This window comes from Thermobia domestica, chromosome 2 (assembly GCF_964235325.1).
Source record: "Thermobia domestica chromosome 2, izTheDome1.hap1.1, whole genome shotgun sequence".
Taxonomy (NCBI): domain Eukaryota; kingdom Metazoa; phylum Arthropoda; class Insecta; order Zygentoma; family Lepismatidae; genus Thermobia; species Thermobia domestica.
The window spans coordinates 356,075,978-356,334,727 of record NC_137455.1 but is presented as its reverse complement, the minus strand read 5'-3'; the positions used below and the strand labels follow the sequence as shown (position 1 = coordinate 356,334,727).

General features: G+C 37.2%; 2 protein-coding genes and 1 non-coding gene across 5 annotated transcripts; 1 reads left to right on the top strand and 2 right to left on the bottom strand.

The window, feature by feature from the left end:
• Window positions 1–31,088: 31,088 nt before the first annotated feature.
• Window positions 31,089–258,218, bottom strand: LOC145678799 (carbonic anhydrase 2-like). Of its 3 annotated transcripts, none has more exons than XM_081749314.1 (8): window positions 257,914–258,218; window positions 148,634–148,741; window positions 135,541–135,666; window positions 126,873–127,040; window positions 99,549–99,693; window positions 90,005–90,110; window positions 87,381–87,605; window positions 31,089–33,014 (listed from the first exon to the last, which is right to left on the bottom strand). In XM_081749314.1, the coding sequence occupies exons 2-8, from the start codon at window positions 148,692–148,694 to the stop codon at window positions 32,910–32,912; spliced, it is 936 nt and encodes a 311-aa protein (XP_081605440.1). In that variant the 5' UTR covers window positions 148,695–148,741; window positions 257,914–258,218; the 3' UTR covers window positions 31,089–32,909. The 3 variants fall into 3 exon arrangements, with proteins under 3 accessions (XP_081605440.1, XP_081605441.1, XP_081605442.1); XM_081749315.1 differs by lacking the exon at window positions 257,914–258,218 and adding an exon at window positions 246,860–247,084; XM_081749316.1 differs by lacking the exon at window positions 126,873–127,040.
• On the bottom strand, window positions 142,900–142,971 carry TRNAQ-CUG (transfer RNA glutamine (anticodon CUG)). The gene has a single exon. It is a non-coding gene; the product is annotated as a tRNA-Gln (tRNA).
• LOC145678798 (carbonic anhydrase 1-like) lies at window positions 184,811–253,273 on the top strand. Its single transcript, XM_081749313.1, has 8 exons — window positions 184,811–184,966; window positions 210,059–210,171; window positions 213,997–214,290; window positions 218,084–218,224; window positions 230,684–230,831; window positions 240,102–240,213; window positions 248,342–248,566; window positions 253,022–253,273. The coding sequence occupies exons 1-8, from the start codon at window positions 184,932–184,934 to the stop codon at window positions 253,136–253,138; spliced, it is 1,185 nt and encodes a 394-aa protein (XP_081605439.1). The 5' UTR covers window positions 184,811–184,931; the 3' UTR covers window positions 253,139–253,273.
• Window positions 258,219–258,750: the final 532 nt, after the last annotated feature.

The following is a 258,750-nucleotide window of genomic DNA, read 5'->3' as shown; positions in this document are numbered from 1 at the left end:
CCTCTGACCAACCAAACCAACACGCTCCCTCAAATGTTTGCTCAATTTTGCGACCTCCGAATCCGGCGCCCGGGGCACAAGCCCCGTTTGCTCTCCTAGTTACGTCACTGAATGTCTAAGCGGGAAAAAATATGTAGCATATGGATAAGTATGCTTGTTACTGATTTCCGTAGTAAATATAAGGATTCCCTATATTTATAGAATATACCGCTGTCCGGTTAACGGATTTTTCTCAGTGTACTGATTGGAGCAGGTACGTTATATGCAGGAATTTATTTCGGCAGGGGTCTAAAACTTTTGGAGGGGGTCCAAATTCAAAATGAGGATATATTGTATTAAAATTTGTAGAATTACTCCTAAAATTAGAGTAAATTTACAGAAAAGCCGGGATTTCGATGGCAGAAGGGCAAAGGCCTCTCAAGACCCATCTGCTGCATACGTCCCTGGCTAGAAGAAATCAAATATTAGAAAATATCTATTACTTAACACGTATATTTTTCACATAGAGTATATATTTTTTAGCTTGAGGTCCCATGCATATCCGAGGCTAAGGAGATGGTGCTAATATTGTAATTAATGAAATTGTGGTATGAAGAAAGTGGGAGGAAACGGTAAAAAACTGCCACACACAAGTTGTTTAACCACTACAAAAAATATTTGCGGTGAGCTAAGGTCGAAACCGGGACCTCACTCACGAGAGGGGAGCACTGGACCACTGATCCAAGACGGTTTTCTATTCTGTATAGTACATAAATAAATAATCTAATATATCAGTTCCATTTTCTGCATAGCACATAAATAAATAAAGAATCTAATGTTACAGCTTCATGCTCTCTATAGCACATAAATAAACAAATAATCGAATGTAACTTCTGCATATTATATATAGCACGTAAATAAATAAATATTCGAATGTAACGGTTCAATATTCTGTATAGCACATAAATAAAAAAGTAATCGAATGTAACAGTTTCATATTATATATAGCACATAAATAAATAAATAATCGAATGTAACGGTTCCATATTCTGTATAGCACATGAATAAATAAATAAATATATAAATAACTGAATATAACAATTCCATATTCTATATAGCACATAAACAAATAAATAAATAAATAAATAAATAAAGAATCTATGTAACAGTTTCATGTTATATATAGCACACAAATAAATAAATAATCTAATGTAACACACATTAACCCCTTTCTGTATGATTTTTTTTTTTAGCAAAAAAAAACAAATCAGTGTTGGAAATCCTGATATGGAAACTTGAAAAATGAATTAAAACTTAAATTTTAGATTTTTCACTTAATTCCGACAAGAAATAAGTAAGTGCCATGTACGACACACTTACAACTCATAAAGAATATGCCAAATGACACCAAAATCTCTTATTCATACACGTCAATATCTCACACAGCAGACAAAACAGTCATATGATGCCTTTGATAAATCACAAAAAAGCTAAAGTGAAAAAAGAGTATGTGCCATATATGCCATATATATATAACTATCAACATCATGCAATTAGTAACAAAGAACATAACTTTTAATTTCATAAAAATTAAGTATTTCGAAAACTAAGCACGAGAATTTAACCTAAAGCATATCTTTTTGTTCCGCTCAATGAACTTTATCGATTCATAAAACCTCATCTTAACCGCCCCCGTTAAACACTCATAATATCGTAGAATTTTACAAAACATTTGATAAACGATTAAATTCTGTCTTCAGGATATACACTATCACTGTATACATAATGCTGTATCACTATATACTTAAGTTTTTCACCGTATACATAATGCTGTATCACTGTACACATAAGTTTTTCACTGTACACGTAATGCTGTACTACCATATGCATAAGTTATTCTCTGTATACAAGATGTTGTATCACTGTCTATATAAGTTTTTCATTGTATACATAATGCTGTATCACTGTATACTTAAGTTTTTCACTGTATACATAATCCTCTATCTCTGTATACATAAGTTTTCACTGTATACGTAATGCTGTATCGCTGTATGCTTAAGTTTTTCACTGTATACATAATGCTGTATCACTGTATGCTTAAGTTTTTCACTGTATACGTAATCCTCTAGCTATGTATATATGTTCTTCACTGTATACATAATGTTGTATCACTATATACATAAGTTTTTCTCTGTATACATAATGCTGTATCACTGTATAGTTAAGTTTTTCACTGTATGTATAATGTTGTATCACCATATACATAAGTTTTTCTCTGTATACATAATGCTGTATCACTGTCTACATAAGTTTATCACTGTATGCATAACGCTGTATCATTGTATGTTTAAGTTTTTCACTGTATACTTAATTCTCTAATTCTCTAATTCTGTATATATGTTTTTCACTGTATACATAATATTGTATCACTGTATGCTTAAGTTTTTCCCTGTATACGTAATCCTCTAACTCTGTATATATGCTTTTCACTGTTTACATAATTTTTGTATCACTATATACATACGTTTTTCACTGTATACATAATGCTATATCACTGCCTACATAAATTTTTCACTGTATACTTAATGCTGTACCAATGTATACATAAGTTTTTTTTATTGTATACATAATGCTGCTTTCACTGTATACATAATGGTCTATCACTCTATCCATAATAGATTAGATTAGGCTAAGTTACATTAATAAAATTTACTTCATAACTAGAACTAAAAGTAGAAGAAATGGGGAACCTAAAATCTAAAACTGGACTATATGGCTATTCAAATTACCATCCTAAACAGTTCGGGAAGAGTGGTTTGATGCAGGTATGTCGATGTTTCTATTCCGCATTTTTTTCAGCCTGCAGAAGCAGTCAGTCGTCGGCAGGCCACCGATGAATGAAGGCGTAAGTGAGCGGTGTCGAAATTTCATTTTTGGCAAAATGACTGAAACATGTGAACATTTCTGCACTAAATTTTCTGTCAAGTTAGTAGAATCCCAAGTGGAAATGATCCGCAAGATTCCACAAGCCTCCGTGGAGGGGTAGAAGTTGCGGTGGCTCAATGGTAAAGCGTTCACCTCTGGTGCATGGGGTCCCAGTTCGCGCCAAGTGAACTTTGTGGTGGACAAACACCGTGTGCATAGGTTTTCTCGGGATTCTTCCGTTTTCTCCCACTTTCTTCATTCCGACAATTCATTCATATCTCTTCATCATGTCTTCTTACCTTAGTCGCATAACCGTAAAACAAAGATTTCGTGGGACGTAAAACAAAGATTTCATTTTTCATTTCATTTCATATAAAAATAACTAAAAATGAAAGTGACTATGTTTGTAACTTGATAAATATTGAACAATCCGACCAATCTTGATCAAATTTTCAACATAGATAAAGTTCGGGACTGAGATGGTTAGTATCATTTCACTTTGACGGAGCAACTTAGGTGAGAGGGAGGGGGAAATATTTAAAAATGATTGAAAATGGCTGATATTAATGAAGACGTCATAGTTTACGGGGTCATTGAGAGAAACTGTGACACTTCTGATGTCGTTTAAATCAGTGGGCGCTGGTGGATTGTGATTTTGGGTGTTGCAGTACAAACGATCAGAGACAGAAGATATAAACTGGACTCATTGACTAATCAGCATAACTTTAGGTGCAAATGCTATGTGACATATGAAATAAGATAAAATTATATTTTTAAAAAAATAAAAAAATAATGCAGAACAATTTACCCGATTAGTCACCTTATTTAATTAGTAAGTCCATTCTCCCCTCTCTGATTGGAGCAAATCTGCCTAATATATGCTGGTGGAACTCGGGTATTCTTATTGTCGGGTCTTTTCCGATGGAAAGCATAACCAATGGCGATAACTTTTCTTGGGACATTTAATTTCTTGAAAGTGTAATTTTTTTCGATGTTGGAAAACGTCTTTCTCCTTTTACTGATGTCATAGGCACAGTTAATATTAATTTCAGAAGCTTTGTAGATTCACTATATATTTTTTTTCTAAATCATTGCGAACAATTCATTCTAACAAACCCCAATCCCTGACAGTGATTCAAATCAGGCCCGTAGCCAGCCCCAAAATTTAGGGGGGGGCCGGTAGAAGTTAGGGGGGGGCGACCCAATCATATTATACTTATCACCATATTATAGTTCATTTGCAATCCTACCGTTAAATTTTTGGGGGCCAGCCAAAATTTAGGGGGGGCCCGGCCCCCTCTTGCCCCCCGTGGATACGGGCCTGATTCAAATTCGTCTGCAGCGTAGACAGTTCGTGGCAGAGATTAGTGTTATAAAAGAAATATGTAAACTGAACACACTTTATTCACAGTTTCTCTAAGAAAATTTAAAATCAATTGTGGAAATAAATCTAGTGCAAACAACATAGCTGCCATAAGATGTTTTCTGAAATTAATCCAGATTTTTTTCGAACGCTCCTGAATTGCTTTTGTTTATTTTTTCTAAGCCTCAATTGCTAATTTTCCTCAGTGGAGCGCTGGGAAAATTGCTTTTCTTTCTTTTTGCATTTTTTGGTAAGTTATTTACAGAAGTCATGGTAAGAATTCATTCAGAATTTGTAAGTTGTTTACAGAATTAAAGCACACACACACACACCATGCAGGTAAATCTAATAACTAAAACGCAAAACAGTTGATACAAAAGAGGGGTCTAGGAAAATTCGGTGTAAGAAAACTCGGTGTAGGAAAATTCGGTGTATGGAAAACTCGGTGTGGGGAAATTTAGGTGCAAGGTAGATTCGGTGTAATACATATTGAATATTACCACTTACGATAATTTACAACACTTCATATTGTGAAAACGAAAACCGTAAAATGTAACGAATAAATTTTTTTTTTTTTTGGCCTTTAGTTCACTATCTCTTGCATGTCTTTCGCGGGGTATTACTATAAACTACTTTTCATCACACAATGAAGCTGACACTTTTTGTCAGAAATAAAACAATTATAAGTTCAGATAAGAGTTATAGGAACAACTAAAAACACCTTCCCTATAGTACATCATAGAACATATACAAGGTGATTCTTTTAAAACTCACGGATTTCATTTGGGTCTAGAATTTCTAACTGAAGTCCGATTTTCATGCGGTTTGTGGCAAATGATCAAGGAACGTTGGAAGATTTATGGAACTATGTTTACTGGTTTAAATCCATTTGGGGTAATATCGGCCACGCCTCTAGTAAAACAACAAATATTCGCCACTGTACCGAATTGGAATTAGGTGAGGTGCGGTGTGGAGATTTGAGTTTCTTCGTTAGATGGCAACAACGCGACGGTCAATAAGAAACAGGAAACTGGGCCGTTGTATTGAGAATTATGCTATGCTACTGTATCAATATGATCAGGACACAGCTACAATGATGTACTTTTTGGAGCAACGTGATTTTATCGTTAAAAAGTTTTTGGAGAACGGGACCTGTTGTTGCTACGCAAAGGGCATTTACACGCAACTTTGCCTCACGTCCTGCCCCAGACAGGAACATAATATGGTCGTTAGTGAATAAATTGCAGGAAACAGGATCGCTTCTGAGTAAGACAGGGAAGCATCGGACCCCGCTGGCAGATGTTGTGGACGATGTCAGTTACCGACTCTAACGTAAGTCACCCAAGAAATCTTCATTCAGCATGTGATTTATGTGTGTTGCTACTAACACTTAATTTTATTCTCACTAACACTTAATTTGTATATTTCAATTTCGCTTCAAATACCAATATCTCATTCGAACTGTAACGTACAATGGTGAATATTTGCTGTTTTTCTTGCGGCCTGCTCTATATTACCCCGGATGAATTTAAACCAGTAAACATAATCCCATAAATCTCCCATCCCTCCTTGATGATTTGCAGCAAACCGCATGAAAATCTGACTTCAGTTAGAAATTCTGGAGCCAAATGAAATCCGTGAGTTTTCAAAGAATCTCTCTGTACATACACATGTAAGATGCAAAAATATATTGATCAAAAAAGTCTTAGTGGAAAGGGCAATATAAAGCAGGATGGTTTTATCAGATAATAGTTGTACAAATAGTTGACTTCTCCTCCAATCAGACACTTTACTTTGTTTGCCTTAAGGTAAACAAACTAAAGTGTCTGATTGGAGCACAAATTTTTCGTCATGTAAGGACCATAAAATGTTAAAATCCCTCGAAATCTAGAATTCCAATAATTTTAGGAATACAATTCAATATAAAGCAATATAAAGTAGACAGTGAACAGTAAAAATGATAGTAGACAGTAAAAGTACGTTCTACACAAAATTTGAACTTCAAACATACACTCATTTATCCTCAAAGTTGAGTTTTTAATAAATCCTACGGCCTACTTCAGTTTGAACTTAAAACTAATACGCTCATTTATCCTCAAAGTTGAGTTTTTAATAAATCCTACGGCCTACTACAACGAATCTTTCTTTACACCTAACATTCCCCACACCGAGTTTTCCGTACACCGAATTTTCTGTACACCGACCGAATTTTCTTACACCGAATTTTCCTGCTCCCACAAAAGAGACATTTGAATTGCGAATGTCACATATACACCAACAGACACACACGTGCGTAAAAGAAAAACTACATTCCAAATCATCCGTCTTGGTTGTAAGCTATGCACAATGAACAGAATATACTTCCATGTGAGGCGAAACATTACTTATCAATGTCATACGTTCCTGAAGGAAACTTTGAAACCCGCCAGATGTAGGATCAGCATGTATAGCTAAGAGAACTCGAAGAACGTCAAAACAAACCTCATTGCCAGTTGCTGGGAGGCAGTGCTTAAAGTGAGCCGGTATGAGCCGGTTATGCATCCGAAAGTTCGAAAATCGGCCGGTATGGCATACCGGTAAAAATAATTGATTTAAATTGTAATTTGCGTGCAGAAAACAAAAGATGTTACACATACAAATAAGTATGACGTTAGCATTGAGTCAACAAACACGTTTGTACTATCGAAGATTTCGTTGCTGCTCCTTTGGAAGTAAATATAAGTTGTCTATCGCTCTATTCAATAGCAGAATTTGTGCTCTTGATTTTGCAACATTTCGGCGAACAATTCCCCCCCACACCCACCAAAAAATCTAACTACCGTACCACCCGCCTAAAATGTTTAACTTGAATCCGCCCTGTCATTGACAGGACTCGTTTTTAAATTCAAAATGATTATTTTCACATTGTCTGGACTTCTGTGTTTACAATTACCAGGCTGTCCCAGAAGCTCTGCACCATACATGAAGGAAAATGAAACACGAACATCAGAACCAAAGACAAATCTTTATTCAGAAAAGTACAGGCAATCATGCTTGATGACCTTCACCCATCTTTGAGACAACAGTTCAATCTCATGGTGATACCAGGTGGCAGGCTTAGAATTGAAAACTTCGCGACAGGCAGCATGCATCTCATCATATGAATATAGTTGCCGACCACACAAGAAATGTGAGAGAGAGCGAAACAAACCATAATCGTAGAGTGCAACAACTGAAACATAGACAGGATGGAGTAACAACTCAAATACGTCAAGTTCAGCAAGGATGTTGGTCACATTTCGAGATCGATAACTCGAAGCATTGTCAATTTGCAACAATAAGCTCTTCTTCCTCGTTAATGCCAGATATTTCTCGTTCAGAATGGCATACATTCGGCGTAATTCTTCAGAATACAGTTCACCTGTTACAGCACGACTCTCTGGAACAAACCCAAAATGAATTATCCCGTCAATACACCATCAAACACACAACATGAGCTTTTTTCCAAATCTGTCCTATTTCACATTGTCCAGGGCTTCCTGTCCTTTTTTCATCCACTGTTGACGTGTGTCAGGGTTTCTCAAAAACACCGATTCTCATCTCCTGTCACAATTCTCCCCCAGAAACGAAGATCACGCGGGTCTTCTTAAACAAATTCTAGCAAGTTGCCACTCTTGTCTGGACCTGCTCCTCTGTCAGCTCATGAGGATTTTGTCGGGCAGTTTATTGACGTAATACATGGCACGCAATCGACGGTTTTCTGCCGATTTTGATGCCCCAATCACTCTTGTTAACACACGTGTACTCGATTGTGGTTCAGCACTCACAGCATTTTGCAGGGGGCCGTTAAATTTCATCGAAGGTCTACCCCTACGGACTTGTTCGCGAGGCTTAAATCACTCGCAGTAAATTTTCTGAACCAACGAGTAGCTCTCGATCGATCCAGTATTGCTTTGTTCTCTACACGACAAAGAAAACCATACAAAAAGCACTGCATTTTCTAGTCTGTCCGATTTTGGTGATTTTTGGATATGTTGTAGCTGAGAACCCCCCGGTCAAATGGGGCCAACTCCTTATGACCAAGCCTGTGACCTCCAGAGGTCACCAAAAGTAACACCGTACAAAAAGCATTGCATTTCCTCGTCTGCCCGATTTTGATGATTTTTGGATATGTTGTAGCTGAGAACCCCCCAGTTAATTCCTTATATGAGGTCAACTTTCTATGATCAACCTTGTGACCTCCAGAGGTAACCAAAAGTCACACCGTTACGTGGACTATCCTCATTTACCCAAGCTCAGTATAACACATAACTATTTTTTGTATGCCAAGTTTGAACCAGTTCTACCAACACCCGTTGTGTGTCCTTTGGTGACCTCTGGAGGACACAGTCTTGATCATACGGAGTTGACCCTATATAAACAATTTCCCGGGAGGTCCACAGCTACAGCATATCCAAAAAGAACACCCAAATCGGACATTTTTTTCTTTCGGGTACGGGAATAGAGTAACATTGAAATCGTTATTCATCAAATTTTATTTTATCCTTATAAAATAAGTTCCTACTCCCAGCCATTAGAGGGTTACGCCCTCTCTTTGGCATAGGTTACAATACGTATTGGTGTTGCTAATACAAGTACAATAAATGGTGTAAGTGCAATTTGGTTACACGGGGAGTTAATCATCATTTTATTCAGGTTCTATTTTATTTGATCATGGTAAAAAAAGAAAATTAGAAGAAGTAAATGAAAAGAGGAACATGAAGTGCACTGTCACAACACAACAAAGACGTGATAGTGTAACAGATGAATGGTATGTTCTGTTCAACTTTGGACGTGATGAAGACAAACAGTGCCCTGGTAAGACATGAGGTTGTTATTGTGCAGAGGATGAAGGTGATATGTAATGAGGAACGACGGATGATGAAAAAGCTGCAACTGCGTCTAAATCCGGATGATCAGGAGGTAGGGTATAGCGGTAAAGTGCAAAGAGTAGCGACAAAGGTGTATCCAGTAATTTGCGAGGTGGATTGAACGGGATGTCTGCTTGCATTGTGGTGAGGAGTAAGGGATGCCGGGACTCGAATCGGTTAGTAATATATTTCGTCCGTAAAGCTTCAAGATGGAACAGAAGATGTGGAAAAGGCATAATTTCGTAAAGATCTTGAGTAGGACTAGGAAGTTTTATTCTGTAGGCTATTCGCATGGCATGTCGTTCTAGTATTTTCAGTTTTTCATAATGACGCTGGAGTGCGGCTATCCATGCAGTGAATCCGTAGGTCAGGACTGGTCGTAAGAATACTTTGTAGGTGTTAAGAACGGGATTAGCTCGTGGTCCCCAAGTAGTACCCGTGAGGCGTTTGAGGAGATTAATCCTGTTATATGCTTTCTGTATTACATTCTGAAGATGAGGGCACCAAGTGAGGTGATGGTCAAAAATAATTCCCAGATACGTTACATGTTTAGCTGGATGAACCCGCATGTTATCTACTTGGATATTCAGAAGTGAAGGATTTCGATGTACCCATGATCTGCGTTTTGGCGGGAGAAAGACTATTGCTTGTGTTTTATCTGGGTTGAGTTTCAGACGCCACTTCGTACACCAGGTGAGAAAAGTTTGAATTGCTGCATTAATTTCAGTACTTATACGATGAATAGTCCGGCCTAATATAAGAAATGCAGTGTCTTCTGCATACTGAAAAATATGTGTGTTTGCCCGCAATGGTGGCATATTTGCTACATATAGAAGATACAGCAAAGGTGATAAGGCAGACCCTTGTGGTACTCCAGAGAGAATAAATATCGGGTGCTAGAGAGTGTCATTAAGAGTAACATAAGCAATACGGTTGTGAAGAAAAATTATAGATAAACCTGATATATGATATGGGAAGTGTCAGACGGATAAGTTTATATATGAGAGCTGCATGCCATACCTTATCGAATGCCTTTTCCAGGTCGAAGAGCACTAGACAAGATGTAAATTGTGAATTAAACTGATTGGTAATAATATTAGACGGACGAAGAAACTGATCATTGATACTAAAACCGGGGCGGAAACCAGCCTGATGCAGAGGGATTATATTACGTTCTCTTAGATAAGAATGAAAGCGTCGAACAAGGATTCTTTCAAGAATTTTGCAATACACAGAAGTAAGTTGAATAGGCCGGTAAGAAGAAACAGTATTTGGTGCTTTGTGTGGTTTCAGAAACATCAGTGTTTTGGAAGTCTTCCATTCACAAGGAACAAAGCCTGTCCGTAGGATGAATGTATAAATGAGAGAAAGAAAGTAAAGCAACTGATAAGGCGCTTCTTTAATATGTCGATAAGTAATCCCATCGAAACCAGGTGCAGTATTTTTCTTGTTCTGGACAGTTCGAGTTATATCCGTTACTGTAATTGGTTGTGTAAGAGCAGTCTTGTGCGAGAGAGTGTGATAGATGTTAGGATGAAGACGAAAGGTGTCGAAATTAAGTTTCTCAACCGGCCAAATCGGACAGACAAGGAAATGCAATGCTTTTTGTACGGTGTCCTTTCCTTCGCTGCAGCTTTTGCAGTTAGTCCTTTTTTCCATAAAAGTCGTAGCACAGCTCGAATTGAAAGGTCCTCATGTTGCCTTTTTTGACTCTATAGGAACACTCGCTACACACACCTTCATTTGATCCTACGAACCAGTCCTCTATGCCTGCCAACAGTTTTCATTGGTGGTGCCATCTATCCTTCCAAAGTTTTACCTCATGCAGGTTAGTGTGGTGGTGGTGCAGGACGTTCGGGAAAGTCTGGTATAAGAAAAATACTGTTGACCAGGAGACGAGAAGAGACCAGAAGCTTTTGAAAATGGAAATGTGATTGGAAAGAATCATTAAATACTAGCGGATTACAATACAATAGAATACAATACAACGGAAAACAACATTCATTGAATACTAGGCTGATGATAATGGCGAGTAAAACATTTACACATTAATCCTCACTCTCTCCCTCTTTTTTTATAGATTTTCACGTCAAAAATGGTGCAAAAATGTCAGGAGTAGAGATGCTCTTTAAGGTTCTGTCAGAATTGCTGCTCTAAGTAGACATATTTTTTCCATACCGTCACCTCATCTGATGTCACTTTAAGCACTGCTGGGAGGGGTCCCAAGCGTTTGAAGGATCCAATACATCTATGTAATATCAAACCTGTCTTATTCTGAACCTGAAAAGACGATAAGTAATTCTTAATTACTGTCACCTATATTCTTAGAAACAATGATAGAACGATTATTTTTATAAGATAAGATAAAGTAATGTCCCCTTCAGAGGAGAATACAAGTGCGGGGTGAGGAAGCGGGGAGCAGAGGGTATAGTTGTTGCCCTCTGAAAAGTTGTACGATAGTTTATTATTCTCTAAAAGCAAACTTTTTTTCAGAGTTGCCAGGTATATGGTGAATGCCATGTTTGTGTAGAAATCCAAAGAAACGTTCCCTTCTGATCATTTGGAGGGAGGAGATGCTGTAAATCAAGCTTCAGTGACACCTGACACATGGCTAGCCAGCAGTTAAAGAGCAGAGAAATTCCGTCTTCCTGTTAGTCTTTAAAATGAAGGAGAAAAAAAAGCGTTTGAAAAACATCAATGAATATATTGTATTTGAGAGTAAATATGCTACTCATTTCGCTAGTTTAAACACCGTGTGCGTGGGTTTTCTCGGGGTTCTTCCGTTTCCTCCCACTTTCTTCATTCCACCATTTCATTCATTACTCATTATCAACGTCTCCTTTAGCCTAACCGGCATAACCGTGGGACGTAAAACTCAAAATTTCATTTCATTTCATTTCATTTCGCTAGTTTAATTTATTAGACTACAGGGAGAGTCTGGAGAGATTGTTTTAAAAAATAAATACAAATTATTTGACACTTTTTTCAGTCTCGATACTTCCATAGTCAGAAAATAAAATTATAAATCAATTTACCACGCATCACCATTGAATTTATACTTCTTGCAGCTAGCATTCATTATCGACTCGAACAACTTTATTATTATTATTATTATTATTATTATTATTATTATTATTATTATTATTATTATTATTATCTCATATTTTGGTTTAAAGTAGTTTTAAACTTAAAAATTTGACAGAATCTGTGATTACTGTCCTTCTTGGTGATTACCCGTTTGTTAATTTCGTAGCTTTCTTCCTGAAGAAGAATATCATCATGGTTTATTACCTAAAGGAATTAGCTGCTATTCTTACAGTTCCCAAAACTTTTTTACAGCACTTACGAACATTAATGATTGAAATGTAAATCGGGATAATTTATACAAAGCTGAAGGGTAGTTACTGGGATACATTGAAACATGAATGCAAATGTTTGCTTTTGATTGGTCAAAACAGGAAATTGTCAACAAATGTTTAACTTGTCGGTGTAACAGCTGCCTACAGTTTTTAAAGGAAGTTTTTCCAAACATTTTTTTTTAAAAATAGTTTTAGTTTTGTTAACAAAATTTCAATAACTAATTGTCAATGGTTACTCAAAATATAACTTCCTTTCCTTTTTAGTATCGTATCGAGATACTTGTAATTAGGGTTATGAAACAACTATCCAACAACTTACCAACATGAGCGATTTGATCCAAAATTATCCATTTCAGTTACAGTTATGCTTGGCTAATAAGGGCAAATTTAGGGGCACTTGATCAGATTTGACTCGGAATCTGAACAAATTTCACACCGATTAAAATTATATACATATTAGTAGAAATACTTATCAGGCATACAAACAAGCAGTAGAATTTAGTAATAAACGGAATGAGACATTCTGAAAGATTAGTGAACAACAGAAATTAAAAAAACTCGAGCAGAAACAGAAAGGTAACAATCAAATGATAGTTCTGTTCATACTCTAAATATATGCCCTTTAACGTACAAACTATATATTTACTAACATTCGGATATAAGAAATAAATGACAAATTAAGAGTACTTTTTAAAAATGCTCACTTTTTAAAGGATGAACAAAGAAGGATTAAGAATGGAATACAATGCAAGCAATTACATACATTATAACCACCCCACCCGCAGCAATAAAAAAATCTTTCTTTAATTTCAGCCATCATATCTTAAATATATGCCTCTTTATCTTAAACATAATATACACTACTTTTTTTCGATTGTGGAGTGGTGCTGTTGACGATTAACGAAAAGTAATTAGAAAACTTTTTCGAGTTCATTTTTTTAGGTTATGTTGTTTCAGTTTGCGGCTCACATAAAACCAAAGAGTTCTTCAACTCTACACTAAATCATAACTAAAGGGAAAGGCCAGGCCGGTAGCCAGACCAAAAATGTAGGGGGGGGGGCGGTAGAAATTACGGAGGCCGGATCCAACCATATTATAGTTCATTTGCAAACCTACCGTGAACATTTTAGGGGGCCGGCCCTCCTAGACCCCCTTGGATAAGTGTAAAATAACTAAGAGGAACTTACGATAGAGCAAAACCTGTGCAACGATCTGAGGACAGCTATGTCTAATAAGTGCAATAAAAAGAGTTCTCTAAAGAACTTTCTTACCACACGACCGGGATCAAGACATATTTTTTTTTGGGGGGGGGGGGCGAGTGTCTTAGAAAATGTTTTGCATTTATCTATTTCAATTGCGTCATAATGCTTTTATGGATAATAGATTTAGCTGAGGACATTATTATTAATTAATATTCTTATGTATAAGTTCATATGTAAAAAGGTGAGAGAACTTGCGATTGTTGGACATCAAAATGCCACTAGACTAGACTTTACATTGTTTCCTTTGTTGGCATCTTGCACGTATACTTTTATCTCAAGTCTAAATAACTGCTTACATTTTATGACATAAAATGAGGAAGAAAGTGGTTCAAGCTTTTCTAAGTGTCGGTCCCAGTATTTGTCTGATATGAAAAAGGAAAACAGGAAGAGTTTGGGCATTTGGTATCCAACAAAGAGGCGGGATCTCGGTCAAATGAAACGAAAAAGTTGCAGTTAGTATTCTTAGTTTTTTCTATATTGTAGGATACTTTCTATGGATGAATTGTCAATAAGTGAGAAGATAATCCTTTATCTTGAAGCACGAGTGGATACACACTTAAAAAAGTTCACTGGGAGGACTTAAAACGAGTTCTAAATTATCGTGAAATGAGAGTATTCTATACAAATGTGAACCAGTAGCGATGTGATAAATGTGAAACAGATTGTGTCAAGTGCCATGTTGAGAATGGACAATGCACACACGTAACACTATCTGCCCTTCGTTTGCTTCGTTTTCTCCAAGACCCTTCCATTTCAAGAAATAGAGTTAGTCGTGTGTTTGTATATATAAGACTGGCCACCCTGAAAAAAATCTTCACAGCCGGGAGTGGGTGGAGAAACTCAGCTGGAAGGGTCGCGAAGATCGAATTCCGTAGACTTGCAACCTCCTGAGATGCGGATTATACATGATGAGGACAAATATTTAGCCTGCATCAATCATTTCTCTGTTAAACGGGTATAGTTCATTAAGAAAGTCTATAAATGTTAGTCTAGTTTCGAAATTTTTGGGAGGTCCGGACCCGGTGGACACCCCTCGTGACTACGCCTCTGAGCATTGCTAACTAGTCCCAAATTCAATGTGGCGTTTTCTATCATACAGTTTTATGTGGAAAGTTATCAACAGTATAAAATACACTTACTTTATGCAAGAAATATATATGTACTAAAATACTAATCACAGAGGGGGGTTATATATATATTGACTTATTAATATTGTATAAGAAACCTTCATTATCTACAAGCTAAAAAATAGCTTGTAAATTCGTGTTTACCTTCATTTGTTTTCTGCTCTACTTTAGATTTTCTTTCTTTCTTTGTAATTCTGCGATCACTTTTTTTTAATTGTCATTATGTTTGTTTGCTTCAGCATAGACCCATAATTTAAAAATACGAATGCATAAAAATAAATTCCATTTGTTAATTGGTAGTGAAATAAAATTCAGAAATCTTATTTAGTGCGAAAAACCTCCTCGTTCACTGAAAACCGTGCCGCGTTGCAGAAACACTGCAACGACCAGAGCCTTTAACTTGTGAGATAGGGGAAAGGAGACAGCATTCGCTCCAATTGCCGCACCGTAGAAATCTGGTCGTTGTATAGAAACGCGTTGTGAACGCATTGACAAGCCATGCACTAAAAGCATTAGTGCATGGCTTGTCAATGCGTTTGCAACGCGTTTCTATGGCTCATGCCTACGCTTTGAATACGCTGACCATGTATTTAAATGTGGATCGCTAATCACAATATTCTGCAAACGCGGAAGCAGAATGCGTCATTAGAACTTTCCTAAATTAACAAACAGATCTTTAGTTCTCAATCTAAGGAAGAGTACCAAATGTATTTAGTCGTATTGCTATTTCTTTATGTTACCCCGCCATATTTTTTCCTTGTTAATGATTTATTTTTCAAACTATTGTTAACAAGAAAATAACATTGTATTGCTTACAAAATTTGTTTCTCCGTTTAAGTGCACTTGCATTTTACAGAAAGATTGTTCTTTATATATATATTTTTAAATACAGTTTCATTTCCATCAATAGAAGAGCGGGTCGCAGAAGGTAACGCCTTCTCATGGGTCATTGACCTCAATTTAAGTGTAATAAAAAGGTATTAGGCGTGGGCATGAGGAATTATTTATTTGTTGATTTATTGCCATTAATACATAAGAACGTGATGAGAGAAGGGGGTGATGGTAGCAATGAAGTGCTGTTTACACAACATAAGGACATATGATGTTACCTGAGACGAGTATCTTAAATGTTTTTTTTTTTTTTTTTTACGATTATTATTTTATTGCTTATCTGTATTTTAACCGTTTGTAAAAGAGTACAAAATATAGCAAAAATGAAAAAAAAAAAATCACTTTTACGTTCCACGGTTATGACACACAGACTAAAGGAGACGGTAATATTGAGAATAAAGGGATCAGTGGAATGAAGGTAGTTGGAGGAAACGGGAGAACACCAAGAAAATCCACGCACATGGTACTTGTTCAACACTCATGCTCCTACTACAATGGGTTTTCCCTCATGGTCGTCAGTCTAACGCGCCTCAGAACGTTGGGCTACATTACGACCTTGGAAATATTAGAAGGCCGTGGCTACACCCATCGACTTTTAAATGTCGCTCTACCATTGAGCTATCAAGGTCGTGAAGTACAGAGCCACCACAGCCCCCAGGAAATATAGTAGGATAATATGACGTCTAAAAAAAATATGTGCGAAGCCTGGATACCCTATTTCCTATGTATTTCCTTTTGTTTATCATTCTTTTGTAGTTAGTTTATATTTTTTAAAAATAATTGCTCCCAATCTTGTTTATTTGGTGTCCCTCTTGGTAAGCCCTGTATACTTCACGTCCCCTTCTTTTCATGACAAAGACAGAACGTCAAGCATGTAGTGCCTGTGAAGTTGTTGAAGCTAAATTGTAAATGGTCAGTATAAATCCTTCGTTCATAATTGCCCAGTTTCCTTCTCTCAGTAGCTTGTGCCCTTTTACTCGTTCTCCACGCTTCCCACAGGCTAGGAAATACTGGTTTAAATTACGTTTGTCCTATACCAGGAGCGTCATTTCAGATTTTGCTTGGGAGGAGGGGCAAGACCCCTTCATATAAACACAATTTCGCGTTTTTCACTGACTTTCTACTATTCTATTGATAAAATCTATATAGATCTCAAACTCAGGGGGACAATTGCCCCTCCTTGCCCTTCTAAATGACGCCTCTGTCCTATACAGTCTCTGTGCTAAAAAATAACAATTAAATTCCAAATCAACCAATAAGAAATAGACTTGGTGGCGTGTAAAAGTTAAAAATGGACAAGCCTATAGGAAAGAGACCTTTGGGATACCAAAGAGAAAGTGGAAGAATAATTTAAAGCAACATTTTCGGCAGGTAGGTAACAACAATCCTAATTTGTTTGACATGGAATAGGATAGAATAAAATACTTAGTTTTTCTTTCTGCGGTGATGATCCTCCGTGTCCTTTAAGTAATTAAGTTGGATATAATTCAGCGACTTAGGCGAACATAATGGTAAGAGCCATTTCTGGAGAAATTAAGTTATTAGATCACATGGGTTGTGATCAAACTATAGAATAGTAGATATGCAGGTAGTTTAACCTACTGGGCAGAGATTTGAACACTCACATTGGGGGCCCTGGTGACCTAATTAATTATCACAGTATAATGATTGAGACCTCGTTGGAAAGCTTATAGAACACTGATTCCAATGAGGTAGCACTTGTGCAATTAGTAGGGATGCGCACGAGACGAGTCGAGACAGGATTTTCCTAACGAAATTCGAGTCGAGACACGGCTCTTCCCATAGAGAAATATACATTTTTCGAGTCGAGACATCACTTTTACAGCACATTTTCGAGACGAGACAGCCACAAATCTTGTCTCGTGCGCATCCCTAGCAATTAGCATTCTATTCGTAGAACAAGAGGAAGAAACAAAAAAATCCTTAAAAAATAAGAAAAGATAGAATTTGTAGGACCCTGGCAACCCTTAGAGTCACTCTACTCTGATAAAATAAAGCTAATATATGTAGGCAATACACTTGTAACAAACTGTTAAAAAATTATACCCATTGCTGCAATATAAGACGACATAAAAATTCAGAACGAAACTCATAGCAAACAAAAAATACACTTACCACTACTGCTGACTATGGACCCCCCCCTTACTATAGTACCACGTTATATGCACACTATTTTTTATTGTTGCGTAAAAACTACAGAAATAAGAATTATGTTTCTAGATCAATTTAGTGAAAAGATATTTTGTCTTATATGAAACCGTCCAAAAAAATAAATGTAATTTACATAAAAAGAAACTGAGATTCAAAAAATTGGCCATCTTTGTCCCTCCTCTATAAAGAACAAGTATTTTGCAAGGTATTAACGTGCAGTGGACTACTTCATTATTTCAGATACCAATTTTTTTGACTGTACCCCCAAGGGGGGAGGGAATGGTCACCCAAAAATTTGATGAAAAAACAAAGAAAAATACGAAATTTACCCTCCCCTCTCCGCCGTAATACCTCCCCGACATACATAAAACGCATTTCGGCGGCAAGCTTCATTGTTCAGAAACACATTGATACCAAAATGATCTTCCTAGCTTAATTAGACTGAGCTATTAAGGTTGAAAGCTTGACGCAGCAGTTGTGTCCTTAATTTAAGGTTAATATAAAGGTTAATTTTGGAAATACACCTACAAGCGGCAAGGGAAGTTCATTTGATATGTGTCATTGCATTGAATTGCATGGGAATGTTAAACGTTCTTTCCCAGTTGACTCGAAAGTTAAAAAATACGACACACCATTATAGGATTTTAAAAAGGATTTTTAGGGTTTAGATTTGTGAACTTTCGGCATCTAAGGTCATTTAGCCCGTCACGATTTGAGGGATAACGTCCCTCGGCGAGCACACAATCCGGGGAAAGGGAAGGAAGAAAGGATTGGGGAAGGAAGGATGCGGCCTGGGACCTATAAGTTAGGTACCACCCCGGCATTTGCCTGGTGTGAATGAGGAAAACCCAGGAAAACCTCATTCAGGGTGGCTGGTATGAAAAGGCGTGTTACACTTTTTCGACCGAGTGACCCCACTGGGAATCGAACCCGGAACCGCCCTACATACCATTATATTTCTCCTGAATCGTTCAATTATACAGTTACAATTATATACTACAATTACAAGACTCTGCTTGAGATTTACAAAAAAAGAGAGAAAGAAGTGAAGTCCATTTAACTATTACTATTACATTCATACAACTTCTTATGTAGAGCAAAAGATAGAGAAAGAATCATCGGTTTCCTTTTTTTTCTCTTTCATATCTTTCAAACGATAAATTGAATTGCAAGGCAAGGATGAGCGAGCATTGTGATTTCGGTCAGCAGATTGTTAAAAGAATCTCCTCGAGGGCGACACACTTATTAAATTGACCACTCCACAGATTAGTCATAGCGCTTCTTAAAGCCGATAGGTTGATTCTCGCGCGCTGCAAATATTTGATCCATTCAGAAATACTCGTTAAAGTGTTTTTCGTTCCTTGCAGAAATGTGAATCAGAAAAAGCTTGAATCGAACGGTTACAAACATGAATTTTGCAAGAGCTTAGCTCTTCGATTATTTTAAGGTAGTTTGTTTCATTCACTGCCGACAGAACAAAATATAGGCCTTACTGGTACTGTATCTCGGGAGCTCCGTTATGGGTATATGGTTAGCTTACGTGCCTTCTATGTGGGATAGCCGAGTTCGACATCTGTAGGAATTCATGTGATTCACAATTCAGGTTAAGCTGTAGCTCTAGACAGAGAAGAAAAACGTATGTGAAGTACGCAAAAACGTAGGTTACATGTGTAAATCCTGTAGTTTTTCGACTTAACGTGCGACTATATGTAATATTCTCCAGCAAACGTATAACCGAAAACTTGTTTTATAGTACTTTCCGTATAAATGTTGCATCTAAACGCACTTTCCGTATGAGTTTTCCATCTAAACGCACTTTCCGTATGAGTTTTCCATCTAAACGCACTTTCCGTATGAGTCTTCCATCTAAACGCACTTTCCGTATGAGTCTTTCATCTAGACGCACTTTCCGTATGAATCTTCCATCTAGACGCACTTTCCATGTGAGTCTTCCATCTAGACGCACTTTCCGTATGAGTCTTTCATCTAGACACACTTTCCGTATGAGTCTTCCATCTTAAACGCACTTTCCGTATGAGTCTTTCATCTAAACGCACTTTCCGTATGAGTCTTCCATCTAAACGCACTTTCCGTATGAAAGAAAAAACTGTATATAGGCGGTGAGTATCTCATATAAAGATGAGCTTTAATATCATATAGCTGACGTACGTAACATACGTTTACGTATGTAATATACGGAAGACTGTTAGACGTCAGTCATCCTGCAGCGGAATGAAGTAACATCTAAGTGGGAAAAAGACAGTACGTATGTAGCATATGGATAACGTATGTCCTATATCAATTTCCGTAGTAAACATATGGATTTCGTATCTTTATACAATATACCGCTGTCCGGATAACTAATTTTTCTCAGTGTAGTTCTTTCTGTGGTAGTGGCTAGCGTTTTCACCTTTTGTTTGCATGATCGATTCCCGCTGGAGGAGTATTCAGTGTATTAGGTGGTTCGAATTTCACCTTAAACTATAGGCCCATGTCTCATATAGCCTTGGTGCTACAATAGGGAAGCTAAACTTCAACCAACCCAAGAATTAACAAGCTATGCTCTAAGTAGGGTGTCCAGATGTCCTGCTTTTGGCAGGAAAGTCCGGCTTTTAGAAGGTCGTGTCCCGTTTCCGGCAGTCGAGCCGGACGCCTATTTGTCCTGCTTTTCAGTTGTCTCAATATAAATGTTTAACTTTCCATTATTCTGATGGCCCTCAAATTATTTTCTCCTGTCATCGAAACTCTCGAAAGTAATACTTGTATTGTTACAGCACTTTATTCAATGTTGAAATATGTAGATAAAAAGCTTACAGATAGAATAACAGACAAACTGTTTGGATATGTTGTTAACTCTAAGATAAAACTATGAATTGCTTGTGATAAAACAAAATGCGAATCTGATTTTTTGAACTTTTATAAATGGGCTCGTCAATACATTCTCGAGCGGTTTGATTTTAGTGAAACAAGTTTACATAAGAGACTCTCGTTGCTTTCGCTTGAAAATCTCGATTATTCTTTTGAAGATTTTGTTAGTTCTGTTAGGGCGTGTAATATTAAATCCGTTGACTTGGATGGACTTTACCAAGAATTCAAGCTGTTACAAGAAGTAGCAGAATCAGAAATGTTCAAGAACTGTACAGCTATTAGAGAAGGAGGATTTAGGATTTAGATTTCTGGGCTTTCGGCATCTAAGGTCATTTACCCCGTCACGTTTGAGGGATGACGTCCCTCGGCGAGCACACTATTCGGGGAAAGGGAAGGAAGAAAGGATTGAGGAAGGAAGGAAGCGGCCTGGGACCTATAAGTTAGATACCATCCCGACATTTGCCTGGTATGCATGAGGAAAACCTCATTCAAGGGGGGCTGGCCGGAAAAAGCGTTTTACACTTTTTCGACCGAGTGACCCAATCGGGAATCGAAACCGTGTTGGAGAATGACATTTGAAACTTTTGGAACGTGCGAAGCCACCAACCGAAAAAGGTTTTTGAGAATCTGAAGAAAGTCGGTTTATATATTCTTTCCATACAAAGTAGTAGTGCTTACTGCGAACGAGTATTTTCATTAATGCATGCTACTTACAGTTAAACAAAAGAACGCAACCGACTTAATATGTCCACATTTAAATCCGAACTTCAACTTTGTTTCAGCTTTGAAGGAAAAAGTGAGAATAGAACGTGCATTGATATATTTAAAGAAATCTTGCAGAAGAAGCGTTTATTGAAAGCCGCTCGAAGAGCAGAGAAATATCAATGAGGCAAGGATTTTAACATGTAAGTGTAGTTTTCCCAGTTTGCTTGAGCCAAAGATGTCTAAACTCAATTAATGAATTGAATTGTGATATGTGGGGAAAAGGTTTACAAATCCATCAAGTCCGGCTTTCTAAGTCAATGTGTCCGGCTCTTTAATCATTCCCTTCTGGCCACTTTAGCTCTAAACCCAGGTCGAATCGAAATAAAACGTATTATGCAACAGAGTGTAATAACATACAGTCAGAAAGATTAGATCGGCAAATAAACAGGCTTTCCCAACTGTCTCGTAATCTTTTACATGCAATGTACACTGGACCTCGTAAGCCAAATCAACATAAAAAAGCAAAGTCGCACAATATTTCTTACCATCTCACACATAGACATACGTACGAGTACATTAGGTATTAAATACATACAATTGTTAGTTTGAATATTGTTAATTTGAAAAACTTATTTGTGATTCGTGAATTTCATACTAGTTTCTTTTCTACTTGTATCATTGACCTACACTGAAAAACATCCCGGAAATGGCCTATGCACCTTCTGTATAGTGGTGAAAACCATAATAACCGTGATCCTCACTGCTTCCCCTACAGTTTTGGCATAATCCACAAGCGCGAAAGGACACGAAGGTTGGTTAATGTAAGTCAATTCATTATTCTAGTGCTTTTATCGTCCTGTACGTTTGATTTACCCGTGTCTCCATACTACGTATTGTTACCGATTGAATATATCTAGGCGAGTAGAGGTGGACAAACTCGTGTTGGTGGGTTTTCTGGCTTTTTTGCATTTCCTACGACATCCTCGTCCCACCAATTATTATACGGACTTTCAAACTATGCTATACATAAGCGTATCGGAAGTCTTATATACAGATCGGTGGACTGATGGGTGGAACAGTCCATGTTGTGTTCCTCTGTAGGACACCTGGTCTGTTTTTTTTTTTTTTTTTTCCGGGAGATACTCCCATTTTCTCGAACATCGTCATTGCGGTAATTCTTTCAAAATAATTAAATATTATAAATATCTGTCTGTTACAGCTCACAGGGTGTGTTCGTGAGACATTAATCTGAAGATTTTATTTAATTTCATTTTATCAACTACAATAAGTCCCTTCTGTGGTTATGCAACCACGCAAAACTTACCAAAAACCCTTCATCATCTTGCTTCTGATCAAGACATCGATGTTCTGTCAACGAATTTTTGTTATGTGCTGGGATATCGTTTCACACGCCATGAATAGGATACACGTATCCTAATGGAATATCCATAATCTCCCATTTCCTGTGGGAGATAATGATGCACCGCCACTAACAGATTCCAAATCATGCCTTTTTTTGGATAGAGCAGATTACAAGTTTAAGAGGAGAACATGCCTCCTTAGCTTAATGGCTACTCGTTTGGGAGATATTCACCTCTATAGTATTTTCCTACGTTTTCGGCAGCCTGCAACACTCAAACTAAGCGATTCAGAGGAAATGGTTACTGGAATTCTTTTCTTGTTTCTATGAATGGATTCCCCTCCAAGCATTGTTAACTGCATATAAAATCTATAGAAGTATATATGTGAACAAACAATTGTACTCTCTCTTGATTAGTGTATAAGTTCGATTCCCGTTGGGCGCTCATGTGGTTGGTATCTCACGTTAAACTGGAGGTCCATGTATCAAATAGCCGTTGTGCAAAACAGAACACCAAACCCCAAATCAACTAACTAACTGAACGAACATTCGAATGTAGAAGTATTGGCAAGCAACTAACAATCTAAAAAATATAATTGGCCGTTCAGATCACATCATTTAACTTATGACTTCAAAGTTCCATACAAGAAAACTAGATAATGATAGAATAGAACATATGATCATCTCTAACAAACCTTAAGGATCTGACTTCTTGTGTATCAGATATTCGATTGATGTTGTTTCTAGAAGTTTAGCATCCTTTTTCTCAGCACCGAGCTATATGAAACATCGACCTATAGTACAAAAAGTGGAATCTGAATAACCGTAATGCATTCAATGTTTTCACAATGAGAATCGAACCCAGAAGCACGAGTATCATGCACACGCACTAACTACTAGACCAACAGGGAATGCTAAAAAAAAAAACTTTATATACGTATTAAACAATATAAATTTAATTAATTTTATTGAATTTATTTAATAAAAAAGTCATCTTTAGTTTTAAAAAAATATAAATTCATCTTAATTATCCTGTATTAACAAAGAATTAAAGCACGGTTGATGAACTGAAACAAGACGATAACTACCTGCATCTGTCCCCAACCCTGTTAACGAGAAACCAGTGTGACAAGTCTTAACGACCTAACTTCCAAACTTCCACACCTCAAAGAGAAAATCACCAACAGGTCGTTACAAGTTGTAGAAAGTTAGCTTTTTAGATTGATTTTGTGGCTTGTTTGGCGTCAAAGACACGTGACAAATAATTCTGGCCACATCAAAAAGGGAAAGAGGAACGCTTAGGAAATTACAAGTACCTCCCTCTCCCATTTTTCCTGATTCTTCTCATACGATATAGACCACACAAGCAAATAAGGGAACTGTATCTAACAGTTTGCTCTGCATACGATAGACTGTTAATGTGTCTCTGTGTAGAAATCTTACTTGCAGCATCCGCTTAGAAGCATGGATTGGAATAAAGGATCTTAAAGGGGACTGGGGTGGAGAGATGATTTACAAGCGTAATATATGCTTCTACGCGTGGCGAAACAAGATTGTGTGATAATACCAACTTAACAGGCTGATAGAATGATAAGTGTACTGTTATGATTTATCAAGCCTTCAATCTTGAATGGCACACATCACATGGAAAGATGCTTCTGCATCCAGTCAACTTGGTGTTCTGGTTTAGGCTCCGTCATTATTATTATTATTATTATTATTATTATTATTATTATTATTATTATTATTATTATTATTATTATTATTATTATTTAGGCCCATTATTTATATGGTATTCTGTCGTTAGTAAATAAATTAAGTTAGAATAAAATATTGAATAATAATAATAATAATAATAATAATAATAATAATAATAATAATAATAATAGTAATAATAATATGCTGTTAGTATGAAGAGTATTCAGCTGAAACCTGTTTTTTAGGATCATGTTAGTGGGCCTTACAAAATTGTAATATTAATACGTCCGTCCGTTACTCGCCACCATAACTCTTGAACGAAAGCATATTGTAATGTATGGTTGATTGAAAGAAAATCTCTTGCCCGAAGCAGCGCAGAGTTAAATTAGTATCTCCTGCCCAGTGCAGCGCGGAGATTGGTAAGGTTAGAGACTCTTTTAAGTCCAGAACAACTTGGAGAGAAAGGTATAAATCGATAAGCTGGAAGTGATATATGATTCTAATTTAATAGCCAGTTTTGAAGGCGGAACCTGTGGAGGGGTTGTAGGGGTCTTCTTCGTGACTCTTCGTGTCGTTCTCGTATTTATTCGGAGACGGCATTCGTTGACTGCTTGGTGATCCTTGTGGAGAAGCACGTGATGTTGCTTGTAAATATGAGGGAACATTGCAATATTCTTTAAAATTATATTTCTTACAACAGACAGCTTGAGTGATTATTTTGGCTGAGTTCGTTAACGAAGTTAACACTGTTTACATATTCAGAAGTAACGGTGACTTCTATTCTGGTTATCCACACCCCATACATCGAAATATGTGTTGAGATTAACAGATGTTTTGAGGATAATATGTTTGTTTTCAGGATAACATTTTTTTTTGGATCAAATCTCAAACGAATCGGTGAGGTTAAAACCTCACATACTTGGGGTATAAGAAGGTATATATAAATCCTAGAGTAATGTTGTTTGGCTCAGTTTCACCTCAAATATGTAGATTTTTTTGTTTAAACCTCAAAAAATGTTGGTGAGGTTAAAACTTCACAAACTAGGGATAAGAGAAGGTATATGAAACCTAGAGCATTGTTGTTGTTTGGCATCAGTTAACCTCAAATATAAGAATTTTGGTTAAATCTTAAAAATATTGGTCAGGTTAAAACTTCACATATTTTGGGTATGAGAGAATATATAAAACCTAGAGTATTATTGTTGTTTGGCATCAGTTTTACCTCAAATATAAGATTTTTGGTTAAATCATAAAAAAACATTCTTAAGATTAAAACTTCACATACTTGGGGTATCAGAGCGTATATAAAGCCTAGAGTATTGTTGTTCTTAGGCTCAGTTTAACCTTAAAAAAGAAAAGCTTCATTCATAAATATAAGTATTGCATGATCTTCTTCAGTGACTTTACCAGAGAGATTTTATTGTTCATAAGTAGCGAGACTATACAGTGATAAATGTACAACTGTTTTATATAATAAATGAAATATTAATATCGTTTTACATAACCTCACTATACTAGCCACCAACAGTAGTGACTAGTAGTATACTAAAGCAGCGGTTTCCATACTCATAGCTAACTCAAATGACTCAAATAACTGAAAATTACTCATAGGTAACCCCAAACGAGGTCACTGCCAGACAACACAAACTCTATCTGGTAAGGAAGTTCGAAACTAGAAAGATTTCAACTCCAGTATTTCCTGGCGAAAAAAAAAGGCACAATTTGCACCAATCTAACAAAATATAGTTCACTTTAACATAGCTAAAATACCATTTGAAAATGTAGGTGAGGTTAATGAAATTTACCATAAATGAATTTTGAGATAGGAAGTTTGGGGAAAACATTCCTCTCATGTTGGGGTCTCTAGCTTTCGTCTTTGTTAATGGTTTTTTACTGTATATTGTTCATAACACTTTGGGTATAGAATTCCAAATATTTGTAAAAGAATAAACCAGTATAATTAACTAAAATAATTTATTGATAGCTATAATACAATAATTGATATAATACAATTTGTACTGTTTCGTGGTAGATAATTACCTTCGTCAAGTAGCGCACATGAGTCTATCTAATAGATTTCATCACTAGATATTTACAGTTTATTATTATCATTTCTATTATTATTAGATCGAGTCATTCTTTAACAGCATGGTTATAAAGTTTGGATAATGGACAAAGTATTACTCTAATGAACTCCACATCAGAGCTCTTCCATGGCTATGTAATCAGCAGCATACACACATCCGTCACGGAACACTCAATTTTTGGAGAAAGTTCATGTAGCTCGAATACCAAGTTGGATAGAGATCCACGTTTTATATAACCTCGATGTTGAAAAGAGGCGTTAAACTCCAAAACAATTAATCAAACATACTCAATACACATCCTAAAACATTCCACCATTGTCCCTTAAATTATCTTCAACAAATAAGGATGTTTATTTCCTCTAGGAAATTATTCAGATCTCAGTGTTTTACAGTAAAATTTTAAAATGAAAACTTCCTCATATGCCAAAGAGCGTGAGGTTGAGTTCAGGTGACTGTGTTGCCCAATTCCATAAGCACCGTACTCTCGACCCAGTGCATAGAAAAACACACTATTAGACTACTAGAAAACGCACTGATGTAAGAAGACAATACTCCCATTGTTGTTATAATTGATTTTGGTGTTTAGCATCCTTTTTTTTAGCATCGAGGATTTCTCTTTTATTTTTTCAGAATAGCTAGGAAAGCTCAAGCTATTGGTTCTGTACCTCTCCGATTTCTCAGTTGAACTAAACATAGCCACAAATGAAGTAAGATCAAATTTTCATGCTACAGCGATCATTTCCCTGTTAAGCAAGTATGATTTTATTTCGAAAGTGTACAAATATCTGTCGAGTTAGGATTTTTTTTGGGGGGGGGGGGATGGACTCTCTCCCGTGGGCGTGGTCCTGATACGGAGATAGTTGTCTGCGTCCAAATACCATTTGTCTCAATCGCAACGTGGGAAAGGCTTTGGTGTGACACGAACGCACGTGAATTATGCTTTCGGATCAATTCATCTGAAGTAGACCGAAAATGCTGAAAATGATTGCTCGAGCATCTCCGAAAATTGTAAAAATTTGAGTGTAATGAACCATCTGTATGAGAAGGTCAATAACACTATTCACGTTCTCGTATACACTTGTTCCTGAATGGCGGTCATCTTTGTTGTCGGTGAAGTACCAAATTTTGCATCTGCAATGTTTTTACGAAAACTACAATTTCTCAGGATGTACGAATCAGTTGAACATCAAACAAAGCGAACGTTTAGAGCAGAGACTGAGGTGCACTGAGAGGTTTACTCTTGCTTCTAAATAAGTATGTAGGGTTGCAAACCAATACATGAAATCACCAGAAAAGGTACAAAAAATTACACTCTTAAAGGGGCTGTATGTTGAAATGGCATGAAGTGTGAGGTTCATAACTTTTGTGCTGAATACTATTACATGTAAAGAGTCTACAGAAATATCCAGAGCTATTATACGACTGGCACCGTAGATTTAAGGGGGTCCGAAGGTTAAAGTTTGTGATTTTGATGCCATTTTTCGGATGTAATATCTCAGGAGGGCAAAGTGCTGCTTAGGCCACAAAGTGATTTTGTATGTGAATAAACTATCGCAAAAAATCAGGACTGATAATGCATGGAGAAAAGGACGAGGACATGGTAGAAAGGCGAAGAAAGCGCGTGCGTGACGATAATAGTAGCCCAGAAAAAGTTAAATGTTTGAATAGTTTTCATGTTAAATATCAAAACCTACGCATGGATCAGCTATTAAGCCCGCTTTCGTTAGCGTTCATATGTTCAAAAGCTTGCGAGTGGCGTTTGTTCCGTCTTTCTAGCTCCATGATCATTGCCACGTCTATATGGGAGAGAGGGGTAGCTTCCTCTTTCACCCACGGCAACCATCGTCTAACATACCGTGGTATTAAGGCACTCGATGTATCAAGTGTTATTGCAATCTGATCCCAATGACGGAAGTAAATGAGTTCACAAGACTTCCATATTTGCTCGGCCTACGGCCTCGCATGTCATATGTTCGTGCATTTATTCTTAATATTTCCTTAAATCGGCCCAACATCCCCAGATCTCATATTTATCATCCTTTGCTCCTTAATACTCTGCTTAATAACTCACAGTTTATTTTTTTTTTTAGCAACCTTTGTTTTGTCAACCACAATTTATCGACTTATTATATAATGAATGATGATGTTGGATTCTCATTTTCAGAGGTTTTTTTTCTTATTTATAATTTTCAAAAAAGAAATCTGGGATTTTTGTTCGACCATAACTCTTGCATATTTGTAAGACAAAGGTCGATTCTTTTTCTTGTAACTTCGTAGTATTTCCACACCACCCCTGTGGTATCCTGCTACACGCATACTCCTTTGAATGAAGACTTTTGCTTTGTCATGTCTTTCGTATACTAAAAAAACTGGAACGTAAGTGGTATTTGTGTCTGGGAAGGTTCGTATTATAGTGTGAAAATGAAGTTCAATATGATTTGTATTTGGACAGGCACCAAGCATTCTCCATAAAGAAGCTTAAAGGGATTTCTTTTTGCGTAGACTCTTATGTTACTATCAAGTATAAGTGAAAAGGAATTTTTGCAGCAGACATGTATCATACTCCGAAATGAAAGTCCAATGATGATGTTCCCTGGGTAATTCCATAGCTATCACTCACTAAAAGGAACTATCGTAGAAGTTGTGGGTATACAACATTCTTTACAAAAGCGGTTCTTTCAATTATTCTTTCAGACTGAACCAGTAACACAACTGAATCCCTTGATCGGACACGTCCAAGTGCGACGTACAGTTGACCGTGAGCGAATACGTCACTGCGCAAGTCAACTCCAATAAAATCAATTGTTTGACCCTGACTCTTGTTGATCGTAATAGCGTAAGCAAGTCTAACAGTAAGAGGAAACTGCCTACGATACATAGTCAAAGGACTGTTGGGCTCAATAAGCGCTTGAAAAGTAATCCGTGGTATTGAATACAGCACAGAACTATGAGGTTTTCTCACTGTTATGAGCCGCGGTGATATATCAACAATTATGACTTTAGTGCTGTTTAGAAGCCCATCATCGAAGTGCAAATTCCTCATTATCATGCAAACTGCGCCTTTTTTAAGTTCCAGGTTGTGATCTGGTACTCCTTTGGCATGGACGTTAGCGAGGGCCTCTGGAGTAAGAAAAAAGTCATCGACGCGTAATAAGCATAACGAATTTGAAGTTTTTATTCCAATTCTAAGTACCTAAAACATGAGATTATAGGTCCAGAAAAAGTCTCATTTAAATAACATGGGGAAATTCTTCATCCCCTCTTTAGACCCCCTAAAAATTAAAAATATTCACTTTTGGCAATTTTCATGTGGGTTTGTCCCGAAAAGCTATAATCATGTCAAATTTAATCATTGTAGCCCTGCAGGAAGTGCTCAATAATTTGAGGGTGTAAAAGGTGCCCCATATAAATAACATGGGAAAGATTTTTCAGTTCCCTATAAAACCACTCTAAAGTTGGAATTTTTTACTTTTGGTAATTTTTCTGTTGGTTAGTCCTGGAAGGCTACAATCATGCCAAATTTCATCATTCTAATCTTGCCGGAAGTGCCTAAACATTTTGGGGTATAGAAGACATCCCATATAAATAACATTGGAAAGATTTTTCAGTTCCCCATAAAACCACTTTACGGTTAGAAATTTTCATTCCTGATGATTCACTTAGGTAAAGCTAACGAAAACGTACAAGCATACCGAATTTGAAGTTTTTATTCCAATTCTAAGTACCTAAAACATGAGATTATAGGTCCAGAAAAAGTCTCATTTAAATAACATGGGGAAATTCTTCATCCCCTCTTTAGACCCCCTAAAAATTAAAAATATTCACTTTTGGCAATTTTCCTGTGGGGTTGTCCCAAAAGCTATAATCATGTCAAATTTAATCACTGTAGCCCTGCAGGAAGTGCTCAATAATTTGAGGGTGTAAAAGGTGCCCCATATAAACAACATGGGAAAGATTTTTCAGTTCCCTATAAAACCACTCTAAGGTCGGAATTTTTTACTTGTACTGATTTACTTAGCTAGTGCTAACGAAAATGTGTAAGCATAACGAATTTCAAGTTTCTATTCCAATTCTAAGTACCTAAAACATGAGATTATAAGTCCAAAATAAGGTCCATTTAAATAACATGGGGAAATTTTTCATCCCCTCTTTAGACCCCATAAAAATTAAAAATATTCACTTTTGACAATTTTCCTGTGGATTAGTTCCGGAAAGCTACAATCATGCCGAATTGAATCATTGTAGCCATACAGGAAGTGCTCAATAATTTATGTCAGCTCATGTAGTTTTATATATAGTTAGGAAATATATATATATATATATATATATATATATATATATATATATATATATATATATATATATATATATATATATATATATATATATGTGTGTGTGTATATATTTGTCCGTTGATTTATATGTGCTATTTTTCTGTTTTCTTCAAAATAAATTGGAATTTTAATGACTTTATTTTGCTGATTTCATCTTCAAATCTATTAAAGCCTTTCCACTTCAAGTGTGCCCTCGGAAAATATGTGAAACATACTTCGGCTCCATCCCCGCCATCCTCTAACGGAGGAAACCCTCCCTTTGCTTAGGGGAAAGAAGTGAATGACCTCAGCTGTGTTGCCAAGTTGTCATATAGTCGTTTGGTCTTAATGAGTGAAGATTGTAGGCTACTTAGAATTAACAAGACAGTGCACAGCGAGGTCCGTGAAATAATTCATTGTGGTAATGCTTCCGCAACTAACAATTAAAAGATCTCGCTTGCAGCAACTTGTCCCTCCCTTTCGAGGGAAATACAGGAAACCACACATTGACAGCAGTACCAACAGGTGCAAACTTGAAATAAAATGGCTGTAAATATCTCTTCGAGAAAATTAAATTATGTTTAATATAGTACCTTTAGAAATTCGATGACCAAACTGCAGAAGGTGATTCTTTACATCAAAAAAAGAAAAAAAGTTCTAATAAACATGGGTTGATAAACACCTTTTTTGAAAATTAGAAGCCGCCAAAAAATGCGAAATATCACATTTTAAAAACCATGGCTTGCAAAATTATTGGTCCTATCGCAACCTGTTCAAGTATTTACATAGAAATAATATGCGGTCTATCCAAATAACAAGAACAACAATTCTCTGGTACTGTACCGGTGAAACGAATTGTATAAGGGAAGTTGGGAGGCACTTTTGAGGTACTTTTGAGCATTCATTTCGACGGTATTAGCAGAGGACTGCAAAATATGGATATTTAGCATTGATCCTATACTACTCTAGTTCGTGTATAACTCAGTTTTGAATCTCTTGCGAATTTTCAAGTAAGGGCATTATAAAAAATGATATTTCGAGTTTTTCAGCTTATTATAACTTTGAAAGGTGGATTTTCAGCCTATCCTTATTAGAACTTTTCTTTTTCTTATATTTAATATAAGGAGCCAGCTAGTGGTCGATCTAGAAGGTAAATACTGGGGGTGCCAGCCAGAATCCAGATTATGACAGATATGTTATATAAACTTTCAAAGATATATAAATAATAGTTTTAAATATTTTTTCACTCAAAAAGCTGGGAGCCCTAGGTCCCCCCGGTTCTGGGCTAGGTCCGCCACTGAGAATCATCTCCCGGAGTTTAGTCACCAGAAGTTTGGAATTTGGTCACCAAATTTATAAACGTTCTTTCTATAATTTTGAATATTTAATTTAAATAGTTAAATATGAAATTTATAATTCATGCAAATTTATTTTGAAAAACGAAGAGATATTTAACTATACCTAAAGAAGAAATCGTAAAATAAAATTTCATTAAAATTACAGCTCATTAAAAAAAATAGAGAAAATAATTATCCGTATAAATCAATGGGCTAAAGAAATAAAGATGGTGTACCTACGGTATGGCGTTAACCATATATTGCGAGATTCTTCACTCGACATCAGCAAAAATAGAACATACCACAGACGTTTAACATTTGAATATTTCACACACGAATGCGTTATTTGAAAAGCACACTGTTTATTTTAAGTTTTAGTTAATGTGTCACTAGCATCAAAAGTCAAAGGTCCATTCCATATCTAATTTTTATACTGGCCATAAAACTTATATCACTAAGAGGTAGACAGTGTATGCGAGGAGATAAGTTCTCGTTAATTTGTTATACATAGACTATACAAACTTTTAATTGAAGAGGTAGTCAGTTTCTCCAAAATAATAATCACGAGTAATGTTTATAAGAATACATAAACGTTTCGACCATTTAATGGCATGCTTGGTCTGTAAGTTCTGTTCATTGGATTCTTGTTGTGGTCCTTTAATCTTCTGAACTGTTGAAGCTAAAACAGACAAAGGAAATATTTAAAATCATAATAAAATGTATGAAAACAAATACCACTTATAATAAACATACACTGTAAAAAATCGTTGTGTTATTTGAACGACATGCCTATGTGTTAACACGATTGTGTTAAAATATAACACAAACAAGTGGTTAGAACAATTCACTCTCCATTTGGAGTTGTGTGTCAAATGCCGGTAGTTGAAATGACACACAGCCTGTGTATTAAATTAACACAAGTGTAGAATCTTCGGTGTTGTTTTTTGCGTGATTGCCAAATATGTTGGGCATCTAATTATAAAGGCTTATGAATTGAAGCTACAGACAAACACAGTAGAAAGAAATACTTAAACAAATCCAGGTATACGCAAAATTTCAAAATGCAAACCGCGTGATGTGTTTGACATTGTTTTACATAATGTTTCTGAAGAAACCTTAACAGCACAAGATGTGCTAGGCAAGTGCCATTGGTGTTCTAAATTCATCTCCCACATTTGATGCATTTATTGCTTCTTTTTCTAAGCGATTATGTGCTAGAAGCAACAAACGCATCAACTTTATTAGATGGCAACTGTCGCCGATCATTTGAAAGTGAATATGGAAGAACTATAAAATAAAGTAAATTGACAGTCGTCATTTTGTTATAAAATTAGGTCTACATGGCGAGCAGATTTTATCTTATCCCGAACGGTTATCGTCGAATTTACGCGGCTTAAAGGAGAACTCTGATTAGCCAAATTCAAAAGACCTCAACAATTTATCCCTCTACAAGCGACGTTTTCTTTATCGCTTTCGTGGCCAAGTCAGAAGAGTACGCGGCTAGTAATCGAAAGATTGGTGGTTCGTGCTCTCCTCCCCGCCCCTGGAGTTCATTTTTTTTACTTATTTAAAGTGTATTTTAGACTCAGCATAATGTAAAGAAATTACGCATATAGGCGATTTAACATATTTTGGGGAGTAATATTGTGGTTCATTAACGCTTATGGCACGGTTCGACACCGGTTGTGTGTTAAAGACGTAACACACCCCCTGTGTTAAACCCCAACACCGCGGGGTATGTGTTGAACTAACACCGCAGAGTGGTAGTCAGGCTGGAACCACTGCCCTGTGTTAAAATTGAGTTGAATTAACACAGCCATTTTTTAACTGTGTATTGCTTGTAGTATATATAAACCGTATACATAATAAGTGTATACGGTTTGCAGATGATATGTTGCAGAATCTGAAGAGAAAATCAATAATATATTAGAAAATTTGAGGGAAAAGTGTGAAGAATATGGGATAAAATAAATGTTAGAAAGACAAAAGCCATGGTGGATGGAATTAAGGGGTCGGTGTCAAAGATAGAAGTAGGAGAGGAGAAAATAGAACAGGTGACTAGTTTTCGATACTTGGGTAGTATTATTAGCGATGATGTGAAGTGTGAACGTGAAATAAAAGCAAGGATAGGAATGACGAAAGAAGCCTTTAGGAGGAAGAAAATACTATTTTGTGGGACCTCGAATAAAGAGTTAATAAAAAGAGTCATAAAGTGCTTCGTGTGGAGTATTGTATTCTATGGGGCAAAAACATGAATATTACGCAACAATGATGAAAACGACTGAACACTTTCGAAGTGTGAGTGTGGAGAAGAATAGAAAGAATTAGCTGGGTTGAGCGGAAAATGAATGAAAGGCTGTTAGAAATGTTGGGGAGAAAAGAAGAATTGTAGATATTATTAAGAAGTGAAAGAGAAACTGGTTGGAACATTGATTAAGAAGGAACTGTATCATCAGGGACGTGTTAGAGAGTATGGTGACAGGAAACAGGGGAAGGAAGCGAAGGAGGATACGATTGATGGACGATATCAAAACAGAGAAATCGTACGTGAAGACGAAGAGGTTAGCGGAAAACCGTGGAAGCTTCTCGGTTACAGCAAGTGATCTGCCAATAATGGCAGAATACCTATGGTGATGATAATATTTAAGAGAATCGAACAATTGCACTGTCTAGTGGTATAGCGTTTACATCTTGTACAAGCAGTCCCTGGTTTGACCCCAAGTCATGTCAGTTTGTAATGGATAATATCTTATCCTTGCGATTTTGTTTCGAGGTTCTTCCGTTATCATTCCAGCAATTCTTTCATAATCATTTCTTTAATTAACGATCCACTCCTTTATCCTACAAGGCATAAACGTAGGACGTAAAACTAAAAAGAAAATAATTTCATGTCATTTGCCAAGCTCTTATGATGCTTTCTGTTTTATTTACTTTTGCGTTTTACACCGCATGCAACCTGAAAGTCACTAAACAAATGTCCGAATCTTGTACTGAGTAGAGGTCATTGATGAATTCCAAACTACGTTATGTAAAAGTACGAGGGTTGATCCAGAAATACGGTTCCCAAAGAGGTCCAGCCGCACGGGAAGGTCCGAGGCTAAATCCGGCAACACCACTGTACGCGGCTGTTTACCCACTCTCGATTCCATCCGGCTGCGCTTCGCTGTGCCGCTCAGTCTTGTCTCAGCAGCCGTCCGAGATTGAGGTGCAAATTGTTGCTCCCGCTAAGTGCGAGTTTCGTTCCGTAATTCGTTTTTGCACACCAAAGGGACTCTACCTGTGGATATTTATCGTCAGTTGACAGAGGTGTATTTCTACAAGTGTATGTCCGTTTGATACGTCCGAAAGTAGTGCAGGGAGTTTAGTACCAGCCGGAAGGACGTCCACGATGAAGAACAGAGTGGAAGACTGTCAGTTTCGGAGGCGATTGTCGAGATGGTCCAACGCGAAGTGCTTCAAAACAGGAGTATCACCATCCGTGAACTTGTTGCTCGGATTCCTAGGAGTTCTCACGGTACAGTGGAAAGAGCTTTGACGAGATGAAACGCTTCCTTAACGGGTTGACGGTGGAGTTCTACGACATTGGGATACAGAAATTGGAGCACTGTCTACAAAAAATACGTATAAAAAGATGACGATTATGTCGAAAATAGAGCAAAGTGTCTTCTTTTTAACGATGTACATTGCTATGAGAATAAATAATGTTATCTATTTGTAAAATTGATGGTAACCTTATTTCCGGATCAACCCTCGTACGTTAAGTTTTGTCTAATGACTGTCCATCTGTCCGTTTGTCGACAATTACTGCAAAAATCGTAGGAAATTAAAAGAAGTTATTTACTGGTATGAATTTAGAATCCCAAGAATAGGTACCACTCTCGTGCTTAACCCTTTACTGCATCCAGAAGTAATAAAAACATGCCATTGGAGGTTTGAATATTGATATACTACGGAGGCTCCAGAGTCTAGTGGTCCCGGGTTCGTTTCCAGGTGGGAGAGCCTTGGGAATTTTAACTGCCCCCGATGTTTGTGTGTTTGTATCTCTGTCCTTAAAGATTAATGGAAGAAAACGTAAAAAAAAAAAAAAAAAATCGAAGTAAAAGATAGTGATGATTACTGTAATTAACGTTACGAACGTTCGGTAAATCAGTTAACTTTTTTTTAAAAAGTTAGAGGTTTGGACTCGCATTCGTGTGGTCCCAGATTCTATTCCCGGCCGATGCATCCCAATTTTTGGCTTCCACCCAACATCGTGAGGCAAACTGGGGAGTCACGTGAATAAAGATGCGACAGTCACGTGGTTCAGAAAGCTTTCGAGTCAAAGCGAGCTTAGAGACAAGGTGACGCAACTCGCTCACTACGCGTTAGTAGCTAGGCTGGACTGATAACAGACTGTGCTGGAGTGACTCAAAGTTCGCAAAGGGCTGTCACCAGTGGCTACTATTATTATTATTATTATTATTATTATTATTATTATTATTATTATTATTATTATTATTATTATTATTATTATTATTATTATTATTATTATTATAAATAGCAAAAAGGGTAAGAGAAAGTGATTTTATTTTTTATTCTGTTTGCAATGTGGTTTAGTGTCTCAAGAGTGAGTTTCTTGTGCGTCTTTCGCTACATTTAAATGTCTATAGCGGTTTTAGAGTATAAAATGAAATTTAATTATTTTGAGTAAAGATATATTTTACTAATTATGTTTTTGAAATCTTATTCGTCGAAGAAAAGTGATCCAACATCTTCGCCATTTATTTAACATTAAAGGTGACACGAACCCAGATCATGTGACTTTCTGCTGAACAAAATTGTGTACATTGCTTTTCTCGAAGTTCACTCATTTCCTCCCACACTCTCATTCCATCGTTTTTTTCATAGTCATTTACTTTCATAATCATCCGTCTCTTTTAGCGTAAAGGATATAAGCATGGCAGCATGAACCATTGGCTTCATTTCATTTTTTACGCAATGAGCAATAAATTAATTTCCTTACTTTTAGTACTAAGTTACAGCACTTGCCGATAGATGGCAGAAGCTGAGCGGCAGTTTCTCAGAGCGCTGATAAAAAGGCAAGTATAATACCGTAAGGTGGAGTGGTGGTATTCGAACTGGCCACCTGGAATCTCTAACCAGGTAAAAAAATAGGGTATCCGTAGCTGGCGGAGAAAAATAAACAAGTCATTTAGGTTTTCCATCCCCCTTGGTTGAATTTTATTCGCGAACATCTTGCATACGGTTGGATTACTTACCTTATCGAGGTAAAGGAAACAACCGTCGAATTGTTTTGTGCCTCTACGGAGGCGGACACACTACCTTGATCTCAGTGGCGTATTTACGATTTTGTTTCGGGAGGGGCTTTGCTAACTTTTGGGGGGGTGGGGGCTTCGCCTGGAAATGTGAAAATTCTGCAAGATATTTAATTTACTTTACTATACTAAGTAAGATTTCGGGGGGGGCTTAAGCCCGGAAGCCACCCCCCTAAATACGCCACTGCTTGATCTTATCTTTAGACGACCTTGCTATTCTTTAGGCTTTACGAATTATTTTGATACTCTCCTCTTCGGAGGCAGAGGTAGTTGAACAAATCAGTTGACGACTCAGGCATCTCTACCGGCTAACGACTACTTTTTTGTGCTTCCTCTTCGGAGGAAAAGTCATATTATTAAAATACAACCTTAGAGCAGCGCTCTAAGAACATATCTTTTCCTAAGTACTCCACTACCCTCCTTAGTGGTAAGCTGGCGCCATCTCCCACTTTCGCTATCAAGATGGCTTCTCAGAAGACCCCAGTCAAGACAGAGAAGAAGACACAATCATCCAAAAATCCTAGTATCAGGGGCAAAATAATAAGATCTACGTATAAACCGGAAGATTTTCTTCTGCCTTTAGGCAAGAAGAAGCAATCAAACGCTCCAGCGAAGCAAAAAGTGAAAACGACAACTACACTTAAACAGTCAAGTGAATCGCAGCCATCAACGTCCCATAACACTGACGATATGGATTTCACAGTGGTGGGAACACTCAAGCGACGAAGGTCTTCTTTGGAGAACCTCAACAAAGCAGAAAAAATAATTAATAGCACCCAAGAATATCCACCTCTTCCCACCAGTAATAGGTTCGATATTTTGTCACCTGAACAAGCAGATAATACTAGTACCAGCAACAACAATGCACCGACTAACAAGCTCTCCAGTTTCAGGCCGCCTCCTATTTTCATATACGGAATAACAAACACATATACATTTATAAAGACCTTGTCGCGAGCATTGAAGGAGCCTCCCTTAGCTCAGCCCAATAAGGAGCGCATCCGAATTCAAGCGGCTACCAAAGATGACTATAACGCTATCAAAGCTTATTGTGAGCAAACGAAAACTGAATATGCCACAGGAGTAGCAAAAAACGAAAGGCCCATAAAGGTAGTTGTCCGTAAACTACCTATTGACACCGAATTAGATGACCTGAAGGCAGAACTTACACGATTAGGCTTCAAACCAATAAGTGTCCACCAAATGTCTCGCAAAAGCAAGACTGACGAGAAGAAAATACTGATGCCACTGTTCTTGGTAGCTTTGGAGAGAACTGCAGCTGTTAAAGAGATCTATGCAATTAATAACTTGCTGTACTACAAGGTCCAGATCGAACCTTATAAGCCTCCTTCAGTGTTGCAATGTTATAGGTGCCAACGATTGGGGCATTCTCAAGATACCTGCCAAGCTCACCCGAGGTGTCTCAAATGTGGACAACTGCATTTCACACAGTCTTGTAGTAAACCAGACACATCAACACCCGCCACTTGTGCAAATTGTCAGGGGGATCACCCGGCAAATTACCGTGGTTGCCCGGTATATAAGTCTTACTCTGAAGCACTAAAATTACCGGCACAGCAGCCGAAGAAACACCCAGAAGCACCCAAGAAAAATTTACAAGAACCAACGGCAGAGAAAACCTCCATTCCCACTTCTGTTAATAACCAGCCAATGGCTACAGATAATGATCCTGGAGCTCCTATCTCTTCCAACATCGAGTCAACTTCTGCACTCAATCAAGGGAACTCTAAAGAAGATCTGGACTTAAAGTCCGTTCTTTCCTTCCTCAAGGAATTACCTTTCCGTAAAATAATAACTCATATTAAACGTGGGATTACACGATTCCGACAAGCAGTCGATTCAGCTTCTAAGGCTGCAGTTGTAATAGAAACTATAGCGGAAATGGTTGACGATGGCTGCTTCTAAATCCAAGGTTCTCCATCACTCCCTTATTCTTGCTACGTGGAATGCAGATGGTCTCGAAGGGCAGAAACACCTACTTATTAGATTTCTCATCCAACATAAAGTTGATATTATGTTTGTACAAGAAACGCATTTTACTGCACGAATCACTAGCTGGCGCTTACCTAACTACATTGTGTACAGACAGGATAGAGTGGGTAGACAGAAAGGAGGATTGTTACTTATCATCAAAAAGTCATTCCCAGTGAGGTTGATAACAATACCACCCCTACTTACTTTGGAGGCCCTTGGTGTTGAGCTCATAACTCCAGGCGTTCCACTAATATTAGTCACTGGGTACAGGTCCCCAGCCACGCAACTAGAGCCCACAGACTTTGATATCATAGCTAGCTTAGGACCAAAAGTCATCTTGGCTGGAGATCTTAATGCTAAGCATGGCGAATGGCACTCAATTAAACCTAACAACGCAGGGGACGCCTTACACCAATATATCCTAAGGTCTAATTTCATTATCAGTGCTCCACGAGACCCGACTTATCATCCAAAATTCGGTGGTCAACCCGATGTTCTTGATGTTGCTATTTGCAAAGATGTATCCTTTACTGTACATCCCTATGTCATCTCGGATTTAGACTCTGATCATGATCCTGTCATTTTCCACGTTTCACACCGCAGCCTCGCACATACCAGCCCTCTCATCAAAACAACAGAAACTGATTGGGATGTATTTAAACAGGAATTAAACAATATGATCGATCTACGAGATAGACCAGCCACTATAGAGGACATCGAACAAGCAGTTTCTCACGTCACCTTCGCACTTCGTACTGCAGAGGCAGCGAGCACCACCATCAAAATCTCTTCCACCCAAACCGGTCAATGCGACAGTTTTCATCTACAACTGTATATCCATCTAAAACGCTGGGCTAGGCGTCGATGGCAGCACACACTACATCCAGCATATAAGACACTATGGAACAAACTGCGTGCAAAGTTCAAGATACTGACTATGCGACAAAACCAACAATACTGGGAAGACACTTTTCGAAATGTAACAGTAAATGATCGCAAAATCTGGACGTACTCCAAAGCATTCCAACGCACTACAAACGCTTCAAAAGCTAGAGTCATACAAGGACCCCAAGGACTGACTCAAGACCCTCAGTCGCAAGCGGATATTTTCGCCGACTCTTTGGAAAAGCAGTTCCAGCCCAACAGAGCTATTCTCGATCCTTATTTCCAACAGCACATTCGAACCACCTTATATGCCATAAGTAAACAAAACCCCACAGATGATATCACTTTAGTAACACCTCGGGAAATAGAAAGACACATCAAACGTCTGCCGGCAAGGACAGCATCTGGGCCTGATGGGATTCGAACTGAGATACTGAAACACAAAACAAGGAAATTACTGGTCTTCTTAACTTATTTATTTAATGCCATCCTTCAACTATGCCACTTCCCAAAGACCTGGAAGGAAGCTCGAATCATTACCATACCCAAACCTGGAAAAAATCCGCTGCTCCCGGAAAACTATAGGCCGATCAGTCTTTTGTCACACTTAAGTAAATTATTTGAGCGTGTGTTACTCTGGAGGCTAAGACAGCATGTAGTCAATAACGATCTCATACCATCCCATCAGTTTGGGTTTCGTGCACAACATAGTACTACTACGCAACTCGTACGCGTAGTAGATCACTTAACAGTGGCTTTCAACAGAAAACAACACACCCTTGGAGTATATCTGGATGTCTCCAAAGCATTTGATAAAGTCTGGTTAGCAGGGCTATTATATAAACTATACACCCAGGGTCTTCCAGATCGTCTTCTGCATTTACTTCGTTCTTACCTCATTGGCAGAGAATTTCATGTGTCTGTTGACGGTGTCAAATCCTCCTCTAGAACTATCAAAGCAGGTGTTCCACAGGGCGCTGTACTTTCACCTCTTTTATATACTCTGTATACAGCAGATCTTCCGACCCTACCACATTGCTTTCTCGCAACGTATGCCGATGATACTGCCTTTTTTACGACCAGTAGCTCTCTTGCACAATGCTACATCTATATGCAAAGACAACTAACAAGTTTTCAGGAATGGGCAAGACGTTGGAGGATTAAAGTAAATACAGACAAAAGTTGTGCTGTCATCCACAGCCGACGACGCATCCGCGTCCCTCGATACCTTATCTATGAGAACGCACATATTCCTCACGCCACCCACGCCAAATACTTGGGAGTGACCTTAGACCGTGGGCTAACTTTCGCCGCACATATCAGCAACATCAAGCAAAGAGCTTTACGAAAAATCTCATCGTTATATCCCATCTTCCGCTGCAGTTCCATTTCTCATGAGGTCCGCGTTCACATACTTAAGATGATAGTTCTGTCCACCCTCACATATGCATGCCCTGCTTGGCAACACGCTTCAAACAGTCTCCTTCGAACACTTGAAAGTGTGCAAACTAGAGCTGGTCGTATAATCACTGGTCACGACAGATATACCCGAAACAGACAAATTCTGGAAGATTTGGAACTTCCTACTGTTAGAGAACTACTGCGACATCTTCACAGTAAGTTCTGGCGTACTTTACCCCGACACATTAATCCAGCAATAGCTAACATCGGCACCGAATTCGCTCTACGAAATGTCCATCGCACACCACGCATTTAATATCTTTCCAGCGATCGCACTGATATCATCATCTGCTACTCTGCGACAGTTGCCGATGTAGTCTACCACGCCTAACAAAACAATAGTACTACCCAACAAACCACCTGCACATGTTGCATATATCTTTTATACCATCTAACTCATGGAGTCAGGGGCTTCGGCCCGATACTCTACTCAAAACTTGAAAATTACCGTGACCGTGACCGTGGTATTCATATAAAACGGCAGCTTCAAAACAGATAGAAATATTCGAAAAGCAGAAACGTAGTGAACTAGACAATACGATTTTGCATGTGATACCTTTACCACAATTCACCTATCTGCTTTTGCTCTGCTGCTATTTACAGAATCCGAAAAAAATGCTAAATCTATTTACAGTTGCAAATCGAAAGCAGATAGATAAGTTGTGATAATGGTATCACATGCAAAATCGTATAGTCTAGTTCACTACGCTTCTGCTTTTCGAATATTTTTATTTGTTTTGAAGATATTACAGAAAAACACTAGAATTAGCGGTAGTTTAATTTCGCTGTAGTGAAGACCCTTAAGGCACGTCATTTCTTGAGAGCAATTTCTCCCGGAGTTGGCGTATCTAGCCCAGGGTCTGGGGGAGCCTAGGCCAACCAGTTTATTTTTAGTGACAAAAATAATTCAACCTTTTTATTTATATATTTTTGAAAGTTTATAGTTAACTCATGATATATCATAGTCTTGGTCCCCCCCCGCCCCACAGTTTTTACTTTCTAGATCCGTCTCTGCCTGAGGTTGAACACTACATGATTTCTCATTAATTGTATACCAATATACTAATAAAATAAAAACATGATATTCTTATGTCGATGTTAAATCTTGTTCTTTCCCCTCCCCAACGCAAAATCTGAAATGACAGTACCATGGCTGTTCGCAGCGGGAGGCAAGTGAGGCAGTTGCCTCTCCCTGGATTTTCAAAGGGTGTTCAGTTTTCAGGGAACGTTCAAAACATACTAATATTCTCTCACATACTAAACTGCCAAATACTATAGTAGCCTACTGAAGTTTATTTGTTGTTGTAGTTAGTAAGGATATGCATAAATAACTGTTGTTTCATATTATAGTAATATCCGCCCGCGTGCATCAAAAGTTGTATGTATTCGCTATTGTGTTTGTGTGCCAGTCTATAGCCCCTCCCCCTTGGAAAAAATCCTGCTGGCGTCCCAGAACGCTGCTGTATACACCTAATATGTAACAAGGTTAAATACTAAAGAATATTGAAAATAATAATATTAATGAACAAAAACAAATTATGCCGGAAGTACCCAGCCATAGCTTATTGAACTGCTTTGTGTTCGCCATTGTGCTCGGGCGCTACTTTCCCACTTGCGAAATCCAAGGGAAGCAGCGCAGGCCGGTAGCCAGCCCAAAAATGTAGGGGGAGGACCGGTAGAAGTTAGGGGGAGCCCGATTCAGCCATATTATAGTTCATCACCATATTATAGTTCATTTACAAGCTTACCGTGAAACTTTTAGGGGTCCAGCAAAAACTTAGGGGGGCGCGGCCCCCTAGACCCCCGTGGATACGAGCCTGAAGCAGCCCTCCTAAGTTTATCTTGTCCCCTCACGACCAGCATGCTTTAATATATGCTCTGTGCTCTATTAATTAAAAAAAATTAGATATGTATAAGAGACGAGTTTGTTTTGAATCCATTTTGATCCCTTTCAGAAAATACAATGAAGAAATGTAGAAAAATGATAGAATTACAACGAAATTTTTATACAAGTTTTTATTGGTAATTTCTCTACAATACCTCTGGTGCGTGGGGTCCCTTGTTCAGTTCCCGGTCAAGTAAGTTTGTGGTGGACAACATCGTATTCCCGTTTTCTAGGTATTCCCGTTTCCTCCCACACTCTCATTCCACTAATTCTTCCATCATCATTCACTTCCCTTAATCATCCGTCTCTCTTAGCCTAAAGGACATAATTATAGGACAATAAACTGAAATAATTACTTTTTCATTTAATTTTTTCTATGATACGGTGGATGAAATGTAACGAGTGTAATGATGGAATTGTAGGAAGCCGAATACCGCGAAACCCATATAAGTTTAGAAAAGACTGAAAGTCAGGAAGGATATAAAACAAGTTTAAAAACCAGCAATTTCTAACTCACCTTGGGATAATCTGAGCAGTCACCTAGAAGCTAGTATGTATGTGGGAGTGAAATTGACATCTCAATGAGAAGCAACCGGGAAGATACTATATATATACAAAAAAATCTTTCAATTGTTACTGGATAGGAAAACAGATATTACGTATTTGGGCCAAATCGAATGGTGATGTCGCGGTGCCTCCCAGGACCGCTCTTCAAGGGGGCCCGGAGCCCAACTTGAAAATTTTAAATAGAAACATGGGGCGAGTGACACCTCATTCGATAGATCTTTAAAAACTAAAAAGCAATCTGACAAAAGATTTTTCATATCGGTCACCGTATTCAAAATGGCCGCCAAGATATGTTACCTGTATCACGTAAACGTCCAGTAGCACTAATACGAAAATGGTTGAAGATAATAACGGATGAACATAATAAAACTCCTATCCAATAAAACTCCTAACTCTCTGTGAGTTCCTACCATTTTCGTATTAGTGGTACTGGACGCTTTATCTAATACACACGCCGTGTCTTGACGGCCATTTTGAAAACGGTGACCCATATGAACAATCTTTTGCCACAACCACTGTTTAGTGTATGAAGATCTATCGAACGAGGTATCACATGACCCATATTTTCGTTTAAAATTTTTAAGTTGGACCTGAGCCCCCATGGAAGGCGGTGCTGGGGGGGGGGCACCGCGACATTATTCGATTTGCCCCATGGCTTTCCTATTTGAGTTTTTGTTTGGTTCATTTATGTTCAAGTTTTCGTATTAGTGCTACTGGACGTTTATCTGATACAGGTAACATATCTTGGTGGCCATTTTGAATACGGTGAACGATATGAAAAATCTTTTGCCACATCTGTTAAGTTTTTAAAGATCTATCGAATGAGGTGTCACTCGCTCCATGTTTCCGTTTAAATTTTAAACTTGGGCCCCGGCCCCCCTTGAATAGCGGCCCTGTGGAGCATCGCGACATCACCATTCGATTTGCTCTATGGTATTTTCTATTTGAGTTTAAGATCAGTTCATTCATCTTTAAACGGGTTCGAGATTTTTCCGTGGAAAAATTAAAATGGGCCACCCTGGATATCTATCTATCTATCGATATATATATATATATATATATATATATATATATATATATATATATATATATATATATATATATATATATATATATATATAATGTAGTTTCATTCCCATCAATAGATAGGCGGGCCACAGAAGGTAGCGCCTTCTCTTGGACCAGTAACATTCTTCAATATGTAATATTTCATTATAGGAAGGCTTTCAAAGAATCTACAAGTGTTAGCCGGGTACGAGTTAATAACATTTTTGAAGTATCTATTAGGGTCAATCCATCTGAAGTGGTCCAAAGATGGTGAAAATAGTTGCTCGACCATCTCCGTAAATTCTAAAAATTTGAGTGTGATGAACCTTGTGTAAGAGAAGGTCAATAACATCATTTACGTTGTCGTATGTTCAAGTGTTCCTGAGTGGCAGCCATCTTTGTTGTTGGTGGCGTGACAATGTTTGCATTTGCAAGCGTTTATGAAAATTATAGTTGCTCAGGACGTACGAATCAGAACTATTGCCAAAAAAATCATGACTGATATTACATGGAGAAAAAAGTGAGGACGTGGTAAAAACGCGAAGAAAGCATGTGCGTGACGATAGTCGTAGCCCAGAAAAATTTTAATGTTTGGATATTTTTCATGCTAGATCTCCAAAACTACGCATAGTGCAGCAATTAGGCCTATTTTGTTTGTGTCTTGCGAATGACGTTCGTTCCATCTTCCTAGCTCCATGATCATTGCCACTTCTATATGATAAAGGGGTTAGTTTCCCTTTGCACCCTAATCCAGTCATAATATGAAAGTTAGTTGAAAAATCCTTATAGGCATGGGACTTTGTAAATAGATGTATTAAGTTGCATTGAAAAAATATACTAAAAGTCCCCCAAGAATCGCGATTGTGCTATGGCCGCCATATTGGAAAATGGCGGCCGCAAGATAAGAAATAGTTTTAAAGTTGCGATCAGTTTGAAAATATACTTATAAACATGAAACTTACTTTATAGAGCATTTCGTTAGAGTGAAAACCATCCTAGAATTTTGAAAAGAATTACAGGTGTGCAAAGGCTGCCATATTGGTAAATAGCCACTCTATTATCAAAATTATTTTAAAGCTATGATCAGTTTGAAAACTTTGAAACATGAGTCTTTGTGAATAAATGTCTTTAGTTGTAATGAAAAGCACAAACACAAAGGGCATCTCTAGTGACTTCCTACTTTCTTGACCGGTGAGTACCAGGGTCGATATGGGTATGTATAGAACCTGTGGACTCTATATCTCACGAATACGTTGGTCTCTATGTCATAAAGTGAGGTGTGTTTGAACAGGAGTCGAAAAAGCGATCGACAGTACCGACAGTGTTGTGGTCATTTCTCGGGTCACCGTGCGCCACTAGAAATACTTCCGATGGAGACCTTTGGATCTTTCCTTATCTCCTAATTCTGCTGCCTTATTCTATGTCGCACACTACCCACAAAACCACATAGATTCAGCAGGATCTTCACAAGAAGTGACGACAACCGGCCCAGAAGCACGGCTTTTTTTACTCGTGGGGGTGTGTATCTCCGGTGACCGACGAGCCTCTCAATCAATGTGGGTGTGGGGAGAACGTGCAGACACGCTAGTTTCCGAATATGCAAACCAGGATGTAGCATTTGAAGTTGTTTCAATGTCAGGGCCCAAAACAGCTTGTTACTGCTTATCGCTCTCGGCTATTTCGAGACCTGCGTCAGCTGAGCTTTGTGTGTGTGTGTGTGTGTGTGTGTGTGTGTGTGTGTGTGTGTGTGTGTGTGTGTATAGGTCAGGGAATAAATTGAACTGTGCCTCTTCCATAATACACTCCTAACTATTGGCCTGGTCGATATCATAACTAAGCCCAAGAATGGGTTCCCACTGGAACCAAACCAAGCTCAGCTGACGCATGGATCGAAATAGCCGAGAGCGATCAGCAGTGTCTGACTGTTTTGGGCCCTGACACTAGAACAACTTCAAATGCGACATTGTGGATTACATATTCGGAAACCAGCATGTCTGCATGTTCTCCCCCATACGACATTGTCCGAAGTGCCCGTCGGTCACCGGAAATAGGCGCCCCACAAGTAAACAATCCTCACTTCTGGGCCGGTTCTCGTCAATTGTTGTACAGTTCCTGCTGGATTTCCGTAGTTTCGTGGCTAGTGTGCGGCATAGAATTACGCACCAGAGTCAGAAGATGAGGATAGACTCAAAGCTATCCACCGGAAACCTCTCCAGTGGCGCATGGTAACCCCGAGAAGTGACCATATCACTGTCGGTACCGTCGATCGGTTTTTCGACTCCTGTTCGAACACACCTCACTTTGTGACATCTAGACTAATATATTCGTGACCTACAGAGCCCACCGGTTCTACACATACCCATATCGACCCTGGTACTCAACGGTCAAGGAAGTAGGGAGTCAACAATGCATTGGGTGTAGATGCCGAGAACAGATATCCAAAGCAGGAGAAATATTTTAGCTACATTTGTATAGTGATAGACAACAACAAACATTGGACAATCTACCGTGCTACAGGTACAATAACATGATATCCGAACAAGCTTTAAACATGACGTTTGACCTTTCATCACTACCTCGTACAAGTAACGCAGCTGCCCAACATTCGTATCGTGTGTACCTTCAGGTCTAGCTATGGAAAGACAATAAATCGAACCCAGCCGACTGAGGATGGGTACAGTTGGGAAATGCCTTGTCTCCAGTGCAGATATCAAGGAGTCCAGCACCTCCACGAGTTGATGAAGCTTATTTCATGTGAATGTCGATCGACATACTATAACAAGTGTTACTGTAGAAACTCGGGGTTATGTTCTATGTGTAAAAACTGTCAAAGTCTTTCCTGTATGAATAATTCTAATACAAGTGATTTATTTTTTGTTGACGAGGAAGACATACACTGAGAAGAAAAATTGTAGGTGGCGTATTTAAAAGGATAGGTTACATGCGTAATTCCTGTAGTTTTTGGACAACGTACAGCAGGCGTATAACTGAAAACGCATGTTTTATAATACTTTTTGTATAAGTGTTCCATCTATACGTACTTTCTGTATGAAACAATGTAGGCGGTCAGGATCTCACATGCAAATGGCCGTATATAACATATAGCTGACGAAAGTAACATAAGTATAAGCATGTGATATACGGAAAACTGTTAGATGTCAGACATCCTGCAACAGCATGATGTAACATCTAAAGGCAGTGCCTGTGTAGTATACGGATAACGTATGCTTCGTACAGATTTCTATAGTAAGCAAGAGGATACCGTATATTTGTACAATATACCGCTGTCCGGAGAACGGATTTTTCTCTGTGTAGACTATAAAAGTGGTGATTGACATAATTTGATTGCATTTGTTTTATTCGTTAAAACATCGTTTGCTTTTCATTTAGTTTATTTCTAATGAAATATTTTTAAGGTATGTATTTTCAAATGTCAATTGCACAGAAATTCAAAGGTTGCTGAAATTTATATAAAATATATATAATAATATATTTGTGTAAAATTTAATTTTCAGTGATGCTGATGAAAAGGAAAATGTATCAATACCTTGAGGATCTAAACAAATAAAATGGCTGTCATATTGCATTATGCCAGAGGTAGTACAAGAGGGTTTCTGTATTTCATTCATTATAACTAAATGCATGTGTATAAAGAATTCATTACATCTATCCGTCACAGACATGTGGAAGTGCATAATTGAAATAGGAAAAAGAATTTATTGACTAATTGTGCTGAAAGTATGTGAAGTTTTTGTGAACAGTATCACTGTGTTTCATAACACATTTGATACAAATATTGTGAAAGGGAGGGAAATGTATCCCTCCCTTTCATAATAAGTTCTGTAACAGCAATCGTGAAACAAAGGAATGAAAAATTGTATCAATGTAGCCAATATACATTTAGAAACATCCATACTGACTAACAAGAATAATGACCTGTATTGAGGATTGTTCGGAAACGTAATACCTTTCTAAATAACTCGAAAGGTGGATAATTGTGTAAATTCAAATGAATACTTCGAGAAACAAATTAAATTGAATATAAATTCATTTGATGCTGCAGGTAAATAGCTACAGGTAAATGGTTACCGATTTTAACCCAGATATTCTCATGGTCAATATCGTGCAATGTTTTGTTTATGTTGAATTTTGAATCAGATCCCATTGAGTGCCCAAAATGCAACTTGGTGGTGCTGTAGAACACACATGAGACTACAACCTGAACAATTTTGAACAAATTCGTGTGGACATTTCTATGAGAAATTCAAAATTCAAATTTGAATTTAAATTTTTGAACTGTTATTTTTTATTTTACAGGTTTTTTCAGCACAGTGCGACTTGTAGAGCAGTCTTTCAGCTTTTCAATGGTGTTTGTTCCATGTCTCTAGAGCACATATTAACCATTTTATGATAGTTTTTTTTAATAATCACAGTAACTGAAAAAATACCCTTTTTTGACATTCTTGAGCACCCTGTATGGGAATACTTTCAGGAGGAGAGAGGTAATATTTGGAATTTTTTTCATCTTCCACTGAAATAAAACTGTGCACCAATTTTTACAAAAATCTGAGATGGTCAAGTCAAATTTTGTCATTTCATTGGTTAATTTCACATGGAATGTCCCAACTAAAAAGCTGGTAAAACTGTACGTTTTAGAGAGCCGTAGGACGAGCAAACGCGGGAGACTGCGAGCGGAGCCCCCAGCTAGACAAAGGCTAGTCTATCCTATAAAACGCAATCTTGTGAACATATTAACTTCCGTAACTGGGATTGGATTTCAATGATACTTTGCTGATACATTATGTGCCTTCATAAAGCAATCCAGTTCGACAATGGATGTCGTGTGTGCAAGGGGAAGCTAATCCACTTACCATATAGACGTGGTAATGATCATGGAGCTAGAAAGATGGAACGAACGCAACTCGCAAGTTTGTGCACAACTGAACACAAACAAAAGCGAGCCTAATTGCTGCACCATGCGTAGTTTTTGAGATCTAGCATGAAAAAAATCCAGACATTAAAATTTTTCCAGGCTACGACCATCATCACGCACGTGCTTTCTTCGCGTTTCTACTATGACCTTACTTTTTTTCTCCATGTAATATCAGTCATGATTTTTTTTTTTGCAATAGTTTATTCACATACAGAATTATTTTGTGGCCTAAGCACAATTTTTTTTTTTTTTTAGCACTTTGCCCTCCTGAGATATTACGCCCCAAAAATGGCATCAAAATCACAAACTTCAATTTTCGTCCCTCATAAATCTATGGGGCGAGTAGTACCATAGCTGTGGGTATTTGTGCAGTCTCTTTACATGTAATAGTATTCAGCACAAAACTCATGAACACTCTACTTTATGTCATTCCAAACTACAGCCCCTTTAAAAGTGTAATTTTCTGTAGTTTTTCTGGTGATTTCATGTATTAGTTTGCAACCCTGCATATTTATTTAGAAGCAAAAGTTTATAGAATCTCCGTATACCTCAGTCTCTCTTGTAAACACTCGGTTTTGTTTGGTGTTCCTCTAATTTTTACGTCCTGATCAACTATAGTTTTCATAAACGCTTGCAAATGCAAAAATTGTCACTCCACCGACAACAAAGATGGCTGCCATTCAGGAACACTTGAACGTACGACAACGTAAATGATGTTATTGACCTTCTCATATACAAGATTCATCACACTCAAATTTTTAGAATTTTCGGAGACGGTCGAGCAACCTGCTTTGGACCGCTTCATATGGATTAACCATTATTATTATTATTATTATTATTATTATTATTATTATTATTATTATTATTATTATTATTATTATTATTATTATTATTACTATTATTATTATTATAGTAGATAACTTGAGTAAAGGTATATAATTAAAATTATAGTAACCATGCATACAAAATCTCGGTTATCATTGATGCAGAGTGGTTTAAAATTTTTAATTAGTTGTGAATTCTAACATATTAATGTTCTTCCCCTAACTTTTGTGGCCAGTTGCGGGCCTGCTTTTCATTCCAGAATTCATACCAATGCAGTAAATCCTTACATCCAAGGGCGCCCATGTTGTGGTTTCCAAGGGGGGGGGGCAAGTATAAGCTACGTTTCAAATATAGTTTCAAATTTTACTGTAACTAATGTAAAAATTCTATTGGGTTTTCAATATTCCCAAGTACAATTTCCTCTTAGGGGGGGCGAGCGCCCCACCTTGCCCCCCTGATGGGCGCCCTTGCTTACATCTAGATAAAATCGTAATAAATATAAGCGGGGAAACGTTGATCTGAAAAGATAGGGGGACGGACGATGTCACGCCGTCCGCCGTGTCTATCTTTATCTACCTATTGTAATTTTTTTAGGAAGTGGACGGACATCATAATTTTTGTTTGGAAGTGGGGTGACGGCGTTCTCCCGCGTTCCTCTCACTTTTACCGCCTGAATATAAGTATGTACGCCTACTCCTACCTTTAAGCTTAAGGCTTCCTTGTAGGTGATAGTGAAGACTCGACTATTGCCGACAGATAGCAACACATATATTTTACAATATGTTTTGTAGAGGGCAATGTATTTACAATAATTGAATTAACTTCAACAGACGAATATTAGGACTATACCCAAAGACAAATTAAACCGATAATTAGAGAATAATTTATCTACTATTCGGTTATTAGTTCTGTTCGTTATTCAGACAGACTACTTAATTTTATTCTCCAGAAGCAGGGTTCCGGCAATAAAATTGTCTCTTTTCCATCTGAACTATCCTGTGTTATTCGATTCTATAATCAATTTCTGAATCAGAAACTACGCAGTGATTTATAAAAATTGTAATACCATGGAAGTTACGTGTGATGGAGATATTTGTACTACAGATTAATTACAAATCTAGTATAACAGTACAGGAATTATAATTTCGCTAATGTAATAATTTACCTTGATAATTCAGTATGTTTGTGATTAATGCCCCCCAAGAGAAGAAAAGTACTTTTCTAAACTCGAGATGAAAATCGAGGCGAGACGAGGAAATTCTCGAATCAACACTAGTTCAAGATCTCAAACCAGCAGTGTTATTTCAGAGTTTGCTTGGGGGGGAGGAGATAAAATTTCTTAGTCATAATAGTTTTATCTTTTTTTTTAAAAAAAAAAAGTATATTATGTACAATTGATCAAAACACACACACACACACACACACACACACACACACACACACACACACACACACACACACACACACACACACATATATATATATATATATATATATATATATATATATATATATATATATAGTAAAATTTCTTGGCTAGAGCAATAAAATGTACTCGGAATTTGGACTTTTCCCTTCACATTTTTATTATAAAAGTTTATGTACACAAATTATAATAAGTAATTCCACTAATATTTAGGTAAGACTAGATAGGAGCCCAGTGACCAAGCGTCGTGGGCTTTGAGGTGAGGTACTTTCGGTGACCGTGCGTCGTGAGAGGTGTAGATTAGGTATCTCTCTCTTGGTGACCGTGCGTCGTGAGAAAGAGAAAAGGAACCCGATGACCGATCGTCGTGGGTATAAGGATGGGTACCTCTCGGTGACCGTGCGTCGTGAGAGAGGTTTTAGGTATTTCGATCAATCAGGGAAGATTGATGTTGGTCGAGGTGTGTAGGTCCTTTTTATCCTGTCTTGTCGGCTTCCTTTGTTGATTCTCGTCCTTCCGACTGTTGGCGATGGTAAGCGACTCCTCTTCGGGACCGTCGTCTGTTTGTGTTTATCATCAACACGTGTAGTACGCATGGCTATTGCATGGTACGGCGACGTGGGGATCCTTACACCCCCGGAGCGTAGAAAAAAATAAGCCACTGGATTATTTTTTCTTTGTGCCATCATGTGGAATCTGCATATTGGGCACAGTATACATTGTAAATGCACTATAACACTGAAACACAAAAGTAAAGTTAAAAGCACTGGTCACTGATATCACTGTTTGAGATATTATCACACAAAGAAAGTTTAAAATGAAAGTGGAAGTAGGAGCACTGACAGTTTGTCCTCTTAATCTAAGCAGGATCAGTATAGTACGTCATCTTCCTCAAAGGAGAGGCTGTCGAAGCTCTGGTGAGTACAGTTAATAGTTATAACTACGTCACTGATAATAATGTCCGTAGTATATTTTATGAAGTTCGCACGTCATATGGTGCTACTATATAAAAAGTTTCTAATATTGGTCTAGGTCTGGCTAGTACTAGTTAATAGATGATAGAACACACTTAGAGAACGGTTAAAGTCAGTACTTTGATAATTGTAGTCACGCCGGAAAAAAAGGTTGCCAATCAAAAGTCCTGATTTTCCAAACACTCTGTACATGTAGGTCAATATGTTAGTGACAGTTATATGATACGCAACAGAGAAGCGAAGATAAAAATGTTGTAGCTGGCCTTATGAAGTTCGTTCGCTCGAAGCGGAAAGAAAATGCTGGCTTGCAATTTTGATCACAACTGAAGGAAATTGTATGTATGGATGTTTATTTAAATGGCAAAATGCAGGTTGGTTAGGAATTATAAGAGTGAAAAAAAGACAAGAGATCGCTTGCGATTTGAATACTAAGGTAGGTGCTAGATTTGGTCACTTCAAATAGTTAGCTGTATCATAAGGTGTATCTTGGTTTTTTCTATTCCATGTTTTATTTCGTCTCCTTTTTTTCTTCTTTGCCGCAGAAACATGGAGAGTGCGCTTCGTATGTCACTCGTTTATATCTGCTGAGATGATATTTTTTTTTGGTCTTCTTTCTGTTCGAATCGTTATCTTATCCGCTGCGTTCTTCATTTTCCTCGTGTGGTATGTGTTCCTCGCCATCATGGTAAAATTTGATTCTATCGATGGAGATATTCTGTTCTCTATCAATGAAATTATGGAACATGCGAACTCGATAGAGATTATCGTTTACTTTTGAGATTATTGTAGCCGGTCCACAGTATCTATCGGTCCATTGTGATGACTCTCCAATTCTTCGAAAGGGGAAGTAAATGAATACTTTATCTCCTTTGTTTATGTTTTTTTTTTTTTATCAAAATACTTCTTTTGTTGTTCGTGAGCCTTCAGTAAGTTATGCCGTGTCTTTTCTCGACTCGTTCAAGCTGTAGCTGAGGGGTAATCTGTAGTTGCAATCGCTTATTGTCTTGGGTTCGTACACAAACATGAGAAAGAAGCTGGATTTCTTCGTTCCTAATTGAGCGAAACTATTTAAACCAAAAGTGATATGAGGTAATAATTTTGGCCATGTTTTGTGATTTTGTTGGACGAAATATGTTAAGGAATTCTGTAATGTTTTGTTCATGACTTCGAATAATCCCATGTCTTGATGGTTGAAAGCAGGGCAGAACTTAAATTCAAAGTTATATATCTCTGCTAGTTTTTGAAGTTTCTTCGCTCTGTGTACAGGATGTCTGTCCAGATGGAGGAAACGAAAGGCGCCGAATTTCAGAATTATTTCTTCCAATAAGAATTGTTCAATTGTGTCTGCCGTAATTCCATTAACAGCCTTCGTCACTATATAACGTGTACTTGCTTCGATGGCGACTAAAACATATTTTGGTTTCCCTTCGTGCGGATAGGGACCTAAGCCGTCAAATATCCATCGTTCTCCTATATGGCCTATCGGGTGATGCAGAAGTTCACCTTGTTGTTTTCTGGGTAGTTTTTTCAATAGTTGGCACTCCCTACAGTTCTTGATTCTGAATGCCAAGTATGATTTCATGTTTGGCATGTAGTATTTGTTAAGGACAGTTTTATATGTCTTTGAAAACCCAAAATGGAGAGCTGACGGATCTTTATGAATACACTCGAACCAATGTCATGCTAAGATTTTCGGGATGCACAAAAGATGAAGTAGACCAAGTTCTGGATGTTTTTGTGTACGATACAATATGTTGTCTTTTAATCGAAAATATTTGGCTGCCCTCGTGGTGGAACTTTTTGCTGGTTCTCCCCCTTCTAAAACTGTTATAATATCAGCGTATGTGTCATCTTTACGCTGCTCCTCTCGTAAGTTCTTCAAAGATCCTGAGTATTCTGTTTGGAGAATGGGTTCCTCTAGAGAATTGGATCTGTATGCATGTAGATCTTCGATTGCCTGATGTGGGTCCTTGGGTTCTGAAGTATCACTGCTATTCTGCTCTAAGCGGCTGATGATATCAGCCGGGTGTTTCTTTCCTTCGATGTGGCAGGTATCGAAATTATAGTCAGCTAAGAAAAGTCTATAGCGAGTGTATTTTCCTACTCTTTCCGGGTGAGTACGCAAAGAGGTTAGACATTTTGCATCTGTAAACAATTTAAATTTACGGTTAAGTAAGAAATATCTAAATTTGCGTAAAGCATAGGGTCTATATAATAGCGTATACTTCTTTTGCCAGACTGAGCTCTTGGTCTCAGTTTTTGTGAGACGTCTGCTACAATAGGAAACGATTCTTTCTTCGTTAGTTTTGGGGTCAAAACAGGCTAATAGCCCTCCGATCTGGTGGGAGGATGCATCTGTGTACAGCCTTATCTCTAGCTTTTCGTCAAATTGATAGAGAGATGGGACATTCAAATGTCTTCTTTCAGCTTCTCGAATAACTCGTCATGTTTTTCTGTCCATTTAAATTTGGCATTTTTAGTAAGAAGCTGCTGGAAAGGTTCTATCTTGGTCGTGAAGTGGTTGATATGACTTCGTAAATAAGAACAGAGGCCAATAAAGCTCTTAAGTATGCGTTTGGTAGTCGGCATTTTAAAATTCTTGATCTTCTTTACTATTTTTGGTGAGGTGCTTATCTTCTCTCCGGATACAAGGAATCCTAGTACTGGGAGTTCTCTATATAACAGGTGAGTCTTCTTGGGGTTTGCTCGGAAGTCGTGTTTCCTTAATTTTTTAAATATAGGCTCCAAATATGAGAGTTGTTGTTCCCACGTGTAAGAACCGATCACGATGTCATCTGCAAAATTGGTTATGCGTTTTGATAAGCCGTCTAATAGCATTTTTATTACTATTGTTAAAGATTGGGAAGAGGAACAATGTTCAATTACGCATCTAAGGAATTTATAACTTTTGCGTGTATGATTTACCTCGAAAGTCATGTATTTAGTGCTTTTTGGATGCAATTTTATCTGAAAATACGACTGCGAAATGTCCAAGGTTGAAATTAGGTTTTTCCCTTTTAAAACCTGTAAAACGTCCTCTGTATTTTGAAATGGTTTGCTTAAATATTTGGTATAGCTATTACATGCCTGTAGATTCAGCACAAGCCTGAAATTTGAACTGTTTGGTTTTTTGATCGCAATTAAAGGCGAGGAGAAATTACTAGTCTGTGTCTCCGTTATGATTTTGGCATCTAGCAGCTGTTGTATCTGCTTATCAATTTGATCTCTTATCCCTAATGGAATTGGTGGAGAACAGTGATGGAATGACGCACTTTTATCTATACGAATTTTGTATTCATATCCTCTAAAATAGCCTATATCCTCTGAGCTGTATGAAAACACATCCCTGTATTTGTACAGTCAGCGACAGTAGAAAATGGAGGTTGGATACATAAGAAATGATAGCTTTTTCCAGTAGCAGAATAGTTTCACCGTATGTCTGATAGTTGGACAACCAACATGACAGCAAATACATGCCCGAAAACATAACATGCCAGGATATTCCTCCATTTGGAGGAAAAAGTATTACTATCTGAGAGCATCACTTAGAGAAACAACCACGAGATAAATCTACAGAAATTCCATTCACTTTAAGATCAAAGAGATATGAATTAATGCAAAGGAAACGAAAACAATAATACACATCATGCAGAGACCGAAAAAGTATGGAAAGCTAAACAAAATGAGAAAAGAAGGAAAGGAAAGAGCAAAAGACATGGGAATAAATTAAATTTTAACCCTTAAGGATAAACAGTGTCCGTCTTTCCTCCTGCCCCCTGTATCCGTCCTGGTTTTTCTCCCTTCATAGGATAAATCTCATTCAGCATCAAACGCGAACATTAGTGTTTATAGTGTTTAACTCTTTGAAAAAAGTAACTCAGTCCAGGCTGAGACTCGAACCCCGGACCGTTAGCATAACAGTCAGAGGCTGTAACCACTTACCTACACACGCTATAGCAAGTGTGTTTATAAACCAGCCATTACCCGCGCTATCAAACGTCGGGAGTTACCCCAGTTACACTTGAAGTTTGATTTTTATTTACGGCCTTTAGCCATCTGCGGCAACAGGCCCCATGTTTTCATTAAAAGCATTTGTTCTGTAGATTAAAATCAAGAATAACTTAATCTATACTCTTACTTACTGTTGTCAATATATATATATATATATATATATATATATATATATATATATATATATATATATATATATATAGAGAGAGAGAGAGAGAGAGAGAGAGAGAGATAGTAGGTATATAAAAATCAGATTAATGGGGGTTAAAAGAGTGATTTCGTAACTGCGAAATGGGTGATAGCACCACTGCTGACATCTGGTAGCGGTGTTACGTAACACACACATTAGAAATAAAGCTTCGAAACGACAAACTTGCACGTTGTGCCGTGGATAAGTCGGTAAGGTGTATGCTTATTGAGTAGGCAACTGGAGTTCGAGTCTTGAGTACACCAATTACTTTTTCCTTCAAAATACATTTCTATATTTTTATATATGTTATTAATAATTGCTTTCCTGCATTTTTTGTAAATTATCTTAAACTAGTGAAGGTTCAGTAAAATCAAGAAGGTTAAAATACATATATATTATTGTTTTATCCGTATGTACAGTCCAGAGATGGAGCGGGTCGGGGGGCCGCGGGTCAACAGAACGTGACCCACTGCAACCCCCCACTCTGACTTAACAACGTATTACGACCCACAGACTCATTCTGCTCAGTGCATTGTAGACAGCTTCTGAACACTGGTGAATTTGTCTACTTTCAAGGCATCCTTTTTCTTTTCATTTGTTTCTATTGACAAAAGAACTTCAGGCAATTTTAGATATTGATATTTGCAACTGTAATAATAGCAATAGGACTTATTTGAGACGCAGCCTGTGATTTCTTAGAGAAGCTAACTACTGGGAAAAATGTTTCAATCATGTTTTATATGTGAATTATTATATAAAAAATTGAATGTAACTATGTGTGCATGATCATCATATCCAAATTGCAAAGTCAAATGAAATGATTTTTGGTATATACTTAGGCCTCAATCTCAACTAGGAAGTTATCATAAATTCGGTATCGATTTCATTATATTACATATTCTAAGAGGGTCCGAATTTTTGCGAAAAATTTAGTATCTCACAAGCCGTTCAAGTTGGAGAGCTGATATTCAGTATATTAATTCTTTATCTAATATAAATAAAATAAAGAGTTTGTTTGTGTGATTGTCTGTCTGTCTGTCCGTGTGCGGCCTGGGAACCAGACGAGTGGACCGAGAGTTACCAAAATTTGGTCAGGGGTACCTAGCCCAGGCCCCAGATCAAGACGAAGTCGTTTTTTTAAATTTCGAACCAGGGGGTCTGAGGGGGCTTTTACCGGAACCGGCTTGGGAACCAGACAAATAGACCGAGAGTTACCAAATTTTAGTCACAAATACCTTGGTTCACGCTCCAGATCAGAGTTAAACGTTTTTCTCAAAATTCTAACCAGGGGGTCTCAGGGGGGGCGTTTATCGGGACATGTAAAAGTAGTAGAAAATTTCCGATATTAGTGTCGAATTAATAGTTCTCGCGGTCGCTGAAATCAATGGTGAAACTCTGATCACATTAACTTCCAAATTCACCTTATTCGAGCCGGGAGTCAGCGGGGAGGGGGGCGGGATACCGAATAATTTAAAAGTAATCTAAAATGACCGATATTAGTGTCCAATCCATAGTTTTCGCGGTCATTGAGATCAATGGTGACACTTCCATTAGCGAAGATTTGCAAATTCAGCTACAATTGTATGCAAGCCGGGAGTCAGCGGGGAATACTGAGAAATGTAAAAATAATCCAAAATGACCGATTTTAGCGTCAGTTCCATAATTTTCGCAGTCGGTGAGATCAATGCTGACACTTTCATTAGCGATGATTTGCAAATTCAACTACATTGTATGCGGGTCGGGAGTCAGCGGGGAGGGAGGGGACACGAAATGCCGAGACATGTAAAAATAATCCAAAATGACCGATATTAGAGTCAAATCCATAGTATTCGCGGCCGCTGAGATCAATGGTGACACCTTCATGAGCGATGATTTTCAAATGCAGCTACATATGTATGCGGGCCGGGAGTCAGAGGGGGAATACTCAGGCATGTAAAAATAATCCAGAATGACCGATATTAGCGTCAATTCCATAATTTTCGCAGTCGGTGAGATCAATGGTGAGACTTTCATTAGCGATGACTTGCAAATTCAGCTACAATTGTATGCGGCCGGGAGTCAGTGGGGAGGGGGGATACAGAGACATTTTAAAGTAATCCAAAATGATCGATATTAGTGTCACATCCAAAGTTTTCGCGGTCGCCGAAATGAATAATACTTCCACAAGCGTTGACTTCCAAGTACTGGCCCCATGCGAAGAACGGGTATATTCAGCTGGTATATATATATATACTTCTTTAGTTCTTTAATACCAATTATGTATGTACTTTGCCAGTATTATCTGTCAAGAAAGTAAATGTACACCTATTTCTCGAGTCTGGCATTCCTGCGCTCCATCCCTGGAGAGTATGAGAATTAAATCAATCAAATGTTTACTGAGGAGCAAAAATAAAAGTTTAATCTGAATAACACATTGCAGAGGGGCACAAGCTGGGAATACGAATAGTGCATAGTGTAAATAAAGTACGACACCGAAAGAGAAAGCCAGAAACAGCTGTTAAACGCAGAAAAAAAGAGACAGAATTGTCGAAGTGGGAACATAAAAGATAATTACAATAAATACACAGGAAACCAAAGTTTCACCATGCCCTGATCTTGGTGTAGTGGTTAAAGTGCTGACTCACAAATGCAAAGGACGCCAGTTCGAATCTCCGGTAGGTAGTTTTTAAATTTTTTTGTTAATAATACATACAGGTCATGAGAGATGGTAAAAGAGGTCGTATTTAGTCTTTTGTGGCAATTATTATTGGTAATATTTAGTACTGATAATACTTTTTGTCTTTGCGTATTGCTTTTATTCTTTTCTTCATTTCCAAAGAGGAGAATATCCGAACAAATGCCACCAAAATTCCTCTTATTTTGAATGTAAACGCCATTTGCAATTAGTAAAGAATAAAAATTGAACTTTTCGACGTAGCTGCAAAAAGGAAAAATAAAAACATGGAAGTGGAGGGTTTCGAATCCATACTCATGGTTATTAAAATACAATTTCTACATGTCTTACACTTCTCGACCACGTTTCTACGTTAGCAAGTAAGAGGCTTGTGTTTAGGTTAGGCTGGTCAATACATTTTGCAAAGAGGCCCGGTTTAGTTCTGACGCAGCACATGTGCGAGAAGGGGCAAAACACTTTTTCTCTCTCCCTCTATGTGTCTATTTATCTATCTATCTGTATACGTAACGCTATTTGTGAATGCCATAACCACCCTAATTTTCAGCGGATTGAGACGAAACTTGGCACGAACATTAATTGTTGAAATATCTTGATGAGTTCGTTAACCAGAATAATCAGATGAAAATGTTCAAAATGGCGGCCCTTCAAACTCTTAAAAAGTTCCAAGGGAACCAAATTTCGTCCATAAATTCAGATATTCAGAAAGTTTGAGTAACTTTTCCTCTTTTACTGAAATATTTGTGTGCAGGGACTTATCCTCTTTTATTGAAATATTGGACCCGATTAACCGCCTAAAGAAGATTCACGCCTTTCGCTACGGTGAGGCTTTTTTTTTTTTTTTTTTTTTTTTTTTGCAGGAGGAGTATTATTTTCGTATCGGAACAAGATGATTGTTAGTTATGATATGAAATTACTTGAAATGAATTTATATGATATGAAATAGTAATGATTGTAACGCCATATCTCCCTTACAAACAAAATATTAGCAATTTATATCGAGAGAACGGGAAATTGTGTAGTGATGGGAGCAACGTTGGACAGTATGCACTCATAGTACTCAGAAAAAATAATCGATTTCAATGCAAAATGAACGAAGAATCATTGTCATGAGGAGTCATGGGGCCATGGCAGAGGCCTCTTTAGGAAAAATGTCAATAACTTATATCGAGAGAACAGGTGATCGTGGGATGAGACCAAAGGCGCATCGAAAAAATTAGGGGGGGGGGCGCCAGCCATCCTTACCTATTTTTACATAATAATATAAAATTATATTGTCCAAATACACACGCGAGTTAGCTAGTAATATTTCATATTATTATTATTATTATTATTATTATTATTATTATTATTATTATTATTATCAACGGCGTCTTTTCATTACGTGTGCATGTTTGACATGAAACCAAAGAGAAGATCCATCATTCGTAAAAAGATTAAGAATAGCCAGTTACTTTAACTGTGAAGGACGGCGAAAAATACGAAAAAAAAATGACTACCTGTACCGATGAGGAACAATACTTTCTTTCAAATGGATAAAAAATCAAGGCGAGATAGATTCGAACTCGCATGGACGGCGCGAAAAACCAGTGCTTTGTCCACTTTTTTTTAACTGACTCACCGAACGTGTTTCAGTAACTTATTTATTGCTAATTTTACTTGCTTGTGCTTTAACTTGCATTTTCTAATAACATAACGACAGGGACACGAACACAGAAACATCGAGGACAGTTAAAAATCATAAATACTGTCCCACCGAGAATCGAACCCGGGACACCATACACCAGAGGCGCACGTGCTAGCCACTAGACTAGCGGGGAGGGCAACGCTTACCACCTCTGTCCTTAGGGATTACGACCACTGTATTGCCAGCTATCACTTCTGTGGGTTGTATACTATGATCACATGTTCCTTCTTTGCTGGAAGATTTAAACCTACATTCTATGTAATACATGAGGTATTTAGACCTACATGCTCTTCATATAATGTAATAAAAGGGCCATGCTGGGAATAAGAAAAAGAACATTCCTTGGACAAAACGGAAACTATTGGCATCAGAAATATTTATCTACGAGGCATGAGCAGTAGTATATTTCAGAATAGTTACTGTTTTGTTCAGTAAACGAAGAAAGGGGTATAAAAAAGCATACATGTCGCGTCAACGAGATCGACCAGAATTGACACAGGCGGAAGCAGATGTGTAGTAATACAACTTCTTGGTTAAATTGATAATTGGTTCTGTATCCTGTAGTAGATTGTATCACAACTTTACGGGAGAGCAGAGAAAGACTTACTAACTAACGCTATCATACAGTAAGCTTTAGTAACAAGATCATATAGACACAAATGGATGTAACTGTGAGTACTTCAACTTGGATTTAATGAAAGCCGTTTAGATATTCAGTGGTTTGCAGGGTTGTATAAGACACAATACAATTCTTCATACCTTAGCTTCCAGTAGCTAGATACATGCAATTTCTGGTCAGATTTTAATACATGACGTATTGCAGGATACAAAATGCTTTGCATTACTTGTTTGTTTGTAGACAGCTACTAGCTTAGTGTTCTGAAAGGTTGTGTATAAACTAGAAATAGCCAATTCCGGAATTATTACTTTCCGTACTCCCCAAAAGTAAAACCGGACAAATTCCGGAATTCGGAAAATTCCGATTTTGAAAAAAATCCGGAATTCGTCTAATCCGGAATTCGGAATTAGAAATTTTTGTTTTCGTTAACATTCCGGAATTCGGAAGAATTCGACACAGAAAGAGAAATTCAGAAACAGGAGGTAAACTGAGAAAAAAGGGTAGAAATTGTTAAAGTGGAAACAAAATACAAATACGAATAGGGATGAGCACGAGTCGAGCCAAAATACTACTCGACCCGAGTTCAATTTGAGTCGAGTCAGAGGTAATTTTCTTGAGTTGAGTTCCGAGCCAAATCGCTGTTTTCGAGGTCGAGTTTCGAGTTGAGTCAAGTTTGATAATGGCTCGCTCGCTCGTTCAGCTCGTTTTGAAATAATTGCCTGATTAGAGTGGAAAGCGAAAGCCATATGAAATGTAAGCAGTAATGTGGAATACTTTTATTGTTGCTCACGACAGGGGTGAATCTCGTCTCATAATTTTAGTGCATCTCGTGAGGCAATTTTAGTGTATCTCGTCTCGTCCAGATAACGAGAAGACAAGAGTTTGTTTTTATTATTATTATTACGAGACAGCCTCAAATGTCGTAATCACCAATATAAGTATATACTGTAGTTCTTAAAATCAAGGCTGAGACCTGCACGGTCGTATTCTTGAGCCCAAGCAGAAGACCAACTCGGGTAGTGATATCAACCAGCTCGTCTCGTATCAACTGAGCGAACAACTCCAGTCTGATCGGCCCAATTGAGCCGATAACCTGAGCCGGCTCAGTTGCAACGAGCCATCGACTCAGCTTAATTAAACCGATGGCTCGAGCTTTCTCGGTTGGGATGGGTCACTTACTCGGCTCATGAGAACCGGTTCGAGCCAGCTAAGTTGAAACTAGTCCATCGGCTCGGTTCGACTCAGCTCAACTAATCCGATGACTCAAAATTGGCTCGGTTGGGTGAGCTGTTGGCTCGGCTCACTTTTCGGTTCGGTTCGATAGTGAATGAGCGGTAAGCCGAGCCGCTCGAGCCGTTGAGAAGCCTAAACTCGGTCCCAGCTGTTTTGAACAAGTTTGGCTGAAGCCTATAACTTTTAACAATTTTTGGCTCGAGCCCGCATACTTGCCCTTTCGGAACTCAAACCCAGAACGTGACCGATGTCCTTGCCTCCTGAAGACTTCTCGACGACCGAGATCGACAGTCAATTATCTTTTACTATTCAGATATAAACCACATATCTTTTAAAGATTATATACTGTGTTGATATAATAATAATAATAATAATAATAATAATAATAATAATAATAATAATAATAATAATAATAATAATAATAATGGCATTAAAAGTTTTAAACTTGCCCTAAAATTTGGCAAAACTTACTTAAAATTAGAGATTTCGGGGAAAGGGTTCCGTACCTTCAAGACACACCTCTGCAACTACCCGAATTTTAAACTCGAGCGTTCATTTGAAGTTTCATGTAGACAGTATTCTACTGTATGTTTTAAGGAAAATAACTGTAATAAATATAACTGAATATCACGCAACAGTAAGGCATATAATAAACTAATTTTTAGGATATGTAGAGTTAAATATAAAAGCTTTGCTACAAAATACCTACACAGAGCATAATTCAATGATCTCTGAAATACAATGTAACAAGTGTAATACATTTCCCGTCTTGTGTCTGAGATTCAGTCTAGAGAGCAATTGTTACTTAAAGAATGGACATACACTATTTCGAGAATCGAAACAAGACGGGAAATGTTTACGATACTTTCCGTCTCGTCTCGATTCTCATCTCCAAAGCGAGACGAAAATTTTGAGTTAGCCTTGTCACGTCTCGAATGTAAAATGTTAATTCCCATGTTATTTTGTTTGTTTTAGAAACGAGATGAGAAATTCCTCTTCTCGTGGGCAACATTAAACCAAACCGAAATATTGTTTCCAAATGTCACGTTTCTGCTTGTAATGGTATGACCTGAGCGATAATTGGCTCCTAGCTTTTAATCTTCTACGAGATAATAATAATCAGTATTAGTTTATTATTATTAATATTATTATTCCTGAAGATTTAATAGTTCAAGTATTGAAACATACGAATATTCAAATATCTGAATATAATAAAACGTATGTCATCGCCGATCAATCGACATCAAAAATCCTAAAGTAACAAAACAAAAACAAACAAACAAAAAAATGCAACGTGCATTCGCACAAGCACCTTGACCACTGAACCGCGATCGCTACGCGGCGAACGATTCGCCTTTAGTCTGGTTACGTCAGGTTTCTTTGTCTCCGCTTGCAAACTTGTATGTCATATTTCTTCGATTAAAAATGTCTTTCGTATTTCTTTTATGATGTCGGTAAAGTTTACATTAATAACTTGAGTTGTTCTTAAACCGTTGATTCACAAGTTTTTTTTTCTCCACATGAAACTACAGATATGACAGATTGAATTCTCATATTCACCATTTCTTTCAAAGCAGTCGCCATTACCTGGTCAAAGACTTATTTCCGCCACGGAATTCAGTTAAACTCCGGATTTCAGAATTTCGGAAATCGGAAACAATCCGGAATTTAGAAAATTCCGGAATTGAGAAAAGCTCCGGATTTCGAAAAATCCGGATTTTTCCGAAATCCGGAATATTAACGAAATCAGAAATTTCTAAATTCCGGATTTTTCCGAATTCCGAAATTTGTCCGGTTTTACTTTCGGGAGTACGGAAAGTAAAAATTACGGAATTGGCTATCCCTAGTTCATACACAACCTTTCAGAACACTAAGCTAGTAGCTGTCTACAAACAAACAAGTAATGCAAAGCATTTTGTATCCTGCAATACGTCATGTATTAAAATCTGACAGGAGTTCCAGTATCTAACCAGAAATTGTCTGTATCTAGCTACTGGAAGCTAAGGTATGAAGAATTGTATTGTGTCTTATACAACCCTGCAAACCACTGAATATCTAAACGGCTTTCATTAAATCCAAGTTGAAGTACTCACAGTTACATCCATTTGTGTCTATATGATCTTGTTACTAAAGCTTACTGTATGATAGCGTTAGTTAGTAAGTCTTTCTCTGCTCTCCCGTAAAGTTGTGATACAATCTACTACAGGATACAGAACCAATTATCAATTTAACCAAGAAGTTGTATTACTACACATCTGCTTCCGCCTGTGTCAATTCTGGTCGATCTCGTTGACGCGACATGTATGCTTTTTTATACCCCTTTCTTCGTTTACTGAACAAAACAGTAACTATTCTGAAATATACTACTGCTCATGCCTCGTAGATAAATATTTCTGATGCCAATAGTTTCCGTTTTGTCCAAGGAATGTTCTTTTTCTTATTCCCAGCATGGCCCTTTTATTACATTATATGAAGAGCATGTAAGTCTAAATACCTCATGTATTACATAGAATGTAGGTTTAAATCTTCCAGCAAAGAAGGAACATGTGATCATAGTATACAACCCACAGAAGTGATAGCTGGCAATACAGTGGTCGTAATCCCTAAGGACAGAGGTGGTAAGCGTTGCTCTCCCCGCTAGTCTAGTGGCTAGCACGTGCGCCTCTGGTGTATGGTGTCCCGGGTTCGATTCTCGGTGGGACAGTATTTATGATTTTTAACTGTCCTCGATGTTTCTGTGTTCGTGTCCCTGTCGTTATGTTATTAGAAAATGCAAGTTAAAGCACAAGCAAGTAAAATTAGCAATAAATAAGTTACTGAAACACGTTCGGTGAGTCAGTTAAAAAAAAGTGGACAAAGCACTGGTTTTTCGCGCCGTCCATGCAAGTTCGAATCTATCTCGCCTTGATTTTTTATCCATTTGAAAGAAAGTATTGTTCCTCATCGGTACAGGTAGTCATTTTTTTTCGTAATTTTCGCCGTCCTTCACAGTTAAAGTAACTGGCTATTCTTAATCTTTTTACGAATGATGGATCTTCTCTTTGGTTTCATGTCAAACATGCACACGTAATGAAAAGACGCCGTTGATAATAATAATAATAATAATAATAATAATAATAATAATAATAATAATAATAATAATAATAATAATAATAATAATAATAATAATAACAATAATAATATGAAATATTACTAGCTAACTCGCGTGTGTATTTGGACAATATAATTTTATATTATTATGTAAAAATAGGTAAGGATGGCTGGCGCCCCCCCCCCTAATTTTTTCGATGCGCCTTTGGTCTCATCCCACGATCACCTGTTCTCTCGATATAAGTTATTGACATTTTTCCTAAAGAGGCCTCTGCCATGGCCCCATGACTCCTCATGACAATGATTCTTCGTTCATTTTGCATTGAAATCGATTATTTTTTCTGAGTACTATGAGTGCATACTGTCCAACGTTGCTCCCATCACTACACAATTTCCCGTTCTCTCGATATAAATTGCTAATATTTTGTTTGTAAGGGAGATATGGCGTTACAATCATTACTATTTCATATCATATAAATTCATTTCAAGTAATTTCATATCATAACTAACAATCATCTTGTTCCGATACGAAAATAATACTCCTCCTGCAAAAAAAAAAAAAAAAAAAAAAAGCCTCACCGTAGCGAAAGGCGTGAATCTTCTTTAGGCGGTTAATCGGGTCCAATATTTCAATAAAAGAGGATAAGTCCCTGCACACAAATATTTCAGTAAAAGAGGAAAAGTTACTCAAACTTTCTGAATATCTATTTATGGACGAAATTTGGTTCCCTTGGAAATTTTTAAGAGTTTGAAGGGCCGCCATTTTGAACATTTTCATCTGATTATTCTGGTTAACGAACTCATCAAGATATTTCAACAATTAATGTTCGTGCCAAGTTTCGTCTCAATCCGCTGAAAATTAGGGTGGTTATGGCATTCACAAATAGCGTTACGTATACAGATAGATAGATAAATAGACACATAGAGGGAGAGAGAAAAAGTGTTTTGCCCCCTTCTCGCACATGTGCTGCGTCAGAACTAAACCGGACCTCTTTGCAAAATGTATTGACCAGCCTAACCTAAACACAAGCCTCTTACTTGCTAACGTAGAAACGTGGTCGAGAAGTGTAAGACATGTAGAAATTGTATTTTAATAACCATGAGTATGGATTCGAAACCCTCCACTTCCATGTTTTTATTTTTCCTTTTTGCAGCTACGTCGAAAAGTTCAATTTTTATTCTTTACTAATTGCAAATGGCATTTACATTCAAAATAAGAGGAATTTTGGTGGCATTTGTTCGGATATTCTCCTCTTTGGAAATGAAGAAAAGAATAAAAGCAATACGCAAAGACAAAAAGTATAATCAGTACTAAATATTACCAATAATAATTGCCACAAAAGACTAAATACGACCTCTTTTACCATCTCTCATGACCTGTATGTATTATTAACAAAAAAATTTAAAAACTACCTACCGGAGATTCGAACTGGCGTCCTTTGCATTTGTGAGTCAGCACTTTAACCACTACACCAAGATCAGTGCATGGTGAAACTTTGGTTTCCTGTGTATTTATTGTAATTATCTTTTATGTTCCCACTTCGACAATTCTGCCTCTTTTTTCTGCGTTTAACAGCTGTTTCTGGCTTTCTCTTTCGGTGTTGTACTTTATTTACACTATGCACTATTCGTATTCCCAGCTTGTGCCCCTCTGCAATGTCTTATTCAGATTAAACTTTTCTTTTTGCCCCTCAGTAAACATTTGATTGATTTAATTCTCATACTCTCCAGGGATGGAGCGCAGGAATGCCAGACTCGAGAAATAGGTGTACATTTACTTTCTTGACAGATAATACTGGCAAAGTACATACATAATTGGTATTAAAGAACTAAAGAAGTATATATATATATACCAGCTGAATATACCCGTTCTTCGCATGGGGCCAGTACTTGGAAGTCAACGCTTGTGGAAGTATTATTCATTTCGGCGACCGCGAAAACTTTGGATGTGACACTAATATCGATCATTTTGGATTACTTTAAAATGTCTCTGTATCCCCCCTCCCCACTGACTCCCGGCCGCATACAATTGTAGCTGAATTTGCAAGTCATCGCTAATGAAAGTCTCACCATTGATCTCACCGACTGCGAAAATTATGGAATTGACGCTAATATCGGTCATTCTGGATTATTTTTACATGCCTGAGTATTCCCCCTCTGACTCCCGGCCCGCATACATATGTAGCTGCATTTGAAAATCATCGCTCATGAAGGTGTCACCATTGATCTCAGCGGCCGCGAATACTATGGATTTGACTCTAATATCGGTCATTTTGGATTATTTTTACATGTCTCGGCATTTCGTGTCCCCTCCCTCCCCGCTGACTCCCGACCCGCATACAATGTAGTTGAATTTGCAAATCATCGCTAATGAAAGTGTCAGCATTGATCTCACCGACTGCGAAAATTATGGAACTGACGCTAAAATCGGTCATTTTGGATTATTTTTACATTTCTCAGTATTCCCCGCTGACTCCCGGCTTGCATACAATTGTAGCTGAATTTGCAAATCTTCGCTAATGGAAGTGTCACCATTGATCTCAATGACCGCGAAAACTATGGATTGGACACTAATATCGGTCATTTTAGATTACTTTTAAATTATTCGGTATCCCGCCCCCCTCCCCGCTGACTCCCGGCTCGAATAAGGTGAATTTGGAAGTTAATGTGATCAGAGTTTCACCATTGATTTCAGCGACCGCGAGAACTATTAATTCGACACTAATATCGGAAATTTTCTACTACTTTTACATGTCCCGATAAACGCCCCCCCTGAGACCCCCTGGTTAGAATTTTGAGAAAAACGTTTAACTCTGATCTGGAGCGTGAATCAAGGTATTTGTGACTAAAATTTGGTAACTCTCGGTCTATTTGTCTGGTTCCCAAGCCGGTTCCGGTAAAAGCCCCCTCAGACCCCCTGGTTCGAAATTTAAAAAAACGACTTCGTCTTGATCTGGGGCCTGGGCTAGGTACCCCTGACCAAATTTTGGTAACTCTCGGTCCACTCGTCTGGTTCCCAGGCCGCACACGGACAGACAGACAGACAATCACACAAACAAACTCTTTATTTTATTTATATTAGATAAAGAATTAATATACTAAATATCAGCTCTCCAACTTGAACGGCTTGTGAGATACTAAATTTTTCGCAAAAATTCGGACCCTCTTAGAATATGTAATATAATGAAATCGATACCGAATTTATGATAACTTCCTAGTTGAGATTGAGGCCTAAGTATATACCAAAAATCATTTCATTTGACTTTGCAATTTGGATATGATGATCATGCACACATAGTTACATTCAATTTTTTATATAATAATTCACATATAAAACATGATTGAAACATTTTTCCCAGTAGTTAGCTTCTCTAAGAAATCACAGGCTGCGTCTCAAATAAGTCCTATTGCTATTATTACAGTTGCAAATATCAATATCTAAAATTGCCTGAAGTTCTTTTGTCAATAGAAACAAATGAAAAGAAAAAGGATGCCTTGAAAGTAGACAAATTCACCAGTGTTCAGAAGCTGTCTACAATGCACTGAGCAGAATGAGTCTGTGGGTCGTAATACGTTGTTAAGTCAGAGTGGGGGGTTGCAGTGGGTCACGTTCTGTTGACCCGCGGCCCCCCGACCCGCTCCATCTCTGGACTGTACATACGGATAAAACAATAATATATATGTATTTTAACCTTCTTGATTTTACTGAACCTTCACTAGTTTAAGATAATTTACAAAAAATGCAGGAAAGCAATTATTAATAACATATATAAAAATATAGAAATGTATTTTGAAGGAAAAAGTAATTGGTGTACTCAAGACTCGAACTCCAGTTGCCTACTCAATAAGCATACACCTTACCGACTTATCCACGGCACAACGTGCAAGTTTGTCGTTTCGAAGCTTTATTTCTAATGTGTGTGTTACGTAACACCGCTACCAGATGTCAGCAGTGGTGCTATCACCCATTTCGCAGTTACGAAATCACTCTTTTAACCCCCATTAATCTGATTTTTATATACCTACTATCTCTCTCTCTCTCTCTCTCTCTCTATATATATATATATATATATATATATATATATATATATATATATATATATTGACAACAGTAAGTAAGAGTATAGATTAAGTTATTCTTGATTTTAATCTACAGAACAAATGCTTTTAATGAAAACATGGGGCCTGTTGCCGCAGATGGCTAAAGGCCGTAAATAAAAATCAAACTTCAAGTGTAACTGGGGTAACTCCCGACGTTTGATAGCGCGGGTAATGGCTGGTTTATAAACACACTTGCTATAGCGTGTGTAGGTAAGTGGTTACAGCCTCTGACTGTTATGCTAACGGTCCGGGGTTCGAGTCTCAGCCTGGACTGAGTTACTTTTTTCAAAGAGTTAAACACTATAAACACTAATGTTCGCGTTTGATGCTGAATGAGATTTATCCTATGAAGGGAGAAAAACCAGGACGGATACAGGGGGCAGGAGGAAAGACGGACACTGTTTATCCTTAAGGGTTAAAATTTAATTTATTCCCATGTCTTTTGCTCTTTCCTTTCCTTCTTTTCTCATTTTGTTTAGCTTTCCATACTTTTTCGGTCTCTGCATGATGTGTATTATTGTTTTCGTTTCCTTTGCATTAATTCATATCTCTTTGATCTTAAAGTGAATGGAATTTCTGTAGATTTATCTCGTGGTTGTTTCTCTAAGTGATGCTCTCAGATAGTAATACTTTTTCCTCCAAATGGAGGAATATCCTGGCATGTTATGTTTTCGGGCATGTATTTGCTGTCATGTTGGTTGTCCAACTATCAGACATACGGTGAAACTATTCTGCTACTGGAAAAAGCTATCATTTCTTATGTATCCAACCTCCATTTTCTACTGTCGCTGACTGTATGATCTGTCAGGAAAGTAAATGTACACCTATTTTTCGAGTCTGGCATTCCTGTGCTCCATCCGTGGAGAGTATGAGAATTAAATCAATCAAATGTTTACTGAGGGGCAAAAAGAAAAGCTTAATCTGAATAAAACATTGCAGAGGGGCACAAGCTGTGAATACGAATAGTGCATTGTGTAAATAAAGGACGACACCGAAAGAGAAAGCCAGAAACAGCTGTTAAACTTACAAAAAAAGAGTAAAAATTGTCGAAGTGGAAACATAAAACACAAATACAACAAATACGCCGACAACTAAACGGTCACCATGCCATGATCTTGGTGTAGTGGTTAAGGTGCTGGCTTACAAATGCAAAGGACGCAAGTTCGAATCCTCGGCAAGGAGATTTTTAAAAATTTTTGTTAATAATACATACAACTCATGAGAGATGGTAAAAGAGGTCGTATTTAGTTTTTCGTAGCAATTATTATTGGTAATGTTTAGTACTGATAATACTTTTTGTCTTTGCGTATTGCTTTTGTTCTTGTCTTCATTTCGAAAGAGAAGAATATCCGAACAAATGCCACCAAAATTCCTCATATTTTGAATGTAGACGCCATTTGCAATAAGTGAAGAATAAAAATTGAACGTTCCGAAGTAGCTGCAAAAAGTAAAAAGAAAAACATGGAAGTGGACCATACTCATGGTTACTAAAAATACAATTTCTACATGCCTTACACCTCCCGACCACGTTTCTACGTTAGCAAGTAAGAGGTTTGTGTTTAGGTTAGGTTGGTCAATACGTTTTGCAAAGGGGCCCGGTTTAGCTCTGACGCACCACAGGTGCGAGAAGGGAGAAAAACACTTTTTCTCTCTCCCTCTGTGTGTCTACTTATCTATCTATTTGTATATATATAACGCTATTTGTGAATGCCATAACCACCCTAATTTTCAGCGGATTGAGACGAAACTTGGCATAAACATTAATTGTTGAAATATCTTGATGAGTTCGTTAACCAGAATAATCAGATGAAATGTTCAAAATGGTGGCCCTTCAAACTCTTAAAAAGTTCCAAGGGAACCAAATTTCGCCCATAAATAGGTATTCAGAAAGTTTGAATAAATTTTCCTCTTTTACTGAAATATTTGTGTGCAGAAACTTATTGAAATATTGGACCCGATTAATCGCCTAAAAAAGGTTCACGCCCTTTCGCTACGGTCAGTTTTTTTTTTTTTTTTTTACAGGAGGGGGTTATTTTCCTATTGGAACAAGATGATTGTTACTGATGATATGAAATTACACATTGAAAGTGAAGTAACTTGTGTAACGTGTTATTTGAAAGAATAATATAATAAATGTGCATTCCTCTAACACAGAGAACTCATGTATTTCGAGTTCGGGAGCCTGAATGGCGAGGAGTGTTATTTGATTTGCTTTTTAGTAACATATTGCATTGCAAATAAAGGTAGGCAACATTAGTGGTAAGTAAAATAATAATAATAATAATAATAATAATAATAATAATAATAATAATAATAATAATAATAATAATAATAATAATAATAATAATAATAATAATAATAGGTGTTGTTTGTGGCAAGGCAATATCTTCCTCAGTTCTTCTTCAAACGTAATGATTGTAACGCCATATCTCCCTTACAAACAAAATATTAGCAATTTATATCGAGAGAACGGGAAACTGTAGAGCGATGGGAGCAACGTTGGACAGTATGCACTCATAGTACTCAGAAAAGTAAGCGATTTCAATGCAAAATGAACGAAGAGTCATTGTGGGGCCACGGCAGAGCCCTCTTTAGAAAAAATGTCGATAGCTTATATCGAGAAAACAGGAGGTGATACTGGGATGGGACCAACGTTGGACACCGTGGACCCATAAGGCGCATCGAAAAAATTAGGGAGGCGGGCGCCAGCCAGCCTTACTTATTTCCACATAATAATATAAAATTATATTGTCGAAATACACACACGAGTTAGCTACTAATATTTCATATTATTATTATTATTATTATTATTATTATTATTATTATTATTATTATGTTATTATTATTATTATTTTTATCTACATCGTCTTTTCATTACGTGAGCATGTTTGACATGAAACCAAAGAGAAAATCCATCCTGTAGCGAAAGGAAACAATACTTTCTCTCAAATGGATAAAATATCAAGCTGAGATTGATTCGAACGCATGGACGGCGCAAAAAGCCAGTGCTTTGTCCACTATTTTTTTAACTGACTCACCGAACGCGTTTCAGTAACTTACTTATTGCTAATTTTACTTGCTTCACTCGTTTAACTTGCTTTTTCTAATAACTTATAACGACAGGGACACGAACACAGAAACATCGAGAACAGTTAAAAATGATAGATGCTCTCCCGCCGAGAATCGAACCCGAGACTCCATACACCCAAGGCTCACGTGCTAGCCTCTAGACCAGCGGCGATGGCAACACTCACTTCCTGTGTCGTTAGGGATTACGACCACTGTATTGCCAGCTATCACTTCTGTGGGTTGTATACTATGATCACATGTTTCTTCTTTGCTGGAAGAGTAAAACCTACATTATATGTAATACATGAGGTATTTAGACCTACATGCTCTTCATATAATGTAATAAAAGGGTCATGGTGTCGGATTTTAATACATGACGTATTGCAGTATACAACATGCTTTACATTACTTGTTTGTTTGTAGACAGCTACTAGCTTAGTGTTCTGAAAGGTTGTGTATAAATTAGGGATAGCCCGTTCCGGAATTATTAGTTTTCGGACTCCCGAAAGTAAAGCCGGACAAATTCCGGAATTCGGAAAATTCCAATTTTGTAATAATTTTGGAATTCGGAAAAATCCGGAATTTAGAAATTTCTGATTTCGTTAACATTCCGGAATTCGGAAAATCCGGATTTTTTCGAAAGTCGGAGTTTTTCTCAATTCCGGAATTTTCTAAATTCCGGATTCTTTCCGAGTTCCGAAATTCTTCTGAATTCCGGAGTATAACTGAATTCCATAATTTTTAGAAATCCGGAAAGTGAAAGTTCCGCTTCCGAAAAATGAATTTATTTTGGTTAATATGAATCGTGGCGGAAATAAGTCTTTGACCAGGTAATGGCGACTGCTTTGAAAGAAATAGGGAGTATGAGAATTCAATCTGTCATATTTGTAGTTTCGTGTGGAGAAAGAACGAACTTGTGAACCAGTGGTTTAAGAAAAACTCAAGTTATTAATATAAACTTTGCCGACTTCATAAAAGAAATACGAAAGACATTTTGAATCGAAAAATATAACATACAAGTTTGCAAGCGGAGACAAAGAAACCTAACGTAACCAGACTAAAGACGGATCGTTTACCGCGTAGCGATCGCGGTTCAGTGGTCAAGGTGCTTCTGCGAATGCACGTTGCAATTTTTTTTTCTTACTTTAGAATTTTTGATGGCGATTGATCAGCGATAACATACGTTTTATTATATTCAGATATTTGAATACTCGGATGTTTCAATACTTGAACTATAAAATCTTCAGGAATAATAATAGTAATAATAATAATTATTATTATCTCGTAGAAGATTAAAAGCTAGAAGCTAAATTATCGCTCAGGTCATACCATTACAAGGAGAAACGTGAAAGAATATTTCGGTTTGGTTTAATGTTGCTCACGAGAAGAGGAGTTTCTCATCTCGTTTCTAAAACAAATAAAATAACATGAGAATTAACATTTTACATTCGAGACGGGTCAGGGCTAAATCAAAATTTTCGTCTCTCTTTGGAGATGAGAATCGAGACGAGACGAAAAGTATCGTAAACATTTCCCGTCTTGTCTCGATTCTCGAAATAGTGTATGTCCATTCTTTAAGTAACAATTGCTCTGTAGACTGAATCTCATAGGCTATTTCGTTACATTGTATTTCAGAGCTCATTGAATTATGCTCTGTGTAGGTATTTTTGTAGCAAAGCTTTTATATTTACCTCTGCATATTCTAAAAATTAGTTTATTATATGCCTTACTGTCGCGTGATATTCAGTTATATTTATTACAGTTATTTTCCTCAAAACATACTTTCTACATGAAACTTCAATAAAAGGTGCTAGTTTAAAATGTTGGTAGTTGCAGAGGTGTGTCTTGAAGGTACGGAACCCTTTCCCCGAAATCTCTACTTTTAAGTAAGTTTTGCCAAATTTCAGGGCAAGTTTAAAACTATTATTATTATTATTATTATTATTATTATTATTATTATTATTATTATTATTATTATTATTATTATTATTATTATTATTGTTATTATTATATCAACTCCATGTACACAGAGAAAAATCCGTTGTCCGGACAGCGGTATATTGTACAAATATATGGTATCCTCTTGCTTACTATAGAAATCAGTACGGAGCATACGTTATCCGTATGCTACATAGACACTGCCGTTAGCTGTTACACCATGCCGTTGCAGCATGTCTGACATCTAACAACTTTCCGTATATCACATGCATATACATATGTTACTTTCGTCAGCTATATGTTATATACGTCCATTTGTATGTGAGATCCTGACCGCTTACATTGTTTCATACGGAAAGTACGTATAGATGAAACACTTATACAGAACGTATTATAAAACACGCGTTTTCAGTTATACGTCTGCTGTACGTTAAGTCCAAAAACTACAGGAATTACGCATGTAACCTATCTTTTTAAGTACGCCACCTACAATTTTTTTTCTCAGTGTATAATCTTTAAAAGATATACGGTTTGTATCTGAATAGTAAAAGCTAATTGACTGTCGATCTCGGTCGTCTGGAAGTCTTCAGGAGGCAAGGACATCGGTCACGTTCTGGGTTTGAGTTCCAAAGGGGCAAGTATTCGGGCTCGAGCAAAAAATTGTTAAAAGTTATAGGCTTCATCCAAACATATTCAAAACAGCTGGGACCGGGTTTGGGCTTCTCAACGGTTCGAGCAGCTCGGCTTACAGCTCATTCAATATCGAACCGAATCGAGAAGTGAGCCGAGCCAACAGCTCACCACACCGAGCCGATTTGAGCCATCGGCTTAGTTGAGCTGAGTCGAAACGTGCTGATGAACTAGTTTCAACTTAGCTGGCTCGAACCGGTTCACATGAGCCGAGTAGGTGACCCATCCCAACCGAGAAAGCTCGAGCCATCGGCTCAATTGAGCTGAGTCGATAGCTTGTTCCAACTAAGCCGGCTCGGGTCATCGGCTCATCCCAACCGAGTCGACTCGAGCTGTTCGCTCAGTTGATACGAGCCGAGCCGGTTGATATCACTACCCGAGTTGGTCTTCTGCTTGGGCTCAAGAATTCGACCGTGCACATCTCAGCCTTGATTTTAAGAACTACAGTATATACTTATATTGGTGATTACGACATTTGAGGCTGTCTCGTAATAATAATAATAATAATAATAATAATAAACTCTTGTCTTCTCGTTATCTAGACGAGACGAGATACACTAAAATTGCCCCACGAGATGCACTAAAATTACGAGATGAGACGCACCTCTGTCGTGAGCAACACTAAAAGTATTCCACATTACTGCTTGCATTTCTCATGGCTTTTGCTTTCCAGTCTGATCAGGCCAATATTTCAAAACGAGTTAAAACGAGCTGAACGAGCGAGAGAGCCATTATCAAACTCAACTCAACTCGAAACTAGACCTCGAAAACAGCGACTTGGCTCGGAACTCAATTCAAGAAAATTACCTTTGACTCGACTCAAATTGTACTCGAGTTGAATTGAATTTTGGCTCGACTTGTGCTCATCCCTATTCGTGTTTGTATTTTATGTTTCCACTTCAACAATGTCTACTCTTTTTTCTCCTTTTACCTGCTGTTTCTGGATTTCTCTTTCGGTATCGTCCTTTATTTACACCGTGCACTATTCTTATTCCCAGCTTGTGACCCGCTTCAATGTCTTATTCAGTTTAGGCTTTTCTTCTTACATTGACTTCACATGTGATTGATTTAATTCTCACTTTCCGCGCACGACCGATGAAAATGTTTTATTATTATTATTATTATTATTATTATTATTATTATTATTATTATTATTATTATTATTATTATTATTATTATTATTACTATTATTATTATTATTATTATTATTATTATACTATTGAACTTGCACGGCGAAATTACTGTATAATACGATATCATTTCTGTAATTTTACTCCATTGTATGTTATTTAGTTTATTAATGGGCACTAAATTGTCTCCAGATCAACGAATAAATTAACTACGGCATGCACTTTGGTGGAAATATCATTGCAATAAGATAATTGGTTCGTTCCAAACATGTTCATGTAATGATATTTCCACCAAAGTGCATGCCGTAGTTAATTTATTCGTTGATCTGGAGACAATTTAGTGCCCATTAATAAATTAAATAACATACAATGGAATAAAATTACTGAAATGATATCGTATTATACAGTAATTTCGCCGTGCAAGTTCAATAGTATAATAATAATAATAATAATAATAATAATAATAATAATAATAATAATAATAATAATAATAATAATAATAATAATAATAAAACATTTTCATCGATCGTGCACGGAAAGTGAGAATTAAATCAATCACATGTCAAGTCAATGTAAGGAGAAAAGCCTAAACTGAATAAGACATTGAAGCGGGTCACAAGCTGGGAATAAGAATAGTGCATGGTGTTAATAAAGGACGACACCGACAGAGAAATCCAGAAACAATAGGTAAACGAAGAAAAAAAAAAGAGTAGAAATTGTTGAAGTGGAAACAAAATACAAATACGAATAGGGATGAGCAGGAGTCGAGCCAAAATTCGACTCGACTCGAGTTCAATCCGAGTCGAGTCAAAGGTATTTTTCTTGTAGTACTTAAAATTATACTGTAGTTCTTAAAATTAAGGCTGAGACCTGCACGGTCGAATTCTTGAGCCCAAGCAGAAGACCAACTCGGGTAGTGATATCAACCGGCTCGGCTCGTATCAACTGAGCGAAGTTGTTGTATTACTATACATCTGCTTCCGCCCCTGTCAAATCTGGTCGATCTCGTTGACGCGACATATTTGCTTTTTTATACCCCTTTCTTCGTTTACTGAACAAAACAGTAACTATTCTGAAATATACTACTGCGCATGCCTCGTAGATAAATATTTCTGATGCCAATAGTTTCCGTTTTGTCCAAGGAATGTTCTTTTTCTTATTCCCAGCATGACCCTTTTATTACATTATATGAAGAGCATGTAGGTCTAAATACCTCATGTATTACATATAATGTAGGTTTTACTCTTGCAGCAGAGAAGAAACATGTGATCATAGTATACAACCCACAGAAGTGATAGCTGGCAAGACAGTGGTCGTAATCTCTAACGACACAGGGAGTGAGTGGTGCCCTTCCCGCTGGTCTAGTCGCTAGCACGTGCGCCTTTGGTCTATGGAGTTCCGGGTTCGATACTCGGCGGGAGAGCATCTATGATTTTTAACTGTTCTCGATGTTTCTGTGTTCGTGTCTCTGTCGTTATAAGTTATTAGAAAAAGCAAGTTAAACGAGTGAAGCAAGTAAAATTAGCAATAAGTAAGTTACTGAAACACGTTCAGTGAGTCAGTTAAAAAAAAAGTGGACAAAGCACTGGCTTTTCGCGCTGTCCATGCGAGTTCGGATTAATCTCGGCTTGATTTTTTATCCATTTGAGAGAAAATTTTGCTTCTTTACTCTACAGGTAGTCCACTCTTTTCGTATTTTTCGCTGTCGTTCACAGTTAAAGTAACTGACTATTATTCTTTCTACGAATGATGGATCTTCTCTTTGGCTTCATGTCAAACACGCACACGTAATGAAAAGACGCTGTCGATAATAATAATAATAATATGAAATATTAGTAGCTAACTCGTGTGTGTATTTCGACAACATAATTTTATATTATTATGTGGAAATAAGTAAGGCTGGCTGGCGCCCCCCCCCCTATTTTTTCGATGCGCTTTATGGGTCCACGGTGTCCAAAGTTGGTCCCATCCCAGTATCACCTCTCGATATAAGTTATTGACACTTTGCCTAAAGAGGGCTCTGCCGTGGCCCCATGACTACCCATGACAATGACTCTTCGTTCCTTTTGCATTGAAATCGCTTACTTTTCTGAGTACTATGAGTGCATACTGTCCAACGTTGCTCCCATCGCTCTACAGTTTCTCGTTCTCTCGATATAAATTGCTAATATTTTGTTTGTAAGGGAGATATGGCGTTACAATCATTACGTTTGAAGAAGAATTGATTAAGATATTACCTTGCCACAAACAACACCTATTATTATTATTATTATTATTATTATTATTATTATTATTATTATTATTATTATTATTATTATTATTATTATTATTACTATTATTATTATTATTATTGTTGTTTTACTTACCACTAATGTTGCCTACCTTTATTTGCAATGCAATGTGTTACTAAAAAGCAAATCAAATAACACTCCTCGCCATTCAGGCTCCCGAACTCGAAATACATGAGTTCTCTGTGTTAGAGGAATGCACATTTATTATATTATTCTTTCAAATAACACGTTACACAAGTTACTTCACTTTCAATGTGTAATTCCATATCATCAGTAACAATCATCTTGTTCCGATAGGAAAATAACCCCCTCCTGCAAAAAAAAAAAAAAAAAAAAAAAAACTGACCGTAGCGAAAGGGCGTGAACCTTTTTTAGGCGATTAATCGGGTCCAATATTTCAATAAGTTTCTGCACACAAATATTTCAGTAAAAGAGGAAAATTTATTCAAACTTTCTGAATACCTATTTATGGGCGAAATTTGGTTCCCTTGGAACTTTTTAAGAGTTTGAAGGGCCACCATTTTGAACATTTTCATCTGATTATTCTGGTTAACGAACTCATCAAGATATTTCAACAATTAATGTTTGTGCCAAGTTTCGTCTCAATCCGCTGAAAATTAGGGTGGTTATGGCATTCACAAATAGCGTTATATATATACAAATAGATAGATAAGTAGACACACAGAGGGAGAGAGAAAAAGTGTTTTTCTCCCTTCTCGCACCTGTGGTGCGTCAGAGCTAAACCGGGCCCCTTTGCAAAACGTATTGACCAACCTAACCTAAACACAAACCTCTTACTTGCTAACGTAGAAACGTGGTCGGGAGGTGTAAGGCATGTAGAAATTGTATTTTTAGTAACCATGAGTATGGTCCACTTCCATGTTTTTCTTTTTACTTTTTGCAGCTACATCGGAACGTTCAATTTTTATTCTTCACTTATTGCAAATGGCGTCTACATTCAAAATATGAGGAATTTTGGTGGCATTTGTTCGGATATTCTTCTCTTTGGAAATGAAGACAAGAACAAAAGCAATACGCAAAGACAAAAAGTATTATCAGTACTAAACATTACCAATAATAATTGCTACGAAAAACTAAATACGACCTCTTTTACCATCTCTCATGAGTTGTATGTATTATTAACAAAAATTTTTAAAAATCTCCTTGCCGAGGATTCGAACTTGCGTCCTTTGAATTTGTAAGCCAGCACCTTAACCACTACACCAAGATCATGGCATGGTGACCGTTTAGTTGTCGGCGTATTTGTTGTATTTGTGTTTTATGTTTCCACTTCGACAATTTTTACTCTTTTTTTGTAAGTTTAACAGCTGTTTCTGGCTTTCTCTTTCGGTGTCGTCCTTTATTTACACAATGCACTATTCGTATTCACAGCTTGTGCCCCTCTGCAATGTTTTATTCAGATTAAGCTTTTCTTTTTGCCCCTCAGTAAACATTTGATTGATTTAATTCTCATACTCTCCACGGATGGAGCACAGGAATGCCAGACTCGAAAAATAGGTGTACATTTACTTTCCTGACAGATCATACAATAAGTTGGTTACAGCTATTCGCTGGTATTCCGGTAAATCCGGATTTATATAAAAAAGGTTAATGTTAAAAGTTTTAGCGGTTTTTCTTAATCTTTCCTTTATCTCTTCTTGAGTACGAAATTGATGCGCTTTTTTTCGTCTTCTTCTGTTCTAAATGAAAATTCTTCCACGCCCTCATCTGTATACGCCACTAGTGTACCTTTATTTAGCGTTATTATTTGTGCCGTACGATTGGAAATTAGTAACGTAAGGTCGTTACTCGGTACTCTCAAGGTCATTGCCTGAAAGCCGTATCGGTCTAATAATGATTGTAGTGGAGTAATATAAAATACAGCGTCATGAATTGTTTCTCTTTGAATCGATACAGGGAAGTAGAAATGTGATTTCGCCGGAATCGTAACTTTACTTGCTGTAATGACGTTTGCATTCCTTTGCAAGTGCAAAGAGTGAGTAGTGTCTCGTGACATTTCTTCCGATTCCTGTTTTTCCATTGGAAACGCAGGTTTGCTAGGTTTTCTATATAATGATATGGATTTATTCTCCAAGTCTATTTGAGAGAAAAGTCTTGTGAGAATGTCATTTCCAAAAATCGGATTAAAGTCAGCATCTATGATGCGGAAGTAATGTGAGAAGGTGGTAGTGCCAATTTTAAATTTAATTAACGCTATTTCTTTTACAGTTAGAACTTTGTTGGCAATGCCCTTGATACGAGTTTGAAATGGTATTAGCGTACATTTTGGGGGTACGTCCCGTCTTGAACATAGACTAAGACTAGAACCCTTATCTATTATAGCTGCTAGACTGTTTGTATTTACATTAATATTGAGTAATAGTTTATTATTTTCTATTCCCAGCTTAACATGTTCTCGATGTTCATTATAGGTCGTCTGGGTGAAAAAATTGGCGTCCATGTCCTTAAAAGTTTCCACTGTTACCTGCTCTTCTTGAATGCCATTACCTTTTAATTATGATGGTGTCTGTGTGACCCGCGCCGACTTTTCTGAAATGGCAAGCGAGACTTGACTTTGGCCTGCGAGCCCATCTATGCGTTTCCCTGGTTGGGATTTTTTGGATTATTCCAACACGTGGATGCTCCATAGTTCTTGTAACAAATTGAGCAGACTGATATTTTATCGCCTTCTACAAAATTGTTCTTTTCTCTACCACCGTTATTTCTTTTATTGGTATTCTTCGCATCCGCTTTTTGTCCGTTTCCTTTACGATATTTTCCTCCGTTGTTGCGCCTATAATTGGTCTTCATGGCATTCTGTGCCACCATTAATGATAACTCGGCCATTTGATTAGCTAATTTGGTGAGGTCCGTGTGAGGAGGTTGTGGGGGCGGGTTTTCACTTTGGTGGGGGTGCGAATTTAAAACTTCAGGTGGAGAGGAAGTTGACTGTGGAGTATGAATTAGGATTCGTTTGGCTATAATGGTCGTACAAAGGGAGTGATGAGAGTCGGTTAGGTTGGCCGATTAAAGAATGAATTGCCTGTGACAATTCTACATAAGTCGATCCTGCAGCCGCTGGATTGTTGGAAAGGATTCTAACGCTATCTTTTGCAGCAAATTTCTTTATAGTCCTAACGAAAGAAAATGAATTTTCTGTTCCTCTGAAGCTTCTGGCATTAGCTGTCTGATGGCCCTTAATTTCCTTAAGAAATATGAATCGACCGCTTCATTTTCGTTTTGTTGAATTTGGAAAATTTCTAATTCCGCCTTATACGCTGGCAAATTTGGGCGGCACAGAGAAATTAATTTGGTTTTCAGTTGTTTGTAACTTACTGTGTCGAATTGGTTCTGATTTTGCAATTGTAAGATAAAGTCAAGAGCTACGCCCTGTAGATACATAGGAAGAATTTCTTTCTTCTTTTCGGGGGTCCAAGTCTGAAGTAAAGCCAAATGATCAAACAGCATGAAAAATCGATCGGGGTCGTCTGTACTGTGACCAGAATATCTAGTTAAATGAGGAATATTAAGAAATATACGGGAGCCTGACTCTGCCATATTGTTATCGCCTTCTTTACATGTATTTTTCCCAGATCTAGTTGTCGGCATAAATACCTGCCAGCTTAAAGCGAATCAATCTACCGTTAAGAGTAATGAGAGCATTTATGACAATACGGATACTATCTGCTTTTAATAACACTTACAATGTATTGTGAAAAAGTTTGTAAGTCCGTTTTTTTTTTCGTTAACAAAAAGAGCGCCCCGTAGGAAAGTCGTTTTAATGTCTGTAAATAGACGCCGACGCATCTACCATGTAAAGTTTCTTGGGTAGAGCAATAAAATGTGCTCGGGATTTGGACTTTTCCCTTCACCTTTTTATTATAAAAGTTTATGTACACAAATTATAATAAGTAATTCCACTGATATTTAGGTAAGATTAGATAGGAGCCCGGTGACCAAGCGTCGTGGGCTTTGAGGTGAGGTACTCTCGGTGACCATGCGTCGTGAGAGGGGTTTTAGGTGTTTTGATCAATCCGGGAAGATTGATGTTGGTCGAGGTGTGTAGGTCCTTTTTATCCTGTATTCTCGGCTTTCTTTGTTGATTCTCGTCCTTCCGACTGTTGGCGATAGTGAGCGACTCGGGACCGTCGTACGTGTAGTACACATGGCTATTGCATGGTACGGCGACGTGGGGATCCTTACAATATATATATATATATATATATATATAGATAGATAGATAGATAGATATAGATATAGATATATAGATATAGTTATATCAAACTCAGAAGGAGCAATTCCCCTTCCTCCTTTCCCAAAATAACGTCCCTGTCTCAAACTCTGTTAGTGTTACATAATTTATACTATAAAACCTATACATTGATAAAATGATTCCACGAACACAATAAACCGAATTTATCAATGTTTAAGAGCTACACAAGTTATACACAACAACATACTTCAATAGTATAGCTTAAATGTTGTTATATCGCATCGTTCGTGGATCTCTCGGGGTGAGAAAAGATTTTGATAAGTTTTAGATGAAATTAGGGGGGGGGAACAAGGGTGTAAATATTGATCATAAATGACGAGACGTCTAAAGGATTTTCAAGAATTGGGACGAGATTAGTAAGAATTGTATAAAAATCGAGACGAGATGAGACCTACAAATTTACGAGACGAGAGTTTTTTCAAGAATCAAGACGAGATTTTTACAAACTAACGAGACGAGAAAAGTTTTTTTTTTTTTTTCAAAAATCCAGACGAGATGAAAAATAATTGCGTTAGAATCAAGACAAGACGAGACTTCTACAAACTTACGAGATGAGAAAAGTTTTCTCAAGAATCAGAACGAGATGAGAAATAATTGTATGAGAATCAAGACAAGACGAGACTTCTCTAAACTTACGTGACGAGGAAAATTTTCTCAAGAATCGACCAAGACCAAGAATCTTGCACAAATACTAGTACTACTTGAATTTTCTTTATAGAATGTAAAAAGGAAAATGTCATTACATCTTTCACTTGAATTGCTTGGCTTCAGTGAAAATGCCGTTGCAGTGAATGTGTTACCAGCAGTTTATGCAATTCGTCTGAGTCGATCTGCCCCTGTAGCATATAGTTACAGTATGTCGTTTTCTGTTCGCGTTTTTTGTAGTTATTACTCGTTTTCAAGCCACACAGGTGTCATTCTAATCAAATTATTTTGCACACAAAGAAATGTGTCGTTGGTGCTGGATTACGATGCATTTTTGCGTTTTTAAACATTAATTATTACTTATCGGGTAATCAGACACTATTCTACGTGTGTGTGTTATCTGGAATAAACTTAAACCTTTGACCTTTGAGCTGATAAAGTTTGTCGGCTCGTCCTGGGATAAATATAGCAAAAAGAGGGATTTGAACTGCTTTTCCTCAGGCAGTCTGCTGACGAAACGCCACAAACGTCCAGTAAGATGGAAATTGCAAAATAAAAACCGTAAGTGGCGAAATTCCATGTGTACTTCGAAGTTGTTGCGGGAAGTGGGGAGAATCCCTATGGGTTATTCAAACTATGCAAAAACTCGAAGAATAGTGACAATAAAAATGAAAAACAAAAACACTTCAGGAATAGAAAAAAAAACCATCTTTTATCAGTGTATAGGAACGAAGCGCAGGAATAATTTCTATTAAGCAGCAGTAAACTGAAAATATTGAAGATTTCTTTAAACCTAATTTGATTATAATCAATATTGTTTTAATTTTTTCTCTCTTTTTTTGGCTAATATTACTAACCATATCATCATCATCATCATAATTGCTATTATGTCAATACAATTTCTCCTCAGCCAATGTCCAAACCAGTTCCTCTTCCTACTGTTAATTATATCGAAAATTCTTTTTTCTCATCTATTGCAACTATATCTAACACCTTCTCATTTGTTTTCCGTTCAACCAAGCTAATTCTCTACTTTTTTTTCTCAATGTCTACGTTTCAAAAGCCTCCAATTTTTTTCATCGCTTTTGCGTAAGGTCAATGTTTCTGCCCCATAGAGTACATATTAGAATCAGTAAAACAAAATCTCAGTATTTAATTGGAAGTTTGTTCAATACAAAGATTAGCTAATCAAAGTTGAAAAAAAAAATCTGGAATTTCAGTAATCTGTGCCGTCTTGATTTTCTTTCATGAGTCTCAGGGGTAGCCTCTCCAGTTTTTGGTAATTTAAACATTTCAGAACTCATTTAATTAATTAAATTCTTCACTCATCATTTAACTGATTAAACGTTTCACAAATATTTGAATAATTAAAACATTTCGCTCATAACTTAGTTAATTAAATGTTTCGAAAGAAATTGAGCTAAGTAATCGTTTCGCAGACATTTAGCTAATTACATGTTTCAGGAAATATTTGACTAATTACACGCTTTGCAAAACATTTAGAACATTTACTATTAAACGATTAGTAAAATATTTAGCTAATTAAATAACTTTACTATTACGATTTGGCTGTTATTTACACGTTTTCTGAAAGATTTAACTGTTTACAAGTTTCACAACACATTTAGATAATTAAATGTTTTGTTCGTTCTTTTAGTGATTAAAATGTTTCGCAAAACATTTAACTAATTACTCGTTTCCAGAAAACATTTTGTAAATAATATTTTGCAAATGATATGTTTTGTAAAAGAAACAGCTGTTAAACCTTTCGAATAATGCGGAGTGTTAGAGTTGGAATATACAACTTTTGAAGGTGAACTTTTGTTTTACTATTGTATGACATTATCAGTCATAAAGAAGGTTTAGTGGTAAGGCTTGTATCCACGGGGGCCGGGCCCTCTAAACTTTTACTAGGTAGGCCTACTAAAATTTTCACAGTAATCTTGCAAATGAACTATAATATGGTTGGGTCGGGCTTCTCTAACTTCTACCCCCTACCACTTTACATTTTTGGGCTGGCTATGAGCCTGCTAGTGGTTATGCCACACTTGTATAGAAATATTTCTTCTTACCAGTTTACATGGATATTCTTACCTGTCGACTGGATATAGTAGAGACCTTAGCACTTATGATCCACGTGACTACTTCATTGCAGGGTGGAGTTGTCAGTGATCCAAAATAACTGAAGTATTCACTGTCGAATGGCACTTGCAGAAAATATAGAGGAAATTTGTCCAGACTCTTTATTGAGTTGTAGTCTCGAATCTTCTCGACTCCCAATAGTAATGGCTGCATGTAAGGGTTATCTTCATGCGATAGCTGTAAGAAAAATGTTAATTAGGTAGTATAAGATACAATGATTTTCGAACACACACGCTTCGCATAACACACTTTCGAGGTCTGGGAACATTGAGGAGAAGTATGCCATCTTCTGCCTTCTGTTCATTCAGTGTTGTCGAATTTGAAGTTTAAACCATAAATAAACGATAATATCTATTCATAATGTATTAATAACATCAGTGAGAATTCTTCCGTCAGCTTTCTTTAATATATAAGCGCAAGAATGATAGTTTTTCTTACACTGTTAAAAATACTTTCTTAAATCTGAGAAACTGTTTCTTATCTGTGCACCGAGTAGATCTTTTCTTAGAAATAAGAGTTTAAAATTAATGAGAAATGAAGGGAAGTAGAGGAGGTTTTATGAAGCGGGAGGAGATACCACACTCTTGCTTTTTTAATGAATGAGAATTGCTGAATCTTATTTCTAAGAAAATGTTGTCTCGGTGCACAGATAAGAAACCGTTTCTCAAATTTAAGAAATTATTTTTTACAGTGTAAATTCGTTGGTGCCCTTACACATATCCCAAATATTTTTGTTTTCACTATTATCTTCAAGTTCATTAGCTTTAGCTTTCAAAAAAATTGCGCTCCTTTATTCTAAAAGTTTTGGAAGTTTCCCGCCTGGTATCTACGAAATTTTGTGTAGTTATGCAGTTCCGATTTTGTAGCCGAAGCAATTTTGTCTGCTTTCCCTTGTCTGCTAGTTTAATGCATTCCTGCGCGAACCATGGTTTGTTCCTATGTATTTCCGCATGTCCCAATTTTTCTTTTCCTGACATTTTAACGCTATCTTTAATTTTAACTCAAGTATCCGCAACACTAGTGCACTCGGAACCTTCTAAAACCGAGAATCTATTCGGCACTTCAATCTGGTATTTCCCTTCTCAACTGGCTCTCCTCGAATTCCTTTCAATTAAACCTCTCCACATTTTTATATTGAATATTTCCTTTATTCAACGATAATCTTTTTTCCTTATTATCGCTGCTACCAGGTAGTGATCAGAGTCCCAGTTAGTTTTTCTGAATGACCGAACATCATTTATGCAACACTGTCTTCTTTTATCTATTAACACATGATCAATTTGATTATGTGTTTCTCTATCTGGTGAGGTCCAAGTATATTTATGAATGTCGTGATGTGTGAATTCTGTGCTTTTCACGCCAAGGTTTATGGATGTTGCAAAGTTCACAAGTCTAGCACCGTTGTCATTGCTTTCCTTATGCACACTTTCATTCCCTATAATTGGTTTGAAAATACAGTATCCTCTCGTCCTACCTCCATATTGAAATCACTTAATAAAATGTTTATATGGTATTGCGAGAGTTGGTCAAATATCCGTTCCCACATAGCACACTACGTCCCTGGGATGTCCCATTTTGATCCCAATCATCCCATTCGGTTCCCGGGATTATCAGGACAATGAGAAGACATCCCATGGACGTCCTGTATGGGACATCCTGAAGGATTCCCATGTAGGATGTCCACGGGACGTCCCAGATGGGACAGGAGGTCCGAGGGAAAACCAATAGACATCCCTTTGTGGTCCCGTTGAATATCCCGTATCCCGGGATATTAGCGGGCATCTGGATCTCCCGTGGAAATCCTGTGGATGTCCCAGGAGCACATGTGGATGTCCCGGGATGTCCCGTCGTCCGTTGCAGGCTTAGTCTCCGACATCCCGTGGACGTACTTGTGCTATGTGGAGTTGTTTTTCTTCGTAAAAACTGTCTTTTAACTGCTGATATTCGTTTGTGAACGAAAAACTCTGTTCCTAGTTCGTGATTTTTACTTCCTTGTCTATAAAAGAACGTAAAATTTCCTGACTTCTGTGTCCCCCTTCCTTCCCATCTAACTTCCTGAATCCTACAGGTCCATCCTATATTTATTTTTCTATCTCACTCGTTACGGATAAAGTCGTCTTCTTATATTGTATGTTTCAAATCTCACATCTATATTACTTTGCTAAGGTCGTGCCAAATTATCAGGCTTGGTCCGAGGCTTCTGGGAATGTGCCTTTACCACAAGATGAGCTCGTTAGCCTCATGCCTGAACTGAAGAACCACTCCTTGTTCTGTCCGCGACTGCTTATTCAAGTATACCTATTTGCAGCTAATGTCTATATCAAGAGGCCTTCTCCTCAATCGGCAACCTGAGGACACGCCGTGCCGTGGTGACAGTAACACACATTACACGGAAGAATTCTATACAATAAAGAAAAATAATTTTAACAATTTTACACACACATACGAGTGCTGTGCGTAATTTACCATAGTCCAAACCTATTTCTTACAGATAAACAATACGTTGATGATATTAGCAAATTGAAAATATAAGTGTAGAAGCTAAAATGAAGACCAAACAAGAGTGGTAATCTCACCTCAAATAATGTTGTAACAACAGCTAACCCATCCTGATACTGAGAAGCATTCTCGAAACTTCCATAACGATTATTATAATGGACGAGATGAATCTCCATAGGATACCTATTAAAATAAACCAGAGCAATGTAAGATTGTAGTTTGTGATACCTTAAAATTTCATTATTGGTATCACAAAAGGTTGAAAACCAGACTAGAATATCTCCGTACATGACTGAAATTCAGGCAATACTGTCTCACTACTACGGGCGACCATGTATCTATTAAGGTTTTAAGAAATAAAATCAATGTAGAAGTGGTGAATCAGTTTAATTACTTGCCGCATTAATAATAATTTACGTATCAATCAAATCGAATCAAAATATAATATATCCATTACCTATTTCCTACATACTTCTAAGTTACGCAACATCACAGTACGGCCACGCGAGAGCAACAGATTTTACATGTCTATATGGTCTAAAATAAACCCTTTTCCAAGTTAGTGTGAAGGACTAAGCTGCGATTGTAATACAAGAATTATATATATGTAAAAAACTGATTATAGGAAGAGGTACCAGAAAGTTAGTGCAATGACCTAGAAGAAATCTACTTTGGACAACTTGACACCATAATGGTATTAGTCCATCTCTACGTGGTCATCGTGTTTAGTGACACATTTCTTCTACCGCGGTTCTTCACTTCTGGCAAGCCCGTTTTGTAAAAGTCTGCAATTTGTAACCACAGTTCAACCTCAGAAACGTCGTAATCCATATTGCCAAAATGATGTTCAATGAGTAGACGATTCATTTCTGAGAAGAGAAAAAAGTCACTTGGTGCTAAGTCCGGTGAGTATGAGGGGTCAGTACTTCGTATCCTAATTCCACTGCCTTCATCATATATACATGGACAGAATGAGTTGGTGCATTGTCTGCCAACAGCAGCACTCCGTTTGTAAGAAATGCAGGACGTTTCTTCTTCATTTCCTCTCTTAACTCAACGAGGAAATGAGAATAATAGATACTAGCAATAGTTTGCGCCTGTGGTAGATAATCTGTCATGATAATCTCTGTACAGTCCCTGAAAATGGAAAGCATAACCTTAAGAGCAATCTTCTGCACTCGTGTCTTTTTTAGAGGTAGGGCAGGAGGGGTGTTTCCATTGTTTGCTTATTTCCTTTTGTTTCTGGGACATAAAGATAAACCCAACTTTCATCCATTGTCTGTCGAAAAACTCCTCTCCATTCACTTTACAGCGTTGCAATATTTCTCTTCCAGCGTCCTCGTGATTACTATTAGGGATGCGCACGAGACAAGATTTGAGGCTGTATCGTCTCGAAAATGTGCTGTAAAAGTGATGTCTTGACTCGAAAAACGTATATTTTTATATTGGAAGAGCTGTGTCTCGACTCGAATTTTCTGAGGAAAATTCTGTCTCGACTCGACTCGTGCGCATCCTAATTACTATTCTGAAAAGGTATGAGCAGGCGTGACACCCACCGTCCTGATATTTTCTGAAGATGCAATTGGTTTTTGAATAATAACCAGGCAGATCCATAACTCGTACTTATTGCACACATGACGCTTTCAATGGTTATCCTCCTGTCTTTCATTATGATCTTCTCAAGTTTTTCCCTTTAAGGTGGCATCGTCAATGAAAGATGGTCTTTCAGATCTAGAGGCGTTCGCGGTCATTACTATGTGTCCAGTTTGGAATTGCCGTTTCCACTTGGATAAGATCTCATAGACTTCTTTAATTTCTTTGTGAATCTGTTTTGCTGATTTCCTCTGAAGATGGAGGAACTTAATCACACTCCATACCTCAAGCTTGTCAATAATCGAACCTACAGTGATTTACATGCTAAAATAAGAAAGAAAAAAAAAGGAGTTGTTCTAACGAGTCCAGAATTTGCATTTCCAAAAATATGTCACTAAGCACGGTGACTACGTAGAGAAGGGCCAAATGCCATCATGGTGTCAAGAGCTCTCCAGAGTGTATTTCTTCTACACATTGTTCGGCGTAAGCTCTAAACTGCAATAAACAAAGCCACGTGAAACTAAATCTCGCTGATTTGCTGTTGTCCTGCCAACGGTTGTATTCCACCGCAAAATAGTTCATATGATTTGATTATTACTTTTACTATGAAGCTTCATATAAAACTGCTATATTATTATAAATTACAAAAAATATAATACGGATTACCTAATAATACTGCATTCGAGTGTGGTTAATGAAACAATAGAAATAAACACTAAGCATGCGCAGTAATTATGGCGCCAACTCAACTGTGGACGGGTGTTCTGCTTTTAAAGTCTGAAAGATGAATCCCGGTTCCTCGAGTGTTGTGGTGAAACACCAAGGCAAACCTTTACTCACTAAGCAACAATTTGTTTACCAGCGAAATTCAAATACTATTTTTTTAATCTTTCGAGTTTTTTTCTTTCTTTTCTGCTGCTCCTGTAAGTATCTGGAGAGCACGAGACAGTATTGTGAAAATGCACGTGTATGATTTGCTCCTCCCCGTGGGGAGTGGGAGTGATACGTTACTAGCCAATCGTAAGCGGAAGAACACAAATATTTTGTTTATCGGAGTTTAGAGCTTACGCTGGACAGGGAATAGGTGATTGCACGAACTTTTTGATACTTCCTTCTATAATCACTTTTATATACATACATAATTCTTGTATTACAACCGCAGTTTACTTCTTCACACTTGAAAATAGTTTATTGCCTACCATACAGGCCTGTATAATCTGTTGCTCTAGCGCGACCGTGCTAGAGTGTTGCGTAACTCAAAAGTATGTGGAAATAAGCAACGGCTATGTTATATTTTGATTCAACTTGATTGACACCTAACATGTTACTAGCGTATGTTCATTGCACTTTGCAGGAAGTATTCAAATCAATCTAAGCACACAAATAGAATACTGCACAAAGTAATAACCATCAGAAGACGAAGAAGCTGCAATAAAGTCTAAGATTAAAATTTTAAAAAGAGAATTGAGAATTTTAATTTTTTTCCATTAAAATCATGTCAAGAAACTTGAGGTCGTATTATATTCAAGATCATACAACATTCAAGCCAATACGGTATTTACTAAATAAGAACAAAATCAATAAAGAAATAAAAATGGCGGGAAGTTCATGATACTAAACCGTGAATAAATATTTTATCGTCACGACTAATATTCAAGAGTAAATAAATGGTTATAGTTTAATGGGGACGAGCCTATTTGTAACCGTTACGTTAAAGCAAATGGCCCACACATACTATACATTTAAAAAAAAATAAATCAAAATAAGACTTGCGAAAACACTAGTTGAAACAAAAGTTTTACAAAATAAGAGGTTACAAATAGCTATAAAATTTAAACACTGCTCGTGAAAAAAAAAAATCCTGAAAGAGTAAGTAACAAAATATATATATAACAAGAAAATAACTCAAAATTAGCAATAATAGTAGCAGAACAGGAACATACTAAAATGAACATGAAATTATTCAGTTTAATGTCTCCTAATCATGCCTGTTAGGTTATGAGCCTGCCTTACTAAAAATAATACAAAATTTACCATTTTCCTTTTGCTTGTTTATTCACCAGTGAAAGGAGATAATGAAATGTAATGGGGCGTTTACACTTGGTCGATTTAGTCGCACGAGTAAATCGATTTAGTCGCACGACTAAATCGACTCGCTGCATTTGCCACTAAATCGAAGCAACTAGGCCGAATCAGATCGATGGATGTGTTCAATTATTTAAACCACAGAAAATAGAACGTCTTTCAATTCAGTTGCCAGTCGATTAGTCGCTTTCGATCAACAAGCGATTAAGTTGAATTCCCGTTTACACGGTCGATTAAGTTGAAAGTGACGTCAATTCAACTGAATCGAACGCAAATCGACTAAGTGTAAACGCCCCATAAGTCACCACAATCATAGATAATGCTATTCTACAACATAAAATATGAACCTGAAGAATGTTCAGTGTTGCCATCCATAGAAATTACAGTGTTGCCAGAAAAACAATTTCCCTAAAATCTAAGTTAAGACAGCGAGTAGAGGAACAAACACAACTGCATTTGGTTACGTATCATATTGTTTTGGTTTCCTGTGAACTACATTTTAAATAATAGATGTATTTAGTTTGTAATAAACAAAATAATTTTAACATACAGTTATTAAAGCTAAATAATAATGTTAATTAAAAAGTAGTTCTCAAGAAACCAAAACAACATGATACGTAATCAAATGCAGTTGAGTTCATTCCTCTACTCGCTGTCTTAACTTAGATTTTAGGGAAATTGTTATTCTGGCAACACTGTTATTTCTATGGTTGGCAACACTGAACATTCTTCAGGTTCACATTTTCTGTTGTAGAATAGCATTATCTATGATTGTGGTAACTTGCATTTCATTATCTCCTTTCACTGATGAATAATCAAGCAAAAGAAAATGGTAAATTTCGTATTATTTTTAGTAAGGCAGACAGATGATTTAGGCAAGTGAATGATGATGGAAGAATTGGTAAAATGAGAACGTAGGAGGAAACAAGAGTATCCCGGAGGAAACCTACGAACACGATTTTTCCACCACAAACTTACTTAACCGGAGATTGAACCAGGAACCCTAAGCACCAGAGGTAAACGCTATACCACTGAGACACCATCCATGTCTCCCAAAATTTTAAAAAGAAAAACCTCAAAGCACGTTAGCTACTCCAATCTCGCAAATAAAACATGAGAATACAGTCACTAAACAATGCCTTATCTCCCACAGCCTGATTAAGATTTTTTAAATAATACTTTTGATAAAGTGGATACTTTCAAATATTTAGGATCAATATTAACAGATGAAAATCATATTCACGAAGAAATTAAATGTCGACTAAAAGCAGGGAATTCGTGTTACTATTCGGTTCAAAATCTCTTGTCGTCGCGAATTCTGTCGAAAAATTTGAAGCTTAAAATATATAAAACGATAATCATGCCTGTTGTTCTGTATGGTTGCGAAACATGGTCACTTACTCAGAGGGAAGAACATAGACTGAAAGTATTTGAGAACAGGATCCTGAGAAGAATATTCGGACCCAAGAGGAACGAGAATGGGGAATGGCGGAAACTTCATAACGAAGAACTACATAGTTTATACGGTTTACCCAACATTGTTAGGGTCGTCAAGTCTAGGAGGCTTAGGTGGGCAGGTCATGTAGCTAGAATGGAAGAAAGTAGAAATGCTTTCAAAGCCTTGACTGGAAGACCCATAGGAAAACGACCATTAGGAAGACCTAGGCGCAGATGGGAGGATAATATTAAGATGGATCTCGCAGAGATAGGAATACAAAGTAGAAACTGGATGCAATTAGCTAAGGATAGAAGTCAGTGGAGAGCTTTTGTGAACGCGGCACTGAACCTGCGGGTTCCATAGGCCATAGAGTTAGTTAGTTAGTTAGTTTAGTTAGTTAGTCTCAAATGGTCTCTTACGTCTGGCTACGACGACACTGCCTTTCTTGCCCTAGGATCTACTATCCAATCCATCAACACTGCTCTACAGTTAGCAATTAACAATTTTCTTCGCTGGTGCGGCAAATGGCAGCTAACGATCAACGCCACAAAAACGCAGGCAATTGTCTTCATTCCACCGAAGCGAACATCAAGAGTCAGAAGAAATCCTAACCACCTTTCACTACAAGTAGACCAAACTCCCATCCAGGCACGATCAACTGTAACTTACTTGGGGCTCACATTCGATAAACATCTCACTTGGAAACAACATCTTCAAACAGTCACAACTAAAGCATACAATAGACTCAACTTATTAAAAAGGCTCACCGGAACGTCCTGGGGACTAAAAGCGAACACAATTCTGAACACATACAAGGCCTTTTTACGGCCTGTGCTGACTTACGGAAACGTTGCATGGATTGCGGCCACCCGCACAATTTATGAAAAGTTATTAGTGTTAGAACGACATGCTTTCCGCATTGCATATCGAGTCAAACTGCCTAGTCCCACAGCAGACTTGTACAACCGAATTCAGTTTCCTACACTTCAGTTTCATCTTGAAACTTTACGTCTCACATACATATGCTCTCGTTATAACACCCAACACCCTTTACTTCTGAATACTATGCACCACTTAGCTCTCCATCCTTCTCCATCTCGATATTGCCGTACACCGCTATCGTTACTCTATACTCTCTACTGCTACACTCTACCTCCTGACGCCTTAGACCAAGAGCTCCTCACAGACTATCAAGTTCATGACCATCTTCCACTCATATTTCCATCATTTTCACGCTGAATCCATCTGCTACTAACAGGACTCCCATTGTCTACTTTGAAGCCTAGAGCAGCCCCTAGGCTAGAATATGACTTCATCTGTAGGACTAACACTTTTAGTGTAGTGATGTGATAGCACGCCTCGCCTCATCCTTCATGCTCATCATTCACACTCTATCTATCACTCACACTCTGCCTCTCACTAAGTACCAGTTCTGTACAATTTTAAATTAACCGCAATTTCCTACCAAATGTTAAGGTTCGAAAAGATCCTTAAGACCTTAGCTATTACTATATTAAAGAACTTCTCTGAGACCGTCAAAAATTCCCTTAAATCTGCTATTTAAACAACACTCTTCCCTAAGAGAGGGCGTAACCCTCTAAAAGGGTGCTAGTCATTATGACTAGCTATAAACGAACGAACGAACGAACAACGTCTGGCTATTCTGGACATTTTACAAGAATATATCGATTACTCAGTGTAGCCATACAGTATCTATTATACAGACGATCAGCGCAACGCACTAAATAGTAAACATATGAGACTTAAGTATCCGATATGCAAGCGAGTCAGGATCACTTCAACTCGGTGGCTAATACGTGACTACGACGTATGAAAATTGCCCAATATAGCTGAGTGGAGCTTACTTTTATTTCCTTGATTTCAATTCGCTTGCCAGTGAGAACGCATCCGTTTGAAGAAAGAGCTACTAAGATCGGACCACGGAAGAGAGTGTTTCAGTGCAACCTACGCCAGTGCAGCGTTCTTGGCTACTGAGTCTACAAGCTTATTTCCTCGAATGTCAAAATGTCCAGGCACCCAGGAGATAATGCTGATACCCAAGAAATTAATATTGTCACGTCCCACGTGCTTGTGTTTACAAACGTTATACACGTTCCCCTATTTATAAACAACATCCACGTGCACCTTTCTATGGAGCACTACAGTTGCAGAAGACGAAGACAGCAGCGACACCAGCAGTCACATGATGACGAGGCAACAGCAGCACCATCGCTACACTGGTACACCTATATAATTGAGAAGATTCCATGGACAGCTATCAGTCTCAGCTGGCCAATCCCTTTTTTAGCTTGCCCGGAGCTCTAGGAGACATTCAACCCAAAGCCCCTAGTTTGATTCGGAACTCTAAGCTTTCTTTTCCTCCCGCTAATCTTGCTCGGAGCTCTGTGTCCCTCTCTCTGCTTGCTTCGGAGCATCGGGGATTCCTAATCCACTCCACCTAGCTTGCTTCGGAGCTCTGTGGATCCTGCCCTAAGCTGCTCATTCCTTGGATCACTTTTCTCTATCTTATATTAGAGAAGTTACATCATTGTAGTATTTCTGTAAAATATTGTTTATGGAGGATCTTTTATAATAAAAATTTGTAGTGGGAGTCGATTCCGAACTATAATTTACTCTACCAAGCTCTACCTATCTCTACATGGGGAGAACATTACTGTGGTTCTAAAAAAATCAATCACATTCTGGCGTATTATTTGTATGGATGTGCAGTTGGGTCGCTGAAGACAATAGGCTGACTGATTTCGAAAATAAAAGTTTGGGCAAAATTTCGTGCCAAGACAAACAAATAAATTGACGAATTTAGACAGCTGCACAATACCAAACTTCAGAATAACTACAAGCAATCGAATTTTCACACTTAAAGATAAACTTTGCTAAAGACAGTAAAAAGGATCAAACGAAACCTACATGTTTGAAAATTAGATGGCCACCGTTGAAGTCACCTTTTTTCGTTAAGATGTTAACGGGTGTCTCCATTAATGAACTCGCCGAGGTAATGATTTGGTTGTCGATGTTTTAGGTGTCGATGATTTCGCTCTTGATGTCTTGGCAGTCGATGATTTTGGTGTCGATGAAATGTACCATCGATGTTAAGTGCCGTCAGTGAAATGGACCGTCGATTTATGCACCATCGATGAAATGCACGACGATGTTATTGAGTCGATGTTTCGGTGTCCATGATTTTATAACGACTCTATAGAAAAGCGTCGTCAACCTGGTTCGTCTTGTAAAATATAAGTTACGAAGCGATAATTACTTTTCTTTATGCAAAAATCAACTCAGATATTCAAAGATTATTAGTCTCACCTTTATTGCTTGATATGTCTTAATATTCTTTTTAAGACCGTAAAATACATAAATTCACTTGACTAGGTCAACACATAACATGTACATAGTCACAACTATCCCATAATAATCTCCTACATATATTAAAAACATTCTTCTTTTCTGTTAATTTAAAATGAACATTCTACTAAGTATATTACATATTTATGAGCACTTTTTGCCCACGGTACAGGTAAATATTATACAAACTAAAGTATTTCGTTATAATTTGGCGTGATAAACATACCACGGGTCGCCTCACATAGGAACTAGGTATATTCAACTGTCAGTGTACAGTTTGCCTTCACAGAGATCCTGCTAAGGATGAGATTTATTATGGGTCAACGTCGGATGTATCCAGTGGTTTGAAATCTGTGCCACAACCTGGAGATGACACTTCCCAGCACATTCAGTCTAAGAGACCTCTGTCTGTGTTTGGCCCCCTTCTAATTGCCGATTATCTTACCTTTCAGGGTCGACGTCACATCCTCATGGTATGTACGTATTAGCAAACGGCATTCAGTCACATCAGTGGCGGATCCAGGGGGGCGATTGCCCTCCCCAGAAGAGGAAATGTTTCTTATTTTATGTATAAATAAAACCCATCCCAGAGTTTGGAGCTCTTAAAAGTAGCTCTAAGTAGCAGTATTACAACCCACCGCCCCCCCCCCCAGTAGTCCGTCCTGGGTCCGCTCCTGAGTCACACTACAGAAAACATCTCTGCACTTCACACAAGCTCTGACTGAAATGAAACGTAATGAAATGTTAGCTGCACAGTACAGGCAATTTGCTATGCAACCTTTACAAAGCACACACGTGCCTGTATGCCGACTTTGTTATGCCTACTGAAGAAGTCACCTGTGATATTGATAGCAATTGCCGCTGTTCTCACACTTCTTATGCATTCATTATCCGGGTTTCCCTATCAATCTATATTTTGGGGCAAAATGTATTATACAAGCATTTGAAAGTGCCTTTTTGCGGCTAGCGTGCGTAGTATGGTACAGCGTTCGAGCTCTGATGGGAGCACTTAGTTCAAATAGATACCTACGTAAAGTTTCGGTGTAGAAAAAGAAAATTACCAACATTGATCTATCAAACAAAGTACTCAATTAGGCAAACGTTAGCTAATACTGACAAAACAAGTTAATCAAACTTACGATTTTCTGTCGATTAGGTGTTCACTTCCAACGAAGTCGGTTGGTCCCCAATGAAAATGTAATTGGTGAAATATAAAATGACCTGAAGATGGCAATGGTCCACCATAAATGTAGGGATTAATTATCCAATTTCCTTGCACCATAACTACAAAGTAACACATAAATAATATCTTAGAATTAATGTCCCGTTAAAATATTGGAATTGTTTGGTTATTTTAAAGAATGCGAGAGATACGTAAAACATAGTTTGTTAGTAATTCAAGCTATTATAAGCATGTTACAGAAAAGCTAAAAAAAGAACAAGGCAATAAAATGATGTAACTGAACCCATGTTTTGAATCGTTCGTGGTTAATCCAGATCAGGAGAAAAGAGGAAAGGAGTATAAACGAGAGGCATGTCTAGGGTAGAGCAAGTAGAGCACGTACCCTGTACGCTAATATTGAAAGGAAATAAAATGTCATGTTGTGCTATTAACTTCTAGGCTTCACACTATTAACTGTATACTTGTCAATGTGTTCAGGTTATTACTTCCACGACTGTCTGGTTCTTCTGTAGAATTCTCTACCTCATCAGCAGTGGCGTAGGGAAGGGATGGGTTCAAGAAGGCCGGGTCCGCTCCCAAAGAGTTCCGACAATGTACTTCGGAACAAACAATGTTAGTAATTTTTTTTCTCGGAACAAACAATTGCTTTTCATGTACTCTATTTCGAAACAAAATATGTAACTAAACAATTCCTAGACAACTTCCGCCTTATGCAGAGTCGTTTTGATGTATGATTAGCGTTATACTAAAGGCCTGACTATTGCAGGAAACACATGTTAGTCGAACTCTTTAGTGTCGCACTAATCGCACGTCAGAACGACTCTGCATAAGGCCCCTTGTGTTCGCCAACGTCGTCTTTATTTAAAAATGTTTGCATTTTGGGAGTATGCAAATCGAGTTTTCCAAGAATCCCTACTGTTCAAATGGAAGAACGGAAAGAGAGTGAGGAGGACCTATATGCATATGGTGACCTTGAAGCTATTGTTCTACTGTTTGTCATAGCAGTATCCACAGTCATAGTAGTTTCACATGTCTTCTTTGACCCAAAGCCAAAGTTTGCAAACTGAGCCAGGAAATACTGAAAAGAATGGGTTTAGGTCAAAACCCCCACAGCCAAAACTCCCACACTCAAGAAATGTCAAAACGCGCACACAATCGGTCATAACTCCCACACAAATGGACAAATCCCCCAAACGCACGAACGGTCAAAACCCCCACACTCAAGAAATGTCAAAACGCCCACACGATCGGTCAAAACTCCCACACAAATGGACAAAACTCCCACACATAGCAACGGTCACAATCCCCACATAAATGGACAAACCCCCCACACAAATGGACAAAACTCCCACATGCAGAAATTGTCACAACTGCCACACAGATGGACAAAACCCCCATACAATCGGACAAATCCCCCACACTGAAAATATCGTGATTGCACGTCTTTGTTGCGGCTCTTTACGACGCCCACTTTAGTGTTTCTGTCATTACAAAACAGTGCAAGAACAATAGTTGCAACATCAGTTTAAGTGGAATAAAAAATGTTATTAAAAAGTACAAAAGCAAGACATACAACCAGGATCATTTCAGAGTGTGAGAGATTTGACCGATTGTGTGGGGGTTTTGTCCATTTATGTGGGGATTGTGACCGTTGCTATGTGTGGCTGTTTTGTCCATTTGTGTGGGAGTTATGACCGTTGGAGGTTATGACCGATTACCAGTGTGGGGGTTATGACCGTTCGTGTATTTGGGAGATTTGTCCATTTGTGTGGGGGTTATGACCGATCGTGTGGGCGTTTTGACATTTCTTGAGTGTGGGGGGTTTTGGCTGTGGGGGTTATGACCGTTCGTGTGTTTGGGAGATTTGTCCATTTGTGTGGGGGTTATGACCGTTTGTGTGGGCGTTTTGACATTTCTTGAGTGTGGGTGTTTTGGCTGTGGGGGTTTTGACCGGTTCCCAAAAGAATCACTTCCTTTCTAATCGTAAAAGGAGGTTCCGAAACAATCTTTACCTTAGTTCAAGGATTAAGAGGGAATGGACGTACTTAATTTGAGCCCAAGAAATCATTGACCTGGATAAAACTAAAACACGTGCTGCCATTTTCTGTTTTGAATCATTTACCGCCGTTCCCAATAGGATTAACTACAGCAGTAATCCTCTGTTTGAAACCACTCGTTCCTAGCCGCAATTGACATCAAAGAAAACGACGATCAATTGATTTCAATAAATGTTTAGGAGCTAGTTTCCTTAACATACAAGGAAGACATAGAAAGAAAGAAAGAAAGAAAGAAAGAAAGAAAGAAAGGAGGGGTAAAAATAAAGGTTTTCCTTTGTTGGTTTGGTTTCAACAAAATTTAAAATATTTGAGGAAAATTGTTAACAGGAGAGGGTTGAAAACAATAGTAAAGACTCGTAGCGTGTGACTATCTCACAGCAATATCTGATGTTTGATAAGTTAGAGCGGTTCAGAAAATTTGCTTGAAATATACGTGTTTAGAGTGTCGAAATAAGAATTTACTTTGCAATTACAAATTGTCGGAATACTTTTACAAAAGTGGTTAAAGCAGAAAAAAGAGATTTGTCTTAATTTCCGCAAGGAAAATGTGCAAAGAAACCAAAAAACAACGGAGAAAAATCTAAACAAGATATTAATTCAGAGAAAGACTCGAGAAACGGTTTGGAAAAGTGGCTAGAACGAAAAAAAAAGACAGTAATGGTGTTAATTTTGGGTAAGAAAATGTGCAAAAACAGCAATCGAGAAATAGCGAAGAAATATCTCAAAAAGGAAGTACTTCAGGGAAAGATGTAGGTAATAATAATAATAATAATAATAATAATAATAATAATAATAATAATAATAATAATAATAATAATAATAATAATAATAATAATAATAATAATAAATTAAACCTTTCGGCGCAACAAACACATATATATATATATATATAAAACACTAATCCCCCCTAAACAAGAATGCTGGCTACGCTACTGCTCATCAGTGCTAACACTCGATTAACTTTGTCTAATCTTGTGATGCATTTGAACTTGGCGGTGTTTATTGTTCACTGAAAGTTCCTCGTCTGTCATATACAGTAATCATTTCAGGAGACAATCCTCCCCCCACGGAGACACGAAATCTTCCAGGACTATATATATATATATATATATATATATATATATATATATATATATCCCATCAGTGGCGAATTTACGATCTTCTTTCGGGGGGCTTTGTTAACTTTCGGGGGGGGGGGGGCTTTGCTAACTTTCGGGGGGGGCTTTGCCTGAAAATGTGAAAATTCTGCAAGATATTTCATATACTTTACTATAGTAAGTAAGATTTCGGGGGAGGGGGGCTTAAGCCCGGAAACCCCACCTAAATATGCCACTGAATCCCATAGTGCTCGATGTAGATTCTCAGTATTTTCGTAATACCGCTTTCGATTCTCGGTGTATTAATATTCTTTTCCTGAGAAAATCTTCTGGAATCATCACTGGTCATACTTAATAGCGTCCAAATGCAGGCACGTAGCCAGGATTTCGTAAAGGTGGGGGGGGGGGGATCCGTAACATGAAATACTGTTATCATCACACGAGGGGCTCGACCGTTCTAAACTATTTTACTGGCAAAATATATTGGTTCGTTTAGCCAAGATTTCGTAATGGGGGGAGGGCTTGATATGAAATACTGTGGTTATCACACCAGGGGCTCGATCAATCTAAACTATTTTACTAGCAATATATATTGGTTTGTTAGGGCAATAAAATGAGGATATGTTAGTAAGTATTTTAATAACAAACTATGAAGATATCTCGAGTAAAAGAATTAAAAAAAGTATTGAAAAAGATTTTACAATAACTACGTTCCTTCCTCTGTTTATTCAAATATAACAATTTTCCTTTCATTATGACCTCAATTATTATAAAAAAAATACATATCCACTATTATAAAAAGTACATATTCAATAATGTCTTGTAAAATATTTTACAACATCTGCATTCCCTTCTCTATAGAATCAAATATTAAGAGAAGTTTCTTTCTACGTAACGTTTTGTTTTCATTATTCCGTCAACTACTGTCTGTTCCAAATGGCAGGTTAAAGGAGCAGTAGAAAACTGTTTCTCAAATAACATGTTTGATGCTGCAGAGAAGCGATGACGAAAAATTATGATAAAAAAATGTCCACACTGTTAAGAGAATGCCACTATGGTTTTGAAGCTTGAAATTTTCCTGACTAGTAGCAGAAATTCTGTGAATTCCGTAACTTGACTTGTCTAGAAATTTCAAAGTCCCTGACATTTCCAGGATATTCCGCTCATTCGTCACCATGTATTGCAAGTAATACAAATCTCCTAACAAGAAAGACTTGCTGCACCGTTTTATTTTTAACGCTGATCCTCTTCTTTTTCTCGTTTCTTTTCTCCTTAATTTTTTCCATTTCTGTTTCGAAAGGGGAGGTTCGGACTCCCCCCTTGGCTACATGCCTACCCAATGATACACAAGAGGCCTATATGATGTGAAAGTATATCTAATCTTGTATTCACTGCGCTGATGCAACCATTCAAACTCACTGTGCTGTCTTTATTATTTCTTGTGTTTGCTCATTTTCCTTTCTTCTGCGGATTCTCGGTGAGGGCAGTCGGTCGGAAAAGTGTAATCTTTCAGGCCAGCCACCCTCATTCACACCAGGCAAATGCCAGGGTGGTACCTAACACATAGGTCCCAGGCCACTTCCTTCCTTCTTTTCCCAATCCTTTCTTCCTTCCCTTTCCCCACATAGTGTCATCGCCAAGGGACGTCATCCCTCATACGTGACGGGCTAAAATGGCCATAGATACTGAAAGCCCAGAAATCTAAAATCCTAAATCCTTCCTTCCGAGGGTATTATCTCTGTTTCGTGATGGGTATACATGCAACAAATCATGACCCATTAATGGTAAAAAAAAAAAAAAGAAAAAAAAAGGGAATCAACGATGCTCTGCATCTCCTTCATTCGCTTAACACAGCTATGATATAAACTGGAAAGTGATTTCTCATAGCTCTAAAATCGGAGTCAAGAACTAGGTAGAGTGCAAGGTTGGAAGTTGTGAAGCAGATTGTATGTAGATTGCAGATTGCAGAAGGGCTTTCAATTCTTCACGTCTTAATAGATGATGAGAGCGAGACCAGTGTAACAAGAAGTGGTTCACAAAAGTCATGTGGATGAGATTTCTCGGGGTTCTCCCATTTCCTCCCACTTTCTTCATTCCACCATTTCATTCATTATCTTCATCATCACCGTCTCCCTTAGTCTCCCCGAGCGTAATCGTAGGACGTTAACGTAAAAAGAAAAGAAAGAATTGACGCAGAACAGTTATACAAAAAGTTCCATGAATTTCAGATTTCTAACTTAGTTATGATCTTTGAACGAGTTACTTACTTCAACTAATTGAGTTCAAAAACTGTTTTAGAATCCTAAGACAGTGGCGTCGCACACTTTTGCGCCCCCCCCCCCCCCGCAAAGTATAGAGAAGGGGCCCTAGTTGTAAAGTCGATAGAAGTAAGATTGAAGTTCTACTTCTTTAAATCTTTATTCATCGCAAGACTTCGGGGGCCCCTATACGTCGGGGCCCCCCGCACTGCTTTGGTTGCGGGGGCAGCTGCTACGCCACTGTCCTAAGATGAAACTTCACGATGCCTTCCTGGATTTAAAGGGTCACAAAGATAATTTTTATGCCGAAAGAGAGTAGAAAACCTAATCTTTAGTCTGAGTCCTTATATAAATGATTTAATCTCTGTCAGAAATGGAATATTGAAGCTGAGAGACGTCAAATAAGAAAGAAAGTTAGTGAGATCTCGAGAGATAGCTAATCACGAAATGCTAAATAAATGAAGGATTCACTAGACCATGTCCTCATGGAAATGGATCAAGGATTCTAGTTGTTGGTTCAAAATGTTTGAATTTCTTCTGGACTTCAACGCTCTATGTTACGGTACTGACCGCAACGACTTAGATAATTGTATAACTATAGGGAAAATCTACAGAAATGATATTGATGCATACCAGTTATATTAAAAGAAATTTGAACTCCAGAATGTTGCTCACAACCCTCACTGTAAAAATGTTAAAGCCTGAAGAGCTTTTCGACTTCATTGTACAGCATCAATATTAGAGTATGTTCCCCAATCTGTGAAATGCGACCCAAATAATGAAAACCATTACTCTTAGATATCGTCCCTCTCGAGACGTAGGGGCGTATCTTTTTTTTTTTTTTTTTTTTTTTTTTTTTTTTTTTTTTTTTTTTTTTTTTACATTTTTCAGGAGAGCGTTTAAAGTTTTTGCAGTATTTCTTCTGTCCATGATTTCTACAGTTTAATTTATCGAAGTAATTCCAACTTGCGTGACTGCAGTAAGGACAACTCTTGTAAAGTAGTATTGTAAGCTTCGAATATTTTAAACATTAACCCCTCACTTTTTGAGGAAAATGAGATACGCCTTTTCGTCGTGTGAAAGAAATCAGTTGCGTGGTACTTCTTCTGAGTTACGCCATCTAGTGGCGTTATGGAACTGATTTCTAACGTAAAGTATGGGCTTTTATTTTAGATTTTTTTGATATGATATAGGAACATTTATTATTTTCATGCTGCTTTACGAGCAAATTTACCCAAAAACAAGAATGCAAAAACCATCAAAATTCTCAAGGAATAAATATCTGAAATTGCAAGTACTGGTTGAATCGTCTGCTTAGTTCTAAATGTTTAATGGTATTTTAAAAATGGAAATCGTGATATTTGTTCCCTTCTTCTTCCATCTTCTTCCACCATTTTTATTGGCCAGTTTTCCCGCTTATCCTTGGAAACAACTCCTGTACTTTCTTTCTTTTCCAAAGCAGTTCTCATTACTTTTTCTGATATATTTAAAGTATTTAAAACGTCTTACATACAGAATCTGATTTCTCTGTTTGAGGAGGAAATAATAATTACTCATTGATCTCCTAGAATCACCTTTCTTGCAAGTCATTTGTTTAGTCTCTTTACGGTTTACGTACTGAACAATGTATTCACGTTGTATTTGAATATTGTCAATTCCGTAGAAATCTTCAAAAAGCTTTCCTCTTTCACTTTCTGGGAACGAATCACATTTCCTACCTAGTTTTGTACAATGGCATCTTTGTTTCAAATTTTTAGCAGGTATAGTTTTTCCCGTTTTAGGACTACCATATTTTATACCATGAATTCTTAGTGATTATACTACTTTCTTCTTATTTTCTTTAATTTCTCTGGGTTGCCATCTTTCTTCTCCCACATTGCCTTCTATTTCAAAGTATTCTTGTCTCTGAGCTGCCTGCTGCGACGGAGGGGTATCTTGGTTTTATTCTTTGTTCGTTCTAGACTATTGTAGTGCTTATGGTCATTTTCACATGGGCCAGGAATTGTGAAATGACGATAGCAAATTAGAGCAGAACATTGTGTGACATGACGCAAAAGCTTCTTCATTGCAGCATCTAACGTCACATCTTGGAAGCTGACATGTAGGTTATCATCACTATCATCACAGCTTGTGAAAATACAATGAAACCTGTCTTTAGCGGAATCGAGCGGGACTTGCAAAAATTTCCGTTAAAGTCAGGTTTCCGCTTAGTGGAGGTAGACCTTTCCTTTCTTAAAAAAAAAAAAAAAAAAAAAAAACATGCTTATAAAGGTGCATACTGAGAAAATATATTGCTGTACGTACATTGTTCGATTACAGTACTTCTTTCTTCTACGAATAAATACACACAGTAGTAGGCCCCCGCGTATATTGCGCCGAGTCAGCAAAAATTTTTGTGACGTCATAGGTCAAAGGTCAATGACCTTGGCCCGGGGTCAATGACCTAGGGGTACCTAGGACCACCCCCTCTAAATTTTGGCAGGGGTACCTTGGCCCACCCCCTAAATTTTGGCAGGGGTACATAGGACCACCCCGCTTAAATTTTGGAAATTGTCAAATCTAAAAATTTGGTATGGTAGCCTAGGACCATAGTATGTACCTCTATCAGTATTGGGTGTCTATGTCGTTCCCTTTCATGGGTAAAAAATTGCCAAAAATTCAAATTTCGGGGGTTTTTGACCTAATTTATCCCCTTTGATGAGGTGTTATTACCCTATATAGTTATATGGGCGTATACAGGGGTCCATTACCTTTCATAAGACATGTGAATATTAATGCACCCCTTTAAAAATTTGGGAGGGGTACCTTGGCCCACCCCTTCATTTTTAGAAATTGCCCAATTTAAACATTTGGTATTATAGTATAGGACGCTAATATGGATCACTATAAATTTGGGTGCTCCACCTCGTTCCCTTTTAGGGGTACAAAATTGCCAAAATATAAACGTAAGCAATACGTTGTACCACGTGTTTGGTTTTCGACCTAATTTATCTCCTTGGATGAGGTCCTATTACCTTATATGATTATATGGTCATGTATAGGGGTCCATTCCTTTCATAAGACATAGGTACATTAATGCACCCCTTGAAAATTTTGGCAGGGGTACATAGAACCCCCCACCCACCCCTTAAATTTTGGAAATTGCCAAATCTAAAAATTTGGTATGGTAGTCTAGGACCTTAGTATGTACCTCTATCAGTATTGGGTGTCTATGTCGTTCCCTTTCATGGGTAAAAAATTGCCAAAAATTCAAATTTCGGGGGTTTTTGACCTAATTTATCCCCTTGGATGAGGTGTTATTACCCTATATAGTTATATGGGCGTATACACGGGTCCATTACCTTTCATAAGATATGGGTATATTAATGCACCCCTTGAAAAATTTGGGAGGGGTACCTTGGCCCACCCCTTAAATTTTGGAAATTGACCAATTTAAACATTGGGTATTATAGTACAGGACCCTAATATGTATCGTGATAAATTTGGGCGGTCCACCTCGTTCCCTTCTAGGGGTACAAAACTGCCAAAATATAAACGTAAGCAATACGTTATACCACGTGGTTGGTTTTTGGTCGATTTTATTCCCTTTGATGAGGTGTTATTATCCTATATAGTTATATGGGCGTATACAGGGGTTCATTACCTTTCATAACATATGGGTATATTAATGCACCCCTTGAAAAATTTGGGAGGGGTACCTTGGCCCACCCCCTTAAATTTTGGAAATTGACCAAATTAAACATTGGGTATTATAGTACAGGACCCTAATATGTATTATGATAAATTTGGGCGGTCCACCTCGTTCCCTTCTAGGGGTACAAAATTGCCAAAATATAAACGTAAGCAAAACGTTATACCACGTGTTTAGGTTTTGATCGGTTTTATCCCCTTTGATGAGGTGTTATTAACCTATATAGTTATATGGTCATGTATAGGGGTCCATTACCTTTCATAAGATATGGGTACATGTGTGCACTCCTTTAAAAATTTGGGAGGGGTACCTTGGCCCACCCCTTAAATTTTAGAAATTGCTCATTTTATATATTTGGTATTATAGTACCGGATCCTAACATGTATTATGATAAATTTGGATGGTCCACCTCGTTTCCTTCTAGGGGTACAAAATTGTCAAAATATAAATGTAAGCAATACGTTGTACCACGTGTTTGGTCTTTTGGCCCAATTTATCCTCTTGGATGAGGTTCTATTACCTTATATGGTTATATGGTTATGTATAGGGGTCTATTCCCTATCATAAGACATAGGTACATTTGTGCACTCCTTTAAAAATTTGGGAGGGGTACTTTGGCCCACCCCTTAAATTTTAGAAATTGCTCATTTTATATATTTGGTATTATAGTACTGGACACTAACATGTATGTTGATAAATTTGGGTGGTCCACCTCGTTCCCTTTTAGGAGTACAAATTGCCAAAATATAAACGTAAGCAATACGTTGTACCACGTGTTTGGTTTTACCTAAGTTATCCCCTTGGATGAGGTTCTATTACCTTATATGGTTATATGGTTATGTATAGGGGTCTATTCCCTATCATAAGACATAGGTACATTTGTGCACTCCTTTAAAAATTTGGGAGGGGTACTTTGGCCCACCCCTTTAATTTTGGAAATTGCCCCTTTTTACATGTTTGGTATTATAGTATAGAACCCTAATATATATTACTATAAATTTGGGTGGTTTACCACGTTTCCTTTGATGGGTACGAAATTGCCAAATTTTAGTACAACCACGTGTTTGGTTTTGGCTCAATTTATCCCCTTGGATGAGGTCCTATTACCTTATATGGTTATATGATCATGTATAGGGGTCCATTCTATATCCCCTTAAATTTTGGAAATTTTCCAATTTAAACATTCGGTATCATAGTACATGACCTCAACATGTATCATGATAAATTTGGGTGGTCCATCTTTTTCCCTTTCATGGGTAAAAATTACTAAAATATAAACATAAGCAATATGTTGTACCATGCGTTTGGTTTTTGGCCCAATTTCTTCCCTTTGATGGGGTTCTATTACCTTATATGGTTATATGGTCATGTATATGGGTTCATTTCCTATCATAAGACATGGGTACATTGACGCACCCCTTGAAAAATTTGGGAGGGGTATCTTGGCTCATCCACTCGGTTTTAGAAATTGTTTTAATATAAGCATTTGGTATTATAGTACAGGACTTCAATATGTACCACTATAAATTTGGATGGTCCACATCGTTCCCTTTCATGGGTAAAGAACTACCAAAAATCGAATTTCGGAGGTTATTGACACCTATTTAGCACGTTATATGGTTTATTACCTTTATATGTTTATGTTCCCTTTTAAATTTGGGAATTATCAAATAACAAAATTCGGTAAACGTTTTCTAGGACCCATTGGTGTTCCTCTTATGGCCAAATATTCAAAATTTAAATGTTATTGACCGGCTTTATTATTGAATAAGTACAGGATTTATTACTTTTTCATAAGACACAGATGTATTTGTGTACCAATCTTTAATTTTGGGAGGGGTACATTTCTTATTGTCATATCAATAATTGGTAATTGTTCTTTGGGTAAATCATTATGATCACGTGATCAGTTATTGACCTATGATGGGATTAGGAGTCCAGGACATTGGTACATTGAAACTTTGTAGGATAATTTGAGAATGCGTCATTGGTATTGATTATTACAGCCAAATATAAACGTAAGCAATACGATGTACCACGTGATTGACCTTGATGAGGTAGTGTACAGGGATACATAGCTAACCTTATTGAATCTTATGACTCATAGTCTTAAGGGAATACATGCTACAACACTGGCAAAGTTATTGTTGATGCAATTTGATTGGTTGATCACTATCTTTCGTGCAATCTGATTGGCTGATCACTATCTTTCGTGCAATCTGATTGGTTGATGATTTTCAAATCTTTGCTGCATTCAGTTTTTAAGTTTTGTTTAACATTTAAAAATCTTGGTTTCGTTCAACATTTTGTACTCACTGATAAATATAATCAAAACCGTTTATTTGTTAATCGAATAGTTAAAAACCGGATAAAGTTTGACGGTTAACCGTGAAACGTAAAATTTTTTTAGTTTGAAATTTTTTGCTTTAATTTTTTTGTTTCAGAATTTTGTTTGAAATTTGTTTCAAAATTTTTTGTTTGAAAATTTTTTTGTTTGAAATTTTTTGTTGCAAAATTTTGTTTGAAATTTTTTTAAAATTTTTTGTTTGAAATTTTTCGTTTCAGAATTTTGTTTGAAAATTTTTTTTGTAAATTTTTTGTTTAAAATTTTTTTGTTTGAAATTTTTTTCGTTTCAAATTTTTGTTTAAAATTTTTGTTTGAAATTTTTCGTTTCCAAATTTTGTTTGAAATTTTTTGTTTCAAAATTTTGTTTAAAATTTTTTGTTTGTAAATTTTTTTCATTTTTTTGTTTAAAATTTTTTCGTTTGAAATTTTTCGTTTCCAAAATTTTTTTCTGTTTTAAGATTTTTGTTTGAAAAAATTTTTCGTTTCCAAATTTTGTTTCAAATTTTTTGTTTGAAAATTTTTGTTTCAAAGTGTGGTTTGACATTTTTAAAAGTTTGTGCACTCATTAGTAAAGAACCGGAACTGTTTAGAACTAAAACCTCTGGCAACATTGTGGTGCAATAGTACATGTCAGAGCATGGGTTGTACTTGAAATGAAAAAACACAAATCATTGAAATGGATCATTTTATTACACTCCACATACATCCATACCAGATAGTGGTTCTGGATATTGTCGATACAATGTATTTTGAACTTCTTGCACTAGTTTGTCTTTAGCGTATAATTTTAATTCCAATTGAAGTCTTTTAAGGTCTATTGCAATATCAATTGGTGGAAACTCAATGTTCATTTGATCACAAATAAACTGTTTATCAATACAGGTATGCACCCACGAACGATGTTGACAACCATCACAATATCTAGATACATGTTGTACAATATGCATAACACATTTTTCAAAATAGTACTTTTTCAGGAATATACTAGTTTTGTTGCACACTTCCACTGCATGTTTCACACACTGAAATACGCTGATGAATTTGTTCCATTCTGTTTGTGTTAGATACACCATGTTGCGAGGGACATGGAATGTACTCTTTTTACGTAACAGCACCATCTTCTCTTCGAGGACTGTACGCATCACCACTTCATGATTTGAGCCTAATGATTTGACTATGGTCACATTTAGCTCATCATGAAAATAATCGTTCATTTGGTCGATTCGTGCCATTCTTCACAGGTCAGTTGTACACCAAATTGTTCTGCTTTGCCCAATCGAATCACTGGTTCAAATGTTCTAGCACTGATACCAATCATCACATGTTTTGTTTATTGGATAATAGCTTGCGAAGATGAACTCTTTATCGTTAGAAGTACACATCTTTCCTCCTGAAAAGCACTTGCTCAAATGATTTCACGGTATTGGTTGATTTATAGAACTACGGCTGACGTCATGTGCTGACGTTTGAATTCATGGTTTCATCACAGTTGCTGACCAACCACATTCATACAACTATGTCTGATGTGCTGACGTTTGAATTCATGATTTCATCACAATTGCTGACGAATCTGGCTGTGTACCAAATTCAAACTGATGACTTCGACCCAAGAGTCTTTTATAGCATAAAGATACAGATCCAGTATTTAAGAAACGCAGCAGTTCTTCTTGTTTTGATGCTTCCATGGGTAAATATCTTCCTGGTAAAATTATATTCTTATCATTTTCAAGCTTCACTACGATTCTTAATCCAAACTCTGTAGGGATCATTTGGCTAGCTAAGATTCTATAAGGTACATTCTGTTGTAAATCAGTAATCTTGGTAAATGATTTCATCACATCACGCGTGTTTAGAAACTGCAGACAAGTAGCCATGATGATGTTATCATGAATACTAACGCGAACGATGATGCAAAACTGATGACGTTTCATTATCATGTTCTGACGTGTACTATTGCACCACAATGTTGCCAGAGGTTTTAGTTCTAAACAGTTCCGGTTCTTTACTAATGAGTGCACAAACTTTAAAAATGTCAAACCACACTTTGAAACAAAAATTTTCAAACAAAAATCTTTGAAACAAAATTTTGAAACGAAAAACATTCAAACAAAAAAATTTCAAACGAAAGAAATTCAAACAAAATTTTGAAACAAAAAAAAATTCAAACAAAATTTTGAAACAAAAAATTTCAAACAAAATTTGGAAACGAAAAATTTCAAACAAAAATTTTAAACAAAAATTTGAAACGAAAAAAATTTCAAACAAAAAAATTTTAAACAAAAAATTTACAAAAAAAAATTTTCAAACAAAATTCTGAAACGAAAAATTTCAAACAAAAAATTTTAAGCAAAAAAATTTCAAACAAAATTTTGCAACAAAAAATTTCAAACAAAAATTTTCAAACAAAAAATTTTGAAACAAATTTCAAACAAAATTCTGAAACAAAAAAATTAAAACAAAAAATTTCAAACTAAAAAATTTTTACGTTTCACGGTTAACCGTCAAACTTTATCCGGTTTTTAACTATTCGATTAACAAATAAACGGTTTTGATTATATTTATCAGTGAGTACAAAATGTTGAACGAAACCAAGATTTTTAAATGTTAAACAAAACTTAAAAACTGAATGCAGCAAAGATTTGAAAATCATCAACCAATCAGATTGCACGAAAGATAGTGATCAGCCAATCAGATTGCACGAAAGATAGTGATCAACCAATCAAATTGCATCAACAATAACTTTGCCAGTGTTGTAGCATGTATTCCCTTAAGACTATGAGTCATAAGATTCAATAAGGTTAGCTATGTATCCCTGTACACTACCTCATCAAGGTCAATCACGTGGTACATCGTATTGCTTACGTTTATATTTGGCTGTAATAATCAATACCAATGACGCATTCTCAAATTATCCTACAAAGTTTCAATGTACCAATGTCCTGGACTCCTAATCCCATCATAGGTCAATAACTGATCACGTGATCATAATGATTTACCCAAAGAACAATTACCAATTATTGATATGACAATAAGAAATGTACCCCTCCCAAAATTAAAGATTGGTACACAAATACATCTGTGTCTTATGAAAAAGTAATAAATCCTGTACTTATTCAATAATAAAGCCGGTCAATAACATTTAAATTTTGAATATTTGGCCATAAGAGGAACACCAATGGGTCCTAGAAAACGTTTACCGAATTTTGTTATTTGATAATTCCCAAATTTAAAAGGGAACATAAACATATAAAGGTAATAAACCATATAACGTGCTAAATAGGTGTCAATAACCTCCGAAATTCGATTTTTGGTAGTTCTTTACCCATGAAAGGGAACGATGTGGACCATCCAAATTTATAGTGGTACATATTGAAGTCCTGTACTATAATACCAAATGCTTATATTAAAACAATTTCTAAAACCGAGTGGATGAGCCAAGATACCCCTCCCAAATTTTTCAAGGGGTGCGTCAATGTACCCATGTCTTATGATAGGAAATGAACCCATATACATGACCATATAACCATATAAGGTAATAGAACCCCATCAAAGGGAAGAAATTGGGCCAAAAACCAAACGCATGGTACAACATATTGCTTATGTTTATATTTTAGTAATTTTTACCCATGAAAGGGAACAAGATGGACCACCCAAATTTATCATGATACATGTTGAGGTCATGTACTATGATACCGAATGTTTAAATTGGAAAATTTCCAAAATTTAAGGGGATATGGAATGGACCCCTATACATGATCATATAACCATATAAGGTAATAGGACCTCATCCAAGGGGATAAATTGAGCCAAAACCAAACACGTGGTTGTACTAAAATTTGGCAATTTCGTACCCATCAAAGGAAACGTGGTAAACCACCCAAATTTATAGTAATATATATTAGGGTTCTATACTATAATACCAAACATGTAAAAAGGGGCAATTTCCAAAATTAAAGGGGTGGGCCAAAGTACCCCTCCCAAATTTTTAAAGGAGTGCACAAATGTACCTATGTCTTATGATAGGGAATAGACCCCTATACATAACCATATAACCATATAAGGTAATAGAACCTCATCCAAGAGGATAAATTGGGCCAAAAGACCAAACACGTGGTACAACGTATTGCTTACGTTTATATTTTGACAATTTTGTACCCCTAGAAGGAAACGAGGTGGACCATCCAAATTTATCATAATACATGTTAGGATCCGGTACTATAATACCAAATATATAAAATGAGCAATTTCTAAAATTTAAGGGGTGGGCCAAGGTACCCCTCCCAAATTTTTAAAGGAGTGCACGAATATACCCATATCTTATGAAAGGTAATGGACCCCTATACATGACCATATAACTATATAGGTTAATAACACCTCATCAAAGGGGATAAAACCGATCAAAACCCAAACACGTGGTATAACGTTTTGCTTACGTTTATATTTTGGCAATTTTGTACCCCTAGAAGGGAACGAGGTGGACCGCCCAAATTTATCATAATACATATTAGGGTCCTGTACTATAATACCCAATGTTTAATTTGGTCAATTTCCAAAATTTAAGGGGTGGGCCAAGGTACCCCTCCCAAATTTTTCAAGGGGTGCATTAATATACCCATATGTTATGAAAGGTAATGAACCCCTGTATACGCCCATATAACTATATAGGATAATAACACCTCATCAAAGGGGATAAAATCGACCAAAAACCAACCACGTGGTATAACGTATTGCTTACGTTTATATTTTGGCAGTTTTGTACCCCTAGAAGGGAACGAGGTGGACCGCCCAAATTTATCACGATACATATTAGGGTCCTGTACTATAATACCCAATGTTTAAATTGGTCAATTTCCAAAATTTAAGGGGTGGGCCAAGGTACCCCTCCCAAATTTTTCAAGGGGTGCATTAATATACCCATATCTTATGAAAGGTAATGGACCCGTGTATACGCCCATATAACTATATAGGGTAATAACACCTCATCCAAGGGGATAAATTAGGTCAAAAACCCCCGAAATTTGAATTTTTGGCAATTTTTTACCCATGAAAGGGAACGACATAGACACCCAATACTGATAGAGGTACATACTAAGGTCCTAGACTACCATACCAAATTTTTAGATTTGGCAATTTTTAAAATTTAAGGGGTTGGGGGTGGGGGGGTCCTATGTACCCCTGCCAAAATTTTCAAGGAGTGCATTAATGTACCTATGTCTTATGAAAGGAATGGACCCCTATACATGACCATATAATCATATAAGGTAATAGGACCTCATCCAAGGAGATAAATTAGGTCGAAAACCAAACACGTGGTACAACGTATTGCTTACGTTTATATTTTGGCAATTTTGTACCCCTAAAAGGGAACGAGGTGGACCACCCAAATTTATAGTGATCCATATTAGCGTCCTATACTATAATACCAAATGTTTAAATTGGGCAATTTCTAAAAATGAAGGGGTGGGCCAAGGTACCCCTCCCAAATTTTTAAAGGGGTGCATTAATATTCACATGTCTTATGAAAGGTAATGGACCCCTGTATACGCCCATATAACTATATAGGGTAATAACACCTCATCAAAGGGGATAAATTAGGTCAAAAACCCCCGAAATTTGAATTTTTGGCAATTTTTTACCCATGAAAGGGAACGACATAGACACCCAATACTGATAGAGGTACATACTATGGTCCTAGGCTACCATACCAAATTTTTAGATTTGACAATTTCCAAAATTTAAGCGGGGTGGTCCTATGTACCCCTGCCAAAATTTAGGGGGTGGGCCAAGGTACCCCTGCCAAAATTTAGAGGGGGTGGTCCTAGGTACCCCTAGGTCATTGACCCCGGGCCAAGGTCATTGACCTTTGACCTATGACGTCACAAAAATTTTTGCTGACTCGGCGCAATATACGCGGGGGCCTACTACTCACACACAAAAAAATTTAAAATGAATACACAATATGCTATGCACACGTTTTCTTTATTTTTCTAATAGCCAAGCAGGGTTTTCTGTGTACACTGCTGCTTGGCTGCTTGACTTTCTGCATACACTTTAGCCTGAGAAATTATACTAAGTGAATCAGAATAAATTTTTCGTAAGGCAAATTTTTGCAGTTCCTTGAACCATCTGAGAGAATCTTGATATGTATTTATTCTACACTTTTCTTGGAACTCGGTATCGTATTCCTCTTCTTCCTCTATCTCGTTTACTTCTTTCCGATATTTCGTATGATTCTTGATTAAGTTGAGGGGATTAAGGGCAATTTGTAGGGGTGAATATGAGTAGTGGTTGGGGAAGGTCAACACTGTCCAGAAACATTTAACAAAAGAACGAACATTTTATCGCAGACAGTGTAATGTATATGTCTCACAGAATGTCTAGACATCTACTAAACGCTGTAGTCCGGAACTCAGAATTTTCCGTTAAATGTTTATTTTTCTTTCCGTTGTTCGCGTAACACAGTTTCCGCTTAATGAAGGGACTTTTTACACGTTTTGTTCTTCAAAATTCATGGGACCGTGAAATATTTCCGTTTAAGACAGTTTTCCGTTTAATAAAAGGGTCCGTTGAAAACAGGTTTTACTGTATCTATATCATTTTCCCCTGTTCCTCCTTCATCCTCTGTTGTAACTGAATTGTGATTCCTGCTGCCTATATCTTGTTTCCTTGTATCTTCTCTCCCCCTCTACTGATTCGCGTACTTTCGATATATCTTCTTTCATTCTGTTCTTCTCATTGTGTTGCACAAAATAATGTTCTGATTTACACTCTCTTTCCCGTCTTACTTCACAGCCTTCAGTAACATTTCGGTCTTTTAATATATTTGCTGACACGCTTTTTCTTTATAACCACTGATATTCTTTAATTCGTCTAAAGGAAAATCATCTTCATCGACAGTCTCTTTTTCTTCATTTGAATTAATGGAATTTTGTCATCATCATCCCCGCTATCACTAAAATCCTCTGTAGCCACCACAGTTCCATAGTAAAACCTATCACCATAAAAATTTACCTTCCCTGCCCACACACTGTAGTTCATTTCTTGAAACAAAGTTCTTTGTTTTATTATCACTCCACTGCACTAGAACATCCATCTTTCCAATGTTCAAAAACACTGAATTGATGTCTCAAATATTGTATAGAGCAACAGTAAAATCTCATAAGTAAGGGACCATATGGTTGTCGCGCAAATCAGATGAAGACATACGCCATCTGATTGAGCATGAAAAGATAGGGAGAATACAGAAATTTAAGGTGCTAAGGGCCATAGGGAGAGGAGCGAGGAAAGAGGAAACATTGCATGTCGGCAAAATTGAAGAAAGTCAGGAATGACGGGAAAAGTTAAGTTCTTGCAAACAGGGAAAGAAAGTCAACCAAAAGAACGAAAACTAAACATAACAAGGGCATCAAGGACGAAAAAGATCATAATCAGGGTTGCCATCCGGACGACAGTGTTGCCAGCGCTGCATAACATTGATATGGAAGGTATAGCACAGTATAGCAATTCATGCACAAGGAAAAATATTAGTAACACAAAACACAATTGAAAATACTCTGTACACTTGCGTAAAAAGGTTTAACGATAGTCGTGAGTGAATAATGTACATGAGGGGGGACAAATATGGACATAAAAGTGAAAGGGGTACACATGATAGCACAGAAACGAAAGTGTTTGGGAGCATCGTTCCATGATGATGATGATGGTCGGTGTTCTGCCCGAAGGCAGGTTTTGAGCTGAAGGTCCCTGGGCTAGATGAACCCATGGTGGTTTGCTATTGATTCAAAAAGATGATACACTTTGCGTTTTTCAAATGTGGCTACTCCAATGAACATCCTGGGCAGTTTGGAACACCTTCCGCATATTGCTTTGAAAAAGGACTCACAGAGGAATGCTGCAGAGATGCGTGTGACCAGCTTGCTTTCATCCGCTGTGCTCACTGCGAGAAATGTTTGTGTGTTGATCACGCATTCATTCGTAATCTTCACGTCAACTGCAATTAAACTACAAACGGTGCGTACTGTTCTCTATTTTCCTCCATTTGTATTCACGCGGGTGTAATATTCACTCATGACTACGTTAAACCATTTTACGCACGTGTACAGAGTCTTTTCAACTGTCTTTTGTGTTACTAATATTTTTCCTTTTGCATGAATTGCTATACTGTGCTATATCTTCCATATCAATGTTATGCAGCGCTGGCAACACTGCGGTCCGGATGGCAACTCTGATTATGATCTTTCTTCGTCCTTGATGCCCTTGTTATGTTTTGTTGCTTTCTTTTGGTTGACTTTCTTTCCCTGTTTGCAAGAAATTATCTTTTCCCGTCATTCCTAACTTTCTTTAATTTTGCCGAAATTCAATGTTTCCTCTTTCCTCGCTTCTCTCCCTATGGCCCTTAGCACCTTAAATTTCCGTGTTCTCCATATCTTTTCATGCTCAATCAGATGGCGTATGTCTTCATCTGATTTGCGCGACAACCATATGGTCCCTTACTTGTCAGTAAACATTCACAGCGTGATCCCTTGCTATTCTGTAAGTAACTGGCATTTGCTTCATAATTAATGCAGATTGATAGATAAAAAGAAAAAAAATGAAATGAAATCTTTAAGTTTAACGTCCCACGGTTATGCCAGTTAGGCTAAAGGAGACGGTGGTAATGAGAAATGAGTGAAATGGTGGAAGGAACAAAGTGGGAGGAAACGGGAGAACACCGAGAAAACCCACGAGCACGGTGTTTGTCCACCACAAAGTCCACACTAGATAAAAAGAATTTACTACGGTCGTTCATACCGCAAAGGGCTTACTCATTGTTAACATTCACGTTTAGCAACACAAACAAAATATCGGAGCGCGCTCCAACAACAAGACGAATGGGCGTATCTTGAGATACGCCTCTGTCCCGAGATAGTTTCCCTCGATTTTACGTACGCCCTTTTGGTAAAGCTATATAACTAAGGAACCAAAGCTCGTTTAAATACGCCGGTTATACCATTATATAGAGCCTGACGAGACGATCAAGAAGGTAGTCATAACTCATTTTCAATAATTTTTGAGATACGCCTCTTCGTCTCGAGAGGGAAGATATGAAATATCATTCTGTAAATTAAAACTAATACTTTCTTACTTAATAACATACAGAGAGTACATACCACTTTACTAAATATTGAGAGAAAAGAAATTTAAAAAAAGCGAACTTTTGAAGACACTATAGCCAAGTTTGCAACATCTGAGGCAAAACAAATAACATTATAATTGTTATATGAAAACAATCTGATAATCATATTCACAAGTGACATAATGTTAGAATAATGTATTTTGAATAATGGAGATCGGCTATTTTTTCTACAGTAGAAGCTACAATATTGTGTTTCAACAATGAAGTAGAAAGAAAACGATAGAATTAAAGTAATAGAAACGTAGGGATGGAAGTAGAGCAGGAAGATACGTTAGCTTGATTTATGCGCCTGTCGCAGGCACTGTTAATGGTGGATACGCGAATAGTATCAACTTTTGGAAGATATGTGAAAGGGCAGACTACTAAAAATGACACAAAAGCGAACCATTTTTCTTTTGCCCGTTTTTCGTAAGTGAAAAGATATAATGAAATGTAACTTACCACAGTAATAACTTACCACAATAATTCCAAATAAATGAGAAAACCCTGTCATCAACGCAACACACTCTCTTGACAAGTGAAAGTGGTTTACAACCTAACGTATTATCGTAAGTATTTAAAACTTGAAATAGCGAACATATGGACAGAATCAATTGGCTCATACAAGAGCTAGTGCTGACATCTGTTGGTATAAAAATGGATATGTATCTTTTTTCTTCAATTCAACTGTCATTAGGTGACAACAGTAGCGTCTTGATCTTGCTGGCCTCTCAAGTTGAAGAGCTGAACATGTTATCTTGAATTTCCTATTCCTCTTTCCTCCATAATCTAGATTCTACGAGGGCCATTTGGAAAGTTCTCGAAATTACATGTAAAACACAAATTCATATCTTAATAATTGTGTTCAGTTTTCTTCGTACCCTCCCTTGACAATAATAGAATTATTGGTCACATAATGTTCTAAAACATTTATGTAATTGACAAAATCAGATTTCTCAAGACCTGAAAAATACTACTCCATTAATTACATAATAATAATATCAACCATATTATCATGTTATGCTGGATTAAAAGTTATCGGTGATACCATGTCAGTACTTTTCCCAGCAAATTTGCTGAAAATTCTTACAAAAGCTGGGAATCAAGTCACCTTACGTTAGCTCATTTATGGTTATTAGTTTATGGATTATCTCAAGCAAGTGCTCAATAGCGAGTTACCCATTTCGGATTGAAAACGGATGTCCATTACTACAGTCTGATGAACAATGGATAAAGTGTACTAACTGTCTAATGTGGTTACATGAACATTGTATTGGAGTGAACAAGAAAAAAATGATATATATTTGTGATACATGTTCTTAAGATTAAGCTTAAGTAATAAATTATTTACTAATAAAATATAGAATGATATGTTTATTTACAATGGCAGTATTTTCTCTTTTCTTGCAATGTAATAAAATATTCTACTACAATAACAAAATATACATCTACGAAATCGTAGTTCATTCTGTTGAATTAACACAGCAAATATTGACAAACGTACAATTGTGTCTGCATGATTGTTAATTCAGCCAAATTACAACAAACTATTAACAAATGTGCTGCCATTGTATCACTGTTAATGGGACGAGTTCACGAAGTATCAATGATAAATGTATTGCTCATATAATTATTAAGATAAATGACAACGTACTATAAGCCTAAGGATTCATATTATGTTAATAATGATTGATATTAGAATGTTGGCAAATACGAGTATGATTTGAAAAGTAAGGTGACCTCTCATAGGTGTCATATTTTTTCATTTTGTTAGAATTTCCAGTCAGGTCGCATCGGAAGACACTATATTAAATACTGTCACTAGATATCACCTACGTCACATCAGGTCTTCGTAATATCAGTTGAGTTTTTTTTTTTAATCTAAAGAGCATCTTATCAATCGAAGAAATTTATTGCCAACTTATTAAGGATCCGGTGTTATGGTTAACACAGGCCCAATATTACCGATATGACACAAAGGCGGTGTTGACGCTGTGAAAATAACACCACGCTGGTGCTAGAATACTACGTGAATGAACGTAAAAATAGGAACAGCACCACGCTGACCTTCCTATATATACCATGTGTTATTAGTAACACTCCAATTAGCGTGGTGAACGCCAGTATTGAGATACTAATATTAATAACTGTACTATTCGTTAGTGCTCACAGAAACCTTTCATTTGCTTAGAACAATGACTTAGCAGAGGTTCCATACCCAGTGATACCAGCATGACTACCACTTTAGCGTGTTATTTCAACACCAAGAGTCCGGTGTTATGATTAACACTGGACAGTGGTCCCAGCATGACTACCAATTAGCGTGATATTTCAACACCAAAGGTCCGGTGTTACGGTTAACACAGGCCAGTGGTACCAGCATAACTACCACTTTAGCGTGTTATTTAAACATCAAAGATTCGGTGTTATGGTTAATACAGACCTGATGTTACCGATATGACACGAAGACGGTTTTTGAACAGTGTGAAATAACATCACTGTGGTGTTAAAGAACTAAGTAAATTAACGAAGGAACGTCAAATAGGAACATAGGAACAGCGTCACAGGTAGCATGGTGCCATTGTGATACTAATATTAATAACTTACTATTCGTTAGTGCTCATAGAAACCTTTCATTTGCTGAGAACAATGATTGTAATGTTAAGTGTGCACAGTACCTTCCAAGAATATCATAAATATAGAGTAACTGACATTGAGAATTTGAATTAATTTTTATTTCTTGCTAAGAGAAAAGCTTTACAAGCTAATTTTGACATTTATATCAAGTAACAAATAACGTATTATATTGTCTGTAATCTTTCACGAAACTAATTTTGTGAGAGTATATATTTTCTAACATTTACATGAGTAGAAGTGCTGCCATCTGTTGTTTTTATGTTCGCTGTGTTCTTCTTCGTTGCCGACCATACCTTGTTCCTAGTAACCATTTATAAATAATTTATGCCACACTTTATAATCCATCATAACAGTCATGTCCGCTTAATAAAGAAGAAAACGTTTTTGTAAAAGTAGAGTTTCAGGCAACTGTATATAAAACAACAGCAATGATGTGTTACTAAAATAATTCCTCATGATATCAAATATTTGATTTAACGACTACCATCTTAACATTTAACTTCAAAGTGCGACAGGGTTGACGGGTAACACAAAGCCATTATATTGAATTGACACAGACATTTCTTACTGTGTGAAAGGCATATCAGAGCAGATATGGAAGTTCAGTAAGTCGTCATGACATGGCTTCAGATACTTGACGCAAATATCTTCTATGCTGTGGTGTGACATTGGAACAAATGGTTCCTTTACATGGTGACTATGTTGAAAAGTAACAGGTACCGTTCTTCTACTATAGTATATAAGTACAATGAAGTGTTGCAACTGGAACTTCATCCGTTCCAGATCTCATTCCTGTTCCTAATCGTTGTAAATAGGGATGCGCACGAGACGAGTCGAGACAAGATTTTCCTGAGAAAATTCGAGTCGAGGCACGGCTCTTTTAATAGAGAAATATACATTTTTCGAGTCGAGACTTCACTTTTACAGCACATTTTCGAGACGAGACAGCCACAAATCTTGTCTCGTGCGCATCCTTAGTTGTAAAAACCTTTCAGTTTAACGTTCACGATTTTGCCTTTTAGGCTAAGATAGATGGATAATTAAGCGAATGACGACGGTAGAGTTGGTGGAATGAGAATGTGAGGGGAAACGGGAGTACCCGGAGAAAACCCACGGACACGAGGTTGTCCACCACAAACTTACTTGTTCTGGAATCGAACCAGGGACTCCACGCACCATAGGTAAGCGTTCTATCGCTGAACCAATGTGCCCGCTCCTAATCGTTGGAGGTACAAATGCAATGTCTCCTCTTGAAAATAATAGAAACAGGATTAATTCATTTTCTTAGCCCAAGAACTCAAATTTTCAAAATGATTTTAACACTAAATGAATCGGTTGTTTCAGAAACATGACTTCTCCAAGAAAAATCGATTTTCATTTATTTTCTACATAGAATCTGAAAAAGTAATTCTATTGATTTCAAAAGAAACCGGAATTGTGAGGTGTACAGAAAGTGTCCATGTAAGAAACTAAGAGAAAGCTGACTAGTCCATGCTATGAAACGTTCTTTTCATGGTACAGAAAATATAGTTTCATGGACAAGTCGGGTTTCTCAAACAAGTGATTCAAATACACTGGAATTGAATGTGAATAACACAGAGAGTATTAACACTAAGGCAATTTATTTTGGTCATGTTTTACATTGATATGATGTACACCTGACGCACGAATCATTTTTCGAAATGTCCCCCTTTGGCCTTGATGCACGCACGAAGTCTGTCCGGCCACTGGTCAATGGCACTATGCACCACCTCCATGGGAAAACTGTTCACTGCTCGGGTCAAGGATTGTTTCAGACTGTCGACAGATGGATGCCGTTTATGGCAGACCTTTGCCTGAAGGACTGCCCAAAGTTTGTAGTCCAACGGGTTAAGGTCCGGGCTGCTAGAAGGCCAATCAGCGATAGAAATGAAGTCGGGGACGTTCCGTGCCAGCCACTTTTGGGTTGTTTTCGCTTTGTGGCCTGGAGCGGAATCCTGCTGGAAGGTTCACCTTTCTCCAGGGAACATGGTAGCAGACAGTGGTTTCACTGTAGGTGTTAGCACTGTGTCCTGGTACACCTTGGCAAATGTTTTAACATCTTGTTCGCAAAAATGCAACTGGGTTGTGCCTGAGTAGCTCACTCCCCACCAAACCATCACTGAGGCAGGATGATGTGCCCTCTGAATCCTCGTAGCTGTCTCAGCAGCTGCAGTAGATGACGTGGCATACACATGGTCATTTTGGGCGTTGTAGGCCTGCTCAATTGTGAACACCTTTTCGTCACTGAACAGAATATTTCTGTGCAGATTGTTGGCGTAACGTCGGAACAGTCTCTTTGATTTAAGGACCCTCTGCGACATTATTGTTTGGGTCAGAAAGTGACCAGGACGCCTCTTACGAGACATGGAATTTCTGCAGATGTTCATCTCAGCAGCCATCACACTTCGTGTTCGAACAGGATTTCTTCGAATTCTTGCTGCGACTGCTTTCTGAACCTGCGGGGTCCGTATCGTTCTTGGTCTGCCACTCCTTGTGCGGTCAGCTGCCGTTCCAGTCTCGATGTATCGCTGTATGGCGCGATACACGAATCTCTTGCTGATTTGTAGGGGTTTCAGGAAGTTGAAAATCTCACCTGCTGTCTTCCCGACCTTGTGTACGGCAATTACTGCTACACGATTTTCGTAATCGCCCCACTCCATCAGAACTCAGTACAATATCAACGTATGTCATGAACAGTCAAACACACACTATATGTATCTTCCGCTTTATACACAGATGACAGTACTGTGGCACTCCGGATGTCTACAGCGCCACTCCAAACTTTGTGACAGTATTTACGATATAACTAGATATTTGAAAAATGAAATTTAATCTTTCAGTTTTACGTCCCATGGTTACTCTGGGTAGGCTAAAGGAGACGGTGATGATGAGGAATGAAATGGTGGAATAAAGAAAGTGGGAGGAAACGGGAAAAGCCAAAGAAAACCCACGCACATGGTGTTTGTCCATTACAAGCTTTACTTGGCGCGAGCTGGGATCGAACAAAGGACACCAAAGTGAATGCTCTACCACTGAGTCACCGTGGCCCCAGATAATATTTGAATCAAAATTCAAATAATCAAAATTTACAAAACCATGAAATTCAGTAGAAACAAATGATGAGGACACATGTGGAAGCTGCACGAAGATCAGAGAAATGGAAGGCGTGTGTTATCTTGAATGATAACATCAGGATAACTGCTTTTCTGGGGAACTGCGTTTCACTTACACATACGAACAACGTGCTGGTCTTTCGAAATCCAAAGCAGAGTTCGGTTTACAGGACAAAATTTGTTCGAATATTTCGTTTAAATTAGATTTAAAATTGTTCGAGTTCCGGGACATTCGGATATTCTTGGCTATATCCATAACTAACTAACCCTACGGATTATGGAACCTTGAGGTTCGATGTGACGCTCTGTATTGACTTCTGTCCTTAGCCAACGAGATGTTGTTTCTGCTTAGTATTCCTATTTCTGCGATATCCATCTTAATATTGTCTTCCTATCTGCGCTTAGGTCTTCCTAATGGTCGTTTTCCGATTGCTTTTCCAGTTAAGACTTTAAAAGCATTCCTACTTTCTTCCATTCTGGCTACTTTATTTGCCCACCTGAGCCTCCTAGACTTGATGACCCTAGGAATGTTTGGTGAACGGTATAAATTATGCAGTTCTTCTTTATGAAAATTTCCGCCATTCCCCATCCCGTTCGTCGTAGATCCGAATATTCGTCTCACGATTTTATTCTTAAATACTTTCAAATATTTGCTATATCAATATGTGGAATAAAGTATGTCAATAAAGTGTGTATTTTCCATTTACTTTTAGAATCACCTTTATATTAATAATTATCACTCGTATCATTTTTATAGAAATAACATTTTCGCAAATTACAATGACCTTCTCTAAATCAGTAATGATAAATTGGCAGTGTGTTTGTCAGCAGATTGCTGTAATCTGTCTAGAAACTCTTTTACAATGTATATTTTTACGATTGTAATATAAATGTATTTACTGTACCTGTATGTCCATTATTCGTGATGTTGAGAGACTGGGGGAAGTCGTAGTAGCCATACCAACTTAAAGATGATAGAAATATTACATAGAGATGACTGGTATCAATATTAATAGGCGATTGCTTATTTGCACTGCAGTTCTTGGAGAATTCTACTCCCCACCTACTTGGTCCTAAGAAAAGTAATGTAGTTTAATTAGCACTGTTAAGTATATGAACATTACGTTATAACATACCTTACTATTATTGTTCAGGTGTTCAGTGTGACTTTTGTACTCAACAAATATCAGGCGAATTTTGTTGTAAAAAGACAGATTTTCATCGTAAAGTTTTATGGTTTATCTGGTAAATATACTTCATATTCTTTCGTTTTATATAAGAACTTTCAATAAATTATTAAGTAGAACAATGGTTTCCGGCCTTTTCTTCCTTTAGCACTACCTGTTAATCATTTTTACAGAGTGTACCTCCGATTTAGATAAAGCATTTATATTTAAATATTACATTTACATTTAACATATGGAAACTAAAGAAGTGGTTTAAAAAATTAGCGTAGATGTCTTATGAGGAGAATGTAGACTTTGGTAAGTGAACTTCGGGGCCATTTTTTGCGAGGTGATAGTGCAGATTTAAAGAGTTAATATTACAAACTGGGGGAGCGCAATGGCCAAAAATAACGGAGAAAAACCGTCTTCAAGTTTTCTACTCGCCACATACATCGTACGATGCCCGAATTTACCAAGTGACGGCGTGACAGAGTGAGGAAAATCTGTAACTTATGTGTAAAGTGTCCCGGGTTCGATTCCTGTTCGAGTCATACATTTTTCTTTTTTGCTTCAATCAATAAGGTAGGTATTTGTAACTATAAGTAAAATATTAATTCACTGTATGTTTATAATGAATAAAACAATAGAAATTTTCAAATCACTTGTAGAATTTTTCAGTGTTGCATGTTAAACTGGCAAACAAAATTTAATGTATTCCGTAAATATACTGATATCACGAGTTATATTATAGTTACGACCAGTGGCGTATTTACAATTTTATTTCGGGGGGCTTTGCTAACTTTAGTTCTAGAAATGTGAAAATTCTGCAAGATATTTCATTTACTTTAATATAGTAAATAACATTTCGGGGAGCCTAAGCCCGGAAGCGTCCCCCGTAAATACGCCACTGGTTACGACAGTCGTTGTGTAATAAATGTTCTTGACGCTTCGTGTCTACATCTGTTGACAGTTTGCGAATTACAAAGGAGTTGAGGGGGAAATCCCCTTTGCTAATACTGGATGTTGCTATAACCAAAAAAGATTTCCTTCTCATTCCCCTTGTAATTCGCACACTGACACTGTCTACAGATGTAGACACGAAGGGTCAAGAACATTTTTTTTACACAACGACTGCGGTAAAAATAATATTTACGGAATAGATTAAATTTTGTTCCTAACGTAGTTAATATGACATTGAAAGATTTTACAACAGATTTCAAAATTTCTATTGTTTTATTCATTATAAACATATAGTGCATTAATATTTTACTTATACTTACAAATGCCTACTTGATTGGTTGAAGCAAAAAAAGAAGTTTGAATCGAACAGGAATAGAACTCGGGAACCTTCACTCATCAGTCAAAGATTTTCCTCACTTTGCCACGCCGATACTTCGTAAATTTGTGTGTCGTACAATATATGCAGCGAGTAGATAACTTTAAGACGGCTTTACGCTGTTATTTTTGGCCATTGCGCTCTCCCAGTTTGTGATATTAACTCTTTAAATGTGCACTACCACCTCGCAAGAAATGGCCCCGAAGTTCACTTACCAAACCCTGCCTTCTCCTTGTTAGAGAACTGTGTATAATCCTTAGTGAATTGGTTGATTTAGAGTTTAGCGTCCTGTTCAGCACCAAGGCTATATCAGGCGAGAACTAACAGTTTAACGCAGGATTCGAACTACATGTGCTTCCACGGGATAATCATTGGTGGAAATATGGCTAATGTTAACTATGAGGTTTTCCATTCTGGTTGTAACAAAATCCCTCATTGGCGTGGGATTCGATTCCCGGAGGGAGCTCACGTGGTTCGGATTCAACGTTAATCAGTAGGTACCTTCTTATAAAGCCTCACTGCTGAAAGGGACGTTAAAGTAAAAATCAATTCAATTTGGTTCCTACCAGACCGTAAGGGCATCAGCAATATTTGAATGTAAGAGCGAGTGAGTGTCTGAGTGTAAGCAGTTGATTGGGGGCGAGTACGAGTGAGACTGAGGCCATCAACAATTTCTGAGTATGAGGTAGATTGAATGTGAGCGAGTTAATTGAGTGTAAGGGCGAGTGAGTGTGAGTGTGAGGGAGGCGATTGAGGGTGAGGGCGTGAATAATATTAGAGAGTGAGGGCGGGTGAGTGTGAGGGAATTGTTTGAGGTTGAGTGTGATTGAGAGTTACGAAAAATGTCCATCTCTGGTTCCCACATCGCCTAAACTGTAAACAAAGATTAAGGTATAATTTCCGTTCGTTTACCCCCCGAAAAATCCGCCGACCGTATTCTCAGAGATATACGTACTTCAGATTTCAAAACATTGATGTACAATAATTCATGTTTCTTTCATAAAATAATGTTAGAATGTTTAGATGTTAACTTTTTAGTTAAAAATTTGTGGTAACACTTATAAACAATGTCTAACACTTCTGGTTTCAATAGAGATATAAGGACGGATTTAGAATCTATTCTTGGAACGCTGACTTAGTCTATACGAGGGTCACTACGAAAGTTTTGAGATACGCATTGTTGTGGCACAGTATTTGAATTCCAACAGTTGCGTTCGGTAGTAGTATCCAAAGCGGAGAAGCGAAAAAAGTTTCAACTTGCCTCGCTTATCGGCGTGGCCGTTAGGGATGCGCACGAGACAAGATTTGAGACTGTCTCGACTCGAAAATGTGCTGTAAAAGTGATGTCTCGACTCGAAAAATATATATTTTTCTATTGGAAGAGCTGTGTCTCGACTCGAATTTTGTCAGGAAAGTTCTGTCTCGACTCGACTCGAACGCATCCCTAGTGGCCGTATCGCCTTCACTTGTTTCTTGATGTGAGCAGTATTCGGCTGTCTAGAATGGAGCTCGAAAGGGAACATTTTCGGGTAATGATCCTTTACGATTTCAAAAGTGGTTTGAACGAGCCACAAAGCTTTGACCGTTTGCAGGGGGCATTTTGGGACCTTGCTCCTCTTCCCGTGCTACAATTTTTCGGTGGTTTGGTGAATTCAGAAGATCCCCGACATCGCTTAAAGATGAAGAGAGAGCTGGACGTTCGACAACAGCTGTGTCAGATGAAAACATTGCCGCTGTGGAACAAATGATTCGAGAAAATCCTCGAACAACTTTCAAGGACAATGAATCTACAGTGAACATTGGATCGCCAGCAGTAACAAAAATTCTTCATGATCATCTTCGGCTCAGGAAGGTTTCATCTCGTTAGGTGCCTCACACTTTGATTGAACAGCAGAAGCGCATACGTGTGGAATGGTGTGAAGAAATGCTTGCAAGATTTGATGAAGGCAATTGTCGACGCGTCTCTGACATTGTTACTGGTGATGAGACTTGGATCTATCAATTTAACCCTGAAAATAAACGCCAGTCTATAGTTTGGATCTTTCCAGACGAAAATCCACCCACGAAAGTGAAGCGACCTCGAAGTGTGGAAAAGAAGATGGTCGCAACTTTCTTCTTCAAATCTGGCATGTTGCAACTGTTCCACTTGAAGAACAAAGGACTGTTACTGCTCAGTGGTACACCACTGTTTGCCTAACAAAAGTGTTCCAGAAGCTTCGAGAACGGCGTCTAAGAACTGGATTGCGTGGGATCCTGCTTCATCATGACAACGCGTCCGCACACACGACCAACATCACAATTCAGTTTTTAGTATCTACGGAAGTCAAACTTATGACTCATCCGCCGTATAGCCCTGACCTGGCCCCGAGTGATTTTTTTCTGTTCCCCAGGATCAAAGATCGCATGCGCGAGAAGAGATTTTGCAGCCGTAAAGAAGCTGTAGTGGCTTACGAGAATGAACTTTCAACACTTGAAGAAAGAGACAGACAACACTGCTTCCAAAAGTGGTTTTCGAGGATGCAAAAGTGTGTATAGCTCACAGATGACGAGAAGAACCCTAGCAGAACTAGTGTGACGTAGGTATGGGCTCGCCCACTTTTCGCACGGGGGTTTCAAATGACCACGGAATAGCGCACATATAACTTTACCCGGAGTAGCAGACGACATCTAAGTATAGACCACACCTCAAAAACAAAAAATGAACTTGACCGTGCCGTTGACCTTTCCCCGCTACACCTATTTTAGGGTTCTTCTCGCCATCTGTGAGCTGTACAGTGTAATCGTGAATACTTTAAGAAAATGTAAGTGTTAAATTGATTTTAAGTATGTAAGTTATTTCACATCTGAAAACTTTCGTAATGACCCTCGTATCGAATAAAATTTTTCATTATCTTAGGCTATACGTTTTTGCTCTATTTAGATCCAACTATCACTTCAGTTTTAATCTAATCTAATCTAATATAAATAAAATAGAGTTTGTTTGTGTGTGTGTTTGTCTGTCTGTCTGTCTGTGTGCGGCCTGGGGACCAGACGACTGGACCGAGAGTTACCAAATTTTGGTCAGGGATACTTTGGCCCAGGTCCCAGATCAAGACGAGGTCTTTTTTCAAATTTCGAACCAGGGTGGTCTCAGGGGGGGCGTTTACTGGAACCGGCTTGGGAACCAGACAAATTGACCGAGAGTTACCAAATTTTAGTCACGAATACCTTCGTTCAGGCTCCAGACCAGGGTTAAACGTTTTTGTCAAAATTGGAACCAGGGGGGTCTCAGGGGAATGTTTACCGGCACATGTAAAAGTAATAGAATATGACCGATATTTGTGGCGAATTCATAGTTTTCGCTGTCGCTGAAATCAATGGTGACACTTCCATTAGCGATGACTTGCAAATTTAGTTACAATTGTATGTGGGCTGGGAGTCAGCGGGGATCAGAGACATGTAAAAAATAGCCCAAAAATGACCGATATTAGTATCAAATCCATAGTTTTCGCGGTCCCTGAGATTAATGATGATACTCCTACAGGCGTTGATTTCCAAATACAGCCCCCGTGCGAAGCATGGGTATATTCATCTAGTAGAAAATAAGGGAAAAGGCATGGAACCTATTCTAGGAACGTTGAATCACAATATATATATATATATATATATATATATATATATATATATATATATATATATATAATATTTCACTATCTCTCTGCCCTGATGCGTGCACTGCAAAAAAAAAAAAAAAAAATAGATCAATGTTTGCACATGTTTTTATAAACGATATTTGGCCACTGTTTAATATCCAAAAATATCCCTATTCTATTAGTAAACAAAAATGCCTAGAAAGGGGCACATTGGCTCAGTGGAAAGAGTGCTTGCCTCTGGTGCGTGGGGTCTTTGGTTCGATCCCGGCCAAGTAAGTTTCTTGGAGACAACATCGTATCCGTGGATTTTCTCGGCCTACTCCCGTTTCCTCCCACTTTCTCATTCCGCTAATTCGTCCATCATCGTTCACTTGCCGTAATCATCGTCTCCCTTATTGTTGTAACCCATTTTGGTTTACCAGGAATGAAAACAGCAGCTTTATTTTTTCTTTAGGGGGGAGCAAGTGGAGGGGCAGACTTTTTTGAGGGGGCAGTTATTATTTTGAATATTTTTGGGAGGTACCTATTACTTTGTATATCGAAAATAATAGTTTTTTTATATTACTTGATGACTAACATTATAATACAACATCTCTGAGGGGGGCGGACGATGCCACTGGTAGTACCCACTCCCTTGGCTCCCCTTTAGAGTCATAAGTAGTTACCAGAGTAAATTGAAGGCCAGCTCAGAGACCAAGCATTTGTGTACTTGGGGACTCAAATGTGAAACTGAAGATTTCTGCATATTATAAGTACCATGACTTCTAATATTTATAGCCACTAAAGTTGACATCACTACTAACCAAACATATACTATGCTAAAATAAAAATTATTGATTTTAGACACATATCTTATCAGCCACATTTTTGAAGCTGTTCGTTGCTGAAGAAGAGAACTGTTTTTTTTTTTTTTTTAAAATAGGAAATTGCCATAATTTCCAAAACGTAAATTTCGGCCATCGTAAGTACAGTTGATATTCTATTTCTCTCATTTGACCACAAACCTTTCATTAAGTTTTACACTAAACACTTGTTCGATATTTGCCTTACTGACTGGTGTGGCGAGAATATACGACATTGACTTACCAAGTAATAATATCACAGATTACACAAGGGACTGAAAACGAGAGAAACGTAAGTCGTGATTGGAAGTCACTAATTTAATCTTCAATCGAATAATTTAATAAATAAGTTAAAATGAATTTCGGATTTTTCGCTTTCTACGTATGTTTTGTTAGCGGTTAGTTAATATCGGACTTCCGAAGAGAACATCAAGTGAATTTATTGACCGTGTCTATAGCGACAACTCCCAGTCACGACCTCTCTTCAGTTTTATTTAAAAGTAAAGAAAGAGTGAAGAATAGATATATGTGAAAGTCAAGAGGGAAGATAGAAGAAAAGAAGAAGAAGAAGGAAGAAGATGTACCGCGTTGCTTATCATAATAAAACCATTATTATTATTTTGATTTCTTTTGTAGAAGCTCAGCGGAGTCGTGAATGTTTTCAAGACTGTGCTTTTGGTGTAATGGACACGCTGAGATGTCATAGATATTTTTGATGAGCTTAAGGATTGTGGCATGGATTTCTTACTGTTTTATGTTTTATCTATATTCGTTTGCCCCAAGCTTGTATATGGTTGTTTGATGTGTCTTTTGCTTACATTTAACTTAATCATTCTTGCCATTGAAGATTTTTGCTTATACTTGGCTTGCGTTTGAGATAATTTGACTTGCGTTTCACTTGTGAAGACAAGCTTGCAGCAATCCTTGCCCTGATGTAACTAACTAGCTTGCTACAAGCTTGCAGCAAGCAAATTGGCTTGCACAGTTGAGCTTGCGACAAGTTCATTGAGCTGCAACAGCAAACCTAGTGCAACCTTGCAGCAAGTTTAAACCTTGTCTGGATCTTTTCTTCTTTAACTGTAGAAAGAACATAGTATTCAGAAATACTGGTAGGTGGCTCTGGTAGTCAGTATTGAAGCTATGGTGACTTAGTATTAACATTGAGATCTGAAGTGTCAAGTGTGAGGATTCTTTATGAGTGAGCTTGGCAGTGAAATCTCACACAACAAAATGACATGATAAACATTTACTTGTAAAAATGCTACATTTTAAGTGAGAGTATAGCTCCCTCTGGCTATGCGATTAGCATACTCGCCTTTGCCGCGGGGGACCGAGGTTCGATTCCTGGCGGGAGCTCATGTGGTTCGGATCCCACGTTAAGGTGTAGGTCCATGTCTCATATAGCCTCCCTGCTGAAAGGCACGCTAAACTGAAACCAGAATCACTCATAGCTGCTTCTGCCCCTTCCCCCCACATAAATTACGGTTCTAATGTATAGCGTAGTACAATCGATAATGTGAAGCACCTGAAAGCAAGAACCATCGAAGAAATAGGTACTGTTACACCAGACATGCTCGACAGAGCCTAGTGTGAAATTTATTATCGCCTGATGTGTGTCATGGTGTGTACGGTGCATACTTAGAAACATGCTGACATACAAACCATTTTAATATTTTTTGCCATAGTGTAGGGGATTCTGGTAGTGCTACACCCGTAGTGCTTCGCATTTAACCCTTTATTTGGCACTGTTCTCTCAAGCAACATCGCATTCTATTGCATTATCCGCACGAATTATAACTTCAGTGATCATTTTATTGTATTATTGCTTTTATACAATATTCATATACACGATTTACGAGTTGCTTCTTTAGATACTTCTAATTTTTGTCAAAATGGGACAGTCAAATTTAGTATTGTAGAAGCTTTATCTCCTACGTTCCGCAAAAGTCCTTTTTATATTTTTATTTGTGGTTTCTTGCTCTGTAGGAAAATATTTAAACAAAACTGCTGCTAATTACTGATAGTATTCTTATGATATTTGACCATAATAGCACAATGCTGCTCAGTAGCTACACATAAGACCTATTTTATGGCAACGATGCTTTGAAATAAGCATCCTGTATTTTGTAACCAAAGTTTAAAAAAAAAAACTTTAAAAAGTACGAAATTATGATCAGGAAAACATGGTTTAACCATAAAAGCAAGCTAAATATGTTAATGGTAATGCTATCAATGCTTGTCAATTAAAGGATTAATAAATTATTTGAGTTGCCAAACAAAACGGTGCATCATTCAACTATCCAAGTGCTATCACTCCTGCATAGCAGCACCAGGAAACCCCATTATTCTTTGTCAAAAACCCTGTATTTCAATTTAAACTTCCCAATTATCCTTCGGAGCGTAAGAATCATCCCTATTAGTTGGTCAAAGAAAAGGTGATGACATTCTTGGAAGAAATTGCTTCTACAACGTATGACGTCGACAGCTTCAATTTGTTTTTCTTTGAATAAGCAAGAATATACAACCCAAATGATACACATTTAATTAACATTACATCTTATATATATTTCATTTACTGTGCGAATACATTTCCTTACCATATTTTCCTGAATATTCAAACTCTTTATCTTCTGGAGGAGAACTTTGTCCATCATTTACAAAGCTATGGCTGTCACTTATGTTGCGACGTGTAACAATTCCAGCTCGGCTGCAAAGCACATTACCTGCAAAATGGTTTCGTACAGTACTATTACGTATAACATACAGAGTGAATATAAAAAAAATTTTAAAAATACTGTGAATATAAATTATGTAAAATTTAATAACTATACGAGGAGATTAACCTCTTTAGAACTACAGGAAGGAGAATGTCTATTGCGAATTATTTATATTCTTCTTAAATATTAATTGGTTTTTGATAAATTTCGAAATGCTACTATCGTATAGCGAATTTTCCTCCGTAGTTGGGAACTCATTTCTAGTAGATTTGTGAAAGTAAAAGCGCCACATAATATTAGCCTCTTGCGTTCCAGGTGTCATTTTCCTATATGCGTGCTGCAATACCGGTTTCATTCATTGTTAAAAGATTGTCTATACCGTTATTTAGGGCATAGTTATTGTGCTCGCGTTAGGAGAGCATTCAAATTAGTGATACAAACAATTATTTGCATTGTGGAACATTGGACTGAAATGGGGAAATTCTGATATTCTGAAGGGATTTTATGCTGCTTCAGGTTAGCAACATTGACTGGAGATCAAAGACAAAGGTTTTCCTTTTCCGACCTCAAAATAGGTCTTGAAGTTGCTAATTGTTTATCGTCAAAACAAACACATTGGGGTGTATGTGTTGTAATTGAATGCTCCATGTAGGCCTGCCATCTACTGAGACAACACTGTTTTTTTATCTTTTCTGTCAGTAAGGTGCTGTCACCTAAGGAGAAATAATAGAACTAAGTCTTGCCTTGCATCCACTAACAAATTTCAGCATCTCCAAGATTAATACGAGCCGTAATAAAGAATGTATTTTCATGACATCCACATGAATGTCACTGGACGCAAGAGGTTAAAAACATAAAACAGAAACAGAAGAAAAGAAGTAATTTCTAATTACTGAAGAATTTAGGAAAAGTATTGTTACTAGTTGCATCAAACACAACTTAAATAAAAACTTTAAACAATAAAAATGAATCGACTTCAAGAAAAAGTACTAAAAGGCAGAAAATGAAAGCAGTAAAAAGTGGACAATAATAATAATAATAATAAAGCGCTTAAAAGCAGACAATAATTTATTATTATCCTAACTATATATAAAACTACATGAACTGACATAAAATAACGAGTACTTTCGTTCGACGTGGAAAGTTGAAATTTGGCATGATTGTAGCTTTTACGGACTAACCCACTGAAAAATTGCCAAAAGTGAATATTTTTAATTTTTTAGAGGATCTTACGGCGGGATGAAGAAATTCTCCAAGGTGGGCTATAAACTCATGTTTTAGGTACTAGGAATTGGAATAAAAACTTGAAATTCGGTATGCTTGAATGTTTTATATAGGATTATTTAACAAAATCACTAAAAATAAAAAAATATCATTTTTAGAATGGTATTATGATAAACTAAAAAATCTTCTGTATGTTATTTATATGAGACATCTTCTACGCCCCCAAAATATTGGGCACTTCTTGTAGGGCTACAATGACTAAAATTGGCATGATTGTAGTTTTTCGGGACCAACGGGCATGAAAAAATTCATGTTATTTAAATGGACCTTTATTTAGACCTATAATCTCATAATTTAGGTACCTACTTGGAATTGGAATAAAAACTTGAAATTCAGTATGCATGTACGTTTTCGTTACCGCTACAAAGTAAATCGCCAAAAATAAAAATTTCAAACTTTAGAGTTCTATGGAGAACTGATTTTTTTTCCATGTTATTAATATGGGACGTCTTCTACATTTCAAAATGTTTATGCACTTTCGGCAGAGTTTGAGTGATGAAATTTGGCATGCATTGTAGCCTTCCGGAACTAACTCACAGAAAAATTGCCAAAAGTGAATATTTGTATTTTTAAGGGGTCTAAATGGGGGATGAAGAAATTCCCATGTTATTTAAATGTACGTTTTCTTGGAATACAAAATCTGATCTTTTAGATAGTTGAAATGGGAGAAGAAACTTGAAATTCGGTAGAAATGTGGGTTTAAGAGGCCGTAGGCTGGGTAAACGCAGGGGTTTGAGGGTGAATCTCTCAGCAGGCCAAATTCAGGAAACATTAATAGCAAATACACGAAATTGACTTTTGATGCAAGGATTGATACATAAGTTATGAGAGGCCGTAGGTGAGCAAACGCGAGGCTCTGGGGTCGGGGGCCAAAGGCTAGTTATCTATATAAAAATTTTTGAAGTCGTGGGAGGCCGAACAAATTCATGTCTAATATATAATTATTTCGATGGTCATTTTATGAGACACTAATATGTTTGGCTTGGCACGACTTTAAAGAATTAATATAGATAATAATAAATAATTTTCTGCTTTTAAGCGCTTTATTATAATTATTATCTTCTTTTAGCGCTTTTATTATTTTTTGCCTTTTAGTGCCTTTCTTTTTAAGTCGGCTCTTGTTTCTTAAATTTTATTTTTTATGTTTTTTAAAGGCAGTTATTTGTCTTCTATTTTTCCTTAATTTTTCCACTTTTCCGTTCCGCCAGTAGTTTAGTTAATTCCTAAACTAAAGATAGGACAATAGCTTCCTATAAAATGGGTCTCCGTATGAAACATTCGTGAAGAAATGCGTGCTAATTAAGGTGGATCACTACCGGAAGTCAGTATAAGCATTAGTTCATTGCCTTAACCAACTCGTAAACAAATGGCACATATTATAAATATTGCACTATAAAATAGTTACGCGTCAGCTACAACATAAGATACTATTTCCAGTGATTAGTATTTTGTTATCTAGAAAAGTAACATATAAGAGGAAAACTTGATGAGTTTTAAGATGAGTACGCAAGATGGCGCTTGCTGTTAGTTTTCCTACTCCTGTGCTCAATTATATAAAATTTTTACTTACAAGCATAAATTATTTTATAAGTAGTTCTTTCATTACGGAATATGGATATTGTATGACCATTTTTCGTGTTATGTTTTACATTTTATCCAAATACAATTCTATGTTTACAGAAATAGTTTTAGCGGTTGAATCTCATGCTTGCGCAGGACGCCATAATGCTTCGTTGCCAAACTTGCATGTGTACTGTTGCAGTCACAGTAGTAGGGTAATTCTTTGTTAGCTTTTCAAGTCCAGAGGTGGAACCTGTGAATTGTGACAAAACTATTATAAATAATAAAAGTGGAAAATATTGAAACGGAAGGAATCATATACAAAAAAGAAGAATCTAATTCAAAATAAAAGATCGAAGAGCCAAGGGAAGCGAAAAGAAAGGGAGAATAATTTGAAGAAACAGCTAAGCGCTTTTCAATTTTTAACTGTTTGTTTCCACGTAAATATTATGCACACGTGTAATACAAAAGTAGTTTATTTTGACGATCATTTTGAACGTTAAGTATGTAATGTGTGTTCTTTCTGTTTTCTTCTTTCCTTTTCTTTTTTTTTATTTATTTTTGCTGAAACTCATTTTGCTTAGGTAAAATATTAGATATTCTTGAAAATAATTTATATATGTTTTTGAGCTTTCTATATACACGAATAGTTGCCTGAACTCATTAGTGGAAAATACTAATTAATTTCACTTACTAGGGAAGATCGTGGGGCGTTACTCTGGCTTCATACTGACACTATGCTCAGTTGACTCCTTTTTACATATGAAACAATTAGACAACCGGAGAAATCCTCGAGCGCAAGCTTGTTCGAATTATGAGCGTTGAAAGTTCAAAATTGAACAGATTTTGAAAAGGGTTTGAAGTAACCACGCTTTTTGATATACACGCTTCAGTTTTGTCACTGAGGTGTTTTCGTGGGTGCTCGACATAATGGTGAGGTCAAAACGTACGTATTTTGCAAGATAGGAGAACTTATTGAGAAAGGATTGAAGGGTAATTGCGTCTTACAACTTGCAAATTGCATCCTGTTTGGCACACCGGGTCAGTAGGCTAATAAAATGTATTTTCCACCAACTGTATTGTCATTCAAATGTCACATTTCTGTGTGGCCACCAAAACATTAAGCAATGACATTTGTCTCCGAAACGCTTTGTCCCGGAATTAACTTGAACGGGACTCTCAACCCAGCCAGCCTCTGTGCATTGTGGAGAAAATGGAATATTTCAGTTTAACATCCGATGATTATACCCTTTAGGCTAAGGAAAACGATGATTAAGGCAAGTGAATGGTGATGAAAGAATTAATGAAATGAGAAGAAGGGAGGAAACAGGAGTACCCCAAGAAAGCAAATTGACATGATGGTATTCATTATGGAAGACGGGGTTTTAATATCTCATCCATAGGCATTTTTTAAAATTTTCAACGGATTTTAGTGGCGATTATTTGAAAATAGTGGCCAAACTTCAGGCAATATTTTACGGTATTCCGCGAGAAATGTGACCAAAAAACAAAAAATCGGCTAGCGATGATGTATGCAAACAGCGGTTTTCTCGAGAATAAAAGTCACCTGGTTCACAACTTTGAGCGCAGATTCCCGCACGGAGAAAAATGTATAATCCAGTCGGCATGTAAATGCTGTTTTTACCAGGTTACGCGCGTCACCACATTAAGTAATGTTTCATCAGTAGTACGATCTACACCAGCGTCCAGCGAAAATTTTGTATTGTGGGATCACCATTTCAAATCTAGAATTAACGCCATATCCATCCCGACGGTGGTAACTTACGTATGTAATGTTGTTACCACCTTCCTACGAGTGTCCCCTCTTGGTTCTCTCTAAATCTGTGACTCCCTCCTTACGAGAGTAATATGACGTCATATCATTCTGCGAGAAGAAAAGAGAGGAAAGATGTTTTTAACATGAAATCCAGCCGCCGAACTCCAGACTTGACATGGTGTTCCCACCTGCTGTACTTTTATACAAGACATTACATTACTTAAGGAGCGCACCCTCGTAAATACGATGTATCCACACAGAAATCCTAGTCCTTGTTTTCTCAGTGCGCTAACCATTATTTTCTTTGTTTAAATTTTTCGATTAATTGAATATCTTAGAATATTTCCCCACAATCGACATTCCAATTCACTGAAAACTAAGTACATTGCTGGCGATGATTTATTAGAACACCGTATTCTGCCATGCATAAGCATAGGCCGACAGGGTTCGAAGTACCGCTCACGAGTTCCACGGCAGGCCTGTCTGGCGCTGCGTGAGCTGTTTGGATCGCATTTCCGCACGCTTAGGGTCTAACTAATAAATAAAATACCGGTGGTATAAACTAATATTCGTATTCACCCCCAATGCCAGCCTTAGTAGATAATTTATACTATTTGATTTAACTTCATTTTAACAATAACATGATTTTCGTTTTCCACATATGATACTATATTTTAGTGTGACCCAGTGCAAAATTTTTGCTAAACAACTGATCCGGACAAAACAACACATTGGTGACAGAGCTTTATGAAAAAATATTGGTCTCACTCCTAGCTACAGAAGGGGAAGAATCAGGCCTGTAGCCAGCCCAAAAATTTTGGGGAGGGGGCGATCCAACCATATTATAGTTCATCACCATATTATTGTTCATTTGCAAGCCTACCGTGAAAATTTAAGGGCGGCAGTAAAAATTTAAGGGGAGTCCCTTTATGGGTCTGGGAAGAACACTACAATATAGATCATTACAAGTTTAATTATGAATACCACGACGTTCTTCATTGAATTTTGCACGCTTGGCAAAGCGTTTTCAAGACAAACGCTTTGGTTCAATTTGAAGGAGGCTACACAGAAAGTGATATTTGAATAACAATACAATCGAATAGGGGTATCAAATACATTTTATTAGCTTATTGACCCAGTATGCCAAATGGGGGGCAATTTGCAAGGTGTAAGGCGCATTACCCTTCACACCCTTCCAAATAATTGCCCTTATCTTGCAAAATGCGCAAGGCTTGATCTTACTACTGTGTTGGGCATCCAGGAGAACTCCCTGATGCCAAAACTGAAGCGTCTATCTCAAGAAATGGTTCTTCAAACTTTCTGCAAAATCTGTTCAATTTTGAACTTTTAACGCTCATAATTCGAATACGCTTGCTATCGAGGATTTCTCCGGTTGGCTAATTGTTTCATATACAAAAAGGCGTCGATCGAGCATAATATCGATACGATGTCAGAGTAATATCCCGCGACCTTCCCTAGTTAGTATTTAAAAAATTCATAAAGCCGTAAAGCTTGATTATTTTTTCCCTATAATGAAAAGAAAGTATGCATATATTCAGTTAAGAAACGCAACCACTCATGTAGAAATGCAAATCCTTTTTCTACTCCGGAGCTGCAGTGGCTCCGTGGTAGAGGATTGACATCTTGTATGTGGGGTCATTGGTTCGATCTCAGCTTTGCCAGGTGGGCTTTATGGTGGGCAAACACCATGTGTGTGTGGGTTTTCTTGAGGTTTCCCGTGTGCTCCTACTTTTCTCATTCTACCATTTCATTCATTCTTATCGTCACCGTCTCGTTTAGCCTACATGGCATAGCCGAGAGACATGAATGTTTTTTTTTGTAACGTCCTATCATTGTGTTCCGAAGGAAAGGTGATGATGATGACAATGAATGAAATAGTTGAATGAAAGAAAGGGAGGGACCCGGAAGAAACCCACACATATGGTTTGTCTGTTGTCCACCACAAAGCAAATTTGGCACGAGATGGGATCCAGTCAAAAATCTCACCCACCAGAAGTGAGTGATCTATGTCTAGCTCTTATTGATCCAATATTCTGGCCGTAAGTGATACGTGTACCACTTGTGGTTTCAACATAAGAATAAGGAGCGCAGATAGGACCTATGCTTGGGACGCTGAATCTATACCAACAAATAATTGCTTGTTATCACTTACCGTCTTTGCTCTATGTAAATTGAAATTGTGATAAGGGGCAATGCAGAGTGCCTGGATGAAGCAGCTACAATCACTGGCATAAGTCACGATTCAGTCTATAACATTTTCCACGCTGTGCTCAGATTTCGGAATGTGTGCGCCAGGATGGTATCGTGCCAGCTGATAGACGAACTGAAGCAGGATGTGTTGATGTGTGACGAGATTTTGCCACTCCGCAAACTTTCAGAAGAGATTCGTTATTTGGAATGAAATATGAGTGCGCTATTACATTCCGGAAGTAAAATATGAAATTTTTAAGTTTTACGTCCCACGATTATGCCGGTTAGGCTAAAGGAAACAGTGATTATGAGAAATAAATGAAATGGTGGAATGAAGAAAGTGGGAGGAAATGAGAGAACTACGAGAAAATCAATGCAAACTATGTTTGTCCACCAAATAGTTCACTTGTCGTGAGCTGGGATCGAACCAGGGGCCCCATGCACCAGAGGCGAACGCTCTACCACTGAGCCACCACGGCCTCATTCGGAAACTAAGAAAGCGAGCATGCAATAAAGGCAGTATCCATTATCGGACACAATCATCTACAGGGAAGTTAGTACTTTCTTCTGGGACCAAAAGGGTCACATTTTGGAGCATTAGAGCCTACGGAACACATAGTCAACAATAGCTTGTATTCCGAACTCCAAAAAATCGTAAACCTACTATACGAAGTAACACGGACTTCTGAAAACAAATTTCCTCTACAACATAACAATACTCGGACTCATACTACTGCCTGTGCAATGGCTGCGATCATTGAAAATCTTTGTTTCATCCTCCTTGCGTACCGAATCTCGCCTCAGTGGTTTTCACATATTTGTATCTCTTGAAACTACTAAAGAGAAAAAAGTTGCAATCTGATGAAGAGGTGCAACAAATGGTATATGACTGGTTGCGTAGCCAATCCCCCCCCCCAAAAAAAAAAAGTTCTTCAGAGGCATTGTGATACTCTGTAAATAATGGGAAACTTACATGAGCGTAAAGTGGATTGTGTAGAAAAATTAAATTCATGTGTTTCATACTCGCTCAATGTTAAAAGAAAAAGGTTTTTGACACATCATAAAACTAGAAAATTGTTGTTTCCGTAAGTATTGGATATGGAAGTGGAGATACAATTTTAACAACCGGCTCCTAGGTGAATGTCACAATTGAGCAAAGCAATATGCTCTTTCAACGATAAGGCCATGAGCAGCGGAGGAAAGAGGACAATAGCTTTACCCTGCATTTTCGAAAGGTGTTTAGTTGTTTAGAAACGTTTTTATCCAGAAACACACGTGAAGGCATATTATATTTAGTTACACCCATTAGAATATTTAACATAGGCCTATTTAATGTAGTCCACAAAGTTATACAATATGCTTCAATAATAATTGTTTTGCATTAAGCGTTATGCATATCAATGTATGTCTGGCTTTTGCCCCTTCCCCGCCCTTGGAAAAATCCTGCAGATGTTTCTGGATACGTAAAAGTGTTCTTATTTGAAACTGTTATAATCTTTAGGTGTGCATGTATAAAATGTGATCGTCTCTAAACACTTTTCTATTCGTAACTCATGTGGCAACATCGCATGGGTTGCAATGTGCTCTGCCATCTAGTGAGAAAGTTTTACCCTAAATGTGACTAGCGATCCAGCTTAATTATCAAATTATTGACAGTTTTTCTGTTAGACTCTGTAAGTAGCAACATTCTTAGGATACGGCTTACTACATTAGTGAAAAACCGCAATAAAATATTACGCAATCTAAACTGTAGTTAACCTTTTGCACGTGAGATGGTGTTAGGGTCGCAAATCGCAAGTTGTATCAGTCGCAGCGTGTCCGGCTAACGTCATTTGACAGCTGATAGTTGAGGCTAGTAGATCAAGGGCGTCATTTAGGGGGACAGGAGGGGGCAATTGCCCCCAAGAGTTTGAGGAATACATATACTTTAATTTATTGCCTACTAATATACTAGTGCCAAACGTAAAAGTCTTATGTCGGTGGTGCTCTTGCCCCTCTCAAGCGAAGTCTGAAATGACGCGCCTGTAGTAGATATGCAAAAAGTGTTGAAATTCTTACAATCAGACGTAAGATATTAAGCCGTGAAGATGAGTTAACTTTTCGCAAAACTCTGCTGCATTTTACAATTTTATTTCGATAAAGGTATAAATTGTCTGAAGCAGCCTTTGTCAACTCATTGCTGTTGTGACATAATACAGTCCTTCCATTCAGAGATAAATTCGCTTGGACTTATTTGCTAGCAAAGAATAGAAAGAAATGTGTTTCTCAATACTTCATTTTCTTTCTTTCTCAGTAACTGCATACATTTCTTGAGTACTTTTGATTTACTTTATTTCCATTTTTCACTATTTTATATATCTACTAGTAGAATACCCGTTCTTCGCACGGGGAGAATACATTTCATTTTGGACAAAAAGGGCAATGGAGGCTGAATTTGGATTTAAATAGCATAGGAAGTGTCACTGTTCATCTCATCGACTTCGAAAACCATGCATTCGACACTAATATCGATCATTTTTAAATATCTTCATTTCCCTTAAGTGCACAGTCAAACTGAAATGATGAAAATCATTCCAAATCCGTACCTCATCTATGTTGAAAATTTGATGAAGATCGGTCGGGCTGTTTAAGAGTTACGAAGTTACAAACATAGTCATTTTCAATTTTATAATATAGATTTTTAGAATTTTTTTTTATTGAATTTTGCGTCCGTCTCCTGTTTGAAATGCCTAAATATCTACAGATCTGCAGCCCATTAACAACAAACCTATAGGTAATCACGATAGCCTATTAGTAGAGAGCTTACATCAGGTACCAAGAGTCGGTTATTTGATCACAAGTCATTTGAGTTCGTGGCGGACGACACTGAAAGAAAGAGACAGAGGAGGGAGAAAGATTGAAATATTGGGACAGAGAGTGATACATTCATATATTACACATCACAATTTTCTTCAGAATATGGATGCTGTCCGTTCATTTGTTTCTCCAGTTCCAACCTTGCTATATGAATGTATCCCACTCTGTTCTCATATTTGATTCTTTCTCCCTCCTCTCCGGAATGTTGTCCGTTACGAATACACATGGCCTGGGATAAAACCTTCGACTCTTGAAACCAGATGTAAACGCTCTACCAATGAATTATCGTGACTTCCTATAGGTTCATTATCAGTAGGCTGTGGATATCTAAGGACTTAAAACAGAAAAAAAAGACACAAAAATCAGTAAAACAGTATATTTCGTTGTGGAAATTTCGATGTCTAAGACGTTCCTTGGATTGGACGACCAATCACAGAAAAAGTGGATGATATTTTGGCAAAGGTTGAGCAACACCAGGATGTAAATAGTCATGACCTAAATACCCATTACCAATCTTAAATCAGTTGTAGAAAGGTGGTTATTATTAGCGGATTTTAAGGTGCAACTCCTTTTCTAAAAACGTAGTTGTTATAACAACCAAAGTTCAAAATATGTATTTCCGGGCATAAAATGAACTGAAATGAACGCACTTTGTTGCAGCTTTTTCGTGAATGTTGCATCTTTTTTGCTAGATTCATACGATTTCTCTTTTTGTTACTTCTTTTAAGCTTCAGCACCTTTATTATCTTTTTTTTCTCTCTTTTTGTTAAAAAAATTGAACAGAACAATATGTTTTATTTTCAATCTAGTTTACACATAACATTCCATAAATTTAGACGCAATCTTGACGGATTTGCTAAGGATAAATTTGCACTGAATTTGCGAAACAATCCGGACATAAAAACCTTTGCAACGCCAACTGATCTTCCTGTCCATGGGCTTACAAGATGTATACCACTGGTTTCCGTTGATGTCGAGCGAAGTTGACCTCCAAGCGACAGAAACTAAAATTTGAAAATATAGAAATGCTGTGCATAATCAAGTATAACCAATTTCTGAAGACCCAAAAGTATGTAACGGTTTCTCAAGCCACAATATTGCTAAATTGAAGTTCTCTTTTTTTAAAATATCAGGTTGGTTTTAGCCACAATTTTATTACAAGAATGTTGAATGTTGTACAAGTTTGGGATTAATTAAAACAATTGTTCAATTTATGTCCAATGTTTAAAGCCAAGATTAACAATATTTGTTGGTGTAATGAATAAAGAATATTCATGTAATTGTATACTACAGCACTTAATAAAGATAGCCTATTAGAACCTATTTTGCACCTTTTTGAATGATTTTTCAGCCCCTTTTATTCCCTTTTCCTACAACATTTTTGCACCTTAAAAATCCGGTCCTTAGTTATTATAATCTGCTCGTATTCCATGCTTGTATGCAACACACATTACTCTATTGAATTTCTGGTTGCAGTATATTTAGGATAAGTTTTTACCATTGGTCGTTCCAGAAATTGTTTATTTTTTTTAAAAAATATTTATTAATTGTTATATTTTCAAATATTTTATACGTATATACCCTGCTTAGGAATAACTTATTTGATTAGTGAAGACTGCATTGAAATATGACGAACGGTTCTCGATATAATCGCGTACAACCCTACAAACATACATACATATACGCATATAGGTCAAACTGAGAACCTCCATTTTTAAAAATGAAATCTTTCAGTTTAACGTCCTACGGTTATACTCGATAGACTAAGGGAAATGAGATTAAGTCAAGAGAACGGTGATGAGAGAATTAGTAGAATGAGAAAATGGGAGGAAACAGGAGAACCCCGAGAAAACCAACGGACACGATGTTATTAATCACAAACTTACTTCGTCGGGGATCGAACCGGATGCCCCACGCACCAGAAGTAAGCGCTCTATCACTGAGCCTTCTTTTTTTTAAAGTTGGTTAAAAAAAAATGAATGGCTTCTTCGATAAGTTGAGGCAAAAAGTACCTTTCTGAATTCGAGACGAGACAAGAAACAGAACAATTCTCGTCTCGTTTGCGAGACTTGAATTGAGACGAGACTGTGTAAGAGGGGGTGATGACGGACATCAAAGAACATCATTCTTCCTATCTTATAATACAGTCTTGACTGCTTATTTTTTAAGCAGTTCGGTTTACCAAAACCCTTTGTATATTTATTCAGTCCGTTTGCTCGTCCGTCCGTCCAGCAGACAAAAAAAAATCTCAGTAACCATTTGATGGATCGCCACCAAATTTGGTAAGAAAGTTGATGGTCTAAAGTAAAGAACAGAGCTTGTTGATGGGCAGGGGTTAAAGTGGATCTGAAAAGGTATGGGGACGCATGCGGTCACATTGTTCCCCGTGCCTATTTTAGCTCATTATAATTTTAAGAAGTGGCGGAACGGCTTTCTTCCACGTTCCCTCTCACTTTTACTCCTGTGACGGAGCCATATTCAAAGTAGAATTAATAGAAATAACTATTTCCTGTTTTTACTTTAATCACTAGAAAGCAAAACTCCCTATCCAAAATCTCTCAAGTTTTTTCGCACGACAAACAATTGACACGGTCCACCATCCTGGGGTTTCGAAATTTGGATTCTGTGTAACAAACTACATCGAATCCGTATCCTGGGGTCCGGTACTCAGAACTTTCATTTTTTGTGTTTGGCCGTGTTATTAATAGTATATTTTAAGATTATATAGAGAACAATACGTCCCGCTTAGACGCTTTTTAACCCTAATGGTAACCTATCCTCAGTGGCGTATTTACGATTTTGTTTCGAAGGTGGCTTTGCTAACATTCGGATGGGGGGGGGGTCTTTGTCTGAAAATGTGAAAATTCTGCAAGATATTTCATATACTTTACTATAGTAAGATTTCGGGGGTCTTAGGCCCGGACGCCCCCCCTAAATACGCCACTGCCTATCCTATATATGAATCAAAGAGTTTTGTAAACTAAACACTTTAAAACTTGACAAGCGACACAGTAAAGAATTGTATTCACTACGGAACCAAATAAACAAACAAAAACTATGTAAAGTTTGCGTGTTGCTTCGAACTCATTGCCCTCTTCGCTTCATTAATTACAAGTTTGTACAAGATCAGATGTACTTAAAGTCGTCAGGGTATGAAAGTGTGTTTTAAAATTAAAGAACCAATAAAATAACAAAATATAAAGAATAGTGTCTATATAGAACATACGCTCCTAAAAAAGGAAAAGGATCGATTTACTCTTATGGGTTATTGTGTGTGATACGTACCTATATTCAAAAGCAGACACATTACCATTAAGGTTATGCAGGAACAACAAATGCAGAGCATGTTATTAGGTGCACAACTGACCCGTTATTCTAGTCTGTATGGTTCACCTGCAATCATAAAAGAACAAAAATAGTACCATCAATACTTATTAACAACTTAATTATTATTTATCACATATGATGACGTTCTTTGTCGATTGCAATTCATGTGTGCTACACATGTGTGTGTATATAGGGTGATTATTGCTTTTTTTCTGTAATGTGAGTTGTCCTTGCTACAAAGTTGAATTTTCGATCTTATTTATGATTCCAGTTGAAACTGACTATTCACGCGAGTCAACTCCTATGGAAGGTTGAATGAACAAATACCATGGATTGTTGATATCTTGAAATATCTCCCTACCAAGAATATTCCTTTTCTTCATTTACTGTCACGAACAGTATTAAAATTTTCGTATTAATATATGCAACCAGGTAAACACAATTGCTAAACGATGTGGTCAAACGCCTTTCCCCTCCCCTCCTTGTCCTCAGTTTTACCATTTTATTACTTCATTTTATGTCTATGAAATACATTTTCGTCTTTAAAAGAAATATTCGAAATTCGAATACATTTAAAAAAAATCTCTGCCTAATTACGAAGTGTTTGCAAAGTACTATTTAGTGAAATAATTACTGCTATCTAGCTGCTATTCATTGTCAAAAAATGTACAGCCAAATGAATTGAGCTCTCTTGCGGCTATACGAGGGTTAGCGTATGAATCTTCGGTGCTGGAAAACCTAGTTCTATTCGGAGCGAGAGTTCATGTGGTTCAGATTTCACATTAAGCTGTAGTTCAAAGTCTCAAGTAGCTTAGGTGACGAAAGGACTGTAAACTTCAATCAAACTAACCAACTCTAAACTAATAAACTATAGTTTATTAAAACTATAAGTCTGTTATTAAATCGAGCTATTTACAAGATCTCATTATACTATTATAAGTTTATATTTTATTAAAGCTCTATTATTTTAGTAAATAGCTTCACTTATAAGATCTCATTATTTTATTAAAACTCTAATTCTTTTATTAAATTACTCTATTTATAGGATCTCATTGTTTTATTATAAGTATTTATTTCAATAAAAATTTAATTCTTTTATTAAATTGCTCTATTTTATGAAATAGGTTTAATCATTTTTACTTAATTGCTCTATTTATTAAATCTCTCTGATTATTTTATACTATCCTTCTATTGTATTAAATCTTTTTAAAATTTTACGAAATTGACGTGACTGTTTTACCTGCGAAGCACAAAATTATCTGCGAAGCACAAAAGTTGTAAGCCTAAATTCTGGAATAAAAATGTAATGTAAAAGAGGATCACCAAACTGTACGTAAAGTAATTCGTTGTGTCTAACTGTGCTGAAAATCTGAGTTGCATGCAGGTACGTAAGGAAAACTGATTGTTTCAGAGTAAGGAAGAGTGGCAAAAGTTCAACGACCATACTCCTGAACAGGGCCGTATCCAGGGGGTCTAGGGGGGCCTGCCCCCTAGATTTTTGCTGGCCCCACTAAAATTTTCGCGGTAGGCTTGCAAATAATGTATAATATGGTGATGAACTATAATATGGTTGGATCGGGCACCCCCTAACTTCAGCCCCCCCCTACTTTTTTGGGCTGGCTACTGGCCTGCTCCTGAAGTTTAACTGCAAGCGTGTATCGTCAATTCGTGTATGTAAGGATGTGCCGAATGGATATAAGGATCAGGCCAGAACCTTCCGAAATTCTCAACAGTACTCTGTACAAAATATTGTTTTAAGTGATTTTCAAGTCCTTTTAATAAAGGTTCTTCTTTATGTAGAGATAACGATTTTCTGGGTACCAACTTCTGTATATAGTTGCACTGTTATGTTTGGAAGTAACTATACTGAGTTAAGGGTGTAAACGAAATAAAAGTTTTCTCAAATATACATTTTTGAGGCCTAGAAAATCTGAAAGAGCATACTATAAGTGTCAACATTATCAAAACAAGATTGTGCTATCGAAGCAATTTACGGCCAATATCAGTGCATAACTAAGCAGTTAACATGCCTGTTTCATTCTTACAACGAATAAAAGTATCAGAAGATAGCACAATCTTATATAAAATCCCATTGTTATGTTTTTTAAGCTAAAGAGAATGGATGATAAATGGGCAGGGTCACTACCAATCTTTTTTTTTTAACAGGGCAAAAAGACGATATAAAAATACAGCTACGAGCACACACACATTTTGATGAATGTGCACACATAACATAAAACTTCATGTGATACAAGTGGTCTCATAGTGGTCTGATCTCTTGTAAATAGTTGAAAAGTGACCAAAAATGGCCAAAAGCATACGAAAAAGTGACCAAAATCTCATCATGCCTCTTTTTTTCCTTTGTCAATTTCTCCAACACCTCTTTCTTTGTTTGTTCTTTTGTTTCTTCTTTACTTCTTCTTTTTGAGTTTCCTCCTTTCTTAGGTTTTCAAAGTATGCTTTGTAGTTACGGTAAGCAGACTTAGCAGATGTAAAAAGCTTCTGAGTAAGTGGAACCAGTTCTGGCCTATTTCCGAATTTCTTCATCCCAGACATTATATTTAACTTCGCATTAAGAGTTCTCAAAAACGTGAAATATTCGAATTCATCACCTACTCTTAAGAAGAACATACAAGAAGCATAGCACAAGACGAACATGATGAACCACACAAACACACACACACACACATTGTTGAACGGGGCATTAACTATTACGAGAGAAAACTAAAAGATTATTATGATAGAGGAAAGAATAGACACAGAAGGGTTCTCAACCTCACCTTGAGAGCTTAAGCATTCACCATCCATCCAGTCCTTTAGAAAGAATAGAAGCTGAAATGAGAATAAAGCTGACTGTTTCACATGTGGCAACAAGTACTGAAGCTTTCAGAAGAGTAATGAGTAACAAGTTTCTGCCTTTTTCCATTTGTTTTTATATTTTTCTTAGAAAACTGCCAAGGCGAAACATAAATCACACGAAAAAGTCACTTTTCCTCTCAAAAAAAGTAACTTTTAGTGACCAACTTGAAAAAAAGTAAATTTTAGTTTAAAAAAGTGACTCTCTATGAGCCCTGTTCCGCTCAATGAATTTACGTAAATAAAAATATACTTTACAAAAATTAAGCTAGCGCCAAATGCGTTCCTGCATAACACTAGACAGTCTAAAAAATATATAATTCTTACTTCGATCGATCTCTTCATTTCTAAAAACGTTTTGACTACACCCTTCTAACGTCCGTCCGTTGATACACCACTTGCAGAGCAGGCTCGAAACCAGCCACAGAGCTTTGGGGTCCATGAATATGTTAGGAGGGGCCAAGTCATTAAAAATTCTCTTACAAATATAAATTGTGCATTTTGTATTGAGGTCTGGAGAGGACATGAAAAATTTAGGGGGGCCAGTTCCTCTTTAGCCCCCCTTTGGTTGCGAGCCTGTTGCAGAGTAGCACTTACCAACTGAATCTGATATAGGCCTATTGCTATATTGTCACATTTTTCCTTATTGAGGAGGAGGTAGGTGAATGACCGCTCAAGACGTTGCCAATTTCAGTCATCTGCATCTGTCCATCAACCTCTTTTCTCGGAAACGACCGCGGAGCTCAGGAGGGTAGGTATCCGCGGTCTGTTTTGTCAATTGTTTCGATCGAAATATCGCCCGAAACAATTATTTCATGTGGTTCTCGAAGCCGTACATGAGAACGAGGTCACTTCGTATTTTGAAGTGAAACAAATAAATAAGAATATTGCCTTCTTTCCTAAACGCTAAACCTTTTTTTAACTCGATGTAATAAATAACCTATATGATACTGATTGATACAATTGGATTTGGGGGAGTATTCCTTTTCCATCCAGGGGTGTGTGTAAAGAAATTTGGAGGGGTGTTAGGGGGGTATTGGGGGGTGTAGATTACTCCCTGCTACTTACTGTATGTAAACTGAATGCTGTGGATTCATTTTGTTTGTTTAAGTGAAGTAAAAAAAAATGCTTCGCACTCGTGGTTGTAAGTACGCAGCTAACAACTTCTGTTATGTTTGTGGCGAGTTTACCTTCGTGAGGAACAGGAAGAAAATCACATCCATCATCAAGAGAGCATATAAACAGTACTTTGGCGTCGGAGCTGGTGATTTTGATAAGAAGTGGTCACCTAATATGTGTTGTGCTACATGCTATTGTAAATTAATTAAGTGGTGGCAAGGAAAAATGTTTCATTATTTGCTGTACCGATGGTTTGGAGGGAACCAAGGGACCATTTGACAGACTGTTATTTCTGCTTAACCAAAATTCAGGGACTCACGAAACTGCAGGACGACCTGTGGCACATTCTGAAACTTTACCAGTTCCTTCAAGGCCCACAGATATAGAAGAGATGAGTGATAGTGAAGAAAGTAGCACTACAGAACTTACATCTCCGGAAAAAAGAAGGGATCCCCCATATCAAGGCACGAGTACGCCCACGCCACGTGTATTACAGCAGGATGATTTAAATGATTTACTGCGAGACTTAGGACTCAGTAAACAGAAAGCAGAATTGTTAGGCTCCAGGTTACAGGAATATAACCTTCTCCACGAAACAACCAACAACCTTCAGGAACAGAGAACGTGCTTTTGTGTCTTATTTTGCCAGTGATAGTTCCGTGACATTCTGCAATGATGTTCATGGATTAATGACAGCTTTGCACATAACATACGAATCTGGTGAATGGAGATTATTTTTGGATGCTTCGAAGAATAGCTTGAAAGGTGTATTGGTGCATATCGGGAATAAACTGCCTTCAATCTCAGTTACATATGCCACTTTTACCAAAGAGTTATGAAATTTTCAGAAAGATATTGACCTTAATTAAGTACAGTGAACATAAGTGGAAGTTGTGTTTGACTTCAAGGTAATAGCATTATTATTAGGGATGCAACAAGGTTACACTAAGTATGCATGCTTTTTGTGTGAATGAGATAGTCGGGAAAGAACTTCCCACTATGTGAAAAAGGAGTGGCCTAAACGCAATTGGACAATTGGTGAAAAGAATGTGCAAGGGGGCAGTCTTGTAGATCCTAGAAATGTTCTTGTTCCACCCCTACATATAAAACTTGGACTTATTAATCAGCTTGTGAAGGCAATGGATCCCAATGGGTCAGCTTTTGCATATCTTGCTGACAAATTTCCTCGACTGTCAGCTGCAAAAATAAGAGAGGGCGTGTTTGTTGGTCAGCAGATACGAGAACTGCAGAAAGATAGAGGTTTTGAGGCATGTCTCACAGAGAAAGAAAAGTGCGCATGGATGAGTTTTACGAAAGTAACCCAAAACTTCCTTGGGAGAAGACGGGACCCTAAATACAAGGAGATGATGGATGAAATGCTTGCAGCTTATTAGGATTTAGGGTGCAAAATGTCCTTGAAGGTGTACATCATGGATTCACATCAGGATTACTTCCCCAGTAATTGCTGTGACATTTCTGATGAACACGGAGAAAGATTTTATAAAGATATATCCACCATTGAAAAACGCTATGAAGGGAAGTGGATGCTCACCATGCTGGCAGATTATTGCTGGTGAATCATTAGAGACAAGAGAGACACTCAGTACAAAAGAAAAAAGTAAACCATTATGCACGGTCGACAGCTGTTTCGCATACCTTCAATTCTATGTAATATATAATGTCAACAATATATAGTATTGCTTTACAAACACAAACATTACGTGCTGATTACTCCAAAACTATCCCTGATGCAGAAAAATTAAAATCAGATTTGAATTCAGGAGTGAAAATCCTTTCAGAATCACTACTTTGTTACCCAGAAATAGAACTTTTTAATTTTTTTTGTAGAACAGTGTAATAATAATAATAATAATAATAATAATAATAATAATAATAATAATAATAATAATAATAATAATAATAATAATAATAATAATAATAATAAATAGCAAGCACGCACATCCTGCGCAAGCGCAGGACATTATTGTTGTCTGAACAATTGAATATGATACAAAATTTAAAATATTTATTAAGCTAGCAAAGTAGTTTTAATAACACGTTAATAATAGCTATCTTTAATTAAGAATTTCTCGATAATTACTCGAATTGAAGACGTCCTCGAATCTAAGACGTATCCCGATTTCCCTGGGTTAAATTAAGGAAAAATAGTAATGTGTTCCGTTTTTACTATTACTAAAGCGCTCTTTGATATTGATCATTTTCGGTGATTTTTATATATCCCTCTCCCCTCTCCATGTTACGGGGCACGGCATCGGAAGTATCATTGTTCATCTCAGCAACCCCAAAAACAGAAGTGTCACTGTTCATCTCAGCGACCTCAAAAACTATAGATTCGACACTAATATAGGTCATTTTCGATCATTTTCAAATCCCGTAAGTTACACGTCAAAGTGATATGACAAAAACCATCTCAGATTCGAACTTCATCTACGTTGAAAATTTCGTCGAGATTGGTCCGGTGGTTTAAGTTTTATTCATTTTTATATATTTCCCCCTCCCATCCCCCTCCCCTAAGTTGTAGGACCAAACCTCATCTATGTTAAAAATTTATTGGAGATCGGTAGAGTGGTTCAAGAGTGATGAAGTCAGACAGTGACTTTCATTTGTATTTTTTTTACATTTATCTCCTCCTACCCCTTAGCTACGTTGCATCGTCAAAGTTAAATGATAAAAAATATCCCAGGCCCGAATGTTATGTATGTTAACAATTTGATCGAGATCGGTTGAGTGGTTCAAGAGTTAAGTTCTATTTATTTTTATATATTCATCTCCTTTTCACTTCCTCTCCCCTCCCCTAGGTTCTACTGTCAAAGTGAAAATATTAAAAAAAAAAAAACTTTCCAGGCTCGAACCCGTCATCTATGTTGAAAATTTGATCGAGATCAGTCAGGTGGTTCAAGAGTTATTAAGTTTTATTTATTTCCCTATATATCTTCCCTCCCCTTCTCCTACCCTAAGTTCTACCGTCAAAGGGATAAGATAAAAACCACCCCAGTCCGAACCTCATTTATGTTGATAATGTGATTAAGATCGATTCGGTGGTTTAAGCGTGATGAAGTCACAAAGACAGTCCTTTTTTTTTTAAAACATATATGTCCCCCTTCCCCTCCCCTACATTTTGCCGTCAAAGTAAAATGATGAAAACATCCCAGGTCCGAATCTTATCTATGTTGAAGGTTTAATAGAGATCGGTAATGTGGTTCAAGAGTTATTAAGTTTTATTCATTTCCGTATATTTACCCTCCCTTCCATCCCCTAAGTTCTACCATCAAAATGAAATAATAAAAAACTTTCCAGGTTCGAACCTCATCTATGTTGAAAATTTGATTGAGTTCGATCGGGTGGTTCAAGAGTTATTAACTCACGAACCTGTTCACTTTTATTTTTATATTTATTGATTTTTGTATATCTCCCCTTCCTCCCCAACCCCTACGTTGTTCCCTCAAAGTGAAATGCTAAAATCCATTCCAGCCACGAACGTCATCTCTCCCCAGCCCCTACGTTGTTCCGTCAAAGTGAAGTGCTAAAATCCATTCCAGCCACGAACGTCATCTATGTTGAAAATTTGATTGAGATCGATCGGGTGGTTCAAGAGTTATTAACTCACAAATCTGCTCACTTTTATTTTTATATTTATTGATTTTGTATATTTCCCTCTCCTCCCCATCCCCTACATTGATCCGTCAAAGTGAAATAATAAAATCCATCCCAGGCACGAACGTCATCTATGTTGAAAATTTGATCGAGATTGGTCGTTTGCTTCAAGAGTTATTAAGGTTTATTTATTTTTTATTATCCCCTTCCTCCACCTCCCCTAAGTTCTACCGCCAAAGTGAATACCTAAAAACACTTCAAGGCCAGAACTGCGTCTACGTCAAAAATTTGATCGAGATTGGTCGGTTGGTTCAAGAGATTAAAAGTCACAAACATAGCCACTTTCAATTTGGATCTGAAATCTTTTGTTCACAGACACCGCTATTAATATATAGATAATAATAATAATAATAATAATAATAATAATAATAATAATAATAATAATAATAATAATAATAATAATAATAGTTATTCAAAATGTACGCCGATTTTGGATCGTCTGACAAATTTTTGTTTCTCGGTTGCCGAAATTGCTTTGTATTGTTACTCTACCAACAAACATTCCGATCATTGCCTTAGTCTGAATTTCTCGCATTTCTTCAGCCTGTGTCTAACCATGGAGCAGTTTACTATAACGTAACGTATCCTAATTGTGAAAATTTTTTTATCAAAACTTGTCGCCTCATTCCCGGTAATGCTAACCAGCAATAGTCCCCGTGGTCATGCGACTTAACTCCTTGTGATTTTTTTCCCCTTTAGAGCACTCTTAAATCATTGATGTATGACAATAAACTCTGTTCCATTCGTGAATTAAAGGAAGAAATTCGAGGATTTGTCTGCGAATTCCAAGTGGAAACTTGTCAGGCAATCCTAGCGAATTTCACGAACAGAGTTATTGCATGCCAGTGCAGTAGATGATGTCATTTGCCCGATGTCATTAACCATACCTGAAATCAGAATATGTGATGAACATGTTTATGAATTTTGTTAATTTGTTTTGAAAAAATGAAATTCCTAATTTTATGTAACAAAACCGGCGCGCTTTTTGAATAACCTAATAATAATAATAATAATAATAATAATAATAATAATAATAATAATAATAATAATAATAATAAATGCTTTTCTTGGCTGCCGAGAGTGCGATACAAAACTTACGAATTTAAATTTAAATTTGTTTCGCATTTTGATACGTAAAAGTCAAAATCTAAAGAAGAAGCTTATATATAAAAACATTTAAATATATATAATGTAGCAGGGTTAGTGTACATAAACTTAAATATAGGCTATCGCTGCATATTTTAATTGTGTAGAGAACGACGCAAAATTTCAATATCAGACGCACTCGCGAATCGAAAAATGATGGTCGCCAGTATTTATCTCACGTACAAATTATGAGAGGTACTCCCCTCCCCTCCCCTCCCAACACCATCACAGCTTTTGGTTTGACAAAGAAAGAGATTATATCAGGGCATAAATTTTCAAAACCAGACAATTAGATTCAGAATAATCAGTTATGAATTGTAATTCATATATCTACATGTTAAAAAAAATATCTTAGTTTAAGTCTTAACGTTTGTGTAACAACACTCTCTCTGCACTGAAGTACCAATTGTCGATTACATTTTTCGAATCAAAGTCCTTAAGTGTAGGGCATTGATGCAAATTGTCAGCAAATCATCCATTGTATCAGTCTTCAGTGAATTCATGTAGGGAGTCTTATCTCTGTTGAGACTACTGGAACCTCGCTGGCATGAAGCACTACTCACAGGTAAAACTGCGTAAAATGTGACAATTGGAAGCAAATTTGGGAATCTCGTAATGAAATTTTCCCTGTAAATCTTTGTCAGTGTCTGATTCGACGTCAGTGAAGAAAACAACAATTGGAGGCAAACCATTTTGATTGAGGGTGGGAAAAGAGGGGCGAATTACAACGTTGTGAGGACTTCACTTTCCATGTCTGTTGTGAAGCCTTCACATTCCGTGTTTTCCCTCACTCGGTGACTTTTTTCGTTCGAAACAGAAACTGCGCAGCCCTGTGAGGTTAGGCAGAAACCATTCCCACTGGACACTGGTCACCAGCTCTAAATTTCTAGTCGCCATTGGCGACCGGAAATTTTGAGCTCTGGTGTAGAGAAAGAATGTACTCCTTTTTGATTTTATAAACCTGAACACAATAATCACTGCTTCTAATTTCATCACCGCTCATAACTTCTTTTATATTTTGTTTCTATTATTTTAAATAAATTAAAAGAAAAATCCCCTTTCCCTTTTGCTAATATATGCACTTCAAATAAATACAATTAAAAAGTTAACAATTTTAATACATACCTGTCATAAAAGAACGTAAACAAACCATTTTGTCACTACACTTGGAGCATGTTTCCTGAATAGAGAAAGGAGAAGGGATATTCACAAGCACATGTCGTTCGTTTAAGACTTCCTAAGATTTATAACGAGCAAATGAATACAAACAGTTGCCAACTTGTTCCTTATCAAATCCTCAAAAGAAACGAAACTACCTAAAAACCTGTTTTATCTGCAAACATTATTTTAAAGAATTGATTACCGTATAATCTGTTGGACAATTATTCTGCAGAGATAAATACGTACATCGGGCTGTACTGTACTGCGAGACGCAGTGTTGACTCACTTTCCAATAATTCCTGTGTTGTTATATAGGGTAAAAGAGTTCATTTCCCAAGTTTATTGACTCAACTTTATGCTGTGTTGTTATGTAATCGTACATTTAACATTCATTTTAGAAATGTCTTTCTAATCTTCCGACTTTGTGAGCTCCTACAGTTAACAAAATATTTTATCAAACCCACTTATGTGGTTAGCTTCTGTGCTTCCGCAAGGTCGGACATATACAAAATAATGACGTAGATATTCCTGTTAATGTATGGTAATTACATCGTCAAAGCTTCGTCACATGCACGAAAAAAACATATATCTTTTAACTTTTTTTCTGCTTTTAATATGTCACCCGCGACGTATTTTCGATTAAAGCAAATAAAGTAGTGTCTATTCAGGGCCGGAGCTAGGCAATTTGCCGCCCGTACAATGGTATCATTTACCCCCTCCCCATTCTTCAGAAAGAACAAATCTTAAAAGACGCTATTTTAAGTATGCTACCTCACCATGAACAACGAAGGGGAGGGGAAAAAACACTCTCACTCAGAAAGGCCTAAACACTACAAGGTGATTCCTCACATCAAAATAAGAGAAAAAGTTCATATGAATCTATGGCGAGAAGTCCATAGTTTCAGAGCTACGGCTGTCCAAAATCGAGAAATAACCAAATTTCAAGAGGTCCTATTTCGAATTTGAGAAACTGTGGATGGTGGTCCTTATCAGAGTAAAGGAAGTCATGCATACGAAGTCCAAAAATGAACATTTCATTAACGTTCAATTCCCTGCAGGGTGAAATTCTCAGACTGCCCTCAACCGAATTTTGATATATGCTCTGATTTTATGATTGGTCCAAAGTAGGAAAACGATAAGTCTTGATAGGAGTGAACACAGAATCCTTTGGCGCGATGTCGGAAGTGTTAAGGATCGTCAGGACCATGGTCTCTTGTACTCGGGAAAACGCATGTTGGGATGTTTTCTTTCACACTTATAAGCGAATAAAATGTGAAATATACTGAGACGAAATACATAGCATCACACGTTATTCTGAACACACACACACACACAAACACAAAAACAAACACAAGCACACACACACACACACAAAGAAAAAAACATGGAGCTACCGGTTCCTAAAACTTCCGACTTCCCTCGGAAGCATTGGATGTCCATTTTTATCAAGGCTTACGTCCTGCTTATTTCGGACCCTCCTTGAAATCAGGCTATATCTGAAAACTTTATTGAGAGCGTATCTGAGAATTACATAATGTGGAGAATACCCTGTACACCTGTTGAAAATTGATGAAATATGCACTTTTGCATTGTGTATGCGTGGCTTCCTTTACGCTGATAAGGACCACCATTCCCGATTTCTAGAATTCGAAATAGGGCCTGTTGAAATTTGCCTTTTTCGCGATCTTGGACATCCCTAACTTTGAAACTATGCACTTTTCGCCATAGATTCATATGAACTTTTTCACTTATTTTGATGTGAGGAATTACCTCTTACAGTTTGTCGGTATAGTTCATTAACACCCTGTATATATATATATATATATATATATATATATATATATATATATATATATATATATATATATATATATATATATATATATATATATATATATATATATATACAGTATGGCGCTAAATTCGTTGTACAAAAGCCTAGGAGTGATTCCTGAGAGTAAAACAAACAAAAAAGTTCTAATAAACTTAGGGCGAAAACTTCATCGTTTGCGTGTTATAGGCTGCCGAAAACATGAAAAAATTAATTCTAAAGGTCCATAGCTCCTAAACTATGGGATCTACTGTAGTCGGGTCAAGACTTCACTTAGGAACTAGTATGTGCTCTATCCAAAAATACACGTTTTAGAATCCTAAGGTACTCACGCAACTATTTTTATGGAGGTAGTTTGAGAGTACTTTATATCATAGGCCCGTAGTCAAACTCCCTTTATGAAAATTGTTGTGGAAGCACCTCAGGATTCCGAAACACGCATTTTTGGATAGGACACATACTAGTTCCTAAGTGAAGTCTTGACCCGACCAAAGTAGGTCTCAGTTTTGGAGCAATGAACCTTTAAAATTCATTTTTTCATGATTTCGGCAGCCTATAATACGTAAACGATGGGGTTTTCACTTTATGTTTATTGAAACTTTTTTTTGTTTGTTTTATAGGGTGTTTAAGATAAAACGTCCAGTGCATATAAATCAGAAACGGCTGAGAATGAAAAGATGAAACAAAAACTGAGATAAGAAAATGTCATAGGACACATCACATGGTGACGTGCATTTTCTCACGGTGCAAACTCGCACGGTGCTCATTATCGAGCAATTTCACACGGTCCTGGTTATCGCATTAATCAGTCAGCAGGTGTGGTGCATTTTCACACGGTCCATCTGCAATCACGTGATTCACCCTGAAACTTCTTTCACTACAAGGGGAGGGGGGACAGAACAACTATGAACTAAGTAAGAACAGAGAAAGAGCAAATACAAGTTAAATACGAACAATTGCAATTAATATTAGAGAAGGAGAGCTTAGAAAATGTTTCACTTTCACAAAAAGAATAATGAAGAAAGTAAGCAGAAATTAAAATAACAAAGAACAAGATAGAACAAAGAAATCAGCAAATAAAAACAATAGTAAAGAAGAAGAGAAAAATAGCATATACAATAAGAAATTGAAATAAATGAAAAAAAATAACAGAAACTATCGGAAATTGATATTAATACATAAAGAACAGCAAATGAAAATAAGAACAAATAAAGAATAATCAAAAATTAAAATAATTAGGGACAGAAGATAGAATAATCACATATTAAAATAAATAAAGAATAAAATAAGCAGCACATCAGACAATTCAGACAGGTAGTTCAACAATCGAAGAAAAATGTGCCCGCCCTAGAGCATAGAAAAACGTTGTGATTTGTAAAACACACAATATTAGCTCCATACTCCAAGGCGGTTCTAAGAAGAACCTTGTCATCTTGTTATTTTCCGAGCGAACAGCACGTCGTTAAGATGGAACCTTCTACTTTTGTACGTCGTCAACCCATTTTTACAGTTCATAGCCCATTATCTTAGCTTTTGGAGATAGCTCAAGCTTCTCAAGCAATTTTTAAGGTCTGCGCCATTTTCTAGCTTCTCCAGGACTAATTGCAATCGTTCGTCAAGACGGATGTAAGTGAATTTTCTACGCTTCTCCGAATTGCAGTCTAAGCCCTATCTCGCGAAAGCATGAAAACTAGCTGTCGCATCTGCTTTTAATACACTCACAAGCTCAAAGATATGTGGTGTACTCTTAGATATGGTGCGATTTAACTTATTGTGCCAACCCTCCACTGGGTTGTTTGTTCTGTGCCTTTGACCGTTGCAGTTCCATATTTATCTTGGAACATTTGGATTATCCATCCATTGTTCAATGAAATAATCGTTGAACATTTCGATTTTCTGGCCAGATGGACAGTCCACCATGACGGTGAGCCAACCTTCATCGATCCTGCTTGTTGGTATTAATGCCAATGCACTACACATGCGAACATGATGGCGTACATCTTCATTGTGGAGGTATTCTTCGACGAGACCTATACTCTGAATCTTCCGCCAGATACTCTGGTTGAAATGGTAATGGCAGCCGGAAACCTGTGAATTGGGAAACACTGCACGCAACGCATTGATTGCAGCAAGTTCAAAATCTATTTTTAACACTCGAGGTTCGTTCTGGCCAGACCACGTTTTAAGAAATGTAAACAGTTGTTCGTATGTTCGCTCTGTTTTATCTGGCAACAATGCATACAAGACCGGTACAACCAGTGTCTTATCATGTGTGCTTCCTATGTCTGCATGTATGGTGTATAACTGGGAAAAATACTTACAGGAACTCTTGAACGTTCCGTCAAAAAACCATTGTTCGCTTTCCTTCAGTGCTGGTTTCAAACCCTCGTAACCAAAACACAGAATTCGTCCGTCTCCTTCCAGTGCGTCGTACTGTAAAAACGAGGTACCATCTTCAAACCGAATCATATAATCGGGAAAGCAGATATTTCTAGGAGTCGGTGCACCTTGATGTATGCCGAGTGATTTCCTTCTAACACCATTTAAACCCCCTTTCTTCTGATCATACGATGGTATGGAGGTTCCTAGGTCCAGACCTTGATTAATTGGAACAGCCATTTCTTCTTTGAAGATAACAGACACTGGTGTAAGGATCTCGTCTCTTGCTCTCTTCTTGCAATTTGAAAGTCGCTTTCGTATCTCGCAAACTGCAACATCAGGTACACACTGATGATCTCTTTCCACAACTGCTATTTTATCTTCTGTCTTGGGCAGATTGAGCCTGCCATGGCAATTTACCTTCTGTCTGTTGATGCATAGCTAAAATAATAATAATAAAAAAAACATCAGCTTCTGAAATAAACAATTGAAATGTGTTTTCGCATATACGTACACACACATAAAAAAGCGTTTGCTCGGTTACAAATGTACAAAATAAATTATTATTCATAAGTATTTAAAAACATGCGAATTTGTGTTATTACTTCCTTTTACGCAATTATATATGTGTAGATATTTGTTTAGGCAAAATATCACATGAAAGAAAGTTAATTTTTAAACACAGTAAAGCTCCGATTATCCGCGAGTACTTTTTTTTTTTTAAGCCCTGCTGCAGCCGCCTACTATTATTTTTCATAAGTACTCGAGTCGCTGCGGGATGACAATCCGTACGCAGATATGTACTGTATGTTCTAATACATAAAAATAAATTGCATTGTAAAAATCAATATTTCCAATTTTCTGCTGTATTGTACATATTTTAAAAGTTTTATTATGTTTTGTTCGTACAATAAAACAGTGTTTATGCTGAAATATTTTTGGGTTATCGGAGATTTTCGCCATCTCTGGTGCCCTTGCTACCAAATTCCGCGGATAATTGGGGCTTTACTGTATTAGAAGTACTAAAACAACGTGAAAAAATATTTATGCTTTAGAGAAGCAAGTATACTGTCCTCTCAGATAAAGATTAAAAGTAATACAGATACTGTTCTTGTAATTCAGATAAAGATTAAAAGTTACGAAATTTTCAAAATACCATCATACATGTAAGATATCATAAAGTAAGATATCATACATTATTGCATATTTTCGAGTGCCTTAGACGATCGGTGCCCAGTTTATGAAAACAACCACCAAGAAAACTAAGAATGTATTAAATCCACAATATAAGCCAACCTACTTCATTAAAAGAAACTAACATGTATTACGAGAACATGTCATGTCTAGACATCGGATTTCTATGCACTTAAAATTTATGAAATATGCATACAACTTCAGGGACTTCTTTTTAGAATTTACTTTTATAATAGTTATAGGTTACATACTCTTAACGTTTTAAAACACACACAAATAATGGAATTAAGTTATATGAGAACACGATCTCTGGTTTTCTTGACATTTGTATTTTACAGTGGATTCAATTAACACGAAATAATACGAGTTGAGTTGATTTTGAGTTTAACGTTCCGTTCAGCATCGAGTCTATATGAGACGTGGGCCTACTTATTAACGTGGAATCCGAACCACATGAGCTCCCGCCGGGACGAAATAATACGAGTCTACATGTTTCCATTGTACAAATAATAATAATAATAATAATAATAATCGTTTTCAAGGGTTTACTCTTCCCGCAATTAGCCTTACAGTGTATCACAAGATGCTTCTCTTCATTTTTTGGTATCCGTTTATGACATTTGTAGCCAGAAAATGAACTATTAACATCAATAGATGTTACTATACAATATTTACGCAGAGGAGCAAGTGTAGTATATATATATATATATATATATATATATATATATATATATATATATATATATATATATATTCTGGCAAATTGAAATTTAACCCTTGGAGATATTTTCCCATGGCTTCAATTATTTTTAGTTGGAGTTTCTCCCAATAAGATCCGTCATTTTTTTTCAAGGAGTGCCCGAATTTACCAGAAAATGACCGGAGCTCGTGTCGAACTTCACCAACTAGAGCTAAGCATTCACTGAGTAGCAATACTCGTATCTCTTGTTTCTGAATTGATGTCGACACGATATTACAATGTCATTATTATTATCAGATTTCTCTTAACGTTTTGGTAATTGTGGGCATTTCTACTCTGGTGATCGGTTTCTAACATTATTGGTCGTCTATAAATTAGGAATTCTTCCATCTTCTCATGCAAAAAGCCCTTCCGTTGCATGGGCATGTAAATGTATTGAAAATATAAACTAAAACTGGATTTATTCCATGTTGTAAGCATACATCTAAAAATAAAAACTTATAAAATGTGCTGAATATGCTCTTGAGTACTAATATATGCTCTAACCTTTGAAATATGCATTTATATGCACTACAAAGCTTCAAATTCGGACTATATTATTATTTCTAAAAATCCCTACCAAATTTAACAGAGATGCATACAAGCAAACAATGCATTTGCATAAAAATCCGATGTCTAGTCATATTATATGAAGCCTTCGCGCCCCCCCCCCCAAAAAAAGAAAAGAAATTAAGAACATAAAAAAAGGAAACATGAATTTTTACAGAAAATCCTAATTTTATTAATACGATACTTACCCACACTGTATGATCCCTGTTTTCTCTCTGCATGTAGTACTGGAACCCTGCATGAACTAAGAGACGATTACCTCTGCTAGTTGTTATAAACTCCATTTCTACGTTGAATCACTATGTTCACCCAACAACGAAAACACTAAAATTAAGGAATTAGACATCAAGGGCGATTCTTTTATACCCTATTTATCCCCCACCCTCCAATGACATGATTCACAGGTGTACCATGGCCATACGCACCTGCAGAGATAACTAAGCAGTAACAGGAAAAGAATAATCACAAAATAAAAGTTTATTTAACTCATCTTTCTATTTTTAAACAATGGGTTCCGACTTCATTAACAAAGTGCTTATTTTATTCTTTGCTGTGGAGAATGACTTTATTGTCCATACATTATTTCCGAAAATAGAGATCTTGATCAACTTAGCCGCAGAATGCCTTGAAAGTCGACCTGCAGAGACGATATCAATTTGGAATGGAAACCAGTAACACGTTTTAGTCTGTTTTCGCAAGATGATTTGTTTTTCTGAATTTTTATTTTCATGTACTTTAATTTGCTATTATTTTCGTTATTAGTTTTATTTTATTTTTGTAATTATTTTCCTCTTCTTTATTATAACGTGTGTTTGTTAATTTTTTATTTTTTGTAGCTTCTCTAGTATTAATTGCAATTGTTCATATTTAACTTGTATTTGCTCTTTCTCTGTTCTTACTTAGTTCATACTTGTTCTGTCTTCCCTCCCCTTGTAGTGAAAGGAGTTTCAGGGTGAATCACGTGATTGCAGATGGACCATGTGAAAATGCACCACACGTGCTGACTGATTAATGCGATAACCAGGACCGTGTGAAATTGCTCGATAATAAGCACCGTGCGAGATTGCACCGTGTGAAAATGCACGGAATCCATCACATGGTGTTGTTGTCGTGACCCCCAGGGTAGAGCCGGCCGCATTTTGCCGATCCCAAACGTTACAGTATTCCTTGTATTTTTTTTTTTAGCGCGCTAGCCAGCTGTTTTAAGTTGGTCATGTAAAATGTACAGAAAAATGTGGGCAAGTCTTTAATTTGCCCCCAAGAACCCAACCAACTCCTGAGGGGCTTCTAACCCGTTCCTACTACTACTACTACTACTACTACTACTACTACTACTATTACTACTACTACTACTACTACTACTACAACTGTTACAACTATTATTAAGTCTACTTCTTTTACTACTACTACTACTACTACTACTATTACTACTATGCCGGTCAGCCTAAAGGAGACGGTGATGATGAGAAATGAATGAATGGTAGAATGAAGAAAGTGGGAGGAAACGGGAGAACCCCGAGAAAACCCATGACCACGGTGTTTGTCCATCACAAAGTCCACACGGCGCGAGCTGGGATCGAACCAGGGATCCCAAGCCCCGGAGGTGAACGCTGATGTCCTTTCTGTATCGGCCAATAAGATCAGAGGATACCTGAAACGTTTGGGATCCGCAAATCGGCGAGCCGGCCCTTTGTGTATTAGTGTTGAGTCGTTCATGAAGGATTTGACCATTATGATGAAATTACGGTGTGAATCAAAAGAATCACGATTCTCTCCAGAAATAAATTGATTTGTATAATCAATTATTGTGTGGTCATTTCTGCACATACTTCATACTTGGGCTTCCTTATTTATAAACTAAAACAATCGGAGCACAGTATGAAAGTTTACAGTATATTCACAGTTATGCATACACTTCTATAATTATTTAAAATAATAGATCAACATTTACCAAAAATTAATTACAAAGAGTTAAATTGTTCGCATCAGCTGAGTATACAAGACTAGTAAAAGCCAGATATTTTAAGGCACGAATCATATTAACTTATGTTTCAGAGATATGCCAGGACATTTGGAGTTTCTAACAATTTCTGGGAGATATGTGATGCAAATCAGTTACTTCCGGGAGCCCTAACTAGGGATGTAACACTACTAAATAAAAAGTATCCAATATTGTTCATGGGGTCATAAGAGAAATAAACTCAAAGTTGATATCTTTAAAATATCTTTTATGGTAGTTCTCCAGGCTTGGATACATTTCTAATTCCGGTTTTTATACTAAGGTGTTAACGGATTATCTCCATTAACAAACTCTGGCGAGATATTTCCTCTATCTATCTATTGCAGAAAGAAATGTTCAAAAAATACGCTGTTGTTCAAGAGTTGTGTACTAACGGACAAGCGTAACTCACCGTTACCCGTTAAGATGTTAACGGATTGTCTCCATTAACAAACTCCGGCGAAATATTTGCTCTCTCTATCTATTGCAGAAAGAAATGTTTAAAAATATGTTGTTCAAGTTATCGTGTGCACTAATGGACAAGTGTGACTCACCGTTACCCGTTAAGATGTTAACGGATTGTCTCCATTAACAAACTCTGGCGAGATATTTGCTTTGTTTATCTATTGCAGAAAGAAATGTTCAAAAAATATGCTGTTGTTCAAGAGTTATCGTGTGCACTAACGGACAAGCGTAACTCACCGTTACCCGTTAAGATGTTAACGGATTGCCTCCAATAACAAACTCCGGCGAGATATTTGCTCTGTCTATCTATTGCAGAAAGAAATGTTCAAAAAATACGCTGTTGTTCAAGAGTTATCATGTGTACTAACGGACAAGCGTAACTCACCGTTACCCGTTAAGATGTTAACGGATTGACTCTAATAACGAACTCAGCCGAAATAATCGCTTTATCTATCCATTGCGAAAAAAGAATTTTAAAATTCACCTTGGCACAAGAGGTATCGTGGGGAGTAACGGACATAGGGTGTACGTACAGGTAGATGTGCATCCAGAAGGTTTAGTAGGGAGGGATTCAAGTTTTGAGGAGAAACCAATACTAGAAACCACTATGTCTCTATAGTGTTGAACAGGTATTATTCTGCATCCGAAAAGACGATAATTAGTTGTAAAAGGCTTCTACTTATATTTTCAGAAAAATATGATGGAAAAATGGTAGATTGCACAGAGAGAGAGAAAAAAAAACATGTGGCGTATGTAAAAACGTAGGTTACATACGTGAATCTTGTAGTTTTTGGACTTAACGTACGACTACATATCCTGCAGCAACAATTATCTATACGTATTTTCGATATCAAAGAAAACACTGCATATAGGCGGTAAGGGTCTCACATACAGACGGACATATAAGAGGGTCATACCGCAAGTTTTTAGCTCTGACCACAAGAAGCATCCAACTGGAACAAAACATTTACAGTTTTCAAAGTACTCTCTACAGACACGAATACATTTTTGCATCCTTTGAAACCACTTAGAAAACTGTTCAATCCACACACTCTCGTCTATATTGTCCACAGACTCCAAATAAGCACCAATTGCATCATCATCCGATGAAAAGCGACGTCCACGCAAGTGTTCCTTCACTTTAGGAAACAAAAGAAAAAAATCGCACAAGGCCAAGTCCGGCGAGTAGGGTGGATGTGGCAGCACTCTTACTCCTTCCTGGTTCAAAAAGTCTACAGTTCTTGCAGCACGGTGAGCACTTGCATTGTCATGATGCAACAGAAGATGGCCGAGTTTTGATCTTGGATGTTGGACCTTCCATTTCTTGAACACAGTGGGAACAGGAACTGTTGAGTACCATTCAGCATTCACAGTACGCCGATTGTCAAGTACAACAGTCGCAACATGTCACTTCTGTGAGAAAAAAGACACAACCATTTTCTTTCCAACACTCCGAGGTCTCTTCACTTTGGTTGGGAGGTCTTCATTCTCGAAGCACCACACTTGCAACTGCTACTTGGTAAGCGGATCATAATGATAAATCTACTATCGTCACCCGTGACGATGTTGTAAACATCACGATTTGTCCCTTGGTTGAATTTATTCAACATAAATTCACACCATTCCACTCTACCCTCTTTTTCCCTTTCCGTGAGTAAATGGAGGACCCAATGAGAACACCTTTTCCCGAGACCCAAGTGTTCATGCATAATTGTCTGCGCTGCTGTTGACCCAATGTTGAGAGTCGCTTCGATCTCCAGGAAAGATACATGGGAATCATCTTTCACCATTTGCCTCACAGCCTCGATGTTTTCGGGAGTCACTGCAGTGTTTGGCCGCCCAGAACGAGGTTCATCTTCAAGTGACGTACGTCCCCTTTTAAATTCTCGAAATCAATTTCCGATACTGGCTCGCGAAGGAGCATATTCCCCAAAAGTATTCACCAAAGTTTCAAGGCACTGCTCCGCTGTTAAGCGCTGCTTGTAATCGTTGAAAATCATAGCGCGAAAGTCACGTCTTGACAGCTCCATTTCTAACTAGACAATGGATCACGCGCACTTCCTTATCTCTCTTATCTCTGACCATGCTATCACAAACTCATTGTTGCCATTGATGGCTGAAAGTCGCAAAACATCAGATTGTCGAATGCAATAAACAAAATGTCGCTGTGATGTTAGATTATTGCGCTGCTAAAAAAAATTCGGCATGGCCCTCGTATAACATAGCTGATGCATGTAACATACATATACGCATGTAATATACGGAAGACTGTTAAATGTCAGACATACTGCAGCGACATGATGTAACATCTAAGTGAGAAAAGGGCAGTACGTATGTAGCATGTGAATACGTATGCTCTATACAGATTTCCGTAGCAAACATATTCATTATGCATATTTGTACAATATACCGCTGTCAGAATAACGCATTTTTCTCAGTGTATTTTATTTTAAAAAAATGTATGGCAATGTAAGATCAAATTTTCATGCTACATCAATCATTTCTCTGTAACACAACTATGAAAAATAAAATGAAATCTTTGAGTTTTACGTCCCACGGTTATAGCGGTAAGGCTAAAGGAGACGGTGATGATGAGTAATGAATGAAAGTGGTAGAATGAAGAAAGTGAGAGGAAACAGGAGAGCGTCGAGGAAACCCACGCACACGGTCTACCACGAAGTTCACTTGGCGGGGGCTGGGATCGAACCCGGGGCCCCAAGTACCAGAGTTGAACGCTCTACCACTGAGCTACCGCGGCCCAGCTACACAACTATAGTTTTATTGAGGAACTGTACTAATGTATGCTGGGTTACGTAGTTTTAGGGTGGGGGATCTGGACTCGTTGAACTCCTCTCCCTGGGTGCGTTCCTGTGTACGAGCGTACTAACATTACAGTAATGTAAGTTCCATATGAGTGATCCTAATTAACAGAAACGTACGGTAACAAGAGTATTGTGAAAAAAAAGCTGAAAATTTATGCTTACCACGTAAGATCCACATTTTAGTTGAAAATAAATCTAAACGTCATCAGAGTCCATTCTCTTAAATTGACACTTATATGCACAATTAAGAACATTTCACATTACACCAAATTTCGCTGAGAAAATATCACATAGTAACAAACAAAGAACACTACAGCAAACTCAACAGTTTAAAAGATTTTTGTTTGTGTTAAAAGAATAAACATTAGTATCTTATGAAGACACCTTTGAGAGGCGTTAACCGACGGTGCTACCGTTGGGGAACCAAAATCCATAACAGGCCTTTGTGACATTGAGATGAAAGAGAGAGAGAAAAAAAAGGACAGCAAAATAACAGGAAGAAAATTGAAAAACGGAAGAAGTAGAGGAAGTAGCAACACAGAGAGAAATGAGATAATAATCATGTTCCTTAATTTGTTAAGTGGGAGGGGACAAAGGCATCATGTTTGACATGCTAATTATCATTAAGTTAAAAAAGAAGATAGAAACAAAAAGTAATAAAAAAATCATATTGTGCAGGATAAACTCGCGTAAAGAAAATGTGTGTTACAGCTAATTTCGTTACGTGAAATTACTAAATATTCTGTCATATTTTTGTGGTTATGAAAGAGTGTAAGGGCTATGATGCGGTGTAATGCTGCAAGAATGTTGACATTGTGAATTAGCTCGCAGAAATACTTGAGAACTAGACCTTGCAATATGGTGCAGATATCAGTGATGACATAGATCCAAGGTCACTACACCGAGTTATCTGGGTAACTTAGGTCACGAATTTTGGCCAGGTCTGGTATTCGTTCTCAGATCCGGCAACAGGGCCAGACCCAATGACGTGGAAAACAGCCGAAATATTGCCTCTATATAGTACTACTGCAGAATGTTATAGTATAGTATACTAATGATGCCAGCTAATCCAGTTCGAATATTGATATGCTTGGATGCGGTACCATGCCTTAACTATTTCAGATATAAACATAATCAAAAATAAGTTCTTGCCATTCTACAGTAATGATAAACAAAGAGCCATACACTGGACGACATATCTTTAGGTTTTGAAGTAATTTCCATCAGCATGCAACATCTTTTTACCAATGTTCCTGCAGCTGCACAACAGCCTAGTGATAAAAAGCGACGGTCGTGGATGCAAAGAAGTCCGTGAATGTGTTCCGCAGATCTTCCTCATTTGCGAAGGATCTCCCACGGAGATAGCTGTTGAATGAATGAAACAGGTGGTAATCTATTGGCGCAACGTCCAATGAATATGACACATGGCATAGTGTCTCCCAGCCAAATTGCTGAACGGTCTTCCGGGTCCTCTTTGGCACGTGTGCCTTGGCATTGTCGTGTAGGAACAGCACACTCTTGCGATTTACCGGCTCCTTCTGCCGCAATGTATGTTGCATCCTATACAATGCTGAGAGTAAAGATCAGCAGTGATGTTTGATCAGGTAGAAAAAGCTCATAATGCACCAATTACCGACAATTCCATCATACAGAGAGCATAATCTTTTAGGTGTAGAAATGGTCTTGAGGTGTGAGCAACAGGGTCACGTGGCAACGACCAGTGTCTGATACGCTTGGGACTGTCATAGAGTTTCCACTTTTCGTCATCAGTGAGTAAACGATCAAAGATGGGTGTGTTCAAGTGCCGAGTGAGCAAGGACAAACAGGATGTTATTCATTGTTGCTTGTTGGCTGGGGATAATGTGTGGAGTACCCATTTGCTTAATTTGTTCGACTTCCCTATCGTAATGCAGGTGAAGTCTGACTGTCTCAACTGTTTCAGCGGAAACATGGAACCTTTCTGCAAGTTCACCACACATTAGACCACTGTCCTCCTTGATGGCTGCTTTCAAGGCGTCATCATCCAACACATGTGGTCGTTCACTGAGAGATTAATCTGAAAGACTCATCTTCCGAACGGAATTTCTGGAACCAATGGCTGGTTGTGTGTTCGTTGACGACATTCTCCCCAAACGACTGGCAATTTGATGCGTTAGCTGATAGGCCCACTTTAAAGTCATACAGGAAACACATGCGAACATGCTGCTTCGATACGTCCATTTCTCTCCAACACTGTATGAGCTATGACAACTGTATGTGCACAACGTGTCTGTATTACTGAAGGCCGATCCTCAGACTAACTCCTGATGCTTTGATAGGCATGTGCGTTATTTCGTCTCCTCTCTATGAACGCATGATTAATGGGATGTTAAAAGTGGTAAGTGGTTATTCAAATATAATTATGAAGAAACGCATTATCTCTACCTAATTAAATCCACTTCTGTTCTATTTTTCATAATCCTCAGCTGTTTTGGTGTTGTGTTTCCGTGCAAACACTTTCTCACAGTCATGTTTTCCTCCAAACACACAGTGTATCTAATGAAGGCAATGATGCAGGCTGTCGGAACTGTAACATAGATTAGTAAAAATGAAATCTGCCCGTTAAGCTAAGGGAGACACATGACTAAGGCAGGTGAATGATGATGAAAGGATTGGTGGAATGACAATGTGGGAAAAAACGGGAGTATCCCGAGAAAACTCACGGACATAATGTTTTCTATTACAAGCTTGCTTGGGCAGGGTTCAAACCAGGGACCCAACACACCAAAGATAAGAGCTCTATCATTGAGCCATGTTTGTTTTGGATTGAGTTTATTTTATTTAAACTCATTACATCGTTATAATCTCCACAAGCTTCAGTTAACTATAAAACGGTCAATGCTAAATTTAAAAAGTAAAGAAAAACATAATAAAACAAAATATAACCATACATTTTTTTAAAAAAGATACGGTTATTTTAATATGTAACTTACTGACTCAAAAATTGTTTTTTTAGTTTTCAGCTCGCAACAGTGTTGTCACACTTGGTACAATTGTACCAAATTCAGCCCTTTTTGTCATTCATCAGCCCGTTGGTATCACACTGGCATTTTCGGCCTCTTTTGTGAAAAAGTTGGTACAATTCTGCCCAATTCAGCACCATTTAACAAACACTTGTCACATTTTCAAAAGTGTCAGTAAAAAAGAAAAAAAAATGCTGTTGGGCATTCATTCTGTGACTTTGCACCGCATAACGCTACGAACTTTGTGTGGAAAATCAGTAATCAGTGACGCTAGATGAACGCATCGTCGCCGCGCATGGAGACGAGAAAGATAGAGTGTGGTGGACAATTTTAGCTTAAAATCTTAAAAAAGATAATCACACACGTTAAATCAGGTATTGAATATTCTGAAGAAGACCAGCATGTGCTCAAGTAAATCTATAATTTATGTGTCGTTGCAAAGATTCTACACCAAAACGATAATAGCACGAGAAATTCGATGTTTTTAAAAATTACTTTTTAAAAAGATCACTTTCTTGATTTGGACCCTTGGAAGAGGAAGTGGGAGAGCAATGTCCTGGAATTTTACCTCTTTTAGTTTCATGTTATAGAGCCATGTATTACACTGGTAAAATAATAATAATAATAATAATAATAATAATAATAATAATAATAATAATAATAATAATAATAATAATAATAATAATAATAATGAATTCAGCCCTTTTTGTTTCAATTTGGTCATTTTTTCAGCCCAATTCAGAGCTAAGATTGTGGCAACACTGATTTGCAACAAAGAAATTTACTTTCATCGTAGTCGTTTCCTTCTCATTGGTAATAAAGTTTTCTTTTTATTATTAGGCCTATTTTCTACGTTTGAATGTATAGCATGAACTATGAAGTACCTTAAGAAAAAAGAGCTTTTTTTAAAAAAAATAAATTAATCATTGCTTATGTACTTATCTATTACTGGATGGTGAATTCCCTTCTTCCTTCTAAATCGGCAAAATTAGACATAACAATTGTATTTTTTAAAAATATACCCTAATACAGTACAACCCCTCAAATCCGAACTAATTGGGGCTGAAGCCTGTTCGGATTACCCGGGAAATAATATTACGTACTTATTTCGTCACTGAATTGGCGGTAAAACAACGACTGAGGTTAGACAGGGTGACCCAGTGGTCGGAAGGGCAGTGACCTTGACTGGCGGGTGTACACTCATGTCCAAAATGATTGTCGCATATCTATAACTGCCTTCTTGTAAGAATATAATTAGGTAATGATTTAGAATAAGCATTAAGTCTAAAAATGTTAAAACCTTTAAAAAAAACTAAATTTGTGTGATTAAATCTATTTTTTTTTTCATTTTCCAGCTGTAATTATTTTCTTTCTCCTGAGAACGTGTTCGGATTTGCCGGGTTTTCGGATTTCCGGGGTTCGGATTTGAGGGGTTGTACTGTAGTAAGAAAGCTTTGAACCAGTTGCCGCGCGCTTGGCTTTTGGCTTTCTATGCTTCATAGGCAGAGCTATGGGGGGCATAGGGGGCATTGCCCCACCAACTTTTTGACAATAAATAAAAATGCCACCTATAAGATCCTTCAATTCTCATTTGTATTTAACGTGACCCCCCCCCCCAGCAGACAAAAGGTTTGTCCTCCAGGTGACAAATCCAACTCCGCCCATGCTACGCTTGCACTTGAAGCGCACGCTTTTATACAATCTGCCTTTTGTTGTACTTGCAAGCTACGTTTTAGTCCCTTCGCGGAGCGTTTGTATCACTGGCCGTTCATTGGCTATTGACTTCACTTGACTTGCAAAACGCTTGCGTCAAGCTTGAATGGAACAATAAATGCAAGTATGTCCCCATGTTACTTCGTTACCGGAATCCATCTTGCCACATGCTTGAACATTTTTCTATCAAGCTGGATGCAAGCTTGGCCGACTTGCAATTCAAGCTTACAGTAAGCGATTTGTATGTTGTCTCTGCTACTAGGGTACGAACTAGCTTAATTTTTGTGATCTTTATTTTGATATCTTCATCATATCCTGAAAAGATCCGTTGATTTCAACCGTAGGTTTTTGTCTTTCTTTAGGGGGATAAAGGGGAGAATTCTATTGTTTTGCTTACTTATCTGGAAAATTATTAATTTTTCCAAGAAAATAGTTCTTATGACGAAACTTGTAATTTATAAAATTCTACACAAGAAAGAAGAAAGGCTATTATTCGAATCAATCGTTTTAAATATGTACACTGAATTATGTCTAAACAAAAATAGGGTGAAGTTGAGACTATGGACAAGGAAAATGATCGAAATAAAAAGTTAATATTTTGGAGAGAGAAATTCACTTCCGATAAAATTAGTCCTCTCCCGTCCCCTTGGGTGTGGGATGGAGGAAATTTTGAAAACTCAAAAAAGGTACCCAAACTCAAAAGGTACATTTCAGGTCCTCATCTGGAGACCCGAGTTGCACTATGTGGCAACGTCGCATATTAGGGACCATAAAATAAATCTACCAATCCATCGAATAGTTACGTCATCTCTTTCCAGATGGCACCTAAAGTCGATAGAAGTTGACACAATCACTACTTATTACTGTAATAATCCACGTAACTATTTAATGGATTAGTAGCCAATGCTAATAGTTTCAAGTTAATCTATGACGCTGCTATATAGTGAAATTTTTGATTTCACATAACGGCTGAAGGAGGCCTCGGAGGGTATATCGTTATATAGCATTTTCGCTTTATTTTGACCTGTAGATTAGTGCTCTGTTGTCCATAGGCGCCATTTTTTAGAGCACCCGATGTATATATGCTGTGGATAAAAAAAAGCACATTCTCCTCTAAAATAAAAATCAAAAGAGTCGTGATCAACTGATTTGTCCTTATTGATTTCATTTTTTTATTGTTATTTTTTTTCATGAAATATGACAAATCTGTTTTGACAAGATAAATATGTAATTACTTAATTAGTAAATAGGCAGATAATTTGAAACGCTTGCAATTCTGATATATAGTATTGTATTTCCACATCAATTTTCTTTCATTATGTCATTACTATACTTCATCATAAAAGGAAATTGAGCACATAATGACGAAAAAATCTAGGTTTAAACGAGATAATTACACACACACACACACACACACACACACACACACACATATATATATATATATATATATATATATATATATATATATATATATATATAATGATGTTATGCTTTATGTTGCTTTGTACTCTTTTCTTTGTTTTTGTTGTTGTTAACGGCTGAACAATTTCGAAAACAAAATTCCAAGTAGGCAAGAGATGACACACAAGTTCGAAAAATGAAAAATGAAATCTTTGAGTTTAACATCCCACTAAGATGCCTCTTGGACTAAGGGAGAAAAATGATTAAATTAAGTGAATGATGATGGAAAAATTGGTGGAATGAGAAACTGGGAGGAAACAGAAGTAGCCTGAGAAAACCCATGTGCACGATGTTGTCCACCACACGCTTATTTGGATGGGGATCCAACCAGGGAACCCACACACCAAAAGTAAGTGCTCTACCACATATTTTTTATCTTTAGAAAATTCGCCCCAACTGGGATGTTGTTCACCAGTAGCACATCACGTCCTTTAGACGTATTCCAAACACGACAGGGACACGAACACAGAAATATCGAGAACAGTTAATATTCCGATCTTGTTTTTCAGAGGGATTCACCTTACTCACAATCGTCAGTCGAAGGCCTCAGACCACTCGGCTACATCCAGCGGCTTCCACTGAGCCACCGTGCCCCCAGGCACACAGGTTCGATTCTCTTAAAAAAATTAAGATGGCGGCAGGCGTAGTTTTAGACTTCCAACCTGCTAGTATAAGCGCAAGGGGTACCCATTTCCACCAAGGACTTAGGCCTATTCTCCAACTTACCATACTCTCCCAAATTTCCCATTCTGGCCCTATATTGACCGTCTATACCCATGAGACGAAAATCGAGGAAAGAAATAGTTTTAAAAAAAATCGAGATGAAGGATTTCTGGAGTCTCTCCAGCAACATTAGTTCACCCAAATCTAAGATCGTAGACATCGTTTTAGTGTTACGTGGTTCATAGGAAAGAAATTATAAATTGATCAAGTAAGTATACGAACATAATATGACCATTTATCAACGTTTAGATATACGCAAGTCATTACATAATATACTTCAATAATTAATATTGTTTAAATGTTACTGTAGCGCACTCTACCTGCATCTCTTGTAACGCGGAAGGATTTTCTTCCCTTCTATAAAGGTAACCAAGAAAGTTTTTTCGCTTTTTTCACCCATCACCTTCAAACATCGATATGTCACTTAAAATGTACCTGGAAGATCAAAAATAGTCCTCATCAGCATCGACTACCTTCTGCAAACGTTTTGGAAGACCATGGATTCCATCGCGGTATAAATTGCTGGGGCGTGAAGCGAAGAAGTTATTAAGTGCATTTTGCACCTCTACTAGAGATTTGAACTGGCGTCCTCTAAGGTGATTGTCCAAGGAATGGAACAGGTGATAATCGGAAGATACAATGTTTGGGGAGTATGGCGGATGCATTAGTGTTTCCCATCCAAAGCGCGTAGAATAGTGTCCCGGGTCATCCTAGAAACATGGGACTTAGTGTTTTTCTGTAACAGGAGGATCCCTTTGCGATTCACAAATGCTGGCTGGCTCCAGAGTTTTGAGTTTTCCTTGACAGTACAGAGTTACATTGATACTCTGACCAGCTTGTAGTAGTTCCCGAAGCACGAAGTAGCGACCAGTCCACCAAACAAACAGGAGGACCTTCTTCTGGTGCAGTGCTGGTTTCGGCTGTTTTGGAACCGGTTTATGGGATGCTAACTAATGATAACGGCGCAGTGGAGCTTCGTACAGGACCCACTTCTCATCACATGTCAACACCTTGTACACAAATGGCTCCTTCTTCAGACGAGACAGCAAAGAAACACAGGTCTCTGCTCACGTTCCCTTCTCTCCCGGAGTCAAATCATGTGGGACCCGTCGACCTAACTTGTAGTGCTTCCCAAGTTGATGGATGTGCTGCCGAATGGTTTCTCCACTCACACTGAATTGTAGTCCTAGTTCCTCACATGTCTGGCCACTGTTCGCCTCAATGGCTGCCTGAAGATCTTTATTTTGTACATGTGTTGTTCTTTCGGCACGTGGTGTGTCTTCGAGTGTTTCGTCACCGTCCTTAAACTTGTTAAACCACCGCTGCACTCTCCGCGTAGTCACGACACCCTCACCAAAGGCCTAGCATTTCTTCCGTCTCGCTGCAGCGGCGTTTGACCTCAGTTTGAAGTCGTACAGCATACACATCCTTATGACGCTCTGTGGAGGTCCAATGTTCACTCTGATCTAACGCAAGTTCACGGAGTAGCTGTACTGCCACAACCAGGTAGTATGTTGGATATACCCACACCACAAACTGACCTTCGCCTTATATCCGTTCGCATTCAATTCACGGTGTGAGGGCCAATTGAACACAGACCTCCACAAAAAGCGACATAACTTTCTTGGTTTCCTTTATAGATAAAATTACGAAAAAGAAAAATCACAGCATAAATTCACAAAGTGAGAGAAAATGTTTTGAGACGAGATAGAAAAGCTTTCTTAAGAAATAAGACGAAACTGCAAATAATGCTTCGAGAATCGAGACGAAAATGAGATTTTTACAAAATTTATGACACGAGACGAAAAAACCTTATTTATTGTCTTGTCTCATCTTGTGGGTAATTCAATGAAAAATTATGTCCCCCAAAATATTCTGCGGATGAAGGTGTCCGCAGAATGCAACGCGTTTGACAACTCCTGACCATATAGTTACTTATAAATCCAAGCAATATAAACAATTAAAGATTGCTTCGAAGTAGTTCTATGCAGTTTGGATCGTACGCAGTGTGGATCGTACGCAGTTTCGACCGTTCGCAGTTTCGATTCTACGCAGTTTCGACCGTACGCAGTTTCGATCGTACGCAGTTTCGATCCTACGCAGTGTGGATCCTACGCAGTTTCGGTCGTATACAGTTTTGATCCTACTCCGGTTTTTCCCTATATAACTTCAAAAAAATACTATTACTTAATATTCTGTGATTATAAAATAATTGTTTTTTTTATTGTTCGATCATATGACCTTATCTGTTTTCGATCCTACGCCGGTTTTAGTTTCGATCGTACGCAGTTTCGATCGTACGCAGTTTCGATCGTACGCAGTGTCGATCCTACGCATGTAACCTGAAGCAGATAATAAAGCGGTCAGCAAACACTAGTATACGATCAAAATTCGGTGCAACTGAGGCTCACTCTAGTGGTAGTAGTGGCGATCCTAACAACTTGTTGTATGCCAAGGTTGCTATTATGATGCTGAACTAATCAAGTCAGGAGATTGGGTGACATGAAGAAATGCCTGAAATGGTGTTATGAGGCTTGTATTAATAAACGTACCTTCAGTGCTATGTCAAATGTGTGCTCTTCACATGTACCTTAGCTCCTTGTCCCAGATTAATGCTAGTTTTAATTTTGCATGCAAGCATGTATTTCTTTGCTATTGTTTTTGTGCGTTTTATGAACATTTGAAAACGTTAATATCAATACTTGCAAGAAATAATCTTATGCTATTTTTTTGCTGTTGTTGTTTGCGTAGAAGCATTTACATTTTTGGTATTGTTTTCTACGTTTTATGGATATTTGAGTTCTTTTATTTTAATGCTTGCAAGATATACTCTTACGTTAAAATTTGTTTTTTGTTTTTTACATGTAAGCATTTACATCTTTGTTTTGGGTTTCATGAACACTTGAAAAGTTTAATTTCAACACCTGCAAGAAATAATCTTATGTTAATGTGTGTTGTTGTATTTCATGCAACTATTTGCATCTTTGGTATTGATTTTTGTGTTCTATATGAACACCTGAAAACGTTAATTTCTATGCTTGCAACAGAGGCAGATCTAGAATTTAAAAACGGGGGGCAACCAGAACCCAGACTATGATAGGTACATCATGAGTTTACTATAAACTTTCAAAAATATATAAGTAATAGCTTCAATTCGTTTTGTCACTCAAAAAACTGGGGGGCTAGGACCCCCGGTCCCAGGTTGGATCCGCCTCTGGCTTGCAAACGATAATCTTATAATAATGTTTTCTTTTCCTAGTTTGCATGCAAGTATTGATGTATTGATGCTATTATGCAGAGTCGTTCTGACGTGTGATTAGCATCATACTAAAGGCCTGACTACTGCAGGAAACATATGTTAGTCGTACTCTTTAGTATGGCACTGATAACGCGTTAAAACGACTCTGCATAAGGCCCCACATGTCTAATGTGTAAGTTGCTACATGTGCGCATATTATATAGATATGCAAATATTACCCCAATATTGGGGGGGAAAATGCTCAGTTCATTGACTTCAATTTAAGCTGCACTAACATTGCCACTTGAAACATTATCACTATGTTACTTGTATGCAAAGAGCTCCTCCGTGGCTAAGCGGTTAGCGTACGCGCCTTTGGCGTGGGAGACCCGGGTTCGATTCCCGGCGGGAGCTCATGTGGTTCGGATTCCACGTTAATCAGTAGGTTCACGTCTCATATAGCCTCGCTGTTGAACGAGACGTTAAACTCAACTCAACAACTTGTATGCAACAATAAATAAAAGTCAACTGTATGTTGTTTGAACTTTTTACGCTGAAGAACTCTTTACACTTGGTAATACATGATCAAAAAGCTTAATGCGTGCACATTCTCCCGAATGCCTGTAAATATAGAGAATTTTAACTTTTCCTGTTTGTGAAGCCGTCCATCCGTGTAGATGTTTGTAGTTCAGAATAGTACCTACCTATTTCAGCTACAATTACTTATGGGAATACTTTGATCAAATTCCATCTGTAAAAGTCAATGTCTCCTTATCTTCCAGCATTAGAAAGAAAATAAAAAACATGACAAATCGGTCTTGTTGTATCTACATAGTCTGTAATTGTAAAGTCAAATTGTTTTGTACTTGCCTAGAAAAGCAAGGAAATGTGTGTGATGAAAGTTATACTTGGTGCAGGGATACTTTGATCACCCTTAATTTTGTCATGCAATATCAAAGAAAACTCATCGTAAAAGCTAGAAAAAAGAAAGGAAATGTCCGTTTATATATCGTAGGTTCATAGATAGTTAATAACCAAAGTAAATGACATTACAAATATGTGTGAACTGTTTGTAGTGAGTTTGTAGCTGTAATATGGTGCATTGGATGATTCGAGAGCTAAAACTTATAATGATACTAAACAGTGAAACATGTGGGGGGATTGGTAAAAACGTGGTGAGATGTTCACGTAGCTTGTACTTTCATTTACTGATTTGGATCCTCACTCAAAGTGCAAAACATCAAAAATGGCAAACAAAAGAAGAAAACGTAAAGAAAGTGAACAAAAAAAGCTTTAAACTTCAATCACCTGGACATCCTTAGGAAAGACATAATATATGTTCCTATCGCAGTCTACATCAAGCTAAGGATTCGAAAGGATCTCAACTATATCGTCTGGCTGGATGATGCAGACATTATTAGCAACAAGCTTGAACTCCCTTTTATTTGCGCGAAACCTTTTGAGGCCTACGACGATTATTTCGGGTTCAGTGTGTTATTTGGCACAAATATTTGTAAGTTTTTTTTTTTTTTTTTTTCGCTGAGAAACAAACTTTGCTACAATATACTGACCACCTTTGTCAACCTGTGGCTGCTGTTGGCTGCTGGGAGACAAGTGTTGCGTGTGCGACATCTCCGGACAAGGGATGATCTTCTATCCCAGACAAATCAGTGGGGTCGTCGCTGTCAGTGTCTTCTTCTGGTGTAGTTACAGCCGTAGATATACCACATCCAGGTGCAACATCCAGTCTTTTCTTCTTTCTTATGTAGTTTGCTTGACGTGCCGATACCAAATCGCTGCTCTTTGAGTAGAGTGGTTAAAGCATCTTCGACACCATGGATGGGATCTTCTGCAGCATGTTTTCTGAGCAGTCTGTTAAACACTTGTTGACGATCAATGGGGTATATCCCACACGTATGGAATCCATTGATCAAATTTCTCTTCATTGCTGGTGTCATGTTGCAGTTCCAGTTGTGATCGTGAGTATGTGTGACACGTGCTACTACTGCGTACATCTTCTTCAAAGTAGAGTAGAGAACATGATTTTTTTGGAACTTGCTTAATCTTGGATTTCGTACTTTGAAATCAGCGAGGCATGCGTGCCAGGCTTCTTTCATGAGTCCGAAAAACGCAACATCCAGCGGCTTGCAAAAATGTGTGAAGTTAGCAACCAAGCAAATAAAATCAATGGCATTTTCAGCGCACAGTGACAACATCTCAACATCCAAATGCGATGACAAATTATCATCGATTAGCACCTTTCGGCCTTCTAAACGTTTCGTGTGTGCTAGAAAGATGGTTTTGAACCAGTCACGGAATGTGACTCCATTCATCCATCCTTTCGCTTAATCAATGTTGCCCCTTGCATTGATCAACGTTACCCCTTAAATTTTAATCTTGTTTACTATATATATGAGCACATAAATTTAGCATTCATGTTTTTTTCTTTCCCAGAACTATCGAACAACAGTTATAGGCCTACTTAGTTCAATTGGTATATATTTTACACTTACCTTTGTAGGTGGAAAGTTTTGCAGACGTTAGTTACGCTTACAAATTTATACATATTTTCACTGCAGATAAAGCACTTCCAAGTAGAGAAACATGAGAACTGGTCTACAGCTGTGTCGCAAGTACGTGACATGCTTCTCAGGGCTTCCACATTCGCAGAAATAACTACGATATATTGTGTATTGGTCCCGCTAGGTGACTCTCTGTTCACTTTGGAAGTTTTGATCAAAGTATCCCCATGTCACGGTATAGCTAGGAGCTATACCTTCGTAAAATACTATAGCAAGCCATTATAGGTACACTCATGTCCAAAATTATTGTCGCATGTTTATAAATATGTTTTTGTAGGAATATAATTTGATAACGAATTCGCTCGGTATTTCTTATAATGTTAGTATGTGTATAATCGGCAAAGACATGTATATGGTAAATTTCATGTCAAAAGAGCAGTAAATAAGAACAATAAAACGAAAATAAAACTTTCTTGTCTATTTAGCAACATTTTGTTTTACTGATTCTAATTTTCGTATTTGTAATTCTTTTACTATGAAATTTACCACAAATATACATTTCCCGATTATACACATAGTATCAGTATTAAAAGTACCCTGCAAAATCATTATCAAATTATATTCTTAAAAGAAGACAGTTGTAGATATGCGACAATCATTTTGGGCATGAGTATACATAGTGAAATGAAGGAGACGATAAGTGAAAATGATTTGCTCTTGATCAACTGTTATAAATGAGTGTCAGTAAAATGTTGCGACAGCTAATTAGTTTACCAAGCTTATATATAATAAATAGTGTCTCAGATACTAAGTTATTGTGCTGGACCTATCTAATCTGCACCCTAGGTTGCGTTTTCATTTTCTATCTAACCTGCATCCTAACCTTATGCTCAAGAATAATTGAGTCTTAGCATCTTACCCTTTGTCTGTCAACTTCAATCGATACTGATATACAGATATCAGGAACAGAAGCTAATGTGAACTAATAAAAGCAGAATATACTGAAGTCAGAAACAGAAGCTAATGTGAACTAATAAAAGCAGAATACACTGAAGTCAGGAACAGAAGCTAATGTGAACTAATAAAAGCAGAATATACTGATATCAGAAGCAGAAGTTAATGTGAACTAATAAAAGCAGAATATACCGATGTCAGAAACAGGATCGTTTTTATGTTTCATCCGTTGCAATTAATTATTTATAATGAAATTGTCCCAGTTTTGAATTAAAATTATTCTACATTACGTGAAACCATTTATATGTATTTGTTATATACAAATTCTGAATATTATATATTTTTCTTTTTTTCCTTAAAATCATGAAATCTTCCATTTTTCTTTCTTATGTTTTAATTGCTTATTAGATCAAGTCTTCAACACAATTTGAAAATTCTTAATTTAATACAGACAAAAGTGTCACTGAAGTACATTTTTCATTTTCCATTCTGAGAAACAGTATTTTTTATGCGGAGCAACAATAAAGACATTCGTTTTGTTCAGCAGATATTTAAATTGAATGGAACAATATTCCTATAACCAAGGAAATGTAGTTGAAGCAATGATGTTTGCGGTTTAGAAAACTAAATTTATTTAAATTCTTTGTACTCAGTTTAATTCTTAACATTTTACATCAATTCAACATGCTCCTTAAGAGGCTGCTGCGATGCTCGATTCGGTACAGTATACACTTCTACCTTTGTCTCTTATATATATCCTATCGTATTTAACAAGTAGTTTTTCTGTAAGTTATTAGGCAACTAATAATTACACTGCTCGACAAAATGAAACTTTTTAAAAACTGTTTTTGATTTGACACCTGATTTTATATAATTTGAGGTTGCTAATTACGAAAATGAAATTAGTTTTCCCCCCATCACGTCAGTTTTTTTCACAAATCGGAGAACATGATTAAGTAAATTGTGCTATTTACATAGCAACGCTGCTAATATAGAGTAACTTTATGACTATATATTTCTAACATAGGAACATTGTTGTGCGTCAGAACTAATCTGAACATTGATATTCGAAATAATTAAGGTCATCAGTGACGTAACTAGGGGGCAAAGGGGGCTTGTGCCCCGGACGCCGGATTGGGAGGGCCCAAATTGGGTAAATATTTGGGGAAGCGTTTTGGTTTGGTTGGTCAGGGAGGCGCTAAGGCCCGTTCTTGCCCCAGGCGACAGCTAGAGTATTTACATCGCTGAAGGTCATTGATAAACAACTTACCTCATTTTTGTCTCTGCCTTTTCACTTGGAAGCTCCTAAAAGTAGACTTCCTTTCGTGAGTAGTTCGTGAATTTTCACGTACCAACGTCCAACAATAATCCGCCAACATTGTTGTTCTCCAACGTCCCTGATAGTGGAATTCAATTGCTTTGATGTCCTGGTGAAATCTTTCATAATGTTCCTCACTTTAATTACCGAAGTTAGAAGAAAAGCTGTCTAAATGTGAATATAGAAAATAAATCTTACGGCTTATTTTGTACTCTAATTTTTAAACTTCTGGAGCATATTAGACACAATGTACTTGTAATTTTCGTCTCTCTTGTTCCCGAGAAAATTATGACACGTTTCTGAATGCACTTCGTGCTCCCTTTTCAACACTTGTCATACAATGTTCCAAGTCTGACTGATCTGAGACTTTCTTATCTGCAGACCAATGAATATTCCTTCTTTTAACTTAGCACTTGAAAGTTCTGGGAATTTTGTCACTGGACACTGGAAGCACTGCCCATCTTTATTCAGACTTTTGACAAATTGTTTCATTAGGTGCAGTTTAATATGCAAGGTGGTAATATGACTTTAGAAGGGTCTACGAGGCAGATGTTTTTCACATTTTTACTTCCTATATTGCGGCTTTCCCTGACAATCAATTTGAGTCCAGTGTTTATCGCGTTTCTGCTGTTCCATTCTCAAAATGTGGCTTGGATATTTGATGTACCCTTACTGCTGTCCAAGAAGCATACATATCAACTTCAGATCGCTCCACAATAACCATTGATGATCCTCATATTTTATGTTTTTAAAATCTATATTTTCGTAAATCTCCTTTGTACAGAATGAATAATGGGTATGTACAGAATGAATAATGGGTATACAAAGGGTTGTTGGTTGCTGTTGTGAAGAAGCAGATCGTTCAAACTTCTCTTGTTGGAATCGTTGCATAGCTTCCATTCCTCTGTAATATAGTTCTCGCAATCACAGCTTTCACAGCACTGTTATTGCGTTCCCAACGTGTAACGCGTTGTGATATCATTCAGTGCTACCAGATACAGTACATAATTTTTCAATGTTGGCACAATAAGTAACTGCACGTCTTTTATTACAAATTCAAAGATAATCAGAAGGATATGGCATCGAAAGTATATTTTTATATATGTAATTATAAAGAGTACTTCTTCCGAAATATACATATATACGGCTATTTTCCTCTCCCCTCCCCTCTATTTTAAGAAAACTGTACGTGATAGGGCAAAACTAACTACATTTTTGGATTTCTCAGGTCAAAAACATTAAGAAAATCTTAATAGTTTCCAAGCAGCAAAATCATTGTAGAGCAGTGTTACTTTTAGTGTTCGCAATAACACTGTAAATGCTATTTGTTCTAAAGACTTGTTTATATCAGTACATTGTGACGGAATTTACGATAACTTACACCCGGGCTGATGGTGTGTTCCTTTACTCCATCTCTCTTGAAGGTGAAAGGGGGGAGGGAATACCCGTGTTGTGCTCTACGTCATGATAAAACCAGAGAGGTGATCTGGTGATATAGCTGGGAGCTTTGTTCACACTTGGTTCTTGTGAATTCACACTTGGCTCTTATTGGCACCGTTCAAGCAGGGGATTGATTAGGGTCACGATTAATTTCAAGAAGTATGAAGCATTCATATTTACTCGGTACGTCCTTGCTAGACATGTAATTGCTCGAATGTTACGTTAGGCTTGAAATATATATATATATTCATGATTCAATGTCACAACTGTCTCCCATTTTGATCCTGCAAAGTGTCTTTCGTACTGTTTGTCTTACGTTCAGCAATGTGGTATGGAAAAGGTTTCGAATCCAGCCCTTCTATACGGATCGCAGGGCATGACAGCAACAAATGACGTGCACTACGCTAAGATTTAATCTTTGGGTTATGTCATGTTGGGGTTGAGGATTCTCCTGGACTGCCAGTCGACAAATTCCACAAAGCAATCTCAGGCCACACTTTCGATAACAATTTCTTTTGTTGATGTACGTTTCTGCAAGCGCCCGATTTACACTTTCCTGACCTCGACGTCCTTAGCTGCGGCCTCTCCAAACTGCAAGGTAAAGATCCATGATGTTGTCACCTTAATAACAGCTCAATTTCGGTAACACTTCCGTACCACCAACACATTATTACGACACCTACAAGCTGAGAAACCGTGCTGACAATGACGTTGGTTTCTTGGACTTGCTTCAACTACGTATGCGACAGCAGCGTTGCCAAATCGGTGGACGTACACCATCAACCTTCTTTACAAGGGTACTATACTGAAGAATAAAATTAATAAACCGGGATTTTCTTGAAAATTAATCTAAATGTCATGTTGATATTTGTCTCACAAATGAACATTGCATTAAGAATCATAAAATATTCCTTAATTTATTTATCTTACTACATTCGTGTTTGCTCAGGTTTATTCGAAAGAAAACATTCCTGGCACCACCGACAACTGACTATTGAACGGCGTAGCATCCTTGCAGAACAGATGATATGGCGCTTGTATGCAGTAAGGCAGTGAAGGGAGTTTACAGATATGTAGACGACACATTCGTCATATGGCCTCATGGCAGAAAGAAACTCGACGAATTCTTACAATATCTGAATTCTATACACCGCAGCATTCAGTTCACAATGGAAACAGAAACAGAAGGAAGACTCCCGTTCCTGGACGTATACAAGAAACCGGATGGAAGTATGCCATTCAATCTACAGGAAACCCACGCACACTGATCTCTACCTCGATGGTACCAGTTTTCATCATCCTGCACAGAAGATGGTTGTGTTAAATACTTTAATACATAGAGCACACCAAATAGCAGATGCAGATAATATAAGCACAGAACTCTCACCTGGAAATGGTATTTAAATTCAACGGATATTCGTCGAAACAAATCAAGACAGCCATGAGAAAATACAGTAACAGAAATTGCGCCACAAAAGAGGACAATAAGGCAGATATTGAAAATATTGTAGTTATTCCATACATGGGGAAAAATCAACTAGCAAAACTACTGAAGAAATTCAACATCAAGACGGTACACTTCCCCCCACCGAAGATCAAGAGTTTACTACCAATCCCAAAAGATCCATTAGGATTAAAGACACCGGGCATCTATAGGATCACATGTGAATGTAAGGCCACTTACATAGGCGAAACGGGAAGGAATTAGGAATATTGAAGACAGAATGAAAGAACACCAGCGACACACAAGACTGAAACAAACTGAAAAATCTGCAATAGCCGAACACTGCATACAATACAATCATACGGCTATTTGGAACCAAATTGAAGTTCTGAAGAAAAGCAAACAGTTCTGGGACAGGAAAATACATGAAGCTCTATTCATTCGTACACACAAGCCTTCCATCAACAGAGACGAAGGTTACCATCTACCTGACATCTGGCTTCAGCGTCTCAGTACGAAAAGAACCATGAGCCAATCAGAGAACAGTTTCCACTGGCAACACCAGAGCACGATATTGGTCAATAACAACAACCAATAGAAACACAGCAATTCCTTAAGACTACAATATAAATTATACGACCAGCATACTCCAACCCATACCTCTGAAAATGTTACCGCTGTATGGTAACGAAAGCTCAGCACAGCACAGCAACATTCACTCTGGCAGCAATCCCGAGAACATTGTATTAATAGTAGACGCCAGTAAAACTTCAAGATCATAGTGAAGGGATTTCTTGGCTGGAAAATGCAGGTCCACGTCTCATATAGGGGAAACGTACGCACTAAACGTGCTACACTTTCGAATTCCAAATATACTTTCGTATTTCAGTGTGAAATTTACTCGAAGTTTTCGTTCATATTCCAAATTGTTGGAGTTCTGGGGTAGTCGGATTTTGGAAGCAAAACTGTATTTGAAAATGCATATTGATTATTCCGAACATCAACATGTGTTACTGTTTATTATTAACTAAGACCAATGGGGGCACGGTGGCTCAGTGGTAGAGCGTTCACCTCCGGTGCTTGGGGTCCCTGCTTCGATCCCAGCTCGCGCCGTGTGGACTTTGTGGTGGACAAACACCGTGCTCGTGGGTTTTCTCGGGGTTCTCCCGTTTCCTCCCACTTTCTTCATTCCACCATTTCACTCGTCTCTCATCATCACCGTCTCCCTTAGCCTAACCGGCATAACCGTGGGACGTAAAACTTAATAATTTCATTTTCATTTTTAACTAAGACCAGAACTGTAATCATATTTAGATTTGAGCATTAATGTTTGTGTATTCTAATGTTAGTTTGTTGACAAACAGAAGAAGCTAAATATAAACAATTAATACTTTTAATTAAGAAGGCTTTAACAGCTAGGGAAACACTTTAGGAGCTAGGCAAACAGCTAGGCTTACAGCTAGGCAAACACTTTAGGAAAACAAACAATTTCATTAATAACTAGAGGATGACATGATATTAAAATATGAAATGGGAGCAGGAAAGTTTAGTGTGGTGGTCCGTATCATTTATTATTTAAAATTGTTGGTGTATGGAACAAATGAATGTGACGTCCATTATTTCATAGGGCAGAAATTCGACTCGGAATAAAAAGTTCTTATGAATGTGAGCAACTTTCTAGAACTGACTAGTCTCGTACGACGAACTACCACTGTATTTCGTATTTACATCTCATATAAAAGTTGGACGAAATATATATTTTTATAGCAATGTGCAGACTACTTGAATTACCGTCTATTACGAACCCTACTCTACAGACGCTCATCTCCCTCACATCTGACCATCGTATGCACCTTAGTCCCTACTGTTTTAAGACCCTGCCTTACTAAAAATTAGGGATGCGCACGAGTCGAGTCGAGTCGAGATTTAAGCCTGTCTCGACTCGACTCGAGAAAATGTTGTCTCGACTCGTGTCTCGACTCGAAAATATGTTGCTGTCTCGACTCGTGTCTCGACTCGACAGTCTCTGTCTCGACTCGACTCGAATTCGAGTCAAGACGTCTCGAAATTCGAGTCGAGACAAAATATACGAGTTAAAATATACACACACATCACCCAGACCATTATGACTACCTACCTAATTGTTAGTATGTCCACCTTTTGGTACGAATAACAACGGCAACGCGTCTTGGCGTGGTCGCAATGTTCCTCGGTGGGTCGCTGGAGAGAGTTGGCACCACATATGCACACACAGGTCATCTAATTCCCGTAAATTCCGGGGAGGGGGTGATGCGCCCTCAGGTCACGTTCAATCACATCCCAGATGTGATCGATTGGGTTCAGATCCGAAGAGTTTTGGAGCCAGCACATCACTTGGAACTCGCTCCTGTGTTCCTCGAACCACTCCATCACACTCCTGGCCTTGTGACATGGTGCATTATCTTGTCGAAAAATGCCACTACCGATGAGAAACATGGCCGTCATGAAGGGATGTACGTAGTCTGCAAGCAGCGGGTGACGCCTCGGCCGTCATGGTGCCTTCCTCGAGCTCCAATAGACACATGAATGCTCACCTGAATGTTCCCCAGATAATAATTAAGCCGCAGCCAGTTTGTCTCCGCCCCCCAGTACAGATGTCAAGGAGCTGTTCCCTTGGAACACGACGGATTCTCACCCTCACATCGTCATGATGAAGATGATATCGGGATTCATCAGATAATGCAACGCTCTGCCATTGTGTCAAGCTCTAGTGGCAATGGCAACGTATTCATTTCAGTTGTAGTTGCCGATGTCGTGGTGTTAACATTCGCCATCGGTAGGAGTGTTCGGTGCACTGTGTGTTCAGACTAGTGTTGTGAAGGTCTGTGGAAAAAAAAAACAGAAATTTTATGTTAAAAAATAGTTTTTTTACGGTTTTCCCGAGCTGGGGAAAAAACGGAAAATTTGGGTATTATCAGAATCATCATTTTTGCTAATCACAGAATCATTTTAGTTAATATGTTAAATCAAACATATTTTATAGAGATGTCTTCATTGTTCTATGTAAAATTCCGGAAATTTTGGAACCATTAGAAAAAAATCATTTGTTCGAAAATATTGGCAAAAACAGGAAAATATAGTTTAAAAACTATTTGTTGGCCTGATGCTAGTAATCTTACTTGCTGTAACACGTCTGCAACATATACAGTGGGAAGTCGAAAATTCGAACTAATTGGGACCACAGGTAGTTCGGATTTTCAAATTGTTCGGATTTTGGAAAATGACCAAGAAAATGCCATTTAGGCTTACATATACTGTACGGTACGTTCTTCTATCGATACAGTGGTTATTCAGTACATACAGTAATTACAATGCCGTACGTAAGGCTACTTATATTTAGTGTTTCTGAAGAACCTGCTTGTACTCTAAATAACACTGTTCTTGTAAGTCACACTTAAAATTTATAGGCCTAAGAAAAAAATAAAATAAAAATACATGACGAACAATTACATATAAATGAACTTTTGTAAAAACACTGACTTCACATAACGTCGATGGACACGCTATTGTTTGTTTCTCGCTAGCGTTAAGACAAAATGTAAAAAGCTTCTAGGGACCGCGTTCGGATTTTTGACGTTAGGATTATCGACGTCCTACTATATATGCAATGTATTTCGCTAACGGAAAAATACTTAAAGCAACAGGTTTTAATTCTACTTTACACACATATACCGCACAAGTGAGTAAATTTGAGGAGCGAGAAATATATTAAGTGAAACTTCCGTTAGTTATTATTACAGACTGGCAGAATATCCGTTCTTCGCACGGGGAGAATACGTTTCATTTTGGACACAAAGGGCACCAAAACTGTCACCAATGAAGTTGTGGAGCCCCAAAACTATGAATTTGACATTAATACCGATAATTTAAAATTATCTTTACATGTCACCATCCCCCTTAGAGTACTAATGGGGCTGAATTTGTGGATTTAAACGGCATCTTCTGTTCATCTCAGCGAGTATGGATTCGAGGCCATTTTCGATCATGTATATATATATATATATATATATATATATACAGAGGCGGATGCAAGGGGGCTATCGCCCCCCCTCTCTTCACACTCAAGTATACACTGCATAAAATGGGCTTCAATCCTGCTTTACACTGGATAAAACTGCAAACTATGGTTTAGCCCCTCCCTTGATCATATCCTGGATCCGCCACTATACTGTATATAATGCTCAAAAAAATTAGGGGTTCAGCTGAAACATCACACAAGACCTTAAGATAGTGTATGAATAAGCTTGTGTTTGACTCATATATATCATACAAGAAGGAATGCTTTAAGATACACTAGAAAAATGGGGCACATACTGGTGTTGGGGCACGGAAAACCTTGTTCACATGGCTCATGACACAAGACGGTTATGTGTGTACCTCTCGAACTGCTCACAAACAGGCAAGGCAACAACACTGATTGTTCCTTAATATGCCATATGATCACTTCGAATAGCCAACAGAGCCTCGCACCGGCCTGGCATGGATTCAATCAGATTATAGATGAGTTCTTGGGGAATGTTGTGCCACTCATCCAGAAGAGCGACTTCCAGCTCTGGAATGGTTAATGGATTTACTGGCCTAGCGGCAATTCGTCTGCCATGCATATCCCAGACATGCTCAATTGGAATGAGATCCGGAGAGCATGCTGGCCACTTCATCCGAGCGATACCATCAGCATCCAGCATCTCATCCACTAACCGAGCTCTGTGAGGACGAGTATTGTCATCCATGAAAAGGAACGAATCACCAATCGCACCAGCATAGGGAAGAACAAGAGTTTTCATGATCTCATCCCTATATCTGAGAGCAGTCAAAGAGTCATTTCGGATGATGTGGAGCTCAGTACGCTCACCAATGCTGATTCCTGCCTACACCATCAGTCCACCACCATGATACTGGGATCTTTCTCGCACAAACATGGGATTGTGTCGTGTTCCACAATCTCTCCAGATGAAAACACGTCGATTATCAGGCTCCACACTGAATCGAGACTCGTCAGAGAACAAAACATTTCCCCATTCATTGCGTCCCAACCCACGATAGTCCTCTGCCTTCGCTCTTCGATCAACACGGTGTCGTGCAGTTAATGGGACACACCATAGGCCTACGTGCGTAGAGATCACCTTCTCGAAGGCGATTGCGGACCGTTTGAGTGGATATTGTGCGTCCTGTTGTTGTTCGGAAGGCTTGCGGGAGCAGAGTTGTATTCTGACGCCGGTTTCGACGGGCTGTTAACAAGAGATAACGATCGTCTCTGGCTTTGGTTGCTAGTGGACGGCTCTGTCCTTGTCTTCTTCGAACACTTCAAGTTGTTTGAAATCGATTCCACAATCGGGAAGTCACATTTTGTGCCACTATTATGGCATGTGACACCTCCCGCTGTAACTGACCAGCTTCCAACCTGCCGACAGCTCGCCATGCCAACGATTCAGGCAAATCACGTTGTTGCGCAATTTCACTACGTAGATTTGTGACGCACTAAACACAATGAGAACAAAGGTATCCTGGAGCTGGAATGTGTTGGCAGCGCCACACTACAAAATGATATCTGTTAGCGCCACGTCACTGATCACGTGTACAGATGTTTCAAACGGTTCGTTTGCACGTTGGGCCTTCAGGATTTTAATCTGAACTGGACAAGATACAGTGTTCTCACATTATTCGTAAGAAGTTTTACATGTGTTTTCATCTGATTCCCTAATTTTTTTGATATATATATATATATATATTAGATAAATATACCCATTCTTCGCATGGAAGTCAAGGCCTGTGGAAGTATTACCCTCATTTCCGCGACCGCGAAAACTATGGATCTTAGACTAAATCGATCATTTTGGATTATTTTTATATGTCTCGGTATATCCCCCTCCCCGCTAATTCTCGGTCCGCATACAATGGTAGCTGAATTTGCAAGTGATCACTAATGAAAGTGTCACCATTCATCTCAGCGACCGCGAAAACTATGGATTTGACAATAATATCGGTCATTGTGGATTACTTTTACATATTTCGGTATCCCCCCCCCCCCGCTGATTCTCGGCCCGCATACAATGGTATCTGAATTTGCAAATCATCGCTAATGAAAGTGTCACCATTGTTCTCAGCGATCACGAAAACTATGGATTTGACACTAATATTGGTCATTCGTACTTTTACATAATTTGGTATCCCCGCCCCCGTTTACTCCCGGCCCGCATACAATGGTAGCTGAATTTGCAAGTGATCACTAATGAAAGTGTCACCATTCATCTCAGCGACCGCGAAAACTATGGATTTGACACTAATATCGGTCATTTTGGATTACTTTTACTTGTCTCGGTTCCCCCCTCCCCGCTGACTCCCGGCCCACATGCGATTGTAGTTGAATTTGCAAATCATCGCTAATAGAAGTGTCACTATTGATCTCAGAGACCGCGAAAACTATGGATTTGACACTAATATTGGTCATTGTGGATTACTTTTATATGTCTCGATATCTCAACTCCCCCTTCCCGTTGACCCCCGACCCGGTGCCGCATAGCATGAATTTGGAAGTTAATGCGATCGGAGTTTCACCATTGATTTCAGCGACCGCGAAAACTATGAATTCAACACTAATATCTGTTATTTTCTACTACTTTTACATGTCCCGGTAAACAACCCCTGAGACCCCCCCTGGTTCGAATTTTGACAAAATCGTTTAACTCTGGTCTGGAGCCTGGACCAAGGTATTCGTGACTAAAATTTGGTAACTCTCGGTCAATTTGTCTGGTTCCCAAGCCGGTTCCGGTAAACGCCTCCTCATGAGACTCCCCTGGTTCGAAATTTGTAAACAACTTTTCGTCTTGATCTCGGGCCTAGGCCAAGGTACCCCTGACCAAAATTTGGTAACTCTCGGTCCACTCGTCTGGTCCCCAGGCCGCATACAGACAGACAAACACACAAACAAACTGTTTATTTTATTTATATTAGACTAGATAGATTCTTGGAAATTATACCAGATTTTCATATTATCTTTCCGAACTAATTTTAAAGACCCGCTCCTACTTCCTTTATATGTATACAGTATATCTATATTTATATCTATATATGTATATAACAAACGCAGGAATTACCCCATAAATAACGCTCCTGGAGGACCCCTTTCTCAAAGAAATTGCTGGGGAAACACTTGTACAAACTTCAGTTTTCGTACCGGATGATTACAGAGACCTGGTGGGAAAAAAAACTGCTTTTGCGTTCCAATTAAAAAAAATAGTTCTCCTCAGGTTAGTATTCACTGATAATATTTTTATAAAATTTAAATTTGATGGGTAAATCAGTGGACTTTGAATACATCCACATCGTATCCACTGAGTTGCGAAATTGTGTACCTCCAGACATTGACGGCCGAAGAAAATTTTCTAGGGGAACATCTTCAATGTTTGCTATATTAGTCTGGCATTTAATGTGCATGGTTTGTTATATTACGTATACATTTTCGTGAGCCAGGGAGGTTCATTCTTATCAAACGGAGATTATGAAGGAGCAGATCTACTGTACAAAATATAATAAAAACATCTCTTTCGGATTTCTATCATCCCGCAGTCCAACCCCGAGACGGAAACATAAGAGATAGGCTTTTTGATTTTAAACAAGATAACGTGTCTAGCGAATGCTTTACATTGTGAAGATTATATTAGTGAAAATTAAACGAATATAATTTTACAACTTAATATACATATTACTAAATGTTTAGCTCCCCGTTGCTATGTTGTTAGCGATGCGCCTTTCTCGAACGAGGTTTGATTCATGGTAGGAGCTCATGTGTTTCAAATCCGACATTAAACTCTACGTTCACGTCTTGTAGAGCTTTGCTCCTAAAAACGACGCTAAACTATAATCTAATTTAATATTATTAATATTAAAAAATAATGACTTATCAATGTGACGTTAATTTGGCAGTCATCAAATCCATTTGATACTTTCACTTAATCCAGTGGATATTAATATAACAATTACGAGACACACGCGCATATAAATACTCAGAAACAAGCACATACACACGTACACATACACAAATATGAACACTTCAAATCTATTTACATATGTTGGACTGCACTGCATCAAGTATCTTCTCATGTATCTGCATTTTCTGATTCATCCACAGATTTGTTATTTGTACGCATCAATCATTTTAGCATTTTCGGGAAGGTTCAGGGTTCGTTCTTCATTTAAAGAGTCGGTTCTCTGTATTGGAAACAGAATGAGGGGAGGGTGGGGGAATTTATACTTTATGAATGGATAACATTTTAAGAAATATATACAAAACATGCCGCTTCCGACACAACACTAAAGCATTTCTTTTAGCGGTGTACTACTAGTGGTACCCTGATGATAATACCCCCTCTCCTCTCAAGTTGTAAAGTGAGAAGGGACAGAAACATCCCAGACACTCAGGGTTCAGTTGACAATAATAAAACTATGGGTAAGTAAACATCTTGTGCAGAGTCACGTTTTGCTTATTTTTGAACATTTCTGTGAAATCAACAATACAACAGCGGAAACACTAACTGGTTTTATTACTCCAACCATCGCTTCAACAAGGGATAATTCCCAACGGTCAGTGTTCTCTTTCTCTTTTTCTGTCCTCGTTCTTATTCTCCACATCTTTAATGAAGTAGGGGGCGCCCACCCCTCGACATTTGGACGTCTTTTCCTCTTGGTTTCGCCACTTGTTGAAGACAATCACCACAGCACTCTTCGAACTCCTGACAAGTCCTGCAGTTTCCGAAATTCTCGTGCCGAGTGTTTCTGAGCGAGTACTTTCTTCAAAATAATATTAAAAATTATAGAAAGATTTTCGAGATATTCGAGTCGAGTCGAGATTTTTACCAGCTATCTCGACTCGACTCGAGTCTCGACTCGAAAATTCGAGTCGAGAAATACGTTTGTCTCGACTCGTCTCGAATTTTACAAAGAGTGTCTCGACTCGAATCTCGACTCGAATTCGAGTCGAGTCGAGTCGAGATTCGAGACATGTCTCGACTCGAGCCCATCCCTACTAAAAATAATGCAAAATTTCCCATATTTCTTTTAGTGGTTTATTCATAACTGAAAGGAGATAATGAAATGAAACTTACCATAATCATAGATAACGTTATTCTACAACAGAAAATATGAACCTAAAGAATTTTCAGTGTTGTCATCCACAGAAATTACAGTGTTACCAGAATAATAACGCCCCTAAAATCTAAGTTAAGGCAGCGACTAGAAGAACGATCTCAACTGCATTTGGTTACGTATCATATTGTTTTGGTTTCCTATTAACTATTTTTTAAAACAACGTTATTATTTAGTTTTAATTGTATGTTAAAACTATTTTGTTTATAACAAACTAAATGCAACTATTATTTAAAAAGTAGTTTACAGGAAACTGAAACAACATGATACGTAACCAAATCTAGTTGAGTTCGTTCCTCTAGTCGCTGCCTTAACTTAGATTTTAGGAGCATTATTATTCTGGCAACACTGTAATTTCTATGGACGGCAACACTGAAAATTCTTCAGGTTCATATTTTCTGTTGTAAAATAATATTACTTATGATTGTGGTAAGTTGCATTTCATTATCTCCATTCACTTATGAAAAACAAGCAAAAGAAAAATGTTAAATTTTGTATTATTTTTAGTAAGGCAGGCTCTTAACAGGGCACGTTTGCCCTCATTGATGCCTAGCGCCGGCATTAGGCGAGAAGATAATCTGCATTTGTTCAACTTACATAACCTATGTCTTGTATTATGTTTCGTATTTTATTTCATCTTATTATATATGATGGTATCTTATTACATACCATCACTGACTGTTATTATTTTCATTACTGTAAGACCAAGTGTGAAAATAGTTTTTCTCTGTGTACCCATAACCCAATTACTGCTTCATGAAGTCAATACTACTCTAACATCTCTTCCTCTACAGAGGGCGTAACCCTCTTCGAGTAGTAGCTAGCGTCGCTTAGCTGGTTAAAAAAATATTTGAAGTAATTTTCATACAGAAGTACAGGGTGCGGCACGTAAAACCGGCCCGTCGTAATATTCTGGTATATTGTGTTTTTGGCAACACTTAAATAATCTACCTTCCTACCAAGAGATGGCGTGTCGAGGTCGGGTCGACTTACGTGACCTGCAACAGTCACGTGCAGCCGCAGCCAGTGAAACTTGTCGAAACCAGTTGAGAGAAAGGCCTCATTGTGTTAAGCCGGGTGAGTGTCAGTGTGTGATAATGCCGTATTCGATACCTGAGCGTGTTGCCACTGTTGAAGGGTTCATTCTCACTGGATCATTCTCACATTCTGTGAAAACAAAGAATTTGTTTCGGGAGAAATTTCCAGGACGTTCTGTGCCAGCAAAAAGCACCATTCAGGAATTGATTGGAAAATGGCGGCGTACACGATCGGTTCAAAATGCTCCCAGGAACAGACGACCATCTGTCTGCACACCTGAATTAAAGATGCAGGTGGAGGAGATAATGACAAGAAGTCCTCGAAAGTCAACCAGGAGATTGACTCTACATTACATTTCATTTATGTGTTGTAGTTAATCATATTCAATACATTACATTTCATTTTGTGTTCACTTTACGGGCCGGTTTTACGTGCCGCATCCTGTATATAGGTCTAATACCAGTATTACTCAGTGTAAGTGAAACTCGAGTATTTTTTAAACTCTTGACGCTTTCGAAAATTGTTTGTGTTTCTGGTTTCTTAAAACAGTCATATTTATGTAAATTTATTACAGACGGAACTCAAGTTCATGTAATAAATACTATCAGCTGCTTTTTGCATAACAGGACTGTTACTATCATCTTTCTGTTACAACGGAAACAAACGTAATTTCAAAAGAAGAAATAGAAAGATAAAAAAAGTTGCTCTGTCTAATGTGGCGTTTACACTTAGTCGATTTGCGTTCGATTCAGTTGAAATGACGTCACTTTCAACTTAATCGACCGTGTAAACAGGATTTCAACTTAATCGCTTGTTGATCGAAAGCGACTAATCGACTAGCAACTGAATTGAAAGACGTTCTATTTTCTGTGGTCGATTCTATTTTCTTCTGCTATAACACCGTAAATTGTACCAATTACTTTTTGCTTGGACATCTTTAAAATTGCCAGTCGATTTCGAATCGACCAGAGGAGAGCGAGTCGACAAGCAGCATTCAATTTCGGTTGAAACAATTAAACACATCCATCGATCTGATTCGGCCTAGTTGCTTCGATTTAGTCGCAAATGCAGCGAGTCGATTTAGCCGTGCGACTAAATCGCCCAAGTGTAAACGCCCCATAATATGCGAAACCGTTGAACTGTACAGTACATCCTTACACAAAACGAAGCGTCTATCAGCCATGCTTCTAATAGTTCACGTTCAGACTAATAGATCTCGCTGCGCTGCCTCCTACTTGACACCAAGAGATGTCGCTAGTGTGCAGACAATTTGCGACTCAGACAAGGACTTGGGGGAATAACTAATTTATAATACGAGTAATTTTCATTAATAATAATAATCAGCGTTCCAAAGAAAATACATCAATGCAACGAAATGAAATTGAATAACAATTTTCTTTTAACCTATTTCCTTGTAACGAGAGTCTGAAAATAACAATCGTCAACACTACATTAAACTTTTTAACGTAATTATAAATTCATTTCTCAGAGAATTCTTATAGAACACTAGCTGCACCTACGGTCTCTACACAGCGCATCATTCACATATAAGCATGAATCTCCTTGTCATTCCTCACAATATTTATAAATGTCTTTTTACAGACACAAGTAAAAGATGTCTTGACAAAAATTGGCAAAGGGTACCATAAAGTGAAGGTTTTTTGGATTATTTTTTTTAAAAAATATCTCGCACCGTTTGCAAGATTTGAGCCTACTTCCGCTTGGAGTTTCTGATTCATGTATGGTCAGTGTTTTCATTCTTTTTGCATGCAGTATGTAATAAGTAAATACATTACACACACAATTAATTATAGGGTCTAATGTCAGTGATATATGATGTTCATTGGGCAAAACACACCAAAAAATAAAGATTCATCTCAGACTGGAGAAATGGTCATCCTTCGTTTTTCATTGTCATTTGGCCATGAAACAAACGCCTGAGTACTCTTGTATACAATTATGTGGTGTTGGAATGTATAACTCGTAGGATATGATGATTTACTTTTCTAAAATTTCAACACTTCCAGTGTATCCCTAAACAATGTAATAAAGAAGTAACGGCCATCTTTATTTAAACATTCAATGAGACTGGACAATCTACACAAAATTTGGAACCGACCAGCGAAAACGTCACGTTTTTAGCACTTGTGGTTTTCGAGATCTCATTGTCGAAAGGGTTGGAGAGAAAAATTTATACCTAGCATTTTAACATATAGACTAGCTGAATCTGCGCTCTCTACACAGCGCATCATTCACATATGAGCATGAATCTCCTTGTTATTCCTCACATCTCTACATGTCCCTTTACAGACACAAGTGAAAGACGTCTTGATTTTAAAAAATTGGCAAGGGGTATCATAAAGGGGAGATTTTTTCGATTATTTTTTCTCAATATCTCGCACCGTTTGTAAGATTTGAGCCTATTTCCGGTTGGAGTTTCTAATTCATGTATGCCCAGTGTTTTCTTTCTTCTTTCATGCAGTATAGCAGATACATTACATATACAATTAATTATAATGTCAGTTATATATGGTGTTCACTGGGCAAAACACTCAAAAAATAAAGATTTATCTTAGACTGGAGAAATGGTTATCCTTCGTTTTTCATTATTATTTGGCCATGAAACAAACAGCTGAGAAATATACAATCTCAATATACAACAATGTGGTGTTGGAATGTATAAGGGGTAGGATATGATGCTTTAGGTTTCTTTTTTTAATTTCAACACTTCCAGTGTACGCGTAAAAATGTAATAAAGAAATAATGGCCATGTTTTTTAAATATTCAATCAGAACTGGACAATCTACGCAAAATTTGCAATCGATCAATGAAAACGTGATCTTTCTAGAGCCTGTAGTTTCCGAGATCTCATTGTCGAAAAGATTGACCACAAACATATAAACGCCCACAAACATATAGTCTAAAAGAACTCCAAAGATGGCAGCACGATTCATTTGCATTGATTTTGGAGAAGGTTTACTAAAATACAAAGGCTTTGAACAATAATTTTAAAACATAAAGTTTATGAAAAAGATAAAATTTAAATAACTTATTTAGAGTACACACACTTAAAATGAAACCGCAAATGAAAGATTTGAAGTTATAGGTTGGAGCTCAGGTGTTTCTGGTTGCTATTGTAGCATTTTAATAGATAGATTTTACGTCAACCAATATTAGGAATATGTAATATTTTAACAGCATAATGTAGAATGGTAAAATTTTAATAAGTATCTCTATTAAATGAAAGTAATAAGAGAACGGGGTCTCCTAAAAAAATGGGATCAAACTTATGCACGCGAGAACATTAGTTTTCTCCTTTGAGTTCCTAAACAAACTTAGCAAATACAAGTAATTTTATTACAGCCAACGTACTAGTGATATTTGTTACTTAATAATCTATATTTTAATTATATATGTTACTTACTTTCAACTTTCATGAATTATGAATGTAAAACTCTTCTGAACAGAATAATATTCAGTTTCTCAATATTTCTTGCACTGAAAATATAAACCTTGCTCTTGTTGATTTTGCTTTAAGCAGTTTTCTTCTGGTTGCAACCTTCATTAACTTTCCGTTCAAAATTGATTTCTCTTTCTTGGAAAGTTTAGGACTTAGAAATTCTCTAGTTATCTTACTCAAAATTGTTGAACTGTCTGACGTAACTGAGATTATTGTTGTATGCGTGCCCTGCACACGTAACGTAATAGTAAATTCAACTAATTATTATAATAATAATGTAGATTTCACGGCACGAGCGTTATCATAGACTGGCGAAGGACAGACTCAGTAGAAAATATTATTTTGAGATAAGAACTTTATGACCAACAGTCGAAGCTCACGATAAAGAAATAATTTCCTCTTTTATGCATTTATGAGTTCACTTTTTGATAAACAAAAAAAAAAAAAAAAAAAAGGAAAAAAATATGTTAATACTCTAACTATACGACAAAGTATCCGAGTGTTTTATCTTTCTTGATGCCGACAATGCGGCGAGTAGGCAACGACAAATGAAATGATATTCAAAACCGCCAGCACATACTGAGAATAAAGAACGTATGTGCCGTACGTAAAATGTAGGTTTCATGTGTAAATCCTGTAGTTTTGGACTCAATTTATAACCCTATGTAATATCCTCAGCAAACGTATAATTGAAAACGTATGTTTTATACGTAGGACTACGTTCCGTGTAAGTTTTCGGAATAAACGTACTTTCTTTACGAAAATAAGAACTGTATAGAGGCGATCAGTATCTTACACACAGATGGACGTATATAACGTATAGCTGACGTATATAACATACGTATACGTATGTAATATGCGGAAGATTGTTAGATGTTATACATCCTGCAACGGCGTGATATAACATCTAAGCGGGGAAAGGGCCGTAGTATTAGCATGTGGATAACGTATGCTCCGTACTTATGTCCGTTGTAAACATAAGGATTCCGTATATTTGTACAATATACCATTGCCCGGATAACGGACTTTCCCAGTGCAGGTCAGGACCGTAAGTAGAAGGCTATATACGTACAAGTGAAGGCAAATAGCGTTTCCCTTAATCTAGTTGAGTTGAGTTGATTTTGAGTTTAACGTCCCGTTCAGCAGCGAGGATATATGAGACGTGAACCTACCGATTAACGTGGAATCCGAACCACATGAGTTCCCGCCGGAAATCGAACCCGCGTCTCCCGCGTCAAACATGCGTACGCTAACCGCTTAGTCACGAATGAGCTCTCCCTTAATCTAATCGAGAGTTTTTTTTTTAAAAAAAAAGTAAAGAAACACTCTATTCCCCATTAGGAGGAACTTTCTTTTCGTCAGTTTGAAGAGAAAACAATATTTTTTTAAAGTTTTCGTTCTTGATATAAGGTACCGGAACGTTGTTTCCGTGCGTTCCCGTTCACAAAGATTTCTAAGTAGCATTTCAAAATGTCTTGAGTCTAGAACATATTATTATTATTATTATTATTATTATTATTATTATTATTATTATTATTATTATTATTATTATTATTATTATTATTATTATTATTATTATTATTGTTATTATTATTATTATTATTATTATTATATTGTAGTAGACCTGGCGACAAGTCCTGAAATTGTTTCCTCATCTTCAGCTTTAAAGCCGAATATTTGGTTGCATTTTTCAAACCACAAAACAGTTATGCAGTAACTGTCGCAGACATTTGGTAATGTGGCTGTACGTTGCGAGTAAATTAGACAGAATAAAACCAAAATACTAACAACGTACGTAATAAATAGGTTTATGCACTATTTAATGAAACTGCATACGTGGATACACGTATTATCTGTCACAAAAGAAAACTCATATTTTTCGCGGGAGAGTATCTTTTACCCCTTAGTATGAAAATGAAATCGATACACGTACCTTTCTGCAACCTCGAGGTTTAATTAAACATTTTAAAGGGTTTTTAAAGCCCAATCCCTAACAAAATTGATAAATCCATTGCCTTTCTTTTTGCAGTTCACGCAAAACACTATAGAAATATCATAAAACTTAGCAAAAAGATAAAAAAATATAACTACCTCCTTTCACAATTTGAAACTTATGGCTATTAGTCATATGTAGAGAGTGTAAATACCTGTAAATTACGGATATACTATTCAAGGAAATATCTGAGAAAATCTAAGTGTGTAAGAGCACGTGTTTTACAATGTAAACTACTCACGTACAGAAAGTACAGGAGATTTTATAACGACATTCTTCTGGTGAATGGAACCATAGCCTTCAGTGAGTGACATCTTCGAGATTTATGTTCACAGAAATAGACTTTTTAAATAGAAAGTAATACGATGGAGCAACATGAGGAAAATACAAAAAAAGAACGTATATTGAAAACTGAATGAATTGTGGTAGGAAAAATGAAAGTCGGAGAGTTAATGTGGCTGCAGCTACACCCACTGCACTCATTGTGTGGAAACCTATGCAGTTGTGTTCTTCTTCTTCCTACTCCTCGGTTTCCTTCCACCTTTCCTTTTATGGCGTTATGAAGAAGATAATTTCTGTCCCAGCAATAATAATAATAATAATAATAATAATAATAATAATAATAATATAATTGACATTCTTGATAATTGAAATTGAATAAAAATGAAAATTCTTTTATTTTCTTCTCGCTATTAGTCGAGAAAATCGTCCTGTTATTTTCGATAAGTGCTGGACATAACGCGTGGGAATGCAATATTCCCTACTTCTGGTCGAAGTACACGGTTTGAGGTACATTTCTCTTGCTGTTCTTTCGAATGCAATTGCGATATGTATTGATTCCGAATATAATTTTAGTACAGGTATTGTATATACAATGTATGGATTGACTACCAATAGGATAAAGAAAAAAGAATGTTATTAATTTCTTAACTTTAATTTTTAGTTTAGAAGGACATTTTGTATAGTCTAGTTTTAATGTTATGTTTTGCAAAGTTCGGAATTCGAAACAATTTTTTTACAGTATGAGATAGGAGACTAATAGTTCTATAATTCTCATATCTCTCTGGGTTCGCTTTCTTAACCAACGGTTTCATGATCGTCTTCAGGAAGTCTTCTGGTCACTCTCCTGTTTCATATATTTCATTGCAGTGTCGGAACAATTCTTTCTTTCCCTTGTCTGCCATATTCTTAATGAACTCGATTGGTATGTTATCTATTCCGGTTGCCTTTCCATTCCTAAATCTATATATATAAAAGTCTCGTATATAGCTTATTCAAACTCATCCCAAAGGATACTAAACTCTTTATCAACCTCGCCTACTTCATTTTCTACTTCAACATTTACGCTACACGGTCGATCTCCACTCTCGTATAACTCTTTAACACATTCTTTCCATCTTCCTAAAGCCACATTGCCACGTTAGAAGAACTTGTAGCTGTCATAAAAAAAATCTTGAAACCCTAACATATTTCACCATGTACACATAGCCTTGAAAGGGTCATCAAATATTTTTTTCCATCTTGCAAGGAGTTGAACAGTGTGCAACTTTCTGGGACGTCTTGCTTGCTACCTGCTATCGCCCTCCCGCTGACATAAAAGCAAAAACAGTTTCGACGCTTCCGAAACAACGGATTCTTTTGAACGGGGAGGGGAAGTGCGCCAAAATACACGTTTTTAATGAGGAGGTTCACTGTTTGTCCACTAGAGTGCAGTGCAGCATGTATAGAGAAACCTTTCTTGCTTTCAAGAAGTTGTAACATGTAAAGAGTAAATAGAAAGATAGGGTTGCAAGGTTTTTTTTATGACAGCTACAAGATTCATTTAATTTGGCAACCCCCTTTAAGACTTCACTGCTCTCGCTGACTACCTTCCCATTTTTATTTTCCAGTGCCATCGTAATACCCCCTTGTTTCCTCCGCAATTCTATAGATTTCACCTCTTTGTGCATTTCATGTATTCGCTGTAACCTATTACTTCTGTAGCCTGCTATACAAAGTTAAATTAGATGTGTCAGACTTCTGGATTTCTGCAACTGTATACAGGGCAGGCCGGTAGCCAGCCCAAAAATGTAGAGGGGCCAGGCTGAAGTTAGGGGGGGCCCGATCCAAAAATATTATAGTTCATCACCATATTATAGTTCATTTGCAAGCCTAATGTGAAAATTTTAGGGGGCCCGCCAAAATTTAGGGGGCCCCCTAGACCCCCCCTGGATACGGGCCTGATACAGGGTATTCTTTTTTACTTTTTTTCTGCCATAGATCTATCAGTAATGCAGTTACATGGTTACTTTCAATTGCATAATGTACTATGACTCTTTCATCTCATATATCAACGTGAGACCAGCGGTGTGATTTTGATACCTTGGAAGCAGTGATTAGTGAGGAGTGTGAGTCTCTGCCAAGCCAACGCCCATCACGAAAGTTAAACTCCGCCTGCAAGAATATGTTACTAATGATGGTGCACACGTTGAAATACGAAATGAACCATAGTACATTATACAATTGACAACAACCATGTAACTTAATTAATGACAACTCTTTAGTATATCAAAAATAAGAACATAATAATGGATCACCCTGTATCTTTATGAATTTTCGAATTCTAAAATAGCTTTTGAAACTCTTTTTCGGAAAATTGTTCGGTACATGTATTCCCTGAGTAAGATTTTTTAAAAAAAATAGATACATATATAAAACATGATTACCGTTGGTCTTCTGGAAGTTGGCACTCACTCTATAACTCAAGAAGAGATTATTTATCACATTGTCACATATAACAATTAGCGAGAACTATTAGAAACAATGTAAGTTCAGGTAATTCTATGCAACGTTCGCGTCTCACCGACAAATAACTATTGCTCCGACGATAGTTGGTGGTTTATGATCTACAAGCAAGGGCTGAATTTACTTGTGGATCTGGTCCTAAGAGCACACGTTGGATAAAAACTTGGATAAACACGTTGGATAAGCAAGACGGAAAAGATGAAAAAGTTAAATAATAATAATAATAATAATAATAATAATAATAATAATAATAATAATAATAATAATAATAATAATAATAATAATAATAACAATAATACAGTTGAGGTGAGAGTAAACACACGCCAAATACTAACGAGTATATTGGGTGCATTCATTCGTGATAGAAGTTGCGCGGAATGTTAACGTTGTTCTTGCAGATGATAATTACGTAGGGATGGACGCGTAACACTATTGCGCTGATGAGCAGCGCGCTCCCGGGTAGTGCTTCTGCGCTCCACAACACCCTATCACCGTATCAGCCACCGTACCACCCTATCATCCTATCAATATTTTTAAAATATTGAAACAAAGACATGCATAAAATATTTTTTTCTATTGTGTTAGTTTTGTACAATCCGCAGCAAAAAACCTGCAACATGAGCATGCAAGTTTATTGTGAAACTACGTCTAACAGCCCAGGGAATCAACATAACGTCTAAGTGGCACGAATCACGCAAGAGAAACCTCGGCGTCCTCCCCTGCACACTTATTTTGGAGCAAAAGACTTCGTCGTTTCACAATAAACTTACATGCTCATGTTACAAGTTTTTTGTTGCGAACTGTAAATTGGGGTGATAGGCGGTAAAACACTAAATCTGGCCCTGTCTACAATTGTTTTTTTTCACACCTTCCTCAATTCGACCCATATTGTTATCCTGCAGATTCTTACTGTACTGACCTCTCGTACGTTGGTATGATGACATGTCCTTTCGTATATAACACGATGATACAACTCCACATTTCGCGCAGATGTCAGTTGTAGATTCTCCCTGAACTGCAGTACGAAAAAGTCTTCCACACCTTTTCAATGAGTCTAAGATCAAATTAATCGAAATTTAATGTGCATTCTGAAAAGATACTGGAGGTACTGGACGTATCGGATTTCCGACGCAATTTCTAATCGTGACACATCCAGGGTAAACTGTGGACGAGAGATTGCAAGGATTAAAAGCAAAGACCGGAAACTAGTAAGATCGGAAACTCACCGATCTCAATCTCACTTGGAATGAAAGTTTCACTAGTTCCAGTCGAGGGGAAAATGGTAGATTTGCCCCATGCCATGAACTAGTCGTTGTTACTCGTTTTCACTCTCCCTACTGAATTTTCCAAAAATATAAACCACCCTTTCCAAAGGTGAGTCGGTTTTGGGAAGGCTACGTCGTAGCACTTATCCATACCAACTTTTCCGTGACATAGATTCAAAAACACGGCAAGGAAAGTGGATGTGCGTTGGGGTCAACGACAATGAAAAACATAATTAATAAACATAAACACCATCGACGTTTTAGGACTTTGTTCTTCCAGTAAGGGAAGGAGAAAGCAACCATGTACTGCGGCGACTCCACCTGTAGCTCGGAAGTTGCGCCAAACGACCCTGCAGGAAAACCCTCCTACACAACATATGATGGAAAGACAATTGCATGGCACAATCAACTGTGACCCGCAATGTAGTGGCAAATTAAATCTCCGGATGGTGTTTAAAAATCGTGGATATGTTCTTAGTGCTGTTCATCGGAGGGAGAGGCAGACCGCTACAAGCGCCTCGACGAACGCAATCTATCCGGGGAAAAGTGGAAGTTTATTGTCACATTCGATGAAGCATGCATTTATCCATCAGATTTTTGGAAAATTCGAGCCGTAACGTGCGTAGCGTACAAAACTCCGTCTTGATTTAGCAAATTTCTCGAGCAGATTTTTGGTTGTCTCGGAATACTGGTATGAAGGCAAGTTAACAATTTGACAGGTGCCTAAAACCTGCAAAATCAACTCTGCATTTTATTAGCAACATATCCTTGTACCAAGTTATACAGAAGATCTGCCCCGTTTGTATAGAAATGGAATAAATTAAGTCCGTGTGCATATGGATAAGGCCTCATCACATACATCCTGTTCTACGCAGAGACTTGTGCAACAAATGGGACAGACACCGGCATCCAGGGTATTTCTTTCCAGGACATACCAGTGAAGTCACCTGATGCCAATACCATGGATTTTTGCGGATTTAGCCTATTGAAAAGAACACTTGCATCTCGTCTTGTTACCATTATATGTGGTCTCTGGAAAGCCTGCCAGGAGAAGTGGCTCAAGATTCCCGTTACTTTACTAAAACGGAGCTTCCTGCAATGGAAGTTACGATGCAGGGCAGTTACGGCCAAGACACATAGTACTCACATCGAGGACAACCAATGGTGGTCTCGTGTGTTTTTTTTTTCTAAGGTAGATGAGACGTAAAAATCGGACAGATATATTGGCGTCAACCTTCTATATTGTATCCTATGGGCTTTTCTTCGTCTCCTTACATTTTCTCATTACATTAATTCTCCAATAATCATCCACTTTTATTATTCACATACTTCGTTTAGGGCTTGAAAAATATATGCGTGAGAGCGTTCAAGATTTTACTTAATTCAGATTTGGATCCAGAGAAGCATTGATGTGACCACTTCACTTAATTCAGATCTGGATACAGAGAAGCATTGATGTGACCACTTTACTTAATTCAGATTTGGATCCAGAGAAGCATTGATGTGACCACTTCACTTAATTCAGATCTGGATCTAGAGAAGCATTGATGTGACCACTTCACTTAATTCAGATCTGGATCCAGAGAAGCATTGATGTGACCACTTCACTTAATTCAGATCTGGATCCAGAGAAGCATTGATGTGACCACTTCACTTAATTCAGATCTGGATCCAGAGAAGCATTGATGTGACCACTTCACTTAATTCAGATCTGGATCCAGAGAAGCATTGATGTGACCACTTCACTTAATTCAGATTTGAATCCAGAGAAGCATTGATATGACCACTTACATGTTCATTTAAAATATTTTATTTATTATATAAGTTTACTTTTTGTCTGGCTACTGTCAATTTTGTTTTTTTCGAACCATATATTTATTTCTTTATAGGTCTATTGCGGGAATCGTTATGCTTCTCCAGGACGTCTCTGTCCTCCTCGGCCAGAATGTACTAAGAACTTTGTCCACAGAAGCTATAGTTGTCGGTTGTGCTTCAGTAGTAGGTATGTTTCACTTATTTTATTTCGAATTACTAATCCTCTTGTAGACTGGTTTTAATCACTATAAGAGAATGACTAGAAGAATATGATGTAGATTAAATAAGATTTACGTAACAGGAAGCTTAATGTATAAACTATATACAGAGTAAGCCAAATGTCTGTTGATTTTGAGCTACAGGTGTATTGTTATTATTATTATTATTTTACATCTTTTATTTTTCTTTACATGTTCTCATTTTTACATGTTTGTTCTGAATAATTTATACCATAGAAAAAAAATATACAATATACAGTGGCGTATTTAGGGGCTCTTCCGGGCTTAAGCTCTCCCACCGAAATTGTATTTACTAAGGAAAACCAGAAAGAGGAAGACCAAGGATAAGATATCTAGAATTAGTTACGAAGATTAAATCTTATCAAAGTATAAAACAGCTCTCCCAAGCGAGAGAAAAGTTTTAAAATTTCCATGTTGCCCACCAACCTTAGGTTGAGGTGAACAAGAAGATATTAAAGTAAATGAAATATCTTGCAGAATTTTTACATTTCCAGGAATAAAGTTAGCAAAGCCTCGCCCCTGAAACAAAATTGTAAATACGCCACTGACAATATATTTAGGTTTTGATTTTATATTCACTGTTTTACTAGTAGAACATAGAAAATGATTAGACAGAAATCATGGTCCAATGTGAATGAAATTTTGTACATTCGCTTTAATTTTGTAGCTTATAGAGATTCTACACCGTAAATTATTATGCACACAGGACCTACACTTATGGACAGAATGTACAAAATATGTCAAAGACTACTGTACGTATATTAATACGTTGCGTACCTACTTCCAGCTTCAACATAAGTCTACATTCTTGAATAGAGATGGTCGTAGAAGTATCGTATGTCGTAATGGGAAATGATATTCCACATTTCTTCCACCTGATTATGATTTGTTGCCAGGGTTGCAGACCGGATTAGACACCATCCTATTGAGTTTCACAGACGTTTAATAGTAAATAGATATGGTGATCGTGCAGTCATGGGGAGTTAACGCGGCGTCCTTTGAAGAGTAGGTCAGATAACACGAACGGTGTGTGGGTGGGCACTGTCCTGCTGAAAATCCATACTTCCCTAATAATGCAGGAATGGCAATAGAGTGGTTTCGATTATGTTCTGTGTGTACGCTGCACTGTTTAGTATTTCACGTATGAACACCAGGGATGAACCGTGATTATAAACTGTGGATTTCCATATCATGATGGCTGGTATACTGTGGAGGTAACGATCTTCTTATCGATGACACACTTACATACGACTATCATTAGCATCGAGACAGAATCGTCTCTCACCACTAAGCACAATGATGTGCAGTTCACCTTTCTCAGTGTTTTTTATTACACCATTGGGGGCAGGCTGCGCGCAGATGAAGTGTGAACCTAAGTCTAGCAAGCAGTGCCTATAATCGTACTTCTGCCACCAGCAAATAGTTGTGGACGCTCCTATCATGCCGGGGTGCATCATTAGTTCTAGCCCGTATGCGGTCGCCACACAGTCCGCAACGTAATGATAACTTGACTGGATCGGCTGTCGGGGTCAGAAACATATTTTGTGTGTGTGTGCACTATCCGTTGACCAATGATGCCAACATTAATGTACAGCGGGCATTTCCATGCAAAATGTTGCGTTATATCCGGTAACCTGCAGACTGCTCTACGCTCTCGCACAAACACCGTCATTGCACAAACCGAGCCTGCCTTCACATCCTGGGATATTTTAAATAGATCTACAATATTGTGTGGGGAAATACTCGACCACTCTGGCAAATCACCAATTGCTCAAAGGATCTCGAACTTTCCACCTCCAAAATATGTTCTGGCCTGCACTATATCCACAGCTCAGCGTATCACATGTACACCTTTCAGTAATCCATGTGATTACTCGGATTGTATGTTCATTTCCTGCTGAGCATTCATCTTCAGTGTCCACCAGTGTTTTTAGTATAAACGATGTATTTCATTCTATATAGTGAGAGCATATAATATTGCTTTACTATTACATATTAACATAAAAGAAGTATAATACAATTGCATTTATCTATAATTCCAACATGCAAATACTATGTTACTACATATATCATTTACAACAGTGGTTCCTAGTCAGTGTGTCGCGACACACTGCTGTGTTCCGCAGTAACACTGTGTCTGTCGCAAAATTTTAGAATTTAAAAATTATTAAACATTTAATAATTAAATAAAAAAAAACAATTTTGAGAGTGACTGTACAGTCAGCGCCTCCAGCTGCAGCAACAACGCTCAGTAGCACATAGTCACTACTTTATAGACACTTAAGGCCTTACACTATTATTATTAAAGATATAATAATAAATCAAGAAAATGTGTTACAATATTGTCACCCATTTAATAAAGTGCGCCGTCAGCCATAAAAAGTTGGGAACCACTGATTTAGACTGCATATAATTCTACAGAAGCCGGTCTATAGGTAGTTACTAGTTTGCACGCCTTGGGTGCACAGGATTCCGGATTCAATTTCCGAGGGTGCACCTTAAAAAGTTGGATCGTATTACAGTGATTAGGATTCCACCTTAAACTGGAGGATTGTCTCATTTAATCTCGGAGCTGAAAGGGACGCTAAACTCCAATGCTACCACGTTCTACAGAACACCGCATCAATTCAAAACGAATTTTCGTCTTTTAAATTGTTTAGAATTTATGTTCAGCCTAATACTTAGGCCACAGTTAAAACAATATAGATCTTTTCCATTCTTTAAAGCTTTCAGAATCTAGCTGTAAACAGATGGAGTGGGTCAGTGGGTCGTGAGTCAAGTGTGTCAAGATTTTTGAGTGGGTCGTGAGTCAAGTGGGTCAAGATTTTTAGTGGGTTGTGGGTCAACAGCACGTGACCTACTGCGATCCACCACCCACCGTGACCCACTCTGACCCACTTTGACTAATCGTGATCAACTCTGACCCATTAGGACCCATCGACCTACTTTGTTCAGTGCATTGTAGAAAACATCTGAACACTGGTAAATTTGTCTACGACTTGCTTTCAAGGCCTCCAATTTTTCCTTTTTTTATGTTTCTATTTACTTACCTGAGGTAAGTAAAAAAAAAAAAAACTTCAGGTACTTTTGGATATTAATATTTGTAATTGTAATAATAGGATGTAATACTTGGCTTTCGGGACAGTCAAATTTTACACATTTTTTTTTTTTTAACAACCTACTTTACCTTGATTTAAGACTTTCAAATTTCACCCTATTTTCCACTGAAAAGTATCGTAATTCAATAAGGAAATAATTGTAGATGATAATTAAATTGAAATTCATAATCATATAGCCCATGACAAACACTTTACCATTTTATATCGTAAAGGTGAGATTCACCGGTATTGTAACAGAGCAGTTCTTGAGCAATTGACCGTAGAAATTAAAACTCCGATTAGTGGTAATTTCACAGCCTTGTTTTATTACAAGTGTAAATTCTTTAGTCAATAGAGAGGAGGACGTGAATGATGGGTCAGAGTTGGTAACGGTGGGTTTTGGTGGGTGGTGGATCAGAGTGGGTTATGGTGGATGGTGCATAGGGGTCAGAGTAGGTCATGGTGGCTGGTGGATCAGCGGGTCATGGGTCAAGTTTTCATTGACCCACGCCATCTCTGGCTCTAAGGACCAAAGAGAAAACTAAAAAGTATTTAACCCAGAATCGTGATAATGAAATACAAGCGATTTAACCAGATAAGTCAAAATAAAATTATTATTATTATTATTATTATTATTATTATTATTATTATTATTATTATCTTTGTTTCTTGTAGCTGCATTCGTAGCACACGAAGTGTATTATGGGCGAGAGAAGCTACCAAGAAATTCATCTTCGGACCATAAGGCTAAAGAGAAAGGAAATGTTATCAATAAAAGCTCCAATCAATCTGGTCTATCACAGAATGAAGAGAACTGTGAGAAATGCAGTGAACATGTGAAGGAAGTTAAACGAAAGAAAAGCAACGGCGAAAGTAAAAACAAGGAAATGAAAAAGAAAAGAAGCAAAGAAGGAAGTAAACACAAGAAGACCAACGTCAAAACAGGAAGCGAAGAAAATATTAGCAAAGGTAAGATATAAAGAATAATAATGTTTATAATAGCAGTAATAATAATAACATTCCAATCTGCGATCTGAAGTACAAACTAAAGGAGGGTTCCAGATGAATTCATCGACAATATAACATCGACGTACAAAAACATTTACAGGACATTTCATCGACGGTTCATAACTTTGACACTCAAAACATCGATAACTATATCATCGACAATCAACTCATTCACAACCATAACATTGACAATCAAATCATTGACAGCCAAATCATCGAGTATCAAATCACCGAAAGTAAATTAATCATCAACCAAAACATCGATAGCCAACTCATCGACAATCAAAATATCGACAGCCAAATCATCGACTACCAAATCATCGACAACCAATTAATCGTTAATCAAAACATCGACAAATAATTCATCGACAGTCATATTATCGACAACCAAAACTTCATCGAGAGAGTGCGGATGTGGTATGAATGTCAATACGAGATTTTATATCCGTGCAGATCTCAAGTTAAATTTATCATTAAATCGGTCCGCAGCCGGGCACAAAGCTCCCCTGGATTTTTGAAAGGTAGTTCAACTCTTGGAAATACGTCGAAACATATTAATTTGCTCTCACATACTGTAGGACTATAGTTTATTTCTGTAGGATATGTGCGTATAAAATTGATCTTTTGTACAGGGTGGCATACAATTTTGTATATGATGTTTGACTTACTATAATATTTGTAATTCTGGACAAAAATTTTTGATGTGGCAACACTGTGTAGCCTGAGAGTGAGGATGACACAAGATAGAGCACCGCCACACTATGACATACCGGTGCGAGAGTGACTGAACGAAACATTCCCGAACCGCTGCATCGGTCGATATGGGTATGTGGAGTGGCCAGCTCGATCTCCCGATTTGAAACCACCTGACTTTTTCTTATAGGGTGTTTTAAAGGACAGTGTATCAACATCATATACGCAATTTATGATGTTCCCGCTTCCAAACTACGGGAAGCTAACACAGAAGAGTTGCACAGGATACCAATACAACTCTGTCAAGCTGATTGTTACAATGCTACTTTTCGTCTCCAGGCATGTATCGATTTGGATGGTTGCTCTTCGTCTCCAGGCATGTATCCATTTGGATGGTTGCTCTTCGTCTCCAGGCATGTATCGATTTGGATGGTTGCTCTTCGTCTCCAGGCATGTATCGATTTGGATGGTTGTTCTTCGTCTCCAGGCATGTATCCATTTGGATGGTTGCTCTTCGTCTCCAGGCATGTATCGATTTGGATGGTTGCTCTTCGTCTCCAGGCATGTATCGATTTGGATGGTTGCTCTTCGTCTCCAGGCATGTATCGATTTGGATGGTTGCTCTTCGTCTCCAGGCATGTATCGATTTGGATGGTTGCTCTTCGTCTCCAGGCATGTATCGATTTGGATGGTTGCTCTTCGTCTCCAGGCATGTATCGATTTGGATGGTTGCTCTTCGTCTCCAGGCATGTATCGATTTGGATGGTTGCTCTTCGTCTCCAGGCATGTATCGATTTGGATAGTTGCTCTTCGTCTCCAGGCATGTATCGATTTGGATGGTTGCTCTTCGTCTCCAGGCATGTATCGATTTGGATGGTTGCTCTTCGTCTCCAGGCATGTATCGATTTGGATGGTTGCTCTTCGTCTCCAGGCATGTATCGATTTCGGTGGTTGCTCTTCGTCTCCAGGCATGTATCGATTTGGATAGTTGCTCTTCGTCTCCAGGCATGTATCGATTTGGATGGTTGCTCTTCGTCTCCAGGCATGTATCGATTTGGATGGTTGCTCTTCGTCTCCAGGCATGTATCGATTTGGATGGTTGCTCTTCGTCTCCAGGCATGTATCGATTTGGATGGTTGCTCTTCGTCTCCAGGCATGTATCGATTTGGATAGTTGCTCTTCGTCTCCAGGCATGTATCGATTTGAATGATGTATTGGTGGAGCACGCCATGGAGATCAGAGATTAAAATTCTTGTAAGGAAAAGTATGAGAGTTATGTGTTTATGTTCAACTTATGTTCCTAGTTTGTTTACCAGTCTTTCAAACATATATACAAAATTATGGACCACCCTGTATTATGTATTGTGTGCACATGTGAATCAGTGTACATGTATTCCCGACTGTGCCTGTGTGTTAGTCTTTGTGTAAAACGTTCTGCGGGCTCCCTGCGTGTTATATTAATCAAGAATCAATACTTCTAAGCAAATTTTGCATTTCCGCTGTCAAAATTTTTCTGAAAACACTACTCAAGACAACACATACATATTAAAATCAAACTGCATTAAAAGATATGCAGGTTACCTTCAATATCCCTAGCTTGATTTAAAATAAAGTATATCTAAAATAGATTGAAACCAAAGTTTCTGCATTTTTTTTTTTAATTTTCACGGTCTGAATTTTTTCCGAAGGCACAATGAGGCATGAACAACATGTTCTGATCAAATTAAAATTGAGCGACCTACCCTCACTAGCGTGCGCAGGATATTGGGAATGTGGGTGCCAGATCTAAAGTACCACCATATGGAATGTCGTCCTCTCCCCCTTTCCGTAAGAAAAGATAGCATCTTGCACCCGACACTGCATCGGCGACGCACGGCACACATGCAGACGGGAAATAATTTAACGTAATCTCTTCTCAGTTTGTAATAATTCTACATAAAAAAAAGTTTGTCTAATGGGGGTGCCAAGGCACCCATGGCACCCACGTTGCACACACCTATGCCTATCCTACACAGAAGAGGTAAATTTCATCGTATTTTTGAGCAAAGCTTTTCAGTTTTCAGTGTTCTGAAGTTTCCTAAAAGCAATAATTGGACCTCAGGAACACATAGTAATCAAATTTGAACCGAAAATTCGTAAGCCCTTTTATCTACCCTAGCACAGACGAGAAATTTAATCGTAATTATGGGCAACCTTTTTTTTTTAAGGTTTTTCCCGGCCCGAAATTTTCTAAAAGTACTATTTGGAAATCTCAGGGACACAAGACCATAATACAATTTTCTGTTTACGGCAATTTGATATATCAAAAAATTCTGGAGATATAACAAACATTGCTAAAGTTTGCAACATTGCTTAATATTATGTAATTGTGAGAACTTGTAAATATAAATACCAAAAACTATTGCTGTAATGTTATAGAACAGTGGTTCCCAACATTTTTTGATTGGTGACACACTTCAATGATCCAGGGCAACGCGAAACACTTGTTTGATATTTTTGTTATATAATAATAATAATAATAATAATAATAATAATAATAATAATAATAATAATAATAATAATAATAATAATGATATATTAAAATAGTGAAACCAATTATTTTTTTATAATGACTCTACACAGCACTGAGAATTATTTTTACCAATGGACATGTTTACTGGTACAAACTGTCTCGATTTTAACTAATTATTATTATTAAATTTTTCATGATTTTTTAAATTCTAAAATTTCACGACACTCCTTAGGGGACTGCATGTCGTGACACATCAGCATGTCGTGACACATCGGTTGAGAACCACTGTTTTAGGAGCACACGAAGGCAACAAGTATTTTCAAACTTACCCGCAAGTATTATAATTTAAAACAGTATATCAAACTCTGCTCATGTTATTGTACTAATCCCTCTTAATATAGGCACGAATAAGAACAGTGCAATAGCAACGTTGCTCGGGTGCACCTTTTCGTCACGACACCACTCTCTCTGTTTCAACTTTATGTACTATTTCATAAACACTGTGTTCTATGTAATATATAATGTTATTCATATCGTATTGTTTTGCAGAGATACTGACGAAGCCGAAGAACCAGTCTCCCATCGACATTGACGAAGCTTTGGCAGTTCCTGTCTTCTGGAACCCGCTGCTTTGGGTTAATTTTACGAATATACCGGATCGTATGTATATAATCAACACAGGATACGTAGGTATGAGCAAAGTAGAAACTATGATAACTTCGATATACAGCGTGGACTATTTATCTTGAAAAGGCCTTGTAATTTTTAAACTACTGTACTACACGTACACTCATGTCCCAAATTATTGTCGCATGTCTATAAATATGTTGTTGTATGAATATAATTTGATAACGAATTCGCCCGGTATTTCTTATAATATTGGTATGTGTATAATCGGCAAAGACATATATGTGGCAAATTTCATGTCAAAAGAGCAGTAAATAAGAACGATAAAACGATAATAAAATTTTCTTATATATTTATATACATTTCGTTTTACTCACTCTAATTTTCATATTTATAATTCTTTTCGTATGAAATTTACCACAAATATGCATTTCCCGTTTATACGCATTGTATCAGTATTAAAAGTATCCTGGAAAATCATAGTTAAAGATATGCGACAATCATTTTGGACATGAGTGTACATACAAAACTTTTAAGTTTTCTACGATGCAAATTTCACTAAAGAAACATTACCTGATACTTTTCAACAGGGACGTACGCAGAAATTGAGTTCGGGGAGGTCTAAAGCTTTTTGGAGATCCAAATTTATAACGATAAATTATATTAAAATTTGTAAAATCACCCCTAAAATTAGACTACATTTACATAAAAGTCGGAATTTTAGAATGGGGCCTGCCTACGTCCCTGTTCTTCAATACTATCAGATTAAGTTTCCCAACTATACGCTAATTTTTCCCAACTATATAACATCTTTAGAAAGGAGAAGATTTACTCATGATCTTGTGATTTTACATAAAATGCCATACAATAGAAGTGACTGTATTGGCTGTTATCCCAGCTAGATGTGATAGGGACTCTCCGGCAATTGAACACTATGAACAGTAACCGGAAACTGGCACTATTGGAAATATTCTTACGCCAGCTAATGCTTCAAAATTAATTACGGACGATTTTGTCGTTAGCCGCGTTACCCTCAGTCTAGAATGTGCAAACATATAACAGTGAGTGATGGAACATTAGTAACAATGACATTACTGCAATTACCTCAAGTTTATTATTATGTTCTTGCTGTGTCGAACATGTTAAGGCAGAAGGACGAATGCAAAGCCATCTTAGCATCAAATTGAATACAACTTCAGCATCCCGAAATTTAGAACTTAAAATTCCAGCCCCGATTTTCCAGTAAACTGAGGTTTGCATCCAATGGGAAGAGGGTGTGACGAAGAAACAGTAATATTGGAACAATACTTCGAATAGGTCCCGGAAGCAGGCTAAGCCAGGAGAAAGGATAGACATAGTCCGGAAGCAGACTAGAGGCATTGGGATAGGTTACTCCTAATGTTCCGTGGTAAACAGTAGGAGGGACACCAGAAAACTGGTACCTAGTTGCTGTTGTCCACCAAATTTATAGGGGTTCTCGAGTGGCGGTGGCGCTGCTGCTCCGATGTCATCGTTTGCTCCGTGGGAGGAGCCAGAAGTCCGTCGTCTGCAGGTGATAGTGGATCCATCTGGTGTGTAGAATCCTCTTGCTAAAATAAGCAGCAATCATTATTTAAAAAAAAAATTGAAAGAAAACTTCCTAGAAATACGTCATTTTAAACAGTATAGTAAACTCTACCTATGTATTTAGAATCTCCGAAACGGTTTGAAGTACTAAAGTACTATATAGAGCATTATAATGTTTACTACTTTGGAAACTCTCTACGTTATTGGATTTGATACTTATCTAAGCACCATTTTAGAAATAAAGCATTTCGAAAAAAAAAAAGGTCAGATTTTTCAGTTCCTTCTAATTTTGTTCGTACCTATTCGAAATACGTCACCATGTTTATAGCATTCGAAATTAGTCTATTTTGGATATGTATTGCCTTGTCCGCCTTACTTAAGTTATTACTGTTGTAGAGGCACTAAAACTTTGATATTGATCATATTGTAGCTTACTTAGTGAACGACACTGAATAATGAATGCAGTATTGAAAGTTTTCGTTTAATATGTACATTTGGAATATATCTAGGTATGATACTCTGGCGTAGAGCCATTTGTAAAAAAAAATTGTTAGGTCAGCAACACTGTTAATCTGGTAGTATTATAGTGTATGTCAGACAATGTTCCCTTGTTAATATTTGCATTTGCACAAAATGTCAGAGTATGGGGTGGTTAGATAAGCTCGACACCCCTGCAATCATCTTCATACCCCCGAAACTTTCAGTTGTTTGTTGATATATATTGTAATATCTCGCACATGGCTCTGTTGATAAACAACCTATATGTTTCCTATATGCTTATGTTTACAAGCATTAACCATGTGCGTCCTACTACGACTTATTACGGTGGCAGGCGACAGGAACACCAGATACACTACAGGTCATGTGACGACGAAGAACAACGAGCGCCTATTTATAACCAGGAGGATCTCACCGACAATCATCAGTCTACAGTTAGTCACCTCCACTCTCTCAACTTGCTTGGAGCTTTGAGAGGAACCTAACCCAAAGCCTTTAGCTTGCTCGGAGCTCTAGGAATCCTATCCTGCCCACTTAGTTTGCTCGGAACTCTGTGGGAATCCTAACCTCATCCATCCAGCTAGTGGGTGCTTTGCGGCCTTTAACCCCCCCCCTTGCTTGCGTGGAGCACTGGGATTCTTAAATCCACTCCACCTAGCTTGCTCGGAGCTCTGTAGAGATTCTTTCCTATGCTGCTTGAGCCTTGGAATGCCATATTTTACTTAAGTTTTAGAGGATTTTACATCATAGTGATTTTTGTAACATACTGTTTGGAGCAGAGAGAATTTTGTAATAAAACTTGGTAATTGGAGAAAATGATTCCGGATTGTAATTTGCTGTATCTTATTCTCCTACAATATGTATGAATGTAAGGTTAACTGAAATTAGACCCCTCAAAACTGATCTCGTTCAAATGTGCTACGGGCCTGGTTTCAAAATAAATGGTTTTTCCTGTATTTGAGATATTTTACGATATCATTTAAGATTAGCTTTCCTATGACAAAATACGTTATGACAGTCAAAGCAGGACCGCCCACAGGGGGGATGTATGGAGCAAGCTGCGCCATTGAGAAAAATTTTGGGGGTGATTTTACTCTACTTTCGAGCTAGCAATTTTACTGTCGGAATTGCATTAAAACACGATTTTGAGAAGCTAATTTTCAAAAATTTTCCGGGGTGAACCCCCGTACCCCCTGCTTCGAAACTCGATGAATGAAGTACCGCGCAAGTAGCCGTATGAAAGGAAAGGTTGGTTCGTTTTAAGAGAGAAGGGCCGCCCACAGGAGGGATGAATGGCGCAAGTTGTGCCATCGAGAAAAAAGTTGGGGGGGATAAAAAAAATTGGGGAAGAATTTTACTCTAATGTCGAATAAGTAATTTTGCTGTCGTCAGAATAACATTGGAACACGATGCGATTTTTTTTTTTTAATCTCGAGAATGAATCCCCCTACCCCCTGCTTAGAAACTCTATGAATGAGGTACCGCGCAAGTTGCTATATGAAAGGATGGCGCCAAGTTCTGGTGAACAACAGTTACAAACACTCAAGGAATGACTTTCAAATTTAGATTTGAAACTTGCCTATGTTGTCTGTTGTAAATTATAAAGTAGTTTGACATAATTGTGAGCTAGTGGTAACCATACAGACAACAGCCAAGTTTCAAATCTACATTTGAAGTGAGCCAGTGAGAGTTTGTAACTGTTGTCCACTAGAACTTGGCGCCTATTTTTGTGATTTCAATTCTTTTTAAGACCACTCGTACTTGGCTCTTTTACAGGAATGTTTTTTGTTGGATATCACTTCTTTTTGTAGGCTATTTTCGAGGATAACATTTTCTTTTGGTATCAAACTCAATAACTTGTAACTTGCGTCTTACTTTTCATGTACAAGGGAATTATATCAATATTTTGTAAAGAAAAAAATAATACTACTAATTGTAGAAAAAGAATACCTGTGCCATACACAGTGTGTAGAAGTTTTTATACCCTTCAATATCCTTATAGAACATATTTAGTATTGTACACTACCAAGACTACTAATAAAAGTAATGCCATTTTTATAATTACTACTGCCCTTACTACTACTACAAGCATTCTATAATACTACTACAGGAAATAAAAACAACAAAAATAACAATTACTAGTACTATAAAAACTACTGCCACACTGGGCAATTGTTTTTAGAGGTCTTGAGTTTTGAGGAGGGAAGAGATTATTAGTTTTGGGGGGGGGAGTGCGCCATCAGCTTTGGGGGGATGGGCACCCCTGAGTCAAAGGACACTTTAGGGCATGGTAGATAAGTGGTAGAGCGCATACATCTGCCAAGAGGAACACTTGGTTCGATCCCAGTTTATGCGAATTTATGATAGACAACATTGCGTACGTAGTTCTCTCTGGATCTTCCAGTTTGTTTCGTACAGCCTCATTCAATAAATTATTCCATAGATGTTCACTTTCATTAATTGCACAAAGCTCCTTTAGTACACAGGACATAACCAAGGGACATTAAAAGTTATATACATAATTTCTTAACTTAGTTTTGCCTTCATATCTATCGACAAACAGATGGATTGATTAGAGTAATTCACAAGTTCCCACATTTATACACAGCATAGTTTAAAAAATTAAATCAGTGGCGTATGCAGAATTTCATTAAGGGGGTTCAAACATTCAATCCTTTCAGGACACACGTAAATTTAGTATCCATATCTTAATATTGTAAATATTTCGTTTTCTATAATATTTTTCTCAGGGTGTTAGAACCTCGTAACCAACCTTGCGTACGCCATTGCTTAACCCCTTCAGTGTGGGTGGCGAGTTAACTCGTGTCTTCAAAACGCACCTGCTGTGCGGATGGCGTATATAAACGCTTTCATTTTGCTTTGGCTATTTTGTATTGCGTATGGCCAATATACTTGCCCATAGTATGAGTAATGTTATCCCGACAATATTTAGCGAGTTTGTGCTTAGCTGGTTTCAATTGTTGCTTAATTAAAAGAAGAAGAGGAGAAAAAGAAAGAAATTAAAATAGAGTTTGTGCTTCGTCAAATACAATTTTCATTATTTGTTTTGTTTAAGATAACCATAAATACGACTATGTCAAGTTATAGTAGCTAATTAGAAGCGACAAAGATCATAATGCCGAAAATTTCATTGTCATTGCCTGAGAGGTTCAAAAGTTATTGAAAGGTAACAAATTCCAAAGTTCTCGAAGAAAACCTACACTTTTTTACAGCGGTTCGCATCTGAAAATTACGCACTGAAGGGGTTAAAGTTATATTGATATTTGGACATAAGTGCTGTGAAGCATATCATAGAACTATCCCCAAACTAGTCATTATCTTTTTCTTTAACAAGTAATTTATTGTTGAGAAATATGACACGTATCTTCAGTGACTTAAGAAATAACATACTGTAATTATGGCATTTGTTTCCTTTTGTTCAAAAGTTGTTACAAATCAATTTCGTAGAATTTTTTGTGTCATAGGGCATTGTGTCCTCTAAATTTGTAGGTTTTCAGTTACGTTTCAGTTTTTTTAGATAAAAAAAGAAAGAAGACATGACGCCAACTTTATTTAAATAGTTTTTGGTAGCCAAAATAAACTCCACGCCGGTTTTCTTTCTTTTTCTTTTCTTTTCATTTTCTTTCTTTCTTTTTTCTTTTTCTTTTCTTTTCTTTTCTTTTCTTTTTTTTTTGATAAGTACCCACGCCACCCAGTCGTGAAGTATGTGGTAATACACTTCACTTCCCTTGAACAGCTATTTACTCATTGAGAAGTTTTGAAATGGGCCAGTTTCGAAATAGCGTCATTCCTAGGGTAAAGAAGAAACATCGAGGATATAATTTTAAATAACTCACTGAAGATAACATTTCTTTGGAGAGATAGTGGAAACGTTATAATCAAGCCAATGGTTATTTCAATATAACTACCATTTACTAATACTCTATAACAAAATGGTTGGTACCATTATGTTCTTGCTTTCGGCCAGGATTCCTGGTTCTCGGTAAGAGTCAGGGGCCTACCCACAGGGGAATCCACGGGTCCGGATCCTTCCCGAAACTTTGTAACTCAACTAACATTTGTACGTACTTAACTAAGAAATGATTGCTGTAGCCTAAAGGTTTGATTTTACACCTCATCTTTCTTTTCTTTTTCTTAGAAAAATAATCTGGTTCTACCTAATTTTCTGGGAATATAGATGAGAGTAATTAGTGGCATATTTAAGGAGGGCTTCCGAGCTTAAGCCCCCCCCCCCGAAATTGTATTTATTATATTAAAGTAAATGAAATATCTTGCAGAGTTTTCAAATTTCCAGGAAGAAAGTTAGCCAAGCCCCCCTCCACCCGAAACAAAATCGTATACGCCACTGGCAGTATCTTACTTATCTTCTTTTCGGATGCAGAATAACTCAGGTTTAAAACCACATAGACGTATTGGACTCTCCCACCAGAAATAAACTTTGGACTCCTCTCAATAAAAAATTGTGGGTGCACCTGGTGAAAGTATACATAGATTGAAATTGCAGGTCTATATTCCACATACGCTTCGTTCTGAAAAAGAGGTGCAAAATCTAAAATAAACAAATAACACCTATTTCCCATAGACCACATCCAATAACCTTCCTCCCCCAGTCTCTGCACCGCTCACAGAAACCAAATTTCGAAATCCCAGGAATTTTGATCGTGTCAATTTTTTTGTTACGGGTGAAAAACTTGAGCGATTTTGGAAAGGGAGGATACACGCAATACAACTACGAAAAAAAAGTTTTTGCAGCCGACCTCAGAGTATGGATTCGACAAGGGAAGACCAGAACCGGTTTTCGGGACTGAACGGATCCGGTTCTAGAAGATCCGTTTCAGAAACCGGTTTTTCGGATCCAGGTCTGGAACTGGTTCTTCGGATCCACGTCTGGAACCGGTTCTTCGGATCCAGTTCTGGAACCGGGTTTTCAGATCCAGGTCTGGAACCGGTTCCGGAACCGGTTCTGAAAACCGGTTCTCCGAGAACCGCCGGAACCGGAACTTTGAGGCCATCCCTAGATGCAACTATTTTGTTCACAGCATCCAAATTGAAAACTCCATGACGATTGATGGAGTCAATTCCTTTTTATAAACGAAAAACTCGAGCGACTTTGGATAGAGAGGATACGTAACTCAGCCATACAAAAAACAAAAGTTGTATTTAGCGAACCCCAGGATACGGATTCGATGTATTTTGTTACACAGAATCCAAATTGCAAAACCCCAGGGCGATTGATCGTGTCAGTTCCTTGTTATGGGCCAAAAATTGAGCGATTTTGGATAGAGAAGATACACGTAATGCAGCTATGCAAAAAAGGAAAAAAAGTTATGTTCAACACGTAGTCAAATAAGTATGTTTGCGCTCCTGTTCTCAGCTAGTAAATTGCCAAAATGTTTGACTTATTTCATATATTGAAATCTCTTAAATGTTATAAATACAGCAAATTAATTTAAGAAATAGAAGTAAGAATGTAAATACTGATAAATATTAAAGATACTATTCAGCAACAGATTTTGTCAAGAAAATTGAGAAACTGTTTGCTTATTAAAGATAGACAAACATGCGTGTATACTAACTAACTCTATGACCTATGTAATCCATTAGTTTTCCATTGACTTTTGTTCTTAGCCAACAGGATCCAGTTTCTACTTTGTATTCCTATTTCTGCGAGGTCCATCTTAATATTATCCTTCCACCTGTGCCTAGGTCTTCCTAATGGTCGTTTTCCGATTGGATTTTCAGTCAAAACTTTGAGAGCGTTTCTACTTTCTTCCGTTCTGGCTAGATGGCTTGCCCACTTGAACCTCCTAGACTGGATGACCCTAACAATATTAGGTAAACGGTAAAAAATTATGTAGTTCCTCGTTTTGAAGTTTCTGTCTTCCCATACCTCTTAGATCCGAATATTCGTCTTAGGATTTTATTCTCAAATACTTTCAGTCTGCGTTCTTCGATAAGAGTAAGCGACCATTTTTCGCAACCATACAACACAACAGGCATGATTGTCGTTTCATATAATTTTCCAAATTCTTCGATACATTCGCAACTACAAAATATTTTGAACTGAATAATAACAAGAATTCTCTGCTTTGAGTCGACATTTAATTTCTTCGTAGATTTGATTTTTGTCTTGTAATATTAATCCTGGATATTTAAAGTACCCACTTTGTAGAATATTTGATATTTTGATGTATCCATAATTTTCACTATTACTATCCCGGTGAACGTCCAGGTATTTACTTTTTCCCTACATTTACTTCTAAACCCATGTTTCTGCAAGCTTTTAATAGGACCTCTACATTTCTCTATTCTTTTACTATCGTCTCCTACTATCCTCTATCAGATTTATATCATCAGCATACCCCATAACCCGGTGAAACCATTCACCTCTAAGCTCTGGTAGCTATATTTGATTTTCCTTATAGCGTATTCCAGAACAAAATTGAATAAAAATGGTGACAACGTTTCTCCATGTTTCAGGACGTGTGGACAAGAATTTTCGTACTCGGACTTTACTTTGAGATTCATTTAAACACGTAAGACTGTTGTGCCATATTTCTCTCCTAACTGGGTCGTAAGACTTTCTAAAATCAATATAAGGGGTTTAAAACAACACCGACAACGTTTGGGAGGTGATTCCTGACACCAAGATAAGACAAAAAGTATAGACCAACCTGGGTGCACAAATGCTTTCTTTCGGAATTATAAGCTGCCGAAAATATATATAAAAATGAATATATATGAGTTGTCGGTGTTGTTTTGAAACACTCTGTATATTTAATGTGGCGGGGTAGTTTCCATTTTTTTTTCGAGAATTTAACGGATGGTAAATATTTGGTCGATAGTTGATCCATTTCGACTAAATCCGCACTGATAATCTCCAATAATTTTATCTGCGTATGGGATTAATCTTACTGATAGAATGATAGATTATGACCCTAGCAAACGATAGAGTAGGCATATACATTAAGACTAATAAGATATAGCAAAAGACATGTATCAATTGATAAATCACATCGAGCTGAACAAAATGACATGGTTAAGGATAAATTCTGATGAGTAATTTTCGAGAAAATCGTTAAAAATGAATAATTATTTAGTGATAAAGTATATCGTTCATTGTCAGTGATGTAGTGATTGTTCTTAATCTTTATAAATAGATTTATATCTATTTATTCCTGTATTGTACTTGAAAACGTAGAATAGTAAGTAACACATTGTTGTTTGATTTCTTCTAACATTAACGCACACTACTTGTAATATTCTAAAAAAAAAATATTAGTTGTAATCCGTGGATATATATTTCTCACGGTACAAAATGTCTTTAAGAAATAGAAACCAAATCAATCCACTTGGCGTAACCGCCCTTTGTGAGCCTGGGCCGCTCCAACGCCATCTGTTAGCTACCGGCTGAACCACGTCCAGCCTAACCCCGAACATATGGTCAGTATGCTACATTGCCCTGTCTCTAACGTCTTTTATTCACATGACTCCCCAGTTTGCCTCACGACGTTGGGTGGACGCCGACGAACCGACCGGGAACCACAAACTAGACTGCGGTATCCCCTGTCTGTACGAAATAGGGTATGAAATAAATTTAAATCGTAATTCACGCATTGAGATGTTGAATCTTGTGTAATATTTTACACGCTGCATAGCTGTAATGAAATTTATTTTTTTCTAATTTTGTCTAAAAAGAACTACTATACAGTACCACTCGAGTTTAGAATACCTGTATAGTTTAGAATCTCTCTTACCTGTTGTTGGAAAAGTTTTGGAAAAAATTATGTATAACAGGGTAATTAATTTTTTATTGAAAGAAAATGTTATCTCAACAAAACAACATGGCTTCCTTAAAGGTCGATCTGCAAATACGGCAATATTTAATTTCATTGAGAAAGTAAGAAATATTGTAGATAAGAAAGAAAACTGTATAGGAATCTTTCTTGATTTGTCTAAAGCTTTCGATACAGTACAACACAGTTTACTTTTGAACAAACTGGAGAACTGTGGAATACGTGGTAAAGCAAGGGACTGGTTTGGTTCGTACTTAAAAAATCGTAGGCAGGTCGTAGAAATAACGCATAAGAATAATAACATTGTAGAAAGCTATTTATCAGATGAATTATATATAAAACACGGAATTCCACAAGGATCTATTCTAGGGCCATTGCTCTTCCTTTTATATATTAATGATTTTGAGAAAAGCATATCTTCGGCAGATGTTACCCTTTTCGCTGACGATACCACTCTGCTAGTGAGTGGAAAAAATGAAAAATTATTGGAACAGAATGCTAGGCAAACATTAAATGAAGTATCTCTTTGGATGAAGAACAATAATCTTTTTGTTAATGTTAAAAAATCCATTGCTATAAATTTTCATAACAAGTGCAGTAAACCAATATACCCTAACCTATATCTGAACCAAAATAAAATTAACTATACAACACACTGTTCGTTTTTAGGTCTTACTATAGATTATAACCTGACATGGGAATTTCATATAGAGTCAGTTATTAATAAATTAAATAGAATATGTTATGCACTAATGATTATTAGAAAAAAGGTAAATTTAAAATTAGCTAAAACCTTGTACCATTCGTGTTTTAACTCTATCTTGCAATATGGTATCATGTTCTGGGGAAATTCAAGTCAGAGATTTAATGTTTTCAAAATTCAGAAGAAAGCCATAAGAATACTTTGTGATAAGAAGCCGAATTTTTCTTGTAGACATTTGTTTAAGGAGGTCAATATACTACCTCTGGATAGTTTATATTTGTATCGTCTCTTTTTGTATTTGAAAGAACACGCATCGGCATTCGTAACAAATAAGGATGTACATAATCATAATACGCGAAATAAGAATGATTTTCATTTGTGTAATCACCGGTCAGCAATGTATCAAAAAAGTGTAAATTATGGTGGTGTTAAGTTGTACAACATGCTGCCTATTGATATAAAGTATGAAGCAAATATGAAAAGGTTCAGACAAAAGTTAAAATTATTTCTATTAGAAAATTCTTGTTATACGATTGAGGAGTACGTAAATATCATGACAAGGTAATATTACTTTATTTTACTCACGTAAATTTTTTGTACATATGACGCATGTTACACTTACTTGAGGACATTCCTCGTACTTGTAAGTTCATACAAAAGAAATAAATACAATACAATAAATCCCCACAAATATAATTTAAGTGAATGGTTGAAAGAAAGAAAAAGAAAGCTGATGAAAGCCTCGTACCAAATTTTACATGAAATCCTTCAGTTTAATGTCCGACAATTATGCCCTTTTAGGCTAAGGGAGACGGGCGATTAAGGCAAGTGAATGATACTGGAACAATTACTGGAATGGTATGGCGGGAGGAAACGGGAGTGCCCTGAGAAAACCCACGGACACTATGTTGGCCACCACAAACTTACTTGGTTGGAAGCCGAACCAGCGATCTGATGCACCAGAAGTAATCGCTCTGCCCCTGAGCTAGAGTGCACCCTACACAGAGAAAAAAGTCACTCTTGCTCTGTTTCAGATGAACCTGTCAAATGTATGACTATGGTAACTAAATATATTTAGTTAAATGTCTGTTGTGAAATGTGTAGTAAGCACTATACCAAACGTTATATTGCCTATGTTACTGGACGCATATAGTCCAACAGTAGGGTATGTCAGGAAGGAGCTTACCAATCAATCTGGCTCGATAAACAGGCGGAGGAAATTTTTGCCGAATTCCTCTAATTATTCTCACCAATATACTAATAACACGCTTCGGGGGTGCTTTGCCAGACACTGGATAAGTTTAGCTAAATACATTTAACAAAATATGTTCATACATTTGGCAGATTCATCTGGAACTAAACAGCAGTTATATATTTTTCTGTAAGAGACAACTTAGCCATATTTATAACAAGCAATTGCGTAATTCGTTTTATGTACTTGACCTATTTAATGTTTTATGTAAAATTTCAATTTAATATTTGGTTTCAGTGGCGTATTTACGATTTTGTTTCGGGAGGGGCTTTGCTAACTTTCGGGGGTGCTTTGCCTGAAAATGTGAAAATTCGGCAAGATATTTGACATACTTTAGGATAGTAAGTAAGATTCGGGGGGGCTTAAGCCCGGAAGCCCGTCCCTAAATACGCCACTGTTTGTTTTTTTTTTAAAAAAAACTATGAATTTATAGAGTGACGGTAACAGAACTTTTATACACCAAACTTTATCAACTGCATAACAGAATTAAACAACTAATAACAAAGACAAGAATTAATCATATAAACAAAAGATGAATAGCAATTTCTTTACAAGAATGTTTGCTGAGTTTGGTAAACAAATGATAAAGATTAATTTAGTTTCGAATCTGATTTTGAATAGAAAATTAACACAAGAGGTAGAATAAGCTGCATCTGTGATGTATTATTATTTTTTTCTTTTTTCAGTTGAACTAGACTGCGAATGGAACAAAGCCAGGGACATCCCTTACCTTTGTGGAGGCCCTCTAGAGGGAGAACATGTCTTTTCAGGAATAGTTTTCCATTGGGGAGAAGATGACGATCACGGTAGCGAACATACACTCAACAAGAAGTCGTAAGTAGACATATTCTAGCAATTAGGAAATCAAAATGTTAGAATTAAAGCCCGGAAATTTGCCAAAATGCGTTTTTAAAAGAATGTTCTCTTTATCGATAGTTTCATAAAGTAGATATTCATTTTGTGTTGTAATTATGTAGCAAAGTTTCCTATTTTGCCTACTTAGCCTTTTTTTTAGCTTTCAACAGCTTTTTAATATGAAAATCCCTTTTTCTGTCTTTTTGGCATTTTTAAAAATATATTTTATCGTTTTGTCACAGAAATTTCAAATTATAAACCCTGATTTTCAATAAGAAGTATGCATAAAATCTCTTTTTCAAAAATGGGAAAGAAGAAACTAGAAACAAACGATTGTCTTGAGTTTTGAATCGAAATTTAAAAGTAGAATAAGCGGTGTGAAGTTGGCCACCAAATGTATACTGTAAATATCTTTTTTTTTTTTTCGGAACAAGTGATTTTTTTCCTTCAAAACAAACAACAACAAATGAGAAACAAATCACCATCATTAATTTTATTTCGTAAATACATCCTTATGTTTTTCGAAATAAACTACTTTTCTTCAAAATATCAAACGCTTGAATCGAATCAAACTGTTCGATTCAAGTCAATGTTTGGACTTTAATCTAAATTTGTAAGTAAACGGACTAGGAAGAATTTGGCCACATCCGAAACGTATTTTATAAATGTCCCTATTTATCGATACAAAAGATTTTTCTCTTCAAAATAATGAATATCAAAGGAAAATCAAACAATTAGCTTCGATTTTGAACCGAAATTTGAAAGTAGGATCAATATGAATTTGCAACGCCCATTTCTTTTGTAAACACTATGTTTTTCGAAACAAACTATTCTTTCTTTAAAATAATCAACAACAAGCGCATATCAAACGATTGGTTTTGGTTTCCAATCGAAATTTGTAAGTAGAGGAACCAGAGTAAAGTTGGCCACATTCCAACTTTATTTTGTAAATATCTCTATATGATTTTCGAAAGAAATAATTGTGTTCTTTAAAACGATCAATAACAAACGGTTCGCTTTGGTTTTGGATCGAAATTTGAAAGCGAGAGAGCTAGTGAAAATGTAAATATATCTTTATAATTTTCGAGACAAATATTTTTTTCTTAAAAGAATTAATAACAAACAAAAAACAAACAACTGACTTGAATCTTGAGTCGAAACTGAAATTTGAGAGACCAGGGTGAAGTTATCCACACCCCAACTTTATTTTGTAAATATCTCTTTACGTTTTTCGAAACAAACTATTTTTCTTCAAAACAATCAATAACAATGAAAAACACAAACGATTGAGTTTGGTTTTGAATCTAAATTTGAAAGTGGGAACCAGTGTGAAGTTGCCCCCAGCTTTATTTTGTAGGTACTTCTTTATGTTTTTCGCCTTTTACTTTAAAACAATCAATAACAAACGAAAAACAAACTATTGATTTTAGTTTTGAATCGAAATTTGAAAATTGAGGGGATAACTTCAAATACATGTAGATATGTTTTCTACCGACGGTGCCGTTTTTGATGTGTAAAGTATGTGAAAAAACAACTTATCTCAGCATCTGAATACTAGTGAACGGAACAATCTGCTTCAAAAATGATGGAACAGAGGAAATTGTAATTGATTTGAACAGCTGTTTCTACATTCACGGGTAGTATCAGTTTATTTTTGAACTATTCGTTTCTTTCATAGTAGCAGGAATTCCTTCCTAGACGGTGGTGAATGAGATACTAAAGAATTTCCATTTTTAAAAAATGTAAGGAAATAGTACCATCAGAATCTATTCTAAGGAAAACATATTTAAATGTTTGCTATGAACAGTTTCTGTAAAAGGTTCGTTACGAAGTTGGTAGGAAGGTGATTTGGATTTCGATAGATGAGATTACAAACGCTACATGTGTATTACAACGGTATATTGGTATATTATTATTATAATGGTATTGTCAATCTGTACCTATCTTATTGATCATGATCAGATCAGAGGCGCAATAATCAAACATATATATAGTTAAAAGAGAAAATAAGTAATTAAAGCAATCGGTTGTCATGGTAAACATTATTATTGACATGATATACACGGAATGGATGGCTGTAGATGTAATATGTTTGTATAGAAAGAAGAATAAATTAACGATATCGAGACACGATTTAGGTGATTTCGAAGGACTAAAAATGGTTAGTAGTTATTAGTTGATATGTTTATTGTAATAACTTGTTGATCTAGAGATACATTAACGAATTAGGGCTAAAGTGATTTTTCGCTTTAGTATACCGTGTTAACGCCAACATTCGCTCCATGAAATCATCCTCGTCCTCGTACTTTCTTCTGGCATCAGAAGAGCTCGGAAAGGTTAAAGGTTCACAATAACTCATTCACAAATTTCCTTGTTCTACTCTGGCCAGTAAGAGCACAACATATTGATGTCCTTATTAATGATACAGCTCCATATATTAGGAAAGCTGCGAGAGTGTTCAAAATGCTATTCAGGAATATTATTCATCTCATGTCTGGTTTCATGGGGTACGTATAATTGCTAAAGAGACAAAACTGGCACCCTAAAGTAAACAAGTTAATTTCAAAAAATCTTTCCGAAGTCTCCTTCTTGATGTTGGAATTTGAAGGAAGTAGCACTCGATGTACCTCTTTCCCCACAGGTTGTAACGAGGTGGGGGACTTGGATTTCATCTGTTATCCTTGTTATCTGTTACATAAACAACCTTGAAAGGATCAGGGCTGTGAAGAAACATTTTATTACAACAAGATACTGTACTGCTTCAGTTTCTCAGGTAAAACAACTTTCGTGTTAATCAGATCTCGGCAGTGATCTTGCATTCATTTCAGTGCATTTTGGGAAGTTACCAAAGACGATTACGCAAATACAGAAAAAAAGGTGAATCTCTTACTATATTCGTATAGACTTTCAAGAAGCATTTGACCAGCTAATGAAAGTGACGAGGGAAAAAAGGAGCTGTCTGTTTCTGAACAGTTCATACGTGTTTTGGTTACTAAAGAGGACTTCAAGGAAACAAGTTAGAAATTCGTAGTGTTTTTAATGGCGAACAGTTTTATCTTGAAATGAGTCCAGCTACAATAGCTTCATTTACGTACGCCTCAGTTGCTTCATTTCAAATAGAAAAATCATTTTCTATTCTAAAATCTGTTCTTTCTGATAGGCGATTGAGTATGACCGTGGATAGCTTGAATAGCATCTTTTGGTCATGTGCAACTAAGTTTCATTTTTAAAAAATTAAAAACTGTAATGCGTTACATAATGTCTAAATTTTAATATACTTTCTCCTGTAAAAAATAAGAGGTTTAGTTTGCTTTTGAAAAAGATGAAAACTGCAATGAGGTGTAAAATCTGTGTAAATAAAAATGAAAGAGACTATGTGACTTAATAGCCCTTGAACCACACGACCGATCTCGATCAAATTTTCAACATAGATGAGATTCGGGCCTGGGATAGTTTTTATCATTTAATTTTGGCTGTGCAAGAATTATCAAAAATGACCTATATTGTATTTGTGCCGAATCCATAGTTTTCGGCGTCGCTGAGATGAACAGTGACACTTCCCTAACAGCACAATTACATAGCAGGTATAAGCCTATCATGTTCCCTCAGGTACATGGGAATGTGTCCAGTATGTGCCTTATGTACCTCTGAGAGAGAAATCGCATGGATTGCAAGTGACAGTCACAGTCTATGTCCGCTCCTATGCACATGCCTGACATGTACCGGGGGAACGTACGTAGTATGTTCTAGGTATGTTCCCATGCCGTAACCGTCAATGAACCACAAAATTATTCCTCCAAAATATGTTCAATTGCCTATATGCGTAATTTCTTTACATTATGCTGAGTTTAAACAACACTTTGATAAAAAAAAAGTTAAGAAAATTCGTACCCCGGGGTGGGCACGAACCTCAAACCTTTGGATTACTAGCCGCGTGCTCTTCCGACTTAGCCAGGGAGACGTTGAAGAGAACGTCGCTTGTAGAGGGATAAATTGTTGAGGTCTTTTGAATTTGGCTAATCAGAGTGCTCCTTTAACTGCGTGTATTCGACGACAACCGTTTGGGATCAGATAAAATCTGCTCGCCATGTAATTTTATAACAAAATGACGAGTGTCTATTCACTTTATTTCATGGTTCTTCCATATTCACTTTCAAATGATCGGCAACAGTTGCCATCTAATTAAGTTGATGCGTTTGTTGCTTCTAGTACACAATCGCTTACAAACAGAAGCAACAAATGCTTCAAATGTGGGAAATGAATTTAGAACACCTAAATGGCAAATGCCTACCACATCTTGTGCTGTTAAAATATCTGCAACAGTATGTACCTAAAGGACGTACCTAGAACATGACAGTTACTGTATATGTCCCAAGTGACGACATAAAAACAAATGACTATTACAGTGCGAAACTGAGCCAGGTATATAAATGCTATATTTGTGGTACACAGTTGCAAATATCAATTAGGTGCAACAAGTACCTAAAACTATAGGTAGTTAAGGTACATACTTAGCACATGAATATCATATATGCCAAGTGCCGAGAACCTAAAAAAATAACCGATATCAGAGAGCGCTTTAGTAATAGTAAAAAGTGACTGACTAATGGAACATATTATTTTTTCTTATTTTAACCCAGAAGCGGATAATTGACGCTAGTAAATAAATAAAACCTAATTATTGAAGTGCTCTTCACTTCAAAGAAAATATTTAAAAGAAGTATTTTTCAATAAAAATGAATGAGCTAAGTTCGTGCAGGAATGAATGCCCTTATAGATGTTAACTTTAAATAAAGTTTTGAGCAAATGAAATGACAAAGAAGGAAGAAATTGCTTTAAGTAAATAAAATTATATAAGAAAATGTATTTATATTAATTTTAAGAATTAACTTATTTTTTTAGGCATTGTCGTTTACTCACCAAAACTCTGCTGCGTTTGAAGAATGATGCTGGGGGGAAAAAAATTAAGAAGTTCGTGATACATTATTGATGATTACAAACATTGTCCGCATATCATGATTTGCATGATTTTTTAACAACCAAATATCATGCATGGTTAGGAAGTCAACTATTAAGCTGTTATGATGAAATAAAGACCGTTATGAAAAGAATTTTGACAGAATACAATTTATGCAGGATATTAATCACAGAAGTACAGCTTTTTTTCTTCTTAAATTCGTGCCCGAGTTTCTCATATATATTGTTCGTAATGATGACAAGTTAACTAACCCTAAATGATCTTGCAGCTTGAGCACGTGCAATGACAATATAAAATATAGCTATATACTCTGTCTATGGTACAACTTTACTAAGAAATATTATAATATGCTTTGATTAATATTATCATTTTTAATGGCGCTACAGATCATTTGCTATACATCTGTCTTCTATTAAAATGACACAATATCACGTATAACATATTATACTAAGGTAGTACGAGTGTCTAGCATGTATAAATGTTAATTAATTGGCCTGTGTGTAGAGTTACAAGATGCACCAGTTTCGTCCCTCGAAAAATTGTTCAAATCTATAAATGCTCCGGTTTTCCTATAAATTATTATCGTTAGTGCGATATTTAAAAATACAACTTTTATTACCCATTGATACTTTGGCCACTTTTGGTGAGTGTTTACCGTGCATAATGATGACTATCTTCTAGATTTTCATAGGGTGTCCCGCTGTTTAGTGTAAATTTTCACAGGGTGTCCCGGGATTTTAGTCTGAAAATATGTGCTTAATTATGTGCGCATTACACTCGATTACTTGATTACTAACTAACTAACTCTATGGCGTATGGAACCCGGAGGTTCAATGGCGCGTTCAAAAAAGCTTTCTTTACTGACTGTCTGGATCCAGTTTCTACTTTGTACTCCTAGTTTTGCGAGATCCATCTTAATATCATCCTGCCATCTGTGCCTAGGTCTTCCTAACGGCCGTTTTCCGGTTGGACGTCCACTTAAAACTTTGAAAGCGTTCCTAATTTCTTCCATTCTCGTTACATGACCTGCTCACCTAAGCCTCTTAGACTTCATGACTCTAACAATGGTTGGTAAACGGTATAAGTTATGCAGTTTCTCGTTATAAAGTTTCCGCCATTTCCCATTCCCGCTCCTCTTGGGTCCGAATATTTGTCTCAGGAGTTTATACTCATTTTATAGGATTTTATAGGATTCAATATTTTCAGTCTGCGCTCTTCCCTTAAAGTCCTTTACTACTAGGATATTATATAGGGTGGCCCAAAAGTAGGTATACACCTCTGCGTTGATCAAGTATGATATTCTAGCTTCTAGGTTTATTTGCTCCGGCTGTTCCGAGCTTAAGATAAAACTAAAAAGACATTAAGAACAAATAATAAAGAAATTATGGATAATAAGAAACTATATAAAATGCAGTGAGCTGATTAGTACGGGACTGTATACCTACTTTTGGGCCACCAAGTGGGAATAATTACTATATGTACACCAACGGATCAATAAATTTGGTTCCAGATGGTGGATGCAGTCTTGTTGCTACATGATGGACGCAACACGTGTCCCGATAAATACATAGGACTAGCCATCGAGGTAGGGCGTAGATAGTCAGTGATGAGAGTTTGCACGACAAAGGGTTTGACAAAGATGAGATCGTGGAGTCTTAAGGATTGTTCACTAATTGCAAAAATAGCTGCAGTGGTATGGTATTTGGGAGCAACTGTCATAGTGTCTACAGAGGCAAAATATCATGAAGCGGCGCAATAGTAATTGTCGGAGTGAGGGTCGTACACGCTCGTGCGCAGTACAATGAATTAATTGACTGCTCAATACTACCTTGATAAATTCGAAAGCCCTTCCCTTATGACTATGCTCCGTAAACTCGCACGTAAGGAATACTGTGGGAGATGTCCCACGTGTCACATACTCCTTATAATTTCTGATTCTCTTGGCGCAACGAGCATGCGTATTGGACGATAGAACACATTATAGAGGGCCTGCTGTTTTGACGAGACAGAACATTTTACTGAAGTCCTATGTGTTTGGCAGAAACTCCATGGAGCCATTGTGTATTGTGTCAATAGCGTAGGTCGGAAGCGGCGAGTGTATGGAATATGGTATGTTTACATGGTACGAACTAGATCATCTGAAAGTTGTAGAAAAACGCATGACTGGTATCCGGTATCGCGATCTTCTGGCGAACTATACATTGCACCGTGTTGCAATTTCCTCCACATTCCCTTCCAAGACGCTAATTAACCTAGCCATTGCTCATGTCTCGTGCCAAAAATAATTCGTTAATTACAGTGCGGACTTTCTGCATATTTCATGATCCTCAAATACCCCGCAACTCAACTCCATTGAATTTTCATTTCTTTTCTGCACAGAAATAAATATTTTTTTTAAAAAAAATCATTTCACAGCCATTAAAACAAGTGGAATTGTTACTTTGTGCTTTCCAGAGGTGATGTAGGCTTACATTTAGGCAATTTTATATTAAAATGTAGATTACACGTGTTTGGTCTATTAACCCATGCATTTTCCAAGTAAACTTGATTCTTTTTTCCATTCCACCTGAGTTTATATATCAACATATATAAAAGAAGAAGCCCTGACTGGCTGATATCCACACCAAACCGCTAGAAACTTGAAATTTGGACAGAGCAAAGGATTTGTGACGTGAGGTCCCGCTAAGGAAGAATTTTTAAAAATGCGAGGGGGAAGAGAGAAAGAAGGGTGGAAATTATTTTCTTAAAATGTCCATATCTTAGAATCTATGAAAGTAAGGGACTTGAAATTTTATATATAGACTTCTCATTTAGCCCTCGAATACTCATGATATTTTAAAACTCCGGATTCCCAACAGGGGTACAAGTGTACCCCAACACACATTTTCGAAATTAGAAACATCCTTATTTGTGGCATCGATAATATTGGTATGTTAGTTTATGTTGGTTTGTGGTTTGTTAGGTTATGTTGGTTTTGTTAGTATAGGTTAAGTTTATGTTGATTTGTGTTTTGTTAGGTTATGTTGGTTTTTGTTAGTATAGGTTAAGTTTATGTTGGTTAGGTTAGCGAAACGGAAATGTGTTTACACGCTATAGAACCGTATTAATTTCGTGATATTTTTGTGGCAGAAAAGGTTCCAATATTGGAATATGAATGCAATATTGCAATAGGCTCTAATATTAGCTGTTCTTTATTCTATATTTCGTTTAACAAAAACCAAACAATAAAATACTAGAAACAAGTATGGTAACATAGGTACCCAAGGTAGCGTACGTACGTACGGAGATCACTTGACAACATAATTGTTATTGAGAAAGTAAGTTTGCTTACAGTCCGGTTCACAATGTAAAGAACGCTATCACTCTCGGGTGTCCGTCACATAAAATATACAGTAAAACACACGCATGGGGTACATTTGCACTCCCTTGGGTATCCGAAGGTTAAAATAATTAACAATGTGTTTCAGCGTTTTTGATATTTGACCTAGAATGCAAGAAAAGGGCGAAGAAGGGAAAAAGGAGGTGAAAATTACAATTATTAGAATAAGATGTCGATATTTTGGAATCTCTTAAGACGAGGGACGTGGAATTCGGTATTTGGGCTTCTCATTTAAAAGAATTTGACTCGTGTTTCATTGTTTTTTGATATTTCCCCTAGAAGGGAAGAAAAGAGGTAAGTTTGCGATTGTTATAATTGGATGGTCATATCTCGAAATCTGTTAGAGACATGATATTTGATGTTAACACGTTTCATTAAAATAATTAATATGTGTTTCGGTGTTTCTTGATATTTCCTCTACCAGGAAACAAAAAGGGGCGAGAACAAAAGAGTCGGGGTTGCAATTGTTAAATTAACATGGTCATATATTCAAATCCCTTAAGATCAAAGGCATGAAAATTTGTATTTAGGCTTTTAATTTAATATAATTAAAGACTTGTTTAAGCGTTTTTTTTTTAATGTATCCCTTATAAAGTAAGAGAAAAGGGTGCGAGCTGCGATTGCTAAAATCACTTGGATATAATCTCGAAATCCCTTAAGAGCAGGGAGACATTAACTAAAGACGCGTCTCAGTGTTGCAATTGTTGTAATACGATGGCTATATGTTAGAAATATGAGAGGTTCGAGGGTCTGGGAAAAGTCCCCAGCTAGCCAGATAAATGTATGTGTAGTGTAAAGTGGGGCCTCACACCTCTTAAGTCCGGCCCTCCTTATTAGCATATTAATAACTACCCCCTGTTTCTAAACTGTGTAACTATATTTGTTACTGCAGGTACCCGATGGAGATGCAGCTAGTTTACTACAATTCAAAATTTAGAAGTTTGGAAGAAGCTGTTCGGCAGGAATCTGGTAACAGATTGGCCATCATTTCTTTTCTGTTTGAGGTAAACAAATTTCTTTATATACGCCTATACAGTAGAGCGTCGATTATCCGAAGTAATTGGGGGACATGGGTGTTCGGAAAACTGGTTTGTTCGGATAATCGAACTGTACTGGACTGTACTTCTACAGCCAGTGCCAAACCGACAGAAGTGTGCTGATTGTTGAAACACAGCGACTGGCGGCTTGGCCGGTCAGCAGCGCCTTATGAAGGCCCCATTAGAAGCAATGTTCCGCCAGCGGTGGCTCAGTGCGGCGACTACTGTGGGAAACTTGGTTTGGGAGTGGGCGGATGATGGACGGTAGGGTGGGAGAGTAACAGGTGCGAGCGAGTACACAGTTCGGTTAAGCGGTCGTTCGGTTGAACGACGTTCGGATAATCGACGCTCTACTGTACTAGTCTAGTCCTAGCTCAAAGCCTTCATCTAGGCTGTAAATTTCCTGAACGCAAGCGACAACTCTTGGCGTTGGGTAGGAGACAGCGCTGCTCGCGACAACTATTAGCCTGACTGTGAACTATTTAGAAGAGTTTTGCATGACAGACTAACCAGGGAAGGTCGCGAGGTGTTACTCTGACGTCATATCGATACTATGCTCAATCAACTCATTTTTACATAGGGTATGAAACAAGTACACAAACGGAGAAAATCCTCGGATGATGATTTGGAGTTCTTATGTGATTTTTAGGCTGTAAGTTTGGCAGTAAAGTTGTGTTTAATACGACGAAAGATATGTAGAAGTGGGTACTACCTGCAATACGCGGAAGGTTTCAATGATTGAACAGCATGGTGGTCGTATGGGGTGGCGAATCGATGTGTTGAATGTGATATTCCCGCATTAAGTTTTATAGAATTATATAAGAATAATAAAGAGAATCTATTAATTTTTTATGAGAAGCACTTATTACTGAATTTAAGTGATAATTGAAGCTTCTATGAGAACCAGTTGCAGTCACTGTTCTAGCCTAACTAAAGCCTTATCGGGTAACCTAAACTAACCAAATCTTACCTAGCCTAACCTACCAATTTTTAATGTTTTAACTGCTTTTTTTGAAGGCTTGAAACTGGAAGGGGACCTCTAAACTTAAGTTAACATAATTGGGTGATCCCATTCCGAAACGGACTAACTACATTTTTGATTAAATTGAAATAGAGTGATATTTGTGTTGAGAACTGAAAAGTTCATCGCTCGCCATAAAGCCCACTCATCACAACAACTTACGCCATCCGTTGGCAAACTAAAGAAGCTACAAACTTCGTTCATTCTGGCTTGACAAAACTCTCAGTTCACAAATTGTCATTCTACCCCAAATTCATCAAAAATGCAGTTAGTTGGTTTTGGCATGGGACCACCCAATTATAATCTGTACGTATGGTGATTCAGGTTACAGCAACTATACATATTTCTAGATGACAGCTCTTCTGAAGTAAACACATACACACATATTCTTCCTAACGAAGAACTATTCGATCATTCCAGCACTCAAGATTTTTCAAAAAAAAAAAAAAGTCTGAGACATGACTTACTTCCATGTATGGATGGAGATATTTCTCTCACGTTCTGATGTTTGGAGTGCGATAAATATACTTTTTCACGCAATACGATTTTTCAAACAATGCAATATATAAAATGACAGGGTACATACAACAGTAATGACAAACTTTCATGTTTCCAAGGATGGAAAAGTAAACTATAAAGCAATAGGTAAATTAGATTAGGTTTAAATGATTACCATTTGATGTGAATCAGAACGGTGATAGAATTAGCCTCAATGAAAATATCAAATCAGGTGTTCCATAGACGAATAATAAATCACAAAATATTACACTAATAGACATTGCACATTTATTGGTACACTTCTTAAGGAGTTTGGTTTATACTGTCCGTGTGTCTGCTAGTCCGAGGGCCCAAAAATCTTAAGAACTAATGGACAAATCACCAAATTTGGTCAGAATGTAAAAGATCAAAAATTAGAAATCGAGTTCGTCGATAGAAGGGATATTCAAACCGGAAGTGGTAGAAATAAACCATTTCCGGATTTTTACATTGATCACTATAGAGCAAGAAGAATAATAAATAGCGAGAAGCAGTTTTCTTCAATCGATTAAGCGTCCCAAGAATATACAGGGCTAGCATTTCATTTTGAAAATACTATATTTTCAAAATTATTACACGTACGCACATGAAAGATATATGAACCCTATTAGCAGGGAAAAATTGCAAATCGTTTGCTGTAAGCTTGAATTGCAAGTCGGCCGAGCTTGCATCCAGCTTGATTGGAAAACGTGCAAGCATGCCGCAAGCTGGATTCCAGTAACGAGGTTATATGGAGGCAACCTAGCATTCTGTGTTCCATTCAAGGTTAACGCAAGCGTTTTATAAGTCAAGTCAAGTCAATAGCCGACCAGTGATGCTGTGCGAAGGGTCTAAAGCATCGCTTGCAAGTACAACAAAAGGAAGATTTTATGAAAGCATGTGTTTCAAGTGCAAGCGTAGAAAGCCAAAAGCCAAGCACGTACTAACTGGCCGAATGTCTTCTTGCTAATAAGAAAAAGAACCACAAACTCACCAAGTTTATACACCCTCAACAAATGTTTACCAATATGTGCCCCTTTGGTGACAAGACACACGTCCAGACGTCTTTTTTTTATTATTATTATTTCCCTCCATTTTCGACAGGTACTAACTTTATACTGTCACACCCAATCGGAAAGATAATAGACTTGTGCTACCACACAACACAAAAACCCTTGGTACGTTTGTGGTTCTTTTCATGTATTTTTCATGTTTGTACGCAGTGCCCGTCTGGAGCAATCACGGGCCCTCGGCTAAAGTTGGTTGTGGGCTCCCTGATCAAGAAACTTTTCACAGCGTATCTTCGGTACTTACAACAATGATTAAAGGTTTGTTTATAAAAAAAAAAGTTTCTGAAGTAATTTAAATCTATCTATGTTACGATAAATGACAAGGTAAAACATACTTAAGCAATGTAACGTAGATATAAATCATGATATAGGTTTCGACGTCAGTTCAGCATCGTACTATATGATGTAATGAGACTATGAGTGAAATAAAGAGAAATGTGTTGATATGGTAAAATTATGCGAAACCCGTATAGTTATAAACTTTTTTTTTTATTCTATGAGAACTAATGACAAATATTTAACGTGTATTACAACATTTATATGACCACATAATTGTAAAAAGACGAAAATATTGGTATGCACTAACAAAGTGAAGCTTATTCTAGATTTATATTAATACAAACAGGCAAATTATTAATTACTACTAATAAATGATTACAATATCATAAAGCACATAATTATAAAATTGAAAATGACTCAGACACACATAGGAATTACAAAGTATCAGGAACATATCAATACAATAATTTTCTTTTCAAAACTTCGCTTGTCACTGCAATTTCATCAATGACTATTTTTGTCCAAATTTATAAACAAGTCTTTCTCGACATTCATCAACATTAAAGGAGATAGTAAGTTCTCGCTTAAAGAATATCTGAGTCTATTTTTTACAATTTTCAATTTCGAAAAAACTCGTTCACAAGTCACCTGAGTGGATGGAATGGTCATTATATATTTAAACACAGTATATAAATTACTAAATAATCCAGACTGTGACGATAGTTCATAGAGAATGGGAAATGCACATGAGAGACACCTGAAACATTACCTTTTAGTAACAGATTGAGTTTCAGACTTTTTATTTTTATTTTCAGATGTCACACTTTTCAGATGTCACACTTTTCATTTATACACTTCTTTCTTTTCTGGTTTTTCAGACTTGTCACTAAAATCTGCACTCAAATTACGATACTGGCTTGCAAACTGTTTCAGTTCTAACAACTCACTTCTATTCACGTTTGCTAATTGAGAAACAGTTTGCAAGCAATCATCTGGAAAATCTTCTACCTCCATTGCAACTATACCCTCGTACCTTTTTGGGTCTGACCAGGAACAATCAAGCAGTAGAGTCTTGTTGGGTACAAACCGTTCTTCTATACTTTTACTTGCACAATCGAGAATGTTAAAGTACAGTGCTTTGTATTTCTGGTCATGTGACAAATTTTTAGCCTCGTCAGAAACTTGTTCACAAGGCATTTTCTTCACCTTGAGAATTCTTTTTTCTGGAAAATCACCTTCTATATCAATTTCCCCATTCCTAAAATAAGCTTTGATGACTTTAACCAGGGATTTACATTTGTCATGCAATCTTTTAAAATTTTTGTCACTTCTCTTTCTTCTAATTTCGTCTAATAATGCATCTACCGACTGCCAGGCCCTTGCATAGTCTAAAAACTTGGTTTGGAGAAAGATGGACACAGGAGAAGTAACTGAAAACATGTCTAGCATGACTACAGCTAGAAACAAATTTTCAAATATGAACCACTACCCTAGAAGGGAACGCACTGTAAATTTTGGTTTGCAATCGAAGTTGCCTGTTGACATATTTATCAATACTGACAAAAATGTAACGAATTTAGAAGATTCAACATTATCATAATGCAAATCTATTATGGATGATAGAGCTTTGTGTTTGCTCCACCACCTAGCATCAAAAATAGTAGCACCTATTTTTTTTAATCGATGTAGCTTTGCCCACCCAGAATGATGTTTCTTTGTAAATTTTTCCAACACGATCATTCTCTATTATGAATTGCTTAAAAAAACAAGCGGATTCTTCCACAAGTCCGAATAAATGTTCTGCTTGGAGGCACTTTACAGTAGAATCTGCTATAACTAAATTGAGAACGTGTCCCATGCAATGAGTGTATATGATTTTTGGGTTTACCTTCTTCAAATGTGCTTGAAGACCATTGTAGTACCCTTTCATGTTACTGACTCCATCAAAAGATCATGCAACCATATTTGAAAGAAGTATATTTAACTTTTCAAGTGATGATTGTAATTGTTCAAATAGTGCTTCGCCAGAGGTATCTTCTGCTATAGTTAAATCAAGAAGTCTTTCATAGGTTCTACCCTGTACAACATAACGAACACAAACGGCTACTTGGTCCATCACTGCTATATCTTGAGTAGTATCTATCATGACACTATATATTATGCTGTCTTTTAAATCCTTAATAATCATATTTTTGCCGTTTTACGTTATGTGTAAATCTGGTACTGGTTGTTTTTTAACTGGTTTTCAAGCATTACATTAAACTATGTTGTTGTGTTTTAAAATTATCAGTAATTAATTCTGTTTTTGTATTCTAAACATCTGATAACTAAGTTATTTTTTAAGTTTTAAATATTTATTTTCCTATGCGTCCGGGCCCTCCCAAAGGCTCTCGGGCCCTTCGGGCCCTCCGCGGTTACCGAGCAGCCGACCTAGCCAGACCTGCACTGTGTGTGCGTGTAATACTTTTGAAAATATAGCCTTTTAAAAACAAATGAATAATTTATGCTAACCCTTTATTTCATTTTCACTCTAATCTTTATTCAAACAGGAAGTGGCAGACAATCAGCCAGTTTTGCTTTTAACGGTAACCACCATAGAGTAAAAACAGTTATAGATAGAACAGGAGCGTCATTTGGGAAGGTCAGAGGGCAATTCCCCCTTGAGTTTAAGAAACACATGTTTTTTCTTTTAATAAATATAATACTACTAATAACAAACATGAAACTTGTATGTCAATGGACAATCTTCCCCTTCCCCGTCGGCATAAACCAAAATGATGCTACTGAGCGAGAAGTGGTTTTCTGTAATCAGTTAAGTGTCCCAAAAATATATTCCCTCCTCGCTCTGTCTGCACTAAAACCGGAAAAATATTACCGCTTCTGATTTAATTGAAAGCATATCACGCCATATAAACCAAACTCCTTTGCGTGGCGTACTCTTGACTCTGCTATTTGTTGAAATATACAGCTGCTCAAAATAATCAATGAGGTCTTCTTCTGTCCTTGATGTGACGTTCTATTCTGGAGTTATAGCCCTTTCTGTATCGTTCCGAAACTTTTTCGACAGATATAGCTTTGAAATGGCATTTTATCACATCTGACCAACAGGGGGCAAAACGTGCTATTTTCAAGACCCCTCTCAAGCAGAGAAACAGAAAGATGTCCGCAGGCATCAGATCATGAGAGATCGCTAAATGATTGAGAACATATGCACCATTCAGAGCCTCGGCGGAGTTTGTGTGGTTCGAATTCCACGTTAATCAGTATGGCCATGTCTCATATAGCCTCGCTGCTGAAAGGGACGTTAAACTCAAAATCAAGTCAACTCAACCACGCAGAGCCAAGAATTAACGCACATGAATAGTAGTGTGCAGGCACATTATCGCGCAGTAACATTCATTGTCCAATCTTGTGCAACTCCCGCTGAACACACGGATGTTCATCGTGGAATCCAGTGTTCTCAGTTGACGAGCAGGAACTAATTCCTTACGAATGAGCCATCGTTGGTGAAGAAAGCCATGAACATTTTCTAGACCTTGAGACATTGTTCAGGATCTTTGAGTATGTTGCTAATGCATGACAACATGATCTCGACGATTAGTGAACAAATACATCTGAATTCCTAGATCATATTTAACACATTCGAAGATGTCTATACTCCATGCAAAATGTCTTTGGTACTGATAGTTTCTTAACAACCTAATTACGAAATATAACATCTACTTACGGGAAGAGATCATAGTAGATAATGAAAGGGCTCGTAGTCGGCGCACCACAGATGTGCTGACGTGAGAACCGACATCCAATCAGATAGCAGCAGCACTAGGAAGTAAATAACAATGCCCCATTGGCAGCAGTGTCATTGCCTGCTAATTACGTCATATCATTGAAAGCAATCAGCTGTTGCCATGTCTAATAAACAAATCCATATGCATAACATCATCCAAGCTGTTTAACAGCATGCTATTAAAAGAAACAAGGAAAACGCATTAGACTTTACAGAAAGATAAGAGAGGTGCGGACAGTTACAGGCAAAAGTTTTGGAAGACAACAAGATTAAATATAGTATATAGTATAGTATTTTTCTATATTAACGTGAATTTTTATTTTTCTTGTAGTGTTATTAAAATGATTACATGCATTGAAGATCTAATGTAGATAATTTGTAAAATTTGTGTATTTTTTTCTTTTAAATAAATAATAAAGAAAATCTGAGTAGGTGAACCTAAGAAATGCAGTAGCTAAGCAATGATAACAATAGTAATGAGAAATTTAAAATGAACACACATACCTACTCAAAAGCCGTGAAGATTTAACTGGCTAGAAGTATCAAATGTGTCCACCAAATTTGCAACACCGTGAATTTACAATGTGTTCTCCGAATTGTTGATATAGTCAGACCAAGGATGTTATAAAATATTTATAACATCCTTGAGTCAGACCGTGTGTTATTTCAATATGATGTTGCCATGTGTTCTCAAGACAAAGCGCAGAAACAAGATCGAGAGAGTTAGTACCCCGCGACTCTACCATGAATTTTCAAGACAAAGTGTATAAATAAGTGCATAAAGCCGTACCGGGAATAGTTTACCGAGACTGCTATGTTTTCTGGTAACAATACGCACAAACAAGTGAGCTGAGTTAAACTGGAAGTTACCTCACTGCAGCTTCAGTATGTATTCTCAAGAGCATGAACACATGAGTGGAGCTAGTCCGGGAGTTCGTTCCTTGTGGCCTTATCATGTATTCCCATGACAAAGCTCATAAACAAGTGGGTGAAACCAGACCATGAATTAAGTTACAGCGATTTTGAAATAAATTCTGAAGACAAAGTGCATAAACACATTATTGGAGCTAGATTGGGTGTTCGTTCCTCACGACCTTGTCATGTATTCCCATGATAAAGCACATAAAAAAGTAGGTGAAACCAGATGAGGTGTTAGGTTACAGCGACTTTCAAATAAATGCTCAATACAAAGCACTTAAACATGTGGGTGAAGCCAGATCGGAAGTTAGTTCTCCACTACAGTATACAATAATTCTCGCATGGACAAAGCTGGTGTCTTATGTCAGCCTGTTTTGTCAGATGATAAGTGAACTGAAAGTACTAAAAAAATACAATAAATCTACTATTTAGCTTATATATAGTTTGTAGTATAGAAAACACTTTTATATGCAAGTGAGCTAATTTCCACTTATTCTGTTGCAGCTTAACTTCGTTGATAACATTGCTTTGGACCCAATCACACATGTCCTCAGTTTTATTAGGGAACCTGGATCGAAACATGAAATCAAACCTTTTCCTCTGGGATGGCTGCACTCACCGTTTGACAGACAGTATTATTCATATTTTGGATCATTGACCTTGCCTCCTTACTGTGAGAGCGTCGTATGGATTGTGTACTCACGTCTGGTACCCATATCGTTTACACAGGTATTTTGTTGTTGTTGTTGTTGTTGTTTTTGTTTTTACGAATAAGACTCTTCTGTCAGATGTATGACGTCAGAGCAGAGAAACAATAGCAAAGTAATTGATAGAGGAGAGGCGAGAAAAAAATGTGAAGAAATGTTTGCAGTGCACTAATAATTATGGGTTCCTGTATCGACATCAATGTTTTTATTCGCCTGTCACCACCAGAGATGTTCAGACTGGCGAGTCGGCACTTGCAAATCCAAGATTCGCCCTCAATAATTGTACATGAGTCTGAATCCAGTTGAAGCTAATGAGCTCGAGCCCCAGTAAAATAAGTGAATATGAGCCCAAGTAAGCCGTAGTCCCTTTGAGGGAAGTGGACCGAAAGCGAGTGAGCTCGAGTCAAATTAAGGTGAGTGAATCCGAGCTCGAATGAAATAAGTGAGTACGAGTTTAGCAGAGGGAAGTGAGTCCGAGCGCGAGTGAGCACGAGTACATAAATGAGCCCGACCCCCAATTAATTAAGTGAGCGTGAGCCCAATTGAGGGAAGTGAGTCCGAGCGCGAGCTCAATTGAGAGAGGTGAGCCAGAGTGTGAGCTCAATTGAGGTGACTGAACTCAAGCTCGAATGAAATACGTGAGCGCGTCTTCAATTAAGATTAGTGAGAGTAAGCTTGAGTGAACGTATTGGAAATGGCCATCTATGGTATCCACAGCCTTAACCAAACAGTGTTGCATCTGTCGGTTTGGTCTGGAAGCGGGGACTAGTTGCAGCACTGTTAACAATTTTCAAATTTAAACCCTGGTTTTCAACATACGTCTACGAAACTTTGTACTTGGATGAAAGATACAGTATACATGCACAGAAAATGTGAGAACTTTGACATTCATGTGGTTTACTGCAACATTTAAAGTTTCTAAACAATTAACTTTTGTTCCAACACATTGAAACATAAATGAAAGTAAAAACGTATATCTTACATCACATAACAAGTGATGCAAAAAAGACAATATGAATATTATGTTAGCCCAGGTCTAAATTTAGTATATTTGTGGGTTACAAATGTACTAAAGGAATGTACAAATAAAAGAAACACTTTCTTTACTAGGAGAAAAAATGATGACAGACAAAAACCACATCTTGTTTATCATATTTCTTGACATGTACGAGGGCCACTATTTATATTTTGAGCCTAACAATGAAAAAACAGTAATTTGCCATTTAAAATTGATTTGCTGTTTTTCGAAATATTCTCCTTTATGATTAATACACTTTTGCATTTGTTCGAACCATTTGTCAAAGCATTTTTTCCAATCTTCTTGAGACACCTCCATAATATGGTTTTTGAACGCATCAACGGCTTCTTCCGTCGACGAAAATAGTTGTCCACGCAATTTTATCTTGACATTCGGGAACAAGTAGAAGTCATTGGGTGCCAAATCAGGACTGTACTGCGGATGACCCATCAATTCGATTCTTTGAGTGTTCAAATAGTCGGTTGTTAGACGAGATGTGTGAGAGCTCGCATTGTCTTGATGAAGAATGATCCGACGGCGCTTGTTTGTTTTCCATATTTGACCGAAAACCTCCGGCAAACAATTGTTGTGTACCCTTCAGAGTTCTACGGTCTGCTAAAGGCACAGTTGCCACATGATCAGTTTTCCCGAAAAAAAAAAAAAAAAAAAAAAAAAAAACAGGCAACCATTTTTTTCGATCTGCTTCGAGCGCGGACAACTTTTGTTGGATTTGGTTCATCTTGAAACATCCATACAGTCGACTGCTGTTTACGTTCCGGCTCATATGCATATATTCATGATTCTTTACCTGTTACAAGCTTATATACGTCTTTTAAAGCACCACCTCCATTGTATTTATTGAGCATTTGTGTGCACCAATCGACGCGAGCTTCATTTTGAGTTTTTGTCAAATTATGTGGGATCCAACGCGAACAAACCTTTCTCACAGCTAAATGATCATGTAATATTTTATATATGCTCGTGGAACTAAAGCCTAGGGCTGCCTCAATCTCACAGTATGCCATATTACGATCTTGCAATATTAGGTTTTGCACAGCATCAATGCTTTCTTGAATAACAGCTGATTTTGGACGACCTTCGCAAATTTCGTCAGTGAGCGAATGGCGGTCACAAGTGAAATCGTTATACCAGCATTTCACAGTGGCAAAGGATGGGGCTTCATCATCAAATGTGGAAGTAAGTTGATCGATGCACTCTTGTCTTGATAATCTACGTCGAAAATCGTAATAAATCATCGCACGAAAATTTTCACGTGTTAATTCCATTTTTCTGTTGTCACGCCATCTTCAAGTCAACGTAGACAACACAAGTAAAGCTATTGACAAAACATTTGAAGTACGTTATGGTTAACAATGTCAAATGTTTCTATGCAAACGAAATATGACGCATAACTACAATTAGTGTTGCCAAGGCTCAAAATATAAATAGTAGCTCTCGTACCCACCCATCGCACCCCATACAGTGTATCCACTTCTTTCTATCATCTTCATATGCTTTGAAACAAATTGAAGTACTCGTCACTATCCAATGAAGTGTCTGCCCTCAAGGTGCGAAAATTTATGTTCGGTTTCTCTTCTTAGTTATCTTTCCTGCTGCTGATCTGGGTTTCCCCCTTATTTTTTTCAAAATTCTTCTTTTTAACTTCTATCTACTGTGAAGACAATCGTGGTTTAAATAGTAGGTCTACGGTATCTGGCCTAGTGATTATTATTATTATTATTATTATTATTATTATTATTATTATTATTATTATTATTATTATTATTATTATTATTATTATTATTATTATTATTATTGGTAGTAGTACTAGTAATAGACAACCTATCATGTTCTAATATCTAATTATCTATAACCTTATCAACTATTTTAATTTATTTCACTGGAAAGTTATAACATATCTACCAGGCCACTTCCACGTCACAATTACAATTGTTATGGAAGTAAAGCATTTTTCGCTTCCCTCAACAATGAAATTAACAGCATATTCTTATCGATGTTGTTTTCTTTTTATAACAAAAACAGCATTCTGCCTTCTTCAAAGTTCCATTCCATCATTCTCAGATTAGGAAAAACATATGTACGGTTATACTTTTAAAAAAGGAAAGAAAACCCGCCTGAACAAAGGAATTATTTTGCCTCAAGCCCAAATATAGAAAGTAGTAATGTAGGCAAGGAAAGGGGTCCCACATGGCTTAAATCTCTCCCGTAATATAGTAAAGCAATATCAAATTTAAAATAGATGTATGTAAATTTTCTTCAAGCTGGGTTATCAGTGACGTTTTTAGGGGAAGCTATTGGGGAGCAAGTCCCCCCCCCTCGAAATGAATTCGTTATTTTGTCGAATTGTACATACAACACAAATGATTCTTACTGTTTCCCAAGGCCCCCTCCCACCGAAACAAGATCCTAAGTGCGCCACTGTCGGTTATTATAAAAACTCTCTACGAGCCAAAGAACATTCTATATTTTTTTCTCTTATAAACTCCGTACTTCGCGAAACAAAAAAATAGAGAAAATTATAGTTTGAGAATTAAATTTAGGAAATGAATAGAGGAAAGGAAAACAACATGTCGCTGTTTGGTCGAAATTGATAGGTCTATCAATGTTATTCCTTGAAGTGCAGAATCTATTGAACTACTGTAAAAGAAAATAAACACAATCTATCATTACTTTTTTTTTTTTTTTTTTTTGTTTCTGCTATACATTAAGTAGCCTGCAGTTTCAAAGTGTAACATTCAATTTGCTCAGATCGAAGAAAAAATTACATTTCGCCTTTATTTCCTGTAGCCTCAAATATTATTTGCTCGGGCCGGAAAACTTCATACGCCAAATTCCAGGGGAAGCACGGCCCCCTTGCCCCCCTGCGGACGTCCATGACCTGGTCTGAAAACAATAATTATTTCCTGTCATTAAGACAGGCTAGTGCGAACCAACTATTTATTATATCTCTTCTTCCATAAGATGCGCATGCGTGAAGGCCAAGTTCGTTCTCGTAATGCTTCGCGTTGAGGAGAAATTAATAGTATTGCAACTTAACCCTGTTGCAAATAAACCCCCGTCACCTATATATATATATATATATATATATATATATATATATATATATATATATATATATATATATATATATATATATATATAATCTTTACTCAGAAAATATATTTCTGGACAAGCCAGAATAGAGAGAGATGTTCATTTTACCTTCCTTTACATTCTACGAATATCATTATGATTTTTTTTTTTTTTTTTTTAAGAAAGAACGTTGTGTTAACGAAATATTTTTAAACATTTATGTCTGACATTTGGTAAGCATAATTTCTTTTTGGCAGATTTGCATGATACACTTGGTAGTATATCTTATTCATTTTTCTATGTGAGAGAAGACCTTATCAAATTACCATAACTTTTCTTTTTTATCTTGAAAAATTCTAATTTCAGCTGCAACTATTCCGTCAGTTGTTTTCAACAGATGGTACTCCTATCAAGCAAAATAACCGCCCAGTTCAACCCGGTCAGGGACGACCTGTGTATTATTGGGACTGTCGAAGGTTCTAATTGCTGTACGTTATCTATTGCATTGTATTCATCGATTGTTTCGGAGTTCAAATTTGTGAAAAAAAGTGAATTGTTTAATCATTGTTACTTGTAAAGTTAGTAATAGATTAAATAAAGCGTGTTTTAATTAGTGTACTTTATTATTTTAATCTCATGTTAGAGAGAGCTCTCTCTCAGCACTACAAGAGTTCCGTAGCTCTCTTATGGCTATTATGCCAACCCGTGGGGAAAATCCCATTTTGTGAGATTTTTTGACAATTGCTCAAAAAGGGATAATGGGGACTTTTGTCAAAATTGGCAGCATGTATGGGATTTTTCATATGTTTATTTCATCAAAGCTGACAAAATTCTCTATGAAAGAAACGTAGACTAATGGCCAGGGGCGGATTTAGCATTTTGGCGCCCCTAGGCCCAATAATTTTTCCGCCCCCTAGTCTGGTTAAAGTTACTTTCCTAAAAACCTTTATTAAAAAATTATATCAAGCCTATATGTTAATTGCTTAAACACCACTCCACGATGCAATTTTATCATTGCAAGCTTTTTGAGGAATTTACTTGGTTCTGGGCTTAACAAAATACCGTTAATGTATTAACAAAAGATTGGTGAACTTTACCAACAATTATTTGTTCCAATGAACTTCAAAATCAGAATGCTTTATTAGCCTGATTTTTTTTAATCAATTCAAAAAATATGTTAAGTTATGGCTATTTATTTTTATTTCTAGATATATTTTTTTCTCTCTCTCTCGGCCGTGCGCCTCCTGGGAGATTGCGCCCACAGGCCCGGGCCTACCGGGCCTATTGGAAAATCCGGCCCTGCCAATGGCACTGGAATAAACGTGAAGTCAGTGTTAATTGTCAAATTTTGTTATTTGAAAGTAATATATGTTAGTGTGAAAATTATTTATGCAGGAACTCGTGAAACTGTTTTATTTTTTTTTCAAACGTAAATTTTTCTCCCGAGTTTTTTTTTTTTTTTTTAAATATCATGAACTGATTAAGTAAATTATCACATGAAAAACTGTTAGTTTCTAAAATGTTGCTACACGGAATAACTAGAGAATGAAGTTTGTCTAGTTTCATTACGCTCAGTACATTATGATACAAAAAGCGTGATAAAGATACTAAATTCTGATAACACAAATGTGCTTGATTTCATCAACAATTTCGATAGTCTCTTCTAATTAAGGTAAATACTTATTAGGAATTTAGAAGATCGGAATTTATGATGGAATCATTCAAGTAAGTAACATATACTAGTTTCAACTTTCATATCTTATAATTTTTTGAAAATTTTATTAGTAAAACGCGTGGGAAATTTAAGAGCCAAATGGGAATTTCTGCCTTTGAAGATGGGATTTTATAAGGTTCCAGGGTGGCATCACTGAGCTGATAATGGAACGTGAGGTTATGAAGAGGGCGAGTGGTGACGACTGTGTGTTATTCAGCCAAACGCAGCAGCAGTGTTGTCAGATGGCGGGAAATTTCCCGAAAAACGGGAAACTCTTAGTATTGGCGGGAAATTCTGGTTAAAAATTGTAAATTCTGTCAACTTTTATGCTTTTTTCATGTCGTCTCTTTGTAACTCCTTGTGTACATGGAATAATATGTCAAAAGATCAAATGAACCAGAACAGCAAGAAATGTTCATAAGCCGAACCTTCTGCAAGAAGAAAGAAAGAAGGGAAAGAGGGTTGATGACCCTTTACTTACTTTATTTGTTGTGGCTGGTTATTCACAGAATGTTAAGGTGAAGTGAGGGAGAGGATGGAAGAATATAATACTTGGAAGTAGCACAATTCCCCCCACACACAAATACAAATGTATATTTCTATCTATACCAAATAAACTACAGATAGAAAATAGAAGGATGGCCCTATAATAGATTTCTTCTCCCGCAGGAAAAATATATGCTTCTAATTCATTGTTATTTGATTTTAATTTGAAATTATTAATATACTGATTAATTAGGTTAATATTATTTCTTGGCGGGAAATTTTGAAAGCGATCGGAAAATTTGAGAGCACTGACACTACCCTCGGAAGAGAGAAGGCCTTCGTCGTAGCGAGTGACGTCACACAAAGTAGGGACAGGCAGGCGCAGTGTGTCGGGCAGAGTTGGGCAACTCTACACGTGAGCTAAAAACAAGTTGTATTACAAAAATGGTTTTTAAAGTGTATATATATATATATATATATATATATATATATATATATATATATATATATATATATATATATATATATATATATATATAGAGAGAGAGAGAGAGAGAGAGAGATAAAGTAATTTCAAGCGATATGCATTGAGTGCTAAGAAGAAATACGAAGAGACAGAGAGACATAGAACTTTGATCATATTCAAATTAAGACTAATATTATTGAGAGGATAATGGAAATAAGAAACTTATTATCAAGAAAATTATTATTAAATATTATACTTCTGATATCGAAATTTTAACAGAATAATAGGTTAGAAACATTTAAAACTACAATTTTTTCCAAAATCTTTGTATCATGTTAGAGCGCATAGAGAAAATGCTCATGAAAATCTTTCGAGAGCATATTTGGCAATTAGAAACACATTTAAATGTATTACTGGCGTGCACGCATATGTTGTTTTGTTTTACTTTTTATGTGTGGTTTGTGCTTGCTACGGATTAGTTGCATTTGTTTTTAACTAACAATTATGGTCCTAGTCTAATGGAGGCGGTGATGATGATAATGAACGAAATGGTGGAGTAAAGAAAATGGGAGAACTCCAAGACACTCACCCATGCGATATTTGTTCACTATAAAGCTCACTTCGAGAGAGCTGGGATCGAACCAAAGACCCCATGCCCCAGAGGTGAGTGCTCTACCACTGGGGCGCCACGAACCTGTTGCAAATTAATGTTGTTATACCAAGGAAATAAAAGTCGCACTACTACTGTGACTAATTCTTCTTCCTCTTTATTATTATTATTATTATTATTATTATTATTATTATTATTATTATTATTATTATTATTATTATTATTATCCGCTTCGACGTCACCCAGGAGATACGGTGATCAAACGCGTTTACTACTTCAGCTTGTTATTATTAGCTATTTGCATTTAAGAAAATGTTTTTGGCATATTGCAAGATACAGTCCTCACGTTTGCGAGACGAAACTTAAAAAAAAAAAAAAAAAAAAAAAGTTGATTAGGAAGAAATTATACTGTATTTTAAAGATAAGCTGAATTTAACAAGTGACACGAAAGGTGACTGAGAAATTCAGTACTTGGAGAAGCTCAAGAGTAATGTTGTCTAAATTCTTTAAAAAGATTTTCTCGTCTCGTCTCGTAAAGTAATTTCTAGTCTTGGTACAGAAGAAATAATCTGCTAAATTTTGTTGCTTAATTGTAATTGTTGAGAGATCTTCAAATATGTTTTGAGAAAGCCTTCAGTAATTGATTATGTAACTGGGAGAGAGACAAACCAAATCAAACAAAACCATACTTTTTCAACACTGAGTCTGTATGAGACGAGGACAGTAGATCTACAGTTGAGGGTGGAATTTGAACCCGAGACCTGATGCACAAAAGGTTCACGCATTAGCCACTGAACCAACAGCTAGGACGAAGAAACTGAAATCGGAGGAGTCAATAAAATTACATTCTGTAACCAACACTTAACAATTAGCACGGACAGTGCCAAATCGTCACAATCGAATTTGTGTGTAGGACTGAAAGAAAAAACTTTCCATTGGAATGCTTTGACAAAGATCACATATATGAACATTCGTAATTATTACATAATGTGAAATTATGTATACAACGTTGTCAGATCATAATAACCCTAGTTGCTTTTTGTCTTTCTTTAATGTTTGAGCCATTTTCTTCGTGAATTTTGCGTACACCACTGACTTCCCATATCACTAGTTCACCCGTTAATTACATATGAATTACTGTAATTAATTTTCATACTACTGACAATTGTGTAATTTTATTCATTCCCCTACCCAGCCCCAATAACTTGCTAATGGGTGTGGAATTTAAACCAAAACTATTAAGTGAAGGTAAATATCTTTCGTTCTCCCATCAGGATTTCGCATCCTGAATTCGTTCTACAAATGAAGTAGGCCTATCGAAATAATCACATTTCAACTCACTGACCCTCTTAACCATATAGGCTAAATTACTGAAGCTTGTTTCGAAGAAGATACAGGCTCCTTATTCATATTTGATTCTGTTACTTCTTTTTATAATTAATGTATGATAAACAAATATTGCTGCTGTCTGTCAATTGTGAATGCCCAAACATGTATATAAAATGAATTACCATTCTTTTTTAAAATACTTTTTTTTTTTACAACCATAGGCATTGTTGATACTCGCAGATGCATGTTTGGCGTTTTTGCCATTGATACAGTAAACAAATTCTATAATTAAACTATTATTACGTATGGTACTGATTTATTGATCTGGTACTTAAATATAATTATCATCATTGAATCCGAGGAATATGTCAATATATCGTACTGTTGCCTACTTCCAGAGAAGACTATATGATATTACTATATATAGGCTAGTTCCTGAATTATTGAATTTGCTCAAATTCTATCTATTTTAAGCACACAAAAAATCTGAAAATCCTTTTTTTTTTTTTTTTGTAAATAATACTGCAAAGAAGTAAGTTAATATCGTACTTAAAAACTACTAAACAAATAAATAAAAATACAATTCTTTTAGATTATATCTTAAGAATCATTCTTATGAATTATCCTGAAAAAAAAAAAAAATACAGCCTTACCCTGCTGGATTGGGTGACTATGAAGTCTTTTTGTACATTTTACGGAGCCATTTTTCTCGTAGATTGTCTTCAACTGGAAACATAGAAACTTTTGGACCGTTTCCGTAATTCCTTTACAATTCGGGACACAACAAGTAAAATGTACTTTTGCCTTCAAATTATGAACACTTAAAACACTTAAATTAAACACAAATAAAAACTTAAAATAAGAATTCACTTAACGCCACCGCATACACTTTCAAAAGACGCGCTCACTGTTTAACTAACCACGCAAGTGTCGTACACCCTCGCAGGGATCTGTCGTCTTTGTTTGTACCTACTCGTTGTGACGTCACGGCTGAACCTAAATGTAGCCCAATGGCCTTGTGATTGAGAAGGTCGTGGCACTGATCGGGAAGTCTGTTATTCTGAAACTGACAACACTGCGCCGCAGTGATGATAAAGTAGAGGAGAGGAGTAGAAGCACCACGACAATATATCTCGGAAAGACGAACAACGTGTGCGGATCAAGATTGAATTGGCACTTATATGCAGTGCACAACAATATTTTTATGGACTTCCTGACGAGTTTTTCGGCAAAATGAAGGAATCATTTCGCGGAAAACACTATGACACAAGGAAACTCTTTATCTCTGCCACATGGTGGTCTCTGCGGGACATCGACAAAGATTAAGCTGGGTTGTCAACAGAGGTAAAATTGGATTTGAAAAGGTAGGGGTACGCACGCTGTCACGCCCTCCCCCGTGCCTATATTTGCCCATTGTAATTTTCTTATTCTTAGAAAGTGGGAGGTGCAGCTTAATTTACCCGCGTGCATAGGACCTCGGTTCAGTTAAA

What these genes read in the sequence shown, in the direction of transcription:
- LOC145678799 (XM_081749314.1), bottom strand. Translation starts at nt 148,694, where the DNA reads ATGCTCTGCATTTGTTGTTCCTGCATAACCTTAATGGTAATGTGTCTG. An exon ending in TGAATATTCAGGAAAATATG is followed by an intron (nt 127,041 to 135,540) that starts GTAAGGAAATGT and finishes TACTTTTCTTAG; the next exon opens with GACCAAGTAGGTGGGGAGTA. An exon ending in TTGTTACAACATTATTTGAG is followed by an intron (nt 87,606 to 90,004) that starts GTGAGATTACCA and finishes TTTTTCTTACAG; the next exon opens with CTATCGCATGAAGATAACCC.
- LOC145678798 (XM_081749313.1), top strand. Translation starts at nt 184,932, where the DNA reads ATGCTCCTTAAGAGGCTGCTGCGATGCTCGATTCG. An exon ending in CGAAGAAAATATTAGCAAAG is followed by an intron (nt 214,291 to 218,083) that starts GTAAGATATAAA and finishes ATTGTTTTGCAG; the next exon opens with AGATACTGACGAAGCCGAAG. An exon ending in TCATTTCTTTTCTGTTTGAG is followed by an intron (nt 240,214 to 248,341) that starts GTAAACAAATTT and finishes ATTCTGTTGCAG; the next exon opens with CTTAACTTCGTTGATAACAT.